General features: G+C 43.5%; 9 protein-coding genes and 1 pseudogene across 16 annotated transcripts in view; 2 read left to right on the forward strand and 8 right to left on the reverse strand.

Annotated features, from left to right (window-relative positions):
* The window catches only part of ZC3H12D (zinc finger CCCH-type containing 12D), a gene marked incomplete at its 3' end in the record, with an annotated part of 18,541 nt that extends 9,120 nt beyond the window's left edge, over window positions 1-9,421 (reverse strand). Inside the window, exons 1-2 of the mRNA XM_081093598.1 lie at window positions 9,053-9,421; window positions 52-191 (exon numbers count right to left, since the gene is read on the reverse strand). Coding sequence (XP_080949724.1) covers window positions 52-191; window positions 9,053-9,357 — 445 coding nt within the window. The 5' untranslated portion in view covers window positions 9,358-9,421. The remainder of the gene's footprint in view (window positions 1-51; window positions 192-9,052) is intronic.
* A 15,917-nt stretch (window positions 9,422-25,338) lies between these two features.
* PPIL4 (peptidylprolyl isomerase like 4) lies at window positions 25,339-55,364 on the reverse strand. Its single transcript, XM_081093663.1, has 13 exons — window positions 55,218-55,364; window positions 51,481-51,548; window positions 51,329-51,393; window positions 50,916-51,033; window positions 49,480-49,622; window positions 48,901-48,997; window positions 47,993-48,109; window positions 43,959-44,083; window positions 42,258-42,324; window positions 38,780-38,891; window positions 37,158-37,254; window positions 32,293-32,440; window positions 25,339-26,708 (listed from the first exon to the last, which is right to left on the reverse strand). Exons 1-13 carry the CDS (start codon window positions 55,285-55,287, stop codon window positions 26,457-26,459), a joined length of 1,479 nt encoding a protein of 492 aa, XP_080949789.1. The 5' UTR covers window positions 55,288-55,364; the 3' UTR covers window positions 25,339-26,456.
* A 2,381-nt stretch (window positions 55,365-57,745) lies between these two features.
* GINM1 (glycosylated integral membrane protein 1) lies at window positions 57,746-73,856 on the forward strand. Of its 2 annotated transcripts, none has more exons than XM_081093667.1 (8): window positions 57,746-57,888; window positions 63,529-63,588; window positions 63,719-63,815; window positions 66,513-66,664; window positions 67,127-67,283; window positions 68,018-68,151; window positions 69,674-69,837; window positions 73,167-73,856. In XM_081093667.1, exons 1-8 carry the CDS (start codon window positions 57,772-57,774, stop codon window positions 73,276-73,278), a joined length of 993 nt encoding a protein of 330 aa, XP_080949793.1. In that variant the 5' UTR covers window positions 57,746-57,771; the 3' UTR covers window positions 73,279-73,856. The 2 variants fall into 2 exon arrangements, with proteins under 2 accessions (XP_080949793.1, XP_080949794.1); XM_081093668.1 differs by having other exon boundaries at window positions 57,756-57,888; window positions 68,021-68,151.
* A 199-nt stretch (window positions 73,857-74,055) lies between these two features.
* Window positions 74,056-99,363, reverse strand: KATNA1 (katanin catalytic subunit A1). 2 transcript variants are annotated; one of them, XM_081093665.1, is made up of 11 exons: window positions 99,097-99,363; window positions 88,420-88,594; window positions 86,284-86,441; window positions 85,915-86,095; window positions 83,655-83,776; window positions 82,568-82,673; window positions 81,041-81,199; window positions 77,473-77,599; window positions 76,830-76,964; window positions 76,386-76,512; window positions 74,056-75,611 (listed from the first exon to the last, which is right to left on the reverse strand). In XM_081093665.1, the coding sequence occupies exons 2-11, from the start codon at window positions 88,579-88,581 to the stop codon at window positions 75,413-75,415; spliced, it is 1,476 nt and encodes a 491-aa protein (XP_080949791.1). In that variant the 5' UTR covers window positions 88,582-88,594; window positions 99,097-99,363; the 3' UTR covers window positions 74,056-75,412. The 2 variants fall into 2 exon arrangements, with proteins under 2 accessions (XP_080949791.1, XP_080949792.1); XM_081093666.1 differs by having other exon boundaries at window positions 99,217-99,320.
* A 5,269-nt stretch (window positions 99,364-104,632) lies between these two features.
* On the reverse strand, window positions 104,633-134,550 carry LATS1 (large tumor suppressor kinase 1). Its single transcript, XM_081094104.1, has 8 exons — window positions 134,305-134,550; window positions 129,961-130,446; window positions 128,967-129,114; window positions 120,255-121,765; window positions 117,643-118,225; window positions 112,322-112,504; window positions 112,036-112,142; window positions 104,633-106,197 (listed from the first exon to the last, which is right to left on the reverse strand). The coding sequence occupies exons 2-8, from the start codon at window positions 130,300-130,302 to the stop codon at window positions 105,688-105,690; spliced, it is 3,384 nt and encodes a 1,127-aa protein (XP_080950230.1). The 5' UTR covers window positions 130,303-130,446; window positions 134,305-134,550; the 3' UTR covers window positions 104,633-105,687.
* Window positions 134,551-140,346: 5,796 nt separating this feature from the next.
* Window positions 140,347-152,369, reverse strand: NUP43 (nucleoporin 43). Its single transcript, XM_081093599.1, has 8 exons — window positions 152,185-152,369; window positions 151,831-151,953; window positions 150,911-150,988; window positions 149,380-149,560; window positions 148,282-148,417; window positions 147,046-147,197; window positions 144,707-144,829; window positions 140,347-141,928 (listed from the first exon to the last, which is right to left on the reverse strand). The coding sequence occupies exons 1-8, from the start codon at window positions 152,302-152,304 to the stop codon at window positions 141,699-141,701; spliced, it is 1,143 nt and encodes a 380-aa protein (XP_080949725.1). The 5' UTR covers window positions 152,305-152,369; the 3' UTR covers window positions 140,347-141,698.
* Window positions 152,370-154,986: 2,617 nt separating this feature from the next.
* Window positions 154,987-194,868, forward strand: PCMT1 (protein-L-isoaspartate (D-aspartate) O-methyltransferase). 4 transcript variants are annotated; one of them, XR_013996166.1, is made up of 9 exons: window positions 155,223-155,542; window positions 171,282-171,386; window positions 173,867-173,898; window positions 175,418-175,522; window positions 177,516-177,636; window positions 179,424-179,509; window positions 183,145-183,314; window positions 192,083-192,163; window positions 192,656-193,431. XR_013996166.1 is itself a non-coding variant. In XM_081094339.1 (9 exons), exons 1-9 carry the CDS (start codon window positions 155,314-155,316, stop codon window positions 192,666-192,668), a joined length of 1,005 nt encoding a protein of 334 aa, XP_080950465.1. In that variant the 5' UTR covers window positions 155,223-155,313; the 3' UTR covers window positions 192,669-193,431. The 4 variants fall into 4 exon arrangements, 3 of the variants coding, with proteins under 3 accessions (XP_080950467.1, XP_080950466.1, XP_080950465.1); XM_081094339.1 differs by lacking the exon at window positions 192,083-192,163 and adding an exon at window positions 191,038-191,181; XM_081094341.1 differs by lacking the exon at window positions 192,083-192,163 and having other exon boundaries at window positions 154,987-155,542; window positions 183,145-183,361; window positions 192,656-194,868.
* Window positions 194,869-217,014, reverse strand: LRP11 (LDL receptor related protein 11). Its single transcript, XM_081094337.1, has 7 exons — window positions 216,061-217,014; window positions 212,848-213,005; window positions 209,710-209,851; window positions 208,359-208,484; window positions 207,147-207,347; window positions 202,989-203,084; window positions 194,869-196,597 (listed from the first exon to the last, which is right to left on the reverse strand). Exons 1-7 carry the CDS (start codon window positions 216,686-216,688, stop codon window positions 196,443-196,445), a joined length of 1,506 nt encoding a protein of 501 aa, XP_080950463.1. The 5' UTR covers window positions 216,689-217,014; the 3' UTR covers window positions 194,869-196,442.
* Window positions 217,015-221,456: 4,442 nt separating this feature from the next.
* LOC308520877 (large ribosomal subunit protein eL39-like) lies at window positions 221,457-221,611 on the reverse strand (annotated as a pseudogene). Its single transcript has one exon. The product of its transcript is annotated as a large ribosomal subunit protein eL39-like (transcript).
* A 32,136-nt stretch (window positions 221,612-253,747) lies between these two features.
* LOC308521358 (UL16-binding protein 1-like) lies at window positions 253,748-263,029 on the reverse strand. 2 transcript variants are annotated; one of them, XM_081094342.1, is made up of 6 exons: window positions 262,898-263,029; window positions 257,336-257,557; window positions 256,484-256,765; window positions 256,069-256,195; window positions 255,779-255,864; window positions 254,269-254,511 (listed from the first exon to the last, which is right to left on the reverse strand). In XM_081094342.1, the coding sequence occupies exons 1-6, from the start codon at window positions 262,980-262,982 to the stop codon at window positions 254,282-254,284; spliced, it is 1,032 nt and encodes a 343-aa protein (XP_080950468.1). In that variant the 5' UTR covers window positions 262,983-263,029; the 3' UTR covers window positions 254,269-254,281. The 2 variants fall into 2 exon arrangements, with proteins under 2 accessions (XP_080950469.1, XP_080950468.1); XM_081094343.1 differs by lacking the exon at window positions 256,069-256,195 and having other exon boundaries at window positions 253,748-254,511.
* Between the last annotated feature and the right edge of the window lie 25,329 nt (window positions 263,030-288,358).

Here is a 288,358-nt window from a genome sequence, read left to right on the forward strand (position 1 = left end):
CTCCGGAGGACAGTGCAGAGGACCTGTGAGCACGCCTCGGCGCCAGCATACCTCTAATGGGGGTGTCGGCTCTCGGGGGGTCCTTCCTCCAGGATGGGACAAAAACTTTGATGTAGGTGTGTCCTCTTTCCCTGAACCAGTCCACAGCCAGCTGGATTCCCCGGCAAGAGAAGACTTCTTTATTTCCATGGCTACAATGGGAAAACAAAGAATCCGTAAAGACACAGAAAGGGTTTCTAAAGAGTGATTTCCCCTGGGAATATCATGGATCACAGTCTCATAATCAGAGGGAATCAGACAAACCTACATTTTAAAAATGTAGTTCATTCTTTGTACAAAATGTGTCTCTTCACTGGAACCATGTAGCTTCTGATACTTTGTAGAAGGTCTCAGGCTCTAAGACGTGTGCATCCCCAGGATTAATAGACCAGATTCTCTTATTAACTGAAGCTAATAAAGATCAACATAAGCTGGATGGGGGTAGTCATCTGCAGAATACTCTCACCCTAAGAGAGGGCTGTAACTATGTTATTGGGCTCCCCAGGTCTAAGCAAGGAAACCAACATTCCCCATAAATTCCCCCAAAGGCATCAATGGTGGCAGGAAGGACAGGGTGGTGTGAGAAGAGGCTCAAGACCAGGCCGAGCCTTGCAAGTTTTATTGAAGATTTTTCTTGCTCCTAAGAGGAATGAGAAGTCATAAAAGGGTTTAAGACTTGGGGTATATGTGATGTGATATCATGTGATCCGAAGTATGTTTCAGGAAGTTCAATCTGGCAGCACAGAGGACACTAAATTGGAAGGGAGCAAGAGTGGGTGTTGGGTACCAGTTAAGAAGCTATTGTAGTCATCAAGGCAAAGTGGATGGTGACTTTGACTGAGCAGATATTGATGCGTAAAGAAGAGTAGGTGAACTTGAGAGCTATTTAAAAGGTAAAATCTCCAAAACATGGTGATCGGATAGAGGGTGATAGAGAGAAGAAAGCATTGAGGATGCTTCAGATCTCTGGCTTGTGTGACTGACTTTTTGCTGAGGCAGGGAACTCTGAAGGAATACAGAGCTTAGAGGGAAAGATCCTAAGTTTGGTCGTGGGCATATACTAAGTTGGAGGAGCCTTTGTGACCTCACAGTGAAATGTTAAGTAAGTAGCTCGGGTTCAGAAGAGAGGTCTGGGGGGTGAAATGTGTGGGTCATCTGTATTTAAGCAGCAGAGGAGCCACCGCATGGAGAGAATTGCCTGATTGCCTGGGGAGAGGGAAAGGCCTAGAGCTGGCACTGGAGGAAGCCTGGAACTCAACAGCTGGTTACAGGCAGAGGAGGACAGTCCTACAGAAGAGAGAAAGGACGTGAACCAGAAGGGAGCCGCATAGTGGAGGCCATGGAGGGAGGCAGCCGAATGCTGCTGCGAGGGACCAATGAGGCCGAAAACAACCCGCAGGCTTAGTCGATGGAGGTCAGCGGTGTTTTGCTGGAGAGGAGATACGTGGACAGATTTGAGATACTGGGAATGCAAACCAATTAGACTTAGTAGTGATGGGACACGCCTGGCTTCGAGGTGAGATCACTCGGTGCTCCCTGCTTCCGGCTCAGCCATCTGCACCTCCTTCAGCCATTGTCCTGCCCGTGCACCTTCCTCCCCTCTCACCACAGAGCTGCTCGCCAGGCATTCCTCTCCTCTCAGCCAGTCCCCTCCTCCCTCAGGTCTCAGCTTTATCTCTGCTTTCTCAGGAAAGCATCCCCTGGCCTCTGAACTCTGTCAGATCCTGAGTATGAGGCCTCACAGCATCAGACATCTCCTTCCTGGCCTTGGGTTCCAGCCTAAGTCTGCATACACCCTTCCATTGGTAAGATGAGGGATGAACCGGGTCTTCCCTTCTCTAAATCCTACATTCCTTCTGGTCCCCATTGAGTTCCCAGGCCTAGCACAGTGCCTGATATTTGGTAAGGACTTAATAAAATGAGTTGAATAAGTAAATGACTGGGAAGAACGGTCTTATGAGCAGCGGGAGGAGGAGCAACCAGGCAGAGGGAAGGGTTGGCTGGAAGGACCCGGATACAGGGAAGATGTGGCATGTTTGGGGACCAAAAAGGGAGAGTGTGACTGAAGCATGTGGAGTGAACAAAGGAGAGAGTTGTAGAAGGTAGGAGGCAGGGCTAGGTTCCTGGGGAGCCAGGGGTCACCATGACACGCACACCCTCCCCTGAGAGGCCAGGCCTGAGAAGTGCCCCGTGTTCAGACGAGGATGACATGATGGTGCTTTCTCTGGTCCCAGGCCTCTCCTGCTATCTTCTTGGAGGGGATGAGGGTAGGTTCAGGTTTGTAAAGAGGGAACGGGCATGCTTGGAAACATGAATCACCAGTATTGGAAGTCGCCCTTTGTGGAGGCTCAGAACTCTCAGTTCCTTTAGCTCTTGTGACAACCAGGAACCAGGCCCAGATCTGTGGTGTCTTCCAGGTTAGAGAAAATAGCCCTCCGGCCACTGCAGCCAAGCTGTGAGGCTTATGCAAACAGTCCAGAGAAAATATCAGTGAAGCTGTCTGGTTAAAATAATCACTAAGAAGAGGAAGTGGAAAGCTAGCCCCTTCCTCCCAGTGGAAGTTGAGAAAAAAAAGGAGATGGAGGGAGAATGAGGAGGGGTCGTTCACAGAGGAGTCTGAGCTGATCCCCAGGCCCCTCCAGACCCCCAAGCTTGTCTCTGAGGAACAGAAGACCCTCATTCAGGTCTATTGCTTTGCAGGACTGACTCCCACACACCCGCTCCAACCTCCCCTCATAAGCCTTGGTCTCTTCTGAGATGTGAAGATGGTCTGCGTTTCCATCCTTGCCACATTTGTTTACCAACCTCAAAATGCCACCATGGCTGCCCTATTTCTGGCCACAGAAAGCTCTGGGCAATCGCAGGATTGATGCCATAGCAGGAGCCAGCTCCTCACATGGGGATCTGTCTCTAAGAGGAGCCAGCAGAGGCCCCAGTCAAGCAAGGAAGCTCATGGCCACCCCGGGAGCCCACTTCCCACCTACAGAGAACAGCACCCAACCAAAGGCACCCTCCGTTTGTGCTTCGTCCACCCACTCAGCATCAGTGCGTGAGTATTGGCTTCAACGAGGCTCTTGCTGGGGCTCGAGACGGGGAGCGAGGCAGGCCTCACCCTGCTTCTGGGAGCTCACTTTTAATATTCGTGGAGAGCCCTGTGTGCCAGGCCACACGGCACGGGAACCGCACCTAATTGTGACAACGAGCCCGTGAGGAAGTGACCTTCGTCCCGTTTTACCCCTGAGGGAACTGAAGCAGAGCAGTGCCCGCTCGCTGATCTGGCGGATCTCAGAGCCTCCTTGGCTGGGCTGCAACTGCTTCCTCCCCGTCTCCATTTATTCCATTTATCCCTGGCCCTCCCCGGCCCTGAGGTCCAGACCGCAGCTCCTGTGGAGCCCGAGTTACTCGCTGCGAACATCTTGCCCTGGGGAGGGGGCTTTGGTGCTTATGACTGGACACTGTGGGCCAGTTTCTCAGGCACCACGCTGACAGCCAGGCCCTGGGAAGAGGGAAGAGGAGGGGCAGGTTTTGAATAGAGGGAGGGTGGGAAGGGGAAATGGGCTGGTGCCTGAGACAAATTTTGCCTACATGACAGCCACGCATGAGGCAGCCACAGTTAGCATGTAGCCAGGAACAGGGACAGGACGATCTCACTGGGACACCAAAGTCTCTGCAGAAGTGAGCGGCTCAGCACAGGCCTCGCGGTGTAACGTGGGAAGGGCGCCACTGTTGCACTGTCCGGTATTTGGGGTTAAGTTGTAAACACTCTGAACCTGGAGGTACAACCCTTCTCACCCAGGGATCACCCCGGCTCAGGTCTGAAGGAAGAGGGAGAGGCAGGGGGCTGTTTGGAGCACCCCCATCTTACCAATGGGAGGATGCATGCAGACTCAGGTCGGAACCGCAGGCCGGGGCTGGTCAGAGGGAATTGCCCCCGGCGTGGGAACCCACTGACAGGGGCCTGACCGAGACCTGAGCCCTGTCGCTGAAGATGCCTTCCTCCAGAAGAAGCCAGATTCTGCTGAGGTGTCTAACAGCTCAAAAACGTCAACAGCAGCACCTCAAACCAAAAGCCCGTACCCCCAAATGAGGGCACAGTCAAATGAAACCCTTGCCTGGGGCAGTAAGAGGATGTGAAATTATCAGGTGGATTTCCCCCAAGCTCAAGTCCTTCAAATCACGCCTCTGCTAAATTTGCCTACCGGGCGAGCTTGCCGCCTGTGGCGGTTGTCACGTGAGTTCCTCCCAATCACCACGGGCAGCTTTCCATCTGCTTTCAATGAAAGCGGCCTTCTTTTTAAAACCTGCCGGGCATTTTTCTCAAGGCCAGGTATATAGTGATTCAGGCATTCAACTCACATGGCCCTCTCTCACGTACATACACACACACACACACACACACACACGCACACATGCACATATACACCCCATGGAGGTGTGGGGATTGGACTTGTCAGTCTGCAACAGAGCCACCAAGCCATGCACCTCGGCGCCCTGAGGCCCTCTGAAGGTTGGCAGCAGCAGCAGAAGCGTCCCTGGCACCAGTCCTGTAGGAGGCCCCTGGGCCCCTGGGGAGGTGCTTAGCACATCCTGCCTGCAGTGGACAAGTCCAAGTCCGGGCTCACCTGGGCAGGCCCTGGCCCAGGATAAAAACCTTGGGGTCAGGGTCTCCCATCCTGAGACCCTTTCCAAGACTGGACATGGGGAAAGGCAGAGGTACCTGGTGCTGGAGGAAACATAGGGCTTTGGCAAGAGCATGGAATCCAGAGCCTGGAATATAGTGCTCTGTGACCTTGGGCAAGTTACTTACTTTCTCTGAACCTCTGCCAAAAAAGAAAACTTCCTTTATTTATAAAAAAGCATTCATTTCTTTCAAGCCATGGATAAGAGAATCACCCTGAATCTTAGAATGTTAGCGATGAAAAACCAGTTAAGATTATCATTTAGCCCTAACCGGTTTGGCTCAGTGGATAGAGCATCGGCCTGCGGACTCAAGGGTCCCAGGTTTGATTCCAGTCAAGGGCAGGTACCTTGGTTGCGAGCACATCCCCAGTGGGGAGTGTGCAGGAGGCAGCTGATCGGTGTTTCTAACTCTGTATCCCTCTCCCTTCCTTTCTGTAAAAAATCAATAAAATATGTTTAAAACAAAAAAGATTATCATTTATTCTAACCTCTTAATTGTATAAAAAGGACTCAAAAGAGGTGATTCCCACCAAGGTGACGTAGCTGGGAAGATGAAAGGCTGGAGCTGCACAGGAGGCACTCACCACATGAGGCTATTTGCACTTCAATTCAAACTAATGCAAAAAATTAAAATTCAGCTACTTGGTCACAGCAGCCACATTTCAGGTGCCAGGTAACCACAAACGACACGTGGCGACCCAATGGACAGCATAGGTACAGAGTTTTCCAACATCACAGGGACCTCCTGGTTTTCTCATGAAATACAAAACGATGGGGCAAGCATGAGGCCTGGCTTCTCAGGTTCTGCCTTATGCACTCCTGACATTGCAACTTAGAACTCTCACTGAAGTTGACCTATCACTTACGAAATGTGAATGAGGCCGTCAGTCCTGCTTGTAAGAGCCAATGGACTCCCTTTGCTGTTACGAGGAGATGAAGGTGGTGTGGATCTATTTAAATGACTTGAGGACAGTCTGTGTTTTGTAAAACAGGCCAGGCTCTCATGTGCTTTGAGCAAATACATTCCCACTTTTTAAAAAAGCACTTGGGGCCAGCCAGCATGGCTCAGTGGTTGAGCTTTGACCTTTGGACTAGGAGGTCATGGTTTGATTCCTAGTCAGGGCGCATGCCCGGGTTGCAGGCTTGATCCCCAGTAGGGGGTATGCAGGAGGCATCTACACTAATAAAAGAGTGCAAATTGGTGTCACTCTGCTACGCCCACCAGCCAATCAGGATGACTATGTAAATTAACCCAACAAAGATGGCAGTTAATTTGCATACGCAGGCACGGAGCAAAGACTGGCGGCTCCGGCTGGAGTGAAGACTGAAGACTGAAGATTGAAGAGGCTTGACTTCTCCACTGTGGCCAGACCAAAGGCCTGGGTCCCGGGTGCCAGAGGAAAACCGGTGCCGGCAGCCGGGGAAGGAAGGCCTATTGCACGAATCTTTGTGCAGTGGGCTTCTAGTCCGATCAAAAATTCTCTCTTATCATTGATATTTCTAGCTTTCTCTCCCTCTCCCTTTTTCTCTGAAATATATTTATATATCCATAATAATAAAAGGGTAATATGCTGCCGAAACCAGTTTGGCTTAGTGGATAGAGCGTCGGCCTGCAACTGAAAGGTCCCAGGTTTGATTCAGGTCAAGGGCATGTACCTTGGTTGCGGGCACATCCCCAGTAGGAGATGTGCAGGAGGCAGCTGATCGATGTTTCTCTCTCATCAATGTTTCTAACTCTCTATCTCTCTCCCTTCCTCTCTGTAAAAAATCAATAAAATATATATATTTTTTAAAAAAGGGTAATATGCTAATTAGACCAGACGTCTTCCAGATGTCATTCCAGATGTCCTTCCTGACCAAGCTGAGGCCAGAGGGAAGCCAGCCCGGGTCCTGGGTGCCTGCGGGCGGCCAGAGGAGGGAAGCCAGGGTCCCTGTGCCAGAGGGAAGCCGGTGCTGGCAGCCAGGGGAAGGAAGGCCTACTCTTGCATGAATTTTCATGTATTGGGCCTCTAGTATATTTATAAAACCTACAGCTTAAATAAATAAATAAATAAATAAATAAAATGTTTTAAAATACAGATTTCTATTTAGGTAACTAAAACACACACACACACACACACACACACACACAGAATGACAAGGTCTGCCATACTATAAAACCTCAGCAAAGGAGAATTTTGAGAAACCATGCTTCTGAGGTTAACTGAGTTTTGAGGTCAAAAGATAATAACTAGACACCGCGTGGGGTTTCAGCCATCCGTTCCCTTTGAAGGGCGAGCCCCGCTCTGGGATCTGTCCTGAGGATCTGCCAGGGCCTGGGGCCTAGTCCTGCTGAAAGCCTGGTTGGAGGACACACTCAGCGTTATTGTAGGAGAGGGAGTTGCACCTCAGACCCCACTCTCCCCCAGACTTGCCTTAGACCAGGTCAAGTCCCACCTGTCGGGGGGTGGCTGTGCAATGCGACCTTTGTTTCCTAGCTAGTGAGCTGCAGGGAGTTGGGGATGTGTGTGCATGTGTAGACCTGTGTGTGTGCATACACGTATGTACACACGCTGAGAACACACACAGATGCATGTGTTCTGGTTCACTGGGGTGATTTTCAGGCAGCACGTGTCTGACACATTTTAACTGATAGCCTGAGAGGTGGTTTGCATTTGTAACTCGCAGACTGAGCTTGAAGGGATGAAACTGCCACAACGGGAGGGCCGAGGGTGGGACTAAATGGATGTAGCCAGGACACATCATGGTCATGTGCAAACAGAGGATGCGGTTCCAATTTGAATTCCAGGCAGTAACAGAGACTTTCATCAAAAGAAAACCCTCCACCACCCCCCTATCAGAACAATTCCTAAAACACGTCCGGTCCCCAGAGAGAGATGCCTGCACTTGCCTGGGGCACCTGAAGTACTCTGTGTCCCACAGCCGTTCTGCTCCTTTGATCTGGACTCTCAGAGCTCACAAAACCTCCCGCCTGGAAAGGTCTGCAATGTAAGTGACATCATCTTGTATTTCTACTGATGCCCAGAGGGAGAAAGGCCTGATCAGAAGGAGGCCAGGGTCCCCTCTCACCACCCCTTAAACTTTCTTTCTAGGACCCTCAGAACCTACTGGATTCCTAAAAATCCCATAACTCCCCAGAGATCTTGCATTAAACAGGATTTCACAGGCTCGCAGGGAGCCTGCAGGAGAATGTAATCGACCCCCGAGGACCAGCTCCTGAGCCCTGGAGAAAGGGCTCCCGTTACCCTCTCTGATCTAATCGAGCCTAGGAAGCCCCCTCCAGCTACAGCTTGACTCACACACACCAGGCAGGGCATGCAGGAGCAGCCCCTGAGGCCTGACCATCTTGGGATGAGCCATTCCAACCTTGGGTCCTGCAGTTCCAAATGCCAAGGGAGGCCAAGTCCCCACTCGGCCTGTCAGCCAAAGGGTGTGCTGTTGCCACCTCCAGTGCTGCTGATAACACAGTTCTTCTCCATCCCCTCCCGCAGCTCAGCTTTGGAAAAGGGAAGCCTATCTATTTGCAGCTGTGAGGGACTGATTTCCTATGGCTCTGCCCTTTGCCCCGTTGTCACCAAGCCAAGCCGTAGGATAATGCACTTGTGTGGGCAAGGCCTCCTCCTCGCCCAGCCCAGTGGGGAGTGTGGGGGAGGCTGCAGAGATTCTCTCACAGCTGAACTCGGCCTCACCAGGAAAAACAACAAGGCGGGGCCTGTCGCTCTCATCACCGAAACACGGGAAGGTGCCAATACCCAGACATTAACTACCATGTCTGCAGCCTGGGGCCATGAGCTACCTCTCACACGGAGCTAGGGAACCACACCCCACCCCGTAGCCCCACCAGAGGGCTTCCAACGAAGTTCAAGTTCATCTTCCCATGTGATTCTCACACCCTCGAGGGAAGCAGAAGAGGAAACGAGAAACACAAGCTTTCCCAGAATCACACAACTGATGCGGGACAGACTCCCCACAAGAAGCCGCTCATCCCCAATCACCCACAGCCTTCCTCACAAGAGGGCTCTCTCGGGGTTAATGTGACAAAAGCAGCCAATTGTTGAACCCTTGCTGTGTGCCAAGTACTGTCCTTAGCATCTCATGCAGCTCCCTTCTAGGGTGGTTTCATACCAACATTACAGGTGGAAAAAGCGGGGCTCAGAGAGGGTGAGTGACTGACTTAAGGCCACGCAGCTACTAAGCGATGGAAAAGGATTCAAAGCCCCATCCATGGGCCCTACATTGTTTGGACCAAACCACTGAACAGAGGGACAGTTCTCCACCCCACCCCCCACCGCCCCCCCGACCCACCCCCCCGCTACAGAATGAGGAAAGCTACCTCATGGCCACGTTGCTGCCGTCAATCACGATAGGTCTCAAGGAGCTGGCTGGGTCTCCGCACTCCTCCTCAGGATCGGCCCCCAGCCCGCGCTGGATGGAGTCCGGGGTCCCACAGGAGCCCCTGGGGACCAGCAGGGGTGCAGCACTGCTCGGGTGGGCCCCGGGGCGGCTGCCGGTCTGGATCAGCTCCTGCAGCACGTCGTTGACCAGGGCGTCCTGGCCCAGCTTCGCCAGCACCCGGACCACATCCTCCCGGTCGTAGCCTAGCTTCTGGAAAAACTCCATCTTGCTGGAGTGCTCCATGCTGTGCCAGCCAGGCCCCTGGCAAGGGTCTTGCCCCCGGCTTTCTCCTGGCAGAGCCCCACCGGCATGAGCTAAAGAGAAAAAGCATCCATTAGGCATTTTCTGGGCAGCCTGGCTGGCTGTGAGGTTACTGAGGGCAAATGAACTACGCTCCCTCTGTGCCTTATCTGTCAGGAAATCGTGTTGAGGACGCCTGGCCCCCTCGGGGATTTTCAGTTGCTCGGTGTGGTTGGGGAGCCACAGGTGCAATCACACTGCTTGCACAGCGCCCTGGCAAGGATTCCCAGCCAGAGGCACCCAGGGCCGCTGAGAAGGCCCCCAGGACTGGGGACATTGGCACAGGGGCCAAAGAAATGCTTCTGAGGCTTGGTCATGGGTGAACTGGGTCCATGCCAATTCATATTTTTTTAAAATATATTTTATTGATTTTTTACAGAGAGGAAGGGAGAGAGAGAGTTAGAAACATCGATGAGAGAGAATCATCGATCAGCTGCCTCCTGCACATCTCCTACTGGGGATATGCCCGCAACCCAGGTACATGCCCTTGACCGGAATCGAACCTGGGACCTCTCAGTCCGCAGGCCGACGCTCTATCCACTGAGCCAAACCGGTCTCGGCCCAATTCATATTTTGAAGCCCTAGCCCCAATACCTGAAAATGTGACTAAATTTGGAAATGGGCCCTAGCTGGTTTGGCTCAGTGGATAGAGCATTGGCCTGCGGACTGAAGGATCCCGGGTTTGATGCCAGTCAAGGGCACGTACCTGGGTTGCAGATTCCCGGTCCTGATCAGGGACATGTGGGAGGCAACCAATCAATGTGTCTCTCTCACATCAGTGTTTCACTCTGTCTCTCCCTCTCCCTTTCATTCTCTCTAAAAGTCAATGGAAAAAATATCCTTGGGTGAAGATTAAAAAAAATAATTGGAGATGGGGGTCTTTAAAGAGGTAATTAAGTTAAAAAGAGGTCCTTGATCCAATATGCCTGGTGTCCTTGTAAGAAGAGGAGATTTGGACACAGATGGCTACAGAAGGAAGACTATGGGAAGACCAAAGAGAAGGCAGCCATCTACAAGCTATGGAGGGAGGTCTCAGGAGAACCAACCCTGCCCACACATTGATCTCAGACTTCCAGCCCCCAGCATTGACACAATCATAATAATAAATAAAATATTACATAATAGCATATATTATTACATAAAATGTTATTATAACATATAACACATAACAAATTATATATATATATATACACACACACACACACACACACTAGGGGCCCGGTGCACGAAATTCGTGCACTTGGTGTGTGTGTGTGGGGGGGGGGGAGTGTCCCTCAGCCCAGCCTGCCCCCTCTCACATACTGGGGGCCCTCAGGCGTTGACCCCCATCACCCTCCGATCGCCTGATCGGCCCCTTGCCCAGGCCTGACGCCTCCGCCAGAGGTGTCAGGCTTGGACAGGGGGCCCCCATCTCCCCCCGATCACTGGCTCTGGCCCCCGCCCAGGCCTGAGGCCTCTGGCCCAGGAATCATGCCTGGGCAGGGGACCCCCATCTCCCTCTGATCGCTTGTTCCACCCCCCGCCCAAGCCTGACGCCTCTGACCCAGGCTTCAGGCCTGGGCAAGGGGACCACCATATCTCCCCAATCCCCGGCTCTGCCCCCACCCAGGCCTGATGCCTCGGCCAGAGGAGTTGACCCTCATCACCCTCCGATCACCAATCACCGGATCGGCCCCTTGACCAGGCCTGAGGCCTCCGGCAGAGGTGTCAGGGCTGGGCAGGGGACCCCCAACTCCCCGCGGTTGCAGGCTCCGCCCCTGCCCAGGCCTAACGCCTCTGGCTGAGGCGTCCGGCCCGGGCAGTGGGGACCTGCAGTGGCAGTGGGGGGCGCCGCGGTCGTGGGCTTCGCTTTAGGCCCAGGCAAGGGACCCCTAGCTCCTGGGACTGCCAGCTTCGACTGTGCCCAGCTCCCATCGCTGGCTCCACCCCTACTTCCTGCTATCACTGGCCAGGGCGGCAAAGGTGCCTGATTCTCCCATCATGGCTGGGGGGCAGGGCAAAGGCGGCCCTGGGGCCGCCTTTGCCCTGCCCCCCAGCTCTTAGCTCCCCCCTGGGTTTCCGATCACTGTCAGTGGCAGGGGGCTTCTTCCTGCTTTCCCTTTCGCCTCCCTGCATTGTGCCTACATATGCAAATTAGCCGCCATCTTGTTGGCAGTTAACTGCCAATCTTAGTTGGCAGTTAATTTGCATATAGCCCTGATTAGCCAATGAAAACGGTATCGCCGTACGCCAATTACCATTTTTCTCTTTTATTAGTGTAGATATATATGATCAAGAGCGCCCGATCTGTGGTATTTTGTTATGGCCATCCTGGTAAAGTAATACAGCTCCTCGGCTTAAGGAAAAATCCCCCTGGCAAATTCTATGCCCAGCAAGTGCACACAAATTCAACTCTATGCACTGGCTCAGCTTTCCCGAGCAATTAACTGAGTCCATACCGAACCTCTAAAAGGTCCTAATCCAAATGCCATCCTTTCCCCTCAAGCGTGGTCCACACCTCTGTGGGGAGGGGTGTGCTGATGGGGGCCTGCAGCCAGATGTTTACATAAAGAAGATGATTAAACCCATGGGACACTCTGGACAGACTGGGTCCCTCTCTCATCTGCTCACAAAGGCCGACATCTTTCAAAAAGCATCTTAGAATACAGACATAATCATGAAAATAAATTAACTGTGAAAATGCGAAACAATGCAGAAGGATAAGAATAAAAAGATAGACTGTCTCTTCGGACACACCCCAAATCCCACTTGCCTCTCCTCCTGAGTACTTGTTTGCACTCTCCCAGCATTTTTTTCTATGCATTTATTTGCATATCTAATAAACACACAGATGTATTGTCCTAGGAGGATGTTTTGTAACATAAATAGTGCCATACTGTATGTAATATTCAACAACTTGCTTTTCTTATTAAAAAATGAGTTATGGAAATCTTTCCATGCCAGTTTATCTGTTCTGCTTCCCATTGCATCTCCAGCATTTTGGGGTTTTTTAATATATTTTATTGATTTTTTACAGAGAGGAAGGGAGAGGGATAGAGAGTTAGAAACATCGATCAGCTGCCTCCTGCACACCCCCTACTGGGGATGTGCCCGCAACCAAGGTACATGCCCTTGACTAGAATCGAACCCGGGACCCTTCAGTCTGTAGGCCAATGCTCTATCCACTAAGCCAAACCTGTTAGGGCTAGCATTTTGAACGGGGGCCTGGCACAGCTGAACCTCGATGCGTATTTATTGGATGGATGCACAGATGGATGGATGAATGAAGGAAAGAAGGAATGGTGTTTAACCATATGCCAAATGATGACATTTACATTGCCTTCCGTTTTTCCCTGTTACAAATCACGCTCAACGGAACCTTCATGACGTTGATTTTGGTCTTGACCTTCAGTTTAGTCTCCCACAGGAGTCCCCTGAAGGATCTGCATCTCTTTTCTAGCTTCCCAGCTCGGCTCCTCATTCTCGTGCTGGGCCTCTCCCTGTAGTGCTGGAACCCGAACAGAGCCAACAATGACAGGGTCTGGCAGGTGAAGGGCACTTTTCAGCCAGACTCCTGGACAGAGAGGCCTCTGCTGTGCCCATTTGTCACCATCACCCCCCTGCCTGTGCCCATATCACCCCCTGATTATAAATACCCTCTGTCCTCGTGTTGACTACAAGAAAGGCACTGGATTCTTGAGCAGGCTGCTGGGCTGTCACCTGTCGACCTCACCACCCACCCCTGGCCCACCAGCTCTTTCTCTGGAGCCATGCTGAATCCCTCTCAGCTCCCCAAGTTTTCCAGAACATTCACATCACTGTGCATGCTTTCCTCTCCACCTGGAGTGCTCTTTAGTTTGGCAAACTTCAAGATGCAGCTCAAAGGCACTCCAAGCGGCCACCCTTAACTCCACAGACAGAATGAGAGGCTGATCATCTCATCTACCAGGCACTTTGCTCACACCTGTCATGACACACTGAATTCTTTATCTATGTCTCAGGAATCTGCGAACTGCACTCTGATCTATTTGTCTCAGAATCACCAATACCTGGATAGGGCCTACTCTACCTGAGTTTATTAGATTTTCCTTTAGTAAATGTCCAAAGCTGAAATTATCTTCTCTCCTCATATGTTTTTTTTCTTGGTTCTGAATCTCACTGAATGGCTTCTCCCAGAGGCCCAAAGAAGAATCTCAGTCACTTTTGACTCTTCCCTTTCTCTCACATCTACATTCAAATGTCATTACTTCTACTTCCTGGACATTTTCCGTGACCATCCTCTCTTTTACACTCACAGCACCACCACTCTAATGCGTTCATTCACTCATTCATTCATCTATTCATTCATTTGTGAAACATACACTGATCACCTACTGTGCTGCAACCCAGTTCTATGAAAACAAAATAAAACACAGTCTAATTTCCATTCATTCAGAACCTATTCGGGGAAACAGACAACAAATGTAAATATAAGCCATCAATCATGATGACAAACACAATAGTTTTGATTAAAAACTGTGTTTTCAAAACACAGGTGAGGTGCCCTAACCGGTTTGGTTCAGTAGATAGAGCGTCGGTCTGTGGACTGAAGGGTCCCAGGTTCGATTCTGGTAAAGGGCACCAAAAAAACCAAAACACAACAAACAAACAAACAAACAAAAAACACAGGTGAGGAATGACTCATCTTCCTTTGAGGGAAAGGAGAGACTAGAAGGGCCCTCATAGATCCGGAGAACAAAGGAAGGAACAATGGGCCTTTCCCAGAGCCGGCCATGTCGCCTCTCCCAGGGGCTCCTCTCCAACCTGTCACCCACAGCTCCAATCAAGTGAGTGCCCTGACTAAAGACTTCGTACATCTTCTCCAACACGTCCTTGTGCCTCCGTCCTGTACAGAGCAAATGTCAAAACTCTACAGCATGAGCCTAAAGGCCCTCCCCCACTGGGCCAGGCCCACCTTCCAATATCCTTGGTCACGTACCTGTAGTCCAGCCTCTCTTTCTACTCTTAACTAGTGACCAGTCCCCTCTCAGGACAGCTGTTTCCTTGGGCTGGGGTCCAATCTCCATGGAGGAGGAGGGCACTCACCCAGCCTGGCAGCCCAGCCTCACACCAGGAGTCGCTCACTGTCTCCCAGGCCAGCAGGCCTTCTCTCCGGCTCTTCCCTCTGCCAGGAGCACCCGCCCCTCCACCAGGCCCAACCCCACTGTCACATCCTCCAAGGAGCCTTACCAGTCCCAATAGCTCCAGCTCCAGTCCCACTCCAGCCCTTCCTGCTAACCTGTGCACTGTAGCACTAACTTTGGTTTGGAAGAAAGAGAGAAATGGAAGAGGAGGAGGAGAGAAAATTAGCAGGATGGGACTAAAGTCAGAGAGAAGAGAAGAAAGACAGAAACAAGCAACACGAACAGAAAAGTCCTCTTCACATAGTTCCTCATTGTTTCCACATCGCTTTCACGTAGAGACACTTGCTCGAACTTTCCGTGATCTCTGGTGGGTAGGCGGGTAGATGAAAGTACTCTCTTTGCATAGGTGAAGAAACAGGCTCAGAGGGGCACCAAGCAAAGGGCACAAAGCTCATAAATGGCAGAGACTGACCACAAGTAGATGCCAAAAAACGCGCTGCTTTGAGCTGTGTTCAGGATGGAGGCAACACCTAGTGATTGCAGAGGGGCAACCCAACGGTGACAGGTCAGGTGACCTCCCTGGCCACAGAGCAATAGCTACTGGGAGAGTCCGCGTGAGTTTTGTAACCTTGCCTTCTGCAATGACAGAAACATGAATGCTTTCAAGATAAAACACCTCGGGGCTCTCACCCGGGGTGGGAGTGAGTGGCCACGTGAGGCCCTGTCCCCGGCAGCTCTCTGCAGAGCGCTCAGGTCCCCACACAGCCGCCTTCAGAAGAGGCTTAACAGAAACATCTGCCCACTTCAGAGGCTTTGCCCCCCTTGAGGCTTTAAAATCAACTTCATTTCCTTTGAAAATTTCCAAATAAGGGAGAAACCTGGGCTGGGGGCTGTTCTCGGGCCCTCGGGTCACATCTCTCACTTCAGAGGGGACGGTCTTTGAGCTGCAACACGGCCGGCTTCTTTTCCTTCCTATTTTTAAGACCTGAAACTGTGAACGAGTTCACTTGAGCTTTCTTCCTCAATCTTGACTGGAAGCCACCAACAGCACCGCTGATTAGTAACACTGCAAACCTCCCAAGTCTCCCCAGGGCTCCTATGAAGGTCAGCACCATGACACTTTCCTGTGGTGAGCAGTGCGGGTGACTGCTGCTCAGGTAGAAGCCCAAGTCGGAGGTGACCTAACTAAACAGCGTGGAAGGGAGCGGGGGAGTGACCTCACAGGTGGGACATGGGAGTCAGATCAGACCTGGCCCTTCTAGCATCAACCAATCCACCCCAGTGGTCTGGAAGGGCCCCTGAGGACAGGAATAAAGGGGAAAGAGGAGGAGGAAATGAGAGGGGAAGACCTGCAGTGAGCCGGTGTTTTATAGTTAGAAGGCGCTTCCTTGTGTATTATCTTTGGAAAGGCTAACTTCCCTGGGAGGTAGAAAGGGCTGCTCATGTTGCAGGTGAGGAAACCGAGGAGGAGAGAGGTTTTGCTGACTTACCCAGGATCCCACAGCTAATAAGGGGGAGAGAGAGACCAGACTCCCAAGAGCAGTGATTCCCACCATCTCCCAGGTCAGAGGGTGCTCCCCAGGGCTGCTCAGGGCCTCAGAGCAGAGTGCACCCACACATGGGCCCCAGAGTGAGCACATCCAACACACTGCCTCAGACCCCCACGTCCATCCCGGTACCTCTGCCAGCTCCACTGTGATGGGGAGAACGTTTTTCTAAACGGAGTCCAGGCGGAAGTTGCCCCGTTCAGCTCAGCTCCAGAGCGCTCACTGGAGTCAGTTAGATTTTGGGGAAGTTACAGAGAGGCAAGGACTTCAGCCCAGGCCTTTTTTTTTTTTTTTTAAAGGAAGTTACAATTTTTTCAATTGTGGTAAAATATACATAAAATTTATCATCTTAACTATTTTTAAGAGTGCAGTTCAGTAGCATTAAGCAAGCATCACTACCATCCATCTCCAGAACGTTTTCGCTTTCCCCAGTGGAAACTATACCAATTAAACACTAACTCCCTCTCCCTTTTCCCTCATCCCTGGCAACCACACTTCTACTTCCAGTCTCTCATGGAATCACAGCGTCTGTCCTTCTGTGATGGCTTATTTCACTTAGCACAATGTCCTCAAGGTTCACCTTTGTTGTTACATGTGTCAGAATGTCCTTCCATTTTAAGGTTGGATAGTGTTTTATTGTGTGTATGTACTGCATTCTGTTTAGCCTTTCATTGGATAGTGGACACTAGGGTTGCTGTGAGTGTGGGTAGACTGGCCTGGTCCTTGGTTATCTCCTTGAACTTGTCGCTTGCTACAGGCTACTTTGGGTGTACATGTGAGTATGTACACCTTGATCCGTAGCCCAGGGCAACTCTGAAGCAACGTTTCAAAAAAACAAAACCCTCTACTATCCTCCACTCCTAGCCTCTTCACAGGTCAGGTGTTGGCACTCCCGAGCTGGCCTCCCTGGGCCTTGGGGAAGAGTTTATAGTCTTGGGGGCATGGCTGAGGCTTCTAATGGGAGCAGAGAATTGGCCAAAATTGTCTTCACTGCCGTCAGCATCCTCATAGGCCTCTGGAAGCCCACAGAGCCACCCTCTAGAGGAGACGGTGTTTGAGCTGCTCTGCTGCCTTCTGTCCCTGGTCGGCCAGGAAACTGACACCCACACATCAATCTCTAATCTAGAAGATGCCTCCAAGAGCGAGACACAGGTTTAAAATGTTCTAGATCATTCCTTCTGATTTCATAAAATTAAAATCCTTCCAGAGACTACAGCAGAAGTTTTTACTGAAACCAAGCAGCTTCCTCTGATTAATCTTTCTCCCACAAAAACCATCCTGAAATTGAAGACAACTTTGCTGAAATAAATAAGGATTTCACCTCAAGGAAATTTAAAATGCTTACCTTTTTTTCCCCCCATCTGAGCACTTACAAGGATTTAAGGTGTGAGAAAATAGATTCCTCCTCCAAGAACTGCTCTCCAACCTGCACCCCTCCGACCCCTTATGCTCGGTCTCTCCGCACACAAGGCTGCGCGGTGTCTGACCGCCTGACAGCCGGGGACGTGCACTCACCAGCAGTGCCTGTCGCTGCGGCTTTCGCAGTGGACTCCAGGGGCCTCCGTTCCTCCGGGCTGCCCAGCTGCTGCGCTGCCCTCTCCTCCCCGCGACCCAGGTGTCACTGACGCCACGTGGCTGTGGGGAGACTTCTTATGCCTGAGCACCACTTCCTGGATGCCACGGTCCCGCTCAGCTGCAAAGGTACTTTTGCTTTGGGTTAAAAAAAAAAAAAAACAAAAAAAAAAAAACAAGGAAAGGAAGAAAGCAATCAAATGAGGGAGGCATTCAAGCCTGAGCCTCAGCATGAGTCACGAATCAAAGTTTAACAACCACATGCAAAACGAGCTCTGGGTGAGGGACCTGGCTGGCCGCACAGGAAAGCCAGGAGGGACTGGGGAGGCAGAGGCGCTAATGGGTGGGGGGGGGCGGGGGGGGCGGGAACTTCCGCTTCGAGTTCCCACCCAGGCTGCAGCTGAGCCCACAGGCTCCCGAGGCTGGTCAGGGCTCACAGCTTCATGCAGAAAGCCACACACACAGGGCGAGGGGAGACCAGAAATGGCTGTGCAGACAGGGTGCACGGGGGCCGTGGGCCTGGGGAAGGACCCTGTCCCTTCCGTCACAGAGTCCCAAGGAAGTCCCCACGTCCTGTGGGCTGGGGGACCAGGCTACTTGCCTCTGTCGGGGATATGACCCTGAGCTCAGGTTCCTCAGCCCTGCAAGGGGTGGGAGGCTGCTTCTCTGTCACTGAGGCTCTGGAGCCTGACCCCAGACCCACCTGACCCCAGACCCACCTGACCCCAGACCCACCTGACCCCAGACCCACCTGACCCCAAACCCACCTGACCCCAGACCCACCTGACTCCAGACCCACCTGCCCCCAGACCCACCTGATCCCAGACCCACCTGATCCCAGACCCACCTGACCCCAGACCCACCTGATCCCAGACCCACCTGACCCCAGACCCACCTGATCACAGCATTCTGCTGCCTCAGGGGATATGGGCAAACAGACCCCAAACTCTACGTTTATTTCCTGCACTTGGGGATGCCCATCAGGGGCCAGAATAAGACAAAGAACAGGATCAAACCACACAGTAGCCGACAAAACACCATGCCTCTGAAGTGCCCAAGACCAAAGAGAGAAGCTGGCCATTCCATCTCTACATCGAGAGTTTATTAAGGGACCTTACGAGGGGCATCTTGGCAAGATGAAGGAACAGCCTCCTTCCCGTGTGGCAGACAGTAAAGAATGATCTAGAACAGAGCAGGGTGAGTAGGGGTACTGGGCGTGACCCGGCCCAGATAAGGGCAAAATGCCTTACATACTTGCCTAGGTAGGGCACTGGCCTGTCCCAGGAACCCAGGAACCCAGGAACCAGCACACCTGGCTGGGGCACAGGTGAGGGGTCGATCAGACAGTCTCTGAGGGGATTTACAGGCAGCGACCTGTTTGGGCCCTGATCTGCAGCAGTCACATCATGGGACAGGCTCTCCTCCAGGGTGACCGGTCCAAGGACACACCGTCAGCCAGTGGGTTGGGGTGGATCGGGCTGGGTTAGAACCTGGGAGCAGGTGCTAAGGAAGTAAGAATGGCACATGGTAACTGGGATTCACTTCTCTTCTTTATTCCCTCCCTATTTGTCTCCCACAGAAGAGTTGAGGCCATCTAGAAGATTAAAACATACAGAATGGGATTGTTGACATAAAAATTAAAAGTACAATCTGAAGCCAATAGAAAAAGGAACACTTTCGCCCTGACTGGTTTGGCTCAGTGGATAGAGAGTCAACCTGTGGACTGAAGGGTCCTAGGTTCGATTCCGGTCAAGGGCATGTACCTTGGTTGCGGGCACATCCCCAGTGGGGGGTATGTAGGAGGCAGCTGATCGATGTTTCTCTCTCATCAATGTTTCTAACTCTCTATTCCTCTCCCTTCCTCTCTGTAAAAAATCAATAAAAAATATATATTTTTTTTAAAAAAGAAAAAGGAACATTTTGCTAGGAACCTAGATTAAGATGGTCACTTTGAGCACTAATTCAAGCTTCAATGGATTTTCTAACAGCAGCTACCATTTGTCAACGTAATAATGAAACATAACTTTAAAATGCATTCCTGCCGTCTGCTGAGTTTGCAGAATTTGTGAGACCAGTTTTCTACTCGGGAGGTGCCCTCCACGTGCCACATGAGGGCCTGTTCTCAGGACCACAGGCCAGACCTCGCCACACTTCCTACAACGCAGATAAGGGGAGCACCGCCAACAAGCCAGTCTTCATTCTGACCCTACGGCATGTCAGAGTTTTCCTAAAAGCATGTCTGTCCATGACCAAGTTATTCGCATCCTATTTAATAATAGACAAACAGGGTAATTGACCGTACCTTCGCAACGCCTCCCATTGGCTAATCAGCACGGTATGCAAATTAACCGCCAACAAAGATGGCGGTTAATTTGCATACATAGGCTCCAAGCGGCAGAGCGAAAACTGGAGGTGAGCCGGGACCGCAAAGACAGAGGACGGAAGGCGGCTCCGGTCGGAGCGAAGGCCTGGGTCCCGGTGCCAGAGGAAAACCGGTGCTGGCAGCAAGAAGGGAAGGCCTATTGCACAAATCTCTTTGTGCAACAGGCCTCTAGTTCCTTTCTGTAATGCCAAATGAGTGATTATGTAGCAAAGATAGCAAAACGGTAAAGTTTTTTATTGTTGTGGTGCCCATTCCACATTCTAGTTCTGCAGCAACGTGGCTACCCATGCACAAGGTCTCGGCTTCCACATTGTCCCCCTGGGAAGCCGGCTTTCATGGGAATCTGGATTGGGCGCTATCCAGAGATAGTGAACGAATGGGAGGCAATGCCATCTGAGGAACTGAGGGCTGGCCCTTAGGGAAGAGCCTGTATACAACCCCCAGAGCAACTTTTCTCAGCTCCCCAGTGCCACCCACATCTTTAACTGGGAATATGTTCTACTTTCCTGCTGCCTGATAAAGCAAATCCATGCTTCTCAGCTTTGCACTCAGTGCACGCCCTTCCCTAATTTCCTCCTCCCTTCCGACGCTCACCACTCTTCCATCCTCTCTTCAGTCACACCATCACATTGTTCTTCTTTCCATCTGGCCCCTGCTCTTGACTCACGTTTTCTGACTCAGAATCCCAAGCTCTGCCCACCAGACCAAGCTTCCCTTGGAGAAACAAAACAAAACAAAACTTTTCTCTTTTTCAAGAACCACAGGTGAGTGTGGTCTTAGATCCACGACAACAAAGCCACACTTTTCCTAAGTTCTCTTTTTATACAAGCTCTCTTGCTAATGCGTTGCCATATTTGCAATCCTTTAGGTGTCTCAAGCTTCCCAGTGTCCTAAGCAAAATAAAATAATAGCAATACAACTTTTTAATTGCACATAAAACACCCCTCAAAACCCCCGCCCATCTGCCCATTCGATACACAAGGACTAGGAGAGGAGGCAAACAAAATTAACCCTAATCAGCAGTCCGCTGTGGAGTAAGATCGGTAAGAATAAAGATTGCCCCAGTAGCGAGAATTGAGATTTACCTGCTTAAAAAAAGAATTTTTTTTTGAAAATTAAGGGGATCTCCATATTCTATCGTTTAATAACAGGAAGCACAAGCTTCTCTAAAATTTCCCATCAAAACAGAGTTTCATAGCAACAGCCACTGAAAGGTAAAGGCCTCTGTGATTTCGATTTTACTAGCTATTATGCATTCTTTGTGACTCAGTCTAGATGGGTAAGAAACGTCAAACTTGAGATTAAAAATTTTTATGATCAGTGGAAAACAGATATGAAATATATTTCAATAACTAAAAAGCAACAAATTTATTAAAAAACATTTGTGTGAGTATAAAGTTTCTCTGCTTTGAGCCTTTAATAGTTCAGACCAAAATCCTTCAAATTTCAACTGGTAAAGAGATTAACCCAGCCCAGCCGGTATGTTTCAGCGGTCGAGCATCAACCTATGAACTAGATCATGGTGCGATTCCCGGTCAGGGCACATGCCCAGGTTGCAGGTTCGATCCCTTCATCTCTAAAATCAATTTTTAAAAATTTTTTAAAGAGATCAACCTGAAACCTTGCAGCAAGTTATAATGAGTGAGCATTTTTAATTTCAAAATCACATGGTTGCTTTAACCTAGATGTTAATAGTAGTAACAGAGCCCCAGACTGCCCTGTAAGTCAAGGGTGCCTGATGGACACTGTGGTTAGGGGCCATCGCCATTAAAATCACTTCCTGTTAACAGAACTTTGTTTCTATACATACATCTCTTGTTAAAACGACAGTTTTTCATACCTAAAATGTCAGCTTTTGCAATTAAGGGAAATTTTTCCTTAAAATGCTAGGTTCAGAAATTTTTACTACTTTTATTTTTTCCCACTAAACCTACTGAATTCAAGTTTCAGAAATCAGTAAGTTATTTCTTCTCACTCCTATCATATTCAACCATTATTTCTCCCTTGCTCATTCTTCAAGGCCACATTTTAGAGTTCTGTATGGACAATGTTTATCTTTCTCTATTCAGGGTGGTAGTTTCTTTTTAAATAGATTTTTATTGATTTTTAGAGAGAGAGAGAGGAAGGGAGAGGGATAGAGAGATAGAAACATCCATGAGAATCATCAACTGGCTGCCTCCTGCACAGCCCCCACTGGGGATGGAGCCCATAACTTGGGCATGTCCCTGATCAGGAATTGAACCCGCAACCTCTTAGTTCCTGGGTCGATGCTCAACCGCTGAGCCACACCAGCCAGGTGGGGGTGACAGTTTCTTATGTAACGTCATTACCATTTTCTCTATTGATGGCTAAGAGTTACGTAGTGGAGGTTGGGGGTTAAAAGCCTCAGGCCAACAGTGAGGAGGGATGCTGATGAAGACTAGGTTTGGGGCCTGAAAGAGAGTTGGGAAGCTGAGTCTAAAATCTTCACATAAGCCCTGGCCAGTGTGGCTCAGTTGGCTGAGCATCATCCTGTGCACCAACAGGTCACCAGTTCAATTCCCAGTCAGGGCACATACCTACATTGCAGGTGCATTCGGGAAGCAACCAATCAATGTTTCCCTCTCACATTGATGTTTTTTTTCTCTCTCTCTCCCTCTCCCTTCCTCTCTCTACAATCAAAACATATTTTTAAAAAACTTAAAAAATATAAAATCTTCACATACAGCCAGGTGATTAGAAGGGCTCACCTTCAGAGAAAGACTAGGCTAGAATAAAACATCTGCAGACATCCTCCCAGCTCTGCAATGATGGAGTCAGGGTAGACCTTAAAAGTAGACTTGTTTTCCTTAATATTTTTACACTGTGTATGTATACATATTTTTAAATAAATTTTAAAATAATGAAGAAAAAAATATTATTTGCAGATATTATTTATCGCTCACATAAAACCTTACAGATTTTAAATTTAGTAAAATGGATGGATGTAAGAACAGTAATTAAAAATATAACTCACTTCAGCAGCACAAATACTAAAATTGGAATGCTATAAATATGATTAGCATGGCCCCTGCACAGGATGTTACACACATTTTTATTTTTTTAACCCTTTTGAAAATCTAAAATTAACTCAAAATAAAAAGTTACAAAATATATATGTAACTTCATAGGTCCGGAAAGAGAAAATCATATTTTTAAATTATACTATTTATAATAGAACATTACGATAAGGAAACCAGGCGTAAATTTAACAAAGAAAGTTCAAAAGCTTTATAAAGGAAATTCTAAGAATTTAAATAACTAAATGGAAGGATATGCTATCTTTATGAACAGGAAAATCCAAAATTCAATATTATGAAGATTTACCCCCCACAAAATGATCAACTATTTGAATGCAAAGGTAATTAGTCCCAACAGAATTCTTTGGAAAACCTGAGAAGTTAGTTCCACAACTGCACAGAACAAAAGGTAAAGGCATTCCTAATGAAACAGGTGGGTGACTTGTGTAAATACTTTCTATAAAGCTACAGAAATGTAGATGTTTGGTATTGGCAGTAGGATAAACAATAAACCAATGGAATAGAGAGCCCGTAAAACAAAACCCAAACATATATAGAAACATATTTGAGAGAAATGGAACTGTAGGTCAACCAAGAATAGACAAACCATTCATTAATGGAGTGTGGACAGTTGGACATACTCATATGTTTAAAAAAAAGGTGAATTTAGATCTCAATATCACACCATACACACACACACACACACACACACACACACACAATTTAATGAGGAATAAAGATTTAAATGTAAAAAAACAAAGCTTTATTTATAACTTTTAGAATATAGAATATCTTTATTAAAGATTTCTTAAACAAAATAGAAAAGGCCCAAAACACACAGAGAAAAGCAAATAAATTTGACATTAAACTTAGAAATTTCTACCTAAAATACAAAACCCAATTCTAATCAGACACCTAGTCCTAACTTCCAGTTTACAGGAAATAAAGAGGTTAGAAACACCATAATGATGCCATCAATTCCAAAAGTGGAACATTTTACAAAGCAACTAGCCTGAGCTCTTCAAAAAGTCAACGTCAAAGGGACATCTGTAATACTTTCAACAATAAATTTAAACGTAAGTCATCATTAAAAAGAAGGGAGGTAGACATAGGTGGATGGGTAGGAAACTCTCCTAAATGAACAGAATAAACTGACAAGAACAACTTGCAGTGCTTGAACTTGATTGAGTTTAGATTTAAAAACAAACCAACACCTTGACACAATTGACATTCTTGACACAATCAGGGAGTTCATACAGGGCTTAGAATAGCTTTCATTCCCAACAGCCAGAACGGAGAAACCTCATACCAGACCAGGAACAGGGCAGATTATACAGAAAGGTTATTACCTAAGGCTTATCTGGAATTAGCCCTAACCAAAGGCTTTTCTAGTCCTACCTCATTAAGCTTAACAGGAAGCTATGAAAGGATCAAACTGCTTCCAAGTAACTTAATTATGTCCCAGAATAAAGCTCAACATATTTAAAGGAATATAAAAAAACTCCAGCACCTAACAACGTAAAATTAAAAAATCATCAGGCATGTGGAGAAGATTATAATCTAATGGGGGGGGGGGGGCGAAGGGGAGTCAACCAACAGAGACAAACCAGAAATGACACAGGTGACAGAATGCACACGAACATTAAAACACCAATTACAAATATACTCCAGATGTTTCAAAGATAAAAAAAAATGCACGAGCATGTTAAGGAAAGACATGGTACATATAAAAAAACAAAATTAAACTTCTAAAAAGATTAAAAATATAATGTCAGCCCTAACCGGTTTGGCTCAGTGGATAGAGAATTGGCTTGTGGACTAAAGGGTCCCGGCTTTAATTCCGGTCAAGGGCATATACCTCAGTTGCAGGCTCGATCCCTGGCCTTGGTTGAACCTGTGATATCTCTCTCACATCAATGTTTCTCTCTCTCTGTCTCTCCCCCTCCCTTCCACTCTCTCTTAAAAAAAAAAAATCAATGGAAAAATATCCTCAGGTGAGGATTAACAAAAAAATGTTTAAAAATATAATGTCCAAGGTCAAAAATATACTGAATGGAATTAACAAGACATTAAATACTTCAGGAGAAAAGATTAACGAATTTGAGGACATGATGGAAAATGTCTGACCTGGCATACAAAGAGAAAAGACTTTAAAAAAAACCACCAGACTGTGAAACAATTTAATGTGGCCTAACATACAATTGGAGTCCCAGAGGGAAAGCAGTGAAAGGACAGGAAAGACAATTTTTATTATTATTATTATTATTATTATTATTGAAGAAATAACAGCCAAAAATGTTCCAAATTTTATGAAAACCAAACCACAGGAAATAGCCCCAGGAGAAGAAACATGAAAAAAATCTACTCCAAGCACATCATAATTAAACTGCTTAAAACTCAAAAAGGTCAAAGCAGGCAGAGAAAAAGGACACATTACATACAGAAGAACAAAAATAAGAATAATAGTGCTCTTGCTGGACACCACAATAAGATGCCATTTAACCTCCATGAGATTGGCAAAATGAAAAAGCCTAGAATTAAGTGTTGGAGAAAATGTGAAAGAAAGGTAACTCACATAGTGCTGGTAGGGTATAAACTGACTGGTACAGCCACAGAAGAGTTGCAGTATCTTGTAAAATGAAGACTCCCATACCATATGGCCAAGCAGTGTCCCTCCTAGATATACAATGTTCATAGCAGCATTGTTTGCAATAGCAAAACAAAACCAACAAACCCAAACATCCATCCACAGGAGAAGGGATAAACTGCGGTCTATTCATAGAACTATACGGCAATAAAAATGAGTGACTCCCAAAAAGCACTAAGTCGAAAAAAGCAAGTCATAGAAATGAGCATACATTATGCCATTTATATAAAATTCAAAAACATACAAAACTTAACATTTCATCTAGGGGTACATATATTGTAAAACTAGAACAAGTGAGAGAATAACAAACACAAAATTCATAATAATTACTTGAGAAGGAGAGGGCACATGAGGGACTTTACCAATATTACCAAAATGCAGGTAATATTCATTTCCTAAGCTAGCTGATAGGTACAAAGATAATTATTTTTAATCCTTATATATACATGTGTGTGTTTTTTATGTATGAAATACTTCATTTTTAAAAAGTGGAAAATGTGAAAGACTTGAAAAATGAATACTATTTATGTTTAACAATAAAATTAGTGTAAAAAAATATACAAAGAAAATGTTCAATTCTTTATTGTCCTTCTGTGCCCCACACAATCAGTATTAATCTATAAGGGGGACACTTAGAATACAGGAAAAAACCAAGTGGAGTCTTTAACTGTTTTGACAGAAAATCTGAACATCTATTACTCTAAGTTAGACAAGAGTAAGTATTTTAGCCACTCATGTCTGATTCTTCATGTTTCATCTGTACTTAGATTTTTCTTTATCTTTGGATTTCCTGGGACTCCTGCTTCGGTCTCTCTTTTTGTTCCTTTCTCTTTCATAGGGATCTGTTTGGTATTTGGATTTGTGGCTATTACTGTAGTGACCATCCCTTTCTCGAGATCGGCTACGACTTCGGTTTCGAGGTCGGTCCTTCTTTTCACTCTTTTGTTTCTCCCAACAGCTTTCCTCTTCTTCATAGTGACCGAACCCCATTTCTCTGTAGATATCCTGTCAAAGGAATAAAGAGAATTACAAGTGAATCCATGGAATCACTGTCAGTTAATAAAACTTAGACAAGCCCACCATTAGCAAGCAGTCATAGTGGCTCAAATATGAACACTACCACTAATGCCAGACATTTTGTAAATTAAAAAGCAAAAATAATTCAGAACAAGATTTGACCATTTTTCTAATTGATCTCATTGGTTTGTATCTATTTCAGCCAAACTGAAGGATCAGAACTAAAAACAAAAAACTGAAATTGCTCAACTGAAATTAGAACAGGTCTTTAGAGCAAAATTGAAATACTAAAAATTCTGGTTATGTATGGTTACCTTTCCACCTCCCCCTTCTCCACTCCCCAAAATGTTCTATTCTTCATATTAAGTAGCAGAGGTACTTTTCCCATATAGGAGAGGGCTAATTATAATTCTATTTCTGCTTGTATTCTGCCCTTAATTAAAATGAGTTCTCTCAGCAAGAGGTTGAAATCTAAAATGACCAGAGCCAGTGCTCTTTGAAGAGATGGCTTGTAAAATTCAACTTTCTTAAAAGATTTCTCAGAGGAAAGGCAAAATCCTAAGGATTGAACTACCAAGGGTCTCGCCTCTATCACCATAGATATTATTAAAATAGATGTAAATGTCAAGGTTCAGAATCTACAGTAATGGGTACCCCTGGTTAAAGACTGAATTTTAAACAAATGGCTCATAGTTATTCCATAGCTGTCTAGAGACTGTACAATATGCCTGTAATGGAGATTGCAGTATGTGAATAGAGATCTAATGGGATCACTATAATCAGTGTTTGTGAAATACAACATTATAAACAGATTCATTATTTCCCACACAATCCCTATGGCTCTTATCATGAATCGGTATTTGGTTTAACCCCTTACCAATTATTTTCTAACAAAATATTTCATCCTTAGATAAAAGAATTTTTGTGCATCCTGTAACAGATACAAAAAGTAGCCATGTACAATTCTGTCTGTACACCTATTTTATGAATTGGTTGAGACAATAAACTTTTAACATAAAGAGACAGTTAGCTGATGTATAACTTTGTAAAATCTATAGCACATTATTACATACTAGAAGCCCAGCGCATGAAATCGTGCGGTCCCACCCACCCATGCAGCCTGGTTGTGCTTGCAGCCCCACCCACCCGCACCGATCTTTGGTCATTATGGCATTAGGGCCACTGGGTTTTTATAATGTAGATATTGGCACTTAAATGCTTTAAGAGTTTAAAACGAGAGAAAGAGAGGGGGGTTATGTAGCACTTAATTCTTGGAAAAAATTGAGGAACCTGAAAATCTGAAATGGACTGAAACCTTAAAACCTCTCCAACTTGGAGTAATTTCAAAGCTACACAAGCTTTGAAGTCAGGCAGCTTTAGGTTCCAATGGTCTTTGTCATTTCTTGAGATTAGGTTTATCAGAGAAGGTTTTATAGAAAAGTTAGAACTTGAGATGAGCCTCAAAGATTGAGAGGGTTTGGGTTGGATTGGCAGTGAGCAGGCTAATGCAAGCAGTGTACGTGAAAACTGAAAAGCAAGGAAGAATTAGCACTGAGAGCATGAAGGAGAAAAGTGCAGGTGTCTGGGAGAAGCCACATTAGAACAGGTCCTCGAAGTATGGGCTAGCACAGTGCTAATGCTTTTGAAGTACAATATCATCCTCATTCCAGAAATAAGAAAACTGACACTTGAGGTCTGCACAGGTTGGAAGCAATGATTTAACTGATCAATAATTGGATATATAAAACGGAAATGGGGTGATAAAGAATAACGAAGAAAACCCACACCTGACTGAATCGAAATAAACATTAAACTTCCAGTTTTCCCACTAGCTATAAGGTCCACAGCCTGTGGGGCCAGGCTCTCATATCTAAAGTGAAGGAAATGAATCAGATGAGCTCTAAGTCCTATCCAGTACTGACTTTAAACAATTCTATCATTTTATATGTTTAAGACATAAAACAAGATGATTAAACTAGCATGTGGCTAAAAAAAAAAGAAAACATAAAGTGGCCAATTTAAAGTAACCAAACTAATCTATGATTTCAAAGTAAAAAAAAAAAAAAAGTCTAATCTAACTAAAAATCATCCTTGCTCTGGTCACTGGAATTAAATCAAAGATTTAGCTAAATCTAAATCACTAAAATAACATTAAAGGATTAAAATGACAGCAAAAATAGAGTCCCAAATTATAAGACTACTTACTAAACACCTATGAAAACCACAGAGGACTGACAACCAGTATGAATACATCTGAGCCAGGCAACCCACAGCTGAGGACTCATTTCCTGTAACCCTAGGAAAACCCAAACCTCAACAACACAGAAACCATCTTTGGAATTAAGACACAGGTGGAAAATTTAAATAGAGAAGTTTTCAAATTGAATAATAAGGTTGCCACTAAATAAAAAACAAAGAACTTGAAGAAATAAGTTAAAACATTCTTAGGAAATGAGGCTCACCAAGCAAAATGGCAACAAATAGAAGAAGTTGAGCTATATACAGAAATTACCTAGTATTGAAAATTCCCTTTAATGATGATATTTTTGAGACTGAAATCAAAAGGATGAGAATCAGAGTAATAGAAAAAATTAGGGCCCATTTAAATCTTAAATATAGATGTTGTTCTATTATAAAAAATAATAACAGAAAATTAGTATAGCTATATTATTAAATGAAAATATAAAATAAAAAAACAGTTACTGCAACAAAGATATAGACAACAGATTGGTGGTTACCAGAGGAGTAGGGGGGTTTGGGGGGCAAAATTGGTACAGTGACAACTAGAAACTACACTGGTGAGCCCACTAGAATGTACACAGATAGCAAATTACAATGTTGTACACCTGAAATTTAAAAAATGTTATTAACCAATGTTCCCTCAATTAAAAAACATCCATCTGCTTTAATACACTTTAAAGGGAGAAATAAAGTTAGGAGATTACTATTTGGAATTTAACAATTTCATAGTTGCCAACTACCTTAATATTCTCTAAAAAACAACAACAGTATTCCCCCAAAATATCACTTGATGCTTTTTGCTCTGTGCCAAATGAGGATATTTGCTAATGTAAAGTTTTAAGTAAGCAAACAGCAGGATAGAAAAGATTCATAGGCCCTGGCCAGGTGGCTCAGTTGGGTGAAGCGTTGTCTCATACACCAAAAAGGTTTCAGGCTCAATTACTGCTTGGGGCATATGTCTAAGTTGTGGGTTCAATCCCCAGGTGGGGCACCTACAGGAGGCAACTGATCCATGTTTCTTTCTTTCTCTCTCTCTCTCTCTTTCTCTCCCTCTCTCTCTCTCTCTCTCTCCCCTCCCCCCCACCGCCCCCACTTTCCTCTCTCTCTAAAATCAATAAGCATATCCTTGGGTGAGAATTAAAAAAAAAAAAGAAAGATTCATAATAAGGGGAAGAGATAACAGACATAAAATGCAGCCAGTCTTTGGATTTTCTTTAAACCTTATCTCAGACACACCAGTGGGTGTCTCAGGCCTAGATTCATTGATGATTCCATGTACAAGTGCAGGATGGTGATCTGTAGCTGAAGGCGACACATGGGGTGGGGGCGATAATTAAGGGGTTTTAGTGAAAAACATTAAATATTCGTAGAAATGTGATACAGCCACCATTTAAAAAGCTAAGTAGCCTGGCCAGTGTGGCTCAATGGTTGAGCCGCGACCTATAAACCAGGAGGTCACAGTTCAATTCCCAGTTTTGGGCTTGATCCCGAGTTGGGGGTGTGCAGGAGGCAGCCCATCAATGATTCTCTCTCATCATTGATGTTTCTCTCTTCCACTCTGAAATCAATAAAAATATACTAACAAAAAAAGCTAAATAATAGAGTACAAACATTAGGAGGGAGATGTTCCTATTAGATCACACTAAAATATTACACTATGGGACAAACTGTATTAGACTAACAGTAAGATTTAGAAAAGAAAACTGACAAATATATTCCAGCTAAGAAGAGCAGCAGTAAATTTGTTAGGAGTACAAGTCTGAATTTAAATTGTGCCTCCACTATTTTTAGCTGTAAAACTATGGGCAAGCTGCTGACCTCTTCCGTTTTCACGGTCTTTGTTGTGAAATGGGGCCCACAGTATCCACCTCACTGTAAAGCCTCTGAAGATGTTAGCGATGACTGATTCATGTGTGGATCCTTTAAAGGACTGACATAGGTGTCACTTAAAACAGAAGCCAGGGCATGGAGGAGGGCAAGCTTTAAATAGCTAACGGGCTGTGGAAAGGAGAAGGTATACGTCTGGTTAGACAACAGCAAAGAATAAGAATATTTGCTATCCAGAAAATAGGGGGCTGAGAATATATATAAAATATATGCTTGCTGAAATCTTTTAAATGAAGAATAAATCATAAAACACATTAAAATGGTTAACTACAAGGGTGGGGGGGGGAGGTGGCATTACCACAGAGAAAGTACTTCAACTGATTTAAAGCATCGTAATTTGACTATATAAATAAAAGTAGTAATAAAAGCCAGTGTAGAAAATGATTGCACACATTTTCTTTTCACTTCGTCTGAAGAACATGCCTGTGAAGTAAGTATTACCTCAATTTCACAGAGAGGAAACTGTGGTTCAGAAAGGTAAGTAACTTGTTGAGGTCACATCAATGACGAGCAGTGTGGAAAGTTAAACCTGGCTTTTCTGCCAGCCATACTGCATCTCTCCACAGTGTCTCTGCCTGACATCCTCCCCGTCTCGAGTCCCTTCTCACCTGGGCCTATGACACCTCCTCCTCCACCAGGGCCCAGATGCCTTCACTTGGTAAAACAAAAGCAGGAGCTGTAGTGAAATTTGTTTTCACTTAACTAAGAGCCAATATGCAGGCTGGAAATGCTTTCTTCTCTTTATAATCAATTTTTCTGTGGGGAATTTTTACTATTATTGTCTTAGAAAATGCATTGTTAAAGAAAGCTTTGGGATGATCAATTATGAGCACTGCTTTCATTTCATATATACAACACAGAAGGGAATAAATGTTTCACAGGTCCTAAACCCTCAAGAGTTTTAAGTGCAGCACACAACACTTGGTGATACAACGCTAAGTGAGAACTGTTTGAGCACAAACACACTTGCTTTCATGGGAACAGAGGAGTGTCCACAGGTGGTATGGAAATCACTCGCTTCACAATGGGAAACTACATACTAAGTTAATTCAAACGCAGTCTTTTATAATTTGTGATACATATTCTTAAAAATCACCGAAACCGGTTTGGCTCAGTGGATAGTGCGTCGGCCTGCGGACTGAAGGGTCCTGGGTTTGATTCTGGTCAAGGGCATGTACCTGGGTTGCGGGCACATCCCCAGTAGGAGATGTGCAGGAGGCAGCTGAACGATGTTTCTCTCTCATCGATGTTTCTAACTCTCTATCTCTCTCCCTTCCTCTCTGTAAAAAATCAATAAAAATATATTTTTAAAAAAAAATTAAAGTTCATTACCCAGTGAAACCATTCTACACGTTAGACTTAGAACATGCCCATCACTACAACGTAATTTATAAAGGGATAAAATATTTATTTCTCCACCACTGAGTCTGGACATTAGCAGTACCTGATTCGTATTTTTGATTGGCATGTAGTTCTCATCTTCTTTTTCTTCGGAGCAGTGACGGGTTTTCTTCTTGTGCTTTTTACTCGTGTGTGAGTGACCTGATTTTGAGTCTTCTGACTGCTCCTCTAATATAAGATCATACTTTGCACTGCAGCAGCTAGTTAAGGACAAGCGTGAGAACGAATACTAGTAATACATCAAAACCTAAGAATCTAGTGAACAAAGGAGACCAAAAAGTTAAAGGTAACTTTTTGAAATAAAAGCATCTTACAAGTCTAGTTTATTTCTAAAACAAAATGGATTCACTTTTTTTTCATTACATAGAAAAAAATGGAAAGAACTCTGATTGTATATAGGCAGTTAACAATTATAAGTGGGCAAAAAATATGGAGGGGGAAATATAATATCCACAAATTAAAATGTAAGTATCGCCGAAACCGGTTTGGCTCAGTGGATAGAGCGTCGGCCTGTGGACTGAAAGGTCCCAAGTTCGATTCCGGTCGAGGGCATGTACCTGGGTTGCGGGTACATCCCCAGTAGGAGATGTGCAGGAGGCGGCTGATCCATGTTTCTCTCTCATCGATGTTTCTAACTATCTCTCTCCCTTCCTCTCTGTAAAAAATCAATAAAATATATTTAAAAAATAATAAAAATAAAAATAAAATATAAGTATTAAAAAATAAGGAAACATTTGTCAATAATGAGAAAAACTAAACTTAGAAAATGAGGCACATGCTTAACTAGAAAAAATTAAGATAATACAAACTCCAAAGCCAGAAAAGCTACATAAGATAAAAGGTACATTCATGTAACTCTTCTTCTTCTGAGCAAATTAGCTCACCTGATAGGAGGAAATTTAGCAGAAATTTAGCAGTGCATGTCAACAGTTACTTTGCTTAAATTCAATTAAGAATTTATAAAAATTCTGTGGCATTTCAGAGAGAAGGTGGAGGTGGATGGGAAGAGAGCAACCAAATAACTTGTATACATATATGCATAACCTATGGACACAGACAATAGGGTGGTGAAGGCCTGGAAGGTGGACTGGGGCAAGTAGAAGGGGTCAAATGGGGGGAAAAGGGGAACAACAATAAAGATTTAATTGTAAAAAATTAAATTAAATAACAAGTTAAATGAACAAAGGAATACATAATAGGATTATTTTTAATGATAAACTAGGAACAACAAATAGCCTAGTAATAACTATAGATTCAATTATATTGTAGTACTTCAACATGATATTTTATAAAAGAAGTTATTAACAATGATAAATTAATGCTATGAAAAACCTGGGAAGGTGTTTCTGAAAAATTAAAAGTGAAAAAAGCTCAAAGCAAAAACCATAAATATCATACAATGATTATAAGTTTACATAGATCAAATCTTGAAGGAACAAGAAAAAATAAATATCATTTGTCCAGATGGTAGAACAATGACTGAATTTTTAAAATTCCACATAAATATGTTATAAAAATAGTGGTAATGTTTTAATTCAGAGATAGGTATTTTCTCTAATATAAATAAAACTAACCCATGTCTTAGAATAAGAGAAAATATAAAACTACTACAACCTCTGCTGAAAATAATCTCAATTTTGAGGAAGGCTAGAAGAGTGGTTTTCAAAAGAAAGCTTATGAGGAAGCCCCACACGCAGGGCTATTTTAGCGGCGTGGAGGCCTAGAGCAATCGCAGACCCACTTCCCTAGGGACCAGAGTGTCCCATCTGTTTCCACAATGCCACAGTCTATGCTTTCCTCAGGGGTGACTCACTTCTACCTCAGATTAACCAGGAAACCACTGCACCTTTTCACTTTCATAAGATGGCTAAAGATGCCTAGTCAGCCTGTACTGTCCTATTATTACTCTATTATCTCTGACTTCTTTTCTCCTTTATACTATGGCATACCATATCACACTGTTTCCAGGATACCTTCTGGATCTTCTCCTTTTTCAGATACAAATTCAATAGTCCTTGCCTATGATTTCATCTTAGTGTGTAGCTTTTCACATGCTTCTCCCTCTGTCCAAAAGGCTTTAGAGAGGTGTTTTTCAAAATGCTGGTCATTATCCAGCAATGGAGTGCAAAGTCCATTTAGTGGGTCACAGCCAGCATTGTTTAGTAACATAAAATAGGAAACAGAGTGCAGGGTCAGACTCATGAATTTCCTTTTTCTTGTTCAATATTCCGATTGAGGATAATTAGCAGTGGTTTACACCAGGACATGTCTGTCTTCTCCATCAACTTCAAAAGCCTAAAGCAGGCACTGTTCACTGTAATTGTTTAAATTTAAATTCATTAAACATGTGGTTAGTAGCTATACAAGGCAGTGGAGACATAATAGGTTTCCATCACTGTACAAAGTCCTATTGGACAGGACTGGGCTAGAGGTTTATCCTCAAACATGCCTCATTTCCTTTCTTCACTCTTAGTAATCTATCATCTTGAATTCAAAACACTGTAACACTACATATTCTTTCTTCTCAGCCTGAGCTAATTCTATGGGGAAAAGACTCCTGCTTCTATTTTATACTCTACGACTGTACTTCCTTTTATTTGTCCTACACACTTCTTTTCTTCCAGCTGCAGTTAATAGTAGTTATCCTAAAATTAACTATAGTTAATTTTAAAGATTTGATAAATCTCAACTGTATTTTGTCCATACCTTTTATGATTTTAAGATTTCAATCATATCCTCTCTGATATTTATCTTTTCAGGCTAAATCTTAGCTTACTGTTTGGTCTGTTTGCAAGTGAAAGCCTCTCCTCATGCTGATTATGTCGGCATACATACTGCAGACTTTACCCACTCTAACCTCTAGAATGCTTTATCTATTGTAAACAACCAACACTGCTTTAAAAATCTATCCTATATAATAAAGGGTAATATGCAAATTGACCCTAATGGCAGAACCACCAGGACGGACTGCTCGGACACGCACTGACCACCAGGGGGGCAGATACTCAATGCAGGAGCTGCCCCTTGGTGGTCAGTGCACTTCCACAGGGGGAGCACTGCTCAGCCAGAAGCTGGCTCATGGCTGGCCAGCGCAGTGATGGTGGCAGGAGCCTCTCCCACTTCTGCGGCAGCTCTAGAGATGTCCAATTAACGGCTTAGACCCGCTCCCCGCAGGCCTAAGCCATTAGTCGGACATCCCCCGAAGGCTCCCAGGCTGCCAGAGGGATGTCCGATTGCCAGTTTAGGCCTGATCCCCCAGGGAACAGGCCTAGGCAGCCTGTAGGAAATCCCCCAAGGGGTCCCAGACTGTGAGAGGGCACAGATTGGGCTTAGGGACCCCCCACTCGAGTGCATGAATTTTCATGCACTAGGCCTCTAGTCTATAATAATAAAAGTGTAATATGCTAATCAGATTGGATGTCCTGGACGACCTTCTGGATGAAGCCAGGGCTGCGAGGGAAGCCCAGGTCCTGGGTGTCTGCCGGTGGCAGGAGGGAATGACCGGACAACTGGCCGGTAGCTATGGAGCACACCAACACAGACCTTGCTGCTGGGGCCCTGACAGCCCCGAATCTGGTTCACCTGCACCCCAGACCCAGACAGGAGAGAGGAGGGAGCCCGATTCCTCACGGAATTGGCCACTGGTTAGCTTGCTGCTGGGGCCGACAGCCCTGAATCTGGTTTACCGGCACCCCAGACCCAGACAGGAGGGAGAAGAGAGCCCAATTCCTCATGGAATCGGCTGTGCCTTACCTTGCTGCTGGGGCCTTGTGAGCCCTGAATCTGGTTCACCAACACCCTGGACCCAGACAGGAGGGAGGAGGGAGCCCGATTCCTCACGGAATCGGCCATTGGTTAACTTGCTGCTGGGGCCAACCTTCCGTAGTCCCTTCCCCCGTCCAGCTGGCTCCCCTGATCAACCCCAATGGGGGGGGGGGGGTGGGCAGCCAACCTCCCGCAGTCCCTTCCCCAGCCGGCTAGCCCCCCAGATTGGACCCAATCACTGGCCACGCTGAGAGATCCCACCTGTGCACAAATTCGTGCACCAGGTCTCTAGTAAGTACATAACCGTCAGCCCAATATTCATCTTTCCTTGATGACTACTTGGAAAAGAAATGTTCCATATACAGTATAGGAAAAGAGAACCCCTAAAACACCAACAGAAACTAGAAAACAAAGAAACCATTAAAGAAAGAATCCCAAAAGAATAAGCTTTACAATGTGTGGAGTGATAAATTTATAATGAAAACATCAATGAAAAATTAAAACGACATAATATGAACAGTATGTTTCATTGCTCCTTACTTGTCTCAACCTAAAACTTGGAAAAACCTAAATAAAATGGTCAAGTCAAAGAATTTCTTTAATCCTATAGAAGTCACCTCTTGCACACAAGTGAAGCCCAACATGTATTTGTTGCTAGACTGACAATGTACTAAGCAGAAAGTAGCAGCCTAATTATGTAAGGAACAACAGGATTTTGTTGTCCACATATTCACCATCTCCAAAGTTAACTATCCAAGGAAGGTTAGCACAAAGGATTTGGTTAGCTAAAATAAAGAAATTTCTGACTATGAAGAATTTAAAATATTGCAATTATATAGAGAAAATATGAATCTTACCTGAAGATCTTCTGCGAATAAGTATTAACTTTAACCTAAGAGTAGGGAGGGAAAAGAAGGCTAAAGATTTATTTCAACCCTAACTTTCTCCATATAATAGAGAATACACTGAAAAAGCAAGTATATATAAGACAGTAAAAAGAGATAAACATAATGACTCCTTCACAAACCATCTGGCTTAGGGACTTTTCTACAGCCTTTGTGACTTTTTATAACATATCGCACAGTGCTCTACACAGAGTGTATGGTCAACACATATTGACTAACTGCTTCCTGTGAAGGATACTCCTGTTTGGGCTTTACTTTATCTTTCAGAACCAAATTAGATGATTTATCCTGTTCCTTTTCATACTCTTTGAAATCACTCTTGGTATATCTTCCACCTATTTATCAAAAAAAGAACAAAAAACTTAGTAAGAAAAATTCCCTAATTAATTAAGAACAGAAATTACGCCGAGACCGGTTTGGCTCGGTGGATAGAGCGTCGGCCTGCGGACTGAAGGGTCCCGGGTTCGATTCCGGTCGGGGGCATGTACCTGGGTTGTGGGCATGTCCCCAGTGGGGGATGTGCGGGAGGCAGCTGGTCGATGTTTCTCTCTCATCGATGTTTCTGGCTCTCTATCTCTCTCCCTTCCTCTCTGTAAAAAATCAATAAAATATATATTAAAAAAAAAAAAAAAGAACAGAAATTACTTTTTAAGAGGTATAATATACATGAGCGATTTTATAAGTGGCATATATATCAGGGGCTAGAAAAAGGCTGAGAAGAGAAAAAAGAATCATAATAATTCATTCTCCATTACTATTTTAACTGGTAGCCATATGCTGCCACCTAATGAAATGCATGAATATTACACCACCATACTTTCAAATCCTACACAACACAGTGCATACATACGTTCACTGGAAAATAATGCGGTGTTTCAGTAAAGCCATTATATCCATGAGAACATTAGATCCAAGGGAAGCTAAGTGTTTGGGACTTGAGTCTGATATGCCAGAAACATACCAGTTTGGAAGAAGTGAGGCTTTAAAGACCTATGATCTGTCAAAAGAAACATTGTCCCCAAATCTCAACAGAGCACCAAGCAGATAGGGGACAGCAGGATGTGTGTAGAAGTTTGCTGAGAGATGCGAGATGGAGGGATTGGTGTCTCGGCTTTAAAATTCTTGCTTAAGAGCACCTTTATTCCTCCTAAGAGCCAAAAATGAAATCAACAATGATCTCTTCAGAAAAACAGGACCTACTCCTAAATCCTGACTGGCCTACAGTGGCAGGGCAGAAAAGGAGAGAGCATTCCATGCAGCCTCTCTACTCTCAAGCCTAGTCTCCTGCCAGAGGAGGATTCAGCTCCTACCCATGGCCCAGACCTGCTGGCTGCCCTGCCTTTCCTGTCTCCTCCACAGAAATGAGGAAATGCTTCTAATGGGAGGGCTTCCTACAGAAGGGCCCAAGACTGAATGTACAAGTACAAGTAAAGTAAACTGGAGGCACACAGGGAGGTGTTTTGATTGTATATAAAATATATACAGGGAAAGACATGAAATGAAAAGAAATTCTAAACATAAAACAAACTTTAGGCAAAACATATTAGGGGTTTTGCATCTAGAAGAACCAAACCACCGCAAACATAATAATTGGAAAAATGTCATGCCTGAAGTGGGTAATTACAAGTAATTTATAATATAGTCAAACATAGAAAATATATTATCAGTTTAAAATACACACACACACGGACCCCTCTATCTTAGATATTAGGAAACAGCAATGTAAAACCATATAGGGCAGGAGTTTTATCAAAGAGCATTTCTCCAAATTAAGAGCACTAAATCAGGGGACACACACACACACACACACACACACACCATGGAAAACAGAACAGGAAAAAAAAAAATAAACCAACATACCTTTTCCTTTCCATTTAACCTTTGCAACAGACTGGCTAAAATCCACATGTATTCTTCTGTCATCTATAAGTACATTGTCCATTTTGAAGAATGCTTTCTCACAATCTTCTTCCTATAGTTAAAAAAAAATTAAGCATAAATGTTCCTGTACATTGGGATCCCGACTTTAAAAAAAATACTGATGCCTGAGTTCCTTTTTTCCTTCTCAATTTCAGTGTAATTGGTCTGGGGTGCAAACCTGGGCATCAGGATATTTCAAAGACCTCCAGGTAGTTCAAATAGGCAGCAAAGCTAGAACCACTGCTTTATAGACCACACTCGGTGCTAAGCTGATCTTGTATCTTGTATGGCTGTTTATCATCATTTTCACACATGTTCTATGTCCCCAACATGAATGTATTTTATATGGCAGCTTTCTTTCCGGGGTGCTTTCCAAGCACTCAGTAAACATTTGCTGTGACTGCTGCTATTGAAATGAATGGTTTACCAGTGGTTGGCAAACTGCGGTTCGCGAGCCACATGCAGCTCTTTGGCCCGAGTGTAGCTCTTCCTAAGCCTAAGGAGTACCCTAATTAAGTTATTAACAATGTACCTACCTATAGAGTTTAAGTTTAAAAAATTTGGCTCTCAAAAGAAATTTCAATCGTTATACTGTTGATATTTGGCTCTGTTGACTAATGAGTTTGCCGACCACTGGTTAGCCGATCTGCGGTGGGGCTCAGGCATCGGTATTTTTGAAAAAGCGCCTCATGTGATCTTACTGTGCTATCAAGGTTGAACATCACTAGGTTGGCTCCTACAGCTCCAGCTGATGGTTGCTCTGGAGAAATTGGGGTGGAGGAGTGCCAAATGTTCTGATTTTTGCAGAAGAAACTTAAAACCCAGATTTTTATAATGTGTTGTCAACAAATTTAGTTTTTTGAAAAAACTGTGTGCAAACAAAATAAACCACATCTGCAGGCCAAAAAAAAACCAAAAAAAAAAAAAACCCACAACTAAATCTTTATGAAAATTTTTCAGAACAAATACTGAAAATACAAAATATGTTATTACAAAATGAAGATTTGAATGCTTACTACAACCAAATGCTATTAAATTATTTGCATCTATTACCTCAATTAACTCTGATGACAACTGTATGAGGTACTATCTATTATTATCTTATATTTTCTCAAAGAGAAAAGAGAAATTCACAAAGGTACCCAAGTTGCCAAAGGTCACACAGTTGGCAAGGGTGAGTCCAAGATTTGAACCGAGGCAGTCCAATTGTAGTGGACATACATATACGTACCAATTGTCTTTTTTTTTTTTTTAACATGCTTTTTATTGATTTCAGAGAGAGGGATAGAAACATCAATGATGACAGAGAATTATTGATCAGCTGCCTCCTGCACACTCCCTACTGGGGATCGAGCCCACAAGCCGGGCATGTGCCCTGACCGGGAATTGAACAGTGCATGACCTCCTGGTTCATGGGTTGATGCTCAACCACAGCCTCTTCTGCAGGGCACCAATTGTCTTATCTAAATCCACAAACCCTTTTAGTCAAAACCCATAAATATCCTGAAAATTGAAAGTTGTTTTTATAAATCTGGGGTTAAAATCCATTTGACAGCAAAACCTGACCTAATGGGAGGCTGTGGCCTTAAGTTATCCCATTTAGTATGACTATTCATTTGTTTCAATGAAGAACTACTTTTGTGTTTGATTATGGATGCTGACCCAGAGGAGAATTATATCATTCACAGATTGTGTCAAACACACACACACACACACACACACACACACTTATTACAATGAAACACCATGCAGAAACATATATAAATCTTACAAATATAACACTGAGCAAATAAAGCTGAATACAAAAGTACACACATGTGTTGACATATCACGTTTAAAATTAGACAAAACCAACCTATGCTGTCAGAAGTAGCAGTGATGGGGAAATTATCTGCAGGGGACACAAAGAGGGCTTCTGGGATCCCGATAATTTTTTTCCTGCTAATGTTTCATTTCTTGACCTGAGTGATGGTTCTACATGGGTATGAGAACTGTGGTAATTTGTCAAGCTGTTTACTCATGAGCTGTACATTTTCTGTATGTGTTTTACTCTTCAGTTTAAAAAATTGGGGGATCAGATTATCCAAAACATATAGAACTTGCCATACATGCAAAAATACAAACTGAATGATGAACACTTAAAGAGGCTACAGGCCATGAGAAATTATGAAGCAGAATGATGTAGCTTAATCTGATTTTCAAGAAATGATAAAGGTCACAAAAGATCCACCTCAAAAACAGAAATGCTGAATCACAATAAAGAACTCATAGATTCTATAAAGTTGAACTGCACTACATATTCATGGAAAATGGTATATCTGCAGAAGACTGAAAAAACATAGGCAGTCAATAGTCTATGTGCTATAAATGAAATGAAATTATATTTGTGAGTAAATAAGTAATATATCCTATAGTGTCAATGATGGAATGACACTGTCAGGTCTATAAGAAGTATCCATAGTAAACCAAAGCACCAATGTACCTTGTAGATACCATTTCTGGTACACCCAACAATATCTAGATAAAATTTGTTAGGTGTCTGTCTTCCTGACCCTCCATTACTCATCTTGTAGTCCTAGGACTTATCACACTGATATATAAAAGGGGTTCAATAAATACTTTGGGAAAACTATAATTTAGAATGAGCTACTATTGGACACATATCATTCCAAAACTGCACTAAAAAATAGCCTTACCTAGCATAGTGGCAAAAAGCAATGTGAACTTATTTAAGTTCACACATATGAAAGTTCAAATCCCAGGTATGACATGATCTTAAATAAGTCATGTTATCACTATGTGTTTCAATTTACTTATTTGGAAAAGGAGGGCAGTACCTATCTCACAGAGTTGTAAAGATTAAATGCATAGCAAGTAGCATAATGCCTGGCTTAAAGAAAGTTATTTAAGTAACATAAGTTATCATTATTATTTTAGACCTAGAAGGTACCATCTAATCCAATACACAAGCTTTATTTATAAGGATGTTAACACCTGGAAATAAGAGTTCTAAACTGCCAAATGTCATACAATAGCTGATCAGTGACAAAGCTCAGATTAATATCTAGAACTTAACACCCAGTCCAGTTCTTTTTCGTTACTCGATTATATCTATCTAAATAACATTGAAACATCATTTATAGAGTGTGAAGAACTTTACCTAAAACTTTAAAGTTTTCAAGATTCATGAATACAGACTGCATCTGAATCTAATGTAAAGGTACATACATTAACATCAACAGATGTTGAATTTATCCCCTATTTGACTATAATACAGTTAGTTTTCTTTGGTGCCTAAAGAAAGGGCACAATAATTTCCTAATCTTGGGGACTAGAACAAGTTCTTGCAATTTTCACATTTTAAAACCATAAAAGAACAAAAAAATACCAAACTTAATAGATCTATATTATGACCTACCTTTTCAAATTCAATAAAAGCATAACAGAGGGATTCTCCTGTCTTCCAATCTCGAATAACTTCACAACTGAAAGAAAGTTTGGGAGAAGTGACTTTTTAAAAAAGCATTCACTCTCACTCTTCATAAGTGAAGAACAAAATAAGACAGATATTAAAAGACAAAGTTAAATTTTTCCAATAACAATTTTTTAAATAGTTCACTAGCCTAGTAATCACATTATCTAATTCTACTCTAAATGCCCTATATAGGCCTGCAGCCCTAAATTCTCAAAGAACTGAAGGAAGAATAAGATAAAAATATTTAATTTGCCTGGCCCTATAACAAAAGTAAACTACTGCTAAAAAGTTTTTTAAATCATAATTCATTTCTAGTCCCCAAATGTAGATAAATTATAGAATATCTAATGTTACTATTAGGATAATATATGCACATTCATACATATATAGCACATGTTTAGTAAGTTTATGCTTTGGAGTTTTTGAATTTTAATATAAACCAAGCTCAAATTTAACCCCCTAGTATAGCTAGTCTACAGAACTAATCCACCTTAACAACCAAGAGAAAGGGCCAATAAAGTTGAACTGAAAGGACCGGCTTGTCCCTTTCCTGACATATCCTAAGTCTCATTTTACATTAAATGGAACAAGAAAATAAAACATTATGAGAAAAAGGAAAAATAATCCCATTAAAGAAAATGGTCCAGCTGTTACGGTAGTTACATACACATTAAAATGTACATATTGAACAATGACCTAACCATAATTATGACATAACCAAAGTAGTTGGAAGAAAGAATGAACATGGGAAGTTACTAATAGAGGTAAAGTCCTCATCTTGTTTAGCAGGAAGTCAGCATATGTCTAAAACTGAAAAATAAAAAGCAGCAGTATAGGAATATTTTTTATAAAAATGATATATTGTAAGTAGGTGAAGGAATAAAGTTGGGTAATCATTTACAGAAAGATTTTTATTTCAACAGGAAGAGTTAAGAATGGCTTCATGGGAGAAAAACATGAAATGAAATTCTAAACATAAAATAAATTTTTTAAAAAATTGATTTGAAAAAGAGAGAAAGTGAGAGAGAGAAACATCGCTGTGAGAGAAAAACATCAATCAGTTGCTTCCTGTACACATCTAACTGGGATCTAACCCGCAACCTTTTGGTATATGGGATGATGCTCCAACCAACTGAGCCACCCTGCCAGGGCCATAAATTAATACTTTTTAATTAATTATAAAATACTTCCCTTTCTCACAGGAATACTAACTTAGTAGACTTTTGCATTAACAATGCAGAGGAAATTAGCCAAAAGAAATATTTGGGAAAATTTAGATTCAAATTAATTTTGATACAGATTGCTGGTAATTCTAAGGAGAATATAAATGAGATAAATGTTCTTAGTCCTAGATTTAAACTGTTCCATCCACCTCCAGTGAAAATGTGTTGGAAATCATTCAATTATATATATACTGTACATGTATATGTATATGTATATGTATATGTATATGTATATATTCTTATATATACTTATACACATATACATACATTATTTTTCTTCCCTCTGTCCCAAGGATTCAACTGTAAAATTCACCCGTACAAAATTCACCTAGAATTCATAGCTTCATCGAAAATATGTCATTAGAAAGCCACAAATTAATACCTAGTTTTCCTAAAATCTTTCACTAATTCTAGAGATTACCTTCTTATTGGCCCAAATCTTGAGAATATTATCTCCAAATCCTCATCTGTGGTCACTGGATTCAATTTACACACAAACAGAACATTTTCTGGAGGTTTAATATCTGCATCAGGTAGGTCTCCCACCTAAATTATAAACAAACAAAAATATAAATCAATTCCTTTATTTTCCATTCTAAATACTCTATCCACATCAAAATGCCAGTTTTCTTAAAACATCTAAATTTACATTATAAACTGCAGGATCAGAAAAAGAAATCTAAATAACACCTCAAAATTCATCACGGACAATTCTTAAAATAATAATCCATTTTGGGAAAGTGGAATTCAAAAAGGTTAAATAACTAACTTGCCCAAAGCCACACAGTGATATGCAGCTGAGTTACGATTTGACTCCAAGTTTATCTGGGCTTTATCTTCACTTTTTCTTTTTCCTATTTGATATATTAAAACGGAATTTATGTAAAGTATATCTAAGTTATGAAGCATAAACATAAAAAACAGCCATGATGACAACTAGCTTAAGAACGAAAATGTCTCCTGATCCCATTATCCCTCTGCCTCTCTTACCAGATATAATGAATATCCTGCTTCTTGGTTTTCCTTTTTGACCATCCCCTTGCATATCTTTAGAATTCAGAGGTTCTCAACCTGTGGGTTGCGACCCCTTTGGGGGTCGAACGACCCTTTCACAGGGGTCGCCTAAGACCATCGGAAAAATATATAATTACATATTGTTTTTGTGATTAATCACTATGCTTTAATTATGTTCAATTTGTAACAATGAAATTGGGGGTCACCACAACATGAGGAACTGCATTAAAGGGTCGCGGCTTTAGGAAGGTTGAGAACCACTGCTTTAGAGTTTTACCAGATAGGTATGTATTCCTAAGCAATATATTATTTAGTTTTGCTTGATTTTAAACTTTTAAAAAAATCTTATCTTATTGAATCTAGCCTTATGTGATTAGTAATACCAGTTCTTTCCACATTATTGTTCAATATGGAACAGCAATAATTCCTGGATAGTGTTTCTAGCTTTTTACTCTCACCCTCACTATCATCTCCTTCAGTCACATTGAAGTCAACTGCACAGTCAACCAATGCTCTGAGCAGAGCATTCCACTTCTCACTGAAGCAGCAGTGAAGGCAACAGTGAGAGAAAACCATGGTGGTATTGGCTTCATTGTGGGAAAATTATTATTTCCCATGGACTTTAGATGGAGAAAACAATATTCCTTCATTCAAAAACTCTGAGATTATTTCTCATAAGATTATCACATAAAGCATTTCCTCTTTCAATAAACATGCTAAAACAAAAGGAAATCATGAAAATCAGAAACAGCAAGAAGAAACACCACCAGTAAGATCTGCTCAGTGTCTTCAAAGCCTATAAAAGACAAGCACCAGTTATGTCCAGTAAGAAGTATCACAGCACATATGGGGAAGAGCAAATCAGTAAAATCGCCAGAAGCACCTACAGTGCAGAAATATCACACCTCAAGGAAGCACAAATAAACAACTTTAATGTTAGGAAAATACTTACTGTACTACTTGTCAAAGATAACAAGGAAATTTAAAATACTTTTAACAGTTATGAAGTTCAAAACACTGGTTGATAATGCAAAACACCAGTTAAATTATCATTATATTACTTACACACAAATAAGTAAGAGAAACTGATGTGCTTAGAAAATAGAAGATAATAGTGAGGACCAAAAAGGACAGGCTCGTGTATTAAAATGGTTAAAATCCAAAACACTGACACCACCACATGCTGGAAACGAGACAAAGCAACAGGAACTCTCATTTATTACTAGTTTGGCAGTTTCTCACAAGGCTAAACCATACAACCCAGCAATTGCACTCCTAGGTATTTATCGAAATGAGTTAAAAAAAGGTCCACACAAAAATGTACACACAAATGTTTACAACAGCTTTATTCATACGTTCTAGAACTTAGAAGCAACTGGTATTTTAATAGGTGAATGGATAAACAAACTGTGGTACATTAACAATCGAAAGACATGGAAGAACCTTAAATACATAATGCTAAATGAAAGAAGCCAGTCTGAAAAGCTACATACTGTATGATTCCAATTATATGACATTCTGACGAGAGACAAAAATGATGCAGACAGTCAAAAAAGATCGGTAGTTATCAAAGGTTGTGGGAGATAGAGATGAAGAAGTGGAACAAAGAAGATTTAGGGGAGTAATGAAACTATTCTGTGTGATACTATAATGGCGGATACATGGCATCTGTCAAAATCCATAGGATGTACAACACAAGTTCATCCTAATGTAAATTATAGACTTTAGTTAATAATAATGGGTTCTATACTAATATATAAGTTCCACAAAGGCAAATCTTTTTTTCACTGATGTAGCCTATTAAACACAAAGATATGCATCACCCTTCTGGGCATGACAGGTTTTGAAAGCTGGATTCTACACTGGGGTGGGGTACGGAGGGGCAGAGCTATAAAGAATATTATCGAAATAAGTTACAAAATTGTAGCATGAACTGCAATTTCTATTGATATTTAATTTCCTGATTTCAATAACTGTATGATGAATATGTAGAATAATAATGTTGATCTTAGGAAATACATAGTGATGTTGGAGGTAAAGAGTATGTTTGCAATTTAATTTCAAATGGTCCAGAAAAAATAATAAGTGCATGTACATATATCATCAAAAGCATAAAAAAGGGGAGAACAGAGAAAAAGAGAGAAGAGGGAGAGGAGCGGGAGAGGAGAGAGAATAAATGATCAGGCAGATGTGGCAAAGTTAAAAATTGGTAAGTCTGGGTAAAAAGTATATAGAAGTCCTCTACACTATTTTTCTGAAAATGTTCCATAAATTTAAAATTATCTGCAAATAAAAATTTTAAAAAACACATTAGCCCATTTTCTTTAGGCATGAACTTCTTATACTTTTGCTGCTGAAAATTCTGATGATAATCTAATGTTCTTTTCCTTATAAGTCACTTATTCTTGTTGCCCAGTTGTTGCTCAAAGGATTTTTCTTATAATTTGACTTGGTGTTGACTGTTCTGGGTCAATGTTCTCTGATACTGTGTGCTCATTAAAATGTATTAATTTCAATTTTTTTAATTCAATAATGTTATTCCTGAATTATAGTCTTTTTTTTTTTTAATTTGGAAAATCAAGAGAGATTTTCTTTTTTTTTATTTATATTATATTTTTATTGATTTTTTACAGAGAGGAAGGGAGAGAGATAGTTAGAAACATCGATGAGAGAGAAACATCGATCAGCTGCCTCCTGCACACCTCCCACTGGGGATGTGCCTGCAACCCAGGTACATGCCCTTGACCAGAATCGAACCCGGGACCTATCAGTCCGCAGGCCGATGCTCTATCCACTGAGCCAAACCGGTCTCGGCCTGAATTATAGTCTTTAATACTTATTCCTTCAGACTGATGATGCTAATATGAATTTTAAAACAGACTATGAGCCCTGGGCGGGTGGCTCAGTTGGTTGGAGCATCGTCCCATGCACCAAAAGGTTTCAGATAGGATTCCTGGTCAGGGCACAAATCTAGGTTTCTGGTTTGATCCTGGTCAGGGATGAGGCAAGCAATGTTTCTCTCATATCGATGTTTCTCTCTCTCAGTTCTACCAAGGTTTATTTTATCCTGTAACTACTTTTGTAATATTTAATCTCAATACTTGAGCTGTACAAAGAATTATTTGTTAATATATATATAAAATTGAATCCAAGAAATGCTCTTTTAAAATGATGAGTATAACTATTAAAATCCATTAAATATTTGTAAGTTAGATATCCATTCCCCATTTTTTAAAAAGGCACTTGACACTTTATTAATAGTGGAATCAAATTTGTTTACTTTCATGTATTATTATTTTACACAAAATCTAATCCAGAAAAGAACTCTTAGCTAAATGTTTATATTTTAAGACTATCAAAAAGCCAGGAATAGATAAACCAACAGTAAGTATGTATTAAATATATTACTGAACAACTATTTGAACAAATAAAATTACTTACCATTTCTAATAAAATAGCTTGAGTTTTGGCCTCTTTTTCTGCCTTTATTTCTTCTACTTCTTCAGCTGATCTTCCTTTGAAATCATCAATTTCTTCATCTGCTCCTATTCGACCACTCTATAAGACAAAAGTTTCTCATATATATGTATATATATAATTTTTAAAAAAACAAAACAGAAAAATCTGGGACATTATGCTTTATTCTTAGTTCCATCAAATGCATTAGAATAGAATTATTTCATTTGTTTCACGTATGTGAAACTTACCTCTGAAAATTAATGTAAATTAATTCAGTATTATTAGCCAGACTAATCTTCTAATTTACTGTTACCTCAAAATAAACATTTATATAGAAACTATCTGTATCCAACTAACTGTTGAATGCAGAAGACAAATGATGTTAGAAATTAAGCATCAAATCCAATTATAAAGATAAATTTAGCTTTAAGGGAAGTCTCATAAGCAGAAATTTATACTTTAAAATATCTGAGGAAAAACTGTGCATTATTCCACAGAAATTTCTGGGTTCTAGCCTGGCTTCAGAGTATGTCCCAGCTGAAAAATTATTTTAAAGGTTGATAGTTTAATTTAGCCTAAAATTCTTGAAATTTCAGTTAGGCTATTTAAAAAAAAAAAAAACAAAAACCATTTTCCCAAAGTAATCATATAAGCTTCCAGAGCTAAGGCTCTTCTGGTGGAACAGAAACTGAAGAAAGGATATTATGATAAAAGCATAGCTAGAAAAATGAATTGCCTCCATAGAAAAGAAAAAGAACTCTACACTTATCCTAGAATAATTGATCAAGCAAGATAGGCATTCTGAAGAAATGTTTTAATAGGCTAAAAAGCAAAAGCTATGCAAAGCATTAATATGCATGGACATTCAATCACAAGAGGACTCAACTTACATCTAGTTGTTCCCTAGTAGGTTCTGGTGATCGATCAGGAATTAATAAATCCGGAGGGTCATCAAATGGATCATCTAAAATCACTGTATGATTAATCCTTACAAAATAAATCCATGTCAAAGGTTACGGTTACATTGCTTCAGAATCTGTTTTACTTTTTGCAAATATTTTAACAAATGTCTATGTATCCTTAAAGCCAAAAAACTATAACCTCCTAAATTTTATTGCACCAGGAGGGTACTAGAGTACTCTGTCACAATTAATGTTACTGTTTTTGATTGTTTGATATTATATTTATTACTCTGCATTACTCTAAAATAATGTCTAATTCTTAGTACTTTTGCTGTATTTCTCAATAACCTGCATTTTTAAATACTAAATTAAAGGCTTAATAATTCCTCTAAGAATATGCAATTATAAATAATTCGTACAAGTGTAAAAACATAAAAATGTAAAAACATAAATATTCTTATAGTCTTTATTCAAGAAACAGTCTTACGCACACCATCGCCACTACCATGTCAAACATCACAGTATTGAAGCATTCTTGTACATTCAGATAGTAAATTGTAACCATACCTGATATCTTGATATGGTACAAAATCCTTGTCCACAAAGGTCTCATTAATTTTCTTAATTATGTCCATGCCTTCTGTCACCTCACCAAACACTGTATGAACACCATCAAGGTAATCTAGATTATCTCCTGTAGTAATAAGAAACTATAAAGAAAAACACAGAACACAAAAGCATGTGTTTGTATGCACATATATGTAATATATATATACACACACACTGGGGCCTTGACTTACGAGTTTAATTCTTCCGAGACCAAGCTCGTTAAGGAGCTCGTTAACTCAAATTACTCTATCAACTCAATGCAAAATATCGGCAGAGAGACAGCTGGTATCTCAAAAAACTCGTTAGTCGGGACACTCGTAAGTCAAGGCCCCACTATATATATATATATATATATATATATATATATACACACACACACACACACACATACACACATACACATACATACACTGAGTGGCCAGATTATTATGACCGGCCAGTTTATTATGACCACCCCAACAGTACTTCATTGACACTTCCAAAAATACTGAATATTGAAAACTTCCTAAGCAAATACTCTCAAGGTTTTATTATTATTATTATTTGCATAACTAATTCACTTCATTGTACTGACGGGGTGGTCATAATAATCTGGCCACTCAGTGTGTGTGTGTGTGTGTGTGTGTGTGTGTGTGTGTGTGTGTGTATTTCAAACTGAAATTAGTTAACAGGCTGACAAAAAATACACAAAAGATTCTATATTAACTTCATGGATTCTTACCCACTTGTTACTAGTAGTAAGTAAAAAGTTTTTTATGTATAAAACTTTATACATAAAGTTTTATGTATAAAGTTTTCAGTTTGAAATTAGTTAACAGGCTGACAAAAAATACACAAAAGATTCTATATTAACTTCATGGATTCTTACCCACTTGTTACTAGTAGTAAGTAAAAAGTTTATACATAAAATGTCAACACATACATAGATGTTGCTCTGATTGTTTAAAATACTTGGCTAAAGAAAGGCTCAGTTTCTTCACGTGTAAACTGTGAGGGAATAAAAGCATCTTCCCCAAATGGGGTTTCAGTGAGTATTAAAGAAGGCAAAGAATGTAAAGTGCTCAACATGGCCCGTTTTGAAATAAGTAATAAATACACAATGTGAACGGTGATGATCCATGAATGGTAGCATTGGGGGTAATGTTATTTTCTTCTTTGTACTTTTCAGTGTTTTCTACATTTCTCACAATGGACATGCCTTGCATTTAAAAGAACAAAATAATTTTTTTCTTTTTTTGTGATGTCATATAATTTTTGTTATAAAGAGTATAATATTTTTCCTTTAACAAATATCTTTGATTGAAATGTTCTCCTTACTGGGTAATTCTAACTTTGTAGGATCCTTATAGTCCCTCATTTTAAAGCAAAACCCATCTTTTCACCCACTTCCTAACCTGAGATCCATGCTGATCACTGCCATTGTTCACCATGGACACAGTGCCTTTCTTCTTGTGCTTAATTCTTGGTACTTTTTCTGCATCGAAAAACCTTGCTTGATCACCATACAGTTGACTGAAAATACATACAATAAGGTATAAAATATAAGTATTCTCAACACAAAATATAGAAGTACTAGTAACATATAAGGTTGTCATTTCTTTATAGAAATATCAGTATGATTCAAAATATTCCTCACTTCCAGTGGTCGCCAACCGGTGGTCCATGAGGTCCAAAAGGTTGGCGATCGCTGCAGGAACTTGGAAAAAATCTAATTTGAACCATATTTTAAAATGCAGACTGAATTATGCTAGTTAAATAATGTAAAGAGGCAATTCTATTTTACTCATTTAAAAATAAAAGAACTTACCCAAAAACAGACTCTCCTCCACGGCCAGTGCCTGTAGGATCACCAGTTTGGATGATAAAGTCCCTCTATAATATATAGGATACTTTATTAATTCACATAATTTGCTAGATGGTTCTACTAACAAAGAACATGACTAATATCCAGCAACTCACCTGTACATTGTGAATAAGGCAATAATTGTAATATTTTATCTTGCACAACTTCAGGAAATTCAAACAGGCTGAAAGAAAAAAATAGTAAATTTATCACAGTAGTTCAAATACATTTTAAGCAAGTAAAAGCACAGTTAGTATAATTTAATTTCTAAATTACTATACAAAACCTCCCCCAAATGGTCAAATATTCAAAGCCATAAAAAAAAAGGCAGTGAGCTTTAAAAAGAGCAATATATTTTAAACTATTTTTTAATTCTTTTTCTTAGGGTTTCTTGGGCATGTGAGCTAATGCAGAAAACTGACAATTCTGAGATAAGCACTCATTTATAAATTGATTTTATAAGAGAAAAAAAGAAAAATTAGTTACAATACTGGCCATATCTGAAAATACCATTTCTGCCACTTAAATAGTAAAATGTAGGTTAAAAAAATGCCACAAGAGTTCAAGAGAGGGATTGTTTCTGGCTAGAGAAATTAGAAGACCTCGTAGAGACTTTTAAAAAAACTGGATTGGCAGAAAACAGAGAATGTACAACATGTACAATGTTACATTCTATACAATAAAACCCTAATATGCAAATAGACCGAACAGCAGAACGACCAGTCAACGCGCACTGACCACCAGGGGGAAGATACTCAATGCAGGACTGGCCCCTGGTGGTCAGTGCGCTCCCTGCCTTCCCTCTGAAGTTTGGCAGCAGTGGTGGGAGCCTCCCCACCTCCGCAGCAGCAGCGCTAAGGACCCCTCGGGGGTCCTAGACTGTGAGAGGGCGCAGACCGAACTGAGGGAATCCCCCCAGTTCATGAATGTCAAGCACTGGGCCTCTAGTGGTACAAATAAATATACAAAAGATGTATGACTCTGGTAGGAAATAATGACAATCAGGGGATGCTGTACATGTGTGGGAGTAGGGGGTATATTGGACATCTCTGTAGCTTCCCCTCAGTTTTTCTATAAAGCTAAAACTGCTCTAAAAAAAGCAAAGTCTTAATTTTTAAAAAGGGAGGGGGAGAACCTATATATTAAAAGAGATTTAAGAGATATATCAACCAATATAATACTATATGGTCATTGTTTGGAACCTAAATTACCAAATATTTTTTAAATTCTTTATTGTTTGAAGTATTACGTACAGTATTACATATGTCTCCCCCCACTGACCTCTCCCAGGCCACCCCCACCCCCAGCACATGCCCTCACCCCCCCTAGTGTCTGTGTCCATTGGTTATGCTTATATGCATGCATACAAGTCCTTTGGTTGATCTTTTACCGCCCCCCTCCGCCTTCCCTGCCTTCCCTCTGAAGTTTGGGGTCTATTCCATGCTTCTCTGTCTCTGGGTCTATTTTTGTTCATCAGTTTATATTGTTCATTATATACCACAAATGACTGAGATCATGTGATATTACCAAATATTTTCTAAATGTTTATGACACATTGGGAAAATACAAATGATACTAAGGAAATAGTTTTTTATAATAAAAAGTAAAAAAGGAAAGAAAAAGAATGGAAAGAGGAAAAGAAGGAGGAAGAAAAATAAATCTGGACATGTTTATTATGGATTGATAAGTAGTTATACATATAAACCGATAACCGATCACATGCTTACAAATACATATAAACCGAGTGGGCTTATGTTTTTAGTGTTCCAAGGTATCTTTGCAAACCCATGCTTGTCTGTTCTAATTAGGTGTTGATTAGGTGGGGTACCCCTACCTCCCCTTAGTTCCTCATAGCTCTGGGGAAAGAGGCCCACTCATTTGCCAGGTGCTGGTCCATGTGAAAAGTGGCAACCAGACTCACAGGAAAGCAAAACCATAATAGGACAAATAAATTTCCTGCAACATCCTTTGATCCCCTGGATCCCACCGTCCTTATAGCCAAGCTTACTCCAGTAACACAAGACAATCTATTTTTCTTTCAGCCAGTTTGACTTGAATTTCTCCCACTTGCACAGAAAGTCCTAATACAACACACATATATGGATGAGTCAATATAATGAACCTGCAATGTGTGCCCTCAAAGGGTCAGCTGAGCATGACACGAAGTGTTCAGGATATAGAGATAGATTATTAAGGCACTGTCCCTGCTCTCTTGGAGTTTATATTTTTTGGTTTGGTTTTGTTAACCCTCACCTGAGGATATTTTTCCCCATTGATTTTAGAGAAAGTGTATGGGAGGAGAAGAAAAGCAGAGAGAGAAACACTGATGTGAGAGACACACATCAACTGGTTGCCTCTCGAACACGTCCCACATGTTCCAACCCGGGATCAGGCCTGCAACGAGGTACATGCCCTTTACCAGAACTGAACCCACGGCCCTTCAGTCCGAGGGCGGACGCTCTAACCACTGAGCCAAACCGGCGAGGGCAGAGTTTATATCCTTAGAGGAAATAAGACTTGCAAGTAATTCCAGGACAACAGATAAATGTCTTAACAAAATCTGTGTTGTGAGATTTATAAAAGACTTGAGACAGAGCAGACGAAACAGATCTAACTCTGCTTAGGGACAATGGAGAGACAGCAGCGATCATACCTGACCCGAGATATGAACGATAAGCAGGAAGTCTGCCAAAAGGACAACAGAGACTGTGGGGTTGAGGCAACAGGATGAGAGGCATGGGTATACGGTTGAGTACCTAGTGGTGGGGTAGGGGTGGGGGTGGGGAGGGGGGTGAGTGTGGGGGAGACAGCTGAGTGTGGGAGGGGTGTGTAACCCGAGGCGCTCACTGTACTGCACCGTGGCTTGTTTCACCCGCTCTGGTAGACTCTGCACCCCATGCGGGCAGGACCCTGACTGTAATAATCTCCCTGGGCCTCCCGATGGCCCTTATGCTGACACATTCTCCACACCGCTGCCTATTACCTTCCTAAAACAAGTTTGCCATGCCTCGATCCTGTTTTTAAAACCTTCGAAAGCTACTCTGGTCGTCGGTAGGGCTCGCATGCCCACTCCCGATCTCACGCATACCACCAGGCTCACAGCCAGCCGTCCCGTGCCACACACCATTCCTTCAAGCCACTCCAGACTCCTTGCTGTTTCCAGAAAATTCCAAACGAACTCAAAGAAAACCCTCATTCCCACTCATCTTTGAAAGAGCGAGTTCAAGTGTTCTGCATTCTTTGCTTGCTTCCCTTCTCCCCACCCCCAACCAGAAAGACTCTGGTTTCCATAGCAACTCACACAACCTTCCTCTACACTGAAAAGTTCAATGGGTTCCAGCGTCAATACCTCCTCACCCCCCCAACCCCCACCCCATAGAAAAGTACACCCTCCCGGGAAGGCGCCTCCCCAAGGCTTGGCACAATCTTGCCCAGTCGGCGATGAATGAGCGCCTGCTCAGGCTCGGGGCACACCTCGGACAGCCCTTCCGCCATCCCGGCAGGATGTCCACGCCCACTGGCCAGAGCACGCCCTCCCGGCTCTCTCCGACTCACAGCTCACACTCCAAGGAGGACCGGTTGTGCTCCGGTCCCCAGGAAAGCGCGGTAAAGCCGCTAAAACTTTGGGGGCCCTGGGTATGCCCCCCTGGATATGCCACACACACACGCACTGGAAGACCACAAGCACCCGCCCCCCACTGGCCAGCACCAGACCGGGGAGAAGGGCTGCGCCCCAAGAAAACTTCTCTAACCGAGGCCCGCTCATCGGAGCCGGGTCGCGGGCACGGGGACCGGGCGGCACAGGGAGAAAGGACGCCGCCGCCCGGCGAGAGGTGTGCGGGGCGGGCCTCACCGCGCGGCCGCTCCTCGGTGTACAGGTCGATGACCACGTCGCCCAGGGTGGTCTCCAGCAGAACCGCCATGGCGCCCGCTCCTCCTCCGCAGCCAGCCCCGCGGTGACAGGCGCAGTCCGCGTCGTCCAGCCCCGCGTCACCCCCGGCGCGACGACTTATGACGTCATCCCTTCGGCGACACCGCCCCTTCCGGCGGCACTGGCGGCGGCCCCTCCAGTGGGTCCCGCCCCCGGCGCGGCCCTTTTTGAAAAATCTTGGTGCGCCCTGGGCTGGGGCGGAATCCCGTCCCAAAAGGGCCTCTGTGAAGGATTCGGTGTCCTGTTTATGTCCGTCTCAAGGGCCCGGCGAGCCCTAGCCGGTTTGGCTCACTGGATAGAGCGTTGGCCTGGGGACTGAAGGGTCCCGGGTTTGATTCAGGTCAGGGGCACATGCAGGCTTAATCCCCAGTGCGGGGTGTGCATGGGGCAGCTAATCAATGATTCTCTCTGATCATTGATGTTTCTCTCTATCCCTCTCTCTTCCTCTCTGAAATCAATAAAAATATATTTAAAAAGAAAAAGAATAGAACCGGGCGGGCCTCTGAGCGACCTGTTCCTGCCCCTCAGGCCGCCTCAGTTGTAGCTTGAGGGCCACCGCGGTGCCACCCACTTGGGGGGCGGGGGGCCGACAACATGTAGGCCGCAAATCTCTACTGATTTTGTCAATAATCTCTAACTTAGAAGACATACAAACTACTTTTTGAAAGATCAGACAGAGGCCGAAAACCAGGACTACAGGCTTTAAAGAGGAGAAGGACCTGCCGGCTGTCTCGCAAGGGGAGGACGGCAACTCGTGCAGGGTGGGTGCTCCTTTTGAGGGGCGGAATGGGAAAGAATGGGGGCTTAGAGTACTCGCGGCACGCTGATGGGTGGCTTACTGTATGATCCAAATAGGAACAAGGGCTTAGGGCCATGATCCTTTAATACAGTTCCTCATGTTGTGGTGACCCCCAACCATAAAATTATTTTTTTTAATATATTTTATTGATTTCTCACAGAGAGGAAGGGAGAGAGATAGAGAGAGTTAGAAATATCGATGAGAGAGAAACATCGATCAGCTGCCTCTTGCACATCCCCCACTGGGGATGTGCCCGCAACCCAGGTACATGCCCTTGACCGGAATCGAACCCGGGACCTCTCAGTCCGCAGGCTGACGCTCTATCCACTGAGCCAAACCGGTTTCGGCCATAAAATTATTTTTGTTGCTACTTCATAACTGTAATTTTGCTACTGTTATGAATCGTAGTGTAAATATCTGATATGCATGATGTATTTTCATTGTTACAAATTAAACATAATTAAAGCATAGTGATTAATCACAAAAACAATATGTAATTATATATGTGTTTTCCGATGGTCTTTGGCGACCCCTGTGAAAGGATCGTTCGACCCCCCAAAGGGGTAGCGACCCACAGGTTAAGAACCACTGGCTTAGGGTATTTGGCAGGTGTGGATTGGTGGTCCAATGTATAGTCCATATAAGGTATATAGTTAGTCGCTCAGGTATTTCCCGGCTGCAGGTTACATCATACTCCGCCCACCAGTTGCGGGAAAGGGAGGATCTATCACTTTTGGCCTCGGTAGAGAGTTTCTATGCAAAGCTTATTCCCCAAACTCTCCAGGACAAGCTGATCACTCTCATTTATGCCATTTTTTACATACTTCTAACCTCCAGTAACTTCATGTTTGACAATGGCACTGATGCCAATATGCTGGTGCGCATGCAGCTTGCTGTCCTGCAAGAAATGTTTGGCTCTGACTCAGGGGTCTCATATCTCACACCAGCACCCATGAAACTGGCAAGCTAACTTGTTAATTTGAAAATAGGGAAAAATCTCAGACTTCTCATGGTTTCTGACAATTACTTCCTAAATTCCTGTCATTATCTTACATATTTCTTATTAACGTCTTACTTATAGCGTTTTTCTCAGACACTAATTTACGATCTGCTTTTTAACAACCTTGGGTACAGAGGTCTTCTTGCTTTTAGAAACTCGGTGGCCTGGAAAACCCCAGAGACAGTAATTTTTAAAATTGCCCCAGGCAAGTCTCCCATGTACAGCTAAGGGTGAGAACTGCCGACTTGATAAAATTTCCCCGCTCAACGTGATATGTCTTCTTTTTAGTATATAATAGTGGTCTGACATACGGCAGTTATTTTCACTTTATAGACAGAGGTGAATATATATATACACACGGAGATATAGCTATGTGCATAGACAGTATAATGCGTACTAATTTTAAAATAATGCAACGAAAATGCTTACACTCGTGTAGGCGGAGAAATCCTCCAATCCAGAGCGCCCGTCTAATGACGCCAGAGGACCTTCTCTGACTTGACTCCGCCCCTCGACATTGTGCGGCGACGCGCGTGCGTGGTCCGCTCTTCCCGAGCCGTCAGAGTCGCTCCTCTACCTTGCCCCGCCTCAAGCCCCGCCCCAAGCCCCGCCCCCAGAGTGGGTCCGCCCCGCCCAGCCCTGCTCGCACCTCGCCGGCCGCCGTTGGCCAGTCCAAAATGGAGGGCGCTCCGCTGGCGCCACTCGCACTCCGTCTGCTCTTGCTCGCGACATTGCCGGCCCCAGGGTGGCTGCAGACGGGAATCCCTGAGCCGCCGCCGCCCGGAGCTCCGAAGGTAGGACAGGGCGGGCGCAGTGTGGCCGCTCCGCCGCGTGGACCTTCCGGGGAGGCCAGGGCCGGGGGACCGCCGCGTCCGCCAAGATGTATCCCACCTCAGGCCTCCTGGCCGTGGACTGCGGTCCGGGCGCCCAAAGGAGAAATCGGGGAGAAGCGCCCCAGGAAATGGGGGGGGGCGTGGAGGGGGTAGGGGGAGAGCGAACGGGGCTCTTGGATGTGTGGTTAAGCCTCGCGACGCGAAGCTTCGGGATCTCACGCAGTCTGAACTGTTGCCATCCCGATGGGGTTTCGCTCGAAAATGTACGCGATCGCGAGTGACCCCAGCCTTGGTCATGGCTGCTCCCTGAGTAGAGCCGGGCCTGGGACCGGGCAGCGTCTCTGTGCTCGGGAAATGTGGAAGTTGCTCAATCGGAGCGCGCGCCAGGGCGATTCCAGGTACTGTTTACCCGGCGGGCGGCGGGGTCGCCTCCCCCGGTGCGGGGCTCGGGCTGCGCGCCGGGGCGGGGGCCGGGGCCGCCGAAGGAGAGACGGAGGCCCAGCAAGTAGCCGGGCGCGTCCGTTTGGCAGGTGATGTTAGCGAAGTGGTTTTTGGTGGGACCAGCAGCGCCGACATCCCCTCGGGACCCGTGGAGAAGCACTAATCCGACGCTGTGGGGTGGGGCCCAGATCTGTTTCCGTGGGTGATTCGCAGGTCAGCTCAAGTGTGAGAACCACCGCATCCTGGTGTGAAAGGGTGTCTGGTCCCCACCGTTGTTGTTGTTGTTGTTTGGTGTGTGTGTGTGTTTTGTTTTGCCCAGGAGTCCTGCATGTGTGTGTGTGTCTGTGTTTGCCCTCCCTAGAGGCGTGCTGAGCTAAACCAAAATTTGCTTTTCATCAATTGAATGTAGGCTGGGAAAAGTTTTCCCAGAATGGAAAGATACAGTGCAGGTACACCTTTTCTTACGAAACGGGTACGACTTTCCAGAGGATTTGAATACTCTGAATGCAGAGACAACTGACACTATGAATGTCACATTTTTACTTGCAGTTAATTTTTTAGAGTTATGATATTATTCTCCCGGGCACAAACATAAAAATATCTCAGTTTGAGTTTTGCTGAGGCATTCAAAAAAGCCACAGCAGTGCAAGCCCTAAGAACCCCTTACAACTGGAAGTATATGGAAGACCACAGTGGCAGCTGGTCAAAAATATGAATGTGGTGGGCAATCACCAGGACAATAAATAAAAGTGAAATAATTTCTGAAATTCAAATAAGACATTGTTGTCCCCCTTTCCAAATTTTATAGATTCATTATAGTCACTTTTGAACCCAAAAGACATTGGAGTCTGTCGCTATAATCGGAGAAAAATGCATTTTGACTGCGAGCTGAAAATACTCCATGCTGTGGTCTCTTAGTTCATCATTTCAGTTCTCCTTTCTACCCCTTCATTCCAGTTTGGAAAGTTCAGATCTAAACTTAGAATTTCGTAGATGAAATTAGTGTGGAATCGCTAGAAGGAGAATCTCATTCTGTGGAAATGTTTATATGGGAAGCTGACAGCTGTTGACCTAAACATTTTCATTGTTTTATTGACTGGGAATCAAACCCTCGACCCTTTGGGCCAGTGCTCTAACCATTGAGAAAAACTGGCCAGGGCTTCAATGTTTTATTGTAAAAAATTTCAAATGTGCAAAACATTTGAAAAAATTTTACAGTGGTCACCCACATTACTAGTACAATGATGTTGTATGGTCTGCTCTCTCCATGACAGTAGCCATTGGACTACTGTGGCTATTGAGTATTTGAAATGTGGCCAATGAGGCCGAGAAACCAAGTTTTAAATTTTTTATTTAATTAGTTTTGATTAATTTAAATGAAGAAAGCCACATATGGTTAATGGGTGCCGTATTGAATAGTATAAACGTAGACTACCATTAAGGTTTTACTGTACTTGCTGTTTCACATATTTGCTCATTTCTTCATTTTTGTATCCACCCTGCTCTAAATGTAAGAACATTTGTTGGGAGGTGGGAGTGGGCGGGGAGAGGTTAATGGGGGGAAAGGAGATATATGTAATAGTTTCAACAATAAAGAATTTTTAAAACTTAAGATAAAAGAAAATTTGTTTAAGTCAGGAATATTTTCCCTATTTCCCCCCAGTGATTCAGATTTACTGGATTATAAACATTTTTGTTTTGTTTATATATGGAGTTGTCAGAAGTTGAGGTTAGATTATAAAACTAATAACATTTTTATAGTATAGTCTTCTAATATTAAAATATATGGTCACCAAAAAGGGGCATCCAGAGGACACTTATTTTCTTATATGTGTTAATATTTATTTTATATATTTCCCTCAAGAGTTATTTATTTTAAACTAGGTATCTATAGGAACAACAAATACACACCTATCAACAAGTGAATCTAAAAATCAAGTGAATAAATAATCTGATGAACAGAATAAACTGGTGATTATAATAGAATCAGGGGCATAGAAAGGGAGTGGACTGACTATTCTTGGGAGGTAAGGGGTGTGGGGGATGCAGGAAGAGACTGGACAAAAATCGTGCACCTATGGATGAGGATAGTGGGGGGGGGGGGTGAGGGCGGAGGGTGGAGGGGGGGAACCGGGTGGAGGGGAGCTATGGGGGGGAAAAAAGAGGAACAACTGTAATAATCTGAACAATAAAGATTTAATTAAAAAAAAATAAACTAGGTATCTATTATCTTGGTCCTTAGGAAGTGGTTGTGTCCCTGAGGGCTATCCTAAATAATAAAAGCCTAATATGCTAAGTGTCCCGTCGTTCAGTCGTCTGTTCAGCCCATCAAAGCATAATATGCTAAGGCTGCTCAACCACTGGCTATGATGTGCACTGACCACCAGGGGGCAGATGCTTAATGCAAAAACTGCCCCCCCCCCCCCCCCCCCCCCCCCGTGGTCAGTGCACTCCCACAGCCAGCTAACCTCTCCTGGTCTTTCCTCTCCCCGCCCCCTCCCCTCCCCCCCAGCAAACCACCTGCGGTCCCTCCCCCTGTCCCTCCAGCCCCATCCAGCAGGCCCTGTCTGGCAGCTGGCAGGCCCCCACGGCCCGGCCGGCAGCCCCAGCAGCTCCACCCAACAGGACTGGGCAAAATGGCCCCCAGTAGGCCCTGATCGCCGGCCAGGCCTAGGGACCCCACCGGTGCATGAATTTTGTGCACCAGGCCACTAGTCTTGTGAACAAAGAAATTAGAGGAAGAGTTGAAAATGGGTGAGGAGAAATTTCAGTTCTGCCACCCATTTTCTTTTTTATAATAGATTTTTATTGATTTTTAGAGAAAGAGGAAGGAGAGGGATAGAGAGGGAGAAACATTGATGAGAAAGAAACATCATCTATTGGCAGCCTCCTGCACACCCCCAGGGCATGTGCCCTCTGCCACCCACTTTCTAAGTATACACCACTCTGGTTGGTAAACCTGAACTTCCAGTTCAGTTAGGTTCTCAGGAAGAGTAACAAATACAACCTCTCTCTGAACTTTGCCTCAGGAGGCAATAAGGGATTAGAATCTCTTCTGAAATGTAATCATTCAGAAGGACCCCCCAAAATTGAACTTAGTTCTTTAGAAAATACACTATGCTAGTGTCTGTTAATTGTCTTTTACAAATCCCATCTTTTACCGGGCAAGTGATATATGTAAGTGCAGTTAATTATTAACAGTACAGTGTATGTTCACTACTGAAAGGCAGGGGCTATAAAGCAGTTTCTTAGAACATCGTCATTGGAAAGTTACCTCTGCGCTGTAAGAACAGTAGTCTACAGTTAACAGATCCTCTAGTTTGAAAACAGAAAATTTTGACTAGAATTTGTACATATACAAACAGTATAGCCATTAACTTGATGGCTTATTGATTATTGGTTTGTTATAGAGATGAGTTTATTGATTCTAGCTTAATTCTAGAGTAGGGTGGGTTAGGAGAAAGCTGGGCTGATTCTGAGGAATCACTAGTGCAAAAGCTTCCTAGGCTCCAATGGGAGTTGGGACGTGTACAGAGTCAGCTTTAGTGTATGGTGTGGGCCTTACCATGTTAGAATCCCGTTCTGCTGTTGGAATCAACTCAACCTCTTAAAATCAGTTCAATCTTATTCTCTCATTTGTTGGAAATATAGGAAGTACTGGGGATAGTCACAGTACTAAGAAATATACTTATATATTACTTTGATATTTATGAAGGATTTTCTTATTTTCAAAGTTAAGAATACCCCAAGTAAAAAGTATTTTAGAAGAGTATTGTTTTTTATGGGATAGCAACATGAATAAACTTAGAGAAGAATACGATTTACAAATGAGAAATTGTAATTCCTGTGGCCAGTGGTGAATACTTCTTAAAATATTGCTTTCTTGTCTATAGAAAGCATGTCATTAATATACTTAGCTATTGGAGTAGACTGCTTTTGAGCATATCTTGGGAGGCACTAAAGCTGATTGTACACTACACATAACTTGTCCATGGGTAAGAGACAATTTTATTTTATTTTATTTTTTTTTTTAAATATATTTTATTGATTTTTTACAGAGAAGGGAGAGAGATAGAGAGTTAGAAACATCGATGAGAGAGAAACATTGATCAGCTGCCTCCTGCACATCTCCTCCTGGGGATGTGCCCGCAACCCAGGTACATGCCCTTGACCGGAATCGAACCTGGGACCTTTCAGTCCGCAGGCCGACGCTCTATCCACTGAGCCAAACCGGTTTCAGCAAGAGACAATTTTAAAAGGGTCAGAGAACTTTGTTTATGAAAACAAAAAGTTGGAAACAATTCAAATGTCCGTTGATAGTGGAACAAATAAGTAAATTTGTAATCATTTGATGGAATTAATTATGCAGCACTGTAAATAACACCACATCTGCATGCATCGACAATTTTAAATAGGTCAATATCTCTGATGAACATAGGTGCTGAAATCCTCAACAAAATGTTAGCAAACGAGATCCAGCAATACATTAAAAAGATCATACACTATGATCAAGTGGGATTTTTTTTTCTGGGGATGCAAGGTTGGTCCAATATCCACAAATCAATAAACGTAATAACATCACATAAACAAAATGAAGGATAAAAATCACATGATCATATCAATAGATGAGGAAAAAGCTTTTGATGAAATCCAACACCCATTTATGATAAAAACTATCAGCAAAGTGGGAATAGAGGGAACATACTTCTGTGTAATAAAGGCTATATATCACAAACCCACAGCCAGCATCATCCTCAGTAGGCTGTCAGAGGGGAGGGGGTTGAGGGCAGAGTGAAAAGGTGAAGGGATTAAGAAAAAAACAAAACAAAACAACAACTCATAGACACAGACAACAGTATGGTGATTATCAGAGGGAAAGAGGGGTGCAAAGAGTAGAGGGTTAAGGGAGGATAAATGTTGACATAAGGAGACTTGACTTGGGATGGTGAACACACAAGACACTATACAGATCTTTTATTGTAAAACTAGCGGCCCAGTGCATAAAAACGGCAGTAAAATGAAAATGTGTTTTTTACAAGTGTTCTTTTAATGTTATCATAAGTGATTATACCATAAATATAATTGAGGGAGGGGGAAGAACAGTTAATTTCAGTTTGTGAAATGAATACATATTCAATTTATATCATATTTGATTTTCAGGACAGCATAAGAATTAATGTAACTACCCTGAAAGATGATGGGGAGGTATCTAAAGAACAGGTTTGTCTCCTTTGATTGTTTTTAATATCACTTAGCTAAATATTATGTAGCCTATTTTAATTTAGATAATGTACTTTTATATGAAGAGTTGTCATTTATAAACCATATGTATATGCTGCTTTATTTTAAGGTTGTTCTTAACATAACCTATGAGAGTGGACAGGTATATGTAAATGACTTCCCTGTAAATAGTGGTGTAACCCGAATAAGCTGTCAGACTTTGATAGGTGAGTACTACTAAATTATTTCCATAATTTTGCTGTTTTTAATAATTGTAAATTAGTAAATCAGTTTTTTGATGTTATATATTTTCATTTTTAATTAATAATTTACATTATTACTAATGTTTTAACACTGTTTTCAGTTTACATTGGTTATTTCTGTATATTCACACTTTTTCATGAGATTGGCATTGATGGAACTGCATTTGTAGTAGGTTGACAGCATATAAGAATGTCCATAGAGGTAGTAAATGGAGATTTATAAGCAAGAGGCAAAATCCCAGGGAAGTGGCTTTTCACATTTGTGAAAAAGAAAAATTGTCTGATTCTTTAGTTTTCACTTTCTTCTACTCCTGTGCCTGCATAACAGTATTCTTTTTAACTTTTAAATTTTTTGAGTTGTTGAAAGACAAAATTTGTTACATTGGAATATGTACCATATTATTTGAATGAAATAAAAAATATGAGAAATATGTATATGTATATTTAAATGTATGCATTTAAGATAGTAAATTTTTCTCTGAGCACTTATAGCCTGTACTTGTTATAAATTTTTATTATCATTTAGTTTGTAGTGTCTTTTAAATTATTTGTTTTGATATTTTCTTGTTCTATGAATCGTTTCAGAAATAGATTGTTTAATTTCCAAATACTTTGGGGGTGTTTTCATCATTCTTCTTCATCTGATTGGTTTTTATATTAATTTACTGTTCTTTTAATGGTTACCCTTGAGATCAATAAACTAGTACTTTTCTCATTTCCCAAACAATGCAAGAATCTTAGAACACTTAAATTCCATTTATTCTCTTTCTGGTTTTGTGGTGTTGTCATGCATTTTAACTCTGTGTGCATCATCATTACTGCTGTTGTTTCCTATGGTCCAGTACTCATTCATGTTTGCCCTCACAGTTACCCTTCCCATTGCTCAGTCCTTCCTGAATCTCTGTGTTCCTCTCCGGGGTAATTTTCCCTTTGCCTAAAGCGGTGGTCGGCAAACTGCGGCCCCTTGAGTGTGGCTCTTCCACAAAATACCACGTGTGGGTGTGCACGTACAGTGCGATTGAAACTTCGTGGCCACACTCAAGGCGCCAAAGAGCTGCATGTGGCTGGCGAGCCACAGTTTGCCGACCACTGGCCTAAAGAATTCCCCTTACTATTTTTTTTTTTTTAGTGCAGATTTGTTAGCAATGAATTATGTAAGCTTTTGTTTGTTATCTTCTGTAATTTCTGCTGAGAATCAGTGTGTCATTGGTCCATTGAGAGTATTATTTTTCTGTTTTTTTCTGGTTGCTTTAAAGATTTTTTTTTCTTTGTCTATGATGTGCCCAAGTGTGGGTTTTTTAATCTGTGACTTAATGTCTTTTGTCAGTTTTGAGAAGTTTGGGGCCATTATCTTTTCAACAAATGAAACAGCAAAGTCAACGAGGAACAGTTTTATGAAGACTTAGTCAGATTGAGCTAAAATGCCAGGTTCTCAATAGAAATGTCTGCACCTATTTAAAAAATTCACAAAAGTGGGTCTATACCATCTAGAGATTTTGATTTATTAAGATTGAGGTAAGGCTCTGTTATCTATACTGTTCTAGGTGTTTCTGATGCACAGTTAGAATTTAGAACCAGACCAGGTGTTTGAACATTTATATTTACTTTAAATTAAGTGTTTATAATTGTGAATGGAGTCACTGTTTAACAAAAGCTATAGAACAAAAAGCTTGATGTATATTCCCAAGGAATTCAGCCTAGTCCCGGAGGCAGGTTTATAAGCGAAGAGCTACCATTAGTGCTTTAAAAATCAGAAAAGGTATGAACTCAGCATTGTAGGGATACAGTGCTAAACTTCCTAAGTTGGAATTTATTTTTAAAATGTGTTTGGGGGAGAGTGAGAAGTACAGAGCATTCCAGATAAAGGGAATAGCCCTCTAAAGGCACAGAATCAGTTTAAATCACTGGGTCTGCATTTAAAATATCTCTCTGTGTTGCATTTTAGCAAATAATCCTCAGATGATAACATTTGAGGGACAGAAACTAAATGTTCTTTTGCGACAGTTTCATTGGTGTCTGTTGATTTATCCTTTTTGTAACTTTCTGCCTTAGTAAGTACCACGAACTCTGTAAACTAGCTCCAACTGCCACACCTCATCTCTACTTGGGCGGGAGGGGGCTTCTTAGCTAGAGAGGAACATGGTCAGTAAGTAACTAATCCTACCCTGCATTCATTAATAGGGAGTTGTTACAGGGCTTTCCCACTTTCTTCCCCTTTCCTTTCCTTTCCAACAGTAACAGATCACTTACTGGGGAAAGGATTGAGCAAAAAGTCAGTTGTCTTAGCCCTGTCTATTACTGGATTTTGTGAGTGAATGAATGCATGAATGTGCTTACTTTGCACACGGCATTGACTGTTCTGACCTGCTTTGTAAATAGTTATGCCATGTTGGTTAGGAAGGATGTTGCCAGTGTGGTGTTTCCTACAAAATCTACAGACCATCAAGCAGTTTCCCTTTCAAATGACTGTAAGCATTGTAATGATCCTCCAGGTCATCTTTGTTTTCATAAATCTGAAATATCAATGAGGTCAGAGATGAAGAGAGCCTAAGAAATCAGCTTACAACTATCTTGTTCCATGTAAATGTCATCAAAATCAAATTCAGTAGCAGATTTATAGTCATTTTTTTGTTCAAAGCTGTCACTTTTTTTTTTATATAGTGAAGAATGAAAATCTAGAAAATTTGAATGAAAAAGAATATTTTGGAATTATCAGTGTAAGGATTTTAGTTCGAGAGTGGCCTATGACATCTGGTTCCAGTTTGCGACTAATTGTCATTCAAGAAGAGGTAGTAGAGATTGATGGAAAACAAGTAAGATAATATGCTTATTAATTGGGAACTAAATTGTAAAGAGTTGTGCTAGTTTTTATGCATGTGTTCAATTATTTTATTTATTTCTGACTTCATAGGAGGAAAGGTACCCTTAATGTTGCCTATATTTAGTTAGAATTTTTTATTTGTTTTAGCATTTACAAGTAAGTAAAGAGATTGAATTTGTTTCATAACTGCTACCATTTCCTCTGGCTAAGTCTCTCTAAGTTAATGAAATAGAACTGAAAGCAAGCAGATATTAATGAGTGCTGCAGCACACAGGAGTATGATTAAAGTTGCAAATTAAATGCTTCAGAATGGGGGGGGGCAATAAAAAGAAATTGTGTGAATATGACAAGTTTCTTAGTTACAGAAATTAGGAGGGAAATTTCAGTTTTAAATTCTTAGGGGATTGTACCATTATTTAAAATAAAGAGTAATTGCTTTTTTCTTTTTTAATAGGTTCAACAAAAGGATGTTACTGAAATTGATCTTTTAGTTAAGAACCAGGGAATACTCAGACATACAAACTACACGCTACCTTTGGAAAAAAGCATGCTGTATTCCATTTCCAGAGATGATGACATTTTATTTACCCTTCCCAACCTTTCCAAAAAAGGTACTTTAAAAGGCCATTATTGATTTCTTTAGTTGGTAGCTTTTAAATCATAGTTAATATGTTTGAAATAAGCTTCTTTCAGAAATGCTTTATAACATGTATTACTTTATATCCATTTGAGGACTCTTGTTTTAAGTCTTAATAGAGTATTATCAATGCTGATTGTACAGAGATATTTTACTGTAATTATCAACTCTTACTCTGGGTAATCATCATGTAACATGTAATAAGATTATCATTCATTTAAAGGAAGAAGCATTCATTTTTCCCAATGAAATGGAACTTCTTTTTTTTAAAATATATTTTATTGATTTTTTACAGAGAGGAGGGGAGAGGGATAGAGTTAGAAACATCGATCAGCTGCCTCTTGCACACCCCCTACTGGGGATGTGCCTGCAACCAAGGTACATGCCCTTGACCGGAATCGAACCTGGGACCCTTGAGTCCGCAGGCCGATGCTCTATCCGCTGAGCCAAACCGGTTAGGGCGAAATGGAACTTTTGAAAATTTGACTATGTGACAGAATCATAACTGCTATAGTTTCCTTCTAATGGTCTTAGTTTATGGCTCCTTTCTTGCATTTAAATCTGAGTAACCAAATATGTTTATTTTTTCTCCCATGGAAAGATTTATATTCTTGCTATCTAAATGTTATCGGCATAGCAATCTTAGGACTGGTAGGAGAGACACCAGCATGCGCCTAGCATTTTGATAACTTGGCTCTTCCTCCTCAGTAGAAAGTGTTAGTTCACTACAGACTACCAGCCAGTATCTTATCAGGAATGTGGAAACCACTGTAGATGGCGATGCTTTACCTGGCAAATTACCTGAAACTCCTCTCAGAGCAGAGGCTCCATCTTCCTATAAGGTAAATTAGGTATTTTGGATTATCTCCACATTATAAACATTTATGGTTTTTAAGAAAAGAGCATAATGAGATGAAAAGCATGTGGTTTGGAACCATGGGACAGTGTTAATAATGAACTCATAACTGTTTTAATGTGGTATTTTTAGGTATTTTTCTTTTTCAAGTTTCATTTAGTAATAATGTAGTCAGATAATGATTATTAAAGCACTGGGTTTTGTTTTGTTTTGGATTTTCAGTTCCTGTCTTTCTCACATCCCCATTTGTCTGTTATTTTATGACTCCCACCTTGCTGCACACACATGCGTGGTGCCCTCAGCATCTTGCACAGTGGCTAAGCACACTTGGGTAAGAGTGCACTTTCTGGAGTCAGACTGCCTAGGTTTGCATTCTGGTTCTGCCTGCCACTTACCAGCTGTGTGATCTTGAACAGCCTGGTCTCTGTTTATCTGTGCAATGGGACACCACTTAAGTCTGTAAACAGTGCTTATGTGATGCGGCTGCTGAAAGGATTAATAAATGGGCACAGATGTAAATATGCATTGGCACCCACTAAGTACTCACATATTACGAATGACATTCTACTGCTGATTGGGAAATATTCAGGGTTCAGAGAGAGTATCCTGATATCTCTGTATATGGGCTAGGTCCTTTACTCACAATAATTTCCATTAAATGAGCAGGTCTTTGGTTAGTCTTAGGATTCCAGAGATGATTATTGAAAGTTCTCACTCAAGATTGGGGTTGCTGAAAAAACCCAGGTCACCTTTTGCTGCCTGAACTCGTATGTAGTATTTTTACTCTGCCTACCTCACTTCCCTCAGAACAGGATAGCCCAAGAACAGACTGCTTTCAAAGCCCAGGCCATTGGTGCTGCCTTAGCATCTTTCCTCTTTACTATAGCAACATGTTTTACACAAGGCAAATTCCCCATGTGTTCCAGGAGCTAGTACTGTGATTCTCTCCTTTTCTCTCTTCCTTTTCTTGTCCTCCAACTATTGGAAACACATAGTTGACTCCAGTGCATTTTGTATAAAGTAGACTGGCCTAACCTCTGGTTATTTAGCAATTATTTCACTTGGTGTATAGTTAGAGAACAGTATACAGTGGGGCCTTGACTTAATGAGTTTAATTCGTTCTGAGACCAAGCTCATTAAGGAGCTCGTTAACTCAAATTACTCTATCAACTCAATGCAAAAAATCGGCCGAGACACAGCTGGTATCTCAAAAAACTCATTAGTCGGGACACTCGTAAGTCAAGGCCCCACTGTAATTGTAAAGGATAGTAATATTTCTGTGTCTTAGAATTTTAATATTTAAAATTATAAATAACTTCACTGAGGTAAGTTTTAAAATGAAATGCACTCATTAAAAAGAACAGTTAAGTTTTGACAAGTGTAGACATCCATGTAACCACTACCACAATCAAGATACAGAATATATCACCCCAAAACTAGAATATGATTTTTAAAGTTTCTTAGAACTCAAATGAAACTTGCGTATGTAATCAAAAGTCTTTTTTTAGGTGATGTGTCAGTGGATGGAAAAGTTCAGAAAAGATCTGTGCAGGTTCTGGAACAGTGTTTTCCCGGTATTCTTTATGTTTCTGAACATCATGGTGGTTGGAATTATAGGAGCAGCTGTGGTAATAACCATCTTAAAGGTGCTTTTCCCAGTTTGTGAATACAAGTAAGTATTTTTTACTTTTGAAACATGAGTATTTTTAGTGATTAATAACTGGGTTGTAGTTACTTTATATTTTTTGCTTTTTAAAAAATTTTGTATTTTTCAATTACAGTTGACATTCAATATTATATTAGTTTCAGATGTACTGTGTAATGATTAGACTTTATATAGCTTGCAAGGTGATCCTCCTAGTGAGTCCTGTACCCACCTGACACCATAGATAGTTATTACAGTATAATTTACTATATTCCCTATGCTGTACTTTTCATCCCGGTGACTATTCTGTAACTACCAATTTGTACTTCTTAATCCCTTCACCTTTTTTCACCCATCCTCCCAAAAGTCCCTCACATCTGGCAACCATCAGTTTTTCCTCTGTATCAGTTTGTTCTGTTTTAATTATAGTATTTGTAGATTGCATATGTAAGTGAAATCATACAGTATTTGTCTTTCTCTGTCTGGCTTATTTCATTTAGTGTAATACCCTCTAGGTTCATCCATGCTATAGCAAATGGTAAGATTTCATTCGTTTTTAGGCTGAGTACTACTCTGCTGTATAAATGTACCACATCTTCTTTATCCATTTGTCTATCAGAGGACACTTAGATTGCTTCCATACCTTGGCTATTATAAATAATGCTACAGTGAACATAGGGAAGCATATATCTTTTTGAATTTGTGTTTTGGAGCTCTTTGGATAAATACCCAGAAGTGGAATTGCTGGGTCATATGGTAATTCTACTTGTAAATTTTTGAGGAACTTCCATACTGTTCTCCATAGTGGCTGTACCAGTTTACATCCCCACTAACAGTGCACGAGTTCTCTTTTCTCCACCACCTCATCTACACTTGTTTGTTGAGTTATTGATGATAGCCATTCTATCAAGTGTGAGGTGATATCTCATTTTGCATTTCTCTGACTAGTGATGTTGAGCATCTTTTCATAAGTCTATTGACTATCTATCTGTATGTCCCCTTTGGAGAAAAGTCTGTTCAGATCCTCTGCCCATTTTTTTTTAATCAGAGTCTTTGGGTTTTGGTGGGTTTTTTTTGTTGTTAAGCTCTATGAGTACTTTAATGTATTTTGGATATTAACCCCTTATCAGATGTATCATCGGCAGATATCGTCTTCCATTCATGTTAGTTCCAATAATGCTGTAGTGTTCATTTGTTAATGTATGTATATATCTTTACACATGTATATTTATGTGGAATAGATTCCTAAAAATAAAATTACTGGATGAAAGAGTATATGCAATTAACATTTCCTCAACACTGGTAATAGTTTTTGCTGTGTGGCCAAAAATATAACCCATTTTAATTTATATTTTCCTCTTTTTAAAAAAAAAAAAAAATTTTTATTGATTTCAGAGAGGAAGGGAGAGGGGGAGAGAGAAACATCAATGAGCTCTAGCCAGTTTGGGCTCAGTGGATAGAGCACTGACCAGCGGACCAAAGGGTCCCGGGTTCGATTCTGGTCAAGGGCACGTGCCTTGGTTGAAAGCTCCTCCCAGGCCTGGACCCTGGTCAGGGGGCATGTAGGAGGCAACCAATCAATGTGTTTCTCTCACATCGATGTTTGTCTTTCCCTCTCTCCCACTCTCCCTAAAAATCAATGGAACAATATCCTTGGGTGAGGATTAACAACAACAAAAATTAGAAATATCAATGATTAGTATCTTTGATCGGCTGTCTCATTCATGCCCCCTACTGGGGATCAAGCCCCAACCCGGGCATGTGCCCTGACCAGTAATTGAACTGTGACCTTCTGGATCATAGGTGGACACTCAACCACTGAGCCACACTGGCCAGGCTGCATTTTCTTAATAGCCTCTTTGCTAGTCTAGGTGTAGCTAAGTCTAGCATCTTTGTGATAATTAGCTATATATATATATATATATATATATATATATATATATTCCTCCTGTGATGTCTGTTTATAGCATTTGCCTATTTTTTCAATTGCATTGCCTTTTATAATCAATATGTAGGGGCTCCTTTGTCTGTTATACATCCATAACATGTATTGCAGAAATACCTTTTTTTTTTTTTATCCCAGACTACAGTTTGTCTTTTGCTCGTGTTTGGTATCCTATATCATATGGAAGTTTTACATTTGGAGTGAAAGCAATTCATGTTTTTCCTTTATGACTTCTAGGGTTTTTAATGTTCTTAAGTAGACCTTTCCTATCTTAAAAAATGTTTTCTTAAAACTTATTTATCATCACTTTTGTGTATAGTTTAAGCTAGAGTAGTAACTTGCCCATTACTTGGAATGTTAACTTACTATGAACTAAATTCCAGTAAACATTAGTCTTGTTTCTGGACTCTCTTCTTCCACTGATCTATTTAACTATTCCTATGACCATGGCAGTTTTGTTATGATGGTTTTTTTCTTTGTTCTTACAATTCTGCATTCTCTTATTTTTTATTTATTTTTGATAATATTACAGATGTCCCCCATATTCCTCCCCTTGGCCCCCCTCAGCCCCTGTAATTATTATATTTCAATAAAATCTTTGTTAGCTATTTAGGGCAGCTGTTTCTTCTCTCCACTGTTCTGTCCAAAAAACTGATACAGCAGTTCTTGCAGTTTCTCTCCTATGGACTTTATAATCAGCTTGTTCAGTTTTATAAACGAACTTCTGTTGATGGTTTGATTAGGATGATATTGAACTTGCAGTACAGGTCTTGGATCCAATGCAAATATCTCCCCTCTGGTCAGGGATGTTAGTAGCAAAAGGAGAAATGCTGTCCAAAGATCTAAGGTTCCATTCAAGCAGTGAGTATTGTTTAGAAAGCTGCTTGGGCGTAGTCTTTTTGCCCAGCTTGTGCAAGTCTAGGGCTCTAACTACCTGTCTTGGAGATCTATTCTTAACACATTGTTTGCGGGTAGTTTTTATCCCGCGCTAGCAGGTGGCGCGAGCCATTTTTGCTAATTTTTTGCGCAAATGGCAACGTTCAGTAAAATTACGATAACTTTAGTTTACGTATTTATACGTTACCCGCATTCTACCGCTAGTCTATAAAAAACGTATTAATACGTGTCCCGCGCTCTACCACACTGGTAGAACGTATAAATACGTAAAACGTGTAAACATGTTTCCCGCCTACAATGTGTTAATCCTTTCCTTTCCTACAGTACCAAGTAAGGAACTTCCTCTTAGACCTTTATATTTTCTCAGTTTGCTTAAAGTGAACTTTGGACTCAAGAATTTGTACAATCATTATAAACTAGATAAAATGAAGCAAAGCACCTAACCCCAGGTATATATTTCATTATAACTTGAAGTAGCCCTATCTTACTACCAATTTTAATCTTTATATTTCAGAGGAATTCTTCAGCTGGATAAAGTTAATATTATACCTGTGGCAGCTGTCAACTTATATGCAGATGGTCCTGAGAAAACAGCAGAAATCCTTGAAGATAAAATATGTATTTGAAACACCACCTCAAATCATGGACTCTGAATTAGTTTACTGGCTCTAAATTTGCCACTTGAATGTTTCTTTAAATCATTAAGAATCAGTTTACACACTAGAGAAATTGCTCAACTTCTAAAACTTGACCTTTAAAATGTCAAGTTAAAGTTCACCTTATTCTTTAACAGGGCTGGCTATTCAGATGATGAATTGTTAAGGAAATTTTAAACAAAGTGGAAGAGAAGACAAGTGACGAAACTTTGAAATTACCAAAAGGAAAAATAATGGGCAAGACAAAATGCCATGTGCCAATACTTTACAAGGTGCCTTTGTTAAGGAAGTTATATCCACTTAATTACTATAATATATAAGACTTTATGAAAAGCACTTTATGAAATTCTAATTTAAAAACTCAAGAACTTAACACTTATTTTTTTATTCAGTCAAATGTGCCTTTATATTGTCTGTGACTCAGTATAAAAATCACTGAAGTGTATCATGATTTCATTGTACCAAGACCACTTGCCTTGAATGCACTAGGATTCAAAAATAATAGTGACATGTTCTCACTCTAAAATAAACGTTTTTTGAGGAAAAAATAGTCTTTTTGGCATAAAAACTTTACCCAAGCTCGAATTATTTCTGTATAATAGCTGCTTCACGTACACTGGCTGAAACCAACATTCAAGTCAGTTAAAAGGACCATCAGTATCATGGAATTAGAATATACCTTATGGTTGTAAGTATAGGACTGTTTATTCTACAGTAATGTTTGCCTTTTTTTTTCTTTTCTTTTTTAACCATTACCCTATTGACTTATATTTTACAGTGTGACCTAGTTCATATAGTACTTATCTTTACTCCATGTGATAGATACCTTCTATTCTGTTTTATCAGTAAGGTTTTTATTGGAACCCATCATTTTAAACACATTGTCCAAGAAAGTTATGGCAAGTTTTTAAAGCCACTTTATGTGTAGGCTAAATAGATACGGATGTTTGGGAGAAGCATGGCAGTAGAGAGTAAAGGAGTGATGCTTCATTTTGCCTGTTTTTAATAAGGAATAACAGCCCTGTGAAATGTACTATCTCCATATTATAGAATAAATAATAGCATATAATGTAGATCTTAAAGTCACCCAGTTGGTCACACTATTTTCTGTCCTTCCTCACTAAGTTGCTAGAAATGACCAGTTCTGACTCCAAATGATGACAGGGTCTTATTTCATCCATTCAGCATAAGCCTGTAGACTGTGGTGAGAACAATGTAGAAGGCTCCATGGCCAACTGGAGTGGACAGGCTTCGCAGTCAGTAGATCCCTATCCTGCCTTTTCTCCTTACCCGTGGGAGGGACCACAGCAAGGCACTCCGGCTTCTTGAGGCTCTGTTTTCTATGTCTGGGATGATACAATAAGTTTTTTGTTTTTTTACAAGTAATCATAAATAGATATCTTATTTAAAATTTTATACCATTAACTTGTATTTCACTTAACTTTTACTTACATCATCAACTGTTAATTATGTTTAGTATCCTGAGTGAGTGAGTTTCATTAGAATACAGTGAGCAGCATAGGCTTAGAAGTATCTACTTGCCTGTAGTGCAGCCTCTCTTATGTAGGCAGAATAAAGTCAGGCAAGGTTGTATATAGATACATGTTTTTTCATTTTAAATGCATAGTGAAATGAAGGATCTTTAAAGATCTCCCAGGAAATGGAGGGAAGGTACCATAACACAGGCAGGAAGACACACTGGGCTTGGTTCATGTTTCAGTTGGCTACTGTGTAAAAATGTTCCGGAATTTTCAGTTTTCCACTGGCACCCAAGGAACTAGAGCCAGTCTTACCACCTAGAAGAAAGAGCAGCCATGGAGGTGGAAGATGCTATACTTACAAGTGCATATAAAGACAGTTTTCCAAACTAAGTAACAGAGACTGTATTACAACATTTGTAGTAAGTGAAAGAAATCAGGCAATGCTAAAGTAAAACAAATTGCTTACAGCTTTAAAAAATTGCCTTTATTCAGAATCATACGGTTTTTTAAAAAAAATCTTACCATTATGAAAGTTTAAAAAAATATAGCACTCCGTGCAATGAAATACTACATTTAATTATTCAAACACTTAAGGCAGGTTTCTCACAGTTTACATGTGAGAATTAGCATGATCCAAATTCTAATATCCATTTCTCATATCTTTCAATGTCTGCAGCAGATACTGACTTAGAAACCTTTTTTAAAGCCATTTCAAAATCCTCCATAGTTGTGGGCATGTGCATTTCTTCTCTTGAAAGATTTCGGATTTCTTCTGGGGTCAAACCTTCAATACGCCTTCTCATTGCCATCAATGATGCATCCCTAGGTTTTAAATTTTTTTTAGAAAAATTGATATTCTGATTGAGTGAAAACCTATTAGCTAGAAAAATATATTTCCTACATGTCCAGGAAGGTGGTTTCTCCTCGTATTTCGTGCCTTTTTTTTTAAAGGAGAAACTTTGGATTCAAGCACCTCTTTCACCAAATTTTATTCTTAATAGCAGCCACCATTTATGCAAAGGGATGGCAACATATGGCTACTGTTACACACCATCACTAATCCTCACAAGAGCCCTACCTGACAGGCTCACTTTTGAGAGGACGAGACTAAATCAAGCACCTTGCTAAATCATCTGAGTTAATACTTGGACTAGAATAAAATTCATGAATAAGCTGGATTAGAGGGGCAGTCTTTTCTCTTTTTTACTGCTATTCCTGTGACATTTAGGACATTTTCACTGAAAATGAGATTATACTCTACTTGGGTATGCCAAGTTAATTTATTTCACAATTCTGTTTCCTTCATGACAATATACTAAACAACTGCACCAACATTATTTAATCCAAGACAATTACAGATTTTCTATTTTACACTCTTCGTTGTAACATTAGCTTCTTGAACTTGTAGTTTTCAAATGAACTGTAGACTTGATCTGTAAGATATACCGGTATCTTACTAGCACCTGCTAACACTAACTAAATACCAGAACTTGTGTCTTTGACTGTAGACTATAAAGTGTGTCTTTTTCTTAACTTGGCATGAAAACGTCATAAGTTTAGACCCACAAAAACCTATGCTTCCAAAATAATTCATACCTGCACACGTTGGTAATGTCGGCACCGGAATAGCCTTCCATATTTTCTGCTATACGTGCGAGGTCCACATCCTCAGCCAGTTCCAGCTCACGGAGGCTTATCCGCAGTAGCTCCTCCCTGCCTTTCGCTGACGGGAGGAACACATGTAAAATGTGAGTCTTCAACATAAACACAGTGTGTTATTCTTCCTCAAGCCCACTTTCTATGATAAGTTGTTTACAAGTTCTTAGAGCTCAGTTGCTTAACAATTTAAGAGCTATTCCTCACTGAATTTTACATTTCCTAATATCAAGGCTTTCGGGCTCTAGATATAGCCAAGCCAGTTAATATGAGGAAAAACATGCCACATTTGTCTCTTGAAAGAAAGTTAATAACAAATTTTAAAATTTCTAAGAAAAACTAAGAGTTAACATGAGCTTTCTGACAAGATTCACATGAAGATACCTGATGGTAATGGAATATAGATTCTTTTTTCAAGACGTCGTCTTAAAGCCTCATCAATATCCCAGGGAAAATTAGTAGCTGCCAGAACCATAACCATTTTGGAAGGGTCATCATTTTCAGAAGCACCTCCAACACCTAAAAGAAGGGTAAGGGGAGAGTAAAATTATACTCAGATATATAAATAAAGCTCAACTACTTAAAGATCATCAAATGTTTAGCACAACATTACAAGGTAGTATAATGATCAATCCTCTTTAAAACTTCTAAAACAAACTAATATATACGTAAACTTCGGTCCAAGAAAAATAAGTTCTTGTAGTATGCAAATAATAAGACTCAAAACAGACTCAATCAAAAGACCAGCTCAACTACATACCCTTTTTTTTTTTTTTTTTTAATTTCAAAAGCATACATATCCCTCTCAGGCAAATTAATCTGCATTTATTTCAATTGCATGGCTAAAAATAAGAGAACAGCATATATGCCAAAGGGTGCCTGTGAAGAGCCATCATTTCTGGCATGACTCCACTGTCAGTGTACCTAGTTAATGCTGTCAAACTCCAGCCCCCTTTAGTCACGGGGAGTTGTGTGGGCTAGCACCACGAGCAGAGCTTAGTCAATTCACGCATATACACATGCCTACCATCCATTTGAACCAGCAGCTCGGCTTTCACCCTTCTGCTTGCTTCGTGCTCTTCAGAAGTCCCTCTGCGACTACAAATGGAATCAATCTCATCAATAAATATGGTGGCTGGAGAATAAAATCGAGCCTAAAGAAAGAAACCATGCAACACCAGGTTTTTATTTCATTTAAAAGTAATTTATAGTTTAGCAACCACAAAACAGCTGAGGCGTCTGCCACATTGTGTATCTTTCCCTCTTGTCCTAATATTGGGGGAGAGGATAAAATTGGAACAACTAAAATATAGTTTCTAATACAGACTTACTAAAATATATGGCAAATTTTTTTGCCATTCAATACTATAATGATACATACTTAGGAGTGATATAAATTCAGGATTAACCTGTGGACTACAAAAATATTAATAACTGGTGGGAAAACACAGATACTGGTTAAGGGTTCTAAAGTTCTAGAAAAAAAATTGGTTAAAGAGAATCATTATCTTAAGTAAAATTACATAGATTCCCTCTAAGAAATTATAATTGCCATTTTTCATTTGACAAGTACTTTTTAAAATCCTCTTAAGTAGTGAAATAGAAGAGTAAATTTATATGGCCCAAGTATTTTTGTTTGAGATAAAAATTCATATAAAATTTACTATTTAAACCACTTTAAATTGTACAATTTAGTATATTCGCTATGTTGTGTAATAATCACCACTATCAAATACCAGAATATTTTCACGCTCCCCAAAAAACAGCCCTATTTCCCTTCCCCCGACTCGCAATCACTAATTTGTTTTCTGTCTCTACACTATCGATTTGCCTATTCTGGACATTTCTAATAATGGGATCATACAATATGTGGTCTTTTGTGTCTGGCTTCTTTCACATAGTGTAATGTTTTTGATGTTCATCAGCAGTTGGACATTCCCCGAGGGGTCCCAGATTGGAGAAGGTGCAGGCCAGGCTGAGGGACACCCCTCACCCCCGCCCTGGCCCTGCACGAATTTTGTGCACCAGGCCTCTAGTTTCTAATAAATGGGATCATACAATTTGTGGTCTTTTGTATCTGGCTTCTTTCACGTAGCATGTTTTCAATGTTCATCTATACTGCAGCATGTACAGTACTTCATTCTGTCTTATGGTTGAATAACACCTCCCAAGTTTATTTGTGTACCTTAAATGCATTTCTTCCTCAAACCACAGAACAGGAAAGACTAATCCATTAAATAACGGATCTAGTCAAGTATTAATCTAGTAAATAGCTATGTAAGACTCAACAGTATCACTCTTAAGAAGTCTAAAGAAATTTATTACAGTAAAGTTTATTGTTAATCATTTTTAAAATGAAATATCCAAATTTATAGAATCACAGCACAAGAAAGAACTAAATGATAACAGAGATTTCTCAAAACAGAGCGGAAGTGAATAAACATCAAGTTGAAGGTTTTTTTTAAAATAAAAATCCAGCCTGGCCAGCATGGCTCAGTGGTTGAGCATCGATCAACCTATGCACCAAGAGGTCGCAGTTTGATTCCTGGTCAGGGCACATGCCCAGGTTGTGGGCTGGATCCCCTGTAGGGGTCGTACAGGAGACAGCCGATTGATTTTTCTCTTTCATCAATGATGTTTGTTTTTTGGGGGGTTTTTCTGGAAGCTGATTTTTTAAAAATATTTTTATTGATTTTTTACAGAGAGGAAGGGAGAAGGATAGAGAGTTAGAAATATCAATGAGAGAGAAACATCGACCAGCTGCCTCCTGCACACCTCCTACTGGGGATGTGCCCGCAACCAAGGTACATGCCCTTGACCGGAATCGAACCTGGGACCCTTCAGTCCGCAGGCCGACGCTCTATCCACCGAGCCAAACCGGTTTGGCTCATCAATGATGTTTCTATCTCTCCCTCTCCCTCCTCCCTCTCTAAAAATCAATTAAGTCTATAATTAATATCTTTTAAAAATAATAAGCTGTTGGAGAGGGCTTCATAAACCTTATTATAAAAAATAATGAGCCCTAGATGGTTTGGCTCAGTGGCTAGAACCTGTGGACTGTGGACTGAAGGGTCCTGGGTTCTATTCCAGTCAAGGGTACATGCCGGGGTTGCTAGCTCAGGTCTCAGTGGGAGACATGCAGGAGGCAGCTGATCAATTATTCTCTCATCATTGTTATTTCTATTTCTCCCTCTCCATTTCTCTCTGAAATCAATAAAAATATTTTTTTAAAAGAAAAAATAATGCAATTTAGCACTTTGTCAAAGGCTTCCTATAGAAAAAAATGGTCCATTTTCTTGAATATAAACCCTACATTAGAAAATATATCAAATAATTCATAAAAAGCAACAGCTTAATATCTATGAGCCCTTATATGTCAGGCTCTGTATTAAGCAATGTATGTTTATTAGCTTGTTTCACCCACTAAACATTACAGGGGTATGTCCTCCATTATTGGCCTCTTCTTATAGATGAAGTAACTGAGGATGAGGAAAGGAATTTGCCCACAGTTAGCAAGCTAGGAAAGTGACAGTGGTGGGATCTGAACCCATGCCATCTGACTCTAAAGACCCCCACATTTAGTCATTCACTCTTTGTAACTTACATTTTTAAAGGCCTGGTTATTCTGGAATACTGGCAATATAATTTCCCCCACCCCCACCCCCTAGCCCCAGAGCTAAAAGAAAAGTAATTTTCTATAATGATCTCAGAGGTTCATTAGATTCCTACTGTGGTATGGGCTATTAGTAAGCCATTGAAAACTTCTTAGAATTTGCATCCTGCCTAATAAATTTTCAAATTTGAAGGAAAAATGAAACAGGAATTGAAAACAGAAGAAGCCTTTTTAAGAAAATAACCTGAAATTATGAGATGTTTGTTTGCTGTTTTGTTTTATTCTGAGCCTAGGAAAGAAGATCTGGTATGATATTAGCATGGTCCAAGGTTCTGTCCACCAAAAATAAGAATGCAAGTCTTTGTCACTATCTAGAAATAAGAATGTGTCCTCATAACAGCACCACTTCTTAAATTTGGCAAGACTGAAATAATCAGTAAAGCTTAGCAAAGTCTACTGAATTCAATCCAGAAGTTGTTAAGTTACATTTTCCCTACTGATACTAGATTAGTGGGAGTGGAAGAACATAAAAGAAATTCAAAGTATGGAGCAAAGAACTTAAGCCAAAGATTGGGCCATTAAACTTGGGATATTTGGTATAGCTCATAGATTGGAGGTGATCTAAGTTCCACAAGTACTTAATGATGTTCAACTTTTTGCATTAACATACTGCATTTACCATGTTATAACTAAGCTTCCTGATTTTAAAAAACAATTTCAAATTCCTATAGCAGATTAGTAAGGCAGATCCCATAATGTGAGCATGCTCATAAGCTAACAGAGGTGGCTTTTCCTCCAGAGGAAAGGGGACAAAGAGCAACTCAAGTTATTCATATCAGTAAAGGATTCTAGCTTCAGGGGCATAGGAGTCATACTCTGGGCACAATATCATTCTGCCTAGCTATTCTACACACTGGAGACAGTGACAACTCACTTTCTCCCCTTTTAGAGGTAAAGAATCAGAGCTGTCTCAAACATTCACCATTTCGAACAGAAGACGAACAAGCTTCTCAGACTCTCCTCTGTATTTAGAAGTCAGCGTTGATGAAGAGACATTGAAGAATGTTGTCTTGCATTCTGTAGCTACTGCTTTAGCAAGGAGGGTCTTTCCCGTGCCAGGTGGGCCAACCATCAACACTCCCTGTTGGGAATGTAACAGCATAAATGAAGGACTTATCTGCCATTGTTCTAATTCACTAGAATTCCATTACTAAGCATCACTTTTCAACCAACTTACACATATTAAGACAAAAGACAAATAGAAAGGTAAACAGAAGTATACTTTATCACAAATTTACTTTGTCCATTACAAAAGTATAATAACAGCATTATTTAAAATATGTAACTCAGAACTGAGAAAAAATATAATCAATATTATAATACTGATATTACAATATCATATCCTACCACAGGTATTGTTACAGTATCTGGATATATTTTCTGCTAGTCTTTTTGCTCAAATAAATTAGTTATTTTTTTACATATTTATACTCAAAGAATGTTTATCATTTTTATCTTGCTTATCATTTAACATTTAAAGACTCAAAATTGCACAGCCAGCCTGGCTCAGTGGTTGAACGTCGACCTATGAACCAGGAGGTCAGTGGGTCAATTCCCGGTCAGGGCACATGCCCAGGTTGCAGGCTGGATCCCCAGTGTGGGGTGTGCAGGAAGCAGCCAATCAATGATTCTCTATCATCATTGATATTTCTATCTTTCTCTCCCTCTCCCTTCCTCTCTGAAATCAATAACAATAAATAAATAAATAAATAAATAATAAAGACTTAAAATTAGTAAGTGCTTAGCTATTAGCATATTTTCTAAATCTAAGAGTTTTTGACAGTCCCTTTTCAGATCAACCCATGACCTTAAAAAGTCCTTTTTAGATATAGATATGTGTTTTTTTAAATATATATTTTATTGATTTTTTTACAGAGAGGATGGGAGAGGGACAGAGAATCAGAAACATCGGTGAGAGAGAAACATCAATTAGCTGCCTCCTGCACACCCACTAATGGAGATGCACCCCAACCAAGGTACATACCCTTGACCGGAATCGAACCCGGGACCCTTCAGTCCCCAGGCTGACGCTCTATCCACTGAGCCAAACCTATCAGGGCAATATGTCTTATTTCTTAAGAAAAATATCTTCAATAGATGCAAATATGTCTTAATTTCTTAAGAATAGGATACAAGTTTGCAACATGACACATAAAATGGAGTGTTTTTGCACTAGGCAACTTGTTCACATTTGCAAATACAAGCTCATTCTAAATCTGCCATGTGTCCAACTATCCAAGATCATGTTGTACTTATTTATTATTCTGGGAACCTAGAAATAGCTTTTGGTCTAAACAAAATTCTGAATAACACAACATACTGTTTTTAATTTAAATTTTCTTTACCTACTCTACTACTTTCTCTCCTCACTTCACCTAAAACAGATAAATATTGACTTTCTTTAGCGATGTACTGGCCATTCACTTTGACTATGCCATAATAAACTTACTTTCCACGGTCTCCTGATGCCCTTAAAGAATTCTGGCATCCACATTGGTAACACCACAGCTTCCTTAAGCAACTTTTTAGCCTCTACCAAATCAGCAATATCATCCCTGAAAGAGAAGATATTTTATAAACCACCTTTTAGAGTATATATTTAACTCTACGGAGTCATTCTTGAGAACCCCTGGAAGCACGCGATTTGACATTGCTGACAGAATGCTCTCCTTTGGCTCTAGTGAACTAAGACACTGTGATGAGGCCCTGCCAACCAATCCACATACAGAGCACAATCTGTACTTTCAGTTTTTGTCAGTGATGATTCTCAGCTTGGCGAATGAGAACACATGTCGACAGGCCCACTCAAGTATTAGTATGCCATCTCATTTTAAATTCTTGCTCTGACTGATGCTCATTCCATAAACTTCATGATTTAAAAACAATGAGCCCGTTTAAAAAAAACATAAAAAAGAAAAAGGCATAAAAGCAGACAGGTTGTAATACTGCTGCTTTGCCCCCAACCCTATTAAGAGGTAGACACCAAGGATAAAGGGTATCATAGAAATTGCTATGAAGTTGCAACCACAAAATTACCACCACCACTCCACACATAGTATTTTTTGTAATATGTTTTTATTGGTTTTAGAGAGGAAGGAAGAGGGAGAGATAGAAACATCAATGATGAGAATCATCAATTGGCTGCCTCCTGCAACGTCCCCTACTGGGGATGTAGCCCACAACCCGGGCATGTGCCCCAACCAGGAATTGAACAGTGACTCCTGGTTTATGGGTCGAGGCTCAAACATTGAGCCACACCAGCCGGGCCACACATGATAATTTTGAATGAAATTTCTGTGATCTTATTCCCATTCTGTATTTTTCATCTAATAAAAAATTATTTTATTATTTATTTTATTTAAAAGTCTCAGATAAAAACTTGGTACAGCCTGAACTGGAGTTTTGCATTATATGTAACACTCCCATTGCATGGACTCTGGTTCTATTCCCAAGGACTGATCTTCAGTGCATGCCCACATCTGCTCCATTTCCTATCCCAAAAAGCATCAACAGCACACCCAATTATTATAACTTACCATCGAACATTGGGATTCTGAGAAATTATATCTCTTTCCAAAGCTTCTACTAAGTCCTTATCATATCCAGTACTATCAAATTTATTGGTTTCTGGTTCTGTAACTGCGGCAGGTGATTTGTTCTACATTGGGACAAAAAAACAAGAGCTTTTGATTGACTCAAAAATTTTTATTTTGTTTCTGTGAGTCAGAAAAAAAGATTGGAGTCAAGTGATATTTTTTAAAAAGCTAATATAATAGTACAAGTAATAAGGGCAGGATTAAAGACTAGAAGTCATCCTCTACATCAGAGTTTCATCCTCAATATTTAATTTTTATATAAAAAGTATGACAATGGTGTTAAAAACAAAATGATTATGCACATGAACTGATGAGAATAAAAAAATTAATACTGAGATTAACTGTGGTCACTAGTAAACATCAGATATGTGTGATAGTCGTCTCAAAGCTTCAGAGGAGATAAGGTTAGAGACAAATGGATTATTCAACTAAGACTATGGTTCAATCTTTAACCAGTCCTCACTAATGTTCCTTAAATATCCCCTTTCACTATTCCCACCCACCCTCCAAAAGAGACATCTCAGTCCTTAGGTGAGTGAGCATCCGCTCCCATCCTGTGATGTCAGTCATTAAGGCCATAGATCCAAAATATATACTAAAGTATTCCAGGGCATGATGGCAAACTCATAGGGCACTGAAAGATAATTAAAACAAAAATGTTTAAATTGTTGACAGTATTACAGATGCCCCCATTTGATATTTTAAATTTCTGAGGGAAGCATGGCAACATCTGTTGAATACTGGATGAACTATCAACTCAAAGCAGTTCAGTTTCTACATGAAGACTGCTACATTCCTTTCAGAAATGCCATATTTTAGAAAGCTAGGTTTTTGGCTATAACTGTGATAAGCTATATAATGGGAAAAATCAATGTGGAAGAGGAATAAGAATGTCCACTCTGCCTCCAAAGTCTGAGAAATCTACAGTGTCCAATAAGTGTTGATAGGATATAAACTAAGTTCTTTGAACCTAACTTCCTCATAAATAGTAGGTATTCTTTTTGAAAAAAATTATTGAGACACTCATGAATTTTATGAACCAAAAAATTTATGAAGCTCTGCATTAGTGTAAATAATCATTTACTCGATCTGGTACTAGGATCATTATCCCATCTCCATAACATTTCATTGCCCATAACATGATGATTTGTCAATGGTGCTGTCTACAGTCAACATTAATGTCTAGACTTAATCCATATTATGATATTCACAGTCTTACACTAGATGACTAAATAAGTCTGTTGCACAATTTACAGACTATTCGGTATCCAATACTAACATAAAAGGTATAGGGAAGGCATTGTTTAACATTTAAAAGAGGAGGTTATCTTTTCTTCTAAGTATTTATGAACTTGTTATTCACTCAGAGATTATCTACTAAGAATCTGTTCTGTGCTAGCAGCTGGGGGGTAGAAAGAAGACACTGTCCCTGACTACTGGAAAAGTACACTGTAAGCCCAGGAAGATACATATGGAAGACACTTTCTAGTTCTCACTTTCTTTTCTCCCACAGAACACAGTGCTGAGGGAATGTTTGTAGCCAAAGCAAAACAAATTTAAGCTAGGCAGAAAGGAGAAACAATTCTATAGTAGGTCAGGAAAGAGAAGGTATGGAATTTCAAATTTTGACATTTTTAATAGGATTTTATTGATTTAGCTGAACTAGTACAATTCTCTTTTAAGTATACACTTATGCAATAACTTGCTCTAAATTAACATACTAACAGCTGCCAGGAGGTAAAAGAAAGCAGCAGAGAGATTTTTTTAAAATGTAGAGTCCTTTTTGATGCTCAAAATGAAGTTGAAGATGGACCAATTAACCAGGATATAAGTCCCTGGGTTTAAAATCAATTATTTTAAAACCTGGCAAAATTAGAAATGCAAAATCCAAATCCAATGTCTCAATTAAAAAAATTAATCTGGAGCGTGCCTGGAAGCTCTGTGTCCCTTCCCTCATTCCTCGCCCTATGCATCTCTTCCATCCAGCTGCTCCTGAGCAGAATCCTTTGTAATAAACCAGCAATAAATAAGTGAACTGTTTTTCCTGAGTTCTGTGACCTCTCTAGTGAATTATCAGGCCCAAAGAGAGAGCTGCCATAGTCTGGCAGTTTTAATGACTAAAAATTATTAAAATCTGTACAGACTTCATTTTTAAAGTTAAAACATAACTTTTTCATTTATGAAAATCAGTAACATTTACCTTTTCCTCTCTTCCTTTATTCTGTTCTTTCTTTTCCCGGCAACGCACAGCTTTCCCTCTGTCATTTTGAAGATTGTGTGCAGATGGACGGTGAACTCTGACAGTTGTACTTGGACGGTTACTGTGTGCTTTAGGGTCACTGTTTTGAGAAGATTGGCGTTTTCTAGGACCTGGTGAGGGTCTAATCAAGCACAACATCATTAAAATCATAATCAACCCCTGAAGTTGGTCTAAATAGAGATGAACACAAATAGTGTATAAGAGTCCATGAACTAAAGAAGCCATGGCAATAACTGCATATAAGACAGGAGTGAATAAACTTTTTTCCCCCCAAAAAAGGCATGGCTTTCTTGAAAGGTCTCTACTTACCTTCGTTCAACAGGTACAGGCAAGGACCAGACTTCTCCCTCAGAAGCTGGAAGCTCATGTTGTGCAGCTTTCAATGGAGAACTGTCTAATTTAAAGCTCTCTAGTGTTTTCATGATATCCTTAACATGTTTAGCTTCCACATTTATTTCCTGCCACACCTGATGGTTTCAAAGGAGAATATAGCTATTTAAATTTTTATAACTGATAAATCACTATCAAGATTAAACTAGTGGCCCTGACTGGTTTGGCTCAGTGGATAGAGCATCGGCCTGCGGATTCAAGGGTCAAGGGCATGTACCTTGGTTGCGGGCACATCCCCAGTAGGGGGTGTGCAGGAGGCAGCTCATTGATGTTTCTCTTTCATCGATGTTTCTAACCCTCTATCCCTCTCTTCCTCTCTGTAAAAAAAAAAAAGATTAAACTAGTGCCTTTTATTACAGATGTAGAAAACTCCATTTTTGCCCTGGCCAGTGTAGCTCAGTTGGTTGGAGCATCATTCAGTACACCAGAAAGTGGTGAGTTTAATTGCCAGTCAGGGCACATACCCAGTTTGCAGGTTTTACATCTGGTCAGGACACATGCAGAGGCAGTCGATCAGTGTTTCTCTCTCTCTCTCCCTTCCTCTCTCTAAATATCAATTTTTAAAAAAGAAACCTCCATTTTGACATCAAATATTCAGTAAATCACACCAAGATATTGTTAAGATTTTAATAATGGTTCATTAATTCTTTGTTTTTAATTGCAAAATTATTCTGATAAAATAAATTAAATATTCTGACTAATTAAGCCATATTACTGACTTATGGTTCTTATTCAAATTGCATAACAAATTAAAAAGTTAGATGCAACTTTAAAGTTTGATAAAATATTATTTTTGTAAGCTGCACTTTGATGGGTTTTTAAATGCTATTGGACAATTTTTAAATGCTGATTAGAATCCACTAATTTCATAACTCACTAGTGGATTGCAATTTGGCTTCAGAAGATAAATGGCTCGATTCACATACAACCAAGATGTTTTTTATTTTATTTTTTTAAATATTTTTAAAATATATTTTATTGGTTTTTTACAGAGAGGAAGGGAGAAGGATAGAGAGTTAGAAACATCAATCAGCTGCCTCCTGCACACTCCCCACTGGGTATGGGTCCGCAACCCAGGTACATGCCCTTGACCGGAATCGAAGCCGGGACCCTTGAGTCCTCTATCCACTGAGCCAAACCAGTCAGGGCTCCAAGATGTTTTTTAAAAGCGATCTTGACTCAATGTAAAAACTATGCATATATATATATGAAACACTGAAATGAAGTTGGTAATGTTTTGTCTTAAGCCTAAATGACTTAAGTATCTTTACAGAAACGCTCCGGCTTTTAAAGGAGAAGCCTCTGGCCCAGGAACAAAGGTCTTCTAAGTCTTTCAGTGACAAGCAGACCTCCGTATGAAATATCTCCCCTCCAGTAACGTCAGCGACATGCAGAGGCAGGTTTAGGAAAAGAGGTTACATTTTAAAAAGTAGGATATTTTCTCTTTTAAAGAAATTAAGGACAAATATGGAATACTATTTAAAAAAAAGCAGTTCAGTAGAATACTATTCTACCTAGAAGACCAACTCAAAAAGACTATTAATTTCTGTAACATTTCTTTCCTGTGACATAGTTGAACCTTATTATAAATGCCACCTTCAACTGTACCTATAAGTTCTACAGTTTCCACCTGTGAATTTCTATTGGTCTTCAGTGACTAACGTTCCTCAAATGGAATTCAAATATGGTCTGTTTTATCCTGTTCTATAGAAAATATGGTATCCATGAGATTCAGGTATCATCTGCAGTTTCGTAAATGGCTTAATAAAGTCAACTCTAATTTTACCAGATAAAAACATGATTTAGGGAAAAAATTGAAAACTATTACTTAAAAAAATATTAGATTCCAACAATTAAAATAATTAAATAGAGCTTATAATACTGATGGTGGTGAATAGACTATTACTAATATAATAAATCAAGTTTCAAGTAACATTATATACAAATCCATGTAACAAATGATACACTCTCAATGCGTAACTGCAAAAAGCACTGATAACTGAAATCTCCTGAGTATTTAAACCATTTATAAGATACATAAGTCATGATTCTCACCTGTTGCCATTTCTGCTGGAGGTATGTATCTTTGACTGAGTATAGATACTTGTTCATTTGGTCAAGAACTCCCTGGTAATAGACCATCGCAGAGTCATAGTTTCCCAATAACGCATATTCACGAGCCAATTTTACATTCTCACTAATCATAAGAAGACTCATGCTCACATGTAAGCTAAACAAGAGAAGAAGAAACATTTCATATTATATATCTCTTAAAAATAAGTACTACAAAGAATTTTTTTAAAGTATACTTTCTAGGGCTCCCTCCAGAAGCTCACAAGCACATACATACTGCACTTTCCACCTCTACACATTTGCTCATGCTATTTTCAATCCTTCAAAGAAATTCCTTAGTTCCCAAAGCCAAACGCTACCTATGTGTCAAAGCCCAGATGAGATGGCAGTTATCCCTGTATATCTACCTCTGAAATTCTCTGTTCAACATAAACCCTCCCCCTTCTAAAGTCCCCTGACACTTTATTGGGAGATTCATCTCAAGACACTTGTCTACTTTGAATTATAGTTACTGATAGGTCTATTCTCTACTAGAACAAGTTATTTGTGAGTAGGATTAGCATCTGGAAGGTGTGAGGCTGTATCCTCAGTGTATGGCAAATAAGTATTATTGAATATCTACAGAACAAATGCAGAATGTTAGATAGTTTTTGGAAGGCAATGTACTAGTACAGCGGTCGGCAAACCATGGCTCGCGAGCCACATGCGGCTCTTTGGCCCCTTGAGTGTGGCTCTCCCACAAAATACCACGTGCGGGCGCGCACATACAGTGCAACTGAAACTTTATTAAGTTAATTTTAGGGAATGTTGTAGAGTGAAAGAAGATGTAGTGTCGAGGATTGAGAAAGGTATGTTGAGATGGTTTGGACATATAGAGAGGATGAACGAAAGGAGATAGACGGGAGAACCAAGATGGCGGCATAGGTTAACGCCGGAGTTTGCTGCTTTGAACAACTACTTCAAAAGTGAAACTAAAAGACAGAACGGACATCACCCAAAACCACTGGAACGCTGGCTGAATGGAAGTCCTACAACTAGGAGGAAAGAGAAACGCATACGGACACTCAGAGGAGGCGCAGTGCTGAAGTCAAATTCTGAGGTGCGGAGTGCGCGCACGGAGCGGGCTGGCGGCGGAGGGCCCGGTTGGTGTTTTCAATCGGGAGGGAGTCGCAGACTCTGAGCTCCAGATCTGGGCGAGTCTTTAGGGACCCAGACTCAAACGGGAGAAGCGGGTCTGTCTGGCTTCGGTCAGAGCGAGTGCAGCTTTCTCTCCGAGCTTTGCAGCGGGTGCTGGGACTCAGAGAGGCAGAGCCCCTGGGGACAGGACTGAGAGCCGCCATCACTGCTCTCTCCGGCCCACCCTATTGATACTGTGCCCCGCCCAAGCCCTGCACAGAGGCATTTGCGGGATAGCCTCAGGCAAACGCCAGATTAGCACCTCCCTAGAGGACAGAAGTTCTCTCACTGCAGACACAGCTGATTCTCATAGCCACTTGGCCTGGAGGTCAAACCCTCCCTGGAATTAGCTACAACAATCAAGATTTAACTATAAAACCACAAACAAAGACCACTAGGGGGTGCACCAAGGAAGCATAACAAAATGCGGAGACAAAGAAACAGGACAAAATTGTCAATGGAAGATCTAGCGTTCAGAACCACACTTTTAAGGTCTCTCAAGAACTGTTTAGAAGCCGCCGATAAACTTAATGAGATCTACAAGAACACTAATGAGACCCTCGATGTTATATTGGGGAACCAACTAGAAATTAAGCATACACTGACTGAAATAAAGAATATTATACAGACTCCCAACAGCAGACTAGATGATCGCAAGAATCAAGTCAATGATTTGAAATGCGAGGAAGCAAAAAACACCCAACCGGAAAAGCAAAATGAAAAAAGAATCCAAAAATGCGAGGATAGTGTAAGGAGCCTCTGGGACAGCTTCAGGCGTACCAACATCAGAATTATAGGGGTGCCAGAAGATGAGAGAGAGCAAGATATTGAAAACCTATTTGAAGAAATAATGACAGAAAACTTCCCTCACCTGGTGAAAGAAATGGACTTACAGGTCCAAGAAGCAAGGAGAACCCCAAACAAAAGGAATCCAAAGAGGACCACACCAAGACACATCATAATTAAAATGCCAAGAGCAAAAGATAAAGAGAGAATCTTAAAAACAGCAAGAGAAAGAAACTCAGTTACCTACAAGGGAATACCCATACGACTGTCAGCTGATTTCTCAACAGAAACTTTGCAGGCCAGAAGGGAGTGGCAAGAAATATTCAAAGTGATGAACACCAAGAACCTACAACCAAGATTACTTTATCCAGCAAAGCTATCATTCAGAACTGAAGGTCAGATAAAGAGCTTCACAGATAAGGAAAAGCTAAAGGAGTTCATCACCACCAAACCAGGATTATATGAAATGCTGAAAGGTATCCTTTAAGAAGAGGAAGAGGAAGAAAAAGGTAAAGATACAAATTATGAACAACAAATATGCATCTATCAACAAGTGAATCTAAGAATCAAGTGAATAAATAATCCGATGAACAGAATGAACTGGTGATTATAATAGAATCAGGGACATAGAAAGGGAATGGACTGACTATTCTTGGGGGGGAAAGGGGTGTGGGAGATGTGGGAAGAGACTGGACAAAAATCGTGCACCTATGGATGAGGACAGTGGGTGGGGAGTGAGGGCGGATGGTGGGGCGGGAACTGGGAGGAGGGGAGTTATGGGGGGAAAAAAGAGGAACAAATGTAATAATCTGAACAATAAAGATTTAATTAAAAAATTAAAAAAAAAAAAAAAAGAAAGGAGATAGACGAAACAAGTATACAAGACGAGTGTGGATGAGAGAGTTGGAAGGGGTCGACCTCAGCGAATGTACCTCAATCAAATTGAGGACGTTTTTAGGAAAGGCCAGCTTAGGAGTACCCTAATTAAGCTAATAACAATGTACCTACCTAAAAAATTTGGCTCTCAAAAGAAATTTCAATCGTTGTACTGTTGATATTTGGCTCTGTTGACTAATGAGTTTGCCAACTACTGTACTAGTAGAACAGCAGAAAGCATGTGTATTTTGAAGTTAGAAAAATGTTGGTTCCAATTCTAATTCTGCCACCTTGGTCAAATCAGTGGTTGAGCATTGACCCATGAACCAGGAGGTCATGGTTCAATTCCTGGTCTGGGCACTTGCCCGGGTTGCTGGCTCGATCCCCTGTGTGGGGTGTGCAGGAGGCAGCCAATAATGATTCTCTCTCATCATTGATGTTTCTCTCTCTCTCTCTCTCTCTCTCTCTCTCTCCCTCCCTCCCTCCCTCCCTTCCTCTCACTTTTTCTCTGAAATCAATTAAAAAATTATTTTTTAAAGAAGCATGATTAATGGGAAATGTTGGTGGGTGGGAGAGCTAAAAACCAGCAATGCCATAATAGACAAGAAGGGGGTGGGTGCTCCTTAGGGCAGAGATTAGAGTGAGATGGAATCACAACCACCCCAGGGAGAAGTAGGGATGTCAAAATCACAGCAACCACCTCAGGCTTCTATTTTCTGCCAGTCTGATAGTTCTCATTCTTTAAACAATTGTTGTTCCTTTACCCAGTTAGACCTGATTAATACATGTCATGTATTATGTATTCTGATATGTATTAGGAACTTCAAACTCAAACATCTTTAATCTCAGCTATTAGTTTCAATTCCTAAATACAAGGCGAGACAGACACCAAAATAACTGCTGGCCCCTTTCCTGAAAACCAATCCTAGAAGAGTAACAGATACTTCACAGAAGGTTGATGGGTCCCAGAATTAAACATAAAATTCTGAAAAACAACTGAACTGACTGATGTTGATGGGGTCTTTGTGTGTGGGAGGTCCAAGGCAGCCTACAGGTAAACAGGGCCAGGTGAGAGTTTTTTAGCTGTGCCCTTTCTGACTTCCACTGTCCTGGCCAATCCTTGCTCACCCTTGCAAGTGCAAGCCCAGCAGCACCCTCTTCTTTTTTTCTTAGTGCCTAGAAAAGGAAATTTTAATAAAAGACCTCCCCCTTTAAAAAGCTCCAGGCAGCCCTAGCCAGCCTGGCTCAGTGAACAGAGCATCGGCCTGCGGACTGAAGGGTCCCAGGTTTGATTCCAGCCAAGGGCACATGCCTGGGTTGCGGGCTCCACCCCCAGTGTGGGGGGTGCAGGAGGCAGCCAATCAGTGATTCTCTCTCATCACTGATGTTTCTATCTCTCTCCTTCTCCCTTCCTCTGTGAAATCAATAAAGAAATATATCTATAAAAAAAATAAAAAGCTCCAGGCCCAGAGGGATTTTTTTTTATGGGAGGGCTTTTACCTACCTTCTAAATAGAAAAGAAGGTAATTCCAATCACATAAAAGTTGATCCATAAAAAAAGAGAAAAACTGACTAACTCTTTTTTCTGAGGCTGGGATCACCTCAATTTCAAAATTTCAAAACTGAGTAAGAATACAAAGCCCATTTCAATTATGTATGAAGAAGTGGGAATCTATATACAGTGGGGCCTTGACTTACGAGTGTCCTGACTAACGAGTTTTTTGAGATACCAGCTGTTTCTCTGCGGATTTTTTGCTTTGAGTTGACAGAGTAATTTGAGTTAACGAACTCCTTAACGAGCTCAGTCTCAGAAGGAATTAAACTCGTAAAAGTCAAGGCCCCACTGTATACCAAAAGGCTAATATGCAAAGTGTCCCCTCGGGAGTTCGATTGCTCGCTATGACATGCATTGACCACCAGGGGGTGGCCCAGAACGAAGGAAGGCCCCAATTGGCAGCTGGAAGGCCCTGATCAGCCCTGATTGCTGGCCAGCCCTAGGGAACCTATCTGTTCATGCATTTCATGCACCAGGCCTCTAGTCCTAAATAAAATGTTAGCTAACAGTGTCGGCTAACTCTTTTTCCCTCCCTTCTTCCCTCCCTCCCTCTCTTTCTCTTCCTCCCCTTCCCCTTCTCCATGATCAGGAAGATTTATCACAGGAATGCAAGAAAAACTTAAGATCAGAAAATCCATCCTTACAATTCCTCACACTAATGGACAAAGGGACTTCACACAAGAATGGGTAGGAGCATTAAGGACAATTCATAGAAGGGAAAACTCAAGCTGGCTAAGAAGTACAGATACTAGTAACAGATGAATGCAAATAAGAACAAGAAGACACCCCTTTTACATTTACCAGATTTAAAATAATAATAATAAATCCAATAATATTAAGTATTTCCAAGGATTTGGGGGCGGGAACCTGCACATATAATTTGTGGGTATAAACTGATACATTTTGGAGAGCAATCAGGCAGTACTAAGGGGAATTATGTATGCATACATCCGATGGCCCTGCAATCCCACTCTTCTGTAAATATCACAGAGAGAAAGTCTCACACAGATCCAGTAAGGGACCTGTTTGGGGACGTTAATGACATGAACTGTTTTGGAAATCAAGGAGTTGGAGGCAATCTACCTAGGGAAATGGATACAAAAAAGTGGTGGATACATACAATGGAATACCACATAGCAGATGGAAGCAAATTTTACAAATAGCATCATGGATAGTTCATCAAAATAAAAGGTTGGGCAGAAAAAAAATCTTAGACATAGACCAAGATGTAAATTCTAATACATTTTGTAAATTTAAAATAAGCTATATTTGCCCTGGCCAGGTGGCTCAGTTGGTTGAATAGTTGTCCTGAAAACCAAAGGGTTGTGGGTTCACTTCCCAGTCAGGGCACATACCTGGGTTGAGAGTTTAATCCTCGGTCAGAGTGTGCCCAACGATATTTCTTTTTTCACATCGATATTTCTCTTTCTCTCTCCCCCTTCCTCTCTCTCTAAAATAAAAAATCCTCCAATGAGGATTTTAAAAAACACTATATTTACTTATATGTGCTATATAAAACACTTAAAGACTACATACACACCTGAGATATTTATATTAAGTATACTGAAGTGTCTGTGGAGGATAAGATAGGGAAATATGAGTGGAGAAAGAAGATGAAGAATAGGAAAGAAACAAAAAATAAATACAACAAAAGAAGAGCCTTCTATCCATTGATAATCACAGAGAGCCTCTGAAATGGTTCTCAAGGACCTCTGCCTCCCAGTATCCATACCCATGTGTACTCACCTCCCCTTGAATGTGAGCTTATAAAAAACAGAACATGCAAAATAACAGAACGTCATTTCTGAGATTAGACTGTCACTTCCATTTTCCTCACTGTCTCTTGCTGGACCACTCCAAGGGAAACCAGTTACCTTGCTGAGAGCTGCCCAGTGCAGAGGCTCTACATGGCAAAGAACTGAAGGAGGGCCCCAGGCCATCAGCCAGTGAGGAATCGAGGGCCTCATTCCAGTAGCCCAGAATACTGCCAAGTACTACGTGCCGTGCAGAGAGGCTGGAAACGGATCCTCCCTGTTGAGCTTTGAGATGACTACAGCCCAGATACCTTTATTACAGCTCATGAATGACTCTAGATCAGAAGTACCCAGCTAAGCCAGGCCCAGAGCCTGACCAAAGAAACCATGAGCAATAAATATCTGCTGTTTTAAATCATTAGGTTTAGGGTAATTTGCTATTCAGCTATGAAATGAGGTCTATGAGTAACTCAAGACTGGGCATCTGAGATCCAAAAGAAAAAGAAAAAAATCCCATGACCTAAATAACAACTCCCTGGAGTCACTTAGGTAATATTCTATCTTAATAAAAGCTCCATGACCAGTGATTACGGCTTTCTGTTACCTCTGCTTGGCACACAGCAGATACTCAATTAATCTTTAAATGAATGAACAGTGCCAAGTTTTTGTCTTAACTATTAAAATTTCTTACCCTTGTCCAGCTCTTTACCCTCAGCACTTGCATTCCTTGACCCTCAAATCAGCCCTACCGGCGCTGTGATTGCCTCTGAAACTACATGCCCGACAGTGACTCCTGGTCTTGGCAACATAGAGGCCAGCTGAGGGCAGCTGCATAGATCTGGATGAGCTTGTATATCAGGCTTCTCATGCCTTTCCCCTTTCCCTCCCTCTTTCCCTTAATAGACTTTCTCCTGATCTTTCTTCCCATTCCCCATTTAAAATAATAAAAATCTAAATTAAGTTGTTACTTATATACGTGTGGTCCTCATTTTTTTTTTTTTTTTTTTTTAGGGCCATGAGTCAATGGCCTAAAACACACAAACGCACTCCAGGCCTTCTTTGAAGGTTCTCTGTGTTGTGAATATTTCCTTCTAGTCAGATAAAATTCCTTAGGAGCCAATGAATTGACTCTTTCTCACGAACAAAAAAGTAAAATCAATCCAAGGCCACATTAACAAATGACCTGAAAAATTCTTGGTTATCAAAGTAACGACATGTTTACTGAAAACAGTATCAAAATATCCTTAGCTGACTAAATGTTAGATAAAAACAATTCTCCTTGTTCTTTCAGTAGTCTCTGAACCAAAGACATTATTCTTCTCAAATAAATGTCAGCACTGTAAATGTAAAATTCTCCAACTTTCAAGAATATATCCTTATCATTACTAAATTACACTCAGGAGGACAGAAACTGGGTCTAACGAGCACAATAACTGGCAATATATAAAGAAATTAATATATTTCAAGAAAAGCCTATAGACAAAAATTTAACCACCATGAACTGTAAACACTACCTACTGGTTCAATTAATTAAAAACACGTATAAAATTGAGATTGTCCAGCCCTACCTGGTTTGGCTCAGTTAATAGAGGGTCAACCTGCAGACTGAAAGGTCCCAGGTTCAATTCCAGTCAAGGGCACATGCCGGGGTTGCAGGCTCCATCCCCAATGGGGGGGCGTGCAGAAGGCAGCCGATCAATGATTCTCTCTCCTCATTGATGTTTCTATCTCTCTCTCTCCCTTCCTCTCTGAAATCAATTTTAAAAAGTTTTAAGAAAATGAGATTGTCCAAAAATTGAGACTCTTGATTTACAGAGGTTATTAAAGAAAAAAATAACCTTAAGTGCTGATGCCTGCTTTACCTCACAGCAAACTTCCTTTCTATAAGTCTATCAGAACCGAACCACCCATTTTCTTACATGACTTGAGTATTTATGATTCAGCTAATGGCTAAACTCATTTTTTTAAAACTAAATACGATACCCCATAAAATTTTAATTCAAATAATAAAGTCAAATTTTTAAAAATTAAACACTCACTACAAAATTTCTAGCAAACTTAATTCTGATGTGGTATAGTGTCTCCACAAAGAGACTTAAAGTGTCTTTTTCTCCTCTAGGATTAGGGAAAAGAAGTGATCAAAGACACTGAAAAACAGGCAATAGATCCAAATATTTGAATTCAAAGATTTCTCTTCCAAAACAATAAACTCAGGGCCTTCCCTATTTCACATCTAAAAAGGATACCTTAATAATAGAGATCAGAGCAGAAATAAATGACATAGAGACTAAAAAAAAAACAAAACAAAAAAAACAATGTAAAAGATCAATAAAAAGTATACCTTATTCACTTAATCGTTAAAGGAATCTTAGACAGGGCTCCACTTGTAGTGCAGTGTTTACCATAATGTGCATAGGTGATTCAAAAAATATTTACAGAGCACCTGCTGGGTTGCAAGGAATTTAACTGAAGACAAAAATAAGATGGAATGAGACCCTGAAATCCTTGCAGTTTAGTAAAGGAATATCAATTTATTTGTTCTAGGTGTATTTTTCCTTAGCACAGATTAAAAAATCAGCATCAATGTTAAAAATATCTGCAAAACTGATGTCCTAAAATAAAAACAAAGTTCAATCATGTATATTCCTAAGGCATTTCAGTAAACCAAATGTATGTAACTTTAAAAGTGACAATACAATGTTAAGCAATTTTCAGTATGTTCGTGTCTAGAATATGAAAGCAACAATAATGCTAATTGACAGTCAGTCACTGATGATTATGAATAAGCAATAAATGAGCAACCCATGACCAATTACAGCATGACAACCATTTTTCTTACTCTTATAATCATCATATAATACCCAAGAAGCACAAGCAAGTTCTTTGTATAAAAAAAGCAATGAAAAACAACCTGCTCAGAAAAAAAATACATATATTAAATGTATGTATTTTTTACATTTACCTTGAACAATGCAAAAATAAATCAGTGAACATGATTTAAATGTAATTTAAAAGCCACATCAACAAACACTACAAGCATAATCTACTTACATCAACACTGACCACTTTGATCTGATACATTATATTTGTTTGTCAATCCTCATCTGAGGATTTTTTCCATTGATTTTTTTTCAAAGAGAGTTAAAGGGAGGGAGGGAGAGAGGAAGGGAGGGAGGGAAGGAGGAACATCTATATGAGAGAGACACATCCAGAGGTTGCCTCCTGCATGCCCCCTAACTGGGTCCCAGAATTAAAATGATACATTATCATTTTTAACCAGTCAAGTAGCTAAGGAAAAAAAAAAAAAAAAGAAGAAGCAAACATTGTTGCACACAGAAATTCAACAGTTAATACAGTAAATTCTACCGGATTCTCTAATCCTAGGGACCTGTCAGAACTGTGATACCAGGTTCGAAATGGGACGCAGAAACCACTGCAGACTCCCCAGCATGCCTAGTGCTGAAGCTATAAAAGGTGGGCGCTTCTTGAATAACCAGGGCCATCGAGGAACTCGAGGTCGCTCCTCATCGCCTAGGCCTGTTGGGAAGTTGACGGGCACTGCCTTTTGCTTAGAGCCATCGCACGGGGCCACCAGTTACCAGTATCAATACAAGAAAAAGCATGTCGCCGCTCTTTCCGTGGGTGAGAACTCTCTGATTTCGCGGAGACAGGGCTGCGTTGACACCTGCAGGCATGACGGACACCGAGAGCCTTTCCTGACACCTTCGTGTTCCGGCCTCGTTACTGTGCGGCAGCCAGGGGTCTACGGCACATTCCCAGACACTCGGGAAGGTTTCCGGCAGCGACGACAGGCCTGATTTCAAGGAGGAAGACGTGCACACGTCTTTCAAGAGAGCAGGGTGTAATACTGTGCTGCTGGAATTCAGTAGCTGACATAAAATTGCACTTGGCAGTTTAAAGAGAAAATTACCGTAGGTCCCATACGGGCTTGAGCTTATCCCCCGTGAGGCGCTTACAGGTCCACGTTTACCTCGAACTCCGACGTCACATACGATACTATATGAACCCAATGTTTCGAAGGGTAACATTTTTAAAAGATGCCAACTCTAAACAAAAAGGGCCGTGAACTTCCCCGGCCCCGGGATAAACTAAACAAGCAACAACATCCGCAACCACGTCACACCAACCTATCGGGAGTTTTCCTAGGGTGGGGACTGCGGGGACGGGAGCGGGGACGGATGCGGGAGAGGACCCGTCAACAAGAGAATAGAAACATGTCCTCCTGGCCAGAAACTTCTCTAATGGCACCGGTCTGGGGACGGGGTCCTGGGGAGCCCCCCGAGTCCCTGCTGGACGGGAGGAATCAGGTGAGGGGACCGTCACCGAAGCCACAGGTGTCAACGACAACAGCAAGGACCTCAGACCTCCGCGCAGACCACGGCTGGCTCCCAGCAGGATGCGCAGCGGCCTCGCACCCAGGCCCCGAGGTCCCTCACCGACTCTGCCACGGGGGCCGGGGGTCCCCACAGCCCCGGGCGAGACGACACTCACCTGTGGAGGCCGAGGCTCCTCGGAAACCGCCCACCGACAGGTGGAGGGGCAGGGTGGAGCGGGGCTCCGGGCGAGGAACGAGGGCCCTGCCCAGCCCCAACCACCCGGCTCGGTACTCACCGTCCCAGCAGTGCCGGGTCCAACCGCCGCCAGTCCCCTGCGAAGCTTCAGCTCACCAAGAATTTGAAGGCAAACTCGCCAGGGTCACTTCCGGTGCCGGGGGTGGCCTCGGCGACTTCGGCGCACGCGGGGCGACGCCCCGGGAGCGAGGACGCCGGGCGGCGTGCGCGCGCCGGGCGCGGAATGGGCGTGGCCGACGGAGGCGGGGAACGGGGGCGGGATGCGCCTGCGCAGTCCTCGTCGCCGCCTCCTGGCGGGGTTGGGATGACTGTTGGGTTAGTAATGGCTAAAGCAAGTACCACGTCGCGTACCTCACTTTTCCGAAGTATTTGCTCATTTTTCCTCCCATTTGATTTTCATCATATTCCTCAGAAAGTAAGAAGTCAAAGGGTCTGTTTTTCGGGTGTCAAAGGTCATAAAACTCGTTTATGACAAATTCTGTTTTAGAACCAAATACTCAGAATTTGGCTGGGGCGCTTGTCACGACATAACATGGATAACATAGGGAGTGGGTAAACAAATATTCGGACACGCTGCTGGCGGAATTTTATTCTCGTGATTTTTTTGGTCAGCGTGTTTAAATTATGATGGTTCACGATTTACAGATACTCACTGGACAGAACTGTACTTCCTCCGATTTGTCTCCTGTTAAGATAGGTTTTCCTTTAGGAGTGCATGGAAATTAAAAGTCTAATTTTAGCCCTAGTTGGTTTGGCTCAGTGGATAGAGTGTTGACCTGCGGACTGAAGGGTCCCAGGTTCAATTCCGGTCAAGGGCACATGCCTGGGTTGCGGGCTCCATCCCCTGTAGGGAACGTTCAGGAGGCAGCTGATCAATGATTCTCATCATTGATGTTTCCATCCCTCTCCCTTCCTCTTTGAAATCAATGAAAGTATGTATTTTTTAAAAGTCTAATTTTAAAGCATCCCAGCAATTTAATAGACTTAAAGGCGATTCAGTCTGCCAATATTTATTGAGCAATTACTATGTGCCAGACACTGTTGTAGGAACGGGTATATAGTAGCCAACAAAATGCTGTACCTTGCGTTTAAAGTCTTATAAAATTCTCAACTAAGTAGAAAATAATAGTTTTGCTATGGTGGATATGACCTCTATTGTAATGGAGCACAGTACACTATAATTAATATATCTTTTTGAAATAAAAAGCATTTCAGGGAGGTACAAATGAGGGTATCAATCAAGTTAGTAACAATGGGGAAGATGATGAATTAGAGAAAAATGTACAAGATAAAAATAGCTGAATTTCATGATTGATTGCATGGGAGATAGTCAAAGTACAAAATGACCTCCTTAAATTGATTTGCGAATTAAACACTAATACATATTACACACTCAGGGTGAGATTCAGCAGCGGTAACAAATGGGTATATTGTTTTTTTCTCTAACATTCTCCAGTTGAGATTAGGCTGGACAGACAGCTGTGATTCACACAATCTTGCAGGTAACTGGGTTCTATTCATTTTGTTGATCTACCACCACTAGGGTGTTTTCCTAGTTTTAATGGTCAACATGAAGTCCCAACTCTGTTCTTGTTCCATACTGTGGGAAGAGGGAAAGAACAAGTGGAGGGCAAGCAATATCAACATTAAGTGTACAAAATAGAATTTGCACATATCATGTCTGCTCATACCCCAATGGTGAAAACTTAGTACTGTGGCCACACCTAAGTACAAGGGAATGTGAGAAACATGGGCTCTAGTGGGGCGGACAAAACTTGGGACAGGGTGAGGGAGGGCTCTGTTAGTGAAAGGGGGAACAAGAGCAGCCTTGTCATTAGTCAGCCTCTCTAGGGGATTAAGTACTCAGGAGAACCCCACTTCCCACCAAATTCAACCCCTCTCCAGGAAAAACAACTCAAAGTCCCAACAGATTCTGAATCCAGCAAATCGTTTAGGAGCTCTAGGTGACTCTAAGGAAGGAAGGAAAGACTGAATACTAGGGAGGACAATAACTATGTTTCAAATACAAATTTGACATCCTCCCTCTACCCTTCGCACACATAAGCAGATACATTGTTTTGCTTTGGCATAACAAGGTATAGTCACAACTTTAAACATGCCAAACTTTGGTCTCCACAGTAGTAAAACGAGTCATAAAAATAATGCAACTTGCATCAGCTATACAATGCTTATGGAGACCGAATATAATTTTACAAGGGAATGCAAACAAGATAAAAAGAATGATGGTAATGCTTAAAAGAAAAACCCTAAATATCTCTGTATAAAGTTGATTTAAAATATAACAGTATATATGTTTTCTTGTAGGCAATTCCTATAATAAAGGATTATAAAAACAGATTAGGCCCTGGCTGGGTGGCTCAGTTGGTTGGAGCATCATCCTATACACCAAAATGTTGAGGGTTCGATTCCCAGTTAGAACACATGCCTAGTTTTCAGATTCAGTCCCCTGTGGGGGTATCGAGGGAAGGCAACTGATTGATGTCTCTCAAGTCAATAAAAACATTTTAAAAAACCAGATTAGCCAACAACTTCACATTTTAAAAACTGGACTCAAATAATACTAAATGCAGAGATTAATAATTAAAAAGGTTTAAATCTGTGATCTAAAGGAAGCCTTTAACATGGAATACTGTATTTATGAAGCCATTTTACTGGTTCATACTAACTCTGTTCAGTTTGCCTTAACCTAACTAGGTATTAGTTTTACATATTTTTTAATTCCAAAGCATCAAATTTCTAATGATAAATTTTCTGAGAACAAAATGATTAAAATAAACTTTTGAATAAAAATATCAACATACTTAAGTGGCTTAAAAGTCAGCTTTCCACACATTATTGAAAGATTTGAATTTTGCTTTTTTTTTTTTATTATCCCAGCAAATGTTACACTAGATAAAATGATTGGGGAAATACAAATAGGTTCATTAAAAACACAGGCTGATTATTCATATCTACTACATTCAAAAGTATGCAAAACAATTTATATTGCAAAGCTGTAATTCCTTTTCCTAACAAAGCTTTATTTTATAAAATTGTAGTGTTGTACTGATTCAATTTTAATACAAAATACTTATATACACAATATAAAAGTAAACTGTGGTACAGTGCCTTCCACGAAGGGATATATTAAGGCGCTTTACAAATATACTAATAGGTTGACCCACATTACTTTTTTAGATTAAAACAAATAGGCTATTGTTTCACTTTAAATACCAAATGGATTTTTATTTTTGTTTATTAAAGAAATTGTCTAAAGTACCTTAGGTAACAGCAGCAGCAATATCTAAAAATCCTCCCACTGTATTTTCTAGTTACTAACATATTATTAAGTCAGAATAAAACATTTCCACTCACAGTTTTGCACTTTGCAACAGCAGAAGGTAATCACTTTTTTAAAAAGTCAATCTCAAAGTGACTTCTTAGTCATACATTCTATAGTTTCTATTACAAATAAGGTAGAAAAGATACAGCAATAGGGCCCGCCTTAGGATGTCACTGAACAATACATAACAGTATCTACAATTACATAATTATAGAACACTTTATAAATACTATTGATATGCATAAAAGGGTAAGTATAACAAAAACAGTAAGATTTTAACGAGTGGGAAAATTTTTAAAAAAGAAAACATGTATAACCAATGTTTTCACTCCATTTCAATTGAAGGCATATAGAATTTTGTTCTCATCTTTTTGGTCAGGAAGCACCAGATTCTATACTGGAAGAACTGGATATAGTTTGGGAATAAGATAGCTAATCAGTATATCCAAACTATTAAAAGTACAGATACTAAAGGCTTGTACATGGCTTCGGATAAACACAAAAAGTTTATTCTGTCAGGAAATTTCAAAAGAATATAAAATTTGTAGTGTCTGTTACATTTGAGAAATGAGGGCAAGACAGATTTTGTGGGGAAAGAGAGGAAGGAGACAGCACCTTAGTTTTTCTATTACAGAAATTTAAAGTTGGTTTTATACTGTATTACACCATAGTAAAACAACTAAATGGAAACTTAAATGTGACTGAGAAAGCCCAAGAGCAAGAGGGATGTCTTAAAATTTTGAGTAGTGAGCTAAAAATTCTTGAACTAGTTTGTTTTTATAGAACTAATCAAATGTTCCATGAAATGCAGACTGCCATCTCATAGTGCATTTTCTTACGACTGTCTGATTAGAAGTCCTTCGCAAGTATTTCTATATCAAATCTGTAGAGCCAACCATATCAGTGCCCTTAAAAGGGTGTGTTTAAAATGTCTCAGTAAAAAAAATAAAAATAAAATGTCTCAGTGCTGTACCAGCAAGAGAGGCATTCATAGGGTTATCTTATCACATGGTACAGACCTTTTCCATCACAAATTATCAGTGTTTATACAAGATGTGCTAATCTGAACATTAACCAGTAAATTTAAAGCAAAGTTCTTAGTTTAATATATCAGTGTTCTCATAGGACAGAGGTCTTTAACCAAGAGTTGATATGTTTCAACATCCCCAGAGCCCCTAAAACTGCACACATTTTATTATGTGTTGATGTCCATTATTCTGGGAAGAAGAGTCCACAGCTTTCATCACATTTCAAAATGATCCCCAAAGACCAGTCCATTACATAGTGTGTTGTGCAGTGGTTTACAAGCTGAGCTCTGAGAGGGCTACCTATAGAAAGATGAGAACTGTGAGCTAATAAATCTTTGCCCTCCCCAGTTCAACTGGAATAGCTTTGACTTGATTTTACTTACGTATATGATTTCCATTAGCTTTCATATAAAAAAGGCTAAAGGTCTGAAAATCACTAAAAGTATGCCTCTTATCCACAATTATTGTTTTGATAAAATTCCTTATCAGTGGAGCTTAAGAAAAAGAAAATATAAATTTTACTAATAATAAGAACAGAACCCTTTTCCCTAAAAGATAAGTTAAGTATATTTTGGTATGAGAGCACAAGTCTCCTTGTAACCTAAGCCTATATAATAGGAATGTTGAAAACATATTTAACCTTAAAATAGGTTAGGAGGACTTGAATTTCTACTAGGACCACTATGTAACTTTCTCTAATTACTAATGGCCCCTAAATTAAGAGTTAAGTAATAATTTTTCATCAATCAATCGCCCATAGGGAAAATATTGCCAAATAGCCAGCTTTTCTTTTGCCAATAAACAATCCATGTATGCAGCACTGTTCTGAAAGAGGAAACCTGCAACATTAGTGATGACATAATCAAAACTATCACAATATAGAAAAAGTACTGTTCTAGTGAGTATCCATAAATAATTTCTAATCAGTTTTATATGAAACTGAAAATCTCTGCTTAGGATGGTGGAAATACTTTTTAAATTTCAAAGCAAAAATATGGAGAATCTTAGCTTTTAGTATAAGAAATTTTGATTCATGGCAGCTTTGTTCCCCTTTTAAAACTGGAAGCAGCACAAACAGCACATGTTGGAATTTTTAATAAATAGATGCAAATAGACATGTAGTAAATAAGATGAAAAGAACAGCCCTCATACTTGATGTAAATATATATCCACAAATATAGTCAGGCTTCTTTTCTAGCAACATATTGATGTCTTTTTCCAAGATAACAATGGATTGACGGCAGAAGAATATGCTCCTGTTAGTGGTTTTAATTTCAAGACCAAAAAGTCTTCTAAGAGTAGTAATTTAAGATGTACAGGAATCTCCAAAACATCATGTAATATATCAACCCAAATAATAAAAAATTTCATATAAGGCAAAACACAAACCAAAAAAACCACCTGGAAGCAGCGTTAAAAATACCAAGATGTAAAGAAAAATGGCAGTGCTTTGTTTCCTTTAATGACAGTTATTCTTGAGAAACAAATGCTAGATTAAATATTCCAAGGTGGGAAGTAAATGACGTTTATCTATTTTTCCCTTCTGATGAGCATCCTGTTTCAACCCTGTCACCCTGTATTTCTTAGTTCCAAGACATGAATTATACAAATTATCATTAGCCTAGGAACACTCACCACCATGATGGCTTCATTTTATAGCTTATTTTGTACCAAAAACAAGGTTATGGGAGTGGGGAATGGGGGGGACTTTGTAAATGTGGGGTATATTTCTTATTTGGTTAAAGCAAAATAAAACTAAAACTGTCTTTCAAAAAATTTTCAAAAACTCTTGTCTTTTAAAATGATTTAGCATATGTACAAATAGATACCAGGCTTCTCCTTTTAAACAAAGCACACAATTTTTATTATTTATTATTTTCAGTACTTTAAGTACCAAGAACCGACTATAATATTCAGTTCATAATTTACTTTATAACAATTTTTTTCTAAATTACTGATTATAAAGGCTGGAATAAATTAACATTTTAAAAGGATTTTTCCATAATTTAGGAAAATAAAATATTGTGCACAGAGCACACACACACAGCTCTGTCACATTTGCATAATTTTACTCAGAGCCTCAAAACCCCTGCATTTCAGGCCTTTTTGCAAATCCTCATTACAGTTATTTCCTAGTGTGTTAAACATACACTAGATCACGATTTTTGATCTCTGAGCCTGTGTGCTGATCATCTTCATCTGACTGTTGCCCTGAGTCTTGCGAATTAATATATTCATATTCAATAGGCTTTGGATAATTATATGGGTAGCCATTGTCATCAAAAAACCTCCTAAAGGTAAATTCATAGAAAGCATGTTCAGGGTGCTTTCCATTTTTATACCATCCGTTGAGAGTGTCATTCACATTTTCTTCCTCTTTATCATCACTCCATAATTTGTCAGGATCAACAGGATCAAAATTTGATGTATCTGTTGGGTGTGTGATTTTAGGAATATATGAAGCAGGTTGTTGTCTCAGGTCACTGGAGAAATCAATTGTTTTAAAAAATGGATGAGCTTTTATTTCATCAGCACCATTCTTGCCTAAGCGATCTTCTGGTCCTCGGCAAAGTTTGATTATAAGATCAGAGGCTTCAGGACTCAATTTAGCTTGAGGAGGAATGTGAAGAGATGTTTGCCAGTTGATAACCTTTAAAAGATTTTTAAAAATTAGGAGGGAAAAGATAAATAAGAAATCCAAAATTTTCTCCAGATTTTATACCAAAAGTCTTACTGAACTATTTATAAAAATTTTTTAAAATATATTCTTATTGATTTCAGAGAGGAAGGTAGAAACACAATGATGAGGGAGAATCCTCAGGGGGTCAAGCCTGCAACCTGGGCATATGCCCTGATCGGGAATTGAACCCAGAACCCTTCAGCCTGTAGGCCAATGCTCTATTCCACTGAGCAAAACTGGCCAGGGCCTATTTGTAAAATTATACAATAAATTGCATGGTATTTAACCTTCCTTACCTTTAATAATGAATCAATGGTGGGAAATAACCTTTCCTCTCATTCCCTCCTTTTCAGGCAACTTCATATTAGAAGACTCACTGCAAGTTTTAGCACTACTTGTAGAAATGACTTTCTATTGTGCCTCCCCTGTTCTATATATTTACTTGTATCATAATATCTCTAATACTTTGTGGTACCTATTTATGCCTGTGCTTTTCTACTACAGTATAAAATTCCATAAGGCTATAGAGCATGTATTGTCTTTGCATTTCCTAGTGCTTGGCAAATTGCCTGGCACATAATAGATGTTCAGTAAATACTTACTATGGTTTTGAAGAAACCAGAATGAGGAAGGAAGGAAGGAAGGAAATAAGGGAAGGAAGGAGAGATGTATGTAGGAGGAAGAAAGGGAAGAAAGGTAAATAAATATCTATTAAATTAATGAACTGCATTCTTCCTTATTTATATAGGACTTTATCAACTAGTGAAGAAGGAACAAAAATAAATCACCTCTTCTAGTATCCGTTAATCTTAAAGTTTTCTCCCAGATTAGAAAAAGGAGATGCCTCAAGTAATAAAATGTCTTTGAATCTTTTTGAAAGAACAAAACAAAAAAAAACATGATGCAGTAATCGTTACAGTATTATACCTGGTTCCATAATCTACTTCAAATAAGGGAAATTAATATATACAAGCAGCTGGACAAGTTCTTCGATTTAAAGTTACATTCAGGATTATTTGGTTTAAGGTAAAAATAAAAAAAAAATAAAAGACTAGACATAGCAACAAAAAAAAAAGATTCCCCATTAATTCAAAGATTGGTCAATAGAAATTAATGTAAACTGAAGCACAGAAAGAAAAAATGGAATAAAAAATAATAAAGCATGATACATGTAAGATAATTATCAAATGTCTACTATTTGTACGAATACTAAACTAAGTAGAGTCCCAGAAGGAGAGACGAAAGCAGAAGAAATCTTCAAAGAATAATAACGGAATTTTCCAAACTTGATGAAGGTCACCAAGCTACAATTCAAGAAACTTTATGAACCTCTGAAAGAAAACATCACACGAGTATATAATGGTGAAATTGCAGAAAACCAAGGTGACAGAGAAAAAGTCCTAAAAGCAGCCAGAGGGAGAAAGGCTCCAGTTCCGAATAAAATGTAATAGGTAAACTCCACCCTGTCTTTCCTACTGAATGCAGCCATCCACCTGTGCAGAATGCATGGAGCAGCTACTTAGGACCCTGTAGTAAAGAGTAACAGGCAGACTGAGGAAGATGATATGAATTTGAAGTACCAATGAAATGATAGTGAGTTTACCATTTTTTTCCATCTAGAATCCCTTGACTCAGGAGCCCAAACCCTGAAGATGTATAATACAGAGTGAGCTCTAGGAAAAGTCCTTCTAGTTCAGGCCCAGAGACTGGGAAAGGGGTTTCCTGGCCATAACAGAGGTGCAGTAAGAGTCACCTGAAACTTCCTCTTCAATTGGAAATTAAAGCATGTGGCCGCAAGAAGATAGATCGAATCCCTGGTGCTTTTTCTCTCGTGTGCTCTTGCTACCCTATCATGAGACGTGTGTGGCAGAGTAGGATAAATAAAGTCTCACTTTCTAGTCAAGGAACTGAAAAAGGAAACCCAAAGGAAATGAAAAATACCAGGGATATGACAGTGGAGGAGAAGATTATAAAGTTATTTACAAACAGCTGGGCTCACCTCCCAAATGTACCTGTATGGATCTAATCCTAAAGAACACATCGAAGTCTGAGAACTGAACTAAGTAGAAGACCACAGCTGCTTTGACAATGAAACTGACACTGGAGTCACAAGCCACAGAGGGTGGTTAGTACTTGTGGACTGAATCCAACCAGGTTTAATGCCAAAACAATACCAACGTTCTCCATAACATTTAAACAAAACCCTGACTCTCATAACATAAAATGTCCTGGATATAATCCAAAGTTACTTGGCATACAAGAACCACAAGTGTCAACCCAAATAATAAAAGAAAATCAACAGTGTTGAGATGACATAGATTTTAGAATTACCTGACAAAGACTTTAAAGTAGGCATTGTTAAAATGTTCTAAATAAGGATGAATACTCGTAGAATGAAATGAAGACAAAGTCTCAGCAAAGAAATTGAAGATATGAAGAGGTACTAAACATACATTTTAGAACTGGAGAATGCTATAACCAAAATAAAAAACTCAGTGGATGGGCTCAATCAAATAGAGATGTCAGAGGAAAGTGAACTTAAAGACAGATTGATAGAAACTATGCAATCTGAACAAAGAGAATCAAGAGTTCAAAAACAGAGCCCTCAGTAATCTGTGGCGCTTTACCAAAGGTTTAACATTGGTGTCATTAGAGTTCCAAGGGGAAGAAGTTGTGATATAGAAATTCAAAAAGCTCAGTCAACACTAAACAGGATAAGCTTCAAGAAATCCATGCCCAGACATTCCATAATTACAACACTGACAGCAGCCAGTGAAATGATGCATTACTTAAGGGAACAATGATTTGAATTGAATGACTGTAGATTTCTCATCAGAAACTATGGAGAACAAAAAGAAATGGCTATTTTAAAGTGCTGCTAGAACTGAAACCGAGACTTCCATACCAATGCCTTTTTTTTTCATTGCTTTCAGAGAGGAAGGGAGAGGAAGGGAGACAGAAACATCAATGATGACAGTCATTGATTGGCTGCCTCCTGCACACCTGGCCTGCATCCTCTCGCAATCCAGGACCCCTCGGGGGATGTATTAGTGCACCAAGCTGCAGGCGGCCAGGGAGGAGGTGGGTCGGGTGCCGCACAACTGTGCTCATCCCACTGCATCTGCCACTGCCTCTTGGTAGCGCTGCCACAGTGTCAGAGAGGCTCCCAACGTTGCAGCAGCTGCGCTCGCCAGTACAACCGTGAGCCCGGCTTCTGGCTGAGCCATGCTCCCCCTGTGGGAGCACACAGACCACCAAAGGGCAACTCCTGTGTTGAGCCTCTGTCCCGATGGTCAATGCGTGCCATAGCGACTGGTCGACCGGTCGTTCAGTCCTAAGGGTCACTTAGGCTTTTATATATATAGATAGTAAGTCCTAAAATCAAGTAGTTGATTCCTCTGTTTTTTTTTTTTTTTAAAAAAACTTTTCTTTGTCCAAGTTCTTATGTCCACTCATATAAATTTTAGAATCAGCTGATCTGTATCTGCAAAACTTCCTGTTGAAAATTTTTATTGCAATTGAGTTAAATATACAGATTTTTTTTTTGGGGGGGGGGGAGGATTGATAGTTTTACTATGGTGAGTCTTCTAATCCATCAACACAGTATGTATCTTCATTTATTAAGATTTTCCTTTCATCAATTTATAGCTTTCAGCACACAGTTCTTGTTCGTGTTCTATTAGATTCATACCTAAATATTTCATTTTGGGGAAGCTATTGCAAATGGTAGTTTTAAAATTTCAGTTTCTGATTGTTCCCTGATTAAATACAGAAAAACAATAGATTTTTATGTATTTTCCTTATATCCTACAATCTTGCCAAACTCATTAATTCTATGGTTTTTTTCCTTTGATTCCCTGGGATTCGCTATATAGAAAATTGTGTTATCTTTTGAGTAGGGGAAATTTTTATTTCTTTCTAATCTATATGCCTTTTATTTCTTTTTGTTGCTGTGTAACACTGGCTAATACTTCCTGAACTATGCTGAATAAGACTGGTGAGAACAGACATCATTGCCTTTTTCCTGATCTTAGAAAGCTTTCAATTTTTCACACACACACACACACACACACATATACATATAGATATTAAAATGAAAGTAAAATAAAGACACTTTTAGACAAACAAATCTAACACAAACCTGCGAGAACGCATTACCAGTATACCTATACTAAAAGAAATTCTAAAGGAAAATTTAAAAATAATATATTAAATGCAATGACAGAAGTAATTACAACTTGGTAGGGAGTATTATAGAAAAGATGATATCTCAAGACACTCTCAAAGAATGATTAAAAACAATCAGAAAATTAAAAACAAAACCACAATCAAGAATTAACCAAGCTTCAGAAAGAGGGGAGGGCTGTGGAAGATAGGATAGAAAGGACACTCCAGACAAAGAGAATGGTGTGAACAAAGGTACAGAGGACAAATTTGGACTTAAACCATGAACAAAGGAACCACTAAGGATTTTTAATGAGACAGTTTATGGTAAAAATTGTGGGAAACTTCTCATTTAAGTGCCAGAGGTAGTTTCAAATGGAGGTACAGTAGTCCCCTCTTATTTGTGGGGGATATGTTGCAAGACCCCCAGTGGGTGCATGAAACCACGGATAGTACTGAACCCTACATATACTATGTTTTTTCCTATACATACATACCTTTTCTCTTACAGGAAGCACTTTACAGCTCCTCTTTGTTGTATCTGAATTGCTAACATCACTACACTTTCATTTGGGGGCCATTATTAAGTAAAAGAAAATATTATTGGAATGTAAGTACTGAGATACAACAGTTGCTCTGGTTACTGAAAAGGCTACTAAGTGACTAACAAGTGGGTAGCATAGACGGCATGGATATATGCTACACAAAGGACAATTCATGGCCCAGATGGGACAAAAAAAGGACAGCACAAGATTTCATCATGCTCCTCAGTATGGGACACAATTTAAACCTTACCAATTGTTTGTTTCTAAAATTTCCCATTTAATATATTCTTACTATGGCTGACTGCAGGTAACTGAAACCTCTGAAAGTGAAACAGTGAATAAAGAGGAACTACTTTATAGACATTTATTTGTGGTTTGGGGCTAGAATGTGCATGGAAGGAAACAAAGCCATGAGCCAACAGGTAACAAAGAGTAAATTGAAATAAATCTTCAAAAGATACTAAAGAACCCAGCCGGTGTGGCTCTGTGGTTGAGCATCAACATATGAACCAGGAGATCACAGTTCAATTCCCGGTCAGGGCACATGCCCAATAGGGGGCATACAGGAGGTAGCTGATTGATGATTTTCTCTCATTATTGATGTTTCTCTCTCTTTCTCTCCCTCTTCCTCTCTCTGAAATCAATAAAAACATTTTTTTAAAAAAAGGTACTAAAGATTTTGATGAGAATGAAATATGAGTATAGTTTATAAATGAGGGAGAATATGAGCGTGATGAGGGGATGAAGGAAATTTGAGTTCACGCATAGAATCTTAGTGCGTTTCTATATCTTTCAAGTTCATTCATTTAAAAAAATTTTTTAATTGATTTTGTTGAGAGTAAAAGGACAGAAAGAGAGAAAGACATCAATTTGTTGTTCCACTTATTTATGTAGTCATTGGTTGACTCTTGTATGTGCCCTGACCAGAGATTAGACCTGCTTGGCATATCAGGACGATGCTCTAACCAACTGAGCTACCTGGCTAGGGCCAAGTTCATTCTTTAACTCTAGAATAAGATGCTCTATGCAAAGGACTGATAAACATCTGTAATATAAAGGACTTTGTGACAATTCTTTTGGTATAGATTCTATACCTTACCTTCATTTGTGTTTCTAATGGTGTTTGTGCCAAAAAAGGAGGTTGTCCCACCAACATTTCAAAAAGAATTACACCAACACTCCACCAATCACATAACTGTGTATAGCCTAAAATAAGATACCAAAGTTATAGTTATATAGTTATTTATAAGCACTTTAATTAATATAATCATAATTAATATTGTCACAAATTATACTATAAAATTAAGTTTTATTATAAACCTGAACACTAAGCTATATTCCAATCAAGTTTCAGCTGGAGATTGTTTATAAAACAAATATTTTACCTGTTCGTAACAACACTTCAGGTGCAATGTAATTGGGAGTCCCAACCAAAGAATGTGCTAGACATCGCTGGTGCTGGCGTGCAGCTCTCCGTTCTAGTGGCTTCAATCTATCTCCACATCGACAGTTAGAAGGGTCACCCCATTCATTACTGAAATCCATGCTATCTTGTCGTGAATGGTCACCTGTAAAGTAAAAAGAAATAAAAGCAACAAGAGTAAAAGAACAAGAGTAAACCAAGAGCCTGCTTAATTTTTTGACATCAAGGTTTATAGTTAACAACACTCTTCCCTTATGACAAGCTAAGATACAATGTATACCAAATCACTGATGGTGTTTATTAATGACTGCAGCTTGTGATCCACAGTATTAATAGGACAAATGTTACACTAAGAAAAATTAGCCCAAGATTCAGAAATGTATTCAATGTTAAATGATGATAAAGTCAGGAGTAGATAGGATTAAGAATTTGTTACTCAGACTGCTCCCCATTACTACTCTGGACAAAGTTCTAAACAAATTAGATCAGTATTTCATTCATTCAACAAGTGGCAATGATAAGAAAGACAGCGTTGTTCTCTCAGGCAGCTTCTCTGTAGGGAAGAAACACAATGAACAAATACATATGTAAGAAACAGGGCTTCTGGTCAAGATGGTGGCATAGGTAAATGGTACTCGTTGCCTCCCACAACCACATCAAAATTTATAACTAAAATACAGAACAGCCATCATTCAGAACCACCTGAAATCTACCAGAATGAAAGTCCTACCACTAGGGAATTAAAGAAGCAGCACATCAAGACGGGTAGAAGGGGCAGAGATGTGAGGCAGAATCTCAGGAACCCTGCTGGTCCCACATCCACGTGTGGCGGCTTAAAATTGGGAGGGATATCTTGGCAGCAGAGGTTTCCCTGAGGACCCTGAGGTCTGTGCCCCACACCATGTCGCCAACCCAGGGTTCCAGTACCTGGAAGAGAAACTGCCACAACTTCTGGCTATAAAAACCAGCAATGATTGTGGCTGAGTGACATGGAGGCTGCAGGAGTTCCAGGCAGTTCCTTTTAAAGGACATAGCATGGGACTTAGTCTCACTCCCTCTGAGCTCCAGCACTGGGGCAGCAGCTTGAAAAGAACATGGGACATTCAGGGAGGAACTAACTTGTCTCAAATCAGGTTAAGAGATGGAAGGGCAGTTTTCTCCCAGACAGAAGTGTTCCTTTGCTCAATCCTCCCTACCACAGAGATGACAGGCTGCACCATATCTGAATCTCCATCATACTAGCTTACACTTTTCGCCCCACCTGGTGATTCCCTGAGACCCCACCTCTCCCTACTTGCAAGCTCATCCAAGGCATTTCCAGTGACTTTTCCATACAACTGGCCTCTCTTGCCTCATGCTTTGGACTTTCCTAAATCTCTCAAACAAACATCAGCTGGCATCAGCATGCCCAGTATCTCTCAATAAGTGGCCCCAGGCCCAGCACTAGCAGCAGCCTACCCTGGTTCACAGCTTGGCACCTCCTGGGCACCTCCAAGCTCAACACAAGTGGCAGCCATCTGTAGACTGCTTTGTAGCTCATGCTGGGTGTCCCTGGGCACAGGCAGAGGCTGACTTTGCACCTCCTGGGAGGCCCCAGAGCCAGTGCACCCAATGGTCGACTTCAACCATGCCACATTACAACCCTACCACCTCCACAAGTAACACATTCAAGGGGAGGACTCAGTGAGCACCACAGTTCCACTGAAGCAAGTCCTGTTCCATAGGGTTGGCTCCTGCACAGCAGCTGTTCCACTATCGTCACAGCTGGTCCACAGAACCGACTGGCCTGGGGGTAAATCCCTCCCAGTGACACCAACATCAATCAAAGCTCAACTACAATAAGGCAGTGCATGTAGCTCACACAGGGGCACATCTGGAGTGCCAGCTCAGGTGACTGGGGAGGCTAAGACATACTAGATTCTACCAAGTCTGGAGACATACCAGATTTACCTAATACAGAGAAAAAAAATACAGGGAAGGAGCCAAAATGCAGAGACAAAGAAACAGGAGAATGAAAGCACAGGAGAAATCTCCAGAAAAAAGAACTGAATGAAATGGAAGAAATAAAACTACCAGATACAGAATTCAAAACAATGGTTAAAAAATGCTCAAGGAACTTATGAGAACTTCAAAGAACTTAGTAAGAATTTCAAAGCAATTAGTGAGAACAGCAACAACATAAAAAAGGACCAGACAGAAATGACATGTACACTAACTGAAATAAAGAATAATTTACAGGGGATCAACAGTAGAGGATGCCAAAATCAAATCAAGAGTTTGGTATATAAGGAAGCAAAAAACACCCAATGAGAATGGCAAAAAGAAAAAAATCTCAAAATATGAAGATAGTGTAAGGAGCCTCTGGGCTAACTTCAAGTGTACCAACATTCACATCATGGGAATACCGGAAGAAGAGAGGGGGCAAGAAATAAAAAACCTGTTTTTAAAAATGACAGTAAATTTCCCTTACCTGGTGAAAGAAATAGACATACAAGTCCAGGAAACCAACTATCAGCTGGCTTTTCAACTGAAACTTTATAGGCCATAAGAGAGGCAAGAAATATTCAAAGTGATGGTTGCAACGATCTACAACCAAGATTACTCTAGAACAGGGGTGGGCAAACTTTATGACTCGAGGGCCACAATGGGTTCTTAAACTGGACCGGAGGGCCGGAACAAAAGCATGGATGGAGTGTTTGTATGAACTAATATAAATTCAAAGTAAACATCATTACATAAAAGGGTACGGTCTTTTTTTTTTTTTAGTTTTATTCATTTCAAACGGGCCGGATCCGGCGGCCGTAGTTTGCCCACGGCTGCTCTAGAAGGTCACAGGACTTTAGAACTGAAGGTCAGATAAAGACAAGGAAAAGCTAAAAGAGTTCATCACCACCAAACCAGTATTACATGGTATGTTAAAGGGTCTTCTTTAAGAAGAAATAAAAGATCAAAAATATGAAAAATGGCAATAAATGCTTATCAACAATTGAATCTAAAAATCAAAATAAATGGACAAGGAATCTGATGAACAAACTAAACTGATGAATAAAATAGAACCAGAGGCATGGAACATGGAACAGACTGACGAATATCGGAGGGAAGCGGGGAGAGGGGCCAGGAAGAGATTAACCAAAGAACTTATATGCACATATGCATTACCTATTGGACACAGACAATAGGGTGGTGAAGGCCTGGGAAGGGGCGGGAACTGGGTGGAGGGGAGCAATGGGGCGGAAAAAAGGGGGACATCTGTAATATTCTCAACAGTAAAGGTTTAAAAATAAATTTTAAAAAGAAACATAGTGACGCATCCCATGTTGAGTATCAACTGGGGTGATGTGACAAATTGAAGCGACATATGTAAAAAACAAATGGGAATCAACCATTTAAAAACTAAGGCTATTAATGGGGTGATGAGGACACATTTGTAATACCTTAACTAATAAAACAAAAAACAAAAACAAAAACTAGGGCTAGGCAGTCTATACAGAAACAACAGTAACAGAGAAAAGACCAGTGTAATTATAAAAGAGGAGAATGGTAGGAAATGGAGTGGGAACCAGTGCACATGGATTTTGTAAGCAAAAGACATGGTTTGCCTTTTATTCCAAGTACAGTGAGAAGACAGTGGAGAGTATGAAGCAAGAAAATGACAAGATTTGATTTATACTTAAACAGATTATAAGGGAGGACAAAAGTGAAAAACCAGGTAAGAGGCTATTACCTCAAGTATACAGCTTAACATACAAGTTAAGCTTGGTGACTGGGGAGGCTGAGTCCAGTCACTTAAGGTAATAGTAGTGATGGAGAAAATTTCAGGATATATTTAGAGGTGGAGTAAGCAGGACTTAATGATGAATTACATGTAGAGGGTATAGGAAAAAAGAATCATGACAACTAGGTGTCATGATGATGGTGGTATAACTTACTAAACTGGGAAAAACTGGAGGGGGAAGGCTGGAGGGGGAACAAACAAATTAAGAGTTGTTTATTAGTAATGTTAAGTCTGAAAGGCCTATTAGAAATCCATGTGAAAGGGAGACACCATTTCTGTAGAGATTTGGAAGTCACTGACATAGAGATGGCATTTAAAGCCATGATTAGATGATATTATCTAGAAAAATATATCTAAAATTAACCTAGCTGTAATCATCTGGGATGTTTGATTAAAACACAATTTCTATACTCTGAAGACTTTCAACCAGTAGACTGGAATAGAGTCTAAAAATCGTATTTTTAAGAACCCCAAATAATTCAGGTGAATCTGGAAGACATTAAATTACATTAAGCTGAACATTAAAGTAGGTTCAGGTGTCCCAGTTCTATCCATTTACTGTCAATCTACTCTTGTTCACAGAAGGCTAATATTACTTACCTCAGAGGATTGCTCTAAGCATTAAATTAGAATATATGTAAAGCATCTAGTAAGTATTCAACAAATGTCAGATCGACTTACACTTCCATTAGCACATGAAGGGATCTTGGCACTGTGGTGTAGCAGAAATAACATGGGCACTGTAATCAGACAGCCTTGGTTCAAAGCCTAGCCCTTACACCTATTTTCTTGTGTGACCTTGGGCAAGTTACTTCATCTAATTCAGCCTTCGTTTCTTTATTCTGCCTTATAGTGACGTTGTGAGGATTAAACAGAATCATGTACATAATGTACATAATGTATTTAAGGTTAAATAGTTATGTAACAGTCATACAATGGAATCCTAAAAACAGTGAAAATAAATGTTACATGTAATTAACACAGATGAACCTCAAACATACAAGTTAACATAGAGAAATACAAAGAGAATTATTATATTTAAATAAAGATTCCAGAGTAGGGAAAATGAAATAATATATATATTTTTAGGGATACATACATATATGGTAAAAATGTAAAGAACTGATTACAAAGTTCTGAAACACTGGTTATACTTCCCTGGAGGAAAGAAGGTGAAATGATTATTTAAGGGTTTCAAAAGTACTGACTAGCTCTTAAGCTGAATGGTGGGAATAGGGCTTCATTTAAAAATTATTTTTAAAATGTCTGACATATTTCAAAATAACAAAACATAAGATAGTTAACTAAAAAATGTTAATGATATTTGGAAATAATTGAAGCTAATACACTCTTTGTTTAAGTCTAAATGTCTGTAGTATGCATCCATGGTTATCTAACAGAGTCAAGATCTGACCCAGGACTTCTGTGTCCCATCCCATAATAATACCATCTTATATTTTATTGCAGTAAATCATATTAATATATACAAATTTTATGATTTTACTCACCACTCTGGTAGTACTTAGAATCATGTGTCCATCTGAAGCCAGTGCAGAGGCCGAAGTCAGTCAATTTAATATGACCATCACGATCAATCAAAATGTTATCAGGTTTAATATCTCTATGAATAAAACCCATTTTATGAACACTTTCAACTGCACAGGTAAGTTCTGCTATGTAGAATCGTGCCAGATTTTCTGGAAAGATGCCCATTCTAATTAGTAGGCTCATCATATCACCCCCAGGAATGTAGTCCATTACAAAGTATAAATTGTCCTTATCTTGGAATGAATAATATAGACGAACTACCCATTCATTGTCAGCTTCAGCCAGGATATCTCTCTCAGCTTTAACATGAGCAACCTGATTTCGAAGTAGAACATCTTTCTTTCGAAGAGTTTTTGTTGCATATAATGCCTTAGTATCTACTTTTCTTGCTAGACAGACTTCACCAAATGCTCCTATTCCTAGTGTCTTTATCTTCACAAACATAGACTTGTCCATTTTAGCCCTCTTAAGACGGATGTAATTAGACTCTTTTTGGCAAAGCATCTTTCTCATTTGATCCTGGGCTTCTTGAGATAATCCAACCTAGGTAAATAAGCTAAATGTTAAATGAAGAATTATTTTTTATACTAAATATTAAGAATAGCTTGGAAAAATCAAGCATATATTTAAAGGTTAAGTGCATAATTTTTAATAAAGCATGTTAGAAATCTAGAATATATTTCAGAGAAAAATCAATTATCAAAAGTGCAAATTAAGGGATAGATAAGAGAATATACAAAGTGAGTGTAAGATCCTACTGTGGAGAGCAAGAAGATGATACCAATGGTCAGCTTTCTACTCCTAATGTACTCAAAAATGTTCCCAATGTGCAAAAACCAAACCTCTGTTCACATGCATCCTCATCTATCCTTTTATGCGTATTCATTCCAAATTACATGATTACTTTGCCTTCATTATACGCTTCTCTTTGAAAATATCTGGTCCTGAGATACTCTTCCTTCCATTTTATCCTTCATGAAAAGAAATTCTTTCAAGTTCATTTATTCTAAAAAATTGATGTATTAAGAACAGAAGAATATCTTCTCTAACCTAACTATTCATTAATAGTCTTTCCTTTATCTTTCTCAAAACATCAGAATTAAGGGTAGGACTCACAGCCATCACTAACACAAAATGCAAAGAGTTTCTCCTACTTTATTTTTCTTTCCTACTTTGTTTTAAACTAACTTATGTGATTACCAGGTATCTTTAAGATCTTTTGGAACATTTCAAAGAATAATTAGTGTGACTTATTAAGATACACAGGTAAAAACCAAAACCAACTTCTAACTAGATATGAAATATCTAGATTTAGAAGGAAAAGTTTATTTTTGGCTAGCTAATAACTAATGAAAAGTGAAGTCTAATTCAAGAAATGTAAGACTAAAAAAAAAAGAAATGTAAGACTAATGAAAATATAGCAATCTCATGCTTCTGTTAGGATGTGTATTTGCATGCAAAATATTTTAAGAAGGGTGGCATGCCAGTAGTATAGAACTGTTTCTCTTAAAATCTTACTTGCCTACACAGTAATGGAGGCTACAGAAGTCAGCAAAGCTTCCAACACCATAAAAGTTTAAATCAGCTATTAGTGAAAGTGAAGAGGAAAAAGGAAAAATAAACTAAGAAAATACATACAGACAGACTTTAGTAAGAAATCTTAAGAGCTAAAATATGGATAAATCATATAATCATGGTATTTATCTAACAAAATTCAATTTATAGCAAGAATAACAACACTGTGGAATCAGATTTAGAGAAATAATTTTAAAAGAGTGGCTTTCTTAGGTTGTGTGAGGAAATTTCATTACAAATTTAAGCCTCTTGGACTTTGAGCAATAGATGAAATATTAAGAGTCAAACCTTTGAACTGTAAACACATGATAAAAGTAATAATAACAGTACCACTATATCTAATGAAGGCATCTATATGGAATCACAATAGAGATTAAATTTATTCTGATCTCCTTTTAAGTGGACTTTGATTTAATAATTTCAGCACATTTTTCCAGTACATTATAATAATGAAATTAGATGGGTAAATAACTGGAGGGAGATGTCTCTGACATTTTCAAATAAGACCAACCTGATGAATAAACACACAAGTTCAAAATTACTAAGTAAAGGGGGGCGTGGCAGGCTAGAAGGGCTCAATGGAGGAAAAAAGGAACGTATGTAATACTTTCAACAATAAAGATTTTTTTAAATTACTAATTAAAAATGAATTTTTCATAAATGTATTGAGACCCAGATCATTTTTAGCTCATTTAAAAAAGCTGTAAGGTAACATGTAAAACCTAAAAAATAACGCTTGTTTCAATTTCCAATTACACCTAAACCGTAAATTTTATTTTTAACTTATTAGAAGAACTTTATTACAGGAATTCAGAGTAAATCTTGAAATACTAAAATGAAATGCTATAATTAAAATACTTTAATGTTTACTGATTTTTAAATAGTTGATAATATATTTAGCTACAAAAAGAAAAAAATACTGGACCACAGTATTTTAAAATAAATGCCAAGGAAATAGATGATCAAGTATAAAAATGGACATTTTAAAAGGTTTTACCCGCATCATTTCATTCTCTAATTGTTTTTTACGATGTAGACGTTGCTGATGAGATTTGAGAACATTTTCTACATGTTGCTCCATAAAGAATTTAAATGCCTGAGGAGAGTAACTTTGAATACGAGATTCCCTTCGCTCTTCATCTTTCTTGTTTTTCCTAACGGTGATAGGTGAAGTTGTAATCTGTTTCTTTTCTTTATCCCCACTATCAACATTTTCATAACTTTTTTCACCCTCATCTTCCTTGGGCACAGCTGACTGATCCTCTTTGTTAGATTTATTGATTGATTCATATGGAGGAACAGATGGGTTTTGGTGTAGCAGATGTTTTGGATAAGGTGGTGGTGGACCTTGATAGTTTGGAGCTTCAGCAACAGGTGACATAACAGTCATGGTTGAAGTGGTACCCTCAGAAAAAGGACTAGGTTGAACAGTCTGAATTGGCTGTGGTATCCAAGAAGGATGAGTAGGCGCTAAAGCAGTCTGTAGCTCTGGTTTTAACACACGTATGCTTTTCACGGGTTGTTGTATTGGAGCTGGTGTAATTGCAGTGACTGTTGTGGCTGAAGGCTGAGAATTAGCAGAATGACTTGTTCTATTTCCTAGTGGGTTATTAAAAGAATTTGACCTCACTGGGATGTTAGGTTGCCAGGTAGGGATTTCATGCCCAATGCTCGGGGATGACTGGGATGGAGCTGAAGATGACTGAGGCCAAGTTGTTTGAAGTCCAGGAACACTAATGTTATAAAGTTCCATATTATGACTATTCCTATTTGGCACCATCATAGATTGAGGAATATTTCCATTTGTATATGATGAAGGAGCAGCAGATCCCCCTGTTTGTAAAGCAGAAGGGCTCTGTCCATTAGTTGGGGTCAGAGGATATGGAGGGGGTGGTTGCCGATTCACTGCACCAGTAGGGACATTTTGGTGTATCATAAAATCAGTCTGACCACTACCATTCTGAATTCCGGGTCTCCCCGGTGGGTAGTTAAATTTGTTAGAACTCTGCATGATGATTGGTTGTCTGCCAACAGGAACAGAACTAATGACTCTCTGTCCCTGATTAGGAGGATTCATTGGGGACATGTTCAGAGGTGGTGGAGGATAGCCCTCCTGCCAGGCTCCAGGTGGAACAGGAGAGATTCGAGAGATTACATATTCCATATTCCCAGAATAGCGCTTTGTTTGAGAGTTTGGTTCCCATGAGGGGGGAGGTGGAGTTGTACCTCTTGGAGGAGGAGTCTGGCCTCTTGGGGGTGGTGGAGGAGTGACACTCCTTACTTGAGGAGGTGGTGGGGGGTTCACTCTCTGTCCGTTGCTAGGGTGAGCTTGAGCAAATGCTGTGATACCAGATCCTGACAAAGGTTTTCCTACATCTGTTTGTGAGTTGGGACTTTCGGAACGATAGGCCACACTTTCTGCTAGTGGTGGCCCATGTCTCTGAGGAACTAAGGATTCTTTAGAACCTTTCCAGCTTTGTCTGCGGTTAACCGATTGTTGCACACTCCCTATGATCATAAAACAGAGGGGGAAAAACATTTTTAACTTCTTATTTTTGAAAAATTTAGCTTGGAATTCTGACACTACTAAATGATCATCCTCTTTCGAGAATCATACAAATCAGGGAGGCAAAGGGGGGAATATGGAGAACATCTGTAATAGAGTCAACAATAAAAAAAAGAATTATAAAAATCAAATTTCAGTAAGTGGTTTTATTTTACCTTTTAAAATTTTATTTTGTTTTGACTAGGCAATACATTCTCATAACTCAAAATTCAAAAGGTACAAAGGAATACCCACTCCTGTCCACAGCCAACCAGTTTCCTTCCTTGAAGGTAACCAATCTCATCAAATATCTTGGGGATACACAAGTAAACAGTATACTTCTTATATATACTATAGTGCCTTGCCCTTTTCATTAAAAAACTGAAGATTCTGCCCTAGCCGATTTGGCTCAGTGGATAGCGCGTCGGCCTGTGAACTGAAAGGTCCCAGGTTCGATTCCAGTCAAGGGCACATGCCCGGGGTTGTGGGCTCGATCCCCAGTGGGGAGCTTGCAGAAGGCAGCCGATCAATGATTCTCTCTCATCATTGCTGTTTCTATCTCTCTCTCCCTCTTCCTTCCTCTCTGAAATCAATAAAAACACATTTTAAAAAAATTAAAGATTCTGTATCAGTATATAAAGTGTTTCCTTACTTTAAAAATGTTATCTATTTTTTTACTGTATAGATATACCCAAATTTATTTAATCAGTTCCTGTATTGATGGATATTAAGGTTGTTTCTAGTCTGTTGCTTTACAAAAAAAAAAAAGGCAATGAAAAAATTTCACTTCAGCCTGGCAGGTTTGGCTCAGTGCACCAAGAGGTTGGTTGCTATAGCATATGCCCAGCAGGGGGCGTGCAGGAGGCAGCCAATCTATGTAGATGTTTCTCTCTCATCAATGTTTCTATCTCTCTCTCCTTCTCCCTTACTCTCTGTCTAAAATCAATAAAAACACATTTATTATTAAAAAATTTCATTTTATGCCCTAGCCGGTTTGGCTCAGTGGATACAGCATGGGCCTGCAAACTGAAGGATCCCAGGTTCGATTTTGGTTGCGGGCTCAATCTCTAGTAGGGGACGTGCAGAAGGCAGCCGATCAATGATTCTCTCTCATCAATGTTCCTATCTCCCTTCCTCTCTGAAATCAATTTAAAAAAATAACATTAAAATATTTTTCATTTTATAAACTATTAGAAGTGGCATTTGTGAGCCAAACATGTCCATTTGTAATTTTGTTAGATACAATAACTAATTTTAAATACATTTCAATATGGCTTTTAAAACAAACAAAAAACCCAGCAGGGCATTATTAGCTGAATACTAAATAAGGTATGGATTTTACAGAATCACTCTCTAATGGAATTTCCAAATAAATGAAGTAGGCAAGAAAAAATGTTACAAGAAAAAAGTACTTAAAATAGTCTGGTTACTTGGCAAAAGATGTATATTTTATATATAAAGAGAGTTGTATAAAAAACAATAATATAAATTAATACAATCCAGAATAATTAAACATTTAAATATTAAAGATGAAAAAAACAAGTACTAGGAAAAAACAAGTGATCCCTGAATAATATTGGGATACCTCTTTGGAAGGTCTTCCCAAGTATGACAAAGGTAGAGAGCATACAGTAAAATACTAACAGATGTAAACATATAAAACACTTATCACTATTAAAACAAAATAAAACAAACAGAAACGTCCAAATTTGAAAGGTTATTATCATCCTGGGAGAAAACATATCTAATAACACATGAGAAAAAAATAGTAAATGTTCAGAATGTAGTTTATTTCATCTAGGCTGGCCAGCATCTTGGGTCTATGACTTCAGGAAAAGTCATCACCCCGGGCAAGCTAGGTAAGTCCTCTGGCCACCTTCCTCAGATAACCAGCGGTTAAATATACCACACACTCACACTGCTTTTACCAATAAAATGTAAGACACTGCAACCCTCAAGTAGACTACCATCCCTGTTATTCTGTTCCTCCCATAAAGCTCTGTGCTCTCCCACCTCCCAAACCCTGCCACACAATTGCCCTCTAGACATGTTCTTTTTTACAACCACCAAATGCTCCTATATCCCTAACCTCTGCTCCAAGCTTTCCTACCACTCCTTACAGCTGGTTATCTTCTGCTGACACTACTTTCCTTTCAGCCCTTTGCAATTATGGTTTTCATTAAAAGTAAATTGGCTAAAATGTGGGATTCTACGTCTTTGCTCTCCAATTATCCTTCCACATCATCACTTTCCTTTATACTCTTTTTTTAAAAAAGCCAGCTCTTTAGAAATTCATGCCATCTAGGAGCCCAAGTTCCTTTCTCTTAATGAACTCTTGCTTGCTCGCCCTCAATCACCCGTAACTTTGGTCTACCCTACGCCTTGACAACATTCTATAACATCCACATGGACAAATCATCCATAACCCTCACCTCTGTTTCTCCATTCCACCTCAAATATCACTCCCCAGATCACATTTCTAATTTTGATACCACCCATGTTTCTTTTTCAAAATCACTAATTTAAGGTTTATACTTAGACAACTTCTCTTTCTCATGTTTATTCCTACTGCAAATGTTCTTCAACCTCATCAAGACCTATTAACCTTCTACATCAGTCCTCCTCTTTCCTTTTTTAAAATATATTTTTATTGATTTCAGAAAAGAAGGGAGAGAGAAAGAGAGAAAGAAACATCAATGATGAAAGAGAATCATCGATTGGCTGCCTCCTGCTTGCCCCGAATGGGGATCAAGCCTGCAATCCTCACCCATCACTCTTAGCAGATGATCTGATTTTTCTACTTCAGAGAAAACTTACTGGAAAGTAATTCCCTTATCTTACCTACATAACCTAAGCCCATTTGCCCATTAAAGCAAAAGGGTTGTTTCGCTTCCTTTGTAAGGCTAATAAGCTCTCATTCCATGCTTTCGATCCTTTCTTCTGGATTCTCAAGAATCTTACTTGATCCTTCTCTCTTGAATATTTAATATATTTTAAAACTTTTTTTTTTTATTGATTTCAGGGAGAGAGATAGAAATATCAATAATGAGAGGGAATCATTGATTGGCTGCCTCCTGCACACCCCCACTGGGGATTGAGCCCACAGTAGCTCAATCGAACTGTGGCCTCCTGATTCATAGGTTGACACTGAACCACTGAGCCAGGTCAGTCAGGCTTAAATACTTAATTTCACCCTCTTAACTGGAATCTTGTAATTATCTTTTAAACTTGCCTAAGTCTTTGCCACTAAGAAAAATAATAATGAGGCTCTCCATCCACTCCAATATAGACCACTTTCTCAAAGTGTTATTTGGTGCTGGTTCACAAACTGATAGTGACATGATAGGAAATAAGTATGAAAATTGAGAATAAAAATTTAGAGACTTACAGAAATTTGACAAAATAATTTTATGTCTGTTAAAATGTGGTAATGAAATATTTGGACTTATATTTGGCATGTCATTTAAAATTTTAATTTTTCTAATAGTTCATTGGTAGTGTATTTTATGAAATTACCAATTCATAATAAATTAAAAATTAACAAATAAAAAGATCTTCGTCATAGTTAGGAAACACTATTCTTACTAATGTCCTCACTCTACCTTCATAGAAAAACTTCTCAGAGAATCATTTATACTTGAGTTCTTTTTACTTCATATCCATTTATTACTCAACTCTCACCAATCTGAATTATGCTCCTATCACTAAACAAAAACAAGTTACTCCATGTCCTATGAGCTGCATCGTGCCCCCCTAAAATTCGGTAAGTTCTGATAAGCCTTAATCAATATGACTGGGAACTTATGAGGAAATCTGGACACAGAGAAAGGCACCAGACATGTGCATGCAGAGGGACGACCATGTAAAGACCCAGTGAAGATGGTCATCTGCAAGCCATGGAAGGAGAAACCAAGTCTGCTGTCTCCTTTATCTCAGACTCTGGCCTCCAGAACAGTTAGAGAATATATCTGTTATTTAAGCCACCCAGTCTTTGGTATTGTTATAACAGTCCTAGCAAACTAATATACTATATCATTAAAGCCAACAAGGTACTTTCTAGTTCTCACCTTGGTCAACCTCTTTCCCTCTATTCCTTCCCCTTCTTTACCATTCTCTTCTGTAGGCTTTCAAGATACTAAAACCATATTGGTTTTTAAACTCCTTTTTAGCTAAATTTTCTGTCTTCTTTGCAGTTTTATCCTCTCCTATCAGCTGCAAAACAGTAAGCTTGGTTATAGTCCATACCGTCATTTTTGTCTATGTTATTACCTCCTTTAGGTGACCTATTTCATATGTAAGGCTAATACAAGAACTGTATATATCTAACTAGCTTCCTACTTGGCATCTTCATTTGGATAACTCAATGAGCCTAACTCAAACTCATGTCTACAACCAGACTTATGATCTTTCTTCTCCAAATCCTGTTCTCTCTTAGTATTCTCTTTCATAATGTAGTGTATCACCATCCGTTTTCCAAACCAAAAGCCTAAAGAATCATCCCTCTCTAGTATCATCGCCCATATACAATCACCAATCCTTGTCAATTTTACTCTCCCCATCTCTCTTAATTCATTCACTTGACTCCACTGCCATTGCCCCAGTCCAGAATACTTCTATTTCCTGTGAACAGTCTCTTATCAAGTCTATCCAGATACCATCTCTTGCTCTCTCTAATCTGTTCTTCATCCCCTGCAGCCATGTTTTAAAAACACAAATCTAATCTTGTCATCACCTTACTTGAAATGTTTCCATAACTGCCTGCTGGTCTTACGATAAAATCAATACAGTCCTTCTCCAGTCATATCTCATACTTTTGTTGTCAGTGCTCTAGCCACTTTCATTTCTTCGAATGTGGTATCAAAACCTGTCAAACAGGCCATGCATAAGGACATTCTTCCTCACTAAAGCCATTCCCTTGTCTTTCCTTCAGATACTGGCTCTATTATTAGTTTCACAGGAAGGTTTTCTCTGATCTCCTTGATTAGGTTAAAAAAAAAAAAATCACTCTATTCTATGAGTTCACAGTACCATGGAACTCTCCCCTCTTCATTCACACTTATGCAGTTATAATTCCACATGTATTTGTGTATTTGATCTTCCTTACTAGAATGGCAACTCCATAAAAGGGCAAGAACTTTATACCCAATGCCCAGCAAAGGGCCTGAAACAGTTGATCAATAAAAATGTGCTGAGCCCTGGCTGGTTTGGCTCAGTGGATAGAGCACCAGCCTGTGAACTGAAGGGTCCTGGGTTCAATTCCAGTCAGCAGCACATGCCTGGGTTGCGGCTTGATCCCCAGTTGGGGGCATGTAGGAGGCAGCCAATCAATGATTCTCTCTCATCATTGATGTTTCTATCTCTCTCCCTCTCCCTTCCTCTCTGAAATCAATAAAAATATATTTTAAAAAATAAATAAATAAAAATAAAAATGTGCTGAATGAAAGAAAAAATGAGTAAGGCCTCTTATCTATCTATATATCTATATCTATATCTATATCTATATCTATATCTATACCTATCTATATCATATATATATAAAAAGCCAGCGACTGTAACGCCATAACAACCGTAATGACCAGTCGCTATGATGCCCACTACGGCCAGCAAACCAGCCTGATTAGGGGGCGGGGGGAGGGGGGGTGGCCAGCAGCCAACCTCCCGCCATCTCCTCCTCCGACAGGCCCGGCCCCGATCCACCCTGATTGGGGCTGGGCCTCCCGGACCCCACCCATGCACAAACTCAAGTATTGGGCCTCTAACAAACACAAGATTAACAAAGAATTAAAATGCCAATTCAAAAATAACCTATAAATGATGTAAAATGATAATACTGTCCTGTCAGTGTGGCTCAGTGGTTAAGTGTTGACCTATGAACCAGGAGGTTATGATTCAATTCCCAGTCAGGGCACATGCCCAGGTTGTGAATTTGATCCCTAGTGAGGGATGTGCAGGAGGCAGCCAATCAATAATTCTCTCTCATCATTGTTATTTCTATTTCTCCCTCCCTTTCTCTGAAATCAATAAAGATATATTAAAAAACAACAAAAACCAACAACAACAAAAAACCCTCCATTTAAATAAAACAATTCGGATGGCCCATGAAGTTCATATTCTTTTTAAAAATGATAATAGCCCTGACCAGTCTGGCTCAGTGGATAGAGCGTCGGCCTGCGGACTGAAAGGTCCCTGGTTCAATTCCGGTCAAAGGCATATACCTTGGTTGTGGGCACATTCCCAGTGGGAGGTATGCAGGAGGCGGCTGATCGAGGTTTCTCTCTCGATGTTTCTCTCTATCCCCCTCCCTTCCTCTGTAAAAAATCAATAAAATAAAACAATTAAAAAAAAACATTTAAAAAATGATAATACCTAGGACTTACAAATATAGGAATTCTCATATTAAACTGATTGGGAAAATATAAAGTTGGTAACATCTTTCTGAGAGCAAAATCTAAGAGAAACCTTAAATTTTTGCAAGTTTTAAAAAATTTAACAAAATCATTAGGAATGTACAAATATTTAGGAACAATGCATTTATAATGGCAAAAAAAAAAGGGGAAACAAGACAAATGTCAAAATTGAGAGACTGGTTAAATAAAGTATGTGATAAATCTATTTTAATGTAGCTGTTAAAATCATTCCATTTAATAATAAGGAAAGTTATGCATGGTATATTAAGTGAATGAAGTAGGTTTGGGTATGACCCATTTTTTGCTTAAACAAAAGAATCAAAATGCACATGTATAAACCTACCCAGGTTTTCCACAGGAAAAAAGACTGAGAAATAAAACACAACAAAATCTTGTGGGTATATATAGTGTTTTCTTTTTGCTTATTACTTTCTAAATATTCTATGATAAACATGTTTTTACTCTTATAATAAAAAATAGTTTGAATTGTATTTGTGGTTAAAAAGAAATATTTCAGTTGCAATATAAATAATTAAGTAGTTCTTAACTACTGCTGCCTATCAGAATTACCTATGGAACTTTAGGGCCCATCCTCTCATTCATTTTGATCTAGTGTAACACTGTAACGTTGTTATCCTAATCTGAGACTTTCACTTACTGTGATGCTTTTACCAACTTCTTAGACTAAAGATTTGATATACTTATATTTTAAAACAATGCTATAAAATAAAAGTAGGGGAAAAGTTTGATTAATCACCTGGTTTCAAACTGGCATTAATAGGTCTGGCAGCTGCTGTAACCATCTGTTCCCGTCGAGGATCTTGGTAACTCATTTTACTAATGAATTCAATTGCAGCTTCTATACTTCTGTTATTAGTTTTCTGAAGAGCTTGTATAACCATATCCTGACATGAAATTTAAAAACAAGAAACAAAATTTAAATCTTATAATTAATATGAGGGAAAGAGCTATGATTCCACTAAAAAAATCCAATTATGAAGAACAGGACCCCAAATCATAATATTCATGTCCTATTTTTAAAACTACTATAAAAATCCATACATTTTCAAATTACTAAAGAAAACAAAACAAACCCTCAAATCCTTCAACTGTTTAATATTTTCACCTCTATGTAACAATTAGTTGGTTTTTTTTCCCCCTAGGATTAACTTCTTCCAGGTAAATCATAGCAATATGATTCTAATTATTTCTCTCTCTTTTTTTTAATATTTAGAGAGAAAGGGAGAGGGAGAGCAAGAAACATTAATGGGAGCGAGCATTGATGTGCTGCCTCCTGTATGCCCATCCCCTCCACTCCCCCCCCCTCCCCCCCGCCCATCAGGGATCGGGCCTGCAACCCCAGGCATGTGCCTGACCAGCAACTTTTTGGTGCAGGGGATGACACCCAACCGAGCCACACCAGCCAGGGCTATTTCTCATTCTTTTTTTTAAAATTATTTTTTGAAAATATATCTTTATTGATTTCAGAAAGAGAGAGGGAGAGAGACAGAAACATCAATGATGAGAATCATTGATCAGCTGCCTCCTGCATGCCCCCTACCCCCACAATGGGATTGAGCCCAAAACCCGGGCATATGCCCCCACCAGGAATCAAACTGTGAAATTGTGAACATTCTACGCTGATACAATACGCAAATTTGTATACATATTAAAAGAAACATTTAGGCAGGAAGTCACTAAAAATGTGTAATGTAAGAAAAATCCTTTCTTTTGTTTTTAAAAGTTCTTACCTCATCGAATCCAGCAGCTTGTAAATCTTGAAGCATTTGTGGATTAACCTCTAAAGTACTCCGACTTGTTTCATTTGCGAATGGTTGCAGAGAGTTTCGAATTTCCAGCAAGGCTTTATGATGAGTCCCAAATTTGGGTGGATTTCTGACTTGTCGAGGATCTTCAATTGACATTTTACTCATGTTATGTTCAGCCTTTGCAGCATCGGATGGTTTGGATAAATTCCTAAGGGATTCCCGAATTTCTTGCAACATTTGCCGGCTACTGCCAGTATAGTTACTGGCAGGAAAGGTCTTAGGCCTCATTTGTCTATATCCTTCTGGCTTTTCACTTCTCTTCATGAAAACATCTATATGTATAACCCACACAAAGTACTTTAAGGGCCACTTGACAGATTCAGAGCCTTCTCTTGAGCAAAACTGAAAAAGGTCCTTTGCAGAAGTACCCAGGAATGTTAAAGTTCTTTACAATTTAAATAATTAACCCTATAAAAGAAAAATAGATAAAAGCTATAAAGTGATTTACTGATAAAGCAGTACCCTGAATTGGGGATGGAGGGAGAAGGGAGGACACACTGATTTAGGAGGTAGAGTTCTAGGTTATAGTTCTGCCTCTATTATGAATTACTGCATGATAAGGACAAATTTAATTAACTTCTCCATTCCTATGTCTTAATCTATAAAATTACATAAAATAGTGGTTATAATGATAAAAAATAATTTTAAGAGTGCTTTAGTGCCGTAGCCAGTTTGGCTCAGGCCAATGTGGCTCAGTTGGTTGGAGTGTCATCCCATACACCTAAAGGTCACAGGTACAATTCCCAGTTCCGGCACATACCTAGGTTTCAAGTTCAATCCCAGCTGGCACATACTAGACGCCACAGATTGATGTTCCCCCCTCCCTTCTCTCTCTCTGTCCCCCCCTTCCTCTTTCTAAAAATCAATAAACATATCCTTGGCCGAGGATTAGTTTATATAAAAAATATAAATCTATTTTCTCCCCACCCAGATGAGTTAATGGATTAAGAGAGGTAAGGTGGCCTGCCTAGGGCAGTGGTCAGCAAACTGTGGCTCGCAAGCCACATGCGGCTCTTTGGCCCCTTGAGTGTGGCTCTTCCACAAAACACCACATGTGGACGCGCACGTACAGTGCGATTGAAACTTCGTGGCACATGGGCAGAAGTCAGTATTTTGTGGAAGAGCCACACTCAAGGGGCCAAAGAGCTGCATGTGGCTCGCGAGCCGCAGTTTGCCGACCACTGGCTTAGGGTCATGTAGCCAGTAGAAGATCATACTAGGAATCGACTCCACACATCGTGAACCAACCCAGTGTTGTTCTCATTATACCTACATTTTGAGTTTCCTAAAAGCAGGGATTAAGACTCTCTCATTCTTTGAAGAGGCACATATACAGGGGTGGGCAAACTTTTTGACTCGAGGGCCACAATGGGTTCTTAAACTGGACTCAGAAGAAGGAGCTGCGGCCGTGTTTCCCGATGTTGCCATGTTAACACTGCTGCTGGTGAAGGAGCGGAGAGGAGAACAAGAGAACCCTCCGCTCTTTCGGCTCCGCGGGCGGATAGAACAGCCGAACGGGCCGGATCCGGCCCGCGGGCCATAGTTTGCCCACAGCTGGGTTAGAGTGAATAGACAAAACTTCCATTTCTTTAAAAGTTCAAACCTTCATCAATTATGCAAATATCAGTAAATCCAAACAAATATTGTTGATATTTTGTCCAACTTAGAGGAGAAAATAGGTATCATGACCTAAAGAGATTTTGGAGTGTTACCTTGGGTTGAATTAGGGTTATAAAAATTATGGCCTATCTCAATGCTCTGACTAAAATCAATTATGAGAATAGCAACAGTCATATGTATGGTTTCTTTCTTTGCAGCATAGTTTAGTTTAGTCAGCAATATTCAAGAATCTCTGCATAATGATGGCATTTCTTTCAATTAGCTTTCTAAGAATTAACTAATCAAAAGTGAAGAGAAGCAATATAATTTATCTTCATGCTGAAAAATTACTGCCATTTCTACTCGATAAAAAAGTTGTTCAATGACTAAATAACTGTTATGGTCTACAAAAATCCCCCACTAACCTAAATCTAACATTTAGAATGAAAACTAAATAACCAGAGTTGGAACAGTTACAAGGCTATCCTATATAATAAAGAGGTAATATGCAAATTAACCCTCATGCCATAACGCCATCACAAGATGGCAGAGGGTACAGCAGGGGCGGGGCTGGCCGCTCCATGCTCCTGCTGCCCGGGGTTCCCTCAGCCCTGCTGGGGGGTAGGTCCCCACTGCTACTCCCCACAGCTTCCCTGGAGTTCCCTCAGCCCCGCCGGGGGGGAGCGGGTCCTGGCTGCTGCTCCACGCGGCTTCCACTGGGGTGACCAGACCAGCAGGGGAGGGCAGTTGGGGGTGAGATCAGGCTGGCAGGGGAGGGCAGTTGGGGGCGAGATCAGGCCGGCAGGGGAGGGCAGTTGGGGGCGAGATCAGGCCGGCAGGGGAGGGCAGTTGGGGGTGAGATCAGGCTGGCAGGGGAGGGCAGTTGGGGGCGATCGGGTCAGCAGGGGAGCAGTCAGGCGTCAATCAGGCCAGCAGGGGAGCCGTTAGGGGGTGATCAGGCTGGCAGGCAGAAGCAGTTAGGGGCAATCAAGCAGACAGGCAGGCAGGCAGGCGAGCGGTTAGGAGCCAGCAGTCCTGGACTGCGAGAGGGATGTGTCGGACATCCCCCAAGGGGTCCTAAATTGGAGAGGGTGCAGGCTGGGCTGAGGGACAACCCCCCACCAATGCACAAATTTCATGCACCGGGCCTCTAGCCCTAATAAAGCTGGAATATGCAAATTGACCGTAACTTCACAACAAAGATGGTGGCGCCCACAGCCAATAAGGAGAGAATATGCAAACTGCTGTGGCAAGGTGAGAGGTGGAAAGGCCGCTCCAGGCTGGAGTGAAGGCGGTGCCGGCAGCCAGGGGAAGGAAGGCCTATTCTTGCACGAATCTTCATGCATCAGGCCTCTAATATTTATATAAAACATCAAGGGCTATCATTTAAAAAATAAATAAGTAAAAAATCTATAGAAGGAAGTCTAGATAATACCATACCAAGAAAATGTAGCAGTATTTTTTTATTTGCTTTTAGAGATTCGCAAGGCATGTTCAGTAAATACTAGGGCATGGAAAGACTGCACTTTTCCCAGCATGTGCCGTGATCTAGTTTCTTGCAGTAGCAGCTGGTCAGAGGAACACAATGCTACTTCTTTTGCTGTTAAATCAAATTCTTCCACTTGCCTTAGGGAATCAACTAGCCCATTTTACCTGTCTGTCAACTTATTAAAGGAAAAGAAATGAACTTAGTTAAATCACAAATGTGGCTATCTTAGCAGAGAACATTCATTCTAATTATAATTTCCTCTTCCTGGAGGAAATTTGATTAAAAAAAATAAAAAAATTTAAAACTTCGTAAATAATCCACCAAGGCCTGACAAAGTTCATGATCTCAGGCATTCAACCCATCTCCCAAACTGGAGTGACACCATATCATTCGTGTGTGCAGCTATCCTTCCTTCTCACTCGGTTTATGAATCACTTGCGCATGATGACATCTTTTAAGTCCTATTAACATATGGGCCAAGAAACATTAAACTTTATTCCCTTGGAAAATCACTTTCCATTGGCGAAGTCAGAGAACAGAGCGAAGTCACCTGAGAGCCGTTCCTCAACATTCAAGTTCTTCTCGACGTTAAAACCAACCATGTTCCCTTCGTTTTCTTCCCTCCATTCCCCGCATTGACACCCACCCTCGCCACATACAGATCCCGCGTCTCCCCACTCCCTGTGACCAGAACAGCAGCCGGCCCTCCCGCGGGCTGTGACCTGAAATGCCCAGGGCTCCTCCCAGGTGCGTCCGGCCCGGTCCCTCCAGGCGGCCGCGAACAGCGGCAGCTCTTTCCCTGCAATTTTCCTTCAGAACCACTTTCGCTTTCCTTCCCTCCTCAGCCCCGCGGACCCGTGCGTGTGGCGGAGGCGAGAGGCAGTCGCCGCAAGGAAGGCCTCAGGCAAAGCAGGCTCATCCCCGCCTCACCTGCGCCTCCAAGGCCGCAAGGCCTGGGGCTCCCCCTCCGGCCCCGGGCGCGGCCAACCCTCGCTTCCCCGAGGCAGGGCTCGGCTCGGTCCCTGCCCCCGGCCCCGTCGGCCGGCCACCCGCCGGGCCGCGGCAGCCCCTGGAGCCCCGCCAGCCGGGATGGGCGTGGGCCCCGGCGGCCACCGCCCCGCCAGCTCCGGCTCCGAAGGAGAAAGTGCGCCCCTCCCGCTACGCCAGCCCCGACCTACCTGCGAGGGAACGCGGGGCTCCTGGACAGCGGCCGCGGGCCAAAGGCGGGCGCCGAGGCGGCCGGAACCCCTCCCGGGGACCCCGAGGATGCCGGGTGGGGCAGGGCGGGGAGAGACGCCGGGGGGCGGCCGCGGGCCAGCGCGGCCCGTCGCGAGGGTCGCGGGGACCTGGCTCTCCCCTCAGCACCAGGCCATTGCCGCCGCCGCCATTTTGCCTTCCACTCGGTGTCGCCGCCGCCGTACTCCGCCGCAGGTTTCCCGGATGTGGGCATTTCCCGGCGTCGCTTGCGCGGGGGCCGAGGACTGGGGGCTTCTGCCCGCCCGGCAGCCGGCGGAGAGCGCCGCCTGCGGCCTCCCGCCCTCCGCCCTCTGCCCTGCGCCCGCCGCCCGCTCCCCTGCGTGGTGGCCAGCGTCGCCCCGCGCCGCCCCCACCGCGCTGCCCAGGTGACTCCCGCGGCGCGGCTCGTGGACCGAGCTCTCGTTCGCCGAAGTCCGCGCACGGACCTCACTGTTGTCAGTCGAGCTCTTTCTATGGCGAATATAGAATAAAGATGCGCATCTCCAGGAGCTTAATTCGCAGAAGGAAACAGCAGTGAGTTGCTCTCTGGAACCTCGCTGTGTCCATCAGGATTCGGGATTTTTAGAGGCTTTGAAGTAAAATGATTTTTGAAGTAAAATGAAAGGTCTCCTTTCCCCAGTAAATCCTTGAATTTAAGTATTTTTCAAAATATATTCTTGAGCCAAGAAAAATTAACCGAGTTTCGAGATTTTTATGTCAACCAAATCAGCAGAAAAGTCTTTATTGCCATAATTGGAATAACAGTGACGGTGAGGTTTTATTTTCTGGTAAATTGGAATTTGGGATGGAATCATTGGGCATATGATGTTTGAAAGCACCGTTTGTAGACCGCCTTTGCGAGTTCTGCCTCTTGAAAATGTAGGCAAGTTGGTGTTTTGAAATCCCCTTTCATCATTTTTCTACTAGAGTTTACCAAAAAAAATTTTTTTAATTGACTTCTTTTTCTGATGTTAGTTACTGCCTACTGTATCCAAAAAAAAATCAAATGTGAAAAGAAAAGACTATATTAAAAGATTACATTCTAAGAGCACTTGGTTGAAAATCAACGTTCCAGCCGAAGCCAGTTTGGAGTCCAGTCACGGACACATGCCCGGGTTGCAGGCTGATCCCAGTAGGGGGCGTGCAGGAGACATTATTGATGTTTCTATTGCTCCCTTCGGGTTGCAGGCTGATCCCAGTAGGGGGCGTGCAGGAGACATTATTGATGTTTCTATTGCTACCTTCGGGTTGCAGGCTGATCCCCAGTAGGGGGCGTGCAGGAGACATTATTGATGTTTCTATTGCTCCCTTCGGGTTGCAGGCTGATCCCCAGTAGGGGGCGTGCAGGAGACAGCATCATTGATGTTTCTCTCTCCCTTCCTCGCTGAATTAAATGAAAATACATTTTTTTAAAAAGAAAATCAATGTTTCACAACACAGAGTTTGTGCAAGGTAGAGGACTTGACCCAAGGTGGTCACTCAATAATCCTAGTTTTCACTTTCTTCCACTGGGGACTAAATAATCTCTAGGTCCCGTTCAGCCTCCACATTATATGAATCTGTGTTCACAGGCCTGCCTGCGTTTGGAAGCGTGTACTACCCACAGTTTTGTCACCTCTGTCATCAACCCATGGAACTTCTTAAGTTTCTCAATTCTCTCTGAGCATAAAGACAAGCATCTCCATAGACTACTGTCTTTGGGAAAATTCCTCGGTAATTCACGGAGCTGGGTGAATTGCTCTAAGACTAGGAGAGTGACTGCTATGAAGTAGGGCGACAGAAGAGGAGAGGAGAGGAGAGATCCGGAGAGAACCTGTAAGATTAAAAGTGGCTGAGACTGCAGGTGGGAGTGGGGGTGAAGGTGAAAGGCCAGGAAGATGCTTACAAGGGGTGCTGGATGTCTGGGAATGGCAATATCGGCCTTCATTGGAAGGTCTTTGCATTGCTATGATGGAAAACCCTTGGTCCAGCCAGTTTACTCACCTCTTCAATGCTTCATGGAAGTGGCAATTTTTTTTCATTTTTTAATAGGGGCCAAATTTCATATTTGGGTGATCGTAGGAACTGGGCATAGAAGCAGTCTGGAGACTAAGTTGTGGTCCTGAGAGCATCAGTCCTCCTAGGAATTCAGTCTTAGGGGAAGGCTATGAGCAGCCTCCTTGAGGGCAGAGAATCTGTATAAATTATTTGGAATTCTGATCAGATTGGTCTCTTCTCCCCCATTTGTTTATTCAAGCATTTACTTATAGAATTGTGGACTCGTGGATATTTTATATTTTGGGTATTTTATTTTGTTGAGCAATTGTTTCAACTTTGGCTATTGGGAACTTTTCCAGTTGGATTTTGTGTCCCTTTGACCTACTCCCATTATTTTTTGTTGTTATTTTAGAATTTCCTTACTTTCTGGCACTACCAGATGCTGCAAACTATCTTGTATTATTTCCAAACCCTCCAAGTAGCCCTAGTTCCTTTTTTTGGAAAATGGTATTAAAAACCAAATCTGGGGTCTGAGTGTGCTTATTGCTACTAGGGTATCATTACTTGTATGACCTCTCCAGCAAGAGATTTTTAAATTTAAGTTCATTCCATACTATGTGCAGGGGTAAAAGCTGTTTGGATTTGTTATGGCTATTATTTTAGAGTCTAGTATTAATCACAGTTTACCTTCATACATCCATGGCCTGCACAAAAATTGTTTTGACAGTGAATTCATTTCTGGTGGCTTTGTTAGGCTAGTCAGCTACTGTCCCCCAAAGTTGTCATGACACTTTGGAATTGAACATGTTTACTTTTAATTAAAAAAATTTATGTGATCAATTCTAGTCTTTCTCCTTTCTCATCATGCCCATCCCTCCATGGCTTCTTCCCTCTATGTACACCTCTTTTTTTAGTGAAATGTTGGAAATTATTATTTTTTTTAATATATTTTATTGATTTTTCACAGAGAGGAAGGTCAGAAACATCGATGAGAGAGAAACATCGATCAGCTGCCTCCTGCACACCCCCCACTGGGGATGTGCCCGCAACCAAGGTACATGCCCTTGACCGGAATCGAACCTGGGACCTTTCAGTCCGCAGGCCGATGCTCTATCCACTGAGCCAAACCGGTTACGGCTGGAAATTATTTTGATGCTAAGATGACTGCAGTCCAGGATGTTGCTGTTAGCTGTTCTACATTGCCACCAAACATTAGTCATGGTTCAGAATGAGGCCAATGAAACAGTCTAAACAGTTGCATGTCATAGTTTGGGAGCGCCCTAGGTTTCAGATCTATAAAATAAGAGCACTGCTTCAGACCATCTAATTCATTGAGCGAGATAACACACTGAAACCATAAGCTTAAATGATAAACTATATAACAGTGAACTTATACACTTCTTGGACAAGATTCTAGAATGGATAATTCTTGTTTAATTTTTTCATTGATTTCAGAGAGGAAGGGAGAGGGAGAGAAACATCCATGATGAGAGAGAATCATGGATCGGCTGCCTCCTGCACGCCCCCTCAGGATCGAGCCCGCAACCCAGGCATGTGCCCTGACCAGGAATCGACCCGGGACCCTTCAGTCCACAGGCCGACGCTCTATCCATTGAGCCACACCAGCTAGGGCAGAATGGATTATTGAAAGGATATTGCCACAGTACTATGAAACAGAAGTATAACTCACAAAGGACAAGGAATGTTTCAATTATTCCAATTTTTTGATAAAATAGCTATAGCACAGATGTTTTCTCAAAATACTAGTATTGTGAACAAGAGAAATGGGGCAGAATATCAACAAATTAGGTTGGTTTATAAATATTTCAATGACTGTAGCCAAATACCAGTGATTTGTGTGTCACTGATGATTGAGAGGACTCTAGGAGTGGGCCGAAGCACCTCGGTCCATTTAACCTATTTCCTAACTAATGGGATGAGAGTAAAGAGAGCATGCTGGACAATTCTGAAAATAATTTGTTTCTCAAGAAAAGATTCCGAGGGGATTGTTAATTCTTTCCTATATTGAAATAAAATGTGTCTTCTTAGAACACGAAGGATGGACCTACAGTAAGGACCAAACCCACCTGCATTAACTCAATATGGGAGGTATGGCTTAAGCATATCCTGTGTGAAAACTTAAGGGTTAAGTTCAATAGTCAGCAGTCTAATTGAACAAATGTCAGAATTACTCAAATAAACTCAACACAGCATTACAAAAGAGTACTGTGCCCAAAATCAGGATAAGATTTCTATCATATTCACAAGTGAGGCAGACACTCCCTGGAAAAGTATTCATTTTAGAAGTCTCACTTTAAAGTTGGCCTTTGGAAAACGGGAGTATTTTTGTAAAAAGGAAAATAAGATTAGGATTTAGTTCAGTTTGCACTGAGGCAGTGCTTACTATGGACCAGATATTGTATTAAATATTGTCAATATAACACCCACACATGGGCTCTGCTTGTAAGCTTGTGGCCCAGTAGAGGGAGAAAGGCTCTGCACAACAGGCTTTAGAAACAGAGTACAATTTAGCCCACACTGTCAGAGGTCAGGGAAGGCTTTCTTGAGAAAATGACACCTAAAAGGAGTCCCGAAGAGTAAGCAGGATCTAGCCAACTAGGGCAAGAAAGGCGGGGACGGGAACCTTGCCCTCAAGAAACCAATGAAGGGATAGACTAAGAAGTTTCACCCTAAAGTAGCTATAATATGTAGCTACTCGAATATGAGAGGAATTAAAATTTTTGTGGCTCCTGAGGATAGAAGACAAATGGAAGCCTATTTCAATTCAGTATATGAAAAACTCATTTAGTGAAACCTTATGGTTAAGTACCCCAACATAATGCAAATTCAATAAATGAATTGGTGGCGGGCTTTGTCTCATAACAGGTTCACATGATCATTTTATTAACCCACAATAACATTATTCTACCTTTTCTTTACACGACCGTTTTGAGTCCCACTCACATACTAAAACCCTGCCATCATGGCTGGATCTAATAGAGCTGTCCAAATGGTGAGAGGCTGCACAGAGTATTTTCAAATATATGGGTGAGAATTTGTTGGGAATGCTGTGGGAGGGACGATCAGATGTAGGCTGGAGATGCCCTAAAGTGCCTCCCACCTCTGAGATCCTGCAGCCCTCAAAAAAAACCATTTCATAGTTTCATGAAAGGCAGTAAGTGACAAAGAGCAAATTCACATATTAGTGTTTAATTTATACTACATAAAACTTGTTTCTTATTAAATGTATCGAATGTAACACTATTCAAATGTACTTTCTTTTACATATGGTTATAAATACCCTTAAATCAAAGCAAAGCTTAAAACTTAAAAATCACCAACGGGTTCCTGTCCTTGTTATCCTGTTCTTTGTTTCCAGTCCAAGCAAAGCAAAGCTTGAAATTTAAAACTGTTTCCAGTTCCAGCTAATATTTTAAGCCTAGACGTCTGGCTCCTTCCCTTTACCATCATTCACTAAAATGACCCAGGGAAATTGTATGCATTGCTGCTGGAAACTGACAAGAGTGCTAACATGTATGAAACCTTCAAACTTTATAGCAGCAGATAATACAGGTAAAAGCAGAGGCACAACAAGCATGCCATTTACTGTACATGGAAAATGTGCCACCGAAGAGCTAGCTAGGGTCTTCGACCCAGAGCAAGGTTAGCCTGCTGCCCTAGCTGGTTTGGCTCAGTGGATAGAGTGTCAGCCTGCGGACTGAAGGATCCCTGGTTCAATTCTGGTCTAGGTCTCATACCCAGGTTGTAGGCTTGATCTCCAATAGGGGGCGGGGCGTGCAGGAAGCAGACGATCGATGGATCTCTTATCATTGATACTTCTATCTTTCTCTCCCTCTCCCTTCCTCTCTGAAATCAATAAAAATATATTTCCTTTCAAAAAAGGAAGTTAACCTGCTAACTGTAATGGGAGGGTGCTTGTACTGGGTGAAAAGGGACACTGTAGCTTAGGCTGCAGCATGACATTCATACAAATGGAAACATAAAGTCAAAGGAAAATTCATAGCTATGTTTATATGATTGAACCCAATGTGTTTACTGATAGGGAATGTCCATCTACAAATATGTACTTCATTTTCATAAAACAAATTATATACACTGATGAATAAAAGAAATATAAAAAGACTATTAGTTGAGGTTATAAGTAAAGATTTGTTTTTCTGTAATGAATTACTTTTGTAATAACAGACATTTTAAAAAATTGATCCCAGCAATAACATTATAAACAGATTAAAAATTCCTATCAGCAACATTTTCTTTCCTTCTAATTATTTGAAATTCAGTTACTTATTATCTTTAATGAAACATTTTTGAGCCAAATATAAAAAAGCAGATTCATATACATATGCCATTTTTAAATACTGACAAAGAAACAAAAACAAAAAACCCTGAGATAAGGTGGCATAAATTTTTTTTGAAAATATTAAGGGAGAAGAGCAAAACTTTACCATAATTCCTATTATTGGAATTATAAAGCACATGAACACACTTCAATAATGCATTTAATCTAACACATTATGGAAAGACAATGTCATACTACTGTCTTAAAACACTATGGAAGGTCATCATTAACATTTCCAATAAGGATAAAGACAGCAAAATTCTTTACTCTTACCACACTATCACACTAATCTCATACATGTTACCGATCAAATGTTAGTTTCAAAATCGGCTCACTTATCAATGTCAAATTCTATTTTAATGCCTAATGTCCAGTTTGGCAATTTTCGACTACACTATAAAACTAAACAAAGGCAAAAATCCTTAAGAAAAAATGCATTTTCTTTTTTCTTTTCAAGAAAAATAAAGTTGGGTATAAGCAGTTGATAGAGTTCTGTTCAAACATAGTCTATTAAAGCAACCTGTCAAAACATTTTCCCCTTTAAAAAAATTTGTCAGTTTTTTGTTCTACTCAATTATTTCTGGAAAAGTTTATTAAAATTATTAAAGAAATAAAATGTGAAAGGATTGAAGAAAACATTTGCAATAAAAAGAATAAACGCTAACACTGGCTAATGCCACATACTGTTGATAACAAGGACAGGAACCCGTTGGTGATTTGACAGCTCACATCAGAAATAAAGAGCAGCTTCCACGAGCTGTCCAGGAGGGTGTCTGAAGGCAGTGTATTCATCAACACGAGGATCCCTCTGACATTCTTCCACAAGTTCCCGTTCCTGTGCCATTAGTCACCTAACAGCTAACAAAATCCAAACCTAGGCATGCCATTAATGAGTTTACTACAAACGTCACATTTTTCATTAATAAAAGTTTGCAGAGAAGTTAGAATTTGAAAGGCTATCTGTATGTTTTTACCTGATATCTTATAATTATAGTATTTTCATGAAAAAAGTTGTCTAGTAACATAAATTGCTTCTGAATCGGTTCCACAAACAAGACAAGGACCTAAAACATCCAAACTGTTCACAGACAAAGTCCTGTTGGGAAGCAAGCTTGTGATCTCAATCCGGTCTCTCGCAGGATCAGTGCTGAGCCAGGAGCTTATAAGCGACTGGTGAACATTAGCCTGGTTACTAATGCTATGAGACAAAAATGTACTATTTCTTCCTCCTGGGAGGAAAAAAAAAGGAGGGAAATATTTCAAGACTAATTTTACATTAGTGAACATCCAAAATTCTATTGATATTTTTTAAAGGTGATGACTTAAACTTGTTTAATTCTCAGAATAACAGCTTGATTATTCATGATTACACAGCACCATTTCTTACCAAAGACCTATTCCGTGACATTAAAACTCAAATTTCCATGGGATAATATGGACATCAAACTACAGGCAAAGATTTATGCTGACCCTGTCTTTCTGTTCATTCTTTAATGGAAAGTGTCAGAAATGTAGCAAAATGGTCAGAAGAAATGTAGAATAAATAAAGAAAAAAATAAAATATAGTCAACTTGCTTTAGCTTTCTTTTACCCTTTATTTTAGGTAATTTATCTTAAAAGCAGAATTTTAGAACACTACCAGATTATAAACTTTTATCTCTAACAGTGCTCTGTATTTAATATAGAAGTGAAGCAGTATATTTCAGTTTAAGCCATTATTTGAAATTTTCTTTCCTTTCAACTTTTTGCCAAATCAAATAAAGACAGATTTCATTTATTCAAAATGTGGCCGAGTAACTATGTGCCAGGCTCTGTGCTTAATGTGGGGGATACAAGGCTAAGTCCCTGGTGTCTTCAAGCTTAATGACTAGTAAAATGTTTTAAAATTATTTTTAAAATATATTTTTATTGATTTCAGAGAGGATGGGAGAGGGAGAGAGGGATAGAAACATCAATGGTAAGAGAGAATCATTGATCGGCTGCCTCCTGTACAGCCCACACTGGGGGTCAAGCCTGCAACGTGGGCATGTGTCCTGACCAGGAATCAAACCCTGGTTCATAGGTCAACACTCAACCACTGAACCACCGGCCAGCATAATTTTGCTGATTCTTGAAAGCTCAGTCAACTTCCTTCTCTAAGCTTTTGAAAGCAACACTAGTTCATGCTTCTCTCTTCCTTCCAGGAACCCTCAGCACTGTATGTACACCACCAATTTCCTAGTTATAATATTTGATTTAACTTTTCATGCTCCTTTCTCTGTAAGTATTTTTAATAGTTTGCACAGATTATATTTGTTTTACCCTTTCACAGTGTCTAATACTGTGCCCTGCAATACTAGACACAGAATATAGTAAATAATTTTATTTCTAGCCTAACAAAGGTTCTTCAAACAGTGAAATTTCAAATGTTAGATAATGGGGGCAGAGGAAGAAGTAAAAACCAAGTGCTTAGTTAATCCTTAAAGTTATTTTTCTCCATAAATAAAGTTAGCACAAACATGCTACATGTTGGGAGGAGGGTGGGAAGGGATTGATGGGGGGTGGGGGGGGGGGGGCAGACAATCTGTTATACTTTTTTAAAAAAATATGTTTTATTGATTTTTTACAGAGAGGAAGGGAGAGGGATAGAGAGTTAGAAACATCAATGAGAGAGAAACTTCGATCAGCTGCCTCCTGCACACCCCCTACTGGGGATGTGCCCGCAACCAAGGTACATGCCCTTGACTGGAATCGAACCTGAGACCCTTCAGTCCACAGCCCGACGCTCTATCCACTGAGCCAAACCGGCTAGGGCTATTATACTTTTAATAATAAAGATAAATTTAAAACAAACAAACAAAAAACCAACACTACATGATTTACACAATCCATACTTCTCCACATTGTTTTCTGGAGAAGTTTTAGATTTCCCCTTGGTTTTTCGTCTTTTACTGCTCCTATATTTTACATCACATTTGACTACTGTGAAATTAACGTTATTAGGCCAAAACCGGTTTGGCTCAGTGGATAGAGCGTCGGCCTGCGGACTGAAAGGTCCCAGGTTCGATTCCGGTCAAGGGCATGTACCTGGGTTGCGGGCACATCCCCAGTAGGAGATGTGCCGGAGGCAGCTGATCGATGTTTCTCTCTCATCGATGTTTCTAACTCTCTATCTCTCTCCCTTCCTCTCTGTAAAAAATCAATAAAATATATTTAAAAAAGAAAAAAGAAAAAAAGAAATTAACGTTATTAGAATCACTGTGATAAATCTCCTACCTGGTCTCCCTGCCTCTACTTTTTTTAAAAAAATATATTTTATTGATTTTTTACAGAGAGGAAGGGAGAGAGAGCTAGAGAGAGTTAGAAACATCGATGAGAGAGAAACATCGATCAGCTGCCTCCTGCACATCTCCCACTGGGGATGTGCCTGCAACCCAGGTACGCCCTTGACCGGAATCGAACCTGGGACCTTTCAGTCCGCAGGCCGACGCTCTATCCACTGAGCCAAACCGGTTTCGGCTCCCTGCCTCTACTTTTACCATCCCTCTCCTCATAGTCCATTTTCCATACAATAGCCACAGTGACCCTGACTGGTGTGGCTCAATTGGTGAGCATCTTCCCATACACCCAGAGGTCACAGGTTCCATCCCAGGACTAGGTGGAGGGTACAAATCCATGTTTCTTTTTCACATCAGTATCTTTCTCTCCCCCCCCCCCCCCACCCCTTTCTCCTTCCCTCCCTCCCTCTCTCTCTAAAACCAATAAAACCTGTCCTGGCTGGTGTTACTTATTGGTTAGAGCATTGCCCCCACTTCCCATTCCTGGTCAAGTGCATGTACCTGGGTTTCAGGGTTGGATCTCTGGTCCCAGTCGGGGCGAGTGTGAGAGGCAACCAATCAATGTGTCTCTTTCACAGTGATGATTCTCTCCCCTCCCTCCGCCCCCTACTTCCACTCTCTCTAAAAATCAATGGGAAAAAATATCCTTGAGTGAGAATAAACAAAAAAAACGAAAACAAAACTTTTTACCCTGGTGAAAGAGTGACGATTTTTCAGGCACAGCTGTGGAGGCATCCCAGTGCCACAGGGATCCATCTTCAGAACAGGTAAACAGGTGATCGGGGTTGGATGGGTGAAAGTGAACTTCCCACACTGGAAGATAAGAACCAAGAAGCTTATGCTGTGCAGATTAAACAAACATCAAAGCCCTATCTGTAGGCGTCATCTTCCATTAACCTCCATCACACACCTTCGAACCCCAAGTCTGAAAAAAATCAAAGGCTTCAGAATTAAGCTATACTGTAACTCTTCATACTACAGAGAGGATAAAGAAGCCAAGTAAATCTACATGTGTACTGGGCCAGCAAAAGAATGAAAATAAATGCTAATCATTTGACCTATTACATTTTTTTAAATGTAAAAGTATGGCAATGGAATACTTCTGAAAATTTTTTTCTAAAAATTAGTTTAGGTTCTCTTATTTTCAGTTCCTGTGTCATTAACATATGCAGGTTATTTTACTGGAAAGACTGAGAGAAAAGACCATAAAAGTAACATACAAATGAAATTCAAAGAGGCAGAGTCCAGTTTGGCACACGCCAGGACCGAACACTTTTCTTCTGTATCACAGAAGTAGCTACTGGCTCCCAGCAAACCAAAACCTGGAAATGCTCTTAGAATCTGGGGTCCAGTTTCAGATGGAAGGCTTTTAAGAAGCCAAGTTGGGATTGAGGACTCCTCAAGCTCTAAACTTTATGAGAACATTGTGTGCCCATAGACATCTGGGAGCCAATGTCTGGCCAGGGTGCCTTATGAAGTTCTCTGCAGCATGCAGATAAAACAGGTAGTCTGTGGACAAGGGTTTTGTGATTCTGGGCCAGGTAACCCTAAAAAGGCAGCATATATACAAAATTTAAAAAAGAAAAAGAAAAAAAAGGCAGCATAGAAAGTGCCTGAGGTGTAACATAAAAAGTGCAAGGCACGTGTTTGCAAGCTGGTAATTTTCATTCTGACATTTACCACAATTAAACATCATGTCACAAACCATAAAAAGGTCACCTTCCTTAGCAGGAAAGGAATGTGTTCTGGGTGAGTCCCTGTATAAAGTGCATTAATGCTGCTTCATTAAAACAAAGTGAAACGAAACAACCCATAGAGCCACAAACAAATGCCCAAATACAGACTCTTTTTCTTTTGTTAAAAAAAAGGAACACTTCACAAATTTGCATGTCATCCTTGCGCAGGGCCATGCTAATCTTCTCTGTATCGTTCCAATTTTAGTGTATGTGCTACCAAAGTGAGCACCAAATATAGATTTTTAAGTATTTATTTATTTTCAAATTAGAAAACAAAGCTCCATAAAACATCTCTTTCTAGCAAAGAGTCAGGATGAATTCGAGGTAATACAATACACTACATTTGTATGTTTACTGCCTAACAGTATAGTTTAAAAGGGGCTAAGTTAAAAGGGCCTGGTAAGTTAAACAGCAGTTAAAAAGGGACTGGTAAGAAAAGATCTGAAAATTTGTAATTCTACTACCACTGTGTTAGCCAACATCAGACTCTATGAGGGCATACCTTTATTCCTTATTATTCATTTATTTTCTTGGGCACAACTATAAATGGAAGAGGCAAAAACTTTCCTATCCTTTTATCTGCTTTATCTTAAATATAATCTCAAAAGTCATTTATCTTTCCAAGGTAATAAGGGGAAACTTATTAAACAGAAGTTGCAGTACTAGTATAACATGTCCTTTCGTACTTTGATTTCAAGCATTAATACAGATGACTGGAGCATAGTCCCATACACCAAAAAGGTTGCAGGTTCGATTCCCAGTCAGGGTGCATAAGGGAGGCAAACTGATCAATGTTTCCCTCTCATATTGAGGTTTCTCTCTCTCTCCCCCTCCCTTTCTCTCTGTAAAATCAATAAAACATATCCTTGGGTAAGGATTAAAAACGTTTCTATTCAGCCTAAAAAACCCCCATCAATTTTCATTCTGACAGTTACCATAATTAAACATTATGTCTCTGCCCCTCCCTTCCACTCTGTCTAAAAAATCAATGGGAAAAATATCCTTGCATGAGGATTAACAAAAAATTAAAATAAAATCAATAAAAACATACTTTAAAAAAATTATCAAAAGAAAATAAGTACATAAGGGTGAACAAAAGCAGGTGAATCACTGTGGTTTTGGATAGAATAATGAAACATATTAAAGAACTTAAATGTCAAATAAAAAGATAAGTTAATTATTACATATTTATACAAGTCAGCCAAAAGCTATGATGCAAGACAATCCATGTGTACCATTACAGTGTATCATATAACTCACCCAACAAAAACTACGGATCTCCATAACACTTACTTTCAGCTTCATGAGCCTTCAGCAGAGACACAGGCATAGTACCTTGTCTAACATCCCAAATACTCAACATTCCATCCTGGCCCCCAGTAGCTACAACATGCTGCTGGTTGGGATGTCTATCAACACAGTGGAGTGGCACTCGGTCACCAGTCCTTTTATGGGAGATACAATAAAATCAAATGTTGTAAAGGATACTTACTTTGTGTAACCCATGAAACATGTTTCATTCTAGTAACTAAATGATAATTTTGTGGCTACATCTGCTGGCTGAATTTAAATCATGTCCCAAAACTGACTACATTAAATATACTTCTGCCCTAGCCTGTTCGGCTCAGTGGATAGAGAGTCAGCCTGCCAACCAAAGGGTCCCGGGTTCGATTCCAGTCAAGGGCACAGACCTTGGTTGCAGGCTTCTCCCTGGCCCATGCCCTGGTGGAGACATGTGCAAGAGCCAACCAATTGATGTTTCTCTCTGTTTATCCCTCTCTCTAAAAAATCAATGGAAAAATATCCTCGGGTGAGGATTAACCAAATAAATAAATAAGTATTTTTTTAAATATTAGAAATTGGGGGAGGGGATGTTTAAGGCCAAAGTTATTCATTCTCTCTTCAATTTGGGAGGCATAGGGAGCAAGATAATCTGGTGGCATGATGTGCAAAACACATTTCCATTTCTTGGCTTTTAAAAAACATTAGAGCATAGGCCTGTGTGGTACAGTTGGGTGAAGTCCTCTTGCACACCAAACAGTCTCGGGTTCGAGTCCCAGTCAGGGCACATACCCAGGTTTGGGGCTCAATCCCTGGGTCAGGATGAGTACGGGAGGCAACTAATCAATGTTTTTCCCTCACACTGATGTTCATTTCTCTCTCTCTCTCTCATCAATAAAATACATATCCTCAGGTGAAGATTAAAAGAAAACAAAAACCTGGGATTTTATTTTTCTCCCAGTCATAGCTAGAGTATTATACTCACGGTTAATAGAATCATTTGATGAGCAAAAATAAATTCCCCATTAAATAATATAAACTTCAAGGAGATCAAGACTCTGAATCAAGATAGCAAATACCTACTAAATGCAGCATGGCAGTATCAAACCCATCAAATTATACTTTTTTTAATCAAATTTAAATAGGAATTATTCTCTTAAAATGCAATATGGTTTAAAGTCAATTGCTATAAATGACTGAGCAAATTAATTTTGCATTACACTACTGAAATTACAAATCAAAACTTACAGTGATAATATTTGAGAGGGCTCATTTCCTTGTTGTCTGAAATCCCATATTTTTAATTGTCCAATTGAATTTACTGTAAGAATCTCAGGAGTTCGAAGGAAGGTTACAGCATGTAGTGTACTGCTATCTGCATTGTCTACAAATTAAGAAAACAGCAGTGTGTGTTAATGGGTCCCCCTGTGCCATGAAAATCTTAAATCATGTTCTTTTTTAAAAATTATTATTTTTCTAATTTTTAAACAGCATTCTTTTTATGGAACTATTACATAGGTCAAGTGAAATTTTAAATAGGTCACAGTTTAATTTCTATAAAAAATGTACAGTCTTATTCTGCTGACTCAAATTCATCTTTCCTTATCAACTAATTCTCATCTCTGTGAAGTCCTTCTTCTTTGTTATACGGTCCTTTCCTTCTTCCTACAGTATTTAAGCTTAAACCATAAAACATAGTATATACTTAAAAACTTTGTCACACTCCTCCCAACTGCCACCAGGCAATGGTCCTTAAACAAGTGGTGCTTCTCAGAACTAAAATTGATCATAAACTACGTAAAACACTGATTCATGAGCACAATCCATAGAAGTTCTGATTCAGGTCTAGCTTGGTGGGCTATTAAAAATCTCCTCAGGCAAGTCTTTGTGAACTACTACACTAGAATAACCCTTCTAAAGCACAACAGGGAGTATATCACCAGCTTACTCAAAACATTTCCACCAGCTCCTTACTGTCCATCCAACAAAATGTAACCTCAATGACTATGCATTAGACTCTTCACAACCTGGTCACACTCTACCTTCCTGGCTTTCTCTCTCACCTCTCCTATATAAACACATAAGGTCAAAACACTCTTTCTGTCATTCTCTAAATGGCCCTATCCTGCCTCCTCACTATTCCCTTTGTCTGGTGTGCCATCTTTTAGTTATTTATGGTCTAGAACCTTGATTAAATTAACTGCCACCTGCCCCTCAATTCTTTACCCAATAACCCACTCCAGCCAAATACCCTGATAAAGGGATTCTGCTTTGTACATTTCTATATCCCTGAAACACCTAGCACTGTACCTACTTAGCACAAGATGGCTGCTCAATTTTTCTTACCTATAGTTCTCACAGCTTCCTTGTGATCAACTCTGAAGAGATTTATTCGACCATCTTCTCCAACTGTGACAATCTCTGGGCTGTTGCACACAACACCTGTGCATGGTGCACTGCTACAGGAAGGACTGCCTGGACCCGTGTGGTAGTGAGCTGTTGTCCACTGCTGGCTGACTGACAGAGTCTAGGAGTCAGAAATGAAGATATAATCAACCAAAGTAAAGTTCTAAAAAACTAGCACTTTTCCCCCAACTGAGTGTTTTAAAATTTTCTCACACCTTTCTAGGAAATAACTCTCTCCTTTTTCCTTTGTATTTCCAAATACGAAAGTCTAGAACCTACTTCCATCAAAGCTCTGTATACAATGGATTAGATTCTAAAGGAACACTGTCCAAAAATATCGCAATCTTTTCTCAAACTAAAGAAATGGTATTTAGGTATCTGGTAGTAGTGTGTTCAAAAGCAATTTAAAAATTTTTTTTTTACTTTACTTTTATTGATTTCAGAGAGGAAGTGAGAAATAGAAACATCAATTATGAGAATCACTGATCCGCTGCCTCCTGCACGTCCCCTACTGGGGATCGAGCCCACAACCTGGGCAGGTGGCCTGACCAGGAATGGAACTGTGGCCTCCTGGTTCATTAAGTCAAAGCTCAACCACTGAGCCACACCTGCTGGGCAAAGCAACTTTAAATTATTTAGGGCATTAGCCTAAGAAATAAATCTCTATAGAGCTTTCTAAATGATTCCATTAAGGAAAACAGTAAGAGCTTGGTCTTACACTTACTAGGCATGCTTAAAAGGAAAGTGACCTTTATTAATTCCAAAATCTAAATAAGCACTCTCTTCCAGGAACTTAAAACTGTTACTGCAAGTGAGGCCATTGTAAAGGACTGCCCTCACCACTATGCAGTGAAGATCAGCACTCTTGGGCTTTAGTACACAAGAAAGACATCGATAAAATGTCAGTAGTGATGGAAGGAGACTTGGCTTGGGGCGATGAACACACAATACAATGTACAAACGATGTACTGCAGAACTATACCGCTGAAACCCGTAAATTTTATTAACCAATGTCACCCCAATAAATTCTATTTTAAAAAAGGGGGAAAAAGGAAAAAAATGTCAAGTTTTCATACAGCATATCCTCTCTTCTAATTAAAACCGAGATTCTAGCCATAGAAGCAAAGTGGCTGTTCCTGTTCTCTTTCATGATACCTGAGCTAGAAGGTTCTCTTTCTTTAAAGTCCAGAGTAAGAACTTAAAAGAGAGAATTACAGAAAAATCACTTGCCAGATACTATATTGTTAGATACAAACGAACAGAATTTAAGACTATCCAATTTCAATAAAAGTTCACACAAACATAGCTCTAGAATTAACCTACTAAAAGATGGGTAATGTAACAATTTTTCTCCTGCATGTTTTGAGATTATAAAATCTCATTATTTGTGTCATTATTAAGTACAGCCTTCTTTAAGCCTTCCTAAAAATAAATAAAATACAAATTCAGTTTTCAAACAGCATTTCTTTACCTGGTTGTTGGGATGGTGAAGGAAAACTGTAACACATCCTGTTGACGAAGCAGCTACGATTCTTTCCTGGTCCAAAAACTAAGTAGAAAATTCCTGCTTGTTAATCGATTCAGAAATATCAATAGGGAGGAAGCTCATTTGTTTAACTTAATTAGCAGTGATGACAACTTTAAAATGCAAAGATCCTGTAAATGCTAAGCAAATAAAATGTGACTTTCTAAATCTGAAAATCAAAACTCCTATTCAAATAAAAGTATTTTTGTGAAGAAAAAATAAACTATTTCCCTAAACTCATTAATCTATAATTGATTTAATTAATTTTGGACCACTACCATAAAGCTTTAGGCAACCTTCTATAGAAGAAAACGCAGGGACTTAAAGTCAGGCAGACCCAGGATTTGAACACTTAATTCCATCCCACCGCTTAATAATTGCCTCGAGACCTTAGCCAAGTTAAACTTTCTGAGCTCAGGTACACCTTTACGAGGGGAGAACTAATCCCTACTTAGGGGGTTGTGAGAATTCAAAGGGCAAAAACAATTAAATTCTCTTTCACAGCATTTCTCATATAGCATGTGCTCAAAAGATCTTCGTGTCAGTTTTCTCCTTGATAAAACAGGTAACAATACTTGATTCACAAGCAAGCACTGAGAGTTAACTTATGTGCAATTCCCAAAACAGTGCTTGGCACACAGAAGATAGTCAATTAATTTTTTTTTAAAGCTCAAGATGAAAAACTAAGATTAAATCCACATCCCCTGCCCCATTCCTGATTCTGTCATCCAGTAGGCTACATGCTCGCGAATCATAACCGATAGAGAATTCAGTTTGCTGTGAACCGGGGTGAAGGCCCTCTGCATCTCTAAATGAATCCCTCTCCGCTTTTAAACACTTCGCTGTTGGGTACCACACAGACTTACTTGTAAATCCATAACGTCACCGTAGTGCCTGGTACCGCACAATACCTGGTGGTCTCCTTCAAACCCTCCATCAGAGTCCAAGTTCCCCAGATCGCCAATAGACCACAATAAAACACGATTTTCCTGCAAAGCAGAAAGTTTTATCTGGAGACGTATACGTTAAGCTCTCGGAAATGGAAACCTGCATTGCCTCTTGCTTTAAAAGCAGCTCAGAATAACGAGGGAAGTCTGAGCACACCACCGATGGTTCCGAGCCCGAGACGGGGACTCGGGGGCCGGAGAAAGGCGACGGGATCTGGAAGGCGAGGGAATTCGCGGCTGCGGCGGGGGCTCCCTGGCCCGGGGGTGCGCTACCTCGTTGTCCCAAGAGCCCGTAGCGAAGGTCTCCGCGGTCTGCAAACTCCCCGAAGGTACCGGTCGCCAGCGGGTTTTGCTGATTTTCTGAGACACGAACTTGGCATAAATTTCCTCCATGCCGAAGCCCCCGCAATACCGCCAGCAGCGCAGCGCGCGCCACCCCAGCCCGCCTCTTCCCGCGGAGCCCTGATTGGGCGGGCCTGACGGTGGCTGCGGAGGGCCAATTCTCTTCCGCCGCCGGGCGCGCGCCGCCCGCCCTCCCTCCGGGAAGAGTTTATGGGCAGGTCCTAGTACGGCACGATCTGCTCCTAATCTGCAAAGTCAGGTAGGAACACTGACTCAATGCAGTTGTGCAAAAATTGCGCAATGTAAAGGATGGTACAATATCCGCAAATCAATAAACGTGATACATCACATAAACAAATTGAAAGAAAAAAACCACATGGTCATATCAATTGATGCAGAAAAAGCATTTGACAAAATTCAACACCCATTTTTGATAAAAACTCTCAGCAAGGTGGGAGTAGGAGGATCATACCTCAACATAATAAAAGCCATATATGACAGGCCCACAGCCAACATCATTCTCAATGGACAAAAACTTACACCATTTCCCCTAAGAACAGGAACAAGACAGGGATGCCCCCTCTCACCACTCCTGTTCAACATAGTACTGGAAGTGTTAGCCATTGCAATTCGGCAAGAAGAAGAAATAAAAGGCATCCAAATTGGAAAAGAGGAAGTAAAACTGTCCTTATTTGCAGACGACATGATATTATACATACAAAACCCTAGAGACTCCATCAAAAAGCTACTAGACTTAATACATGAATTTGGCAATGTAGCAGGATACAAAATTAACCCCAAGAAATCTGAGGCATTTCTATACACCAATAGTGAACTTTCAGAAAGAGAGATTATAAAAACAATCCCGTTTACCATCGCACCAAAAAAACTAAGCTACCTAGGAATAAACTTAACTAAAGAGGTAAAAGACCTCTACTCAGAAAACTACAGGACGTTGAAAAAAGATATAGAGGAAGACATAAACAGATGGAAGAACATACCGTGTTCATGGATTGGTAGAATCAACATCATTAAAATGTCCATACTACCCAAAGCAATCTATAAATTCAATGCACTTCCCATTAAAATACCAACGGCATACTTCAGAGATCTAGAACGAACTCTCCAAAAATTCATCTGGAATAAAAAAAGACCCCGAATAGCTGCAGCAATGTAAAACAGATTTAAGAGCAGACACAAAACAAAATCAAGTAAGAGAAACCACCTGGTAGCTACGCCTGAGCATTCAGTTTTACATTTCATGGTGCATGGAGAAGAGTCCAAATCCTTAAATTCTCACGAAAGTACATCCCATTACACACCAACTTCTTATTCTAAACCTCTCCCTCTTTGTTTCCCAAATAAATCCTTCGCTTCAAAGTTGTTAGCGCACACTGTCAATGTCTACAGTCGGAATTCTGAAGACTCCAGTTCTAATTTTGACGACCATTACCTAGTTGTGTAACCTTCAATTCATTTATGAATACCATTAAGAATGAGGTGATGGGTAGCGTTGATGCCCAGAAGTCCGTGTTGTAGGTTCCCTCATGCTTTTGTTTACACCTTTAATACCCTCTTATTCCTCTCTTCTCAGAATCCTACCCATCTTTCCAGGACCAGTTCCTTCCCATATCTTTTCCTGATTAGCCCATGATCTATCTAAACAAAAGAGAACTTTATATTTAGACCACTAATAGCACTTAAATTTTACCCTTTGTTGCTAGTTTTCTTTTGATGCAGATCCCCAATTGGAACGTAGATCATCTTTTTTTTAAAAAATCTCCTTTATACAATATTCATAATGGTGTGTTGGTTGTCAGCTTTAGAGAGATACCAGGTCTCATTGAGTATTGAGACTGGTTTTGTTTTGTTTTAAATGGAAGACCATCTGGAAATCAGATGAAATGGATAACTGTTAGTCCCAAACTGACTATTTTATTCCTATTACTGAAGTAAAGAACACTGTTTTGAGTGTGGTTTCATTTATGGTCATAGAATCCCAGAAAGTGGGCAATGTATATTTCGGATTGGGAGTAGACTGAGTATCACATATGACAAAACCTCGTGAGAATTAGAATTTGAAAATTGCTGACGCAATAGCATAAATGTCTTGACATAGCTTTTTCTTCCTTAAAAATTTATTGGGCTAAATGATGACTGGATGCTGTCAGTCTCCGTTCTGATTAGGAGCCAGCAAGTTCCCTGTAGGGTTCTCGCTTATCGTCTTGCTCATCGTCTTGTGCAGCTGACAGCTATAAAGCTGGTGTCTAGTCTAACGGTAGAATTTGTGAGGCTTAATTTGCTGAAAACGCACCCTTGTGTTGGGAGAGTAACACATTCGACATAGGATACTGTGGCATTTTTAACCATGTACATTGTTCTAATAAGTAAAGCATTCCCCACCCCCCACCCCCGCCCCCGTACACCCATATGTCATGGTATTCTTCCACTCTCTGAATTTGTGCTTTAGGACCTCAAAAGTCTCTGCGAACCAAACGCTGATGTACTTGTCACAAAGCCAGAGGCTGGAGAACTCGGGTTAAAGAGAGCCTTTGCCCTCCGGTGCTCCTATTACGATGATTCAGGCTCCACCACCGGGAACTCCGACTCGACTCAACCTAAATATTAGTCAACAGGGTTGGATGAGGCAGGACGGAGAAAGCCCACCATCTAGCAATCTGAACAGCTATAGGAGCAGACCCGCCGCTCGCAGCAGCTGACCCATCGGCGACTGCAGAGCCACCGGCAGCGGAGGAATCACATCGGCCCGCCGTCCCGCCAACGCGCGGGGTGAGCGGAGCCGCAGCCGGGCACGCGCCGGGGCCCACCCGCCTGGCCGCGGGGCAAACCCAGCAGGAAGGCGGCCTGCAGCCCGAGGCCTCGCAAAGGGACGCGCAGCGGCGGCGGCCGCGCTGACTCGGCCTCGCCTCGCCTCGGGTCCCCGGGAGCCGCAGCAGCCACCAGCGCAGGCCGCGCAGCTCCAGGCCACCCCCGCCCGCGGCCCCACCCAGCCGCGCCCAAGCCCGCGCGGCATCACAGAGCGCATGCGTGTCGCGGGGCATGCCGGGAGCGCGCAGTGGCGGCAGCGGCGGCGACAGCACTCACAGCGGCGGCAACAGCGGGGACGCGAGCGGGGCGGTGACCGTGTGGGAGGTGGTCTCACTCTTGGGGAAGCTGCTGGGCACCGTCGCCGCGCTGAAGGTGGTCCTGTACCTGCTCCGGGTGTGCTTAGCGATGGCCTGGAAATCCGGCGGCGCCAGCCACTCGGAGCTGATCCACAACCTCCGCAGTAAGTGCCACCCCCGCCGGGTGTGGGGCCACTGGGGCTGGCCAGGCCTCGACCCGGTTCCCCCGCGCCGTCGGGAATGTGTCCCCCGCCTTGCCCGCTGGAGGGCTTCCGCGCAGGGTGGCACCGGCAGTCCCGAACGGCTTGCGCTTGCGATCGCGTCCCCCGGGACCTGTCACTCATCGGCGACGTGGACTGGAAGGAGAGAGAGAGAGAGAGAGAGAGAGAGAGAGAGAGAGAGAGAGAGAGAGAGAGAAGCTCCCAGCCGCTGCCGGTGGGGCCGGGGCCAGCGTCTCCCCGGGAGCCCGGGGGAGGGGGCGCGGCACCGGTGGCGGGGCTGTCACTCGAGTCCCCCCACTGCTTGTTGGGGTTCGGCGGGCGAGGGGCGTGCCCTGAGGGTCGCGGGTGTTCGCTAGGCCTCCAGGAGACGGAGGGAACTCCACCCTGGCCCCTCGCGTCTTCTCATCTTCCTCCTCCACGACCGACCTCGCTGCAAGCGCTCCCCTCTCCTCCCTCCCCCGCCCTCCGTTTTTTCCTCCGGAGGGAGATGCCGCGGTCTGATACCGGCCCGGGGAGGGAGGGGAGGACGGGAGGACTGTCAGTGCGGATGCCGGGAGAAATTCCCGGGGCGGCTGTCCAGCGGAGAGCTCCGTGGGGGGCGGAGGAGGAGCTCATCCGGAGGTGCTGTTCCGGGGAGACGGGTGTTTCGGGAGCCTTTGGAGATCCCGGGGTCTCTAGAGACCGTTGTGTGCGTGGAATGTTCTGACTTCTTTGAGGACCACCCTAGCTTTGAAAGCCTTGTGTGGAAGTGTTCTTTGTATCTTTCTCTGTAGTTGTTGTAGTCCTTCCTCTGATGGTCACTGTAGGGTGGGACGAGTGCTGGGTCACTTTCTCTTTTTAAATCGAGTGTTGCCTTGGCTCAGTGGTTGAGCGTCGACCTATGAACCTGGAGGTCAGGGATCGATTCCGTTCGCAGCACAGGCCCCGGTGGTGGGCTTGATCCCCAGGGTGGGGCGTGCAGGAAGCGGCCCATCATGATCGCTCTCTCCCTGTTCCTTCCTCTCTGAAATAAATAAAAATATTTTGTTTTCAAAAAAGAGAGAAGTAAAAAGTTAACCTTAAAAAAACACACACACACAAGAAATATAGTGTCGCCGTCTGGTCGGGAGATGTGGATGGAGGTCTAGTTAGAATTTATTTCATCTCTTTGCCACTAACTTTGCAAATAATCATATCCTGATATGTGGTATTTTTAATTGTCATAAGTAATTTAGCTTATTATGTTTTTGTCATGTTTCATAAGTCAATGTGTAACCTCTGGGACTTTTAAAAATATATATATCTGAATTCACTCAAAGAACTTAAATATTCATTTCTTTTTTTCATAAATTCCAGTTAAATGTATATTATATGCTTGGATTTGTGCTGTGAATACCAGGATGAGTGAGAGAAATAACACTACCTGGCACATGGGTAGTACTTAATATTAGCCATTTGACGTTTAAAAAAATGTTTTTATTGATTCCTAGAGCGAAAGGAAGGGAGAGGGAGAGGGAGAGATAGAAACATCAATGGGAGAGAAACATGGCCACCTGCACATCCTACTGGGGATGGAGCCTGCAACCCTGACATGTGCCCTGACCATGTGCCCTGACGGGCAATTGAAATAGCAACCTCCTGGTTTATGGGTGGACTCAACCACCCGGCCACACCGGCTGGGTAGCCATTTGACTTTTTAAAAAAACAGTATTTAAAACTTGGAAATTGTGGCCTTAGTGTTTAGTAAGGGAGAATGTTTAGATTTTAAAACTCTGCCAAGCATTGTCAGTATTCACTTTATGGAAGGATATTTGATTGAAAGTGGACATTCACATGCTGAGGCAGTATTAAGTGTGATTTAAGTTCCCCATGCACATAAGCTCAATATATTGTAAATATTTCTGTAAAATTTCTTAAAATGACCTGCTTGCTATTGCAATATATACACCTGAAGCATTCTATACGCAAATTGCAAATTGTAAGTAATTTTCCACTGGTAAGTTATCTTAGTAGGCACTTGGCTGTGGCAGAAATTTGTAATCAATCAGGCTTTTAATGTCTCTTCTTTTTGGGCCACATTTGCAGTAAGCCAAGACTACTAGTAGATCTTTTCCCAGTGGTTTTATAATCACTTTCATGTATTGCATTGCTATTCTTATTTGAAATTTCTGAAGATGTTTTTCTATCAGCAAATTTGGTAAGAGATATTTAATATACATGTTGATGTTGCAAATACTTAGTTTTATATTAGGCCTATGGTAAGAGAAAATTAGAGTATGTAATAGCTTAGCCTTTTTGGAACACTTGTGTAACTTTAGTTTCAGCTTCTTGCTGACGTAATTCTAGCTAATGGATTTTACTTTTTCATATGAGTTTGTTATAAAAGTAATAGTTGCTCATGCAAAAATTTCAAATCGCATAAAATTTGAAAATGTCTCCCTTTTTTCCTGGTTATTCCACTGTTGTGTATTCTAATTAATTTTTTTTAAAATATATTTTATTGATTTTTTTACAGAGAGGAAGGAAGAGGAATAGAGAGTTAGAAACATCGATGAGAGAGAAACACCGATCAGCTGCCTCCTGCACACCTCCTACTGGGGATATGCCTGCAACCAAGGTACATGCCCTTGACTGGAATTGAACCTGGGACCTTTCAATCCACAGGCCGACGCTCTATCCACTGAGCCAAACCGGTCAGGGCTCTAATTAAATTTTTAGAAAAAGACTAAAATGTGATTATATTAATAGGAAGTGAAAAGGGACCGGCAAACTGGAAGGGGAAGCAAATTACAGTGTTGATTTTTTTTTTAAGAAATGAAGTTCAGCCGAAACCGGTTTGGCTCAGTGGATAGAGCGTCGGCCTGCGGACTGAAGGGTCCCAGGTTGGATTCCGGTCACGGGCATGTACCTGGGTTGCGAGCGCGCCCCCGGTGGGGGATGTGCAGGAGGCGGCTGATCGATGTTTCTGACGCTCTCTCTCTCTCTCCCTTCCTCTCTGCAAAAAATCAATAAAATATATTTAAAAAAAAAAAATGAAGTTCAGCCCTAACCGGTTTGGCTCAGTGGATAGAGCCTTGGCCTGCGGTCTGAAGGGTCCCAGGTTCGATTCCGGTCAAGGGCATGTACCTGGGTTGCGGGCACAACCCCAGGAGGGGATGTGCAAGAGGCAGCTGATCGGTGTTTCTCTCTCATTGATGTTTCAAACTCTCTCTCTCTCTCCCTTCCTCTCTGTAAAAAAATCAATAAAATATATATATATATATTTTTTAAAAAAGAAATGAAGTTCATGATTGGTTTTGTCTTAATATGATCATTGAAAATACTGAATTTTTCTCTCATAAGATGTACTAGAAACGTGATTGTGTATGAATTCATAGCTGACATACAACTAATAGGTTATTTTATTTTTTAAAAAATATATTTTATGATTTTGGTATCTGAAGGGGTTTCTGGAATTAATCCCCTGACGATACTGAAGGACAACTGTAGTTACGTTTTGGGGGAATCAAAAGTTATATACAGATTTCAGCCAGGGGTGGGGGTGGGGTGGGGGCGGTATCAGTGCTCTTGTAGGGTAACTGTATTTCTAACGAGTTCCTAAGTAGTGCTGCTGCTGCTCAGGAACTGACCACATTTTGAGACTCTCTGGCGTGGAGAATTTGTGTGCAGAGAATTGAAAATTACAAGGTTAAACTCTGCCAATGTTTCAATTGAATCAGAGTTTTATACTTGAATAAAATAAAATTTTAAAAAACGTCTATAGCAGTCCTGCCCAATTGAGTTCTCTGTCATGACTGTTTCTTTTCTGTTCAGTACTGTAGCCACTAGCTACATGTGGCATTGAGTATTTGAAATGCGGTCAGTACAACTGAAGAACTGGATTTTTGTGTTATTTAAATTAACAAATAGTCACATGTTAATGGTTACCAAACTAGACAGTGTGAGGCTGTAGAAATGAAAAATATAGTTATTTTATAATTATGGGCTAAAAATGTGCTCATGAAACAAATCGATGTAAAACAGCTGTAAGCGTGTTTAATCTAGAGAATGTGACAATTTAATGTTTATATTAGAGTTTGTTTTCTATTTTTATGGGGATAATTTCAAGCTATGGTAAAAATGAGGAAAAGAGAAGGGGGCAGGACTGAATGAGGTTGAGAGAGAGAGAGAGGTGGTCTCCTAAAGCAGGTCTCCAAGCCAGAATGTTTGTGGAAGATTAACTCCACCCCCACGCCCCACCCGGAGGGCTGACATGTAAGAGCAGTGAATCACTCGGGCAGAGACTTTTCAGTGTCCCCACTGAAGACGAGGGCATCCTCTGTTAGGGATTATATTAATGAAGGTATGTGTGGAGAGTAGGAAAATCCAAGAAAAGGTGCAGGAACCGCAGGTAGGCACAGTTGACTCCAGCCAGGTGTTATTAAGCCCTTAAAGCTGAGAGATTGCCTGCAGAGGATCCAGGGGAATGACAGCCCTGCCCTCTGCTTTTACCCTGGCAACTGCCTGCCAGTCGTGTTGTTTGTAGACATACGTACTTATGACTTTTTAAAAAAATGTTTTTATTGATTTCAGAGAGAAAGGGAGAGGGAGAGAGAGATAGAAACATCAATGATGAGAGAGAATCATTGATCGGCTGCCTCCCGCACGCCTCCCACTGGGGATCGAGCCTGCAACCCGGGCATGCGCCCCTGACTGGAACCGAACCCGGGACCCGTCAGTCCACAGGCCGAAGCTCTATCCACTGAGCCAAACCAGCTGGGGCACGTACTTATGACTTTTATCACACTCATCATCTCCATCTCACCCCAAGCTTCTTAAGCCCCCAACATATAACTTCCATAGAGCCTAGCATTCTCCCAAGGGTTTGGAAACATTTTACCCAAGTTTGCTTTAGTGTCTCATTTTGAACAGCGTTAAGTCCAACACACCTGCATAACGGTTACCAGCTTGCAAGAGCTAGCTAGAGCTTGGTGCCTTGGTTTTACTTCCAAATTAGTCTGTCCGTCACATAAATGCTCTAGGGGTGAACTTTCTAGGGGTGAACTTAAAGTTGTCACGCCGGCTCTTAACGGCAGTCCCATTAAGGTCTGATTGTTAAACCCAGGCTTCTCAGAACAGTCACAGCCCCACTTGTTTTGCATTTCTGTTTTAGAAATCACATCCCTTTGTACAAAGACAACATCTCTAGGGTCCTTTTATTTCACAAAACTCCCTTCACATCCATTGCTTCTTGATTGATTGCATTTGCGTTGCTGAGTCATCCATTGGAGCATCTACCATGTGCCAGGAATACACTCCAGACAGAAATCAGGGAAGGGAGTATCAGAAGTGTTTGAAAGGGCTAGAAGGTTGCAATTTAAAATAAGGTAGTCAGGGTAGGTGATGTTTGTTAAGGAATTGTTGACATTTGAGCACTTAAGTAGTTTTGGACACATAATTCCAGGTAGAGAACAGTTGTCATAGAGGTCCTGGGGCAGGAACAACTAGGGTAGTATTTCCTGGAGCACCAAGGTAACCTTGCAGGAGAAAAGCAAGTAGAGAGGGTACCGCTGAGGGTAGAAAGTGTAGATGGAGTCTGAGAATCCCTGAGACCTATCAGAGGCCCAGGTGGGCCATTTCAGGAACTTTAAGCTTTTACTTTGAGACTTGGGAGTTCCTATAGGTTTTAAGCTGAGAACAGTGAGAGTTGATTTTCAACCTAAAACACATACTCAGGCTGCAATCTATAAAACAGACTGAAATGAAGGTGGTGGTCAGGGGCCAGGAGTACAAGCCAAGAGATCAAATTGGACACACCTGCAATCAATAACCCAGAACTTGCTTCTGCGGAAGTAATAGCCAAGGGGAGACAAAGAATGATTAACTTGAACACATGTTGAAAAATAGAGCCAACTGAATTTCCCGTTAGGTTAGAAAGTCAAGGGTCACTCAAACGTTTTAAGCCCAAACTAGAAAACTGTTACGTACTTTACATATTCTCATTTACCCTCTCTCCCAACTCAGTGAAAGACAGTAACACTCTTCTTCCCCCCCCCCCCCCCCCGCCCCATACACACACACACAAAGACACCCAAAGGTGAGGCTCATAGTAGCACACCTCAGAGCCCTTGTTTTTCTCCTATAAGTCCCCAAAGCTTAAGCAAAGACCAGCCTGGAGCAGTTCACCCTTCCTTCTCCCTGCAGCTCTGCAGCCCTTGCCCTCCAGCTCCCAGAAAAATTCGGACGGGAAGGTTAACTCTTAACTAACAGACTTCAAATGCTGTACTAGCCACTTAGAACAATACTAACAATTGTTCTTTTACCTAAAAAATTTCAATCCACTGCTCTAACACGTTAGTTATTTCTACTTTATTTCCTTTACATCCTGATTGTGTCATTTTGTGCATATACTGTAATGTATTGGATTATTGTCATTCGGTCAACTGTTTGTCTTACTGTATGCCAGGCACTAGGGATGCAGCAGTGAACAAATCAAACATCCACTCTCTCTCGTAGCTTACTTCTAATGGAGCAGACAAGTAAAATATATGTCACATGGAAAGTGATAAAGGGAAGGAGAATAGGGAGTGTGGCGTATTAGGCTTGCAGTTGTAGGGGAGGAGGCCTCACTGCAGTGTCATTTGAGCAAAGATTTGGTGGAGGGGAAGAAATTCAAGCCATGCACATAGAGCTGGGAGCTGAGCATTCCAGGCAGAGAAAATAGCAAGTGCTAGATTTGGATTTGGGGTGTGGGAGAAAGATTGGAGTCAAGGATATGAAACCAAGGTTTCAGGCCTGGGCAACTTACAGTGATTAGCCATTTTCTGAGTTGGAAATAATAAATAAGTGGGCAGCAGGGAGTGTGTGTGTGTGTGTGTGTGTGTGTGTGTAGGGGGGGGGTGCAAGGAAGTGTGGGAAAGAAGTTTATTTTGGGGAATGTTCCGTTTGAGATACTTATAAGACATTTAAGTGGATACCTCTAGTAGGTATTTGAATATATAAGCATGATAATTTGTATCTTTCTGCAAATAAATTGTAATTTAAAATTCTAGTTAGAGTATCATGTGCTAGCTACTAGTAGCATAACTATGGAAAAGAGAATATTCTGTTAGTTTTATCATGTGCATTCAAGGGCCAAGTATAGCCAGCTAATAAAATTCTAAGAGACTTTTTTAGAAATTGGGGCCTCACTTAGAATCCAGAAAATACTTCCTCATTTTAACTTTAAAAAAGTATCCTCACCTGAGGATATGTTTCATGGATTTTTGGAGAGAGGGGAAGGGAGAGAGAGTGAAACAATGATCGGTTGATTCCCGTACATGCCCCAACTGAGCATCGAAACCACAACCTATGTGTGTGCCCTGACTGAGAATCGAACCGTTGACCCTTCGGTTCATGGGATGATGCCCAACCAACTGAGCCACATCAGCTAGGGCTGAACTATACATATATTTAAGAAAGATTAATGAAAGTAAGATCTCCCTGGCTGATTAGCTCAGTTGGTTAGAGCATCTTCTCAATATGCCAACGTTATAAATTTAATCCCCCTCCAGGGCACTTACAAGAGTCAACCAATGAATGCATAAATAAGTGGAACAACAAATTGATGTTTCATTTTTTCTCTCCCCCCTCACATACTGCCCCACCTCTCTAAAAATCAATAAAAAAATTATAACAGTGGCTTGAACAAAATCAGTTTCTGTCTCCTGTAACAATCCAAGTGTAAGCAGTTCAGAGCTAATCTGGTGGTTCCATGGTGTTGAGGACCTGGGCGCCTTCTGTCTTGTTGCACTTCCTTAAGTCTTTCCCTCAACTGCAAGGTTGACAATAGTTTACTTCTATCATTTCCATGTTCCAGCTGGTGGGGAGAAAAATGAGAAAATTCCCCATTTCTTTGAAGGGCATGATATGGAAGTTGTATACATAACTTCTGCATATGGTCCCTTGGCAAGAACTTAATTATAAGGCAACACATAAAGTAGATAATGCACCCAATTAAAGTTCTGTGAAATAAAAGGAGTCCCGGCCACACATACATTTTGCTAAATGGAGAACGTGCACACACATGCACATACATCTATATAACTACATACTGAAACAAGATTAGGAGAATTTAAAAGATTAATTTTTAGTTAAGTAATATGGTTAAAAAACAAAATAATACAGAAGGACTTATGATGAAAAATAATGGTTACATGCTGTATTCTTTCCCACCCCCTGACTAGAGTGAACCATTTTTAACTGTGTTTTTGGTTCTTGTAATTATCTTCATGTCTCTAAATCATATGCTTAAACTGCTGTCTTTGTTTTATCAACTTTAGACATCATTTTACTGACCTGCTAAGATGATGAGTATTTATACCCTATCAGCCTACCCTTCCTCATATAGTTAACATCATAATTTTTGCATCCTCTTTTGTGGTTACCTTTGTAACTTTGAGTAATATACTTTAACCTCGGTTTCTTGTTGCATAATTTATAAACTGACACTGCTTCTTAACCCTTCCACTTTGTAGAAAAGATATTAGGGATCGCTCATCTCATTTTCCAACTAATTAGCAGCTTTAACATGGTCAAAGTTAACATTTACATTTTGTCCTGAACAGTAAATCTTTTGTACTTTGTTGACTTTTTAAGTGTTGAAAATCAATAACCATCGTTTTTTATGACTATGTTAACACTTTGTTGAGCTATATAATGTGTTATGCGTTTATTCCCTGCTATTGTTTAATATCACAGATTCATTTACTGTTGAAGAGGAATAGTCAAATGTGTTTTTTTCCCCTTTCTTACACTTCCCCAGTTGCTTGAAATTGTGCCATTTTTTATTTTCTTCATATCTAAATCATGACTCTTGTGTAGTGTTTTTGTTTGTTACTTGGAATTAATCTTCTTCTGTACCCTTCCTCACCCCTGAAGTAAAAGAAACATATACCTTCTTAATGTGGCTCTAATTTTTTTAGGAGTTTTACTAGAGGCCTGGTGCATGAAATTTATGCACTGGGGGTGGGGGAGGTGTCCCCTCAGCCTGGCCTGCACCCTCTTGCAGTCTGGGACCCCTCACTCCTTACCACCCGCATGCTCGCTGCTCCTTACCGCTTGGCTCCCTGCTCTTTAGCACTGCCTAAGAGGCGGGAGAAGCTCCTGCCACTGCCGCTGCCCTCCCCAGCCATGAGGCTGGCTTCTGGCTGAGCCATGCTCCCCCTTTGGGAGCGCACTGACCATGAGCGGCAGTTCCTGTGTTAAGTGTCTGCTCCTTGGTGGTCAGTGCACATCATAGTGACCAGTCATTCCTCTGGTCGTTCTGCCGTTCGTTCGATTTGCATATTAGGGTTTTATTATATAGGATTATATGGCTTATAGCTTGCATTTGATTGCGTTCTCCTTTTGAATCCTACTAACTTCTCATCTGGATCAACCGCATATTTGGGCCAACAGTAGCCATTGTTATAATTATTTAATTAGAATCCTTGGTCTCCAGGGTACAGGAAGATTGGGTATGTATGGTTCTAAAGTGGTTCACTATTTCAGAAAGCCTAATGGTAATTGCACGTTTCCTCATAATTAAGGCTGTGCACACAGAGTGAAACATTGAATTACTTTGCTCTTTGCCAGAAATATTTCAGGGCATTGGCAGTTGTATATGTCAGATTACCAAAAATGGGAAAATTATTTAGTAACTTAGTAAATGTAGCTTGGTTTAGGCATCTTTCAAAATATGGAATTGTGGGCAAAAATAAATAATCACATTGTGCTGAAATTTTTGCAAAACACCCGATAATGGCCTAATAAAGCTTATTCTGAGCCATAATGTGTTCAAAGTTTTTCATAAATGACTTGTGAAATGCTTTTAAAAACCATTTAGGGTTTTTAGTAAATTCCATATTCCTCTATAGATTAAAGAAGCAGCCAAAGAAACTCGGGTTTGTAGAAATATATTAACTAACTTAAGGGAAGTAATACCTTTAATTTACTTTTATTTTTAGAATATGTGTGGAGCGATATGTTTGATTTTAGATGTCACACTTCAAGTACCCATCTAGAGAAGAATGAATAAGTGAATATGATGATGGTTTTAAAAACTGATGGATAATTGGAATTATTGAGTGAGGCTGCTTAACATGAAAAAGATAATGCTTGAAGTGATCCTGATATGTCTTTAGATGTGTAAAAAACATTGGCTAGATAGAAAATTCAGTATATTCTTTGTGGCTTCCGAAAGAGAGAGTAACACCAAGGGTTCATTTAAGTGAGTTATAAAGAGGGAGATTTCATCTTAATGCAGGAAAGTGTTCTGATAGTTAGAGTGGTCTGAAGGGCTGTATCACATCAGTGGAACTCTTCAAGTGGAGATCCTGGTATTGATTTATGAAGTTAGACTTGATGGCTTCTAAGGCCTCTATGACCTGGAAAGTCTATGAATCACCTCTCTGGAATTTGAATTGCATTCAAGGCTAATGAGCCACTCAAGAATTATTTTGGGACATGAAAATAGTAGAAGTCACTAAGCTATTTGAATATGTCAGTAGCAAAACAGTGAAGTGGTCAGTAAGAACCTAATATCTTATTTTGAATGGCCATACCACTTATTTGCTCTGTTAGTTTGAACAACTTAATTTCTTTTATTTTGTGTGTGTGTCATATTTGTATTGATTTCAGAGAGGGAGAGAGAGAGATACAAACATCAGTGATGAGAGAGAACCATTGATTGGCTTTCTCCTGCATGCCCCCCATTGGGGGTCAAGCCTGCAACCTGGGCATGTGCTCTTGACAGGAATCAAACCTGGACCCTGCAGGCTGACACTCTACTCACTGAGCCAAACTGGCTAGGGCTCACTGTTTTTGTTTGTTTGTTTTAAATATATTTAGTTTTATAACTCAATCAGTGTAGTACTCTTTAAAAAGAATATATATATATATATATATATATATATATTGATTTCAGAGAGGAAAGGAGAGGAAGAGATAGATAGAAACACCCTATCTAATAAAGTAGTAATATGCAAATTAACTGCCACTCTGTGACAAAAGATGGCGGCGCCCATAGTGGCCGGGGTGGGATGCCTCAGCCACGCGGAGGGAGGGGAGGGGCCTCTGGCCAGAGGCCGGGGCAAGCAATGCTGGCATTGTTGCAGGCCGGGCTGAGGGGACCCTCTCCTCTCCACCTCCCCGTGCATGAATTTTGTGCACCAAGCCTCTAGTCAATGATAAGAGAAAATCATTGATTGGCTGCCTCCTGGAAGTCCCCTACTAGGGACCAAGCCTGCAACCCAGGCATGTACCCTTGACTGGAATCGAACCTAGAACCTTTCAGTCTGCAGGCTGACACTCTATCCACCCAGCCAAACCAGCTAGCTAGGCTCACTGTTTTATTTTATGTATGTATGTATGTATGTATGTATGTATGTATTTTTAAATATATTTTTATTGATTTCAGAGAGGAAGGGAGAGATAGAAACATCAATGATGAGAGGGAATCATTGATTGCCTGCCTCCTGCACGTTGGACTGAGCCCACAACCCAGGCATGTGCCCTTGACTGGAATCGAACTTGGGACCCTTTGGTCCACAGACAGATGCTCTATCCACTGAGCCAAACCAGCCAGGGCTCACTGTTTTATTTAAGTAACCTTTCAGGTAGCTTGCCTAAGCTCATTTGTGTAGAAATAATATTTTCTATTTGAGTTACTTTATCCAAAACTTATAATATTTTAAAATGAAGAGATGATATAAGTTTGTTTACAATGTTTCTACAGTGTTTGTGAATTTTTAAAATTACTCTTTTATTTGGAGGGTTTGTATTTATACCTTTTATAATGTCTCTTTAACTACTTTTCTCTTGTTTACCATCTGGTCAGTCAATAGTAAATGGCAACCTTTGATTCCTTCCATTACCTATATGACAGTGATCTAATTCTACTTTTGCCCTTTTTTCTCCTTCTGTTGTTGTTGTTGTTGTTGTTTTTTTAATCCTTACCTGAGGATGTTTTTTCCATTGATTTCTAGAGAGAACAAAACATTGATGGGAGAGAGACACATCGATTGGTTGCCTCCCACACTCCCCACTAGACCTGGGGAACCTGCAGTCCAGGTGTGTGTTCTTAACCGGGAATTGAATCCACCACTCTATGGTCTGCGGGCCGACACTCCCACTGAGAAAAACTGGCCAGGGCCTCCCATTGTTTTTCATTGCATTCTTTCTACTTCATCAGAACATGTAACTTTTAAATATTATTATCTTACCCATGTCTCCCCCCCTTATTTTAGTTTTTACTGTAGAATTGCATATGTGTCCTTTGCTCCTGTATCTCCGGTTATTTGTTGGTTAGATGACAGACATCTTCTAGAATATTCCTTAGGAAAGGCTTGTGTGTACAGCATTCCCTGAGTTCTTGCACATGCAGAATGTTGTCTTTCTTTCTATAACCTTGATATTTGAAGGACAGCTTGGCTGGGTATGAAATCCTTGGCTTACATTATTAAAAAATCAGCTTTATTGAGTTAGAATTTATATGAAAATTCACCAAATTTTAAGGTTACAATATTAAAAATTTGACAAACAAGTATAGTCTTAACTACCACCCTAATGGTTATAGGACAAGGGGTCAGCAAACTATAACCCACAAGCCAAATTGGCCTGCTGTCTCTTTTGGAAATAAAGATTATTTTAACACAACCATTAGTGTTGTGTCCTTTCATTAGTGTTGCCAGTGCTGTTCTTACAGTACATTGGCAGAGTTGAGTAGTTGCAATGAAGACTATCTGGCCTGCAAAGCCTAAAATATTTACTATTTGGACCTTTACAGACATTTGCTGATATGTGTAAAGAAAATTTCTTTCACTCACCAAGTTCCTAATGCCCCTTTGCAGATAATCTCTTTTCACCCCCAATACCTAGCAACCACAGGTTGGCCTTCTGCCACTAGAGTTTTGACTTTTATAGAATTTGATATAATTGGAATCGTATAGTGTATAGTCTTATCTGGCTTCTTGCACTGAGATTAATGCTCTTGAGATTCATCCATGTTGTTGGATGTATTAGTCATTTACTCCTTTTTATTGTGGACTTGCACTTTCCTTAAATTTCTTGAAAATGCAGCTTCATTCTTGTTTTTCTTTGTATGTTGGTGGTTGAAACCTTAAGAAACCTGACTGCCTAAATTTTTTTTTTTACCCCTATTAGGTAATTGAATCTTTTGCTTTGAAAGTTCTGAAGATATTTTTTCTTACCTTTAAAGTCTGATAGTTTTATTGGTGGTTGTCTTGGTGTTGTTTCTGGTAATACTTTTACTCACTTTCTGCTAAGTTTTCTTAGAACATAGTTTTAAATATTAGATTCTGTTAAATCAGCTGAAATGTTTTTATTTGCCTTTTGTTTCCCATAGATTTGAATGGAGTTTTTTCTTTTTCCTATTTTTACAATTCAAGAGCAACTTTTGTCAGTATGGTGACTTGCAGTTTCTTTAATGACTGATGGATGATATTGATAGTAGTAGTGGGAAAAGGGAAGGAGTTGGCGGATCTTGCTCTTTTGTTTCTGTGGGATCCTTACTTTTCTTGCTTCTTTCATTTCATTACCACTTCAAGAGGCACCATCCTTTCCCTGCTTACCAGATTGTCTCCCAGAAATAATGCTTCTCCTGGTTGCAGCCTTTAGTCCCACTAATTTTTTTTTTTAAACAACTTTTCTAAAGTATAATTCCATACCATATCATTCACCCATTAAAAATTTTAAATGTAGTGGTTTTCAGCAAAACCTGTTTTGGTTAAAAAATTTATTTCTGACCGAAACCGGTTTGGCTCAGTGGATAGAGCGTCAGCCTGCGGACTGAAAGGTCCCAAGTTCAATTCCGGTCAAGGGCATGTACCTGGGTTGCGGGCACATCCCCAGTAGGAGATGTGCAGGAGGCAGCTAATCGATTTTCTCTCTCGATGTTTCTAACTCTCTCTCTCCCTTCCTCTCTGTAAAAAATCAATAAAATATATTTAAAAAAAAAAAAGAATTAGATGAATATGGGGAGGACCTCAATTCATTAAAAAAAAAAATTTATTTCTGGATTATTAAAATCAAGTCTTACAGATTTTAGGTCTGTGAGTACAGGAACTATGCTATGTTATTTATTCTTACTAGAGGCCCAGTGCATGAAATTCCAGTCCCTCAGCCGGGCCTGCACTCTCTCGCAATCTGGGACTGCTGGCTCCTAACCACTTGCCTGCCTGCCTGATCACCCCTAACCACCTCTGCCTTGGCCCCTGCCACCATGGCTTTGTCCAGAAGGACGTTGAGTCTAATTAGCATATTACCCTTTTATTAGTATAGATAATCCTAAGCATGTCTATGTCTGGTGTGTACTAGATAGTCAATAAACATATTGAGTTAATAAGGGCTTTATTGAAAAGTTAACTATGTGCATGCTACCATGAGGGTTCTTGAAATTTAACTTACTGCATCAGTGGTTCTCAACCTTGGCTGTACATTAGAATCACCTGGGAATCTTTTTTAAATCCTGATTTCTGGGCCTCATCCTCTGGAAATTCTGTTTCTTTGTTATGGGGTGGGGCCACAACATTAGTAACAAAGAAACAGAATTTCCAGAGGATGAGGCCCAGAAATCAGGATTTAAAAAAGATTCCCAGGTGATTCTAATGTGCAGCCAAGGTTGAGAACCACTGTACTACATATTTAACCTTAAAGAACTGATAGGTGGGGGAGCCAAATATATATTATTAACCTTGCTTTGCTTTTGAAAATTTTGTTTCTCTTGGATTCTGTAATTTATCTGCTTGATTTTCATCCACCTCTGTGGTTGCTCCTTGTCATAATCTTTGAAGGCTCCACTTTCTTTGCATCTCAAATATTTACATTCGTTTTTCTTCTCTGTGTGATCTCTTCTGGCCACTTTAGTTCACTCCATTGCTTCAGTTGCCGTCTACATAATTAGAAATCTGTACCTCTCCTAGATCTCCTTCCTGAGCTCCAGATTCATGTGTTCAACTGAGTATTGAATATCTCCATTTGTGTCGTCCATAGCCCCTAACTGTATAAATTAGTTATCCTTTTCCTCCTTAACTCTGGTCCTTCTCCTGGATTTCTCAAATCAATATATGACAGCATCTAAAACACTTTCCCCCTCCCCCTTTTCCAAATCTAGTCAGTCAGGTGTATATATATGTATATATACAGGGTGGGGTAAAAGAAGGTTTACAGTTGTGAATACAGGAAACAGTTTATTCTTATATTATTACTTCTTGGTTATTGTATTATTTTCCATATGAACAATTGGAAACCTACCTTTGCACACCCTATTACCTTCCAAGTATGTCTCAAGTCCTTCGACTTCATTCTTACTGTTATCATTGAAGAACAGGTTCTGATTACATGGACTATTGCAATAACTTCTGATTTTGTTCTCTTCCAATTCAGCCTCTACAGTGCAGCCAAAATAATTATTCTAAAATACTTCTGATCATCTTTTTTTAAAATATATTTTTATTGATTTCAGAGAGGAAGGGAGAGGGAGAGAGCAATAGAAACATCAATGATAAGAGAGAATCATTGATCAGCCTTCTCCTGCACACCCAGTGCAACCTGGGCATGTACCCTGACCTGGAATTGAACTGTGACTTCCTGGTTCATAGGTCCATGCTCAACTACTGAGCCACACCAGCTGGGCATATCTGATCATCTTATTCCCAGCTTTAAATATTTGCCTCATTCATTTCAGAAAATGGAATCATCAAGACAGATAAAGTATTTGAAGTAATGCTGGCTACAGACCGTGCCCACTATGCAAAATGTAACCCTTATATGGATTCTCCACAATCAATAGGTAAGCTTTGAATTTCTGAAAATGTCAGTTTTTACTCATTTACTGTATAATTTTTGTAAGTAAAAATAGACTAGGACACAGGTATTTTATTATTGCCTTGCTGGTTTGAATGTTATACCTTTATAATAAAGCATTATATGCTTATGAAGCACCTTTTCTATTTTCTCAAATATATAATACTAGAGGCCCGGTGCACAAAAATTTGTGCACTTGGCGGGGGGGGGGGGGGGGCGGGGGGGTCCCTCAGCCTGGCCTGTGCCCTCTCACAGTCTGGGACCCCTCAGGGGATGACCACCTGCTGGCTTACGCCTGCTCCCCAGGGGATTGGCAATCAGACATCCCTCTGGCAGCCCGGGAGCCCTCGCGGGATGTCCACTTGCCAGCGGGGAGCAGGCCTAAGCTGCAGTCAGACATCCTTAATGCTGCTGAGGAGGCAAGAGAGGCTCTCACCACCACCGCTGTACTGGCAGCCATCAGCCTGGCTTGTGGCTGAGCAGAGCTCCTCCCATGTGAGAGCGCCCTGACCACCAGAGGGCAGCTTCTGCATTGAGCGTCTGCCCCCTGGTGGTCAGTGTGTGTCATAGTGACCAGTCATTCCCAGTCCATCTGCTGTTAGGGTCAGTTTTCATATTACCCTTTTACTATATAGGATAGAGGCCTGGTGCATGGGTGGGGGTCCCACTTGGGTGCCTGGCCAGCCTGGATGAGGGGATGATGGCTGTTTGCAGCTGGTCTCACCCCCTTCAGGGTGAGGGTCCCCACTGGGGTACCTGGCCAGCCTGGATGATGGGATGATGGCTGTTTGCAGCTGGTCGTACCCCCTTCAGGGTGGGGGTCCCCACTGGGGTGCCTGGCCAGCCTGGATGACGGGCTGATGGCTGTTTGCAGCTGGTCACACCCCCTTCAGGGTGGGGGTCCCCACTGGGCTGCCTGGCCAGTCTGGGTGAGGGGCTGAGGGCTGTTTTCAGGCTGGTGGGCTACTGAAGCTCCCAGCCTCTCCTTTTTTCTTCTTTTTTTTCTTCTGGGATTTATTTACCTTCTATGGCTGTCACTGGCGCTGAGAGCCGGCTTTAGCTCTGAGGCCATTGCCGGCTGAAAGCAGGTACCTGGGTTTGTTTAGATTCTATAATTGAAACTCTGTTGCCATCACTGGCCACTCTAAGCTCTGAGGCTGTGCTGGCTGAAAGCAGGTTTCTGGAGTTTGTTTAGGTTCTATAATTGCAACATAGTTGCATCCAGAGCTCAGAGCCCAGCAGTGGCAGGCAGGGAACCTTGGCTTCCTCCATCACTGGAGCAAGCAAGCCTCATGTTCGTTTCAGCTGCCTGGCTGCCGGCCACCATCTTGGCTGGCAGTTAATTTGCATATCTCGCTGATTAGCCAATGGGCAGGGTAGCGAAGTTACGGCTAATTAGCATGTTTCTCTATTACTAGATAGGATATGTAGAGAATTTTAAAAACAAATTTTCTGAAAATATACTTTTAATGAAAATTTATGCAATTTAAGCTGAGTGCTGAGTTGTCTTTAGGAGCCTTAATGTTGACTAAGGTTGTTTTTCCCATTAGCATCAATTTTAAAAATTAGTACTAAAGATAAGTGTACTTAAGTTATCATTGACTTCTCTGCTTCACTTGCCCTGAATTTTTTGACTTGTGCTTGATTTTAGAAAGTTCCATATTTAATTCCTTCTCCTGAAGCAGGTTTTTTGCTGAACTGCTGAGCCTTGGCAGTGGGCGCCTTTGAGGCTTAGAAGTGCCTCAGGATTCTGTCAGCCAGCTGCCATGCTTTCTTCTTTTGAAGCACTATGACAGTCAGCAGAGAAGATCCTGGGGGCTTCTGAACCCGAAGGCACCTGCTACCACCGCTCAGTGAAAATTGCTTCAGAGGCAGAAGCAGGTAAATACATTTTGAGAAAGCAGTCCCGGAAGATACAAATTGAAAGCTAAAAACTAAGAAAAGATTGTGTGCATTGACATTAGGTGAGGGCATAAGAGTAAATTGAAATAGTTTCTTAGTCTCTTAAGCCACTTTGCTGGTTGCTCTAGCTTGTTTATTTATTTATTTATTTTTCTTTAGTTTATTTTTAAGTTGCCAGAAATATGAAGCAGTTTAATTTTGCAAAGATTTTGCATACCTAATATATATAGAAGCTTATTTTATTTTTATAAGTCTGAAGAGAAAACAAGTTATAAACTTGCCGACTCAACTTACTGAAATTCTTCCTTTCTTAGCCAGGAGAAGAAATCTTTAAAAATAGTGGGCCTGTTGTACTAGAAGAGCACAGTAGCGGTTGGCATGATTGGATTTCCTAATTTTAACTGCTGCATGACAAAGTTCAAAATAGGAGTTTTGTTTTCTTGTGATCATAAAAATGAAAATTATTCTGAAAAGTAACTTATGGATGTTAGAAAAGGAATTACATGGAGTATTTGGTATGCTTGTACAGCTGAATGTATCAGTAGTTCTCCTCTTTTTTTGCAGGTTTCCAAGCAACAATCAGTGCTCCACACATGGTAAGTGAACTTTGGTCATTTTGACTAACCACGTCATTTCATTCTCTAATCAAGCAAAAGAGCAGAGTGAAGCCACTGATTGACAGTTATATACAATATTAAGAGTTTACCAAGTAACACTAAATAGAAATAAAAGATCAATTAATTGTTACTTTTACCTTTATAAATGACTGTGAAGTACCTTAAAGAGTAACAGCAACAAATCATTGTGCTGTAATGGTTGACTTTTTCTTAATGTAAACAGTATACATTTCATTTGTAAATCCTTTAGAATTTATAAAGTACTTTTTTAATGCATCATGACTTTTATTCACAATGATACTTCTGTGGAGAAGGCAGGATAGGAACAACTGTTTTTCTCTCCATATTAATGATATGGAAACTGAGGAACCATGAGCTAAAAATAATTTCCAATGTCACGAGGCTAATAAATTCAGAACCCGTAGAATCCAGTACTTAATGGCGTTTAATCCAGAACTCTTTTTCATAGTACTGGTTGTTTTCACTCTTTAGACAAGAATCTTTGCAAAAGAATCAATATGATTTCCCTTTACTGAACCATTTTAAAGCAAATTTCAAACATAATATTTCACCCCTAGATACTTTAGTATAAATATAAAAAAACTTTAAAAGCACAACTACAATACCACATCATACCCAAAAATATTCCTTAATATTGTCTTAACTGGTAATATTGGTTGTCTTTAGGGAGTGAAACTGGTTGGGGATGGGAATGGGAATGGGGAAGGTTGGAACAGGGCTATGATAGAGATTTCACTATAAGTCCTTTTATAACTTTTGACTTTGCAGTAATTACATTTTAAAATTCACACATTGGAGATAAAAAGTTACTGAAACATTTTAAAAAAATATAAGAATTTAATCAAACAGTGAGAATTTTCTTAAGTAATTCCTGTGTAGATGTAAGTACTATAGGTTTTTGTTGTCTCGATAGATGACAGTAGTAGTAACATTGGTATGAAGTTGGCAACTTTATTCATATGCCATGGTATATATACTTTATATTCTTTTTTTAAAATATATTTTTATTGATCTCAGAGAGGAAGGAAGAGGGAGAAAGAGATAGAAACATCAATGATGAGAGAATCATCGATCAGTTGCCTCCTGCATGCCCCGCACTGGGGATCAAGCCCGTAATTTGGGCATGTGCCCTTGACCAGAATCAAACCCAGGACCCTTTAGTCCGCAGGCCGACGCTCTATCCACTGAGCCAAACCAGCTAAGCCAGTGGTCGGCAAACTCATTAGTCAACAGAGCCAAATATCAACAGTACAACAATTGAAATTTCTTTTGAGAGCCCAATTTTTTAAACTTAAACTGTATATGTAGGTACATTATTATTAACTTAATTAGGGTACTCCTAAGGCTTAGGAAGAGCCACACTCAAGGGGCCAAAGAGCCGCATGTGGCTCGTGAGCCGCAGTTTGCCGACCACGGACTAGGGCATATACTTTATATTCTTGAAAAAAGTGAATATTGCTTTGTTTTCTTTTGGCAGCATGCATATGCACTAGAACTTCTATTTGATCAACTACATGAAGGAGCTAAAGCTCTTGATGTAGGATCTGGAAGTGGAATCCTTTCTGCATGTTTTGCACGTATGGTAAGACCTTTATTTTTCATTCTGGCCCCAACAGAGGCATAGTTTTACATGTCCTACTTATGATTTGACTGTATATTTTTTTCATTACCAGTTTCTGAAGGTGTTTTGTTTTGTTTTTTAAAGAAATTCTACCGAGAAAGCAGTTGGAATATATATCACTAGGATTTTTTTTTATTGTTATTGCAAGTGACAGAACAGTCTATCTAAACTGGCAGAGCCAAAGGGGAATTTATTTGGTTTATATCATGGAAACATTTTAAGGTGTATCTGGTTTCTTGTGTGGCTGGATTCAGATCAGATATTGTTATTGACAGTGATTTTCTCTGTGGTCCTTGGTTTGGCTTTCCTTTTCTCCACATGTTGACTTCATTATCAGAGTGGCTCTTCTCTTGTGGTCAAAGATGTTATGGTAACCAGTAGCTCCCAGACTACATTCTTTCAAGTTTTCATCTGGCAGAAAATAAACACTCCTACAGGTTTATTAGGAACGAGGGTAGAGATTCCTTTACAGTAAGAAAAGTACTCTTAGAAAAATGCCTTGTTTATTATACTTCATTATTCACCAGAGGCTTATCTGGTAAATGACTACCAGAGTGTAAGTCTGGAGGTCCATTCACACACCTTGAGGAAGGGTTCATCTGCACTCAGATAATCAAATCAAGTTAATTATGGAAAATCTTGTCCCTGGAGGCCAGATTGGAAGTTTCTGGTTTAGTTAAGTTGGGACTTATGGATCCATCTTGGACAAGAATCCATTTAACTTGCTAAATGTATAATCAGCAGACCACTAGCATGTAAGTTCCAGGGAGCTGGGAGTTTCGTCTGATTTTTCTCCTTGGCATGTCTTAAACATCCAGAACAGTGTCTTGTACATAATAAGGATTCAGATAGTTCAGTATTTTTAACTTGTTTTGTACAAGTTAAGCATCACCAATGGGATGTAAGGGACTATTTTTTTTAAAGCTTAGAAGTATTTAGTGAGAGATTTTCTATATTTGACATATTTATGGTTTCAGAGGAAAATTTATTTTTTAAAAATCATTAAATTTTTTTAGTTTTCTTTTTAACAATGAAGTAATTTAAGTTAATGATTTTTGCACATTTAGCACGTGCTAGTCAGTGTTCTAAATGCTTTTCTTGTATTCTCTTATTCAATCCTCACATCATTTATGAGGTATATAGCTTTTACTTCTCATTTTACAAAGCTGAGGAACCTGATTCATAGAATCACTTGCCAAGGTTATACACTAGTAAGTAATGAAACTTAGATGTGAACCCAGGTAGTCCGACATCAGTCTTTATTATGTTAAAATTTTTTTACAATTAATGTTTATATTGGGGCCTTTTTATAATTTTTTATGTATTTTATACTTTCCACAAAATGGCAGTAGAATCAGGTATAAAATCCCTATTAAAATTACTTAAATCTCTATAAAATGTCATGTAACATTTATGTATATTTTAATATGTATATATTTTAATCCTCACAGGAGGATATGTTTATTGATTTTAGAGCGAGAGAAACATCAATCAGTTGCCTCCCATACTCACCCTGACAGGAGATCGAACCCACAACTTTTTCGGTGTGTGGGACAACGCTCCAACCAACTGAGCCACCCAGCCAGAGCTGTAATTTTAATATTTAAAGTCACACTTCTAGATTTACTTTGAGTAAAAATGATTGCATTAACTATTTAATATTGGCAGTTAAGTCCTCCATCATGGTGCTGGATTTAAAGATTATAAATTGAAGAATGATAGCATTTCTTTTTAGTATTATAATTAAAATTTATTCTAGCTTTTTAATTAGTGAAATATAATTAATTCATTTGTGAGTTAGAGTTGAGAAGGTTGTAATAGCTAAATAATTTATAATAAATCGAATTGTCTTCATTTCTCATTGCTCAATATAACTTTACATTAGGAAGCACTTTAATGACATTTAGAACGACAAATTTAGACCAGTGAGCTATTGAATTATTCTCATTTCCAGGTTGGAGCTAGTGGAAAAGTCGTAGGAATTGACCACATTAAAGAGTTAGTAGACGACTCAATAAATAATGTCAGAAAGGACGATCCAACACTTTTGTCTTCAGGGAGAGTGCAACTGGTTGGTGAGTATCAGAAAACTTAAAAAATTTCCCCTCTGCAGAATTTGTATTTTCAGATGTTCCCAATGCAGCTAAATAATAGAGCTAATTACTGCATTTTTAAAACATTCACTTCAAAGTACTAAGTAACAAAAACAGTTACTTAAAAATGTTATGCTAGTTCTACCTTGACCATTGGTGACATGACTGTTAACTGTTTCAGAAAGTGCCATGTTGAGTTAGTTCTTTCTTCATTGCTTTTTAAGTAGTGGCAAAGTAACAAGTATTCATTACAAAAAAATGTAAACAGTGCAGAGATGTGTAAGATAAAAAAGGAAACCACTCCTTTTCCCTTTTAAGTTTTCTAGACATATAAATATATGTATGAATAAATAGCACACACAGTTTTCTTTAACTCATACTATATATATTGACCTATAATTTACTTTATTCCATTCAGCAATATACAATGGACATATTTCCATAGGAGCACATTTTGTATTGTGAAAAATAAAAAAACATTAAAAATGCATAAAGCATAAATGTGAAGCTTAATAAATATCTGTTTAATTGCCACACTCAACAAGAAATGGAACATTATTCGTACCTTGGATATCCTCAAGTTTCTTTTTTCCTCATCATAACTCCCTCCCTTCTCCCTAGTGGTAACCAATGTTATTATTTCCATGCATTTGCTACCTAATTGTACATCCAAAAAAAAAATGTTTCCTTTAATTTTGAACTTTAGATAAATGGAATCATGCAGTATACATTCTATGATGATTAACTTCTTTCATTCAGTATTTTGTGTGTAAGATTCACCCATCTTTCTGCATACAGTTCATTTTTATTACTGTACAGCATTCCATTGTAAAAACATCACCAAAATTTGTTAATTCTACTGTAGATGTGTATTTTGGTTGTTTCTAACTTGGGGATATTCACAATGCTGCTGTGACCACATGTATACCTAAGTCCAGATTCATATATACATTATACAGTATGTAGGAGTGTTATTGTATGTTCACAGGGTTCCCTTAGATATTGCAAAACTGTTGTTGATTTTTTAAGTGATTGAATCACTTTACATTCCCATCAGCAATGTATCAGGGTTCCTATTGTTCTACATCTCTACCAACACTTGGCATTATTAGATTTTTCTTTGTGCCTACCTAGTGAGTGTATAGGAGTATCTCTGTGATTTTAATTATGTATTTTACTATTAAACAGTGAGATTGAACACTTTTTCATATGTTTGGGCATTTAAATTTCCTTTTTTGTGAACTGCCTGTTCAGATACTGAGTTGTTTATATTTTTCTTTGAGTTGTAGAACTTCTAGAGACTAGCTCTTTGTCTATTTATGCATATTATAAATCTCTTCTCCCACTATGTGGCATGCCTTTTCACTCTCATATTGGTACTTTTTTGATAAATAGAAATCTTAATTTTAATGTAGCTAGACTTAACAATTTTTTCCAGTGCTTCCTGTGTCCTGCTTAAGGCTACTCTGAAATCATGAAGATGTTCTTCTTCTTATTTTTCAAAAGCTTTGTTATTTTAGCTTTTCATACTTAGGTATTTGATCTTCCTGACATTGATTTTTGTGTATGTATGAGGTGTAGGGGTCCAAGTATATATTTTTTCCATATGCATATTCATTTGTCCAGCATTATTTCTTTAAAAAAACAAAAAACAAACAAAAGGAGTTGTTTGTTTAAAAACAAACAAAACTATTCTTTCCTGCTGTAAAATCTTCACACTAAGTCGTTCTATCCAAACAAGTATTAAAAGCGTAATGTTTTTCTTTCAGTGGGGGATGGAAGAATGGGATATGCCGAAGAAGCCCCTTATGATGCTATTCACGTAGGCGCTGCAGCCCCCGTTGTGCCCCAGGCAGTGAGTTGTTTCTTTCTGTGTTTGTGTGCTTTATTCAACTAAAACTCTCAAAGATTTATAGATAAGGGACTTCTAGACGTTAAGAACATAGACTTTTATGTCATGCATTTTAGTTACAGTTAGGAGGTAATACTTTTTCCACATGCAAATAGTTGTATAAATGACATCAAGGTTACTAAACCCCAGCTCATGTCTGTCTTTTGAAGCAGTATTTTATCCAGCAAAGAATGAGTACCAGTGGAATTGGGAAAATACCTTTGGAGTTCATGACCTGATAATCACTTGGCATTTATTAAATACCAGAATATGCAAGACTATTAGGTTCCTGGGAGAGACCAGGGATATTTGTCATATATTTTACCCTCACAAAGCTTATACCCTAGAAGAGATGTATCATACATGTAACAGGGAGATTAGTGATGTGATATTATCATTAGCATATGACATATATTGAATGAAAAATAAAATCCTACTGTAGGAGTTCAAGGTAGCAAAAAGAATTTGCAGTGAGTGGTCAAGGAGACTTCATACAGGAATGGAACTTGAACAGATCTTCAGAATGGGAGAATTTGCATTGCTACAATGAGAGAGAAGGATATTGCAGTATTGTATATTACAGTATAATCAAGGAAATATTTAAGTACAAAATTGATTTTTCATTTTGTAAGATTCTGATAAACTTGTATCAGCCCTTAGTAATCTTTGGTTAAGCTCACTGAAATCTTGGGTTTCTATTACATAGGAGTTTTACATAGTTCTTGACTAGATGACTAGTCACATTGTCTTTTCGGCCGCGTCTCATACACTCTCCAACCTGAGAAGGGTTGTTTTTGTATGTTTAGATCAGTTATGAGAAGCTGAAAGTTGGAGAATTTGTTCTAATCATTGACTTCTACTTACTGGCTAAATGACTTTGGGAAAATCATTTATTCTTTCTGGCTCTGTCATCTGTATTTTGGGTTGTTTTTTTTTTTTAAGACAAAACCAGTGGATTTTAAACACATTTTAATTGAAATTGTAACATGGTGTAGAAAAGTATACAAGTCAAAAAAAACCCAAACCTATAGAATAAAGAGGTAATATGCGAATTAACCCTCACGCTCTCACAAGATGGCTGCCTATGAGCAGGCCGGCAGGGTGGTTAGTGAGGGGTGACCAGGCCAGCAGGGGGCTTAGTGAGGGACGACCAAATGACTAAATAGCAGGCTGCGTGGGACGATCAGGCTGGCAGAGGGGGAGAGTTGGGGGTGATCAGTCCGGCAGGGGGAGTGCAGTTGGGGGTGACCAGACTGGCGTGGGGGGAGAAGTTGGGGGCAATTAGGCTGGCAGCGGGGAGCAGTTGGGGGCAACCAGGCCGGCAGGAAGGGGGCAGTTATGGGCGATCAGGCTGGCATGCAGAGGCAGCGAGGGGCGATCAGGCCGGCAAGGCGGGGAAGTTAGGGCGACCAGGCAGACAGGCAGGTGAGCAATTAGGAGCCAGCGGTCCAGAATTGTGAGAGGGATGTCCGACTGCCAGTTTAGTCCCCCAAGGGGTCCGGGATTGGAAAGGGTGCAGGATGGGCTGAGGAGGCCTTCCCCCCACATCCCCCCACCCCCGCACGAATTTCATGCACTGGGCCTCTAGTATGTCATAAATCAGTGGTTCTCAACCTGTGGGTCGTGACCCCTTTGGCAGTCGAACGACCCTTTCACAGGGGTCGCCTCAGACCATCCTGCATATCAGATATTTATTTATTTATTTATTTATTTATTTATTTATTTATTTATTTTTATATATTTTATTGATTTTTTACAGAGAGGAAGGGAGAGAGAGAGTTAGAAACATCGATGAGAGAGAAACATCGATCAGCTGCCTCCTGCACATCCCCCACTGGGGATATGCCCGCAACCCAGGTACATGCCCTTGACCGGAATCGAACCCGGGACCCTTCAGTCCGCAGGCCGACGCTCTATCCACTGAGCCAAACCAGTTTCGGCAGATATTTACATTATGATTCATAACAGTAGCAACATTACAGTTATGAAGTAGCAACGAAAATAATTTTATGGTTGGATTACAACATGAGGAACTCTATTTAAAGGGCCAGAAGGTTGAGAACCACTGTCATAAATAAATAGCTCAAAGAATTTTCATATATGAACACACATGATCAGTAGCTTGTTTGTTTTTTTTAAAAAAAAACACATTTTTATTGATTTCAGAGAGGAAGAGAGAGAGAGAGAAACATCAGTGATGAGAGAGCACCATTGATCAGCTGCCTCCTTCATGCCCTCACTAGGGATCGAGCCCACAACCCAGGCATGTGCCCCCGACTGGAATTGAACCCGCGACCCTTCAGTCCGCAGGCGGACACTCTATCCACTGAGCCAAGCCAGCTAGGCAGTAGCTTGTTTTTTTAACTTAAAAAAGAATATCAGCTGCCTGGTACAAACAATTAAAATCTCAAATAGAAATGTGTTTAAATGAAGGGGCTTGGGTACAGGACTCATGTTTTCTACTAAGACTCTGAGATGATCTCAAAGGACATTTCTAGCTTTAGTGCAATATGATTTTAAACACAGTAGCACTTGTAAGTATTATAGGGATATTTTATATATGCTGAAGGGGCTTTCCAGTTTTAAGATAACAGAGTAAAGATGTCTATGCTCCTCTTTGATGTCACCCCAAAACAAGTAGAAAAACAAAACAGGAACATAAATTCTAGTTTAACTATCTAGGGGAGTATACTTGCAGTCCTGAACTCTGAAATGTGTGACGATAGAAAGGAAATGGAGTAATAATTGACACAGGAAGGTGGAGGAAGTGAAACCAAAGAGGCAGCAGAGGCTGTCAATGCAGAAGTAGTTTGCAGAAGAAGCTTAGAAATTGGAGGCAGCGGTACCTGGGAAATCAGAGAGGAGGCCTGAGTCTGAAAAGGGGCTTGAAATTCTTACAAGAAACAATTAGCCCCTAAGTCTTAAGTAAGAAAGTTTTCAGGAACTGAAGGACGTGATTCCATAGTTTGAAAAGAACTGAGTGTCCAGTACAATTAACTTTTTAAAAGGAAAAAAGAACCATAATATCACTATGAAATTTCAGAATACTAAGTACAAAGAAAAGATTCTAAAAGTTTTTAGAAAAACAAAAAGGATACATCTGTTAAGGATTGGTAATGAGAAAGGCACCTGACTGCAGAATAGCAGCATTAGAATCAACAGGACAAGGGAACAGACCATCACAGTTCTAAACAGAAAATGATTTCTAACCTTGACTTCTGTACGCACACATATTGCCAAATATGTAAACTAAAGATAGTTTTAGACTTGCAGATCTTAACCACTCTCTCTTAAATATTCCATGCACTATTTCACTGAATACTTCTGGAGGAGTTGCTTTAATTACATCAGAAAAAAAGTGAGGAAGGAGAGAGAGAGTAGCAGAAACCAAAACTAGGAAGCCAGAGGATCTAGGAAGCTGGGCATCGTTTTCAGGAGAGAGGTGATGAGTGAGAATTGAGTGATAAGTTTAACAAAGTACATGTGTACCAAATAAAGTACATTTATACTTTCTGCCCATGGACACTGAAGGCTGTTCATAAAGATGAAAAAAATCTGTAACTTCGTATGTATGTGTTTTTTCTTTCTGTTTCTTTTAGCTAATAGACCAGTTAAAGCCTGGTGGAAGATTGATATTGCCGGTCGGTCCTGCGGGTGGAAATCAGATGCTTGAGCAGTACGACAAGCTGCAAGATGGCAGTGTCAAAATGAAACCTCTGATGGGAGTGATATACGTGCCTTTAACAGATAAAGAAAAGCAGTGGTCCAGGTGGAAGTGATTTTACCTTCTGCTCTTTCTTCTTCCACACATGCAAGGTGAAAGGGTGTGGATTTTAAGACATTAGCCTGCAAGAGCTGCTTTTTTGGTCATTACTTTTATGCTGCTCCATTTTAACATCAGAAATTCACTGCATTAAAAATGTAGAAAAGTTGCATGGTCTGCCCTTTTTTTGGTTAAACTCACATCTTTGGGGAAGGGAGGGTGAGACTTGGTTGGCACAAAGGTGTTTTTTTAAACTGCAGTTTAGTGCTAAGGAGATTTCATCATCCGCCACTGTTTATATTTTCAAATCATTTGTATAGATGCTGTGTGGTCATGGAAGCAAAAGCTTCGCTTTGAAGAGAAGGGGCCATCATTTCCTGCCCCCTCCACTCTCTACTGTAACATTGTTGTAAAGAGAAAGAAGGGAAAAGATATTCTTGTCCCAGTTTTCCAAGGTGTCAGAATCCCAGAGAGGACATTCATCCTCTCAGCTTGACTTCTCTGCCAGTCAATTTCCTAGGTGTCTGACAGCCGGTGCCTGTTTCATATTCAGCTGTTGTTTCAGAGCCACTATAACAAGTAACTTATTGCCGTTCTAAATACAGGCCAGCCAGTTTTTAACCCACTTTAAGTTCCTGGGGAGGGAAGGGGAAGGGTTCCTGTCAACTCAAAACGAGTGCCCAGGTCTCACAAACCCCCCCAAAGGGCCAGCAGCATGCAGCATAGTCTCCAGCACAGCATGGCTCATTACGACGCCCATTTTGTTGTACCTCTCAGCATAATCGGAATATTTTGTTTGAAGCCAAGATTTCTTCTTCCCACTCCCTCCCATGGGGAGGAGTGCGGTCAGAAAGTAAAAGTGACTTAGCTAAGACCACTTGGAATTAAATGCCAAAATAAGAAAGGCTTTACAGTTTCCTTGTTTTAGAGTCTGTTTTTATTTGACAGAGGTATTTATTTTAAGACCATTATTTTCTTAATAAGTAACATGGGATTGTTAAATCTAAGTATAATAGATTTCTCAATTTTGTTTTTGAATGAATGTTTAATTGCAAAAATGGTAATGAATGTAACTCAGTTTGTTTAAACTGAGTTTTACTTTTAACTAAATTCTGATTGGCCATTTCTGGGATATCTTACTAGGAATTGCATTTTGTTCTTCACCTAATGTAGTTATAAAGTTGTTTTCTTAGAATTCTAACCTGGAGCACAGCCACTTCTTAAAAACAGACTAAAAAGCTATCAGTCTTGTCAGTAATAATCAGATGTAGTTTAACAACAAATTAACAATCTTCCTTCACTTTTCTTTTAGTATAGTTATACCATTATATATTTGTTTGATTGTTATTGTATAAAGGGGGAAACATATCATTGAAATTCAATATTAAATAAGAGTTCAGATTTTTATTTATGTTTAAAGTTTTATATACAATAAATATTAGTATTGAGCATGCTATCTGTAATTTAATGAAGGAAAAGGTATTTTGTTTTTCTAATTAGAGGTGGGTTTTTTTTATTTTACTGATTTCATAGAGGAAGGAAGAGAGGGAGACAGAGAAACATCAATGATGAGGGAGAATCATGGATTGACTGCCTCTTGCATGCCCCCACAGGGGATCAAGTCTGGAACCCGGGCATGTGCCCTGACCAGGAATTGAACAGTGACCTCCTGGATCTATGAACCACACTTGGCAGGCCAGAGGTGGAATTTTGTTGTTGTTAATCCTCACCTGAGGATATGTTTCCATTGGTTTTTAGAGCTGAAGGGAGGGGGAGAGACAGAGACTAACACCAAGAGAAATTTGTTTTGTTATTAAACACTTTTCAGTTTGAGGACCTTCTTATTATATTTAGTCAGTAAGTATGTGTGTGCCCACTATGCCAGGCACTGGTACTAGTTCAGGAATATACAGCTGTGACTTTGAAACTAACCATTCATAGTCATACGGGAGATCCAAAAAAAAAACTACAACAAATCAAAAGACAAGACAGACAGGCCATTACTGGCATACCTTGTTTTATTGTGATTTGCTCTATTGTGCTTTGCAGATACTGTTATTTTACAAATTAAAGGTTTGTTGGCAACTTTGGGTTGAGCAAGTCTGTCGGTGCCATTTTTCCAACAGCATTTACTCATTTGTGTGTCTGTGTTACATTTCAGTAATTCTTAAAATATTTCAGACTTTTTTTATTATTGCTATGTTTGTGATGATCTGAGATTTTTTTTTATCTGTGGTTTTTGATGTTGCTATTGTAATTGTTTTGGGTTGCCACGAGCCACACCCATATCAGATGGTTAACTTAATTGTTAATTGTTGTTTGTGTTCTGACTGCTCCACCAACCGGCTGTCTTCTCTCTCCCTCTCCTTGAGCCAATTAATAATCCTACAATCCGGAAATTCTCTTTCTTAGTTATGAGGTGGGGCCACAACCTTAGTAACAAAGAAACAGAATTTCCAGAGGATGAGGCCCAGAAATCAGGATTTTAAAAAGATTCCCAGGTGATTCTAATGTGCAGCCAAGGTTGAGAACCACTGCTCTAAGTGTTCAAGTGAAAGGAAGAGTTGCATGTCTCTCACTTTAAATCAAAAGTTAGAAATGATTAAGCTTAATGAGGAAGGCATGTCAAAAGCTGAGACAGGTCGAAAGCTAGGTTTCTTGTGCCAAGTTGTGAATGCAAAAGAAAAGTCCTTGAAGGAAATTGAAAGTGCTACTCCTGTAAAACATGAGTGATAAGAAACAGCCTGTTGCTGATAGGGAGAAAGTTGTAGTGGTCTGTATGTAAAAGAACAGACCAGCCACAACATTCTCTTAAGCCAAAGCCTAATCCCTGGGAAGATTCTAAACCTTTTCAGTTCTCTGAAGGCTGAGAGAGGTGAGGAAGCTGCAGAAGTTTGAAGCTAGTAGATAATTGGTTTACAGTATTTAAGGAAAGAAGGTAATCTCCAGGTGGAGCAAGTGCTGATGTATATAGAAGCTGCAGCAAGTTATCCAGAAGCTCTAGTGCAGCCGTGGGCAAACTATGGCCCACGGGCCGGATCCGGCCCGTTTGAAATGAATAAAACTAAAAAAAAAAGACCGTACCCTTTTATGTAATGATGTTTACTTTGAATTTATATTAGTTCACACAAACACTCCATCCATGCTTTTGTTCCGGCCCTCCGGTCCAGTTTAAGAACCTATTGTGGCCCTCGAGTCAAAAAGTTTGCCCACCCCTGCTCTAGTGGGATAATTAATGAAGGTGGCTACATTGAACAATAGATTTTTTCCCCTAGCCGGGTTGGATCAGTGGTTAGAGCAGCAGCCCAGGGACCGAAGAATCCTGGGTTCAATTCCCCATCAAGGGCACGTACCTCGGTTGCAGGCTCATTCCCCAGCCCCGGTCAGGGCGTGTGTGGAAGGCAACCAATCAATGTGTCTCTCTCACATCGATCTTTATACCTCTCTCTCTCTCTCTCCCTCTCTTCCTCCCTCCCTCCCTCCCTCCCTCCCACTCTCTCTAAACACACACACACACACACACACAGTAGATTTTCAATGTAGACTAAACAGCTATCCTTAGATTGAAAGAAGGTACTATCTAAGACTTTCATAGCTGGAGAGGAGAAATCAATGCCTAGCTTCAAAGGACAGGCTGCCACTCTTATTAGGGGCTAAAGCAGCTAGTGACTAAGCTGAAGCCAATGCTCATGTACTATTCAGACAATCCTGGGGCCCTTAAGAATTATACAAAATGTGCATGACAGCACACCTGTTTACAACATGGTTTACTGAATATTTTAAGCCCACTGTTGACCTGCTGCTCAGAAAAAAAAAAAAAAAAAAGATTCCTTTCAAAATATTACTGTTCATTGACAATGCCTCTGGTCACTCAAGAGCTCTGATGAACAAGATTAATACAGTTTTCATGCCTATTAACTTAAATTCATTCTGCAGCACCTGGATTAAGTAGTAATTTTGACTTTCAAGTCTTATTATTTAAGAAATACATTGTGTAAGGCTATAGTTGACACAGTGATTCCTCTGTTGGATCTGGGCAAAGTTAATTAAAAACATGAAAAGGATTTATCATTCTAGATGGCATTAAGAACATTCATGATTCATGGGAAGAGCTCAAAATGTCCACATAAACAGGAATTTGGAAGAAGTTGATTCCAACTCTCATGAATAACTCTGAGGGGTTCAAGGCTTCTATAGAGGAAGTAGCTCCAGATGAGGTGGAAATAGCAAGAGAACTAGTACTAGAAGTGGAGCCTGAAGATGTGACTAAATTACGCAATCTCGTGGTAAAACTTTAATGGGTTAGGAGTTACTTCTTGTGGATGAGCTAAGAAAATAGTTTCTTGAGATGGAATCTCCTCCTGGTGAAGAGGCTGGGAAGATTGATGTAATAACAACAGGATTTAGAATATTACATAAACTTATTTGATGAAGTGGTACAGGGTGGAAGAGGATTGATTCCAATTTTGAAAGAAGTTCTGTGGGTAAAATTCTATCAAATGGCATCACATGCTACAGAGAAATTGTTCGTGAAAGGAAGAATCAGTTGATCTGGCAGACTTCATTGTTCTTATTATTCTAAGAAGTTGCCACAGAAACCCCAGCCTTCAACAACCCACCACCATGACCAGTCAGCAGCCATCAACATTGAGGCAAGATGCTGCCTGCAAAAAGGTCATGGCTCACTGATGGCTCAGTGATGGTTACCATTTATAAACAATAAGATATTTTTTTCCGGGGGCGGGGGGAGAGAGGAGAAGTAGAGGGGGAAGGAAAGGCACTGGCACGCTCCCGAGGGAGAGCACCACGATATTTTAAATTAATTATGTGCAGTGTTTTTTAGACATAATGCTATTATTGTACACTTAAAGGACTACAATATAAACATAACTATTATATTCACTGGGAAAACAAAACATTTGTGTGACTCACTTTATTGTGATGTTCGCTTTATTGCAGTTGTCTGAACCTGAACCTACAGTATCTCTGAGGTACACCTACAGAGCAGTGATTTTTAACCTTTTTCATCTCATGGCACACATAAACTAATTACTCAAATTCTGCAGCACACCAAAAAATAGGTATCATTTTGATTCATTCACACTGGATGGCTATTGTATGTTGGCTGTTGTCATTTTTTAATTTGATAATCTAAGGGAAAGGAGGTCAGTGCCCCTGACTAAAATAGTCAAGTATTTCATGTTTTAAAAATTTGTGTGGCACACCGGTTGAAAATCGTTGCTATATAGACTTTGATGCACATGCATTACTTTGGTGTCAGTAACAGTATTGAGGGTTTAGACTTTGTCCTGAGGGCAGTAGAGAGCAACTGAAGTACTGAAGCTAGGTAGTGATCAGAATTACATTTCAGAAAGATAACTAACTGGCTGTGATAGAGTAGATTGGAAAAGGACAAGACTAGAATCTGTAACAGAAGGTGGCTATAGCAAGTTATGGGTAAAATGATGGTAGTCTGAATTAAGGCATTAGCAGTAAGGATAGAATCTGGTTAAAAGGTTCCTTATAATTTTCTAAGTGCCCACCCGCATTTGCGAATTGTCGTCTGAAAGCTCCTTAGTTTTTTTCCTGGCTAGATGATGTTTGTTCCTTCAGATTTTCTTTGGGATTAATTTAGCAGCTCATCCTAGCACTTATGAACCTTTTCTTGTTTCTCACCAGCTTTCATCCTTCTCTCATGGAGGAATCCAGAGTTAGTTGCAGTGCTCTGAGAGGATGAGGTCTAGCATTTGCTAAGGAGATGTGATAGAAACGATTTAGAAAAGCAGGGGATTAGTGGGCATGTCAAATTCCACTGCCAGATATGCCCTGGCTGATGTGGCTCGGTTGGTTGGGCATGGTCCCATACCCTGGAAGGTTGCCGGTTCAATTCCTGGTTAAGGCACATGCCTGGATTGCAAGTTTGATCCCCAGCAGGGGGCATGCAAAAGGCAGCTGATCTATGTTCCGCTCTCACATTGATATTTCACTCTCACTCTCTCAGAAGAAAAAATCAATAAAACATATTTTTAAAAAGAATAGGTAATATTAAATGTTAGAATATATAATATTAAATGTTAGTAGCTTGGAGCTATTAACCTAATTATATATAATTATATATTTTAAAACAAAGTAATAAATGTACATAATTATTAACCTGATGAAATATTTAGCACATATACAGCCATTTTAAGAGACTCTCTAAAAATTTAGGACATGCTACTTTTTATTATAAATGAGTTATATATGTAAGTCAGACAAAGAAAGATATGATGATGTAGAATTTTGAATATTAGGAAAAATTAACTTGTAAGTTATACAGATTTTGGAGTATTAGTTGTGACAAAGTTATACAAGGATGGGCAAAAAATTTTTAGTTTTCCTTGGTGCAAAAATGTTAAAAATCGGGTCTATAAACTTAATTTTTTTTCCACTTTAGTGCTATACATTTCCTTCTATTTGTTTTTAACAATACTGTTACTGACACCAAAGTAATGCATGTGCATCATAAAAAGAGAAAAAAAGTACAAATAATAAAGTAAAATCACCCATAATCCCAGAACCCAGAGATAACCACTATAAGTATTTTGGTAATTTTTCTTACTCTTTTGTCCATAACTCTATGTACATTTCTTTTGTATTCCTGAGCTCACTCAGCAGCATTATTTTGTAATCTTTTCATTTCATAAAATATCAACATTGTTTCATCATTAGAAATTTTTTTTGCAGTATGTTTTTTGTTTTTTTTTTTTTTTTTTGAGATATATTTGACCTACAGTGTGGTATGAGTTTTAAGTGTACAAAATAATACTTTGATATATATATTTATATTCTAAAGTAATTACCACAATAAGTTTAGTTTTATGGTTTCAGATCCTATATCCAAGTCTTTAATCCATTTTGAGTTTAATTTTTTGTGTGCATGGTGTGAGATAAGGGTCCAGTTTCATTATTTTTCACGTGGCTGTCCAGTTTTCCCAGCATCATTTATTGAAGATACTATTGTTTTTCCACTGTGTATTTTTGGCTTTTTAATTAATTGACCATATATGTGTGGGTTTATTTCTGAGCTTTCTATTCTGTTCCACTGATCTATGTGTTTTTATGCTAATACCCTACTGTTGTGATAATTATAGCTTTATAATATAGTTTAAAGTCAGGATGTGTTATATCTTCACCATGTTCTTCTTTCTAATATTATTGCTTTGGGGTTTGGCGGGGGAGGTTTATATAAAGTTTAGGAGTGTTTGTTTTATTTCTGTGAAAAATGCTGTTGGAATTATGATGGGGATTGCATTGAATCAGTAGATTGCTTTGGGCAGTATGGACATTTAAACCTGATTAATTCTTCCAGTCTGTGAGCACAGAATATCTTTCCATTTATTTGTGTCTTCAATGTCTTATTAATGTCTTATAGTTTTCAGTATATAGATCTTTTACCTCATTGGTTAAATTTATTCCTGGGTATTTTATTCTTTTGATGCAATTGTAAATAGGTTTCCTTAATTTCTCTTCTGATAGTTCATTATTAGTGTATAGAAATACAACTGATTTTTGTATATTGATTTTGTGTCTTGCAATTTATTGAATTAGTATATTCAAACATTTTTTTGGTGGAGGCTTTAGGGTTTTCTATATATAATATGTCATCTGCAGAAAGAGACAGTTTTATTTCTTCTTTTCCGATTTTGATGCCTTTTATTTCTTTTTCTTGCCTAATTGCTCTGGCTAGGATTTCCAGTACTATGTTGAATAAAAGTGGCAAGAGTGGGCATCCTTGTCTTGTTCCTGATCTTACAGGAAAAGCTTTCAGCTTTTCACCGTTGAGTATGATGTTAGCTGTGGGCTTGTCATATGTGGCCTTTATTATGTTGAGGTACGTTCCCTCTCTACCCAGTTTGTTGAGAGTTTTTATCCTTTTTCTTTAAAAAAAATTTTTTTTTCTAAATGGAGAGGATATTTGGAAATGTACTATGTTATTGGGCAATAAAGATATTTATTTACAATATCCTTAATGCCTTGTAACAGGTAAATAAAATGTGGTTAATTATTTAAAAAACAATAGTGGAATCTTCATATATAAAAAGCACAAGTTAATTTAATTTATGAATTGGGTACTTTGCAAGTACTCATAATTTAATGCTTGCATGATATTAAAAGCTACTCTATGAGAAATAAAGTACTTAAGTTATTTAGAAGAATATATTAAGTGGAACCAGAACTAATGATTTATTGTTTAAAAGGTAGCCCAGTACTGTATGACAATGGTAGCTTATGGGAGAAGTAATTTTTAAAATATTTTCTTGCACAATTTACCAAATTCAATAAAAAGAATATTATCTGATAATTCCTTAGTTCACCACTTATCTAGGAAATTTTAGCTCCTTATTTACCTTCCTTTTAAATTTAATACCTTTAAAAAAAACCTTTCCATTACAGAATAGTTGTACAAATAGTACAAAGAACTCCTGAATCTCTTCCTCCAGAGTTAACCAATTACTAACATTTTTCCACATTTGCTTTCTCACTCCTTCCCTCCCTGTATATCCATATATGTAATATTTTTTTCCTGACTCATTTGAGAGTATTGCAAACATCAAATTTCTTTACTTCTGAAGTACTGTTTTTGTCACTTAGAATACCCTGAGAGATGAAGCTTTTAGACTTTTCAGGTAGCTTTATTTTTTTACTTTTAACAGCTTTATTGAGGTATAATTTACATACCGTACCATTTATTTTAGATTGCATTTTTGTTCCTTCCTTCCTCTCACTGGCAGTTGCTGGTACAGTGCTACACCTGGCTGAGCGAATGGTTTCTTTTGGAGCTGATAAAGCTGCCTTATGAAATCAGCTGACAGGTATATTATACCTACAGATGATGCTTTTCCCCACAAAAGTTTGGGTTGATATTGACCCACTCAACAACTCCTAACATACTCTAAGCAAAAAGCTAAATTTTTGTCCAATTCTGTGACTATAACTGTAAAAATTTACTTGAACTCAAATACTCGTCATCATTTTACAATAGTATTAGCAAGATCCTAGATCTAAAACTAATTTCTCTGAATTTTTGGTCTTGAAAGCAGAAGGCTATCTTTAGAATTAAAAAGAAAAGAAATCAGGTACTTTAGGTTTCATACTTCATTCTTAATTTGCATGAGAGATGTTTGAAATGGCTGATTTCCATTTTTGCTTTGACTTGGGACCGTTTGCTCTTTTTATTTTAAAAATATATTGCTTGGGGATCAGTGTATTTTTACTGATTTAATAGTTGTATCTGAACTATTAGAAAGTCAAATTTTGCAGTATGTAACTCCTACTTACACATTTCTCTCTTTTCCCCCCCCCAGGGACGAACTGTAAAAGCAACATCAGCTTGACCAGTATATAATATTACAGTGGATTGCTCATCTCAGTTAAAGCTTTTGAAAACCACAGCATCACAGCTTGTTTTGGACTTTGTTACACTCTTTTTTTCAGCATGAAAATGTGTGGTTTTGTAGGGTTTCTAATTCTTCAAAGAGGCACAAAAGCCAAATTGGTAGAGAAAGGATGCAAAGTATACATTTTACTTTAAAATATTAAGCGAAGGCGTTCTGCAAAATGGGAAAGTTAGTTTTTTAATTGATTTGGAGGAGTGGTTTTTCTTTTCTTAGACACTTAATTCTGTTCCAATATTAATTTTTCAGACTGCGTTTGTGTATCAGATAACACCATCATTCACAAGTTAAAATTCTTCGTGTTTTTTTTTTATGTCTGTGAGATGCTACTAAGAAAATAGAGATGAGCTCCCTTTTTAAAGCTTTTGATGTGGTGTCATAGAATAGCATGTTGTAGATACAATCAGCTGCTTTGGTACCTTAAAACTAAGCAATTGTAAATATTAAAATTTAAGAAGGTGGAAAGTGATGTTCCTTAACACTCAGCAGTTCAGATTGGACATAACTGACATAGTTCTTCATTTCTTTCTTTAAAATTATATTAGGCTTGTAGCTTAGTTTTATTTCTTGTTTCTAACTTGCTGCTGATAATGTATGAATTGAACATGCTGTGTAAGCTGTGTCTTAGTTACTGAACAGTTTATGCAGTGCTGCTTTGCCAAATAAAGTTAAAAGTAAAAGAGGCATTGGTGGTGTTTGAATGTAGAATAAAGAACAGCATGTCCACCAGATACAGAATGTTGACTAAGATCACAGAAAAGATTATTTCTCTGATGCTCCATCTTGTCAAATATGAGTGGCATTAATTCAGTTGTACATTTGCACAATGAATGTGACTATGTTTCTTGAGAACAAGGACTACACCTCACTTATTTTTCTTTGCTTAACACAGGATTTGTCCTCTTGTAGATGTACAATAAATGCAGGATGAATGAGCAAACGAATTGACTGAAAGTCAGGGAAGGGCTGAGTTGAGGCTAAATTTACCAAAACCCATCTCTCACCTATAAGGGCTTTGTTAATATAATGACTATAAATGAATTTCAAAAAGTCAGTAGCACTTTGGAATCTTGTTTAATGTTGTGGCTTTAGACCTTTTATAGTGGGATCTTGGTTTTTCTCAGGGTTCCAGAGCTCAAAGCAACATGAGCACTAGAGCTAGCAGAACTAGCACTCCCAGCAAAGCCCTTCCGATTGCTGTGCGCAAGTGCGTATGATTCTAGCAAGTGGATGCTGAGCGAGGATGCTAGGCACCTCTCCCCCACCTCTTAACGTCCTAAACATTTCTTCCTTAAAAATAGCTTTAAAAAATTATGCATGCATCTTCTCCTAGTGTCTCTTTGGGGGCAAGATCTTACACATAGGAAACTGGCATTCGTTGGTGGCCAAACCTTACGAGTTTCAGTTCTTCATTGGCTTGTTTGCTGCTGTTGGTATAGCTTCTGGACCTAGGCCATGAACCCTCATTTGACTCAGTGTCATTTGAGTTAGTTTCAAAGGTGAAGTCATGGAGAAAGATGAACAAATTCTGTTATTTGCTAGGGAGAACATATTTGATATTTGGATGACTTGAAACATGAAAATGCTTGTGGAAGGGTGGAAGGATGGAAGGGTAGCTGCAGTCTACTTGCACTGAGGATGGCGGGAAAGAATTTCAAGTTTTCAGAAAGGTTGTTTCAGTGGGCCTTTCCTCAGGAAAAGAGATGTGAAGCACACAGACATGTTTGAGAGGTAAATTGTGGACAACTTTCCCTTTAAAATTATTTTTAAACTGTCTTAGATGCAGAACTCTTTCAATCACATAATGAAAAGGTAAGTTGACTTTAAAAAGTCCTGTTCAGTCCATCTGGCAGTGTATTTGGAAGCTCTTGATTCTGCTTCTCTAATCCTTAATTTCCCTCTTTGTAAAATTGGGTTGGTATGGTTAAACCCAGGTAAGATAGTACAGCTCAGTAAATATTGGCAACTTATGATTATATTAAAAAGTTGTTAAGGATTAAGAATCAAGTATAATTTATTAACAGACTCTTGTACATGGGACATCTTTTCTCATGTATTTCAACATTGTTGCAGTACTAAATTGTGTTTAATTTCTTCATGTATAAAAGATGTGCTGAAAGACATGCCTTGACAGTTTTTATTTTATTGGGTATGGCTGTAACTGACATCCTTCCTTAGAAAACAAAGGGCACAGCATCACGTAGAGTACAAACAACTAAGTTCATTCACAGTCATTTCTCTAAACTGTCCTTGAGGAAAAATTTAAATCTTTGCTCAGTTCCAAACTCAATAAAATGCTTGACATTTTCAGGAAATAAAAGGAACTAATTTCCATTTTTCTAGAACTAACTTCCCATTCGTTAATGTTTTCGGTTATATCTCCAACCCAAATTAAGCTCTTTGCTAAAGGAACAACCTATCTCGGGTTCATTCTGAAAATGTGTCCTAGAATTTGAAAAGATTGGCCACTTACGGTAAAAAAAAACGACAATACAAACATATTATGTAAATAGGAATATCATGTGAGTATAGACAGGCATCACACTCTGTAGTCCACTCAGAAGAATAATTTCTAGAAAATGTATAATTCTGGCATTAGGTGATGATGGGAATAATTTGCCTTTAAAATCCTACCAAAAAAAACAAAAAGAAGAGATGCTAAACTAGATGCCAGTTTTCTATAAAGACGACTTTGTGCAAAACTGCTTTATGCTCTGAGAATACATAGCCTGGCGTTAGCTGACTGCACATTATACATTAAATAAATAATGGGAAAAACTCATTCCAGTGGATGAAACCACCAGCTAATATGTAAACATGGGACAGTTTTACCAAAGCGGCACCCAGAAATCCACTCATCATTCTGCTTTTCAATTTAAGTGCACTTTTCTCTCCCATCAATACAGACTAATGTGGAAAACTGGTGACTTTTATAAAAATGAGCTGCTGTGTTCTGGACCACTGAGCAGTGTGGAGTAGGCGAAATAAAATACTAGTAGTCCTCCTTGCTCACTTTGCGCTCAGTGAAGTCGATTAAAATTTTAGACCTGCCAGGTTCTCTCCTTCCACCTTGATTTCCTGTATCATTTCATGCCCATGTTAGAGCTATTTGTAATTCAGTCTGAGTTTTTCCTCCCAAAGGTCAGCCTAATGAGGCAGCCACCTACATGACATGATGTCAGAGGCGCTGGAAACATCTTGCTTGAGGTCCATTCTCAGAAACAGGTTTTGCAGGGGAGAGGAGAAGGGAGAGCTACGGAAGGGGAAAGTGAGCAATAGGAGGGCCACAGGACAAGGGGAAGTCGTGCACCATGTGGCACAGGGTGGCCAGGGGCCCATGGCTTCTAAAAAGTACGGAGTGGTTAACACTGCCGTTCTAAGGCCACCTCTTGAGATACTAAATTTTCTGTTTTGGGTAACTACAAATTTCTATTTTCAGGGACAGCATACATAAATCAGAATTAGATTGTAAGTCTTTAACTGTATGGACTCCTCTAAATTTCAAAATATTTTACATAATTCCAAAGGGAAATATTTCTACAATAAATAAGAACAAAGGTTTGGGGCTTGTAGAATCTTCTGGGTTTTCCATACTTTTCTTAGCCCAGTTAAAAAAAAGATTCTAAATATCCAAAACCCAGTGTACGAATAAATTACAAGTGAAACGTCCTTGCCCCAGCTACTTAAGTTACATTTATTAGAGATACATCCCATTGATGAGGTAGTCAGATTCCTCAGATGTAATGGGACGAGCTTTCTTCAGTTTCTGTTTGAGCAGGCGTAGTCGGCAAGCAACCATGAGAAGCAGCAACGCAGTGATGGCCAAGCCCAGTGTCAGTGGCAGCACTGCACCTGTAAACAGTGGAAGTAAAGAGGGTGGGCCAGTGTTTTTATTGATTTTCAGAGAGATGGGGGAGAGAGAGAAACATCAATGAGAGAGAAACGGATCGGCTGCCTCCTGCATACTTCCTACTGGGAATCAAGCCTGCAACTTGGGCATGTGCCCTGATTGGGAATTGAACCAGTAACCTCTTAATGCATGGGACAATGCTCAACCACTGAGCCACGCCGACCCGGCAGCCTGGCAGTGGGTCCATGATTGGATAAGCACTTCGTATGCGCTATTTCATTTAATCTAAGTAACTCACTTAAGTAGACAGATACCTGCCTTACCAGCATTTTGCAGATTAACTGAGTTGCCAAGAGATTAATTGATCTAAGAGCACACACATAGCTTGTACGTGGCAGATTGAGGTCTCAAAGCCAGACTTCTTTATACCCGAATTTTCTACCTGGTTCCTACAGAATTTAATGGCATCAATGGATACAAATGTTGCAGTCAGATCAGCCTCATGTCCGCTGTAATAGACACCCTGTCAGCAGGCAAGTGTAGACACTGTGACCACAGAAAACTTCATTGCAGTCAACAGGTGACATTTATGGATTCACACATGATCATTCCCTTTAAAAACAAGTATGGACAACTCCTGATGTTAATTTTTATTTTTTCTAAATCTAGTGAACCTAGTTTCAGCCCGTAGAACCATGGTTGAAAATTAACTTCAAAATATGCTGGTGTAATTCTGGCTAAGGGTAGTTGTGGGAAACAGGGTTTTCCTGTGGGGCTGTTCCTACACAGCCAGACTAGAAGCAGCCTTTAGAGCAGTGGTTCTCAACCTTGGCTGCACATTAGAATCACCTGGGAATCTTTTTAAAATCCTGATTTCTGGGCCTCATCCTCTGGAAATTCTGTCACTTTGTTACTAATGTTGTGGCCCCACCCCATAACAAAGAAACAGAATTTCCGGAGGATGAGGCCCAGGAATCAGGATTTTAAAAAGATTCCCAGGTGATTCCAATGTGCAGCCAAGGTTGAGAACCACTGCTCTAGAGGCTTGCAGGAGTTTGGGAGGAACAGGGTATGCCCTGGATCAGTCTTTCTGTAAAAAAGAAAAAAGACTGATAAATACTTGATAAATTTAAGGTATATAGCCTGTTACTTGAATACATTTATATATTGTTTTTTTAAAAATTATATTTTATTGATCTCAGAGAGGGAATGGGAGAGAGCGATGGAAACCATCAATGATGAGAGAATTATTGATCGGCTGCCTCCTGCACGCCTCCTACTGGGGATCAAGCCCACAACCTGGGCATGTGCCCTGACTAGGAATCAAACTGGGACCTCCTGGTTCATAGGTCGATACTCAACCACTGAACCACGCCAGTTGGGTGATACACTTATATATTGTAATATAATTGCCACTGAAGCAATATTTATCACATCATTAAAGTACAGTATTATTGTCTCTATTCATTATACCATGCATTAGCTCTCTATGGCTTATTTACTAAGTGAGATAAGACAGAGAAAGACCATTACTATATGATATCATTTACATGTGGAATTTAAAAAGTCGAACTTGTATATAAAAAAGCAGATCAGTTTTGTCAAGCGCCGGCCTTATTTTTAGTCTGACCTACTTTCTAGGCAGCCCAGTCTTTCAGATGAGATGGTGGGGCTATTTTTAGCTATAAGGGTCTGGCCAACTGGTGGAGCTAGAGGAGCAAAGTCTCCATTGCATAAGCCGATTCTATAGCCTTTTCTTTCATTTATTCATTCTTTCTGCCTTAATTAGCAGCCAGGTGCCTAACACTGAGCTCAGCGCTGCTCATCAACGACGATGAGCCGCTGCTGAGGCGTGCCAGCACTGTCCTCAGTGCTTCCTCGCTTCACTCGTCTAATTCTCAGCCACCACGTGAGCTGGTAGAATTCTTATCCCCATTTTACCAATGAGGGACCTCAGGCACCGAGAAGTAAGTGGCTCGGCTGAGTGTATGGTTAGTGGTGAAGCTACAGCCCCAGACAGTGCAGCTCCAGGACCACTGGGTCCAGTACTGCTCCAAAAGGTAGAGGAGGTCATAGCCTAGTGACCTCCGGTCTGGGTAGACAGACATTTAAGTGGGAAAACGCAGTAAGAAGTACAGGTGTAAGAGGAGTGTCCGTGCATCTGGTTCACTGGGTCTTGGCTTGAGTGACCTGGATGTATGATGGGTCTTTTTGGGTGGGCAAGGGAGATGTTTATTTATTTATTTTTGAGATGTTTATTTTTTGACATTTTCAAATTGAGATTCCTAGAGGTGACCCAGGTGGTTTTCTAGTAGGTTTGGGGTTATTCGGGCCTAAATATGTGGGGGCTGTTAGCATCAAGGTGGTGGTTGCAGCCATGAAAGTGGGTGAGATTGCCAGAGAGGAAGGAAGGGAGGTTGGGAACAAGGCCCTGAGAAACACCACCATTTAAGGGGGCAGACAAAAGGAGAGAACGCAAAAGAATAGGAAAAGACAGGTCAGAGAAATGGTAGGGCAACCAAGACAGAAGGGTGTCTTAGAGCAGAAGGAAGAGACTATGTCAAGAGAAAAGTGCTCAGCTGCATAGAAGCTAAGGAGAGGTCCGGCGAGGTGAAGCCTCGAGAGGCCACTGGGCTTAGCAGTTAGAAACCCAGGGGCACCATTGTGTTGGGAGAGATCGGAATGTGGCTGCAGCTGTTGGGAATAAGCCATAAAGAAACATTAAAAACAGGAGGGTTGCCCTAGCTGGTTTGGCTCAGTGGATAGAGGCTCGGTGAAAGGTCCCAGGTTCGATTCCGGTCAAGGGCACATACCCAGGTTGCAGGCTTGATCCCTAGTAGGGGGCATGCAGGAGGCAGCCGATCAATGATTCTCTCTCGTCACTGATGTTCCTATCTCTCTCCCTCTCCCTTCCTCTCTGAAATCAATAAAAAATAACAAACAAAACCCAGGAGGGTTAACACATGATGGAGAAATGTACCTGAGAAGATAAGGGCCTGCATCAAGGCTGGGGGAGAGACTGACCTGGGGAGAGGAAACATCCCCTTTAGCACAAGAGGAAAGGAAGAGATGGTGGTGCAAACAGACAAGAACTTACAATCGGAGGGAGCTGAGGAAGTTCACTCCTGACGGCTTTGATTTTTCCAGGCTTAAAACTGGTTCCAGGTAGAATGGTCTCCTCTCCAAGACAAGAGGACCTGGAGCTGAGTACATACTAAATGGCATTTCAACTGAAGAAGATTGTGTCTGGGAGTGTCTGGCACAGGAGGAGGGGATGTGGAAGTTGTGGTAGTGACTGTTGGGTACCAAACAAAGGCTGGTGTTCCGCAGAGAATCGTGAAAGATAAAAATCTGTGATAAACCAACCGTCTAGCATTGACTCTAGAGCTGGCTCATACATTCCACGCACAACAGCCCCCCTGCAGGACTCCATGATCACTGCAGAGTTTCTCCACCTGACGGCTGAGCTTTGGCCACGAGAGTTTCCTAATGGCCACCCTGACGAAGGCAGTTTTGAAACAGCCAAGGCCCATGAAGGTGTCGGTTCCCCTCCCCCCACTCCCTGCGTCTTCCAGTACTAGCCATGTAGGTTAGAAATGTTACAAAGGAATGGGACAAAGGAGAGAAGGGCCAACTTCTTGTTCAGGCAAGAAAATGATTAGAGGCTGCCCTTAAGGATGAGCTCCAGTGTTTAGGCTACAGGGTACAGTAAAACACATACAATCTAGGGGGATTTTCTATGGGCTAAGTCAGATAGGAGGCTGCTGAACTGTCAAATCTGATTCCTGTTTACTGCTTTGATGACAAGGAAAATGAAATCTCCCAGAAAGTGCTTGCTAGAATACAGAAAATTCTTATGGACTTTTAAGTATTTCTTCAATGTTTTTAGTTTGGGTTCTTTGAGATTTAAAACTTTCTAACCCCTGTTAAACCACATCATGATATTTTTCTCAGAAACCAGCTAAGGGGGCAAAATGGGTATTCTGTTCATATGACCAGGAGTGGCTCTTTTTATTCAAATATCTTGGGTCAGGGTGAGTCCAGCAGGACAGCAGATGGGGCAGCATCCATGTGTTTGACATCTGGAATATTTTGGCCATCCATTGTTAAAAAATTATACTCTAATGTGGAGAGTGGCTACAGCATTTGGACATGTTCAAGCCTGGGACTAATGAGAGGGCATGATCCTCGAGGCAAAGCCGCGTCCAAGTCCCAGCATGATTATAGCCAAAGGCTATAGTTGTAAGCTTGACCTTATGATCTGAACCTGTGGCCCCACGTGGCTGAGTGATATGGGCTGCGGGAGGTGCCGCAAGTTAAAAAAAGCTTGACCAGGTGCATGTAATTGAGTAGATTCAAAACCCGAGAGAACGATGTAACCACCCTTACATTGCCTCCTGGGATCTGGCTATAAAATAAAGACTCGGCTTGCAGGCCGGGGCGCTGTCTCTCCATCAAAGAGGGCAGCGTCCCACCTAGACTTAGCTTTTTTCCCTCTTGTCTGTCTTTTCTAAATCCTTCACCGCTCCCCCTCAGGGTCACCCATGGATGTGCCGGCTCGGCACACTTTAAATATTGTGTAAATATTACAAAAGACATTCTAGGGTGAAAAAGAAAGTTTTCTCAACTTAGATCTACAACTGAAGAATCGTCTTTCGTTCCCCTAAATTTTCACTAGTTAGTTTAGGGATTTAGGACTAAAGCCTGACTTCCTACAGGACTATGTAGGAAGTGTTTTCTTTCTAGTTAAAAACAACCAAAATTATGGAATGAAGAGACTTTTCTTCCATTTACTAACTACTCCCTCTACTTCCTACACACTTTCCCTGTTCCTATCGGCTTCTGTCTTTGCATCAGAACACTTGGAGAGAACTGGGTACTCTAAGACCTTTACTCTTGTTGTATCACAAATAACTCAGTAATAATAACTGTCATTGCCCTGACCGGTTTGGCTTGGTGGATAGAGCATCGGCCTTTGGACCAAAGGGTCCCAGGTTCGATTCCAGTCAAGGGCATGTACCTGGGTTGCGGGCACATCCCCAGTGGGGGATGTGTAGAAGGCAGCTGAATTGATGTTTCTCTCTCATCAATGGTTCTAACTCTCTATCCCTCTCCCTTCTCCTCTGTGAAGAATAAATAAAATATATTTAAAAAAAAATAATAACTGTCATTGTATGAGCCAAGCACTGTGCTAAGTGCTTTGTATTTACTGTCCCAGGTATTCTCCCTAACAACTCGGGCAGGTACAGTTCTTAGCTCCATCTTACACAGGAGGAAATAGAGATCCAGAGAGAGAAGAAAACCTGCCCAAGGTCATAAAGTTCAGTGGTGGAGGAAGATCTGAACCTGGCATCTTGTTCTTAACCACAATGCCACGAATATTACTCTCTTCACAGAAGGTTACACCTGGAAGGGACCATGGTGATTATCTAGTTCAATCAACTTATAAAAGAGGAAGCTGAGGTTCAAAGATGTGAGGTGACTAGTGTAAGTGCCCGAAGGTGAAGCTTGATATAGGAGGTGATGAGAAATCAGTTCTGATCCACAGACCACTGCTCTTGTCTTGTTTTTTCTGGTATCCTCAACTAGAAGGTATGCGATTCTGCAAATCTTTATACTCTGTGTCCTAGCCGGTTTGGTTCAGTGGATAGAGTGTCAGCCTGCAGACTGAAAGGTCCCGGGTTCGACTCCGGTCAAGGGCACATGCTTGGGTTGTGGGCTCGATCCCCAGGATGTGCAGGAGGCAGCCGATCAATGATTCTCTGTGTTTCTATTTCTCTCTCCCTCTCCATTCCTCTCTGAAATCAATAAAAATAACAAAAAAATAAAAAACTGAGTGAAGAATTAAAAAAAAATCTTTATACTCTGCAATGAATTTTCAAGGTACATATTTGTGGAGAGCGGCTCCAGTGTTTGGACAGATTCAAGCCTTGGACTAATGAGAGGGCACAGTCCTCTCATGGCCACGTGCAAGTCCCAGCTTGGAGGGCAGAGCTCTCCCAGCACAATTATAGCCAACAGCTGTAGTTGTAAGCTTGAACCTATGGTCCGAACACGTGGACCCACATGTCTGAGTGATGTGGGCTTGATAGAGTTCAGGTGCATGAAACTGAGTAGGATCGAAACCTATGAGAATGTTGTACACATCTTGACCACGCCTTTACTTTGCCTCGTGGAATCTGTCTATAAAATAAAAGGGCTTGTAGTCTGTGGCGCTGTCTCTCCATCTGGGAGCAGCGTCCCACCCAGACCCAGCCTTTTCTCTTGTTTGTCTTTTCTCCATCCTTCACCGCCCCCACTCAGGGTCACTGAACCAGCCTGAGCTGGCGCAGCACATAAGGTGCCCCGGGGCTGAGTATGCCATGGCCGTGCCGGCTCTCCACACATATTTACCTATTTCTGGGGCTGGGTGTTCCCCTCCTCCTCGATTGCTCTTTGACTCAAAAATATAATTTTCTTCTTTTTCGTTCTTCCCCGAGGAATCGCTATCTGGAAAATAAGTAGAGCACATATTGAGGGTACATCAGAAACTTTAGAAGAAAGACATGAATATACAGCATCTATTTCTCTAATAAGCAAAGGCCTAAGCTTATCACCAATACACTAGATAAGTAATGTGATCAATTTAATACAGCAGAATGTGTGGCCAGTACAAAACCACTGGACAGAGAGAGGGGAACAAGCATATTGTGCCAGGACTCCCACCTCCACCTCAGAGAAGGAAGGGACTCGGCCAGAGAAGTCAAGGGTAATCTCTGAACTTCATACAATGGAAAGCAGATGCAGTCCTGAGTGGTTTTTCTTCATAAAAAACAAAACAGAGCATACAGAAGGCACATGGACGTGCTATTTCACTTTCTCACCTGACCCTATGTATACTACTGAGAGGAGATATTAAGAAAGATAAAATCTTACAATTTTTATCCCAGGTTCTCCTAATGAGCAATGGCCGGTCCATTCTATCATTTCCTCTCTAGTAATTTATAGCATTTGTGTGCTTATTAGATTGACAGTATAATAATGAGTTAGTAACGTTACCCTCACACTGTGGTGTGATTTCAAGTGCGATTTTGGGGAAATACAAGGCTTAATGTCTGTAAATTAGAAATGATCAGCCGACATGAGGAATTTTATGGAGAAACAAACATTTTAAAGCTTCCTTACTCATATGGCGTCAACAGAAATGTTCAGGACACCTGCAACTGAAACAAGACTATTTAAAGGGACTAGTGCATTTATTTGGTAACTTGTACTAAGAAAAATACATGGGCTTACTAAGGATCACAAGTCATCTGGATAGTGGAAAATCGTAAAGTTAATCCCACCAAAAGTGCATGAGACTTGCTTCCCTGTACTCGTTTAAGCATTATTACTTTTTCACCTCTGCCAATGTGATAGATGAAAGACTGCCTCTCCTACTTTCTGTACTACATTACTAGCATTAACCTTGGTATCGCTTCAGTATATCTAAAATGAGTTAATTTTTTTATCCTCAAAACGTGTGTGGGGGAAGGAGGCAGCAGAACACTTAACTGGTTCATATTTCTTGTACTAGCTGTTGATTCTTGTAGAACAGGCATAGGTCATGAACAATAATGCATTTTTAAATCTATGTTATGCTGAATATAACATCATTTCAACGCACATAGAATTGGAAGCTGGGAGAAGGCTGTTGTCTAAACGAACGCCACGGGCTGTGAGGGCCTCTCCGACACTTTCAAAGTTCTACTCTGCCCATTTCTTTGGCCCTGGATTTTCAAACGTTGTGTTTTTCATGGATTTTTAGTAACACATAAAAATGCTCTTAAGGTTAAAATGAGTGTTGTATAAATAATATCCTAATGTTGTTAAAAGTAAATGTGTGTGCATATGTGTATAAATAAAAGTAACCAGAAGAAAATGTAACAATGTTAACAGTGAGCTTTGCTACATGATTTAAAATTTTTTCTGTATTCTCCAAATTTCTACTGTAAATGCATATCACTTTAATAATTGGGAAAAAACAAAATATATTATAAATAACTGAATATCTACTCTCTCTTCATCTCTGAAACTTCATTCCTTACATCTTCATAGCCCAAGTCAAAGGCTTCATATCTGAAACAGAGGTTGCAAATATATCTCAAACTGGGTGGCAACATTATTTTCAAAATGATGCTGAGGCCGAGTCCTCACTCCCCAGAAGGCAGCGCTGGGAACCCAGTAAGAAGCTAGGAAATTCCTTGGCAGGTGGGATGAGGGCACTGAGACAAGCAGTTAAACAAGGCCAAGCAATTAACAGCCTGCTAATAACACAAGATCTTATCTTCCCTAACCAAGAACAATTAGGAGCAGATGGTTTGCACCTCTCCTCCCCAACCAGCAAGCAGGTAGCTTAAATCACCTGGTCTGGGAGGCCCAGTGGGTGCCACTAGTGCCAGCCAACCCTCAGAACGGATGCAGTCAAGGGAACAAATAACAACAACAAAAGCAGAGCCAGACAAACCCAAGATAAAAGTAAAGACAGCAGTGAAGCTGACCAGGGAATGATCCCCAACTCCCCTACACACTCATCTTGATGCATCAGCATATGAAAGGTCACACCCGGAAAGCTGTTGAATATTCTGTTGAGACCCTCCCCTGCGACCTATCCTAAAACTCCTGCCTTTATTTTTTTTACTACTGTTTTTTAAAAATAGGACTTTATTGATTTTAGAGAGAAAGAGGGAGAGGGAGAAGGGGAGAGATAGAAACATCAATGATGAGAGAGGCTCATTGATTGCCACCTCCTACATGCCCCCTACTGGGGATTGAGCCTGAAACCCAGGCATGTGCCCTGACCAGGAATTGAACTGTGACCTGCTGGTTCATGGGTTGATGCTCAACCACTGAGTCACACCAGCCAGGCTAAAACTCCCGCCTTTAGACAACAGATCAAAAACCCTTAAGACCAAGGACCTGGTATGTGCTCCTCCTTGAGCACGCCATGCCACCCTTTCCTCAGGCATGTACGTTTGCTTTTTCTCCTAAGCTCTAACGGTCCCCAGTGACAGGGTCACCGAGCAATATCTAGCACAGATTAGGGCCGATGAAGTGCTATATGAAGTTCTGTATGAACATCAGGCTACTTAACATCCCTGAAACAGGCTCTCAGTGCTGGATGGGGCCTTAGGCATCTGGTTGAAATCCCTTATTAACTGATGAGGAACTGCTTTCACATGGGCCTAACACAGTAAGTAGCAAGAGTTCCTCTACCCTGGTCTCTGAAAACTCACTTCTCTCCGTCAGCTCTTCATTCCTCCTGCCAAAAACACGTGGTCTCCCTTGACTGTTTCTTAGGTGGCTGCCTTTTCCATGCAGAGAAAAGGACTAAAATTCCAAGGCAGGGCTGAAGTGACTGATTTGCCCACTAGGTGGCAGTATCAACAAGGAATTGACCAAAGCCGGCATCCGAAGGGCACTGAACCTAAACTGTCAAAGCAGAAGGCCCTGCCAGCGTGGCTCAGTGGTTGAGTGTAGACCTATGAACCAGGAGGTCATGGTTCAATTCCCCATCAGCGCACATACCCGAATCAATGATTCTCTGTCATCACTGATGTTTCTATCTTTCTCTCCGTCTCCCTTCCTCTCTGAAATCAATAAAAATGTATTTAAAAAGAAAAAGAAAGGCCTCCTATGGAATTTTTGCAAACATATTTGTATGGAAGCATTTAAAATCCACAAAGTAGATAAACAAAATATTGGAAGCAAATATACCAAAACATTAACATTTGTTTTCAATAAAGGCTGATATTTTAAGTCATTTCCTTTTTTCTTATTTGCATCTTCGGTACCTTCTGCAATGAACAAAAGATTGTCACAAAGAAGTTATTAAACTAGTGATAGATTATTTCAGTTTAATGTATGCAGAGTTTGAGTACTCAAAAGATATTCACAAAAGCATACATAAGTGATGGTCTATATTTCTCATATCATACAATGGTACACATATAAATGAGTAAAAATTAACTTAAAACGATATAATCCTATAATGCTTCAACACTGTGGATGCATTTAAAAATCTTATTAGCCTTATTTTAAAAATTAAAAGTTACAGATTTAGTTAAATTAGAGGCATAACACTGAATCACCAGCACATGCAACCATTTCAAAATGACATATTACTTCCTTCACTTTCACTTGCTTAGTGTGAGGAGGATTTATGTGAATATATTGGGATTATACTGCTTCATCTCAAAATAACCTCAAATTTAACACTTAGGGCATTAATTGCCGGAATATAAGTGTTTCTATCTCTAATTTATTTACAAATAAATGTATTGATTATTGATACCTCTGGAGTGTGTATCCAGGTATGAATGTATGCTTGTATTTAGTAGGTGTTTCTTACTATAAAAACTAATCAGTGCAAATGGGAGGTTTTATTTTTTCTTTTGGCCAAATTCTTCATTGTAATGCTCCTCTTTCTTTTAAGATAGTTGCTTATCACTCTCCAAATATAACCTTAATTTTGAGCCAAGTGCCCTCATAGAAATCAAAGCTCTTTGTGGAGAACCTGTCTCAAGCCCTTACCTGGCATCAGGGGGTCAGTTTGAATCTTTGGTCCCCAGGAGGTGGAATGATTCCTCTCCGTGTCTGGTAACTCCGGTGGCGGCTGTGGGGCGGCGGCTTTCTGAGACTTCTCCAAGAAGTGCCCTGCTGCATCTTCGCTCGCTGCTATGGTTCTAGGCTGGGCAGTCACCATGTGAGTCTCCGTCTTCCGGTCAAGGCTCACTGAAGTGGGCGAGAGCTAGTTAGTTGTTTATTGGGCTTCTTTTCTGAGCTTCAACTAAAACCCCTAAATCTGCAGTAGATTTGAAGTCATGGGTATTTGGGAATAATAACGTATCCAGTTAAGACATGTCACAGTCTCATAAAAACCTCTCTCTCGTTTTCAAATGAGTGATCTCTCTTCTAGTAATTAACTTTCTGTCACATACAAATTGACAGAGAGAAAACTTTTAAACCTTGTGAGATTCCTCATCCTTCCTCAAGCCAACACTTGATTAACTTTCTGCAGCTTTTCTTCTTTCCTGTGGGTCATGTGTATGCATATGACATGCGACTGCTTTGCAGATGACTTAGCCACACCACAGTCTGTCATGCATTTTCTAAAAAATGTATCCAAACAAAATGTTAGCTCACTTCAGTTCTTTAAAAAGCATATATGATAGAGCATTTTTCAGATGGTGAAGAATCTTTTGGAAAAGTGCAAACAATTTCTGAAAAATGAAGCAATATAAGCTCTCTGACCTTTGTAACTAGCATGAGACTCAATAAATGCTGCTTCATTTAAGGCAAAGCCTGTTCACATCAAGTTACACCTGAAACTGGGTGGAAAAAGAGCTATAGCTATACAGTAGGTCCTCGGGTGACGTGGGCGATCCGTTCCTACGGCGATGTAACTCGATTTTCGCCGTAAGTCGGAACCCACCTACATAAGCACCTACGCGTCACTCACGTGGAGCACAGACACAGCAGTAATGAAGTGAAATAGCAAAAAAAATTTAAAAGAGAACAATTCCTGACCTTTACCTGTAGTAAATAATAAAAAACATAAAGCACATATGTACATACATCGAAATGACGGAACTTTTTTTCTTATAAATAAATGGGAGATGGCGATGTAGCCACGAAATGACATTCATCGAGTTCTACGTAACCCAAGGACTGCCTGTATTGACTTGCCTATAAGCAAGAATACAGGCATCCCTTCTGCCCCAACAGGCCACGCAGCCGACTCACAATTTTGACAGAAAGCTTCATCAGATCCGTCAGGACACTGCTCGACTCCATCACAAGCCAGTGTGATGTCAATGCAACAGCCGTCGTCACAAAAGAAGTGGTGGCGTGAGCAAACCTTTGAGCATCCTGTTCACAGACAAGACTCCAGTCACAGGACTGCAGGAGAGCTGCCTTCCACCTCAGGATGACAGGGACTCATGTGTGATGAAATGCATGTGGGTGAAGAGATACAGATAAGGAAGCACCTAACAGTCGGAGCTGGAGCAACAGGCCCTGACTTAGTTCTCGGGAATCACCCGGGCTTCACGTTAGGGCTGTTCTCCACGCCGACATTGCCACGAGGTGGGACGAGAGAGGAAGCAGCTCTGGTCCTCCCCACCCTGACCTGGGCTTCCTCACTCGGGCCTCACTCTGCGTTAGTTCCTTCATCCCACCACCTTCTCGGTCAGCCCCAACCCTGCATGGCACGTGGGTGGCTGACCACTGTATCCGGTACACCATTTTACACAGGCCGTGTCTTACATTCTCGTTTCCTAAGCAATGATTTTTACTGAGATTAACTTTTTACTACTGAACCCTATTTGTTGACTACTATACCTCCTTGGTGCTGTAAAGAAGAAACAGAATCTTTAGGTACTGGCTGGTATGAATTTTTCTTCTCTAAATAATGACATTGTCTCCTTTTTGGAGCTCTTAGGAGTTTTTAATCCGCAATCCAATTCATAGGAGCTACAATGTATTTCCCTAAAAGGCATTTCCCCACTCCAGAGTAAGCCCACTCCACTAGGCTCAGCTATGTAACAACTGGGGGACTTCCTGACCCTGGGAATGCAGACGAAAGATTTCAGGCTAGAAGCCTGCAACCAAAGGACGCACCCTTGGCCAAAATCGAACCTGGGACCCTTCAGTCTGAGGACTGACGCTCTAGCCACTGAGCCAAACCGGCTAGGGCTGATTTGTCTTCAGTGTGCTCCTTGCTGCACTATTGAGCATACATATCAGACAGGCCACACACCTTTAAACTAGATCCTCTCCTGGGAAAGCCTCATGATTGTCTTTTATGAAATCCAGTCAAAGAAAGATGGAGTCGCTCCGGGTCCCACGGCTCTCACAGTCTATTCCCACCTCAGTCCAGCGGTGTTGCTGGCCCGAAGCATAAAGGAGCTACTTTTGTGATCACAGTTTTAGTAGAGACTCTCTCAGTCAACAAGACCCAAAAATAAATAGTTAGAATATATTATTAGAATAATATGCATAGTTAGAATACAAAACGCCACTCTGATCCCACCCTCTGTACACAGTCTGGGTTCTGTTGGCCTCTGTGAATTCCAGGGGAAAACTTCCTGCTCACCTCGCGTGGGGAAGGCCGGGGGCAGCACGGTCACCGAGACGTTGTCGGCGCTCCTCTGCCCCGCAGTGTCCGTCACGGTGAGCTGAAAGGTGTACCGGCCTTCCTGCAGGTGGGACAGCTTCAGCGTCCCTGACTGAGGCACCTGCCGCCCGAACAGGAGGCATCACATTTGGTTAGAGATGTGAGGCGGAGCCCAGCGTCGCCCTGAACTGGGAAGCAGTGTCCTCCTCGCAGCAGCCCCACGACCTGCCTCCCCATTCCCCGCCCAAGGCTGCGGAATACTAAATCATACCCCATTCTGGCGGTTGGCCCTCCTTTGAATTCCCAATTCCCAATGCTATCTGGACTGACAATACCCTCGACTGACAATCCCTCACTTGTCCTCAACAGCCGCTGTTCCAAACCTGCGCCTCTTCCCAGCTCCACACCCAACAGCCAGTCCCTCCTTCTCAGCAGGAGGCCCCTCTACTTCCAGAAGAAAATTAGGGCCATAAGTATGGCTATAATCACGGCTCCTCCATTCACTGCCACCGTACCCGTCCCTGTACCATCCGCACCTCCTTTCCTCCAGTCATTAGGTGACCTGTCTCCGTCTCACACTCCACCCCTCATCTGGTCCTTGACCCCGTTCCTTCTAAGACCTCACTGCTATTATGAAGCTCAAGTTTCTCTTGACCTAACAACCAAAACAACGAGAAATAAAAACTCCCCAGATCTTCTCCAGCCACAGTGTTATTTCCTTTTCAGTTCAGCTCAACTTTTTGAAAAGGCTGTCCATGTAGCACATGCTGTTTCATTTCCTACCCATCTGGCTTCTTTCTCCACCATTCCCCAGGCACTGTGCTGGTAAAACTCTCTAACTGACCTTGTAAGGGTTACCTAGCATCGAGGTCAACAATCCTTATTCCTCTTGTCTTTTTTTTTCTCCCAAAAATAACACCGGCCCCCTTACTGTACGTAACATTGTTGGCCACTCTTGTCTTCTGAACTCCCTACTTCTCTGGCTTCTGTTTCTGTGTCCGAGTTCCCCTAACTATTCCCCGCTGATCACCCTCATGGGCGTCTATTCACTGTGGTCACCAGGCTGGGCCAGAGCTCTCTGTGAAGGTGAGTGAGTTGCTGGGCCTCTGGGGTCAACTCTCGGCACACCGGTGTCAGACTAAAACTGTGGGCCTGTGGTGTGCGGGAAGCCTTCTCCAACTCAGGGTGGAGGACAGAGCATCCCCGGTCCCTGGGCTGTGATGCCTTCCCAGGCCCCTCCTCTCCAATGCAGGAAACACCAGGCCTGGATCCAGACCTGGGTAATGACCTTCAGCATCCTGGGGGCACTGGAACTTAGCATGTGCCCTGACTGGGAATTCAACCCTGACCTCCTGGCTCATAGTTCGACACTCAACCACTGAGCCACACTGGCTAGGCTATTTCTATTGAGATGTGAAAAGGATAAATATAAGGTCCTGCACTCAGGTTCAATCAATCAATTACACAAACAAGATGGGGAGGCCACCAGGGCAGCAGTTCATGTAAAAGATGAAGCAGGCTTCAGGTAATCCTGCCAATGGAAAAGTCCACATGCCCATGATGCAGCTACTAAAGCAGCTTATGTAAATTAGGCTTCATTAATAGAAGTAGAGACAATGTCTGGATCACAGGAGCTGACAGCTGTGTCAGGAAGATACACACATCTTCAGTTGACATACGGGGTTCAAAAAGGGGTGCCAGGTTTTAGCAAGTGTGTGGATGAGTCTGAGAAAATCCAGAAGAGGCTGGATGGTGGGTTGTCTGGAAATCAATTCATCTGAAAGAAGGGGAAATATTGCGTTCTGAGGAAAGCATTCCAAGTGGTGACATTCATTTTTTTTCCCAAAGAGTTAAGGGACTCTTAAGAATAAAGAAAGATGTGTCCAATGCTTTTCCAAAGAGAAGACCCAGTACCAATACACAGAAGTAACAGGGAGGCATAGCCTGTGTGCCCAATAATTACAGCTGATTAAAGACGCCAGAGGACCTGAGGCGAAGTAGTCAGCGTGCATATCTGGGAATAGCTAGGCAGATAGTGGGAGCCCTCAGGAAGGTATGCTGCAGAAGGGGCTCTGATGGGATATGGATGGGAGGCTGGGTACCGTGTGGAACAAGGGCCCAACCTAATTCTAAGACGGCATAACCACTGAGTAAGTCAGTGTACGTAAATCAGTCTTGAGAGACGAGGTGATTGTTTTTGTTGCAATCTCAATATAATACAAATCAGTGGCTCCCCACAGAGGGGACACCACGTGAAGACACAGAAAGGAAAACAGCCAACCATAAGCCAAGAAGAAACTACAGGCCTTAGAAGAAACCAACCCTGTTGGAACCTTAATCTTGGACTTCTCCCCTCCAGAACTGTGAGGACATAAACATAGGTTCTTTAACCCAAGCAGTCTGGGTTACTTTGCTGTGGCAGCCCTAGCAAACCAATACAGATTCCCCCACTTCCTCTACTCAACCCACAGGTTGAGAACCACTGTGAGTGGTTTGGGGGAAGTTTATCTGCGCAAGCCAGGAAGTACTGTGTACTGCCTGCAGCTGCTGACAAGGAGCTCAATCCCACCTTAGCAATTGCAGCTGGGCCCAGACCAGCCTGATGACAATTAGGGTGGAGCACCTGACTTAGTCACTCATTGTCACTCATGTCTCAAACAGGCCCAAACTGCTAGGTTAAATGTTTGCTTTCTGGATCAGGTGAAGAATGGGCTCCTTCTGCTGTTATTTTCCTCTTTATACCCCTTTGTAATTTTCAAATTCTCTACCTGGATCTTGAACTAAGAAAAGAAGAAATAAAAAATTGTAAACAGTAATCTGAGTCATGAGAACAAAGCAGGAGTCTTTTTTCCTCGGAGGTTTTTGGTATTCTGGTGAAGCCAGCAAGAAAGCAGCAAGAGCAAAGCCATCTTCAAAACAAAGAGCCAGGAGCACTGTTTACTCAGTAGAAAAGTACATTTATAGACCAAACCATTTTTTGGACTCTCACTTTTATACGTTCTCCATTTTATACCTCTCCTGCTGGCTCAAAGACATTTGGGGAGCATAAGTGGAAGGACATGACCAAAGACCACTTCCCTGAAACATCAGTTTTCATGACAACGATGACATGATTACCTTCATGTCCACTGACGGGTCACCCTGCAGCAGTGTCCACTCGTACTGGACGATGGCGTGGTCGTCTGTGCTCTCGCGGCCGTCCAAAACCAGCCCGTCTGTGGGCAGACGCAGAACCACATCGTCCCCGGCCTTGCTAAGTGGGGGCTCATCTTTTTCTGTGAAAGAAAAGAATTCACAGGAGAGATGATGCCCCAGTTTTTCTAATTTTAATTAAGAGGCATCTCGTTTGCTACAAGAGATTTAGTTCAGCAAAGAACTGCTAAGAAAATATATATAGCATCTGAAAGTTATTTTTTATCGATTTTCATTGCATTCCCTTTACATAATGAATAAGACAGCAACAAGTTATGAATCTGGAATTTGGTTGTAATATAAGCAGAACAGTGAACTAGGCCCTCCAATGTATAAATCGGTAGTTTTATTCTCTAGACTGAAATTTTCACTTAATTTATAAATGACCTATGTTCAAAGTTGTTAAATGAATTTTAAACATTCTTGAAATAAACCTTAAAAAAACACACACAAATCCACCTCTGATATAGAGGTTCTTACTCGCAAGTTTTTAAAACAGGAGTGACATAAAGTGTTCAATGGGTGCAAAATTTGGAAAGTTAAGGCAAGTTCTTGGATCCATACAAAATAAAGCCCACATAGAATGTTATAGAGTCTAATTTTTCACCTAGGAAATTCACAACTTCTAATAACTAATTTTTTACAACAGGAGCCAGCACACTGAGTTTCTGAGTTGTTCCCTAATAGCAAAACAAGTATGCATTTACCTGCGATCTAGAATGGAACTAAATAATTTAAGGCTACTTACATAGGGTGTCCCCCCAAAATGTATACACACACTTTGAATAATTATGAAGCCAGTGCGTATGGAAATACATTTCATTTTCAAAACGGAGCTATCAGCTATTAAAGTGTGTATACATTTTTTGAGGACACCCTTACTCGCTTAAATAGTAATCCTTAACTGAGGGCGGCTTCAGTGAAGACTGATGGGAGAAGTTGCATTTCTAAGAGCAGAGTTGTGAATATGTTACTTGATTTAAGCTTCTTTTATAAAAAATTTTTTATTGATTTCAGAGAGGAAGGGAGAGAGAGATAGAAACATGATGAGAGAGAATCATTGATCAGCTGCCTCCTGCCTGCCCCCTACTGGGGATCAAGCTCACAACCAGACATGTGCCCTTGACGGGAATTGAACCAGCAACCCTTCAGTCTGCAGGCTGAGGCTCTCTCCACTGAGCCAAACCAGCTTCTTATTAGTAAGCTTACCTAAAGGCATCTACTATTTGCTCTGTCCTCCAGGGCCAAAGCTCTGATTCAAAGGCTGCCCTAGACTTGTTCCTCCTTAACTTAGTCTGAATGATTGTGGAAGATACTGTCTTTCTTCCTCCACAGCCGAAATTGTTTCCTAAGCAAACTTCTGAGGGTCCTAGAGGTTCCGGTGCCTGAGGTGTGAAGATGGTTGCAGTCCTAGCAGTTCCCCAAGAGGCAACCATGAGCAGTCACTCAACACATGGAAGCTAGAAAGATTCTTCTGGAATGCTAATCAGAAAAGCCCCAACAAGTTGCCATTCCTCCCAAGATGTTCATAGACCCACCTATCCAGCCCTATCTTCTCATCTGGTGATCCTCTCACGGCCCAGAAACAGGGCTTATGTGAGGGACTGCAGCTCCCTGAGCTCTGACTTTTCTGAATGAGAATGCTGCTGCCACCGCAGGGGTGAGGCCTTTTCTAATGACATGTTGCAAGGAACACGCACACTTGCTATTGCCAAAGGGCACAAATGTCTACTGAGAACATAATGAGTCCCATTTTTATAGTCACTTAAGACAATGAGGACTTGTAACTCAGATCCACACCTGATGTCTTTATTCTGCTTCTCCCAGGTAAGGAGAGAGGCGACAACTGCATTACCAATGGGCCCTTTCATAGAGATTTACAGAGAACTCTTCTTTGGTTCTGGAAGGTTCATTGCTTTCCATACAATGGTTTACCACGTTACAATTCTGGAAAGCATCATATCGTTCAGCAGTAAGACTTTAGGGTTAGCAGCCAAATGCAATGAAATTTATCTTAAAATACTATTATTAAGTAAACAAACTGAAATATAACTATATGCTATAAATAGCAATGGATGCTAATGATATACCAATTTTAAACCCTCAAAGATTTAACCCCAAAGATTTCAGATAGAAGAATCAGGGAAGTGCTGAAGTACCCCGCATATTATAAAACTAATTAATCATGCCTTCCTGGAAGGAAAAAAAAAAGTCATTTTTGAATCATTTAGGTGAGCTGTGAGATGTGAAGTCCTCACAGCCTCTAAATCGATCGCTGTTATATTTGAAATAACAGAGACACTGTCCCCTCAGTCCAGTTCAAGTCCAGGCAAATCACATTGTACAATGTATTTTAAAATGAGCCAGAGCTTACCTACCCAGAAACAGGCCTTAAAATAAACAAATGATAAGAAGAGGAAAGGTTCATGCCACTTAAAAACATTTGACTTGCGGAGAAAGAACGAGATAAATGTAATTTTGAGTTTGTGTCACAAAAATGTAATAAACCAATGTTAAGTACTATGGTAACATTGATTTCTTTTGAAAACTAAACATACTTGGCAAGACATACCAATTTTGAGGGAGCATATCAAGGTGGCATTTTATTTAAAGAATAATACTGTTCAGAACCTTAACGACAAGAGGTTCTGGACTACGAATCAATACTGTGCGGGTGCAAATGATACAGCTGAGGCTGAGAAATCAGTAGGGCCTCCTAGTCAAGATTCAAAAGTGAAGTCAGACTCAAAAAGAGGTTTCGATATTCTGGGTAAAAAAAAAAAAATTTTTTTGCCTCTGAGCTTTTCTCCTTTGAATTGCATTTCCGTGAATCCTCTCCCAGATCAGCCTCTATCCCGAAGCCCAGAAAAATTACAGAAGCAGCCCACCGTGCCTGCTTCTGCTTAATCTGCTGGTGCCTAGCTCTGCTTAATCTGCTGGGATTTTTCCGAAACCACCTCTAAGGCTGAGAAATGAAAGCCACCCTTCCAGACGCGTGCACCTTGGAACAAGGAGTTTCCTGGCTGGGGAGTGCCCAGCGGTCCTGCCTAGGCGGGTCTGCCAGGGGCAGCCACCCAACAGGCAAGGACAGCAGGGCCCCAGCGCTCTGGCCCCCGCCTCCTCCAGTGCCCGGCTTACCCAGCCGCGGCGAGGCCCGGGCGGGCGCCGGGAAGCCTGCTGCCAGGTCTCGCTGCCCTTCCAGCGCGCGGCTGAGGCTGTAGCTGCTGTAGCCGCGGTGCAGCGCGAACCTGCAGACGTTGCGGCCGCGCGCCGTGCAGTTGAAGAGGAAGCAGCCGAGCGCGGCGGCCGGGGGCGCGGGCCGGCGGGGCAGCTCCACCACGGCCACGGAGCAGCGCGGCTCGGAGCAGCAGGCCGCCACGCACTGCCGCCCGTCCCGCACGGCCGCCGGCGCGCTCAGGAAGCTGGCGCCCGCCGCGAGGGAGTCCTTGGTGCGGATGATGACGTCGGGCATGACGCTGTAGCCGCCGCCGCCCGGGCCCGGGCAGCCCGGCGGAGGGCCGCCGCCCGCGCGCAGCTCCAGCTCCAGCTCCTCCTGCGGCCGCTCTTGCTGCAGCTGCTGGCGGAACTCCCCGAGCAGCTGCTCCACGCCCGAGAGCTGCGTGTGCAGCTCGGACAGCGTCGCGGGGGCCGGGCCCGAGGCGCGACCGCTCGGCAGCCACAGGCAGAGCAGCAGCAGCGCGCGCAGCCCCGGGGGCGGCGGCCGCCTGCGCTCCGGGCCCGCGCCCTTCCGGGCGGCGCAGGCCATGGCGGCCGGCGGGGGAGGAAGCGAGCCGAAGCGGGGCCGCAGAGCGCTAGGGCGGGCGATCCGGGCCCTGTGCCCTCCTGCGCGGCCGCGGCGGAAGGAGGCCTCCGAGCCTCAAAGCTCGGCCTCCTCGGGGCCCGGATGCGCCCCTAAGGCCGGGGGCGCTCGGTCGCCGGAAGAAATCGCAGCAGCGGGAGGCATCGCCGGCCCGGCCTGGCTCCGCAGCTAGTCCTTTCCAGGGCTTCCTCGCGTCCCGCGCCCCTCGGTCCGGACCCCGGGTGCGCTCGGCCACAACGTGCCTCCCCGCGATCAGCACCAGGAACAGCGACAGCGGCGGCTCCGCCCTCCGCCGCAGCTCCGCCCTGGCCCCGCCCCCTGATCCTCCCGCTGATCCTCCCCGCGCACCCCAGCCCGGAAAGGGACGCTGCGGGCGGGCTCACCGGGGAGGAGGGGAGCGGGTAGACTTGTGGCGCGCCTCGCCTCGCTGAGTGTGCTTGTCCTGAGCTAGGGGCCGCCCCGCAGAGTCACTCACGCGCGTTTGCGTCTTTCCAAGATGCCCGGTTTATCAGGGGGGACCTTCCCGGGAAGCCAATAGAATCACACGCAGGTCACACACAGAGCGGGGGAGGGAGCCTTCCGTAGAACCGATCATCAGGCGCAGACTCCCAGCCCCTGGAGGGTCCGCAGGTGGAGAGAGAAGCGGGCGGGGGTCGCACCGCAGGTGGCCGCATCCGTCTAAGGGGAAGGCGGGCAGGGCTCCAAGCACTGGGAGGTCGGAGCCCGAGTCCTTATTGCCCACCGGGAGCGGAGGCCCCACTCCTATCGGTGTCCAGGTGGAGTCCTTATGCGGGGGTCCAGGCTTGTTTTGTGTGGTGCGTTACACGCCATTCCCTCGGTCTTGACACAGTACTTGACGTGACTGCCCTGGCGAACAGTGACTCCACATTGATGGTCAGAAGTGCCCCAAAAGCCCACTCTGTCTGCTCTTGTTCTAAACAGTGGTTCTTGGCCAGCCACACTTGAGTCAGGGCAGGGTTTATATCAAAGCCAAACTTTCTTTTTTAAAAAATACAACTTATTCTATTACATTTCTATATTTCAGTCTTTATAAAGTAATAAGGGGAATGACTACTATCAACCTCCCAGAGCTTCTCAATTTCACTTCCTAATACTCCTCACTTTGACACAACATATGCTCCCCTGCTCTGGGGAATAAACCTGCGGACATGTTTAACATTATGACATGTAACACTGTGGTCGGTCAGCACCGGGTTTGCATATATTCCTCTTTGGCAGTCCCACTATCCAGATGCGTGCTGACTCTCACTGCACGTCCACAGGTGGCATGCAGGGGTCCCGCCTGTTCATCTGCAGCATCAGCATTCCAGGATCCAAAAGGAGAAAACAAGGTTTGAGGGAAAATAAAGTTTGTATCAATCCAGAAACGAAAGGATAACAGAGAACTCTGGAACTCTTAGTGTCTTCACAATATTATGCTGAAGCCTCCAATTAGCCACTGCCTGGCACAGTCAATAAAGCCAACTTTTTTTTTTTCAACCAGCCAGACCTGCTCATGGCATCTATTCAAAGGGGCATGAGCTCTTGGGGAGAAAGGGCTCTCCACAAATTCTTGTGACTTCTGGGACTGCTCCAGACGAATGGACTAGCTCAGCTGGGGAACCTGCAGGCACCGTGCTCAGTCCTTCACCTCCAGCATCCCTGATTTTTTCCACATTCGGTTCCTGAGATGTGTACTTGGGTAACACAGTGCTGCTGAAAATTACAAAAATCAGTAGTCACATTTACTCAGTTTCCACAAACAAAACTAGAAATATGAACGCAGCCCAATATGGGGACCTGATGAATTATCTCTACAGTTTGTGGAGTGGCCTTCAATCTATATATATAAAAGCCTAAGCAACTGTTCCACTGGTAGCTATGACATGCACTGATCACCAGGGGGCAGATGCTCCAACCGGTAGGTTGGCTTGCTGCTGGGGTTCAGCCAATCAGGACTGGGTGAGACAGCCATACATGTCCTGGAGCCCTCCAGCAGTCCCTCCCAGCCCCGATCGTGCACCAGTGGGGTCCCTCGGCCTGGCCTGCGCCCTCTCACAATCCAGGAGGATATCCGTAGGCCAGGCCGAGGGACCCACCAGTGCATGAATCCGTGCACCGGGTCTCTAGTTAGATTATATAAGATCAAGAGGAGATGTGTTTTACTGACATAATAAGGCATATGAAAATGCCACCCAGAGGAGACTACACTGGAGAGTCCTAGCTGCTTATGAGCAGCTTCTGAGTCTTATTTCTGAGTCAGTGCTCACTGATTCATATTTTTTCTTGATTGTGGATCACATTTTCTTGCTTTTTAGATGGTTGGAAAGTTTTTGATTGCACGCTTGAATGTTCTGAATTGTACACTGTTAAAGGTATTTTTAGAAGGGCAAAAATAAATAACTGCATAGAGAAATAGCAGTCTCTACCCGTATGTTTTATTTTCAGAGTTGACATTTAGGAACCTATAGATTTCAGATCCAGAATAGAGTAGGAGGAAGAACTAGAAGGTCAAAATTGAAGAAAGGAAAAAAAAAATAGCCCAATATTTCTTGTCATTGAATGAAAGGAGAAATTTAAAAAATTTTTAAGGGTCTGTATCTGAGTGACTTTGAGGCTGAAGAAAGTGGCCTCTTAGCCCTAAAGGCTACCACCACGGCCTGCAGGTTCCTTCACCTCTGAGGTATTTACCCCAACAACAGTAGTCACTGTGGGATGCCCTTGAAGCACCATAAGGATTTCTCTTTGCCTTGGGCCTCAGAGAGCTTAAGGAGGCTGGTTATGAGGAGAGACTTTCACTTGTGAAAAGAATGACCTCTGAAGGTATCATCAAACTTTTAAAATACTAGTTATAATAACTATGAATATTAAAAATGACCATAATATGATATAAGGCTAACTAACAATTATGTACAATTTAAAATTTGCCAATTTCATAGGAAAAGCATTTATTTATTTTTATTAAATCTTTATTGTTGAAAGTATTACATATGTCCCCTTATTAGCCCCATTGACCCCTTACACTTTCATATACATGATTTCCAATGGCTACTGTGGAGTGTGGGGGCTCAGCACTAAGAAAGTGAATTATTTCTATGTAGAGATGGGCCAGGGGCCAGGGGCCAGGGGCTTCGGGAGACCATGGCTCACCTCTCCAAAGTCCTTAACAGACTATGTCCTGCCCGAGAGCCAGAGGCCAGCCTGCTTCTCACCTCCCACGATGCCTAATTTCAAAAAGGACCGGGATGCCAATGCAGAAGAAGACTGAAATGATCAATATGATGATCTCTGTGTATGACAGGATGGCTGAGGACTGTAATGGTGGTACTAAAACAAAGGAAAAAACAAAAGCCCTGTCAAATTAAAAAGACACCTCCCTCAGCACCTACTTTCCCCAGGCAGCCCATGTCGCCCCCATATTTACTGACTCATTATGTGACAGTCACTATCAGGTTCAAGGGTGTAAAGATTAGCAGGGGTTGTGCTGTGTCCTTATGGAGCTCATATTGTACTGAGACAGCAAATGTCTGGTTATCATTCAGTTAGACATGTTTACCAGGTAGACCTTTCTAAGGATGACAGAATTGGGGGTGCTTAATTCAGTCTGAGAAAAGAGGTGAAGGCTTCCTAAGAAGTGACCTTTGAACTGGTTAAAGGTTAACTAAAACACAGGAAGATAAGAAGGCCGGGAATGCTTTCAGATGCATAGACATTTGGAAACCATCTAAGAGTCCAAGAAGACTGAATCATTGCTTAGCTTGGGTGAGGACTCCTGCCCGGAGGGAGATGGGATGGGAAATGAGGATGGTGGGATATCTGATGCAGCCATTGACTCTCAAGACAGGAAGTCCACTAAGAAATTAACCCATCAATCCATCCATCCAATCTTTAATTACACACATACACCCACACAGGGAAGGCATTAGGCTTTTAATGAGCTACCACATCCTCACACCCTAATCAGTTACCTGTGGGCTCCAGCACTTTCTCCAATGTTCTAAGAATTTCCTCAGCCCTCCAGTACCCTTCCTCCACCCCATTCTCCTGGCTACCTACCTATCCCTTTCTGTTTCTTTCCTGATTTCACATCATTCCTTCTTTTCCCAAAAGACTCGAGAATTTCATTCCTAGGAGCACTTCTGTCTTTATGAAAGGGCAGAAGACATTCTTAGCTGTCCTGACATCAATGATGTTTTCCTAGCCATTTCTAACCCAGTAGAGCCTAAGGTCTTTTTAAAATAATATATTTTTATTGCTTTCAGAGAGGAAGGGAGAGGGAGAGAGAGATAAAAAACATTAATGATGAGAGGGAATCATTGATTGTCTGCCTCCGGCATGCCCACTGCTAAGGATTCAGCCCGCAACCCTGGCGTGTGCCCTTGACCATAATCAAACCTGGGACCCTTCGCTCTGCAGACTGATGCTTTATCCACTGAGCCAAACTAGCTATGGCCCAAGGGATTTTGTTAAAAATAATTCCTCTTTGGAATACGCTTTATTTTTATTATTGCTTTTTAAAGGTGTCACACATTTACCACTGAACCAGGCTACTACTGCAGAAAAAAAAAACCCAATGGAGCAGAATCATGAGTCCATTAATTTTCCGATTAAAGTGCCCCAACTGTTCAGATAGTAAGGATCTTTTCAATCATTTAAAGGTGGAGGCAACCTGGATACAGCATAAATATGTGAGTCATCTGTCATGTGTGATTCCTCATATACGCAGTTTGGTTCTTCTCCAATGTCTTCTCATTGAGTTGTACTTGATTTAATAACCAGTTTTCATGTGAATCCATTGTGGAATGGGCTGGTTCTGCTTTTGCTTTCTGGCCAGGAACCTCTTGATCCTGAAACTCTGTGGGAAGACATGGCGGAGGAGAAGCGAATGCACGCACCTTGATGATGGAGAAAGAGCTGGAATACGTTTGAGATACTGATTCAGGATTTATATTTCCAAGCTTGTTCTGCAGACAAGAATGAAAGCACCTACAGTGCCACCTGGAGGCCTCTGGTAGGGCTCAGGGCACTTAAGGCTTTCAGTTCTGCAAACGGTTTTGGCCTCTTTGGCCTTTTCCTCCTCACACTGGTCTCATTCCTTCAGCCATTCACACAGCACCAACCAGCACTTAAGTAGCATGGGGGTCCTCTGGGGAGAATCACCCTAAACCAGAGTAAACCCATGGCCTCTTCAGTCTGAGAAGCTCTCCCGATTCCTGTTCAGAGGGTCCTGTGTATGGTTCATATCCGCACATTCAAAGGCAGCTCAAGCGACAGAGGAAGTGCCAGGAACTGCAGTGCATGGCCCATCTCTCTCATCCATAGAGGCCCTGGCCCCCAACCTCTGGGAGGGCAGCACCAGGCTACTTGCATGGTCTCCTCACTTAAACTTCTCAGTCCCTCAGGTAGCGTTTCCTGTATCACAAATGTGAAAGGGGAGCATGGAAAGATGAAGGAACTAGCACAGGCACATCAGCCAGAAATCCATCCAGATACCTGATTCCTGTGTGTGGACGTGTGGGATATAGTCCCCGTCCAGTAATACAGCGTCAGGAGCCGATCCCACCAGCTCCTGGGGTCTGGTGTGAGTCTGGGGGCCAGGAACAAGCATTGGGCTGAACCAGGAAGTGCAGGTGTCCAGAGAGGTCCGTCCTTCTCCCACCTGGCCTTCTCGCCAGGTCTTTCATGCCAGCCTCCCCCCTCCCTCCTGTTCTCCCAGTCACTTCCCTCCTTCACCCAGCCTTGTGGGATGAGCCTCCCAGGCCCTTCCTGGTGGCCTCCTCTCAGGGATTAAATCCAGGCTTCTGTCCCCCAGCCCTAAGCATGGAGTCTCTTGTTACACACAGATCACCTGGATCCACCAAGATCTAACCCCAACCAAGCCTGTGCCCTGCTCGACCCTACATGTCTCTTGTCTTTTTATTTATGTATTTATTTATTTATTTATTTATTTAAATTAAATATTTATTGTTCAGATTATTACATTTGTTCCTCTTTTCCCCCCCCATAACTCCCCTCCACCCAGTTCCCACCCCACCCTCTGCCCTCACTCCCCACCCACTGTCCTCATCTATAGGTGTATGATTTTTGTCTAGTCTCTTCCCACATCCCCCACACCCCTTTCCCCTCCAAGAATAGTCAGACCATTCCCTTTTTATGTCCCTGATTCTATTATAATCACCAGTTCATTCTGTTCATCAGATTATTTATTCACTTGACTTTTAGATTCACTTGTTGATAGATGTGTATTTGTTGTTCATAATTTGTATCTTTATGTCTCTTGTCTTCCAAGCACACAGCACAGGCCCCTTTTGCATAATGGCTCTAGTGAGTAGGTCCAGAACCTTCTATATCTTTTATATCTGTTAATTCACAGAGTTTGCTGTTATTCTATGTCCCTCAGTTGAAGAGGAGAGAGGCCTGGCATAGGCTTCCTCCACCAACCTTCAGTCTTAGGACAATTGAGCTTACTGTCACATGGAGCTCATTGTCTTCACTAGGTGACTGTGCGGAGCAGGAGGCCTTAGTCTATGCTGCTTATTTAATGGGGAGAAGGCTCATGGATGAGGGCAGGGTGGGACTCAGGACTTCCTAGTCCTTACACCAAGCTAAGACCCCCCCACCCCCCTAGCCAGAGCCACTGGACACTCTCCCCCCTCCCTTCCACACTCTCTAAAATCAATAGAAAAGAAGTCCTCTGGTGAGGAGCAACCAAAAAGAAGGAGGAGGAGGAGGAGGGAACGAAGAATGAAACCTTACCTCTTAAGACAGCATGAATGGAACTGGAGAGCGTTATCCCAAGTAAAATAAACCAGTCAGAGAAAGACAAGTACTATATATTTTCACTTATATGTGGAATCTGATGAACAAAATAAACTAAGAGACAGACTCATGGATACAGAGGACAGACTGACAGCTGTCAGAGGGGATGTGTTGGGGTGCAGGGTGAAAAAGAAGGGATTAAGCAAAAAAACAAAAACAAACAAAAACCCACAAAACTCTCATAGACCGAAAAAAACACCTTGTTATCCTCAGGGTTTGAGATCTTGCTGCTGGTGTTTATCATGTTTGGCTCAGATAACTAAAAAACTCTCTAAAAAAGGAATAATACAAAACTACAAAGGCATTAAGTTTTTTAGAATATAAACATGTTTATTTAAATATACTGTTATAAGCTACTAATGGAAACAATGGTAAATATAATTTTTTTATTTTAAAATATATACTTGTTTTTGTGGACAGAAAGAAGTCCTGAGGTTTGGCACTTTTTGAAAAGTCATGATGCAGAGATGTATCTGATCTTCCACAAAAAAGATGGAAAATGTTCTCTTTGTTGAGATTTCTTATTGAAGCTATTAATGTCTAAATGCAGGAATGACATCTCTTAGCACCACAGAAAGTGACATGATATGTTTAAAAAGCCCTGAGGAGGATACTCAGCAAATGCAATAACAGACATGAGATGCTGCCTCTACTGTATCATCCTGATCTGACCCTGGTCTCTGGACAGAGGTTTGAACTCCTCGTGATCTAAAAACGAGCAGCAGGTCATCCAGAGGCAGCCAAGCAAAGGCAGAGTCGCTGAGATGGTCCACACCACCAGGGCCTTCGTGGTTGCATCAGCAGCCTGCAGAAAAGGGCGCGTGTTGGTCCCAGAGGCTGAGGAAATCCTGGGTCAGTTTTCCTGTGGCTCCAGCACCCCAGTCACTCCCCATCTCCAGCCCTGCCCTCACCAGAGTCACATCTTCCCTGAACCTGCCACCCCTGCCCTGGGACCAGCAGCCTGTACCAAGCTCTGCCCACCCTTTGCACATCACAGCGTCACCCCAGCCCTGCTACCGACGTTCTGGGTTAATGAGTCAATCTGCTCCCTTCACTCAGGTCTGATTCTCCTGGGGGTGGGGATGGGGATGGGGGCGGGGGGTGGGAGGGTCTAAAGGACCTGGTGGGAGCTCTGATGGACAGGAAGGCCCATCCTGACACCTGACAGCCTGGGGAGGGTTGCAGACAATCATCCTTCCTATCCCTTCTCTCCCAGGCTCTTACCTAGCAGCACCTGGAGCTCTCAGTATGAAGGTCCCAGCCCTGCCCTATTCATAGGGGCCCCTCAGTGGCTGAGGATCTGAATGTGGAGGAGGCTGGCTGTCAGGTGAGTACACCAGGGCTCAGCCAGGAATCCCAGGCCTCCTTCTAGCCTTAAGGGTTGCCTCCTTAAGTAGTCCTTTCTGTTTGCCTCCCCCACCCCTAACTGGCCGTTCTAAGCCACTTTCTGTGAACTTCAGCCTTTTGAATTGGGTCTACATGGCCTTCCAACATTTTCCACATAATTAAGCCCTCGATACCTGTTACTGTAAAGGCCTCAGCCTAAGATGCCAAGTATGATTGGGCAGATGAAGATCACAGGGTAGATCCACCAGGCGATGTGCGTGTTGGTTCTGGCCTTGGATGGGACTGTCGCTGTGGCAGTGGTTGATGCAGCTGCAATGGAACACAAGAGTGACATCTGTGCAGAGCCCAATTCTGAGAAGATGCCTCCTCAGCCCACGCTGTCCCAGGTAATCCTATGATGCAGACAGTTTCTACCCTCTACGTGTGGCAGCTACGGTGACAGGACCTGGGCTTGGAGCAAAGAGAGGAGATGGGCCCTGGCCACTTGGGGCTCACACAGCTAATGGGGAAGCAAGGGTTACAATAATTACTCCTGCTGGGACAGAAGAGGAGGTGCACATGAGGAAGGTGGTAGAGAATCCTCCCAGGAGCTGCTCTGAGGTGGTGTTAAAGGATTTCCAGAACAGGCCAGGTGAGTTGAAGAGAGAAGTGAAGGTGAGAAGAGGCAACAGGACAAGGAAAAGGTCTGAAAACAGAATAATGCCCACAGGTTTGCAGTCAGCAAGAAATCCATGGTGAGTGGTCCAAGGTTATGTTCAGGCAGAGACGTGAGGAAGTGAGAAACCAAAGGAAGAGACGCGAAGAAGAGAGAAACCAAACAGGGATTGCAGAGCACATTTAAGGCCTTTTTCCTCCAGAAAACTCCAGTGTGGTAGGTGGATCACTTTTTCAAACCACACACAATACAAACGCACACACACACACACACACACACACACACACAATACAAACGCACACACACAGTGTGAATGTCATTTTAAGGGACCCCCAACTTCATTTCCTCTGCAGAATTACCTTTTGTGCTCAGAATTTCATCCTGGGGACACAAAACTTCTTTAAGCCACTTCCTACAGTCTCCAACTGAGGTCCTATCAAGGAGATAAGTCATAGCTCTGTCACGTGCCAATGTTTGCTTTAACACTCTGCCTTCACTGTGCCACACTGTCCAGTTTCTGTTCTTTGAGTCAAAGCGGAGAGATTTCTTTCCACGCAATCCAAACTCCCAGGATGCTCCGGTGCGTCCATTGGATTCCTGCTCACACATCATGCCGCTCTGCAGGGAGAGAGGACCTGTCCCCACCACCAAGGGAAAGAGGTCAGCCTTGGGTCCTGACAGAGCCTTTGTCCGCACCTGGTGTCCAGCCCGCTGCTCCCTCTTATCTCCTGGCCCTGCTCTGTCCTCGGTGGCTCCGAGTCTCTAGGGTGGGACCAACTTCCAATATTCACATAAACACAATTGTTCCCCAACCCTACTGCCCTGTTCCACCTCTACCTTGGGTTTGGTAAACGTACCGCTGGGTGCAGTCATCTCTGCTTTCATGTCAAGCAGGGTCTTCTTGAGCTCGTCCGCCACGTCTTGCAGAGTTTCTCTCTGCTGCTTCCAGGCCTGTGTAGCATTCACACCCAGAACACTGATGAGTTTGACCTCCTGGCTACCACAGGTATAATGAAGAAATGTGTTTCCATTGCCCTGGCCTTGAATTTCACACCATGGTTGTCCATTAGGAGTGACTATGAAGTTATAGGTCAGAGATTTAGCACCTGTGAGGAGAAAATGCAGGGGAAGTTTAGAGTTTGATTAAAAGTAACCCTAGGTGCCCCTCCACCATTCCTGACAGCGAGTGAATCCCCCTGATGGCTGGGCAGCCCTTGTCCTGTTCAGGTCCATATGTCAGGAGCTTCGGCTCCCACTTTCTTTATTTTTCCAGAAAAGGATATATTTTTATTCAAATAACTGCAAGTAGGAAACCAGAGGGAGGGGCCCAGGCTGGGACAAATCATGGCTACCTCCTCCCCAGTGGAACAGGGGGAGAAGGTGGCCCTACACTCTCTGTTGCCCCTGCTCACTGGGCTTCAGCATCCTAGGGGCAGAGCCCCACCTTCCCTGGGCTGGGGCAGTGGATTCCCAGCCTGCTTTGCCCCTGGCCCCTCCCTAAGACCATCTTGGAGGGGCGTGTGGGCAGCACAGGAGGCAGTGAGGATGAACATTGGGCGCTGGCAGCAGCAGCAATGACAGATGTCTAAGAATGAAACAGGGAAAAAAAAACAACACAACTGTCCGAGGAAGTGTGTGAACAGAGGAAAGATGGAACCAGAACCTTGGGGGTGGGGAGGAGCGGGGCGTGGGAGTGGGCAAGGCTGGCTCCTTGTTAGTGCCCCAAGTGAGGGGAGGACACTGGAGGCCTAGAGTGGAAGCAGATCGGGTGGGGGCTCACACCCCTCCTGTACCCCAGGGGGGCGCTGTTCAACCCAGTGCAGGGCTAGGCACCTCCTGGAAGGAGAGGGTGTGAGCCGCCCCTGGTGAGACACAGGTTGGTTGGGGCATCTTGGGGCCAAACAGCCCTATCCATGGCCACAGGTGCTGCTGGAGGACAGTGGAGCGGGCATGTCAGAGTGAGATGGGGCTCAGGCCCCTTTAAGGCCAGGGGAGCCCTCCCAGGCCTCCTCATGGGGAGCCAGAGGTACGAGTGGGGAAGGGACCCCTAAACCAGGAGCCCAGTCAGCAATGCCCCCACCACCCAGGGCGCAGGGACGCAGCGGGCACGGGGTGCCGCAAAGTGGGACGTCAGCTTTGTCAGAAGGCCTGGGGGATGCGCGTGGGGGTGGGGTGTGCTGGGAACCGAGCCCAAAGGAAAACTGCTCCCCCTGGGCCCCCAGGGCCCGGCTGCTGTGCCGTGTAGTGAGGCCGGAGAGGCGGGGGCAGAGGGAGCGGAGCTGCCCATCCCGGAAGGAGACGCTCCGCGGGAGGAAGCGGGTGGCCGGTCGCCGCTCCTCCTGGGAGGACCCCTGCGAGATGCCCTCCTCTTCCTCCCTCCCCCGTGTCCTGGGTCTGCCCTGGCTTCCTCCCTGGAGCCGTGGTTTTCCAGGTCCGGGCAGCGCCCTGTTTGCTCCCCTGTGGTCCGCCCCGAGGCCTCAGGTGTGGGCGCTTCGCGGGGCTCCTCGGGCGGCTGCTTTCTCGGCCGCTTCTCAGCGCCGTCCTCTCCCGCGTGGAGGCCAAGGGCTGGCTGGACGCCAACTCCACTCGCTCATCTTCCTTCTCTGCGGGCAGCGGAGTGGCCACGGCCGACGGCCTCTGGTGCGCGCTCCGGGGCTGCCAGGAGCGAAAGGGCTCGGGCGCTGGGGTCGCGGGCCGCACAGCTCTGCGCCCTCCCCCCGCGCGCTGCCACCGCCCCGACCGCTGCCACGCCCCCTACCGCTGCCACGCCCTCCGCGGCTGCCACGCCCCCGCTCTGCCACCGCCCCGACCGCTGCCACGCCCCCTACCGCTGCCACGCCCTCCGCGGCTGCCACGCCCCCTGTCTCTCCCTCCCCCCCCCCCCCCGGCTGCCCCGAGCCTCCCCACGCACCCCACCGTTGCCACGCACCCCCGCTGCCCTGCGCCCCCAAACGCACCCCTCCGCTGCCCACCCCCGCTGCTCCCCCCGCGCGCCCGGCCGCTTTTGCTGCTTCTACTAGCAAAAGCGGATGCTTTCTATGAGCCGCGCCATCCCGGACTCGGATTCACGGTGTGTTTTGCCTTCACTTTAAGAAGCATTTAGTGAGGGGGGTGCCGTGAGTCGCGGCTCGGGGTGGGGAAGGGGCGCAGGCGGGGCAGCAAATGCATGTGTGATTTCTCCAATGTCAGTAACATAATTACTGACTAAAATGGTTACTTACATATCTGTTCCCATATTGACCCGTTACACTTTCATATACATGATTTCCAATGGCTACTGTGGAGTGTGGGGTGGTGTTAAAGTGTGGGGGCTACTGTGGAGTGTCGCTGGCTGCACAGCTCTGCGCCCCCACGCACGCCCCCAGCGCTGCCCCGCCCCCGCACGTTGTCACGCCTCCCGCACGCTGCCACGTCCCCACAGCCACGCCCCCAGGCGCTGCCACGGCCCCGCAAGGTGCCCTCAGAGCTGATGGCCGAGGGTCGGCGGGTCTGCGCCCCTCCGGGCGGGAAGACTCCGAACGCCACCATGGGCTCCCGCCCATCACAAGAGCACACCGCCCCTCACAGCGCACCTACCCTCTCAGCGCCCCGCCCCTCCCAGCGCCCCGCCCCTCCCAGCTCCCAGCGCCCCTCACAGCTCCCAGCGCCCCGCCCCTCCCAGCGCCCCGTCCCTCACAGCGCACCGCCCCGCACAGCGCCCCTTTCATTTCAATCCCCGCAGCGCCCTCCTCGCCCCCATCCCTCACCCCCGTCCCTGTTCCCTGGAAAGAGGCGGCAGCTAAGCAGCCATCCCGGAGACGGAAAGGCGCCCTCAGAGCTGATGGCCGAGGGTCGGAGGGTCTGCGCCCCTCCCGGTGGCGGGAAGGCTCCGAACCCCACCGTGGGCTCCCGCCCGTCACATCCTCAGGTTCCCGTCTGAATGCCGGTCCCTCGCCCCACATTCCATTCCCCAACTTACAGAGAGGAGCAGCCGGGTCCCAAAGTGGAAGCAAGAGCAAGAAGACGGCGCTGAGACCTACAGACCGCTCCATCTGCACCCAAAGCGGGAGCCGGCACGACCAGGACCCGAGGGTTATTAACACCGCGCGCGGTAGCCCCCTGAACCGCCTGTGCTGCAGGTCTGCGCAAGACCCGTGTGTAGTTCGCTCTCCTGCTCATTCACAAACTGCCCTGCGCCGGCTCCCGTGAGGGTGGGCCGGCGCCCCTGCAGCTGCAGCTCCCCATTGGCTGTCCTGTCTTGCGCCCCGCCCCAGGGGCGGGGGGGGTCCGCCCACCGGCCTGCAAGCCTGGTCCTGTTCACTGGGCCTCATCTGGTCCTACTCTCTGACCGCCGAGCCTGGCCCACCCCTGGCTCCCGGCCTCACTACCGGACCCGCCGCCCCTGCCCGCAGATTTGGCCTGTTTTTTCCCCCCGTTTTGCGGGTGGGAGTGCAGGGTGAGGGGGTATAGACAGGAAGGGAATTTTATTCAGTGAAAACACCTCAATAGTGTCACAGCTTTGCTGCCATCCCTCTGTTAAGTCCCTCTCCATTCCTGGGGCTGTAATTCTTTCCTTCTTTTTTTTTATTTAATACTAGAGGCCCGGTGCACAAAATTTTGTGCACTCGGGGGGGGGGGGGGGGGTCCCTCAGCCCAGCCTGTGCCCTCTCACAGTCTGGGACCCCTCAGGAGATAACGACCTGCTGGCTTAGGCCTGCTCCTGGGTGGCAGAGGGCAGGCCCAATCCCTAGGTGCAGCCCCTGGTCGGGCTCAGAGCAGGGCCGATTGGGGGGTTAGGGCACCACCCCCTGTCACACTCAAGGCAGGGTCGATGGGGAGGTTGCGGCACGACCCCCTGTCACGCACAGAGCAGGGCCAATCCGGGGGTTGGGGCGCTGCCCCCTGTCACACACAGAGCAGGGCCCATCAGGGGTGTTGGGGCTCCGTACTGTCATGCACAGAGCAGGACCCATCAGGGGGTTGAGGAGCTCTCCCCTGTCACTCACAGAGTAGATCCGATAGGGGAGTTGGGGCACCGTCCCCTGTCACACACAGAGCAGGGCGGATCAGTGGGTTGGGGCGCCGCCCTCTATCACCCACAGAGCAGGGCCAATCAGGGGATTGGGGTGCTACCACTGTCACACTCAGGGCAGGGCTGATGGGGAGGTATGGCTCTACCCCATCACACACAGAGCAGGGCCCGTGGGGGGGCGGGGGTGGTTGGGGCACTGCCCTCTATCACCCACAGAGCAGGGCCGATCAGGGTGTTTGGGCGCTGCCCCCTATCATGCTGATCCCTGTGCTGGGAGGCATATTACCCTTTTACTATATAGGGTAGAGGCCTGGTGCATGGGTGGGTGCCAGCTCGTTTGCCCTGAAGGGTGTCCTGGATCAGGGTGGGGGTCCCCACTGGGGTGCCTGGCCAGCCTGGGTGAGGGGATGATGGCTGTTTGCAGCTGGTCACACACCCTTCAGGGTGGGGGTCCCCACTGGGGTACCTGGCCAGTCTGGGTGAGGGGCTGAGGGCTGTTTTCAGGCTGGGGGTGACTGAACTCCCAAACGCTCCTTTTTTCCTTTTTTTTTTTTTTTTTTTAATTCTGGGCCAGCTTTAGCTTGAGGCTTGGCTCTAGCTCTTAGGCCTCCGCTGCTGAAAGTAGGTTTCTGGCCTTTGCATACAATGTTGCGAATCTGCTGGCTGAAGTCCGGTGGTATTTGTTACAATGTTTGAAACTGCAGGCTCAGTGGCCTGCAGCCGCAGGCGGGGAACGTTGGTTTCCGCCATCACTGAGGCAAGCAAGCCTCATGTTAGTTTCAAACTGCCTGGCTGCCGGCTGCCATCTTGGCTGACAGTTAATTTGCATATCTCGCTGATTAGCCAATGAAAAGGGTAGTGGTCGTACGCCAATTACCATGTTTCTCTTTTATTAGTGTAGATATTTTTTTACAGAGAGGAAGGGAGAGGGATAGAGAGTTAGAAACATAGATCAGCTGCCTTCTGCATACCCCCCACTGGGGATGTGCCTGCAATCAAGGTACATGCCCTTGACTGGAATTGGACCCGGGACCCTTCAGTCCAGAGGCCCATGCTCTATCCACTGAGCCAAACCGGTTAGGGAATGCAATTCTTGTAATATTTCACACACACCCCACTCCCACCCCCACCCCATTGGGCCTTACACCACCTCAGGTCTTCTTCACCCCACTGCCTCTCCCCCTATCTTAAAAGGCACAGACTTCCAGGTATAAACTAAACAAGTCGTGGGGCTGCGGTTGATAATACTATATTGGGGACTGTGGTTATAATACTATATTGTAAACTGAGAGTTATTACGAGGCACACCTAACACTTCTCACAGCAAAAACATTGTAACTCTGTGTGGTGATAGATGTCAACTAGACTGACTGTGGTGATCTTTTCACAATAAATACAAATACCAAATCATTATCTTGTACATTTGAAACAAATACAATGTTATATGTCAATTATATCTCAATAAAAATAGAAAAAGAAAGAAAACAAATGCAGGGGAATTGATCCTGACACCAGAAATGTTGCACCAGCAGGACTGGGCTCACACCCATAGCTTCACGGGGGTCCCTGGTGGCCTTCGTGGGGCAAAGTGTCCAGTTACAGCTAGAGGGGAGCACTGGCCTACCTGTGGGTCCCACATCCTCTCATTCACTCCAGCCTGAACCCGCAGGCCAAATAGAACCACTTATACATGGAAGGTCTTGGTGAAATGGACAGTGATGCAGTGGCTGGGCTGCGGGAGGAGCAGTGACTCTGGAGGGGCTGTGGCTGTGGCTGCGGTGAGGCTGGGGAAGTGAGCGCCTGGGGTGACCCTCAGGCAAAGCTGTTGGGAAGGCCCAGGTGGAGAGCAGTGGGGGTGTTAGAGGGTTTGCTGGGAAAGTGGAGTGGAGCTGGGGTATCCAGTCTGTGGATCGTGAACCCCGTGAACATTCCTCGTCCACAGGACGACCCGGGCTGGGGGCCTCTTCCCAGGGAGGGCTGGGAACTGTGGGTGAGGGCTGGGCATTAGCAGAATTTCCTGCTCCCTCCCCTACCCCCGTGACCCCGCCCATTCGCCCAGCGTCACTCTTTAGCCCAAGTTCCCTGTTTCCTGTCCCTGGCCTTGCCTTGCCTGGTACACGGGGAGGGGAGCTGAGCAGGGTGTGGCAGCACCAACCCTTGGGAAGGTTCTGAACCCCCGTGGGCGCCCTGTCCTGGACTCCTCCTAATGCCCGCCCCCGCTCCGCCCCGCAGGTTCCATTCTGGCTTCACTGCCAAGCTCCGCCCAGGGACGGTCCTGTAGTAGAAGCTGGGCCAGGAGGACAAGACCGAATTTGCTGCCCACAGTCCGCGCCATCGCGACCTGGAGCCGCATCCATAGGGTCCAAGGGGGGAATGAATCCCGGAGTGTCGTCCCTGCCCCTGGTCCTCCGGGTTGCCTCTCCCCCAGGCGGGCACCTGCTCCTTGGGGCGAAGTGCCCCAGCATTTCAATCCCTTCTCCTTGGGACCCTCAGCTCCCTTCCTCCACCCCATTCTCCTGACCACTTACAGCTTTCCATCTCCTTTCCCAACTCCACGATCATTTCTTCTTTTCTTAAAAGACTCAAGATTTTTGGTTCGAGAGCACTTCCTTTTTAAAGAAACAGGTAGAAGACATTCTTAGCTGTCTTCATCAGCATGTGTTTCTACTGGTTTCTATCCCAGTGGAGCCCAAGGCTTTTGTTGACTAAAGTACTCTCTCTTTGGGATACTGACTCAGGATTTATATTTCCAAGCTTGTTCTGCAGACAAGAATGGAAGCACCTACAGTGCCACCTGGAGGCCTCTGGTAGGGCTCAGGGTACTTAAGGCTTTCAGTTCTGCAACTGGTTTTAGCCTCTTTGGCCTTTTTCTCCTCACACTGGTCTCATTCCTTCAGCCATTCACACAGCACCAACCAGCACTTAAGTAGCATGGGGGTCCTCTGGGGAGAATCACCCTAAACCAGAGTAAACCCATGGCCTCTTCAGTCTGAGAAGCTCTCCTGATTCTCGTTCAGAGGGTCCTGTGTATGGTTCATATCCGCACATTCAAAGGCAGCTCAAGCGACAGAGGAAGTGCCAGGGATGCAGTGCATGGCCCATCTCTCTCATCCTAGAGGCCCTGGCCCCCAACCTCTGGGAGGGCAGCACCAGGCTACTTGCATGATCTCCTCACTTAATCTTCTCAGTCCCTCAGGTAGCGTTTCCTGTATCACAAATGTGAAAGGGGAGCATGGAAAGATGAAGGAACTAGCACAGGCACATCAGCCAGAAATCCATCCAGATACCTGATTCCTGTGTGTGGACGTGTGGGATATAGTCCCCATCCAGTGATACAGCGTCAGGACCCGATCCCACCAGCTCCTGGGGTCTGGTGTGAGTCTGGGGGCCAGGAACAAGCATTGGGCTGAACCAGGAAGTGCAGGTGTCCAGAGAGGTCCGTCCTTCTCCCACCTGGCCTTCTCGCCAGGTCTTTCATGCCAGCCTCCCCCCTCCCTCCTGTTCTCCCAGTCACTTCCCTCCTTCACCCAGCCTTGTGGGATGAGCCTCCCAGGCCCTTCCTGGTTGCCTCCTCTCAGGGATTAAATCCAGGCTTCTGTCCCCCAGCCCTAAGCATGGAGTCTCTTGTTACACACAGATCACCTGGATCCACCAAGATCTAACCCCAACCAAGCCTGTGCCCTGCTCGACCCTACATGTCTCTTGTCTTTTTATTTATTTATTTATTTATTTATTTAAATTAAATATTTATTGTTCAGATTATTACATTTGTTCCTCTTTTCCCCCCCCATAACTCCCCTCCACCCAGTTCCCACCCCACCCTCTGCCCTCACTCCCCACCCACTGTCCTCATCTATAGGTGTATGATTTTTGTCTAGTCTCTTCCCACATCCCCCACACCCCTTTCCCCTCCAAGAATAGTCAGACCATTCCCTTTTTATGTCCCTGATTCTATTATAATCACCAGTTCATTCTGTTCATCAGATTATTTATTCACTTGACTTTTAGATTCACTTGTTGATAGATGTGTATTTGTTGTTCATAATTTGTATCTTTATGTCTCTTGTCTTCCAAGCACACAGCACAGGCCCCTTTTGCATAATGGCTCTAGTGAGTAGGTCCAGAACCTTCTATATCTTTTATATCTGTTAATTCACAGAGTTTGCTGTTATTCTATGTCCCTCAGTTGAAGAGGAGAGAGGCCTGGCATAGGCTTCCTCCACCAACCTTCAGTCTTAGGACAATTGAGCTTACTGTCACATGGAGCTCATTGTCTTCACTAGGTGACTGTGCGGAGCAGGAGGCCTTAGTCTATGCTGCTTATTTAATGGGGAGAAGGCTCATGGATGAGGGCAGGGTGGGACTCAGGACTTCCTAGTCCTTACACCAAGCTAAGACCCCCCCACCCCCCTAGCCAGAGCCACTGGACACTCTCCCCCCTCCCTTCCACACTCTCTAAAATCAATAGAAAAGAAGTCCTCTGGTGAGGAGCAACCAAAAAGAAGGAGGAGGAGGAGGAGGGAACGAAGAATGAAACCTTACCTCTTAAGACAGCATGAATGGAACTGGAGAGCATTATCCCAATTAAAATAAACCAGTCAGAGAAAGACAAGTACTATATATTTTCACTTATATGTGGAATCTGATGAACAAAATAAACTAACAGACAGACTCATGGATACAGAGGACAGACTGACAGCTGTCAGAGGGGATGTGTTGGGGTGCAGGGTGAAAAAGAAGGGATTAAGCAAAAAAAACCCAAAAACAAACAAAAACCCACAAAACTCTCATAGACAGAAAAAAACACCTTGTTATCCTCAGGGTTTGAGATCTTGCTGCTGGTGTTTATCATGTTTGGCTCAGATAACTAAAAAACTCTCCAAAAAAGGAATAATACAAAACTACAAAGGCATTAAGTTTTTTAGAATATAAACATGTTTATTTAAATATACTGTTATAAGCTACTAATGGAAACAATGGTAAATATAATTTTGTTATTTTAAAATATATACTTGTTTTTGTGGACAGAAAGAAGTCCTGAGGTTTGGCACTTTTTGAAAAGTCATGATGCAGAGATGTATCTGATCTTCCACAAAAAAGATGGAAAATGTTCTCTTTGTTGAGATTTCTTATTGAAGCTATTAATGTCTAAATGCAGGAATGACATCTCTTAGCACCACAGAAAGTGACATGATATGTTTAAAAAGCCCTGAGGAGGATACTCAGCAAATGCAATAACAGACATGAGATGCTGCCTCTACTGTATCATCCTGATCTGACCCTGGTCTCTGGACAGAGGTTTGAACTCCTCGTGATCTAAAAACGAGCAGCAGGTCATCCAGAGGCAGGCAAGCAAAGGCAGAGTCGCTGAGATGGTCCACACCACCAGGGCCTCCTTGGTCGCATCAGCAGCCTGGAGAAAAGGGCGAGTGTTGGTCCCATTGCTGAGGAAATCCTGGGTCAGTTCTCCTGCGGCTCCAGCACCCCAGTCACTCCCCATCTCCAGCCCTGCCCTCACCAGAGTCACATCTTCCCTGAACCTGCCACCCCTGCCCTGGGACCAGCAGCCTGTACCAAGCTCTGCCCACCCTTTGCACATCACAGTCACCCCAGCCCTGCTACCGACGTTCTGGGTTAATGAGTCAATCTGCTCCCTTCACTCAGGTCTGATTCTCCTGGGCCTGGGAGGGTCTAAAGGACCTGGTGGGAGCTCTGATGGACAGGAAGGCCCATCCTGACACCTGGCAGCCTGGGGAGGGTTGCAGACAATGATTCTTCTTTTCCCTTCTCTCCCAGGCTCTTACCTAGCAGCACCTGGAACTCTCAGTATGAAGGTCCCAGCCCTGCCCTATTCATAGGGTCCCTCAGTGGCTGAGGATCTGAATGTGGAGGAGGCTGGCTGTCAGGTGAGGACACCAGGGCTCAGCCAGGAATCCCAGGCCTCCTTCTAGCCTTAAGGGTTGCCTCGTTAAGTAGTCCTTTCTGTTTGCCTCTCCCCCCTTATTGGCCTGTTCACTGCCACTTTCTGTGAACTTCAGCCTTTTTGAGTTGGGTTTGCAAGGCCACCCCTTCCTGGGATTAGACCCAGGCCCCTCTCCTCTTAGCCCCTTGGATATTCCCTTCCCCTGGACACATCACATGGAGCCAGCATGCTGCTCTCACCTGAATGTGAGCACTGCCCATGCCCTGTGTGCCTCTGTCCCCACACCACCCACACTGGGCCCCAAACACTCCCAAACAGAGAATCGGAGTCAGGACTGCAATTCCTAAACCCCTTCAGCATCTACAGGCCTTAAGCCTTGGTGTGGGCCTCTCCCTTTCCCACTGGCATCAACAGTGCGGAGACAGCAGCACTCAGGGCTGAGCTTGTGCAACTTATTGCTGTTCAGTGATAACATGTGTTAGTCTCCTGGTCTAATTTCCAGAAGGAGAAGTTTAAGGAGGGCGGGGTCAGGGGTCAGGCTGGAATTCATCTTTCCCTGTCCTCACCCCTGGCCTTCTGTCCCTCATTTCCCACATAATTAAGCCCTCAGTACCTGTTACCGTAAAGGCCTCAGCCTAAGATGCCAATGATGATGGAGCAGGTGAGGATCACAGGGAGAATTGAAGTGATGGGCTTGTTGGCCTTGGACGGGACTGTGGCAGTGGCAGTGGTTGATGCAGCTGTAATGGAACAAAAAAGGGTAACATCCGTGCAGAACCCAATTCTATGGAGATGCCTCCTCAGCCCACGCTGTCCCAGGTAATCCTATGATGCAGACAGTGTCTACCCTCTACATGTGACAGCCACTGGACAGATCCTGGGGTTGGAGCAAAGAGAGGAGATGGGCTCACACAGCTGATGGGGGAAGCAATGGCTACAGGAACCACTCCATATGGGACAGAAGAGGAGGTGACACGTGAGGAAGGTGGTAGAGAATCCTCCTTGGGAGCTGCTCTGAGGTGGTGGTAAAGGATTTCCAGAAATAGACCCGGTGAGTTGAAGAAGACAAGTGATGCTGAGAAGAGGGAACAGGACAAGGAAAAGGTCTGAAAACAGAACAACGACCGAAAGTTTGCAGTCAGCAAGAAATGCACAGAGAGTGGTCCAAGGTATGTGACGTGAGGAAGTGAGAAGCCAAAGGAGGGATCACAGAACTAACCTATGGCCCTTATTCTCCAAAAAACCCTCACTGTGGTGGATGGGTCACTTTCTCAAACCACACACAGCACACAACACCACACAGTGTGAATGTCATTTCAAGGGACATACAACTTCATTTCCTCTGTAGAATTACCTTTTGTGCTTAGGAGACACAAAACTTCTTTAAGCCACTTCCTACAGTCTCCAACTGAGGTCCTAACAAGGAGATTGGTCGTATCTTTGTCACTCGCCAATGTTTGCTTTAACACTCTGCCTTTACTGTGCAGCACTGCCCAGTTTCCGTTCCGTGGGTCAAAGTGGACAGATATCTGTCCATCTAATCCAAACTCCCAGGATGCTCCGGTGCATCCATTGGATTCCTGCTCACACATCATGCCGCCCTGCAGGGAGAGAGGACCTGTCCCACCACCATGGGAAAGAGGTCAGCCTTGGGTCCTGACAGAGCCTTTGTCCCCACCTGGTGTCCAGCCCGCTGCTCCCTCTTATCTCCTGGCCCTGCTCTGTCCTCGGTGGCTCCGAGTCTCTAGGGTGGGACCAACTTCCAATATTCGCATAAACACAATTGTTCCCCAACCCTACTGCCCTGTTCCACCTCTACCTTGGGTTTGGTAAACGTACCGCTGGGTGCAGTCATCTCTGCTTTAACGTCAAGCAGGGTCTTCTTGAGCTCGTCCGCCACATCTTGCAGAGTGTCTCTCTGCTGCTTCCAGGCCTGTGTGGCATTCACATCCAGAACACTGAAGAGTTTGACCTCCTGGCTACCACAGGTATAATGAAGAAATGTGTTTCCATTGACCTGGCCTTGAATTTCACACCATGGTTGCCCATTAGGAGTGACTGTGAATTTATAGCCCAGAGATTTAGCACCTGTGAGGAGAAAATGCAGGGGAAGGTTGGAGTTGGAATAAAAGTAACCCTAGGTGCCCCTCCACCATTCCTGACAGCGAGTGAATCCCCCTGATGGCTGGGCAGCCCTTGTCCTGTTCAGGTCCAGACATCAGAGGCTCAGGCTCCCAGTTTTATTTTTTCAGAAAAGGATATATTTTTCTTTAAGTAACTGCAAGTAGGAAACCAGAGGGAGGGGCCCAGGCTGGGACAAATCATGGCTACCTCCTCCCCAGCGCAACAGGGGGAGAAGGTGGCCCTACACTCTCTGCTGTCAACACAGGCCCCCTGCTCACTCGGCTTCAGCATCCTAGGGCAGGGCCCCACCTTCCCTGGGCTGGGGCAGTGGGTTCCCAGCCTGCTTTGCCCCTGGCACCTCGCCAAGACCATCTTGGAGGGGAGAGTGGGCAGCACAGGAGGCGGTGAGGATGAACATTGGGCGCTGGCAGCAGCAGCAATGACAGATGTCTAAGAATGAAACACGGAACAAAAACAACACAACTGTCCGAGGAAGTGTGTGAACAGAGGAAAGATGGAACCAGAACCTTGGGGGTGGGGAGGAGCGGGGCGTGGGAGTGGACAAGGCTGGCTCCTTGTTAGTGCCCCAAGTGAGGGGAGGACACTGGAGGCCTAGAGTGGAAGCAGATGGGTTCCAGGGCTCACACCTCTCCCACCTTCCCACCTGGGCCCCAGGGGGGCGCTGTTCAACCCAGTGCAGGGCTAGGACCTCATGGAAGAAGGAGAGGGTGTGAGCCGCCCCTGGTGAGACACAGGTTGGTTGGGGCATCTTGGGGCCAAACAGCCCTATCCATGGCCACAGGTGCTGCTGGAGGACAGCGGAGTGGGCATGTCAGGGTGAGATGGGGCTCAGGCCCCTTTAAGGCCAGGGGAGCCCTCCCAGGCCCCCTCATGGGGAGCCAGAGGTAAGAGTGGGGAAGGGACTCCTAAAACAGGAGCCCAGTCAGCAATGCCCCCACCACCCAGGGCGCCGGGATGCATCCGGCACGGGGTGCGGCTAAGTGCGACGTCAGCTTTGTCAGGAGGCTGGGGGAGGGGGTGCGGGGGGGGGATGCACGTGGGGGTGAGGGGGTGCTGGGAACCGAGCCCAAAGGAAAACGGCTCCCCCTGGGCCCCCAGGGCCCGGCTGCTGTGCCGAGTAGCGAGGCGGTGCAGGCGGGCAGGGGAGGCCGGGGAGGGCGGGGAGGCGGGGCAGAGGAAGCGGAGCTGTCCATCCCAGAAGGAGACACTCTACGGGGTGGAAGCGGGTGGCCGGTCGCCGCTCCTCCTGGGAGGACCCCTGCGAGATGCCCTCCTCCTCCTCCCTCCCCCGTGTCCTGTGTCTGCCCTGGCTTCCTCCCTGGAGTCGTGGTTTCCCGGGTCCGGGCAGCGCCCTGTTTGCTCCCCTGTGGTCCGCCCCGAGGCCTCAGGTGTGGGCCCTTCGCTGGGCTCCTCCAGCGGCTGCTTTCTTGGCGCCCCGCCCGCCCCGCCCGCTTCTCAGCGCCGTCCTCTCCCGCGTAGAGGCCAAGGGCTGGCTGGATCGAACTCCACTCGCTCATCTTCCTTCTCTGTGGGCAGCATATTGGAAAAATTCCAAATTCTTCACAAAGATTTTACAATAGGCCATACAACTCATTTTCTACATCAATAGTGTCACAGCTTTGCTGCTATCCCTTTTGGTGCGCGATCCGCGGCTGCCAGGAGCGACCGGCTAGGGCGCTGGGTCGCCGGCAGCACAGCTCTGTGCACCCACGCCCCCAGCGCTGCCCCGCCCCGCTTCCCCGCCCTCTCCACGCCCCGCACCGCCCCCACGCGCTGCCCCGCCCCCCGCGCTGCCCAGCCCCGCCCCCGCACCGCCCCCGCCATCCCGCGCCGTTGCCCCGACCCCGCTACCCCGCCCCCGTCCCCCGCGCGCCGCGCCGTTGCCCCACCCCTCCGCCCTCCTCAACCCCCCTGTCCCTCCCGCTGCCCCGCGTCCCCCCCCGCGCGCCCCTCCGCTGCCCCGCGCCCCCCCACGCGACTCCCCGCTGCCCCGCGCCCTCCCGCTGCCACGCCCCCCCACGCGCTCCCCCGCTGCCCCGCGCCCCCCCCACGCGACTCCCCGCTGCCCCGCGCCCCCCACCGCTGCCCCGCGCGCCCCCACGCGCCCCTCTACCTCACCCCCGCTGCCCCGCCCCCCCCGCGCCCCTCCGCTGCCCCCCCGTCCCCCCGCGCGCCGGGCCGCTGCTTCTGCTATTACTAGCAAAAGCGGATGCTTTCTACGAGCCGCCCGCCATTCCAGCCCGGACTCGGAGTCACGGTGTGTTTTGCGTTCACTTTAAGAAGCATTTAGTGAGGGGGGCGGGCGTCGCGGCTCGGGTGGGGAAGGGGCTTCATCAGAAATCCCCGCAGCGTCCTCCTCGCCCCCATCCCTCATCCCTGTTCCCAGACGCCCCGGGGACGGAAAGGCGCCCGCAGCGCTGATGGCCGAGGGTCGGTGGGTCCGCGCCCCTCCCGGTGGCGGGAAGGCTCCGAACCCCACCGTGGGCTCCCGCCCATCACATCCTCAGGTTCCCGTCTGAATGCCGGTCCCTCGCCCCACATTCCATTCCCCAACTTACAGTGTGCAGTAGCCGGGTCCCAAAGTGGAAGCAAGAGCAAGAGGACGGCGCTGAGCCCTACAGACCGCTCCATCTCCACCCAAAGCGGGAGCGGGCACAGCCGAGACCCGAGGGTTATTAACACCGCGCGCGGTAGCCCCCTGAACCGCCTGTGCTGCAGGTCTGCGCAGACCCGTGTGTAGCTCGCTCTCCTGCTCATTCACAAATTGCCCTGCGCCGGCTGCGGGGAGAGGGTGGGGGGGCCGCCGGCGTCCCTGCAGCTGCAGCTCCCCATTGGCTGTCCTGTCTTGCGCCCCGCCCCCGGGGTGCCCCGTTCACCAGCCTGCACGCCTGGTACTGGTCACTGGGCGTCACTCGCCCTACGCCCCGGACCGCCGAGCGTGGCCCAACCCTGGCTCCCAGCATCATTACCCGACCCGCCGCCCCTGCCCGCAGATTTGGCCTGTTCCCCCCGACCCCCCGTTTTGCGGGTGGGAGTGCAGGGTGAGGGAGTATAGACAGGAAGGGGAACCCTCACAAGGCACCGCCCCTCGCCGCGCACCGCCCCTTGCCGCTCACCGCCCCGCCCCTCGCCGCGCACCGCCCCTTGCCGCTCACCGCCCCGCCCCTCGCAGCGCACCGCCCTTCGCAGCGCACGCCCCCTCGCAGCGCACCGCAAAAAGAAAAAAATAAGAAAGAAAAAATACATAATTTCTTTTGTGGACAGAAATTGTGAGGTTTGGCACTTTTTGGCAATATCATTTGCATAAAAATACAAGATGCAGAGATGTAACTGATCCTCCACAAAAAAGATGGAAAATGTTCTCTTTGTGGAGATTTCTTATTGAAGCTATTAATGTCTAAATGCAGGAATTACATCTCTTAGCACCACAGAAAGTGACATGATATGTTTAAAAAGCCCTGAGGAGGATACTCAGCAAATGCAATAACGGACATGAGATGCTGCCTCTACTGTCTCATCCTGATCTGACCCTGGTCTCTGGACAGAGGTTTGAACTCCTCGTGTTCTAACAACGAGCAGCAGGTCATCCAGAGGCAGCCAAGCAAAGGCAGAGGCGCTGAGATGGTCCACACCACCAGGGCCTTCATGGTCACATCACATCGGCAGCCTGCAGAAAAAGGTGAGTGTTGGTCCCATTGCTGAGGAAATCCTGGGTCAGTTCTCCTGTGGCTCCAGCACCCCAGTGACTCCCCATCTCCAGCCCTGCCCTCATCAGAGTCACATCTTCCCTGAACCTGCCACCCCTGCCCTGGGACCAGCAGCCTGTACCATGCTCTGCCCACCCTTTGCACATCACAGCGTCACCCCAGGCCTGCTGCAGATGTTCTGCGTTAATGAGTCAATCTGCTCCCTTCACTCAGGTCTGATTCTCCTGGGGGTGGGGGTGGGGATGGGGCGGGTGGGGGGAGGCTGTAAAGGACCTGGTGGGAGCTCTGATGGACAGGAAGGCCCATCCTGACACCTGGCAGCCTGGGGAGGGTTGCAGACAATCATGCTTCTTTCCCTTCTCCCAGCCTCTTACCTAGCAGCACCTGGAGCTCTCAGTATGAAGGTCCCAGCCCTGCCCCATTCATAGGGTCCCTCAGTGGCTCAGGATCTGAAACATGCAGGAGGCTGGCTGTCAGGTGAGTACACCAGGACTCAGCCAGGAATCCCAGGCCTCCTTCTAACCAAAAGGGTTGCCTCCTTAAGTAGTCCTTTCTGTTTGCATCCCCCGGCCCCCTAACTGGCCGTTCTAAGCCAATTTCTGTGAACTTCAGCCTTTTGAATTGGGTGTACATGGCCTTCCAACATTTCCCACATAATTAAGCCTTCAATACCTGTTACTGTAAAGGCCTCAGCCTAAGATGCCAACTATGGTTATGCAGGTGAAGATCATAGTGTAGATCCACCAGGCGATGGGCATGTTGGTTCTGGCCTTGGATGGGACTGTGGCTGTGGCAGTGGTTATGCATCTGCAGTGGAATACAAGAGTGACATTTGTGCAGCACTCAATTCTATGGCAATGCCTCCTCAGCCCACGCTGTCCCAGGTAATCCTATGATGCAGACAGTTTCTACCCTCTATGTGTGGCAGCCACTGTGACAGATCGTGTGGTTGGAGCAAAGAGAGGAGATGGGCTCACATAGCTAATGGGGAAGCAAGTGTTACAATAATTACTCCTGCTGGGACAGAAGAGGAGGTGCACATGAGGAAGGTGGTAGAGAATCCTCCCAGGAGCTGCTCTGAGGTGGTGCTAAAGGATTTCCAGAACAGGCCAGGTAAGTTGAAGAGAGAAGTGAAGGTGAGAAGAGGCAACAGGACAAGGAAAAGGTCTGAAAACAGAATAATGCCCACAGGTTTGCAGTCAGCAAGAAATCCATGGTGAGTGGTCCAAGGTTATGTTCAGGCAGAGACGTGAGGAAGTGAGAAACCAAAGGAAGAGACGCGAAGAAGAGAGAAACCAAACAGGGATTGCAGAGCACATTTAAGGCCTTTTTCCTCCAGAAAACTCCAGTGTGGTAGGTGGGTCACTTTTTCAAACCACACACAATACATACACACACACACACACACACACACACACAATACAAACGCACACACACAGTGTGAATGTCATTTCAAGGGATCTATAACTTCGTTCCCTCTGCAGAATTACCTTTTGTGCTCAGAATTTCATCCTGGGGACACAAAACGTCTTTAAGCCACTTCATACAGTCTCCAACTGAGGTCCTAACAAGGAGTTCGGTCCTATGTGTGTCACGCATCAATGTTTTATTTAACAGTCTGCCTTCATCATTTAGCTCTGCCCTGTTTCCATTCTTTGAGTCAAAGGGGAGAGATATCTTTCCATTCAATCCAAACTCCCAGGATGCTCCGGTGCGTCCATTGGATTCCTGCTCACACATCATGCTGCCCTGCAGGGAGAGAGGACCTGTCCCCACCACCAAGGGAAAGAGGTCAGCCTTGGGTCCTGACAGAGCCTTTGTCCGCACCTGGTGTCCAGCCCGCTGCTCCCTCTTATCTCCTGGCCCTGCTCTGTCCTCGGTGGCTCCGAGTCTCTAGGGTGGGACCAACTTCCAATATTCACATAAACACAGTTGTTCCCCAACCCTACTGCCCTGTTCCACCTCTACCCTGGGTTTGGTAAACGTACCGCTGGGTGCAGTCATCTCTGCTTTCATGTCAAGCAGGGTCTTCTTGAGCTCGTCCGCCATGTCTTGCAGAGTTTCTCTCTGCTGCTTCCAGGCCTGTGTGGCATTCACATCCAGAACACTGATGAGTTTGACCTCCTGGCTACCACAGGTATAATGAAGAAATGTGTTTCCATTGACCTGGCCTTGAATTTCACACCATGGTTGTCCATTAGGAGCGACTGTGAATTTATAGCCCAGAGATTTAGCACCTGTGAGGAGAAAATGCAGGGGAAGGTTGGATTTGGAATAAAAGTAACCCTAGGTGCCCCTCCACCATTCCTGACAGCGAGTGAATCCCCCTGATGGCTGGGCAGCCCTTGTCCTGTTCAGATCCAGACGTCAGGGGCTCGGGCTTCCACTTTCTTTATTTTTCCAGAAAAGGATATATTTTTCTTCAAGTAACTGCAAGTAGGAAACCAGAGGGAGGGGCCCAGGCTGGGACAAATCATGGCTACCTCCTCCCCAGCGCAACAGGGGGAGAAGGTGGCCCTACACTCTCTGCTGTCAACACAGGCCCCCTGCTCACTCGGCTTCAGCATCCTAGGGCAGAGCCCCACCTTCCCTGGGCTGGGGCAGTGGATTCCCAGACTGCTTTGCCCCTGGCCCCTCCCAAGAGCATCTTGGAGGGGCGTGTGGGCAGCCCAGGAGGCAGTGAGGATGAACATTGGGCGCTGGCAGCAGCAGCAATGACAGATGTCTAAGAATGGAACATGGAACAAAAACAACACAACTGTCCAGAGGAAGTGTGTGAACAGAGGAAAGATGGAACCAGAACCTTGGGGGTGGGGAGGAGCGGGGCGTGGGAGTGGACAAGGCTGGCTCCTTGTTAGTGCCCCAAGTGAGGGGAGGACTCTGGAGGCCTAGAGTGGAAGCAGATCGGGTGGGGGCTCACACCCCTCCTGTACCCCAGGGGGGCGCTGTTCAACCCAGTGCAGGGCTAGGACCTCATGGAAGAAGGAGAGGGTGTGAGCCGCCCCTGGTGAGACACAGGTTGGTTGGGGCATCTTGGGGCCAAACAGCCCTATCCATGGCCACAGGTGCTGCTGGAGGGCAGTGGAGTGGGGTGTCAGAGTGAGATGGGGCTCAGGCCCCTTTAAGGCCAGGGGAGCCCTCCCAGGCCTCCTCATGGGGAGCCAGAGGTACGAGTGGGGAAGTGACCCCTAAACCAGGAGCCCAGTCAGCAATGCCCCCACCATCCAGGGCGCCGAGATGCAGCGGGCACGGGGTGCGGCTAATTAGGACGTCAGCTTTGTCAGGAGGCGGGGGGTGGGGGGGGGGTTGGGGGGTGGGGTGGGTATGCACGTGGGGGTGGGGGGTGCTGGGAGCCGAGCCCAAAGGAAAACTGCTCCCCCTCCACCGCAGGCCCGGTTGCTGTGCGGTGTAGCGAGGCGGTGCAGGCCGGGGAGGCGGTGCAGGCGGTGCAGGCGGTGCAGGCGGTGGAGGCGGTGCCGGCCGGGGAGGCGGGGGCAGAGGGAGCGGAGCTGCCCATCCCAGAAGGAGACGCTCCGCGGGTGGAAGCAGGTGGCCGGTCGCCGCTCCTCCTGGGAGGACCCCTGCGAGATGCCCTCCTCCTCCTCCCTCTCCCGTGTCCTGGGTCTGCCCTGGCTTCCTCCCTGGAGCCGTGGTTTCCCGGTCCGGGCAGCGCCCTGTTTGCTCCCCTGTGGTCCGCCCCGAGGCCTCAGGTGTGGGCGCTTCACTGGGCTCCTTGGGCGGCTGCTTTTCCGGCCGCTTCTCAGCGCCGTCCTCTCCGCGTGGAGGCCAAGGGCTGGCTGGACGCCAACTCCACTCGCTCATCTTCCTTCTCTGCAGGCAGCGGAGGGGCCACGGCCGACGGCCTCTGGTGCGCGCTCCGGGGCTGCGGGAGCGACCGGGGTGGGGCGCTGCGAGGAAGCCTTCTACGAGCCCCGGCTGCCCGGGCTCGGAGTCACAGTGTGTTTTGTGGACGCTCTGAAGGAGCCTTTAGAGAGGGGGGGGGGGGGGCGGGCGTCGCGGCTCGGGGTGGGGAAGGGGCTTCATCAGAAGTCCCCGCAGGCAGCGCCCTCCTCGCCCCATCCCCCATCCCTGTCCCTGTTCCCTGGAAAGAGGCGGCAGCTAAGCAGACGCCCCGGGGACGGAAAGGCGCCGGCAGAGCTGATGGCCGAGGGTCGGCGGTCTGCGCCCCTCCCGGCGGGAAGGCTCCGAACCCCACCGTGGGCTCCCGCCCATCACATCCTCAGGTTCCCGTCTGAATGCCGGTCCCTCGCCCCACATTCCATTCCCCAACTCACAGAGAGGAGCAGCCGGGTCCCAAAGCAGAAGCTCTAAGAGCAAGAAGACGGCGCTGAGCCCTACGGACCGCTCCATCTCCACCCAAAGCCGGAGCGGGCACAGCCAGGGCCGGAGGTTAACAGCACGCGCGGTCGCCCCGTGTCCGTGTGCCGCCCGGAGTCCTGTGCCGCCTCTATAAAGCGGGCACTTTGTCTCCGCCTCCTCCACCACCAGCCGCCCTGGGCCCGCCCCCGGGCTCGGCTGAGGTGCAGACAGTCCGGTCGCGCGCGCGGGAGAAAGTCATTCAGGGCCCCGCGCGGGAGGGAGTCTGGTCCGCGAGCGGGAGGGAGTCTGGGCACCGAGGAGGAGGGCGTCAGGTCCCCGAGCGGGAGGGCGTCAGGTCCCCAAGCGGGAGGGAGTCAGGTCCCCAAGCGGGAGGGAGTCAGGTCCCCGAGCGGGAGGGAGTCAGGTCCCCAAGCGGGAGGGAGTCAGGTCCCCAAGCGGGAGGGAGTCAGGTCCCCAAGCGGGAGGGAGTCAGGTCCCCGAGCGGGAGGGAGTCAGGTCCCCAAGCGGGAGGGAGTCAGGTCCCCAAGCGGGAGGGAGTCAGGTCCCCAAGCGGGAGGGAGTCAGGTCCCCGAGCGGGAGGGAGTCAGGTCCCCAAGCGGGAGGGAGTCAGGTCCCCAAGCGGGAGGGAGTCAGGTCCCCAAGCGGGAGGGAGTCAGGTCCCCAAGCGGGAGGGAGTCAGGTCCCCGAGCGGGAAGGAGTCTGGTCCCCGAGGGGGAAGGAGTCGGGGCCCCGAGGGGGAGGGAGTCAGGGCCCCGCGCGGGAGGGAGTCTGGGCACCGAGGAGGAGGGAGTCAGGTCCCCAAGGGGGAGGGCGTCAGGTCCCCGAGCGGGAGGGCGTCAGGTCCCCAAGCGGGAGGGCGTCAGGTCCCCAAGCGGGAGGGAGTCAGGTCCCCGAGCGGGAAGGAGTCTGGTCCCCGAGGGGGAAGGAGTCGGGGCCCCGAGGGGGAGGGAGTCAGGGCCCCGCGCGGGAGGGAGTCTGGGCACCGAGGAGGAGGGAGTCAGGTCCCCGAGGGGGAGGGAGTCAGGTCCCCGAGGAGGAGGGAGTCAGGTCCCCAAGGGGGAGGGAGTCAGGTCCCCGAGGAGGAGGGAGTCAGGTCCCCGAGGGGGAGGGAGTCAGGGCCCCGAGGGGGAGGGAGTCAGGGCCCCGAGGGGGAGGGAGTCAGGTCCCCGAGGGGGAGGGAGTCAGGGCCCCGAGGGGGAGGGAGTCAGGTCCCCGAGGGGGAGGGAGTCAGGGCCCCGAGGGGGAGGGAGTCAGGTCCCCGAGGGGGAGGGAGTCAGGTCCCCGAGCGGGAGGGAGTCAGGGCCCCGAGGGGGAGGGAGTCAGGGCCCCGAGCGGGAGGGAGTCTGGTCCCGGAGGGGGAGGGAGTCTGGTCCCCGCGCGGGAGGGAGTCTGGTCCCCGCGCAGGAGGGAGTCTGGTCCCCGAGGGGGAGGGAGTCAGGTCCCCGAGGGGGAGGGAATCTGGTCTTCGCCCAGGAGGGAATCTGGTCCCCGCGCGGGAGGGAGTCTGGTCCCCGCGCGGGAGGGAGTCTGGTCCCCGCGCGGGAGGGAGTCTGGTCCCCGAGGGGGAGGGAGTCAGGTCCCCGAGGGGGAGGGAGTCTGGTCCCCGCGCGGGAGGGAGTCAGGTCCCCGAGGGGGAGGGAGTCTGGTCTTCGCGCGGGAGGGAGTCTGGTCCCCGCGCGGGAGGGAGTCTGGTCCCCGCGCGGGAGGGAGTCTGGTCCCCGCGCGGGAGGGAGTCTGGTCCCCGAGGGGGAGGGAGTCAGGTCCCCGAGGGGGAGGGAGTCTGGTCTTCGCGCAGGAGGGAGTCTGGTCCCCGAGGGGGAGGGAGTCTGGTCTTCGCGCGGGAGGGAGTCTGGTCCCCGCGCGGGAGGGAGTCTGGTCCCCGCGCGGGAGGGAGTCAGGGCCCCGAGGTGGAGGGAGTCTGGTCCCCGCGCGGGAGGGAGTCTGGTCCCCGCGCGGGAGGGAGTCTGGTCCCCGAGGGGGAGGGAGTCAGGTCCCCGAGGGGGAGGGAATCTGGTCTTCGCGCAGGAGGGAGTCAGGTCCCCGAGGGGGAGGGAGTCAGGTCCCCGAGGGGGAGGGAGTCAGGTCCCCGAGGGGGAGGGAATCTGGTCTTCGAGCAGGAGGGAATCTGGTCCCCGCGCGGGAGGGAGTCTGGTCCCCGTGCGGGAGGGAGTCTGGTCCCCGCGCGGGAGGGAGTCTGGTCCCCGAGGGGGAGGGAGTCAGGTCCCCGAGGGGGAGGGAGTCAGGTCCCCGAGGGGGAGGGAATCTGGTCTTCGCGCAGGAGGGAATCTGGTCCCCGCGCGGGAGGGAGTCTGGTCCCCGTGCGGGAGGGAGTCTGGTCCCCGCGCGGGAGGGAGTCTGGTCCCCGAGGGGGAGGGAGTCAGGTCCCCGAGGGGGAGGGAGTCAGGTCCCCGAGGGGGAGGGAGTCTGGTCTTCGCGCAGGAGGGAATCTGGTCCCCGCGCGGGAGGGAGTCTGGTCCCCGCGCGGGAGGGAGTCTGGTCCCCGCGCGGGAGGGAGTCTGGTCCCCGAGGGGGAGGGAGTCTGGTCTTCGCGCGGGAGGGAGTCTGGTCCCCGATGGGAGGGAGTCTGGTCCCCGATGGGAGGGAGTCTGGTCCCCGAGGGGGAGGGAGTCAGTGCCCCGAGGGGGAGGGAGTCTGGTCCCGGAGGGGGAGGGAGTCTGGTCTTCGCGCGGGAGGGAGTCATGGCCCCGCGCGGGAGAAAGTCACTCAGGGTTCGCGCGCTGGGCCTCTAGTATCTCAATAAAAATAGAAAAAGAAAGAAAACAAATGCAGGGGATTGATCCTGACACCAGAAATGTTGCACCAGCAGGACTCGGCCCACACCTATAGCTTCACGGGGTGTCCCTGGTGGCCTTCGTGGGGCAAGGAATCCAGTTACAGCAAGAGGGGAGCACCGCCTCCTGTGGGTCCCACGTGCTCCGGTGACAGTAAGGCTGGCTTGTCAAGGAGATCCCCAGGCATTGCCTGTCGACAGAGGGCGCCGTTTGTTTACAAACAGATAGCAGAGCACGTGCTGACCAGGCTGACTGAGCCGGTGAACGTTGTTTGCAGACAAATGGCAAGTTCAGGGAAGTTAGAGAAGGCGCAGTATTAACTCATTCGATTTCCTGTTTGGATGAACCATGAGTCACAGGCAGCCGTCATTTCTATTACAGATCTCACAGATGCTCGCCACAAAAATAAAACATCATTTTCACATCCATTAGCTACTCTGTAGTATTTTCTCTTCCCGGCTGCTTCATGCTGTGCTCTCCAGCCAGGACGCCGCTGGACTGCCCATCACGTGGGAGGGAGAGGAAGGGGGGGGGGGGGGGAGCCGGCCTTCGTTCATTAGCTTTTTCTTTTAAATTTCAGCTTGAAAACTCCTTTCAGTAGTTCTTGCAAAGAAAGTCTAGTGATGAACTCCCTCAGCTTTTGTTTCTATAGGAAAGTCTTTATTCTGCTTCACATTGACAGACTGGGTATTCTGGTTGGAAAATAGTTTCTTTCAACACTTTAATAACTCATTTCACGTGTGCTGGCCTTGCGGGCTTCTGCCAGAATACTGCTGATAGCCTAGTGCGGCCTGTTTTCAGATGCACACTTTCTGTCTACTGAGCTCTCCCACACCGCACACAGACACTACACAGCTGCAGAATGGCAGAATGTGTGTGTGTGTGTGTGTGTGTGTGTGTGTGTGTGTGTGTGGCATTAGCACTTGTGCTTTTGGGGTGCTCACAGACCTGATAGCAAGATCCTTGGGTGTGGTACTCCCTGCTTGTGGCAAAGTACAGTCACCAGGAGCTACATCCCTTATGTGTCTCTTTCCCAATCTCCCCCGCCCCCCTCCGCCTCCCATAGAGGTGCCCTCGCAGAACTCTGGGTGTCACTGGAGAGAAACTGATTTCTCCAGCATCATCCCACACCGCTGAGGTAGCCAGGGTACTCAGTCCCCACTGCCATCCACCTCAGAGGGGTCCCTGCCCCAGAGAGATCAGCAGTGTGCAGTGGGAGGAGGGAAGCTCGGGGAAGGTTTCTCTCACCACTGCTTTGGCTGCGGCTAGAGTCCTACCTTTCTCCTCCAGTGAGTGTGCTGGAGTCCCTTCCAGGGAAGGCTGGCCTTCTGCAACTCTCCCCTGTGGGTATCTGCACAGCTCAGCACTCGCCAGGGTGCTTCTTCCACTGCAGAGAGAGGGGTCTTGGCAGTTTCCTCACCCTGAACAGAGTTCTGGTGCCTATTACCAGACTCATAGTTGAGTGAGACTTGTCCTGGGTCCCTCAGCGTATGCTGCTAGATCTCACAGCACCCACAAAGGTACTTCCCCCCCACACACAGATAGTATCTAATTTATTGTTCATTCCTCAAAATATTTTTCCATAATCCTCTATCTCTACCTCTACCTCTCTCTATCTGTAGTCTGGCTCTATATCTCCTATTGATTCTGGTTCTCAGGAGAACCCTGACTTACACATATTCAGCTGAGTTAATTTCCAGGATGAGATGGCCAGGCAATGGGGCAGGATTTGGCTGGGAATTCACCTTTGCCGTCCTCATGCCAGTGTATCTGCTTCTTGATTGACTCTCAATGCTGCACACAGTACCTATTACCCTATATTACTCTGCCAAGGAGGATTGAGTAAGCTAGGGAATTACAGGGGTTTGAGGAACTGAAGTGATGGACTTGGCCTTGGATGGAGCTGTGCCTGGGCTGTGATTGGTGGTGCTGAAATGAAAACACAAGAGTGAAAGCCTTTGTCCAGGCACTGAATCTGAGGAGATGCCTCCTCACTTTCTGCTGCACCAGGTCACCCTGAAATACAGACAGTTTCTACCCCTCTACTTTGGGGCAGCTGCTGAGACAGGCCTTGGGGTGGGAAGGAGGGTGGGTCTGGAGCCTGTTTTCATGGAGCCTATACAGCTAATGGGGGGAACAAGGGTTCATATAACCAGTCAAGGGCCTGCACTGTGGTTAGTTTGTTATATTCCTGCTCAAGAAGGCCCAATTTTCCAAGTTGGCTCTGAACATGTGTTTGATCATGTTGTCATTCTCTTTCAAGGGAAACCTGTTTCTCTAAGACAGATGTCCTTTCCATTTCTGCATCCTTGATCATATTACACATGTGTTCTAATTGCTTTTCTAAAAGATTGCATTTACTTTCTGCAGCTAACAACTGAGATGTCAGTTCTGATTGTGCTTTGACTCCTCATTTTTTGAATTCTCCCTTTCTTGTATCTGTTCATCCAATACTTTCCTATATTCAATTGTTTCTCTAGACAAGGTTTTCACACTTTCTTCTGCTTGAATCCTTTCAAGTTCTAAGTGTTGAGTCTTTTTCTTGAAGATTCTTCAGAGCAGAAAATATGGCTTTGCTGTTGCTTACTGGATAGGCAAGTGTAGGCTTATTTGGGGAGCATCGTAGATCACAATTAAGGAAAGGCTTATCTGGTGGATACACCACATATGAAGATGAGGAATGGCGAAGCATACCTCCATTAGACCTTGATGCTTCAGCTAAGATGTTTGAGAACTGAGACCCAGAAGTCATAGAGACCCATGCTGCCGCCATCTTCCTGCCTGCCCATCGGACCACTGCAACCCTGGTCGGGTTCTTGTGCTGTCCTTCCAGATCAGAGAACCACCCGCTATGGGAAACCCTAAGCCGAGCTCCAGATGGAAGGGGCTCCCTTGCTTGAGGTGGATCAGGAAGCCTCTGCCTGGCAGGAAACCACATATCCCCGGATATGTCCTCTTTGTCCACTAGGCCAGTACTCAGCATCCGTCAGTCTATAACCAACACTGGGACATGCCAGGCCAGCTAGGGGAAGGAAAGGTCTAGATGTCAGAGGACTGGCAAAAACATGCCAGGGGTCTGCAGGGAGAAGGTAGAGTGTGTAGGGTCTGATCCTGAGAAAGCTGAGGAAGAGAGAACCCAATGTTGGCGAAGGGAGAGTAAACAGTGATGGGTCATGGAGTTTAGCATGGCTCCCGGAGATGGAGCTAATCTTCTAGTAGGATGGGTCTTTGGAGTTTGAAACCAGGGTTGAACACACAACATGGAATAGAAAATCCAGAACTTATGAGACAGGTTGGACCAGGTGTGTGATTGACATCATCCTTGGGCATTGAAAGCATCATCATGGCTCCCCTGTTGAAGTGGTGCATGGGGACAAGGGCAGGCAATGAATATAAATCTGTCCAGGTCCTCCTCATAGAGGTATCACTGCATCCACAGATCCAACAATGATCACTTTACATTCCCCATATTTGTACCAAGAATGGAGAGATTTTTGTAGTTAGTGAATTTTCTATGCGGTGAGGGCTACCACAGTGGGGACGTACAAGTACTTCCTTCTCATTTTGTTGTCCCTCTTTCCCAAGGAGAATGTTAAAGCAGTATTGTATCCTGCATGAAATGACAGAGATTAGTAGCAGCCTTTACCTAAAAGGATGCGGGTGCATGATCCCTATCCCATCTCTCTTTGATAGCAACCTGGTCTGAGACTTCTGTGAATGCGTGTCTATTACATATTCCAGGCCTAAGTCTGTTGCAACTACTCAGCTCTGCTGTTGCACCAAAGCAGCCATACATTCGTTTGGGACACCCAGGATATTCTGAACCCTTCGTCTGTGAAGAAATAAAAAATATTTGAGAAGTAGGGATGTTTCTGCCAAGAAAACTTACTTCTAGCTGGAGGAGGTGAGTCAGGGGGAGAGATCACAGGAAAGTCGCTGTGTTGGGTGGGGGATTTGGAGAAATCATAAGGTTCTCATTGGTGAAGTCCCAGAACATTTGTTTGCATTCAGAGCATCAGGGTAATGTTTGAGACCAATACAAGATGCCTGCTAACTGAAGAGTGACCCTTACATTCTCTGTTTCCACAAGACATTCTAGCAGAATCACTGGGAATATTTACCTCATAACATGGAGGAACAGTGAGATGCTCTGAATTCTCTACTGGGTTATAAAACAAATCTCCATATCTCAAACAATTAAAATGGAACTGCCATATGACCCAACGATTCCACTTCTGGGAATATATCCAAAGAAACCCGAAACACTGATTGGAAAGAATATATTCACTCCTATGTTCATTGCGGCATTATTTACAACAGCCAAGATTTGAAAGAGACCCAGTGCCCATCAATAGATGAGTGGATAAAACAGCTCTGGTACATTTAAACAATGGAATACTACTCGGCTGTAAAAAAGGTAGGAAATCTTACCTTTTGAGACAGTGTATGGACCTGGATACTATTATGCTGAGTGAAATAAGGCAGTCAGAGAAACAAATACCATAAGATCTCACTTATGGTAATCTAAAGAATAAAATAAGCTAAAAGAATAGAAACAGACTCATAGGTACAGAGAACAGACTGACAGCTCTTAGAGGGGAGGGGAGCTGGGTGAAAATAGTCAAGGATTAAGCAAACCCCACAAACTCATAGACAGACCACAATATGGTGATTATCAGAGGTAAAGGGGCCTGGGAGGTAGACGAGGGTGAAGGACATAAATGGTGATGGAAGGAGACTTGACTTGGGGTGGTGAACATACAATACAGTGCACAGATGATGTATTATATAATTGAAACCTATATAATTTTATTAACCTGCCATACCAATAAATTAAAAATAAAGTTTTTTAAATAAAATGAAATGAAATGAATAGCATATCTAATACTTGCAACAATAAAGATTAAAAATAATAAAGATAAATTAATTTTTAAAAAACAGAACAGCAGGTCATCCAGAGGCAGCCAAGCAAAGACAGAGTCGCTGAGATGGTCCACACCACCAGGGCCTCCTTGGTCGCATCGGCAGCCTGCAGAAAAGGGCGAGTGTTGGTCCCATGGCTGAGGAAATCCTGGGTCAGTTCTCCTGGGGTTACAGCACCCCAATCACTCCCCATCTCCAGCCCTGCCCTCACCAGAGTCACGTCTTCCCTGAACCTGCCACCCCTGCCCTGGGACCAGCAGCCTGTACCAAGCTCTGCCCACCCTTTGCACATCATAAAGTCACCCCACCCCTGCCCCAGGGCCAGCAGCCTGTACCAAGCTCTGCCCACCCTTTGCACATCACAGCGTCACCCCAGCCCTGCTACAGATGTTCTGGGTTAATGAGTCAATCTGCTCCCTTCACTCAGGTCTGATTCTCCTGGGGGTGGGAGGGTCTAAAGGACCTGGTGGGAGCTCTGATGGACAGGAGAGCACATTCTAACACCTGGCAGCTTGGGGAGGGATGCAGTCAAACATCCTTCTTTTTCCTTCTCTCCCAGCCTCTTACCTAGTCGCACATGGAGCTCTCAGTATGAAGGCCCCTGCCCCGCCCCATCCATTCGTGGTCAGCCCCACCTATGTCCTGAGTCACCTCTGCCCTGGGCCACTCAGAGGCTCAGGATCTGGAGTGTGGAGGAGGCTGTCTGCCAGGTGACTGCGTCAGGGCTCAGCCAGGAATCCCAGGGGTTCACTGAGAACTGGCCCCTGCTAACCTTACTCTTGCCTCCCTACACCGTCCTTACGGTTTGCCTCTCTCCTTACTGGACCGTTCAAAACCACTTTCTGTGAACTTCAGCTTTTTGAGTTGGGTTTGCAAGGCCTTCCAACACCCTTCCTGGGATTAGGTCTAGCCCCCTGGATATTCCCCTTCCCTGGACATATCACACGGAGCCAGCATACTACTCTCACCCGAATGTGAGCACTGCCCATGTCCTCTGTGCCTGCTGTCTCCACTCCACCCACATTGGGACCCCAAACTACTCCCAAATAGAGAATTTGAGTCAGAACTGAAATCCCTAAACTCCTTCAGCATCTATAGGCCTTAAGCCTTGGTGTGAACCTTTCCTTTTCCCACTGGCATCAACAGTGAGGAGACAGCGGAACTCAGGGCTGAGCTAGTGCAACTTATTGCTGTTCAGTGATAACATGTGTTAGTCTCCTGGTCTAATTTCCAGGAGGAAAAGTTTCAGTGAGGCGGGATCAGGGGTCGGGTTGGGAATTCACCTCCCTCACCCCTGGCCATCTGCCTTTCACTTCCCACTCAATCCTGCCTTCAGCACCTGTTACTATAAGGCCCCAGCAGAGGATACCTACTATGATCAAGCCGGTGAGGATCGAAATGATGGGCATGCTGGTTGTGGCCTTGGACGGAACTGTGGCTGTGGCAATGGTTGATGGAGCTGTAATGGAAACACAGAGTGACATCCTGTGCAGAACCCAAATCTGAGGTGCTGTCCCAGGCAGTCCTGCAATGCAAACAGTTTCTACCCCTCTACATGTGGCAGCCAATGTGACAGACACTGGGGTTGGAACAAAGAGCGGAGATGGGCCCTGTCCCCTTGAAGCTCATACAGCTAATGGGGGAAGCAAAGGTTACAATATACCCAGTCACTCCTGCTGCGACACAAGGTGATTGAGGAAGGTGATTGAGAAGTCTTCTCAGGAGCTGATTTGCGGTGGTTTTGAAGGATCCCAAAAGTAGACCCGTTGAGATGAAGAAGGAAAGTAATGCTACAAAGAGGAAACAGTACAAGGAAAAAGTTCTAAAGCCCAATGATGCCCTTGGGGTCAGCAAGAAATCCACAGTGAGTGGTCTAGGGTCATGCGCAGTGAGGAAGAGGAGGTGACAAGGGAAAGGAGGGATTTCAGAACATACCAATGACTGTTACACTCCAAAAACAACCCCAAACCCCTCGGTTGGATCACTTTTTCAAACCACACACAACACACAGACACACACACACAACGTCAATGTAATTTCAAGAGACCTGTACAATGTCATCCCCTCTGCACAGTTACCTTTTGTGCTCAGAACTTCACCCTGGGCTCCGGAAACTTGTTGAAGCCAGTCTATACAATCTTGAGTAGCGATACTAACAAGGTCACCAGTCATAGCTTTGTCACTGGCCAATGTCTCCTTTAACGGTTGCCCTTCAGGTCGCAACACTGTCCAGCTTTTGTTCTTCACGTTAAAGAGGAGAGATTTATGTCCATCAAAGCCAAACTTCCAGGATGCATTGTTGTGTCCATTGGATTCCTGCTTGCACATCATGGTGCCCTGCAGGGAGAAAGAATCTATCCCTACCACCATGGGAATGAGGTCAGCTTTGGGTCTTGATACATCCTTTGCTACCACCTTGTGTCCAGCCCTCTCTCCCCTCCTATCTCCTAGTCTTGCTCTGTCTTCTGTGTCCTATCCAGGCTGCTGGGCCTCTTGGGTGGAACCAACTTAAAATCTATATATATAAAAGCCTAAGCGACTAGTACGACCAAATGACCAGAACGACGGTCAACCAGTCGCTATGACGTGCACTGACCACCACGGGGCAGATGCTCAATGCATGATATGCCCCTTGGTGGTCAGTGCGCCCCCCACAGCCAACCTCCCATGGCCAGCAAACCTCCTGCAGTCCCTCCCCCTGTCCCTCTTCCCATCTGACAGGCCCCGGCCAGCAACTGGAAGGCTCCAGCCAGCCCAGCCCTGATCAGGACTGGGTGAAATGGCCCCGATAGTCCCTAATCACCAGCCAAGCCAAGAGACCCCACCCATGCACAAATTTTGTGTACTGGGCCTCTAGTATTTACATAAATGCAATTGTTCCCTAACCCTACAACAGTGTTCTACTCCTACCATGGGCCTTGCAAACTTACCAATGATTTTAATAATTTCTGGTTTAATGCCAAGCAGGCTCTTTTTGAGCTCTTCCATCAGGCCTTTTAGAGTTTTAGTCTGCTTCTCCCAGACCTCTGTGGCATTCTTTTGGCTATTACAGTTATAATCAAGAAATTCATTTCCATTGATCTGGCCTTGAATCTTACACCATGGTTGTCCATCAGGAGTAATGGTGAATTTATAGTGAAGAGAGATAGCACCTGTGAGGGAAAAATGCAAGTGAAGGTTTGGGTTGGAAGAAAAGTGCCCACAAGTGCCTCTCCCCCATCTCTTGACAGCAAGTGCATCCCTCTGATGGGCTGGGCTGGGCTGGAAGAGCAAGAACTGACTCTGCCAGGCCCCTCTAATCACCAGGTGAAGGCTAGTGACCCTCCCTTGCTTGAGGAGGCCCTGGAGGCCACTGCCTGGCAGGAGATCACACAATCCCCAGTATGTCCCCTCTATCCTCCAGGCCAATAACCAGCATCAGTGAGTCTATAACAAGTCCAGGGATGTACCAGGTTTCATAGGGGAGAAAAAGGTCTTGATGCTAGAGGATTGTGGGGAGATGTTTGAGTGTGCAGGGGGCTGCTCCTGAGGAAACTGGATGATAGTGGGGACAGAGTGAGATGGGAACCCAATGTTGAAGAGGGGGAGTTGACAACTATAGGCCACAGGATTTAGCAGAGCCCTGGGAGAGGGTGCTTACCTGCTACTAGGATAGGTATTAGGAGTTTGAGGAAATGGATGGCTACACTGTATGAAAGAGAATATCAGGAGCCTCCAACACAGATAGTACAGGGAGGGATTAAAAGACTCAGGGAAATGCATAGACTCAGAATGGTCATAGTATGAAAAGTCAGAACAACCAGAAAATGTCCATCAACTCTGCTCAAGGGAAGGCATGAAGGATTCTTTATCGAACTTATTATGAATGCTTGATGATGCTGGGGTTCAAATGTGTCACTTTGGCATATTGATAATTTTGAATTAAAGTTATTTAAGAAACAGCTGGTACAAGAAGGATACTCTGATTGTCCTTTGTCCCACTGAAAGCAGGCAATAAATCTCCTATGTGAAATGTACTTTCCCTATACCAGGAGGTAGAGAGACATTCTTAGCACCAGAGATAGGGAATTTAGGGCCAAGAAGGCTGTATAACATAACCTTCTTGCTTCATTGCTAATTCACTACTCCGAGCCAAAATGCCTTTGTTAATCCTTCACAAATTTATGATTTCTTTGTTTAAAAGCATAAAATCTGCTTACTGTGGTTACTTCAGAGAGTTCCCTATTTCTATGATCTCCTGTACATACCATACTAAAATTTGATTTTTACATGTTAATATGTCTGACGTTAATTTAAGTGTTAGACCAGCCAGAAGAACCTAGATGGGTGGAGGAAAAATTCTTCCTCCCCGACAGTAAGAAGGGCAACACCATTGTCAGGAGTGTCAGTGCTGGCTGTCTCTGATGCCAAGAATTACCAAGTGGAGGTAGTATTTCAGAAATGGGCTCCCAGTAGTAATGGAGATGAAATCCTGATAGAATAAAACAGTGTCTTATCCTGGACAAAATGATGGGATTAGATATAGGAGCTCAACTGTCACAAGCAAGCAGAGTGCCATTACTAAAACCATCAGGAAGGTTCCTTTGGCTCATGGAACACAGTGATCCTAGAGACAAAATACATAAACAGCCAACTCAGAGAGTGCTGGACGTAAGTAATAAAATCAGAGACAAAACACAAGGGTAAATACTTGGGAGGCTAAAAGCAGCCTCCCTAGAAAGAGGCTGGGTCTTTTGCCAGTTTTGAGAACTGAGCAAATTCTGAGACCCGTAACCCATTACTAGAAGGAGAGGCCTGGTTCCCATGAGGAGGGACCCTTCAAGCTGACAGCAAGTGCCAAATGGTCAGTGACTTGGCTAAGTGTACACTGGGAAACAGAAGCTACCTACATACCTACATTCATATTGGAGCTAGTGTGTGAGACATCATTCCCAGAGATGAGAGGTATCATCATGGGCCCTGTTACTAAAGTGGTGCATGGTGTGGGGGCGCCGGTAATGAACAGACACCTGCCCCAGGTCCTGCTCACAGTGCTATCATTTAATCCAGCCACCCACACACTGGTCATTTCGCATTCCCCAGGTTTGTAACAAGAATAGGGGATTATTGTAGTTAGTGAATTTCTTGTAGGTTGAGTGCCACACAGTAGGGGAATTCAAGTGCAACCTTCTGAAACTGTTATTTCTTTTTTCCTAATAGATTGTTAAAGGAGTATTTTATCCTGGGAAAAATGATAGAGAAGAGTACCAATCTTAAAACCTCTCTAAGATTGCAGGGGTATGATCATTTTTTCCTCCTTTTTAGTTACCATCCTGGCCCAAAAAACTTTCAATAAATGAGTATCCAGTAAGTATTTCCGGCTTTGCAGATGATATATCTCAGCTGCAACTACTCAGCACTGCTGTTGTAACATGAAAGAAGACATAGACAATATATGAATGTGAATGGACCTTGTTCTTGAGGCATAAGACCCAGCAGACCAATGATACCAGAAATATCTGTAGTAGCACAAGGTGCTATAGGGCCTTCATGGCATTTCTACTGGAGAATCACAACTCAGATCCCTAGTGTTCAGAAGCAAGGCCATGTCACTTGCAGCAGGGAAATCCACATCACTTAAAGCAGTGGTTCTCAAACTTCTGGCCCTTTAAATGCAGTTCCTCATGTTGTGACCCAACCATAAAATTATTTTTGTTGCTACTTCATAACTGTAATGTTGCTCCTGTTATGAATCGTAATGTAAATATCTGATATGCAGGATGGTCTTAGGCGATCCCTGTGAAAGGGTCGTTCGACCACCAAAGGGGTTGAGACCCACAGGTTGAGAACCGCTGACTTAAAGTATTTCAGGCTTTGCAGATGATAGAGCACTTAAAGAGGCTGTGGTAAAGCACCAGGGGCTGGTAGAGATGAGGCCTCTGGCTATGGACTATTAGAGTTTCCCATCGTGAGTGTCACTAAGTCAAATAAACGTAGTGGACACAAGACAGAAATGATTCTTCAGGCACTGAGATGAGCAGGGTCACAGGGAATGAATGAGATGCTGATCTTGATACCAGAAATGTTGCACCAGCAGAGCCCTAAGCTCACACCTATAGCTCCATCCGTGTCTCTCACAGTCTCCTGGGATCAAGGAATCCAGTCTACAGAAAGGAGGGGAGAAAGGGCCCCCAGCTGTGGGACCCACATCCTCTCACATTCACTCCACCCAGAAGCCACAGGCAAAATAGGGCATGTTTCTGGCTCTTCAACACACCCTGCAGGAACCCTAGGAGATGATTTTCTAACAGACATGACATCCATATGTGGGACACCCTAAATGTGGGGCCAGGAAACTATGACAGCATCCAAATCTGGTTCCCCACTCACTTGCATGTTGTGCTTTCCCTCTGCAAACATGAAGGTGCCTATTGTATACAGAGACAGGTAGTGTGACATTCATTTTCGCTCTTTGTAAACAAAGTTTGCAGGAAGGCAGATCCAAGATGGTGGCAAAGTAGGTGGAAGTTACACTCACCTCCTCCCAGGACCAAACTAGAAGTACAGCAAAAATATAGAACAATTAACCTGAATAACCAACAGAAGCCTAGCTGATCGGTAGCCTTATATCAAGGATTTTCAGAAGAAGTCACATTGAAACTGGCAGGGATGGGGGAGATGTAAAAAGGGCTGAGTACTTGAAATGTAAAGGTGTGACACTTTGTAAAGTATGAGTTGCCTAACCACTAAGCCATACACCTAGAACTAATACTAAATAATACTGAATGTAAATGGTAACTGAATAAAAAACAAACAACAAAAGTTACAATGAATGGCAGTATAACTCAAAACATATGGAAGATTAAAAAAAAAAAAAGAGCCCGGCTGGTGTGGCTCAGTGGTTGAGCCTCTACCTATGAATGGGGAGGTCACGGTTCCGTTCCTGGGTTGTGGGCTTGATCCCCAGGGAGGGGCGTGCAGGAGGCAGCCAATCAATGACTCTCTCATCATTGATGTATCTCTCTCTCTTTTTTCCTCTCTGAAATCAATAACACACACACACACACACACACACACACACACACACACACACACACATATAAAATTAAAATTCTTTTAAAAAGGACATGAAAAGGTTTGCAGACACCTGTCCCCGTGTATGACCTTTATATGTTGCCAACTCCCCAGTAGCTAGAAAATATGGGTTTGGGACCATAGGTAGAGGGAGGGTGCCCTTTTTTACCACCATTCTCAGGGGTCTACTTTGCAAAAAGTATAGAAAAACAAAAAAGCAAAACTGGAACTGTGTTCTTTTGCAGTTCTGAAGGCTAGAATTAGACATCACGGTGTCAGGAGAGCCATCTCTCTCTCCTAGCTTTCGATGCTCCCTGCCCCCCTCCCCTCTCCCCCCTCCGCGTTCTGTGGGCCAAGTGCAGAGGCTTCTGCTGGGGGTGTCCTCGGGTGAGGGGGTCAGGTGACACTGGTGGAGGGAGGGCCACTTCAGAATGGGAAGCTGTTGCAGGCACTGGTTCTTAGGACGCCAGCAAACTGAGTTTAAAACAATGTGAGCTGAGGTGAGGAGCAGCGGGGACTCATTAGGGAAGTGAGTGTGTGTGTGTGTGTGTGTGTGTGTGTCGGACTTCAGGTTGAAGCCGTGGGTGACTGCTAGAGGAGCTTAGAAGTTCAAGAGCAGTTTTCCCAGGGAAAGCCATGCGAGCAGAAGAGGGGCCCGCAGCTGTCCTTGGGTTACTAACGTGAGAGATGCCCCCTGTCCTGTCCCCGCCCCACATCCCACAGGCCAGGGCCTCGGGCTCCCACTTCCCGAGAAGCCTCCAGTGCTGCAAGGTGGGGGGGGGGGGGGAGGGGAGAGGAGGGGAGGGGGGAGGGGAGGGGGCGGAGGCGCGCTAGCGAGGGGAGGGGGGAGGGGAGGGGGAGGGTAGGGTAGACGCGCTAGCGAGGGGAGGGGAGGAGGCGGGGAAGGGAGGGGGAAGGGAGAGGGGAGGGGAGGGGGAGGGGAGGGGAGGGGGAGAGGGGGAGGGGAGGAGGAGGGGGAGGGGAGGGGAGGGGAGAGTTAGGGTTAGAGGCGCGCTAGCGATGGGAGGAGGGAGGGGAGGGGAGGAGGGAGGGGGGGAGGGGAGGGGGAGGGGGAGGGGGCGCGCTAGCGAGGCCCGCGGGTCGGGGAGGAGGCCTTTACCAAGGAGCCAGCTACCAACCCCCAACCCCACCCCCCACCCCCCACCCCCCGCCCCGCTCGTTTCAGGCCCTCTTCTCGCCTGGAAGGGGACTGACGACCCGCTGTGCAGACCGGGCAGCCGCGGGGACGATTGAGGAGGGGCCGGCTGTGTCACGGCGCCACCCGGCCACAGGGTTCCCGAACCCCTCAAGGGCATCCCCTCTGGTTCCCCCACTCCGGTTCGCAGGTTAATGCTTGTCCCTTTCCCAAACGCAGATTTCATCCCCGGACTCCCCGGACTCCCCGGACCCCCCGAACTCCCCGAACTCCCCGAACTCACCGAGAGGCGCAGCCCAGGCGGAGTGCTGTGGCAGAATCCAGAGCAAGAAGACGGGGCTCAACGTGGTCCCCACAGTCCCCACCATCGCGGCCAGAAGCGCGGAGGCGATCCCACGGGTAGTGCAGTCCAGCCCGGTCCGAGCGCGAACTGAAGACCGAATGGGGACGTTCTCATTTGGGTGGCTCCGCCCACCTATTACGCAGGGCCGTAATTTTCGTAATATTTCGCCCCGCCCCAACCAGGTCCTCCTCACATTAACTTTTGCTCTTTACAGTGAAAAACCCCCAATTCCAGAATCACTACTCTTGCGCTCAAAAGGCACAAACTTCCAGATAGAAACTAAACAAGTCATGGGATGCGATGCAGAGCAGGGTGACCGACCGTAATTAATAACACTCTCTGCACATTGAAGGCTTTTAGAAGAGTAGATCTAACACTTCTCATCACTAGAAAAAAATTGTAACTTTGTGTAGTGGTAGATGTTAACTAGACTAACTGTGGTGATATTTTCACAATATATACAAATATCACATTATTATGTTGTACATCTGAAACTAATATAATGTTATATGTTAGTTATGTCTCAATAAAAATAGAAAAACAGCTCTCACCGGTTTGGCTCAGTGGATAGAGCGTCGGCCTGTGGACTGAAGGGTCCCAGGTTCGATTCCGGTCAAGGGCATGTACCTTGGTTGCGGGCACAACCCCAGTAGGGGGTGTGCAGGAGGCAGCTGATTGATGTTTCTAATTCTCTATCCCTCTCCCTTCCTCTCTGTAAAAAATCAATAATATATATATATATATATATATATATATATAATTTTTTTAAATATATTTTATTGATATTTTTACAGAGAGGAAGGGAGAGAGAGAGAGAGTTAGAAACATCGATGAGAGAGAAACATCGATCAGCTGCCTCCTGCACATCTCCTACTGGGGATAAGCCTGCAACCAAGGTACATGCCCTTGACCGGAATCGAACCTGGGACCTTTCAGTCCGCAGGCCGACGCTCTATCCACTGAGCCAAACCGGTTTCGGCAATATGTTTTTTTAAAAAATAGAAAAACAAAACTGGAATTGTGTTCTCTCGCCGTCCTGAAGGCTAGAACTAGAGAGCAAGGTGTCGGCAGCGCCATCTCTCTCCTGGCTTTTGGTTGTCCCTGGCAGAGCTTGGCTGACAGCTGCTAAGGCCAATGTCTGCCTGTGTTGTCACAGGGCCTTCTTCTGCTCTGTGTCTGCGTTTTCCCTGTCTGCCACTGTGTCTGTTCCTACAAGGACAGCAGCCATATTGAATTATCATTCACTTAGTGCAACTACTGTGGAAAACAGTGTGGCGTTTCCTCAAAAAATTAAAAATGGAGCTGCCATTTGACCCAGTGATCCCACTTCTAGGAATATATCCTAAGAAGCCTGAAACACCAATTAGAAATAATATATGCACCCCTATGTTCATAGCAGCCCAATTTACAACAGCTAAAGTCTGGAAACAGCCCAAGTGCTCATTGGTAGTTGAATGGATTAAAAAACTGTGGTACATGTACACAATGGAATACTATGGAGCTCTAAAAAAGAAGAATCTCTCACCGTTTGAGACAGCATGGAGGGACCTGGAGAGTATTATGCTAAACGAAATAAGTCAGTCCAAGAAAGACAAGTATCATATGATCTCACTCATATGTGGAATTTAATGAACAAAACAAACTGATGAACAAAATATATCCAGAGACATTGAACATGCAACAGAGTGACATATTTCAGAGGAGGGAGGCAGGAAGAGATTAACCAAAGAACTTATATGCATATATGCATAGCCCATGGGCAGATAATAGTACAGGGAAGGTCTGGAGAGGGGGTGCAGGTGGGGTGGAGGTGGTCAATGGGGGGGTACATCTGTAATACTTTCAACAATGAAGATAAATTAAGAAAAAATTAAGTCCATGAAGATAGTGAAAAAAAAAAAAGAATTAGCATTCACCCTTATGATCTTATTTTAACTTGATTACATCTACAAAGATCTTGTTTCTAGATACGGTGACATTCACAAGTATCAGGAGTTAGGACTTTCACATTTTTTTGGGGGGGGGACACAAGTCAACCCATAATAGAAGGCATGTAACTGTCATTTTCCACCTCTCAAAAGAATAATTTCTTCTTTTTATTTTTCCTTTCTGAAAATCACTTTTCCTGAGATATAAAACATTGCTAGTATATTAGTTTCTTGTGTATAAGATTTCATATTTATTAACTAAGACAACCTGTACATTACATCCCCTGACATTTATTTTATATTTCAAAGTTTGTACCTTTTGTCCACAAGAAGAAATGATTATTTTATTAAAATTTATTTTTCAATGGGAGTGACAGGCAATATTATATTAGTTTCAGGTGTATAACGTAGTGATTAGACATTAGTATATAGTAAGAAGTGATCCATTTCTTTCCTGTGAGTGGTAAAGATGATTCAACTGTTTACTTTGTTTGGAGCACTTTCTCAAACTTCTTGTACTTTTCTCTGAATCAAGGGAAATGGACCAGTAGTCATGGTCTCAGGAACCGCCACCGGAGCAAGGCAAGCATGGATTCCATGTCCGTCAGTGTGAAGATAATGCAAAGGCAGTGCCAGCACAGGCCCTCATTTAATTCTCTATGCAGAACACCTGGTCGGCCAAAGGATGTCTGAGACCTGGGCAAGGTGGCTGCTGGCAGAGATGGTGTGGACTACGTGTCTATTAAAGATGCGATGGTCACACTCTCAGGAGACCATCCCATCCTTGGCCGCACAATGGTGGTCCATTAAAAATGAGGTGACTTGGGCAAAGGTGGAAATGGTGAGAGTAAAAAGGAGGGGAGGGGGGATGCTGGACGTGGTTTGTCTTGTGGTGTGATTGGGCTCCCTCAGTAAACCTTCCCTAGGAGGTCTGAGCCCTAGTAACTCCCCTGTTATCTTGTTAGTTGTAGAAATTTAACTTGATAAACAGTACACACTGTAACCTTTAATAAAGTGATCCCTTGATAAGCCTAGTACCCCTCTGACACCAAACATACTTATTACAATATTATTGACTATGGTCCCTGTGCTCGACTTTACATGCCTGTGCCTATTTTTATAACTGGCAGTTTGTGCTTCTCAATCCCTCTTACCCTTAGCCCACCCTCCAACCCTGCTCACTGGCGACCATCAGTGCGTCCTCTGTATCTGTGAGTTTGTTTTGTGGATTTACTTTGTGTTGGTAGTTTCCACATGCAAGTGAAGAGATATGCTGTTTGTCTTTCTGTCTGCCTTATTTCATTTAGCAAAACACTCCCCAGGCCCATGCGTGTTGTGGCAAATGGCAAGATAAGAAGGAATGATTCTGAAAGTGGGAATGGAGGTGGGAAAAGATAGGAAGGCCAGGACACAGGGTGAAGGGCTGAAAGGAAGGAAGGCCTAGTTTGAGAAGTTACAGGAAGTATGGCCCAGATGTAAACCACCACCCCCCCCACCCCCGCCCTTATACACACATACACACACACCCCTCTGCTGGCTCAAAACAGAAAACCTGCGAAGAATCGCCTCCCGGTCCTGCTTAAGCTGCCAGATTCCTCGGGACAGAGCGCAGAACTTGGCAACCCCTGGGCAGAGCAAGGAACTTGGCAACCTGCAGAGGGGTGGTGGCAGTGGCAGGGAGAGGGGAGGGAGGAGATGGGGAGGAGGAGATGGGTGGCTGTGTGCTTTAAGACAAGCCCAGGGACTTGGACCCCAAGGGGGTTTGAGAGCTTTCCTGCCGGCTGGTGGCGCCTCCGCCCCCTCCTAAGTCCTCTCTGCGGCTCCTTTCTGCCTTGGCAGCGTGCTGGGCTGGCTGTCATCTTCAAGGCAAAAAGAAGAGGAACCAGAAAGGAGGGGCGGGAGGCTGTTGGCTGCATAAGTAATCCTAACAGCCCAGCCAGGGTACCGATTGGTTGAGCATCGATCTATGAACAAGGAGGTCATGGTTTGATTCCCAGACAGGGCACATGCCCCGGTTTCGGGCTCAGTCCCCAGTGGGATGTGCAGGAGGCAGCCAATCAGTGATTCTCTCTCATCATTGATGTTTCTATATCTCTCTCCCTCTCCCTTCCTCTCTGAAATCAAAAGTAATCCTGGCAAATGGGCGGGGGAGGGGATGGAGGGAGGGCTCAGCAGGAAATTATGTTGAAGGACTATGTTTCCGGCCCAGTCCACAGAGCGCTTCTCAGGACCTGGGAGCTCGGGAAACCCTGGCTTCAGGACAAGGGCGTTTCCTCGGGGTAGCTGCCCACAGACTACCGCATGGCCGCACTCCACTCACACGACTTCCCACACAAACCCTCCATCATCCATCGCTAGCCACCCTTGCAGCCAAGGGAGTGCTTTGCCAGCTGCTCATCAAGGAGCCTGCGGCCCCAAGCCCCCAAGCGCTCACTTCACAGGCTCCTCTCAGCCACTTCCCCCAGGAGCCACTGCTCCCCTCCCAGCTCAGCGGTTTTATTACCCAGATCTTCAGTCCCAAGCAACCAGTGCCTCCAGTGCCTTCCCATCAGCGAAGTGACCCTAACCCCTTCCTCCACCTGGTGGCACTTTACCCCTGTTGCCTGAGGACACACTCAGCAAAAGCTTCTGCACGTGCCCCCTGAACCTGGAGCAGGAGGGACAGGAAGCACATTTTCCCAACGTATGGCCCTGGGGATGAAGACCACTCTCTCTACCCTTTGGTTCCAAACCCACATTTCCCCCTAATGAGGAGGCAATAGCATTGACTACACAGTAGCAAAGGGCAGATAGTGAATGTAAGGATTTTTACAGGCCTCTTAGTATCTGTCTGTAAGCACTAGGCCCTCCATGTTTGTGACCAAAGACACCATGCAAATGAGTGGGAGACCAGATTTGCTCACTCTCCTAGTTTGCTGACCCCAGATTTAGGGTTTACAGGGTGTCCCAGATATGGGTGCCCACCCCCCCAGGGAAGCATTTCCCAGGGTGCTCTGCTGTGTGTTGAAGAGCCAGAAATATGTCCTATCCTACCGGTGGCTTCTGGGTGGAGTGAATGTGAGAGGATGTGGGTCCCAAGGGTGGGGGCCAGTGCTCCTCTCCTTTGTGTAGAGGGATTCCTCGGTCCAAGGGGGCCATGAGAGACACTGCACGGAGCCATAGGTGTGACAACATTTCTGTTGTCAAGATCTGGCCACCCTGGTTCTGCATCTTATTTGTTCGCTGCTCATTTCAATGCTAGAAATATCACTTCTATCTTATGACCACTGGGACTCTCTGACCTACTGATGGTCATGATGGCCAACCCTGATGCCCCTTAGCCAGAGGCCTCATCTCCACCGGGTGCCAGGACTTTACCAGGAGCCTCTTTAAATCGTGTGGGTTTCCCTGCGGCACGAGACATGTCTTGCTGCGGAACACGGGGGTCTGTGTTGTGATGCTCTAGTAGGAAGTCCCCGTAGCACCTTGTCCTACTACAGATACCTCTAGCATCATAGGTCTGCTGGGCCTTATTGCCACCGGATGGGTGTCAGGCCCACAGTGGGTCGGCCTCAGGCTGGCTTGTACGTAGTGTGTGGGTTCTTGACTTGGTGCAGGAAAGCGTTCACAAAACAAGTCCAGTTGATTTTGAGAGGCTGGTTATTAAAGCTGGGGACAGTGAAACCAAGGAAGGGCTGATGGCAGAAAAAGCAACAGGCCAGAGCCTAGCGCCGCTCTACCTTGGCTTCCTAGAAGTGTCATACGAGAGAAGTGAGCCAAGGCCAGGCTACACTTGGCTCACAAGGAAGTCAGAGCAAAAGGGGGCCTTGGAGAGAGGTTCAGGGGGTAAGCCCCTCAGGATGAGCTGCCAGTGTCCACGGCTCCCCTGGTTATAAGTCTTGTGGGGACCCTTAGGGTTCAGGAGAAAGAAAGTAAAAAGTTCAGGAGGGACAGGGTATGCTCCTGAGAGAGTCCTGAAATTCCAAAATTATGCTTTTCCTTTCAAAACACATAGGTATTTCCAGAAGATATGGAAGCAGAAAGTATCCTTATTTGATTGGGGACTGGTACCCTTTGTCTTGAGCAGCGTTTCTCAACCTGTGGGTCATGACCTCTGTGGTGGTCAAACAACCCTTTCACAGGGGTCACCTAAGACCATCCTGCATGTCAGATATTTACATTATGATTCATAACAGTAGCAACATTACAGTTATGAAGTAGCAACGAAAATAATTTTATGGTTGGGTCACAACATGAGGAACTGTATTTAAAGGGCCAGAAGGTTGAGAACCACTGGTCTTGAGGGTTTTGATCTCTCTTCTGTGGACAAGAATCTCAGGGGAGAGTTTCAGCATAATATTCATCAGCTTTGCAGGTGCGTTTTTAATATGCTAATGCATCAAAATGAGCATATAGGGGAGTTTGGGGTTATCCTCTGGTCAGCTTCTCGGCTCTACTTTTATCTTGGGTCTGTCTGGCTCCAATCAGTTATTTTTTTTGTGATGTGTTTCCCTGACTTCATCTGTCCTTGGTTTTTTTTGGCCCAAATGGCATTAATTGGGTCTTTGTCCTGTAACTCCCTGAACAGGATGATTGGAACTATTTATTCTTCAGACAGGGAGGAGCGGTCCTTGGTTAGGTAAGATAAGGTCTCATGAATCATTAGCTGGTAATAAATTGGTTAGATTGTTTGTTCTTGTTTAATTATCTTCTCTGTTTCCCTGTTCCACTTGCCCAGGAATTTTCCTAGCTTCTTACTATCCTGCCTCCTTATGGCCCAAGATTGGAGGTCTGGACAAGACTATCACTCCTGTGTTTCCATTGCAGCTGCACCAACCCTGGCCCCAGCCTCAGCCCCAGCCCCAGCCTCAGCTCAATCGAAGGCCACAAACATCATGCCCATCGCCTGGATCCTCACGGTTATCCTCACCTGCTCCATCATAGTTGACATCCTAGGCTGGGTCCTCTGCAGTAACAGGTACCGAGGGCAGAATTGAATGGGTACTGAGGGGCTGATGGCCTGTGAGCACAGGGAAAGGTAAATTCCAAGATCGACCTCTACCCCTTTTCTTTGTGGAAATTAGACCAGGAAAATAAGATGTAAAATCGCTTGATAGCAATAACTCGGACAAGCTCAGCCCTTAGATCTGCTACTTTCTGTCAAACCAGTGGGAAACGGAGGGACCTGCACTGAGGCTTAAGGTCTGTAGAAGCTTAAGGGCCTGAGTGAAGTCAGTCTGGATTCTCTGTTTGGGAGTGTGTTTGGGCCCAGTGTGGGGGGGTGGGGACAGCAGGCACACAGGGGCACGCGCAGTACTCACATTCAGGTGAGAGCAGCATGGTGGCTCCATGTGATGTGTCCAGGGGAAGGGGAATACCCAGGGGCTAAAAGGAATAGGGCCTGAGTCTAATCCCAGGAAGAGTGGTGGAAGGTCTTGCAGACCCAACTGAAAAGGCTAAAGTTCACAGTTGAGTTCCCATAGAAAGTTGCTTTGGGTATGTCAGATCAGGCAGCAGGCGAACAGTAGGGAATGTGCAGGACAAGGTTAGAAGTAGGCAAAGTTCTTGGTGGAAAACAGGTACTAGTATTTCTAGCTGAGCCCTGGCAGTCACGTGACAGCCAGCTGCCTCCACACTCAGATCCTGAGTCAGTGAGTGTCTTTGCCTTGAGCAGAGGTGACACCAGGGATAGGTGTGGCTGAGCTGCTGGTGGTGTTGGATGCTGACAGGTGGTTGGAGCAGGAATGCATGGGGCAGGGCAGGGACATTCACTCTCAGAGTGGTGAGCTGTTACCAGGGTGAGGAGAGCATGGTAGAGGAGAGCAAAGAAGGATCTTTGCCACAACCGTCCCCAGTGCTAGAGGGACCAGGGTCTAGGCCTCTCTCTTTGGACAAGGGTCCTCTGGGCTTTTTTAGAATAAAAATATCTGATTGTCCCATAAGAACAGTGGCATCTAAATACAAATCTCTCCCCATATTTTAAAAAGTATACAAAGGCCGAAACTGGTTTGGCTCAGTGGACAGAGCGTCGGCTTGTGGACTGAAAGGTCCCAGGTTTGATTCCGGTCAAGGGCATGTACCTGGGTTGCGGGCACATCCCCAGTAGGAGATGTGCAGGAGGCAGCTGATCGGTGTTTCTCTCTCATTGATGTTTCTAACTATCTATCTCTCTCCCTTCCTCTCTGTAAAAAATCAATAAAATATATTTTAAAAAAAAAGTATACAAAGCACAGAAGGAGCAAATAAAACACCTATAAACCACAACTTGAGCACAACAAGGAGATGGGAAATATCTAAACCCATCAGATCCCTTTGCTGGGTGTCACTGGTGAGTAGAGGACATTCTTGGTGAAACTTGCTGGGACTAAGGATGCGGTGGCTCTAGTGCAGTGGCTCCCAATGTGGGCACATATCCCACAGGGGGGCGATTTGATTTTTTAAGGTGGGTAATTCCAGAATGACTTATTAACAGTGATTTTTTTTTTTGCATTTCTTATGGTTCTAGAGGCCTCATATACAGTATATCATATGTTGTAACATATTTATCCATTTCAGTTCTCTATTATCTTTTGAAATTTTATTTGCTATTTTTTTCATATCACTTCATATTATTATTATTTTAAACAATTTCTCAGTGATTTCTTTCTCAGTACTTCAACTGTCCTTTTGTTCTTTTATTTTTCTCTTTCATGGATGCCATGTTCTTTGGAAGCTTGTTTAGAGCAAGTTAATGGCCTTTTAGGCTTCCTCCACGTGAATAGGAGTTCACTTTTTGAATAATAAAAATTATATGTCACAGGGGCCATCAGGATTTTAGAGATGCTTAGGTCGGGCATGGCCACAGAAGGTTGGGAACCACTGCTCTAGTGCATTGATGTGAAATCTACTTTGGTGGTTATGATGGGGTGATAAGGGGCCTGGTTTTTAGGAAATGCACTCTAGAGAATGTGGCAGTGATGGGATATTTGCAGCTTACTGCCCAGCAGCTCAGGAATAGACTTTCTGTTACTGCATCTGCAATGTTTTTGTAAAATTTTTCTTGTCTCAATTTTTTTGGAACAGTTTTTAAAAGTAAGAATTTAGGAAAAACTTAATTTTCAGAATATGATCTATGAAGGGAGGTACCTCAGTAAATGCAATAGCGATGGGGAAAGTTGTCGCCCCTGCCAGGGCCTCAGATCCTTCTCTTTGTATAAAGCCAGGTCCTCCTCCTTCATTTTCTACTGACCCTTCCATGCTCCAACCTTCCTCAGCTTCTCCCTCCTCCACCTCCACAGCATGGTCAGCCCAGGCCTGGAATGGGAGGTGCTCACACTCACTGTATGGTCCTGACCCTCCTGTGAGCCAGGAGCTCCCACGTAAACAAATCAGAGGGAAGGGCTTGCAGCTCTTCTGAGATAGATCAACCCTGTAAGCAGTGTGTGTGTGTGTGTGTGTGTGTGTGTGTGCTCCTGATACATTTTGTTTCTGGAACTCATGCTTGCCATTGCTATTTCCCACACACCCACCCTATCCCATGACTCCGCCTGTCATCTTCTGTTCTCCATTTTCTTGTGGTACAGTTGCCTTGGCCTACCCACTGGTCCTCACCATCTTGCCTCCAAGCTTCTGTTCTGGCTCCTTCTTCTGGCTGGTATCCCCTGTCCCATCCCCAAGAGCTGGTTCTGCTTCAAAGCTGAACATAACTATCACTTCCCCTTAAATCAGTGGTTCTCAACCTTGGCTGCACATTAGAATCACCTGGGAATCTTTTTAAAATCCTGATTTCTGGGCCTCTTCCTCTGGAAATTCTGTTTCTTTGTTATGGAGTGGGGCCACAACATTAGTAACAACATTAGTAAGTCTTCCTGACCCTCCTCGAGCTAAATTATCTCCTCCTGTGTGTACTGACACCTGAGTCCACAGTAAGACTACTGCAGTTTGTGAGTGATGTTTGTATACTGTGTGCTCCACACCTCACGTGGTCACTGGGAGTAGATTGTGTTCTTTTATACGTCTACTAGAGGCCTGGTGCACAAAATTCATGCATGAGGGTGGGGGTCCCCTCAGCCCAGCCTGTACCCTCTCCAAATCGGGACCCCTTGGGGGATGTCCAGCTTCCGGTTTAGGCCTGATCCTGGGGATATGGCCTTAACCGGCATTCGGACATCCCTCTCACAATCCTGGACCGCTGGCTCCTAATCGCTCACCTGCCTGTCTGCCTGGTCTCCCTTAAGTGCCCCTCCCCGTCGCTGACCTGATTGCTCCTCACTGCCTCTGTGTGCCAGCCTGATCACCCCCAACTGTCCCCACTGCCCTCCATGCTGGCCTGGTCGCCCCTCACAGTCTGCCCCCTGCCCCACGCAAGCCTGGGTGCCGCCCCCCCCCCCGCCCCCCGTCACACACAGAGCTGCAGGGCGATCAGGGGGTTTGGGCGCTGCCCCCTGTCATGCTGCTCCAGGTTCCAGGAGGCCTCGCGGCTTCGCTTGACACCGGGGCAGTGAGGCCTTGCTGCTCAGCTGTTCCCAGTGCTAGGAGGCCTCGCTGCTCCGCTGATCCCGGTGCTGAGAGGCTCCACTGATCCCAGTGCCAGTAGGCCTCGCGGCTCCACTGATCCTGGTGCTGGGAGGCATATTACCCTTTTAATATATAGGATAGAGGCCTGGTGCACGGGTGGGGGCAGGCTGGTTTGCCCTGAAGTGTGTCCTGGATCAGGGTGGGGGTCTCACTTGGGTGCCTGGTCAGCCTGGATGAGGGGATGATGACTGTTTGCAGCTGGTCACACCCCCTTCAGGGTGCGGGTCCCCACTGGGGTGCCTGGCCAGTCTGGGTGAGGGGCTGAGGGCCGTTTTCAGGCTGGCGGATGACTGAAGCTCCCAACCTCTCCTTTTTTACTGTTTTTCTTTTATTCTGGCATTTATTTACCTTCTATGGCTGTCACTGGAGCTGAGAGCCAGCTTTAGCTCTAAGGCTCAGCTCCAGCTCTGAGACCTTGGCTGCTGAAAGCAGGTTTCTGGGCTTTGTTTACCTTCTGTATTTAAAACTTTGTTGCGACTCCAGCTCTGAGATCCTGGCTGACTGAAAGCAGGTTTCTGGGTTTTGTTTAGCTTCTATATTTGCAACATTGTTTCTTAGAGAGCAAGCTCAGAGCTGGACTGCGTCAGGCGGGAACCGTTGGCTTCCTCCATCACTGGAGCAAGCAAGCCTCCTGTTCACTTCAGTTGCCTGGCTTCCAGCCGCCATCTTGGCTGGCAGTTAATTTGCATATCTCGCTGATTAGCCAATGGGAAGGGTAGCGAAATTACAGTTAATTACCATGTTTCTCTATTATTAGATAGGACTAGAGGCCTGGTTCACAAAATTCATGCACAGGTGGCAGTACCCTCAGCCCAGCCTGTACCCTCTCCAAACCGGGACCCCTTCAGGGATGTCCAGCTGCCGGTTTAACTGGCATTCGGACATTCCTCTCACAATCCTGGACCCCTGGCTCCTAATCGCTCACCTGCCTGCCTACCTACCTGGTCTCCCTTAACTGCCTGCCCCCTGCTGGCCTGATTGCTCTTCACTGCCTCTGTGTGCCAACCTGATTGCTCGCAACTGCTCCCCTCTGCTGTCCTGGTTGCCCCCTACTTCCCCTCCCTGCCAGCCTGGTTGCCCCTCACAGCCCCCCTCCCTCCCCCGCCCTAGGCAGGCATGGTTGCCTCATGCAGCCTGTTTGCTCAATCATTTGGTTGTCCTTCATTAACTCCCCTGACAGCCTGGTTGCCCCATGTAGCCTGCTTGCTCAGTCGTTTGGTCGTCCCTCACTAACCCCTCTGCCGGCTTGGTTGTAGGTAGCCATCTTGTAAGGGTGTGAGGGTTAATTTGCTTATCACCTCTTTATTATATAGAATTCTACATTCTGTTGTAATTCTGATGTGATACATTCTGTCGCTCAAAAAAACAATACATAAAATCAATGAAACCAAGAGCTGGTTCTTTGAAAGGATAAACAAGATTGATGAACCTCTAGCCAGGCTCACCAAGAAGCAAAGAGAGAGGACCCAAATAAGCAAAATCAGAAATGATAGAGGCGAAATAACAAAAGACCCCACAGAAATACAAATGATTGTTAAACAATACTATGGACAGCTGTACTTCAACAAATTAGACAACCTGGAGGAAATGGACAAATTCCTAGAAAAATACAACATTCCAAAACTCAATCAGGAAGAATCTAAAAATCTCAACAGGCCAATAACTATGGAAGAAATTGAAGCAGTCATCAAAAAGCTTCCAGCAAACAAAAGCCCAGGACCAGATGGCTTCACAGGGGAGTTTTACCAAACATTCAAGGAAGAACTAAAACCTATCCTCCTCAGACTACTACAAAAAAAAACCAAGAGGAAGGAACACTTCCAAGCTCATTCTATGAAGCCAACATCACCCTAATACCAAAACCAGGTAAAGACAACACAATGAAAGAGAATTACAGGCCAATATCGCTCATGAACATAGATGCCAAAATCCTCAACAAAATCTTAGCATATCGGATCCAGCAGTATATCAGAAAGATCATACACCATGACCAAGTAGGATTTATCCCAGGGATGCAAGGATGGTACAATATCCGCAAATCAATAAATACATCACATAAACAAATTGAAAGAAAAAAACCACATGGTCACATCAATTGATGCAGAAAAAGCATTTGACAAAATCCAACACACATTTTTGATAAAAACTCTCAGCAAGGTGGGAATAGAAGGATCATACCTCAACATAATAAACGCCATATATGACAAGCCCACAGCCAACATCATACTCAATGGACAAAAACTAACACCATTTACAAGACAGGGATGCCCACTCTCACCACTCCTGTTCAACATAGTACTGGAAGTATTAGCCATTGCAATTAGACAAGAAGAAGAAATGAAAGGCATCCAAATTGGAAAAGAAGAAGTAAAACTGTCCTCATTTGCAGATGACATGATATTATACATAAAAAACCCTAAAGAATCCATAAAAAACTATTAGAATTAATAACTGAATTCGGTAATGTAGGAGGATACAAAATTAACCCCAAAAAATCTATGGCATTTCTATACACCAATAGTGAACTTACAGAAAGAGAAACTAAAAAAACAATCCCATTTACCATCGCACCAAAAAATTACTTAACTAGGAATAAACTTAGGAATAAACTTAACTAAGGAGGTAAAAGACCTCTACTCAGAAAACTACAGGACATTGAAAAAAGAGATAGAGGAAGACATAAACAGATGGAAGAACATACCATGTTCTTGTATTGGTAGAATCAACATCATTAAAATATCCATACTACCCAAAGCAATCTATAAAGTCAACGCACTTCCCATTAAAATACCAATGGCATATTTCACAGGCCTAGAACGAACTCTCCAAAAATTCATCTGGAATAAAAAAAAGACCCCGAATAGCTGCAGTGATCCTGAAAAAGAACAAAGTAGGTGGGATCTTAATACAAGATATCAAGCTGTATTACAAAGCCACTGCTCTCAAAACTGCCTGGTAGTGGCACAAGAACAGACATATAGATCAATGGAATAGAATAGAGAGCCCAGAAATTGGCCCGAACCAATATGCTCAATTAATATTTGACAAAGGAGGCAAGAACATACAATGGAGTCAAGATAGTCTTTTCAATAAATGGTGTTGGGAAAATTGGACAGATACATGCAAAAAAAATGAAACTAGACCACCAACTTACACCATACACAAAAATAAACTCAAAATGGATAAAGGACTTAAATGTACGATGCGAAACCATAAAAGTACTAGAAGAATCCAAAGGCAACAAAATCTCAGACATATGCCGAAGCAATGTCTTCACCGATACAGCTCCTAGGGCATTGGAAACTAAAGAGAAAATAAACAAATGGGACTACATCAAAATAAAAAGCTTCTGCACAGCAAAAGAAACCATCAACTAAACAACAAGAAAGCCCACTGCTTGGGAAAACATATTTGCCAATGTTATATCTGATAAGGGCCTAATCTCCAAAATTTATAGGGAACTCATACAACTTAACAAAAGAAAGATAAAGAATTCAATCAAAAAATGGGCAAAGGACCTAAATAGACACCTTTCAAAAGAGGACATTCAGAAAGCCAAGAGACATATGAAAACTTGCTCAAAGTCACTAATCATCTGAGAGATGCAAATCAAAACAACAATGAGGTACCATCTCACCCCTGTCAGAATGGCTATCATCAACAAATCCACAAAGGACAAGTGCTGGAGAGGATGTGGAGAAAAAGGAACACTGGTGCACTGCTGGTGGGAATGCAGACTGGTGCAGCCACTATGAAAGACAGTATGGAGTTTCCTCAAAAAAACTAAAAATGGAACTCCCATTTGACCCTGTGATCCCACTTCTAGGAATATATCCCAAGAAACCAGAAACACCAATCAGAAAGGATATATGCACCCATATGTTCATAGCAGCACAATTCACCATAGCTAAGATCTGGAAACAGCCTAAGTGCCCATCAGTATATGAATGGATTAGAAAACTGTTGTACATCTACACGATGGAATACTATGCTCCTGTAAAAAAGAAGGAACTCTTACCATTTGCAATGGCATAGATGGAACTGGAGAGCATTATGCTAAGTGAAATGAGCCAGTCAATGAAGGAAAAACACCACATGATCTCATTCACTCCTGGATAATAAAGACCATTATAAACTTATGAACAAAAATAGATACAGAGGCAGAGCTGCCTTGAACAGACTGTCAACTTACAGCGGGAAAGCCGGGGAGGGTTGAGGGGTGGGAGGGAAGGTAAGAGATCAACTGAAAGAATTTGTATGCATGCATATAAGCATAACCAATGCACATAAGACAGAGGGGAATAGGGGAGGCTGGGGGATTGTTAAGGGCGGGAAAAAAAGGAGACATATGTAATACTATTTGTAATACTTTAAGCAATGAAACAATTAAAAAAAAAAGAAATGATGAGAAAGATTGGATGCCAACCAAGGGCATAGCCCACAGACAGCTGTCCGTTCGACTCATAGAACACAGTGATCCTAGAGACAAAACAGATGGATAGGCAGCCCAGAGAGTGCTGGATATAAGTAATAAATCAGAGACAAAACACAAGGATAAATACTTGGGAGGCTAAAAGCAGCCTCCCTAGAAAGAGGCTGGCTCTTTTGCCAGTTTTGAGAACTGAGCCACTTCTGAGACCCCTAACCCATTACTAGAAGGAGAGGCCCGGTTCCCATGAGGAGGGACCCTTCAAGCTGACAGCAAGTGGCATATGGCCATTGACTTGGCTAAATGTACACTGGGAAACAGAAACCACCCAGACATTCACATTGGATCCAGTATGTCAGTTGACATCATTTCCAGACACCAGAAGCATCATCATTGGTCCTGTCATGAAAGTGGTGCATGGGTTTGGGGCCCAGGTAATGAATAGACACTTGTCCCAGGCCCTGCTCATAGTGGTGTCTTCTCTTTCCTCCAGATTGTTCAAACAGTATCTTTTCCTCAATGAAATAATAGAGACGAGTACTAACTTTAAACCCTCTGTAAGGATGTGGTGGTGTGATCCCTTTCTCAGCTCGATTATGTTTCCAGCCTGGTCAGAAGACGTTCTATAGATGGCATATATCACGTATGTCAGGCTTTGCAGATCAGAAGTCTGTTGCAACTACTCAGTTCTGCTGTTGTGGCATGAAAGCAGTGATAGACAGTACTTGGTTGGGTGAATGTGGCTGGATCTCATTCTTGGTCCAGCAAACCCAGCAAACCTATGATCTGAGAGGTATCTGTAGCAGGACAAGGTGCTAAGGGGACTTCGTGGCCTTCCTACTGGAGGATCACAACACAGACCCCTAATGTTCTGAAGCAAGGCTATGTCTCTTGCCACAAGGAGACCCCCACCATTCAAAGAGGCTCCTGGTAAAGTACTGGGACCTGGGAGAGATGAGGCCTCTGGCTATGGGGCATTAGAGTTGTCCATTGTGAGTGTCATTAGGTCAGCGAGGCCCAGCAGTCAGAGAATAGAAGTGAGCAGGGTCACAGGGAATATCCTATATAATAAAAGGATAATATGCTAAAAAGATAGAGCAGAAGTCATTTGGGACCTCTATCCTTCCTTCTGGACTTTCCAGCTTTTCTGGGTAGGTGGCTGCCGCAGGATCCAGGAAGGCACTATGGCTGCAAGGGAGGTACCTGGCCCAGGCAGCTGGAAGCCTACCCGCCTGCCCAAGGCTGCCAGGGAGGGAGCCAGGCAGCCACTTGGTTAGGGGTGATCAGGAAGGCAGGCAGAGTGGTTAGAGGCGACCAGGCAGGCAGGCAGGCAGTTGACGAGTTAGAAGCTAGAGTTCCCGGATTATGAGTGGGATGTCCAACTGCTGGTTTAGGCCCTATCTCGCTAAACCAGCAGTCAGACATCCCCCGAAGGGTCCTGGATTGTGAGAGGTCACAGGCCAGGCTGAAGAACCCTTACCCCATCACACAAATTTCGTGCATCGAGCCTCTATTGTAAGATATAAAAAGAGATGTCCCTGATTTCCACACCAGAAATGTTGCACCAGCACTACCCTCAGGCTGCACCGATGACTTCCTGCAGGGTCTCACAGGACGGAGTGGAGCAGTTGCCTATTGCTGTATGATCCACATTCCCTCACTGATTCTATCCAGAAGCTACAGTTCAGAACTGGACAGTGATCAGTTCTGGCTCTTCAACACTGAGGACAAATTGGACGGGACACCCATATCTGTGACACACTTTGTACTCTAAATGTTGGGTCCACAAAGTAGTTCAGTGGCCATATCTGGTCCCCCATTCCTTTGCATGTGGTCTCTGGCTGCTATGGCACCAGGAAGGTGGAGGTGTGTGGTATATACAGAGACAGGCACTAAGGGGCCTGGGAAGATGATAACATTCACCATCTGTCAGGTTATAGAGACCATCAGCAGATGTGAGCCCAAATCCATGACCATCACATGCTGTGCCTCCTCAGTAGGGGGATAATATGGGTTTGGAACCCCCAAAGAATTGGGTGATAAAACAGGTTGAGCTGGGGAGAAGAGCAGTCACCATGAGGGCAGGTGTCTGAAATGAGTGCCTGGGGTTGCAGGTTCTGTGATCCCTGGAAGAGTTCGCTTTGAAGTTCTGGGTGAAGAGAACTGGTTCTGATGGACGGTTTGCTGTGTGTGGCCAAGTGTGGGAGCAGGGAAGGGGCAAGGGTTGTGTGGGTGCCTGTGGGTGGAGACCCGGCCCAACACCCCTGCCCTGGTAACACCTCTTGTTCCTGCCTCCCCATGTGTGCGCTGCTGGAGGGAAGGAGGGGTCCTGGGTGGAAGAGTGTGTTGGGAGAGGGTGGGGTGTGGGTGGCTTTGTGGGTGTCATCAGGCAGACTCGGTATTCAGGAGGCATCCCTGTTCCCCTCTCCTGGGCTGTGGGTGGTGGGAAGGGTGAGGGTAGAAAGTGGGCTGGGAGTGTGTGTCTGTGGTATCATCCTGGTGTTCCAGAAAAACCCGAGAAGAACCAAGCAACGCTTAGAGAGATGGAGTTACATTTATTATTATTACTTGCAGGCCCAGAGGAAAAGGTCTCTCAAATTCTGGGTGAAATGACACAGGAAGTTTCCTGTATTTATACCATTTTACCTTCTTTGTCTCCCAAATATGGTTTTTTTTTTTTTTTTTTCAGTTCCCTTTGCAAGTTCTTAAAGGGCCCTATGTGCTGGGCGGGGCTTTGAGACCTGGACCAAAGGCTTGGCCTGGTGCCGGCACTGATAACTTCGCCTGGGGAAGCTTCAATGGCCTCTCTGAAATGGGAGTAGTCTTATTTTCCTTATTGTTTAAGCCGGCAAGCATTTACAGAAGCCAAAATGCAGGGTTAAAATTTCAAACAGTTTTTATATAAGATGGATGCTTCACTGGGAGGCTGCTTTTGGGGAGGACTAGACAAAATTGTCCTCGAGAAGTCAGAGAAAACGCGGGAAGGCTGAGCCGGGCAGGGAGGAATTGGCGGGGAAAAGTTCTGCAGCCCGCCGGTAGGTGGCGGCACGTGGCTGGAAGGACCGGCCCAGGCGGGGCTGGGATTCCACCTGCACTGATTGGCTGCGGGCACTTTTTCTCGGGGTGCCTCGGGTCCACGCTCCTCGGCAGGAAAGCAACAGACCGGGTAAGACCGGGGAGGAACGGTCTCGGTCTGGGACTCTTTTCTCCGACTCTCTGCGCGCCGCCGCCCGCCGCTCGCTGTTCGGATTCGCCCGGATTCGCCCGGATTCGCCCGGAGCCGCCCGCCGCTCGCTGCTCGGAGCCGCCCGCCGCCCGGAGCCGACTGTCTGTCCGCCGCCGCAAGGCCTCCCTTCCCCCGCCCGGCCGCTCGCCTGTCCGCCGTAGCGCCCATCCCCCTCAGCTATCCGCCCGGAGGGGAGCGCACTCGGCGGCTGCTCGCCATGGAGAGGATCCCGGGCTCCGCGTTCTGCCTCGTTGTCCTGCTGCTCGCGGTGCTGCCTGACTGTGCGCGGGGGACGCCCTGCCCCTGGGGGCGCGGAGGTGAGTGTCTATGGGGTCTCAGCTGCGGCACGGGGAGGGGGGGTGGGAGGTGGGAGAGGCTTTAAACTCGCCGGGAGAGCCCGTGGCCGGTCCAGAACCTTCCCTCCTCCGTCCCCTCCACGGGCTCAGTACCCCCGGCGTCCGGGCAGCTGGGTGCCTCCCGGGCAGAAGGGGCAGGAAGCGGCGGCAGGAGAAGGTGATGCGGGGCCCCTGGTCAGGAGCGAAGGAGGAAAGACGCTGCGGTCCCCAGGCCTCTCTCCCGCCCGCCCCAGTCGTGCTTCTGGGGAACTGGGACCCCTGTCCCGGGACCGGGCGCTTCTCAGAGTCGGACCCACAGACAGGAACCCCCCTTCCCACAGCACGTTCACCCAGCCCCGCATCACCGCACTCTCTCCAGCTCTGATCTTTCCGGCGCTCTGCGAGTAGCTTCCTACAGCGCACTAGTCACCGGCCACCTCTCCTTTGGAGCCCATGCCCTGCAGGTCCTACCTCCCCCCACTCTGCACCAGCCTGTCCCACTCCTGTTCCCTCGGGAGCCCCTGCTCCCCTCCCCAGCCCACCCAGGTGTATTACCCAATTCTCGGGGGGGGGGGGTGCGGGTGTCCCTAAAACCAGTGCTTCCAATACCTTTTTATCCGTGACCTGAGCCTGATCACTTCCTCGGCCAAGTGGCGCTTTATCCCTGTTGCCTGAGGACACACCAGCCATAGCCTCTGAGCCCAGAGCAGGAGGGACAGCAGCGCATTTTTCCAAAGTATGACCCTGGGGTGCTGGTGAGGAAGGGGCCCCCGCTCCCTCTACCCTTTGGTCCCAAACCCATATTTTCCACCTACTGCGGAGGCAGCAGCCTAGAAAGGGGATATGTTAGGGCAGATCTGTAGGATTTTTTCTCTAAAGGCAGACAGTGGGTGTTTTTCTTTACAGACCACTTCGTGTATGCCTTCTGTGTAAGCACTAGGCACCTCCATGCTTGGGGCCCAAGAGCAGCCAAGGACAACATGCAAACTAGTGAGGGATCAGCTGTGGCCATTGTCCTAGTGTCCTCGCCCCAGATATGGGTGCCCGTCCCCTAGGACAGTGGTCGGCAAACTCATTAGTCAACAGAGCCAAATATCAACAGTAAAATGATTGAAATTGTTTTGAGAGCCCAAATTTTTAAACTTAACCCTTTGAGTGCCAACCAATATCCTAGGAACTATGCTAAAATTGCCAAGGCATTTTTGCTGATTTTACAGCAGTTTAGGGAAAAAATTGTGAATTGCAAGTAAGTGAAGTTACATATTCAAAAACTTAAGGAAACCTTTACTACATTGACATATTTAGCAATATCATCATCACTAATAAAAGCAGACTTAGAACTGGACGCCATTTCGAAGCTTTGATAGCCCTCCTGGCACTTTTGGTGAAAGACGGGAGGAGCACCATCGCGCCCCCCGGCACTCTAGGAGTTAAACTATATAGGTAGGTACATTGTTATTAACTTAATTAGGGTACTCCTAAGGCTTAGGAAGAGCCACACTCAAGGGGCCAAAGAGCCACATGTGGCTCCAGAGCTGCACTTTGCCAACCACAGCCCTAGGAAATCATCTCCCAGGTGCCTCTGCAGTGTGTTGAAGAGCCAGAACCCTGCCCTGTCCTGCCTGTGGCTTTGGGTGGAGTGAATGTGAGAGGATGTGGATCCCACAGGTGGGGGGTCATGGCTCCCCTCCTTTCTGTGGAGGGATTCCCTGGTGGAAGAGGGCCATGAGGGACACTGCATGAAGCCATAGGTGTGAGCTGAGAGTGGTGCTGGTACATTTTGGTATCAAGATTGGAGTCACCTGTTGCTGCATCTCATTTGTTCCCTGTGACCCTGTTCATTTCAGTGCCAGGAAAATCACTTCTACCTTATGAGCAGTTGGCTTTCCTTACCTAATGACCCTCATGCTGGGCAATGCTGATATCCCTTAGCCAGAGGCCTCATCTCCAGCAGGCCCTCTTTAATGGTGAGGATTTCCCTGCTGCAAGTGGCATGGCCTTCCTTCTGACGCTGTGGGTCTGTGATATGACTTCTCCAATTAGGATGCCTTGAAGTACAGACCAACTTTTCCCAGCACTGACACCTCTAGTGTCCCAGACACTGTGGTTCACGGGGCCCTAGTGGCAGGTCCAGCCACTCTCATTCATTCATTCATTCATTCATTCATTCATATTGTCTGGCTTCTTTCATGCTACAACACAGAGTTAAGTAGTTGCAAAGAGACCTGTGGTCTGCACAGTCTAAACTACTTAGTAGCTAGCCATTTCCAGAAAGTCTCCAGACCAGACTGTTACTACATGGCTAGTCTAAACTACTTAGTAGCTAGCCATTTCCAGAAAGTCTCCAGACCAGACTGTTACTACATGGCTATAGAATATGATTCATATCCTTCACCCTTTAGGGTTTAAAGTTGGTATTCATCTCTGTCGTTTTATCCAAGATAAAATACTTTTTTGTTTGCTTGTTTTTAAATATATTTTTTATTGGTTTCAGAGAGGAAGGGAGAGGGAGAGAGAGGTAGAAGCATCAATGATAGAGAATGATTGATCAGCTGCCTCCTGCATGCCCACCCCCTCCCTGCAATGGGGATCGAACCAGCACCTGGGCATGTGCCCTGATCAGGAGTCAAGCTGTGACCTCCTGGTTCATAGGTGCACACTCAACCCCTGAGCAACACTGGCTGGCATAAAATACAGTTTTAACTTTCTGTTTAGAGAAGGGAAGACATTTGAGAATATTATACTTAAATTTCCATACTATGTGTTTTGTCTTTGTTTGTTTTAATTATTTAAATCCAGCGGTTAGTATTCAGGTTGGCTGTTGGTCCTTTGCCTCTAGGATCATCCTGTTCTATGAGCCATAGTCATAGCTCTCTGTGGTTGAGGCTCTGGCTGGATTTCTGAGCTTCCTAATCATCTCAATGATCATATCTCCTTTGTCTTGACATAGCGCACCTGTACCTATAAGTTATTATGTTGACATTGTCTGTCCCCGTTACTACTGGAAGCCATTTTGGGGAACACGGACCCTACCAGATTCCTGACCTTCAGCTAAAGTCATCAGTGAGCTTTTTGAGAATTCTGGTGCTCTTCTCATCCATGCTTTCCTCATCAGCTTCATAAATCAGAATTTATCTTTAGGCTTTCCCAGGGAGCAGGTTGATTGGACACTCTCCTGCCTTTTCATATTATCTCCTCCTGGCGTAGTCACTTCTCTGAGCCATCTGGTCCCTTCCTCTCCTATGTGCCTCAAAAGTTCTGGCTTTTCTGTCCCACGCATTGTAGCTATGCTTTCTCCCAAGCTTGCAAGATCTATCCTAGCAGCAAGTTAGCACTGCCTCCCTGGGCCATGCAAAGTCCCATGATCCATAATTGTAAACTTCCCCTTCTCCAACCTTAGAATGAATCCAGATTCCTCCACCTGTCACCCAACTTCCCTAGCAGCAGCCCCTACATGCTGGTTACTGGGCCAGTTTCTGACAATCCTCGGGCATCTAGACCTATCCTCCTAGCCACCTGGCATGTCCCTGCTTTGGTTATGAGCTGATGATGAGTATAGGCCTGGTGTTCTCAGGGATGACGTATCTGGAGATGTGGGGTTTTCTGGCAGGCAGACGCCTCCTGGTCCTCCTCAAGCAAGGGAGGGGCACCAACCTTCCCCTGGTGAAGGGAGGCACTGGGCAGGGTCAGGCCTGCTCTGCCAGCCCAGTCGTCATGGGGACAGTCTTGCTGTCACAGAGATGGGGGCTGGTGTTTTGGGTCTTTTTCTTCCAACCCCAATCCTCAACAGCATTTTTTCTTCACAGATTCTCGCTCTCTTCGCTATGATTTCAACATTTCTTTTAATGATCCATGGTGCAAGGTCCAAGGACAGATGAATGGAGAGAAGTTTCTTTCAAATGAATGTGGCAGCAATAAGGTCATACCTATGAATTTCCTGAGAGATGAGGGAAAGGCCACGGATTCCTGTAAAATAATGCCCACTACCCTGAACGATGTGGGTGACAATATCAAAGGATTACTGCCTGACATTAAACAGGAGAAATACCCAGATGGAGGTAAATTTGAAAAACCCAAGGGCATTAGTGAGCAGATTGTGGGACCAGCAGAAAGGTCGGGGAGAACAGGGCAGGGTTAGAAGTGTTCAGAAGAGGTGGACACCAGGTGGGTGAAGCGTTTGTCAAGACCAGAGGCTGATGTCTTTCCCATGGGGACTGTGGGGCAGCTCCTTTCACCCTGCAGGTCAGGATGACGTGCCCGTGCAAAGCCGATGGAAGCACCAGTGGATCCTTGGAGTTTTCCTTGGGTGGACAAAGGTTCCTTACCTTTGACCCTGAGACAGAAGAGTTTAGAGAGGATAATTCCCTAGGTGAACGGCTGAAAAAGAAGAGGGAGAAAGATGAGGGATTGAAGAAATTCTTCAGAAACACCTTAAATGGAGACTGCAAGGAATTGCTTAAATGCTTGGTGAACTGGAAGAAAGAGCTGGAGAGAACAGGTAACAGGGGAGACAGGGATGGTGTTGTTTTCTTGAGGTAAGCTAGACCTACCCTTGTGTGAAGGTATGTGTAAATGTGTGTGTATGTGTGTCTCAGCGTGTAGGCCTGTGGGTGAATGGGTGTGAGTGTGTTTGAAAAGTAACTAATCTGTGGTGAGTTCTTGGGAGAGTCATGGCCATGGGTGCGTTCTACCATCTCTCCTTTCCCTTATCTCCTCAGGAATCTGTTTTCGGACCTGTTCTTTACTGTTTCCTCTTCTTGGCATCACTTTTCTTCATCTCACCTGGCCTATTTCTGGAAATCCTTCAGTATCACCTCAAATCAGCTCTTGGGAAGACTTCCCTGCCACCTTTCTCATGAGTGTCCTCCTCTTCTGTCACAGCAGGAGTGACTGGGTATATTATAACCCTTCTTCCCCCATTAGCTCTATGAGTCCCTTTGAGACAGGGCCCATCTCCATTCTTTGTTCCAGCCCCTGATCTGTCACAGTGGCTGCCTCACTGAAAGGGGTAGAAACTGTCTGCAACATAGCATTACCTGGGACATCAGGAGCGGAGGAGGTGTCTCCTCAGAATTGAGTACTGCACAGGCTGTCACTCTTGTGTTTTTATTGCAGCTGCACCAATCACAGTTCCCGCCCCAGCCACAACCACACCGACCATAGCCTCAGCTTCACCAGCCAAGACCACAGCCAGGTTGGAGACCTGGGCCATCATTCTCATCGTATCTGTAATTGTGACTGTCCTGATCATCATTTGCATCATCGGGTACCGTTACAGGAAAAGGTAAAGAGGACAGAATTGAGTGGGAAATGAAGGGCAGATGGCCTGGAATGCGGACAGGGAAAGGTGAATTCCCAGCCTGTCCCTGCCCCCTCACTGAACCTTCTCTTTGTGAAAATTAGACTAGGGAGCTAACATGTAATATGGCTTGCTAGCAATAACTTGGACAAGTTCAGCTCTGAGTTCTGCTATCTTCTGTCAAAGCAGTGGGAAAGGAGGGTCCCATACCATGGCTTAACAGCTGTAGATGCTAAAGGGGTTTGGTGATTTCAGTCCTCACTCAGATTCTCTGTTTGGGAGAGTGTATTTGGGGCCAGTGTGTGTGGTGTGGGAACAGCAGGCACACAGGACATGGGAGGTACTCCCATTCCGGTGAGAGCAGCATGGTGGCTCCATGTGATATGTCCAGGGGAAGGGAGTATCCAGGGGGCTAAGAGGAGAGGGACCTGGGTCTGATACCAGGAAGAGAGGTGGAAGGTCTTACAGAAACAATTCAAAATGCTGGAGTTCACATCTGCCTTCCCAGAAAGTGACTTGGAGGCATCTGGGAAGAGAGATGGCAAACAGTATGGACTGTGCAGGACAAGTTGGAAGCCATTTTTTTCTGGAACTCCCTGGGAATTGTGGCTGAGCCCTGATTCAATCACCTGGCAGCCAGTGTCTTCTACAGTTCAAATCCTGTGCCACTGAGCACCCCCTGCCTTGAGCAGAGGAGATCCAGGGATAGGTGTGGCTGAGCTGCTAGTGGAGTTGGATGCTGACAGGTGACTGGAGCAGGAATCCATGGGGCAGGGCAGAGACACGCACTCTCAGAGTGGTGAGCCTTTAACCAGGATGAGGAGAGCAGGGCAAAGAAGGATCTTTGCCAAAACCACAACCGTCCCCAGTGATAGAGCAACCAGGATGCAGGCCTCTCTCTTTGACAAGGATCCTCTGGGCTTTTTTAGACTCAAAACTTCAGTAGAGGGAGCATAACAGTTCATTTGCACCTTGAGTCCTGAGCCCCACCTGCCTTTAGTTCTGACTTGCTTTGTGGTAAAGATGGTAGGATATGGGTATAAGCTGTAGGACCCAGGGTGGTGGTGAGAACTGATGGGGAATATATGACTCTCATGATGGTGGGGCTCCGAGTTGGAAGGGTTTGGGGTAGGTAGCCCTGGGGGAACTGACCCAGGATTTTCTCAGCCTGTGGAACATACACATGTTTCTTTTCAGATGGCAGAAGATGCTCACATGCTGCTGGGAGTGTGGTCTAGTTCAGAAGGTGTCTCAGCTGTTTGGCTGCCTTTCCAAGTCCAGCTGTTCACCTGTTGACCTCCAGGAGCTGCCTTCCTTACAGCAAATGCAGAGACTTGCAGAAGGTCGTGAGGATACAGCAGATGCAATGCTCATGCCCTGTAGTCCATGAGATGTTTGGCAACTCTGCACGTTTTTCAACATTTGGCTCCATTTTCTCTTGGTGCCAATTGTTACAATTCTTGCATTTAGTTCTCCAGGTGCTTGAAGAAGAAATGTAACCAAAGAGAACATTTCCCAGTCTCTCCTTTGGTTGTGGAAAATGAGGAAGATCTCTACCTCAGGATTTTGTTGTAGCAAATGAACGAGATGCCCTGTGAGACTGCAGGGCCTCAGGGTTTCCTTCTCTGTCCTAGTCAAACGTCACCATC

Source organism: Myotis nattereri (assembly GCF_964212035.1).
Source record: "Myotis nattereri genome assembly, chromosome: 6".
Classification (NCBI taxonomy): domain Eukaryota; kingdom Metazoa; phylum Chordata; class Mammalia; order Chiroptera; family Vespertilionidae; genus Myotis; species Myotis nattereri.

Excerpts from the sequence above, each read along its gene's own strand:
- PPIL4 (XM_081093663.1), bottom strand. The coding sequence starts at position 55,287 with ATGGCGGTTCTGCTGGAGACCACCCTGGGCGACGTGGTCATCGACCTG. Across the intron at positions 49,623-50,915 it reads GTGATCAGCATGGATCTCAG|TTTCTTATTACTACAGGAGA; the intron begins GTTAGGAAGTGG and ends TTTTCTTTATAG. Across the intron at positions 32,441-37,157 it reads AAAGTAAAGCCCAAACAGGA|TGCAAAGTATGATCTTATAT; the intron begins GTATCCTTCACA and ends TAGCTGCTGCAG.
- GINM1 (XM_081093667.1), top strand. The coding sequence starts at position 57,772 with ATGGAGGGCGCTCCGCTGGCGCCACTCGCACTCCGTCTGCTCTTGCTC. Across the intron at positions 63,589-63,718 it reads GGGAGGTATCTAAAGAACAG|GTTGTTCTTAACATAACCTA; the intron begins GTTTGTCTCCTT and ends CTTTATTTTAAG. Across the intron at positions 63,816-66,512 it reads AAGCTGTCAGACTTTGATAG|TGAAGAATGAAAATCTAGAA; the intron begins GTGAGTACTACT and ends TTTTTTATATAG.
- KATNA1 (XM_081093665.1), bottom strand. The coding sequence starts at position 88,581 with ATGAGTCTTCTTATGATTAGTGAGAATGTAAAATTGGCTCGTGAATAT. Across the intron at positions 86,096-86,283 it reads CCTGTACCTGTTGAACGAAG|ACCCTCACCAGGTCCTAGAA; the intron begins GTAAGTAGAGAC and ends GTGCTTGATTAG. Across the intron at positions 76,965-77,472 it reads GCTGCTGGTTCAAATGGATG|GTGTTGGAGGTGCTTCTGAA; the intron begins GTAGGCATGTGT and ends CCCTTCTTTTAG.
- LATS1 (XM_081094104.1), bottom strand. The coding sequence starts at position 130,302 with ATGAAGAGAAGTGAAAAGCCAGAAGGATATAGACAAATGAGGCCTAAG. Across the intron at positions 118,226-120,254 it reads TAGAGAATGAAATGATGCGG|GTTGGATTATCTCAAGAAGC; the intron begins GTAAAACCTTTT and ends TTATTTACCTAG. Across the intron at positions 112,505-117,642 it reads TTCTAAGTACTACCAGAGTG|GTGACCATTCACGACAAGAT; the intron begins GTGAGTAAAATC and ends TTTACTTTACAG.
- NUP43 (XM_081093599.1), bottom strand. The coding sequence starts at position 152,304 with ATGGAGGAAATTTATGCCAAGTTCGTGTCTCAGAAAATCAGCAAAACC. Across the intron at positions 149,561-150,910 it reads TTCACCATCCCAACAACCAG|ACTCTGTCAGTCAGCCAGCA; the intron begins GTAAAGAAATGC and ends TCTGACTCCTAG. Across the intron at positions 144,830-147,045 it reads GAAGGCTCATGAAGCTGAAA|TGTGGGAAGTTCACTTTCAC; the intron begins GTAAGTGTTATG and ends CTTATCTTCCAG.
- PCMT1 (XM_081094339.1), top strand. The coding sequence starts at position 155,314 with ATGCCGGGAGCGCGCAGTGGCGGCAGCGGCGGCGACAGCACTCACAGC. Across the intron at positions 173,899-175,417 it reads CAATCAGTGCTCCACACATG|CATGCATATGCACTAGAACT; the intron begins GTAAGTGAACTT and ends TTCTTTTGGCAG. Across the intron at positions 179,510-183,144 it reads CCCCCGTTGTGCCCCAGGCA|CTAATAGACCAGTTAAAGCC; the intron begins GTGAGTTGTTTC and ends TGTTTCTTTTAG.
- LRP11 (XM_081094337.1), bottom strand. The coding sequence starts at position 216,688 with ATGGCCTGCGCCGCCCGGAAGGGCGCGGGCCCGGAGCGCAGGCGGCCG. Across the intron at positions 213,006-216,060 it reads CCGGGCCTCGCCGCGGCTGG|AAAAAGATGAGCCCCCACTT; the intron begins GTAAGCCGGGCA and ends TTTCTTTCACAG. Across the intron at positions 196,598-202,988 it reads ACACCCAGCCCCAGAAATAG|GTGCAGTGCTGCCACTGACA; the intron begins GTAAATATGTGT and ends CACTGTTTACAG.
- LOC308521358 (XM_081094342.1), bottom strand. The coding sequence starts at position 262,982 with ATGGTGGGGACTGTGGGGACCACGTTGAGCCCCGTCTTCTTGCTCTGG. Across the intron at positions 256,766-257,335 it reads AGAAATTATTAAAATCATTG|GGATAGATTCTTTCTCCCTG; the intron begins GTAAGTTTGCAA and ends CCATGGTGGTAG. Across the intron at positions 256,196-256,483 it reads TGAAGTTCTGAGCACAAAAG|CATTACTTTCCTTCTTCATC; the intron begins GTAACTGTGCAG and ends TCCTCTTTGTAG.